Source organism: Pipistrellus hanaki, assembly GCF_964339955.1.
Source record: "Pipistrellus hanaki genome assembly, chromosome: 17".
In the NCBI taxonomy this organism is placed as follows: Eukaryota; Metazoa; Chordata; class Mammalia; order Chiroptera; family Vespertilionidae; genus Pipistrellus; species Pipistrellus hanaki.
In genome coordinates, this window is record NC_140519.1 from 7,387,365 (window position 1) to 7,643,617 (window position 256,253).

General features: G+C 43.0%; 2 protein-coding genes across 4 annotated transcripts; one reads left to right on the forward strand and one right to left on the reverse strand.

The window, feature by feature from the left end:
• Window positions 1–3,366: 3,366 nt before the first annotated feature.
• On the forward strand, window positions 3,367–239,905 carry SPIDR (scaffold protein involved in DNA repair). Of its 3 annotated transcripts, none has more exons than XM_084864320.1 (20): window positions 3,367–3,464; window positions 5,805–5,948; window positions 8,117–8,183; window positions 12,755–12,832; window positions 14,848–15,032; window positions 70,125–70,375; window positions 83,856–83,956; window positions 99,273–99,486; window positions 164,440–164,635; window positions 167,285–167,511; window positions 211,028–211,168; window positions 222,579–222,666; window positions 224,321–224,458; window positions 224,569–224,628; window positions 227,928–228,138; window positions 229,621–229,773; window positions 232,889–232,982; window positions 233,985–234,105; window positions 234,300–234,356; window positions 239,302–239,905. In XM_084864320.1, the coding sequence occupies exons 1-20, from the start codon at window positions 3,435–3,437 to the stop codon at window positions 239,503–239,505; spliced, it is 2,760 nt and encodes a 919-aa protein (XP_084720446.1). In that variant the 5' UTR covers window positions 3,367–3,434; the 3' UTR covers window positions 239,506–239,905. The 3 variants fall into 3 exon arrangements, with proteins under 3 accessions (XP_084720446.1, XP_084720447.1, XP_084720448.1); XM_084864321.1 differs by having other exon boundaries at window positions 233,991–234,105; XM_084864322.1 differs by having other exon boundaries at window positions 3,372–3,464; window positions 5,805–5,911.
• Window positions 239,906–241,028: 1,123 nt separating this feature from the next.
• Window positions 241,029–242,268, reverse strand: CEBPD (CCAAT enhancer binding protein delta). Its single transcript, XM_084864325.1, has one exon. The coding sequence runs from the start codon at window positions 242,165–242,167 to the stop codon at window positions 241,379–241,381; it is 789 nt and encodes a 262-aa protein (XP_084720451.1). The 5' UTR covers window positions 242,168–242,268; the 3' UTR covers window positions 241,029–241,378.
• Window positions 242,269–256,253: the final 13,985 nt, after the last annotated feature.

The window sequence follows — 256,253 nt, forward strand, 5'->3', positions numbered from 1 at the left end:
AATTTTTGCCGAGTGACCAAAGATGTGTGTGGCCTTGCATTGTCATGATGGAATACAACACCTTTTCGATTTGTCAATTCGGGCCGCTTTTCTTCAACTGCATTGTTTAATTTCGTTAGTTGTTCAATGTAGACATCAGAATTGATCGTTCGGTTGGGTGGTAAGAGTTCAAAGTAGACAATTCCTTTGTAATCCCACCAAACTGATAACAAAACCTTCTTTTGATGAATATCAGCTTTTGATGTTGTTTGAGTTGGTTCACCTGGCCTACTCCACGATCTTTTCCGCTTGATATTGTTGTAAACAACCCATTTTTCATCGCCAGTTATCAGTCGTTTTAAAAATGGATCATTTTCATTACGTTTCTTTAGCAAATCGCAGCTGCTAATGCGTTGCGTTAACTGTGATTCTTTCAGTTCCTGAGGAACCCATGTATCGAGTTTTTGAACATAGCCAAGTTGTTTTAAGTGATTTTAAATGCATGTATGTGATACATGAAGCTTCTCTGCAATCTCACGTGTTGTACTGTGACAGTCCGAATTGATTATTGCTTTGATTAGGGCGTCATCAACTTCAACTGGACGACCAGAGCGTTTTTCATCTTTGAGTGAAAAATCACCAGAACGAAATTTGGCAAACCAATTTTGACACTGCCATTCTTTTAAGGCTTTGTCACCATAAACAGCACATAACTTTTTATGAGCTTGTGATGCGTTTTTCCCTTTGCGGAAATAAAAAAGCAAAATATGACGAAAATGTTCCTTTTGATTTTCCATTTTTCAACGAACACCAAACGAAAACTACAAAACAGATAAAAAAAACTTTCAAATAACAAATAACAAATAACAAATAACAAATATCAAATAACAAAATGTGTTTTACATTTGTACTACGTCTGCAAACCTAAAAATTCAACTGAAGCCATATATGTGTGAAACCCGCAATTACTTAGCTGCCGACCCAGTATAATAATAAAAGCAGATCAAAAAACTTTCAAATAACAAATAACAAATAACAAATATCAAATAACAAAATGTGTTTTACATTTGTACTACGTCTGCAAACCTAAAAATTCAACTGAAGCCATATATGTGTGAAACCCGCAATTACTTAGCTGCCGACCCAGTATAATAATAAAAGCCTAATATGCTAATTAGACAGGACGATCTTCTGGACAACCTTCCAGATGACCTTCTGGACTAGGCTGCAGTGCTGCGGGGGCCAAGCAGAGGCATCTGTGGCAGTGGTGGGGGCTGAGCCCCTTGCACAAATTTCCTGCATCTGGCCTCTAGCCTAATATATAAAAGCCCAAGCGACCCGTTGAACTGTTGCTGTGACACGCAATGACCACTAGGGGGCAGATGCTCAGTGCAGGAGCTTCCCCCTGGTGGTCAGTGTGCTCCCTCAGCAGGAGCACTGTTCAGCTAACCAACAGTTGCCAAATGCCGGGTTCATGGCAAAAGCCTCTCCCCATCTGGACTGACTAGGCATGAGCCCACGGCAGGAGCAGTGGGGCAGAATGAGTGGGAGCAGGGTGGCTCCAGGCCCAGGCTCAGGCTCCTCCCTGGCCGCCTGCTACTTTGAGCACTACTTGATCCCCTGAGAGGTCACAGATTGGGAGAGGGCACAGACCAGGCTGAGGGACCCCACGGGTGCACAAATTTGTGCACCAGGCCTCTAGTTTATAAATAACACATAGCAGTACCTGAAATAGAAACTTCTTTCAAAGGACATGAAAAATGCAGGTTGAATCATTTTTAGAATATTTACTCCCATGTCCTGTGGAAATGGAGACACAAGAATAAGCCATTCCAATCTCTGTGGTCCTTAGATGGTCCTGGTTAAACACATGCACTCTCCTCATCCAGGGAGGGTATTAGGTGGACTGAAGTGGACGAAGAAGGGGTTTCTGTCTGGAGCCACAAACACACTTCTGGTGGCCACTCACCCCGCGGGCGTGCCCAGAAGTCTAATCAGGACAGGCCCGAAGACTGACCTCTTGTTTTTGCCGCCCCCCTCACCCCCTGGAGAACACCCTGCTCAGACAACCCCCAAACTTGGATCCATTAGAAGAAAAGAAAATATGCTCCCCCTCATCTTCTCGGCCGCCAGCCCCCCTTCCCCAGCCACAGTGCAACCACCTTAAAACTTCCTTCCACTCCTCTCCTGGCCTCGGGTTTGAGTGCCAAGTGCAAGTGCAGGAGGCCCAGTAGTCTAGTACCAAGGCTTAGAGTCAAGCAGTAGTTCTCGTTCTCCTGTGGTGACCTTCCTTTTGCTCCACACAGGTTTTGTGTATATGTGTGTGTGTGTGTGTGTGTGTGTGTAGTGTTGGGGTGGGGGGTGGGGGAGGAGGGGGGAATTAAGAAACATTCAGAATGATACTCATGCCCAGTATCATTCACTAACTATGTCCTTTTGCATCCTCTCTTCCCCTGCTTCACTCCCTCCCTCCCCTCACCTCCCCCCCAATGCCACCCCACCCCACCTCACCCCACTCATCCCACTCCACCCCACCCTACTGTCATTCCACAAGAGTGGGCATTTATTTTTGTGGATTCTGTGCCTATACCAGAGCTGGCCTGGCTGAACTTTTACCAACCCTTTGCCTATAGCCAATGTAAATTCTTTCAGACAGCTTGCATCTTTCTCCTCCCTTCATCTGCTTGATGTATAAAAATGCTTGCAAACTCCTACACAATGGACATATTGTCTTTCATTCCCTTTCATATTTTTTCTTTTTGGCTAGCGTTTTTGGCTCAATAAAAAATCCCCCCTCCCCTATATTTGTATTTATTAATTTCAGAGAGGAAGGGAGAGAGATAGAAACATCAATGATGAGAGAGAATCATTGATCGCCCGCCTCCTGCAAGCTCTCACTGGGTATGGAGCCCATAACCCCGGGCGTGTGCTCTGACCAGAAACAGAACCGTGACCTCCTGGTTCTTAGGTGGATGCTCAAGCCCTGAGCCCCGCAGGCCAGGCTCAACAAAAGCTTTCTTAATCACTTGCAGCCTAGGGGGTTCACATTTTTGTTTAACCATTCCTTAAGTATTCATTTTGAATTCGGAGCTTACTTTGGGTTTTCATTTTAATTTAATGTCAACTGATGCCCAACAAAAGAGACCACATATGAGCTTTCTTAGAAAACAACACTTAGAGGCTTACACTCCCCTCGCCGCTCCACCCACCCTGGGTTCACACCAAAGCCTGGGAGCCCATTCATGCCCGGAAAGTGCGGGCTGGCAGAGAGACCCGCCCCCTGCCAGTGTGCTCTCCAATCACAGCGCGCGCTGTGACGCACATGCTGGTTGGGCGGTGCGTCCAGAGAAGCCCCGCCCCCCACCTGATCGCCAGCCAATTGCAGAGCGCGGTGCGGCGCGGCGCGCTGTGGAGGGCCCGCGCGGGGAGGCTTGCGCGGGGGCGGCGTGCTGGAGATGCCGGGCGGCCGCTCGCGCGGCCCGAAGGTGAGCGGAGGTTCGCAGCGGACGCCGCGCGCTCTCCGGCGGCCGCCCGGAACTCTGTGCGCGTCCTGCTCGGCGTTCCGCCCCGGGCACTGGCCGGGCCTGGCGGCGGCGAGACGTGGTGCTGTGCTGGCGGGGGTCCCGGGCGGAGCTGCGGCTCCGGAGGTCGGGCTGAGTGAGCCGCACCCTCCCGGTCGGGGCGGAGGTCCCGAGCGGAGGTGCGCATGGCAGGGCGGGGGTCGCAGCCCGCGGGCAGGGAAGCGAGGCGCTGGGCGGAGCCGGGTTTGGAACGAGCGCGTGAGATCCAGTTGCCCTCACTGGTGTGTGGTAGTTCTTCATTTTCCTTCTTTTTGACGCGTGGAACTCACGCGGACAGCGGGGTGTGCATTGGAGTGGCTCTGCTGTCGTTTCCACCCACCCCTCGTCCCCCAAATATCTGTTGCCGCACTTTCCATTCTCCCCAAACTTTCCCCAATCTCTCTTCCTGCTTCTGAGGGACAGGACTTTGAGGGTCTGCGGCAAGTCTGTCATGCCGCGTCTGCCGGGGTCTGGTCACGAGCTGTGAAGTGCTGTGCTGTGTGCACACATGTGCACAGACAGTGTCGCAGGGCTGGCGTGTGAAGTGCTGTGCTGTGTGCACACCTGTGCACAGACAGTGTCCCAGGGCTGGCGTGTGAAGTGCTGTGCTGTGTGCACATCTGTGCACAGACAGTGTCCCAGGACTGGCATGTGAAGTGCTGTGTGCACACCTGTGCACAGACAGTGTTGCAGGGCTGGCGTGTGAAGTGCTGTGCTGTGTGCACACCTGTGCACAGACAGTGTTGCAGGGCTGGCGTGTGAAGTGCTGTGCTGTGTGCACATCTGTGCACAGACAGTGTCCCAGGACTGGCATGTGAAGTGCTGTGTGCACACCTGTGCACAGACAGTGTCGCACAGATGACATGTGAAGTGCTGTGTGCACACCTGTGCACAGACAGTGTTGCAGGGCTGGCGTGTGAAGTGCTGTGCTGTGTGCACACCTGTGCACAGACAGTGTCGCAGGGCTGGCATGTGAAGTGCCTTGTGCACACCAGAGTGCGCGGCGCAGTGGACAGTCCTTGCTCCAGGGCAGCCGTGGTAGGAAAGCAGAGGATTGGATGTTTCCTGGAGAGGATCTCTGAAAAAGATATTAATCTCAAGACACCCACGCAACCAGTGTTAGTGGGTTTCCTTTCATGTTATATAGCTTCCAGGGTCAAGGGTAGAGCTGAGGAACGCAGAGCCCCTGGGAAATGCCTCGTGGGCGTGGGGCTAAGCTGCGGCTGGCACCGGAGGCTGCATCCATGCACCGCACATGTTGTAGGGACAGGTCACCCAGGCCCTGCATGGGAGCAGAGCAGAGAGCTGGAACATGCAGAGGAAGGGGGACTTTTCATGCACATATGTGACTGGGACTGTGGCTTCGATGATGATGTTTTTATTTTTAAGGAGTGGTTTTGTTTTCTCGAGTTTGCTGTTCCGTTACTATTGCAGCGTATGTAGGTGCTAGCTCACATTTCAGCACTGCAATAGTTTCCCTTAAGGTTTAAAAATGATGATTTGCCTTTATTTACTGTCCTTCTTAAGAGGTGTCACTCACACACGAAGGAAAACTCCTCGTATTCTCACCAGTCTGATGGGAGTGGTTACCCAGGCAGTTTGGAGAGAGATCTTAAAAGATGTCAGGTAGCCCAGCCGCCACAGGAGGTCATGGTTGGATTCCTGGTCAGGGCACTGTTAGGGTCGCCAGAGGAAGAACACACAAGGCCAGAGTGGTGAGGCATTTCGAATTTATTCGTCGTCCCACACTAGGTGATGGCTCCAGCACCCCAGTGACAGTAGTCAGCGGTTTTTAAAGGACTTTTGGAGAGCAGATTCCACTGCCAGCAGTTCTCAGCTTTGGGCCCTTTGGAGGGAGGTGGGCCTAGCTGACTGGCTGTTTGAGTGCCCAGCTGCCCCAGCCCTTTGGGTCTTGGTTGGGACCTTGTTTCCCCCCTTTGCAGACCCCGTTCTCAGGTCAGCTGCTCCGCTTTGTGTTGAACACCAGCAGTCATTGCTTCTCTCAGCTTCTTGCCTTTTAGGTATGATACCATGAAGGAGTTTGGAGGATTGATTGTTTATCCTCACCCATTTGTATTTTGGACTTTGTTGACAAGTGGTAATTGTTTTCTGTGTACTTTTGGTTTTGCTGTCACATGACTCCTTTACATGGGGATTCAGAGACATTTAAAAATATGCCTTCACCGTTGCCATTCTTGGTTTCCATATTGTTAATTGTCAACTCAGTGAGGTTGATTATTTTTTCTTTAAAAATTATCCCTACAGAGAAAAAGGAACCGGGCTGCCGTGGAATACCCCTCCTTTCCGGGGGAGTGCCCCCCGCAGCCCAGGAGAGCAGGCCTCCGGACCTCCCTCGCAGAGGTGTGGCGCAGGTGTGAGGAAGGATTTCGGGGCTCTCCTGGGACTCCGGTAAAGTACTCATCCGGGCGAGGGGGTGTCCTTTAAGCTGGAAGTTTGTTATATAATAAAGCAGGCTTTCGAACGTGCATGTTAAAAAATTGACAAATTAGTTTACCTGTGTTTACTTATGTAGACATGTTTAGTGTTCTATCAAAAGTTTAATTTCACAGAAAAGTTTTGTATGCATATTCTGTAATTTTACATTTATACTGAAAAGGTCTAGTAAATGTGTGCATTTACCGATCATCTCCAGCGAACAGATGCACAGGCTGGGGCATGGCTTATGTACCTTACAACATTGGCTGGCACACGTCACCAGCAAAACTGCCCCAGAAAGTCACACCACACAACAACTACCAATGTGCGATGTGGCATGGTCCCATGCTGATCACTCGCCAAACATTGTTTATGAGCAGTGACTCTTGGATTTAAATATGTACACTATATTTGTAGATAATGCAATCTCTTATTTATGTCGGCAAAATTTGCTAAATTTTGTTAAAAATAATTGTGAATTAAAAAAAACACACTGTTAATTTAATTATAAGCAAATGTTCGTTAAGAGCATTTTGAAATTAACAGGGTGTGGTTTTTTTTGTTTTTGTTTTTGTTTTGTTTTTTAATGTAGTTCTGTCACCAGCTATACTTACTACTTATTTGCTGCCTCTTGCCCAACGTATGCTGAGTTTTCCTTTTCTTGAATTTTTTTTTTCATTTTTTATTTTATTATTATTTTAAAATATCTTTTATTGATTTTTTTACAGAGAGGAAGGGAGAGGGATAGAGACTTAGAAACATTGATGAGAGAGAAACATCGATCAGCTGCCTCTTGCACAATCCCTACTGGTACATGCCCTCGACCGGAATCGAACCTGGGGCCCCCAAGTCTGCAGGCTGATGCTCTATCCACTGAGCCAAACTGGTTAGGGCTTAATAGGGTGTTTTAAAACAACATCCAGACTGGAAATTTTGCCCATTAAAATCCTAATTCTGTTAAATCGAAGACTGCAAAATTGAAGGTTTACTATAGTAAAATTTTTAGATCCGAGTGTTCAGGCCACTGTACTTTTATATCTTTGGAATTCCCTTTCTTATCCCTTTGGAATTTCCTACTATATAATATAGTAGGAAACTATATTACATTTTTTTTCTTATCCTTGAGTTCCTTTAATAGTTATGGCATGTTAGTACTCACCTCATTTTTTAAAAAATATATTTTTTTATTGATTTTTTAATAAAAATCAATAGGAGGAGAGAGGGATAGAGAGCTAGAAACGTTGATGAGAGAGAAACATCGACCAGCCGCCTCCTGCACACCCCCTACCGGGGATGTGCCCGCAACCAATGTACATGCCCTTGACCGGAATCGGACCCGGGACCTTTCAGTCCGCAGACCAACACTCTACCACTGAGCCAAACCGGCTTCGGCAGTACTCACCTCTTTATGCCAGGCAGTACCTTTATACTTTTTTTTTTTTTTTTTTTAATATATGAAGGATACCTACTGAGAATTCTCTGAGAAGAACGTTCTCGGAAGAGCAATGAGCATCCTCTTTACAAGAAGTATAATTATGTAATACTTATGTATTCAGATATACTATAATGTGATGCAGGCAGTCCTCGCGTTATGTGGGACTCGACATACTTCGTTTCGTGGTTTCGTCTCCATCTCCCATTTATTTATGGGGAAAAAAAGTTCTGTTATTTCAAAGTGCTTTATGTTTTTATTATTTACTGTTAGTAGAGGTCAGGAATTGTTAACTTTCTTTTAAATTTTTGTTACCGTTTCACTTCATTACTGCTGTGTCTGTGCTCCATGTGAGTGATGTAGGTGCTTAGGTAGGTGGGTTCTGAGTTACATCGCCGTAAAAACGGATCTCCGACGTAACCCAAGAACCTGCTATAACATGTGGAGCAGTACTATTATAAACTAAATGTTAGGTAGCTTTCTGTTCAGTTTCAGGAAAACTATAAAAATACATTTCTAAGTGTATGAAGAATAGGTGCTTTGGGAATAATTATTGGTAAATATAAATAAGGGAAAACAGAGAGGAATATGTTGAGGAGGATGCAAAAGGTTTTGAATATTTTACAAAATATCGTTGGTTTTTAGCCCTTGTCACATAAAGTACTACATTGTTGTTATTATTATTATTTTCTTTATTATCTGCCTACAGTCATTAGCAGCTGAAAAGAAGACTGTTACAGAAAAGCACATTGAATTGTTTGCTAGTCCCAAGAAAGGTAATATTTTATTGATTATTGATTTCTTGATAGAAAAAGTATAAGAATGATATATCCTTCCTTGATTTAGTTTCTTTTAAAACATTACTTACATAATTTGAATAGACTACGTATTCATGCTTTAAAAACATCCCAACAATGTAAGAAAGTATTTTTTGAGAAGTCTGTCTCTCACCTTTGTCGCTGGCTGTCCCATTTTTCCTGCCTCCTCTAGGTAATCATTAGAATTTTTGGTGTGCCCTTTCTGTGTTTACTCACTGACAGAGCCAGTAGGTTAGCTCAGACTCATAGCTCCGACGTTTTAAAAAATGTCTGACTTGTGAAATAACATTATGACCTATGCTACTTCAGGCAATGAAATTCTTACTTGACAAATTAGTTAGGGAAGGCTTTCAGTTACACATAGTAGGGAACTGTATTAGTGTTTGAAGAAATAGGGTTGAATTTATCTTCCGTAACGAGAAGTCCCGGGAGCCAGGCTCTTACTGAATTCTGTAGCATTGGTGTGGGGTGGTTCTTGTGGTTAAGAGGTAGAAGCTGAATTCTCCAGGCCCAATCCTTGGGAATAATGTAGGTCTGAGGATTTTCTCCAAGGGAACTTCTCACCTGGGGAGGAATTCCCACGCCAGGACCTCTAGGTTTGGCCAGTACCTATTACAGAGAGGCCCCTCCGCTAAAGGACTTCAGTGAAATTAAGGATTTTTAAACATGTATGTTGCTACTCAAATAAAATGGGGGTTTTGTTAGTATGGAAGAAGAGGGTTGGGTATCAGGTAGGTCATTGGCTGTGCTGCCACACTCAGTGCTACTGTGGGTGAGAAGGAGAATGGGGATCTCATCGGCCCGTGGTATCCTGATTGTCCTGGCAGTGACCTTGGGAAAGCATGCGAAACATGTTGAGCCTTAGTCTCTGCATCTGGAAAATGGGAATAAGAATGTGTGCCTCATTGGATTATTGTGAGCTAAAAATAAAGTGCTTAGCTCAAATGCATTGATGGCAGCAATTGCTATTATGTCTGATGGCCAAACGAACAATATGAAAGCTTATTCAGAGTTCTGCAGAGTGGGAAAACTGTGAATAAGAAACTAAACACTTGCCGGGACCGGTTTGACTCAATGGATAGAACGTCGGCTTGGGGACTGAAAGGTCCCGGGTTCGATTCTGGTCAAGGGCATGTACCTTGGTTACGAGCATATCCCCAGTAGGGGGTGTGCAAGAGGCAGCTGATTGATGACTCTCTCTCATCGATGTTTTTAACTCTCTTTCTCTCTCCCTTTCTCTCTGTACAAAATCAATAAAATATATTTAAAAAATAATAAAATAAACTTCTGTTTAAAAAAAAAAGAAACTAAACACTTTAAGTGATATTATTGTTTCACTAAAATTTATACAAATGAAAATAAAATTTCTCAAATTTTAAAAAATTTCTAAAATTCTATTATAAAATAAAATTGGCACACATCTTTTTGTAATAGCATAATTTTCTAGAGGATCTCCAGAATTTAACTTTTCTTCTTATTCGTGCCAAAAGCTATGATATTCAAAGATCAATTAATTCTAACTTCTAAACTATCATAATATATTATATGGAGAAAATAGTATTTTATAAATGTGGCTTATATCTTTCTATGAACATTTTAAGTATAGTCTCCAAAGAAAGATATATTAAATAAGCAGCTACCTTTTATCTAATTACAAAAGGATATTTTGGAATGATTTCCTCACGTTAGTGTATATTTGACTCACTCTGCCATACGTTCTTTTCTCTAGAATACGCAATATACTCTTAAAGGCTTAAAGAGCTTTTGCCAATATATAATTACTTGCAACATATAAGAAGCTTATTAAAGCAAGAAAGTATTGATAATTTAGCAAAAGCTTACTAATAGAAATTGATAAAATGGACTTAAGGTATTTCTTAGAACTGGCTCATTTGAAAACATACCATCCATTTTAAAGACAAGCTATTAACAGAAATTTTAGGGTGTGGAGGCAATATTTTTATCAGAGCTGGGAAGTAGAAGTGGGAGAACATACTTTTGCAAAGTGTGTGGGGAAAAAAAAAAAAAAAAAAAGGCAGTGGGAACCAGAGAAGACTAAAGCAGGAGGAAAGGAAGAAGATGGAAAGGTGAGAGAAGAAAGCATGTAAGTTTTAGCAAAGGCTCTTGGCAGAGATTCAGGAGAGATGGAAAAAGATAAAAACTTAAAATTAAGATATTGGAACCTTTGTAGATAGCAATTTTCTTTAAAAAGTAGAACTTTTTAAAAAAATATTTTTTCTTTCTTTCATTTTATTTTGATTTTGTACAAAGAGGAAGGGAGAGAGACAGAGAGTTAGAAACATCGATGACAGTCATCGATCAGCTGCCTCTTGCACACCCCCTACTGGGGATGTGCCCGCAACCAAGGTACATGCCCTTGACCAGAATCGAACCCGGGACCTTTCAGTCCCCAAACTGACGCTCTATCCATTGAGCCAAACCGGTTTCGGCTAAAAAGTAGAACTTTAAAAAAATCTATTTACCAAACAAAATTAAACTATGAAATAAACAGGAAATAGTGTTTATTTTCCCCCCCCCCTGAAATACTTTTATTGAAGTTAGAAATCTCTTACTCCTTGAGATATATTATTAAATTTGGCCTTGTTTTCTCCTCATTGGATTATGGGTTTCTTAAAAGCACACTCTTCTCTGTTGCTCATCTTTATATGCTCATCTTCAACTAGGTATATTAGTTTGTTAGGGCTGCCATAATAAAACAAGTATGTGGTTTGAACAACAGAAACTTAATATCTCACAGTTTTGGAGGCTAGAAGTCCAAAATGAAGGAATTGAAAAAGTTGGTTCATTTTAGAATCTTCTCCAGGCTTCTTTCCTTTGCTTGTAGATGGCTGTCTTCTCCACGTGTCCCTTCATATCGTCGATTCCCCTCTGAATGTGTTTCTGTGTCCAAGTTTTCCCCTTTTATAAAGAACCCTATCAAATTAGGGGTCACCCAGAGATCTCACTTTAACTTGATTAACTCTGAAAAGACCCTTTCTCCAAATAACGTCACATTCTAAAATGCTGGGGGTTAAAAATTTAACTTATGGATGAATTTTTGGGAGGGGCATAGTTCAACTTATGCTGGCACAATGCCTAGCACACAATGGGCACCCAGAAATGTTTACAAATGCATGGAACTATTCCTGTAGTATGGCTGATGGGCCTTGGAATTTCACTGGAATGGGCCTTGATTTCAAGGGCAACCCTTTTCAGCAAATAGAATGACTTACTGACTATTAAATTTCGTAATAGTGGTTTTACTTATATAAATTTCATAGTTAAGTGTCTATAATTCATAGGCTTATTAATTTCATGAATTTGTTATATAATTGCAGCTGGTGCGAGCACTGGGTGGGCCCTTGGCACATGGGAGCAAAGAATTTTCAGTAACCACCAGAGGCTCACCCCAGTGACAGCAACAGGCTGTTGCCTTAGTCTGATGCCCCCGCACACCTGCTCCACCATCCCGATGTGGCCCACATGTGCCTTGTTTTGCGCTCTGCCACCCGCTGCTGACACCCACCATGTTCCGTGAGCGCCCCCTGGTGGTCAGCGCACGTCACAGTGACCAGCTGTTCTGTTGTTTGGTTGTGGTTGTTCCATCATTTGGTCTATTTGCATATATATATATATATATATATATATATATATATATATATATATATATATATATATATATATATATATATGATATATATATATATCCCATTGCAGGGAGATTCCTGCAATAGGGCTTCCTGCTGCTCTCTTCCCCACCCCATCTGCGGAATTCCCTTCTTTCTCCCCACCCTGCCTGCTTCTCTTCCTTCTCCCCGCCCCGCCTGCTTGCTTCTCCGAAGCTTCGCTCCCTCCCTTCTGCAGCTTTGGCTTCTTTCTATGTTGTCTTAATATGCAAATTAACCACCATCTTGGTTGGATTAACTTGTATACTCACCCTGATTGGCTGATGGGCGTGGCTCGGGTGTAGCAAAGGTGCAGTCAATTTGCATATTACTCTTTTATTAGGTAGGCTATAGATGTTAATTTAGTGTTATCTCAAAACAGCAAGTTTAATTGAAAAAAATTTCTGTTAAGTGTTTTAAGCACACTGCTGCTACCAGGGCTTTTAGTATGGCAAAGGAGGCACACAGACACATTTCTATTATACATAAGTTTTGATTTTGTAGTTTCTGATTTGTGTTTTTGTTGTTTAATGAAATACTCTAACAAGGAAACAATATAATCCATAATTATTTCAAAGTTATTTTTTTGAATTTTCATTTGTGCTCCAGTCATTTTTCTTGTCTTCTGTAACTTATTTCAATCATTTCTACTTCTTTTTCTTCTTGTAATATGACTTTACTTTAAAGAAGTTTAACCCAGGTTGCACATAGAATAGTGGACAGAAAGATCTGACACAAGACATTGTTCCCGCTAGCCTCAGAATTTTGTGTATTTATAACTTCGCCAAAGGAACATGCATTAAATCTTATTCTGATAACAATATAAGGTGATTGCTTTTTATATATTTTATTTTTCTTTAACAGAAACTACCACGTCTAAGAGTGCCAGTGGGATTACAGAAATAACTTGGAGTTCCAGTGGAAGTGATCAGTCAGATGAAGGTAAACTACTTTCTAAGTCAAAGACATGGTACTTCTAGAATAGACAGGTTTTGTAATGGGAATATTTTATGTTCTGAACATGGGCCCAGTGGAGGTAAATTGATAATTTTGTAAGAAATCCAGTTTCTATTATATATTGTGTTAAATATTGGAAAAAAGTTACATTCCTTTTCTAATACTTACCATTGATGATATGTTATCTTACTGAGTCCCAACCTCTAGACTAAGCCCTTTAGAAATATTTTCTCATTTACTATTTCTCACAATAGCTTTAAGAGATAGACATTACACTAGAATTTTTACAGTTAACAACATCGAACACGTGAGAATTGGTTTGGATTCCACTTTGGCATTCTTTGACGGTAAAACCAGTACTCTCAACTAACTACTTAATGCTACACCCATATTGCCTCCTTGCTAACCTGTTTTGGATAAATACTACGAGTGGCTGTTCTGATGCATTTTATGTTATAGCCTGCTTTTGACAGTTAAAACGGAGTTTCTCAGTCTTGGCATATTGCCATTTGGAGCGAGGTAATTCTTTGTTTGGGAAGAGAGCTTTCCTGTGCATTGTGGGGCGGTTAGCAGTATCAGGTTTCTGTCATCAGTGTCAGCAGCGTTCCCCAAGCCCGGTCATGACGACCAAGAATGTCTCTAGGTGTCAGATGCCCCTTAAAGCAGCAGTTGCCAAGCTTTAGGACCTCACAGACCACCTGTGGTCCACGGACCACTGGTTGGCGACCGCTGCCCTAAAGTACAGTTCTCACCCCGGTTGGGAACCACAGACTTAAAATTATGGAAATCGTTATATTTTCCATATTTTAAAATATATAGCTCATCTACATAGATAAAAAGTTTTATTGCTTTCAAAATAAGCATTGACTTCCTTTTCACTGTTATGCTGACAGTTTGTGTTATTCAGTTACTGAGTCAAGGTTCTGTTTGTACAGACAGCTTCTGTGGAAGCTGACTGTGCTCTTTTGGCCACTTTGTATGACAGCTTGGTAACTATCATTTGACATTTCAGTAATAGCCAGATAATGTGGAATTTTAAGGTTATACATAAATTCAGAATTGCTATTGCTATTTCAACCACGTTAAATGAAATTTGTTGTTACATAAATCTTGGTTTGTCTTCATGTATCTCAGAACATAACTTCATTATTAAAAATTGTATGTTTTGCCCAAACCGGTTTGGCTCAGTGATAGAGCGTCGGTCTGCGGACTGAAAGGTCCCGGGTTCGATTCCGGTCAAGGGCACGTACCTTGGTTGCGGGCACATCCCCGGTGGGGGGTGTGCAAGAGGCAGCTGGTCAATGTTTCTCTCTCATCGACGTTTCTAGCTCTCTATCTCTCTCCCTTCCTCTCTGTAAAAAATCAATAAAATATATTTTTTTTTAAAAATTGTATGTCTTTATAAATGAATAGTGCGGTATGTGAATTACATCGCAGTAAAACTGGTATTTAAAAAACTTTGTCTTGTCCTGTCGTATGAAAAGACCTTTTATATTGATGCTCAGAAGTTCCCAGCCGCTTAGAGAATGAGAGGATGCTGAGAGCTGATTGCTTTTAACGGAGTGAGGAGGTTGTTGACTTCCCGTAAACAAGATTGGCTGTTCATGTGCACAGCTGCTTGATTAGCTTTTTCTTCTTTCCTCTTTTTCTCTTCTCTCTTCTCCCTTTCTTCCTCTGTCCTTTTTACACCCCCCCCCTTTTTTTTTTTTTATTGTTTAAAGAGGTGGTTCTCAACCTTTCTAATCCCTCGACCCTTTAATACAATTCCTCATGTTGTGGTGACCCCCCCCCCAACCATAAAGTTATTTTCATTGCTACTTCATAACTGTAATTCTGCTACTGTTATGAATAGTAATGCAAATGTCTGTGTTTTCTGATGGTCTTAGGCGACCCTGCTAGTGCTTCTCAACCTGTGAATAAAACAGAAATTTTTAAAAAAATTAAAATTTAGTTTGAAATTGTATTTAACATATAAAATTGAGTTTGAAATTATTTTCTAGGTGAACTACAGTTTGTTGACTGGGAGAGGGACAGTGACAGGGAAGACACTGATGATGAGAATGAGTTTGAGGACAGTGGGAGTGCTGTGGAAGATGGCGAGAGTGCCGCGGAAATATCAGACTGTGCCTCCTGTGCAAGCAGTCGTTCTCTGACAAGTGAGGAGAGACTATCGGAGCTTCCTAAGGTAGGAATGAATGGTTTCAAAAAATTTTATTCCATCTATGGCATTTCTTAATCCTACCCTTCCTTAAGGGTAGCAACTTTTAACTCTTAGTGGATTCTTTTGCACTGTACATCCTTATTGCTAAATGACATGCTTATAATGTATTTCTACACATAAATTTTTTTTTTTAAATATATTTTTTAATTGATTTTTTACAGAGAGGAAGAGAGAGGAATAGAGAGTTAGAAACATCGATGAGAGAGAATCATTGATCAGCTGCCTCCTGCACACCTCCTACTGGGGATGTGCTCGCAACCAAGGTACATGCCCTTAACCAGAATCGAGCCTGGGACCTTTCAGTCTGCAGGCTGATGCTCTATCCACTGAGCCAAACCGGTTTCGGTTCTACACATAAATTTTTTTATTTATTTTTTAATATATTTTTTTTTTATTGATTTTTTACAGAGAGGGATAGAGAGCTAGAAACATCAATGAGAGAGAAACATTGACCAGCTGCCTCTTGCACACCCCCTACTGGGGATGTGCCCGCAACCAAGGTACATGCCCTTGACCGGAATCGAACCTGGGACCTTTCAGTCCCCAGACCAACGCTCTATCCACTGAGCCAAACTGGTTTCGGCTACACATAAATTTTTTATGATAATGTTACATGCAATAAACACCAATTATTCAAGAAAAATGATCTTACATATAATAAAATTATATGCAATAAACATTAATGTTTCAAGAATAAAAGGATGTGACTTTTTATGTTGTTTAGTATTGCTGTTTGGATTTTCATAATTTATTTTACCATTGTCTTCCAAGAACTATTTCTGTAGAGGGCAGCAGAGATGTAATAATGAAGTCTCTTTATAACCCACATTTTTCAGGAAGTGTGAAGGAAATGGGATTTAGGTGAGCTTTGTTATGCAATTCTCATGTACTTTATGTAGTGACTGCAGTGAAATACAGGTGTGACTAAGAGACAGGTAAGCACCTTCCCATGTCACTGAGACCTTACAAAGCATGCCCCCAAAATGCCTGTGTCCGGTTCCTTCCCCCATGGGTCAGTGGGGAACAGATTTGGAGAGTGTTAAATTGACTAGCAAAGCTGTTAATTTCCTTTGCTCCTTCTCTGTCAAATAATAACCAGATTATTACAATGATACTGTTAATAGCAGCTTCTGTCAGAAATGAGGGCAGCATGGAGAACTTTGCCCTTAACTACTTAAGGCAGTTAATATCAGAAATGAGCAGTACACCCAGTTGGTGTTACAATAGTTGGAATTGAAATAATATTCTGCTAAACAGCTTTTCCCTGACATATACATGCATCATTCAATTCTCACTGTAAGGCTATGAGGTAGTACAGTGTTCTCTTTATAGCTGTAAGATTTATATTCTTAAAGAGCCTTATAGTAGAATAATTCTTGTTTAAGTAACAAAACCTATGTGAAAAACAATACTTTCATGACTTTGATTGCAATTTTGGGCTTTTGAGATACATAGACATAGTATATTTTTTTTTTGCTTCTTTCAAGAACCTTGAAACTAAATACATAAAATACTTTATACATTTAAAGTAGTAATACTATAATATATAATGCTAAGTTCTACTTACTATCCTGTTTCCAAAACCTTTCTCAGTTTAAAAGTTTTATATTATTCCTGATAATTTTTATATAAAGCAGAACTTTATTTTTCTACACCTTAATTTTCATTCCTGGTTTGTTGTGTAAATTTTAAATTGTTGACATACATTCTTTTTATCTTAGAGTTTCTAAAGCCTCTAGTATCTTTTGTCCCTCATGGGTACAACTTAAAGGAATATTCCTATGTACATCCAGGAATATTTTCCAGATTCCTTTTCTAAAGCTTTATTGCCACAGCATATAGAACATACGAGTATGTCTCACCTGCCTTTCTCAGCAATTCCTACCTGACTCTTTTTAAAAATATATATATATATTTTATTGATTTTTTTTACAGAGAGGAAGAGAGAGGGATAGAGAGTTAGAAGCATCGATGAGAGAGAATCATCAATCAGCTACCTCCTGCATACCCCCTACTGGGGATGTGCCCGCAACCAATGTACATGCCCTTGACCAGAATCGAAACTGGGACCTTTCAGTCCGCAGGCCGACGCTCTATCCACTGAGCCAAACCGGTTTCGGCCCTACCTGACTCTTTTACTCTCCAAGCCCTAGCAACACTACCCACCCCCTGCTCCCACCCAGGTTCCAGCTGCTGTCATGCCAGAATGACAACAGGAACTTGTTTCTCAAAGGCAGGTGTGCTTAGCTTTAGCTTCCTTTGTGATTTCCCAAAGTTTATTGCAGCTCTGCTTCTATTCTATCTTTTTCTATCTCTCTTTATTCCTATTACTAGTGATCTTGAAAAGGATATTTTGCATGAAGTTTTCTATTTAGGGAAACTGTTATAGAAGTCTAACTATTTGTACTGGAATTTAGCTTATGTAAGGGAGATCTGCCTAGTTTGGGATGTGTTCCTATATTCTTATTTTCAGATAGAATCATATGAATCTTAAAGACGTGAAAGCCCAAGGGCATAGCATGATAAGTGGAGGAATCATCTGTACAAAGAGGTGGTTTGGAGAGGAGGTTATTATCATCTGTACATAAAAACAGATGGTCTGGGACTTCACTGCTTTCCTCTCTATAGAGTTTCTGCCACATATTATCTAGTTACATGGAAACAAAAGTTAGTTCTTTCTCATATTTCTGATTTATGCTATATTATATTTTGAAATAAGTCCTGATTTTATATATTAATCCTCTCTGGAGGATATGTTTATGTTTATTTAGAGAGAGAGAGAGAGAGAAACAGACAGACAGACATTGATGTGAGAGATAACATTGAGATTGGTTGCCTTTTGTATACACCCCCCTCAACCCCCTCACCAGGAACAGAAGACGCAATCTAGGTATATGCCTTGACTGGGAATAGAACCTGTAACCTTTTGGTGCACAGGACATTCCAACCAGCTGAGCCACTTGGCCAGGGCCAGATTTTATATTTTCAAAGCTAGCTTTTGGCATATATTGTAAACTCCCTTTCTTATTACCACTGGTATTTCATTATTTACTATCTTTAGTGCAGATGTCTAATCTACAATATCTTGGCTGATTTCCTTTCTGCTCCTAGTCCATACTGTATTCACATAGTAATTGTGGATGTAGTCACTATATGTCCTTAAAGCCAAACTGGTCACATTTATGAGCAGATCTTTCAGAATACATAGGTAATTTGTAAAATAACATTTCTCATTTTTATCTAAGGTTCCATTGGATTGGAAATTGGTAAGGTATACACACTCCAGGCTCATTATCTAGCTGTCTTAACTGTTATACTAGTAATTTTGTATTATGTCTGATTAAGTGGATGCTATATTATCCATGTTAATATTTTTACCTAGGGAAAATTTTGAAGATTATAGCCTTGTTTTGTTCATTGTTTAGTTTGGTCTTTGCTTTTTTTCTCTCCAGTTTAAAAATTACTTAATATTAGTATTTGAGACTATGGAGTAACTTTACATTGGTTTTCAGTATAAAAATTTGATGACGATATTAAAACTTAAGAAGCAAAGAGGCAAATAGGAAAATGAAGTATGTCTTTTTATCTCTACTGTTTTTGGCTCTAGTATTCTGAGAGTTGCATTTTCTTAGTCTGAGTTTTGATTTATCATTTCCAATACTTATCACAGAGGTTGGCACATGGTAAATATTCACCAGCTATTGACTGAATCAATGAATTACTGATATGGAAGGAAAAAGAAAATGTTTGTAGGACATTTCTTATGTATTTAACCTGTCACAGACATTCTAGTAGGGTCATTTCATGTATATTGTTTGTTTTTTTCTTAATAATAATCCAATAACTTTGCTATTATCATCTCCATAATAAAGAATAAAATTTGTATGAAGAAAGGTAAATAAATTATAACAAAGATAATTTACAGATTTCCTAAAAAGAATCTGAGCAGAAAGGTGTTATTTATTTAAATATTTCACAGTTTGATGGCTGAGATTGGTGGTTCTAAATTTTTTTAATCATTTGCTGCCAGGGTCTTGATCCAGCAGCTAGAAGGGTTCAGGAATCTGCAGAAGGGCTGTGTGTAAATGAAATAAGAGTCCAGAGACAGCTGAAACAGGTTTGGCTCAAGAGCGTCAGCTTGGGGACCAAAAGGTCCCGGGTTCGATTCCGGTCAAGGGCATGTACCTTGGTTGCGAGCATATCCCCAGTGCGGGGTGTGCAAGAGGCAGCTGATTGATGACTCTCTCTAATCGATGTTTCTAACTATCTTTCTCCCTTCCTCTCTGTACAAAAAAATCAATAAAATATATTAAAAAAAAAAAAAAAAAAAAAAAAAAAAAAGTCCAGAGACAAAACCTAATTTTGGAAGGCACTTGTGGGGTCAGAGGAGCTTGGCTGAAGAAACCGAGTTCACCTTGTCTCAGGACCCCCTGCTTTTTACTAACACACATTGTCCTAAGGCGAGGTGGAGATATACACATCAAAGGCCAGATTATCAGGTTTGGGAGAAACTGCCTTCAGCTGTTCAGGTGTTTGGCCAGCAGAAGGCAATACCATATAGATTAAGATGCCCTGAGCTGTCTGGCAGCAAGCAATCATCCATGCATCCCTTTCAGTTCTGGGGAAATTCCCTCAGCCATTTCCCGATGATTCAGCTCTGCTGACATGCTGGAATTGGCTTCCGGCAATTTGCCACATATGAAGGATGACATTTAATATAATTTTGTCATATTCTCAGGGTTATATGCATTTCTGACACTACCTAATAATTCATTCCTGACTTTGCTACTGAGAAAGTGTGACATGAATCTGCTCTAGTTTCTTAAGGGGACAGATGTAAAGCTTGCAACTATATTATTAATGACTAAATCTTACTTTATTTATTTATTTATTTATTTATTTATTTATTTATTTATTACTACTGTTAACCACGTCCCACATCATATGGTTGAGGATAGCTTGCTTAAATGAAAGTGCAAATTTGAAAGCAGTATTGTAACACTTGATAAACAACTTTTGTGTCATATATTTGTTCTTTTAAGGTCTCAGGTATTTAAAAAAAAAATGTGAAGAAAATTAGGTTAGTTCAGAGAGAAAATTGAGTTGGATTTTGAAGCCTGTATAATATTTCATAAAATAATAAAGAGATAGGGTGAAAGAGATATGTTTAAGAATCATTGTAAGCTAGTATACAGGACTCTAGTGTGGAGAATACAGGAAGTGACAGTATACAGATGGATGGGGGCAAAATTGTGAAGGGATGTGAGGATGCCATGCCGATTTAAGTGTTTGGGGATAGGGCTGGGTGTGGCACACCAAACTCAGGTGGCTCTACAGATCAGGCAGGTAAGTTGAATATGTGAAGCCCACTGGTAAAGATAATTTGGAGTGGTAGGAGCTGTGATGTAATGGAGGGAATATGTTCATGTACAAGTAGCAATAGTTCTAACCAGTTGTTTCCTTATAGGAATGTTAGTACAGTGTTACCTAAACTTCTGATTCTCCATGAGAAGGTAGGAATTTAGATTTACATGTGTGGTGGTATAATTTGTAAAATATGCCTGATACGATGTACCTATTAGAATGACTGAAAAACTTGACAGCATTGAATGCTGCTGAGAATGAGGAGTAACTGGAGTGCACTTACATTGCTTTTGGGAATGCAAAATGGAACGAGTAGTTTGGAAAACAGGTTGGTAGTTCTTAGAGAGTTAAGGATGTCCTGATGATTGGCGTCAGCACCAAAGCTGCAGAAGTCGTCCTTCTCTCTCTTGCCTTTTTAAAACAAGTAACTAGATATTGGTTCATGAATAAAAATGCTTCTAGCACCCTAAACAAGGGACCTGGACGTTTTCCAGCACACCTGTGTGTCTGAAAATAAACAAACGACTGCAGATCCATCCAAGAAAGTCAACGAATAGGCCTCACTCTTAATCGCCCTATTAGGGAAAATACCTAATGAGTGCACCTGGGCAGATCCTAACAGGTGAGAAAGAATCTGCAGAAGTTTCGTGTTTGAGGGAACATTACAGCACAGCATCTGAGTGGTGTAGAGACGGGTTTGGATGCAGAGGAGCGTAGGGACTCCACCCTCCCCAGTGACACTGCAGGGAGGAAGCTCTTTGGCAACAGCAGTGGTGCCCTCCCCACGAAGTGGAAAACAGTGTGTGCCCGGTGTGGCTGGAGAAATCCATCTCTACGTCAGCACCCTGATTCCTGAGGTGTGACCTCCATGACTAGGGGCAGGGAGAAGAGAGGGAAGGAACCACCTTGGAATGTCAAAGCACATTAAAGGAATGTGGTCCTTGCTGTCTGCTTCAGGACTTCAGCAGGAATTCTGTCCACAGTTCTGTGAAGACTCTGCATGAGGACCTCCACTCCAAGTCACAGACACTCCCAATCCCCCAAGTGGCATTGCTCCCAACCTTACCCCCCGCCCCAAACACACACACAATCTGTGGATGACTTACCAGGATCTGTTGGCAAAGGAAGAAACCACAACGTGAGCTACCAGAGCAGGAGAAAACAGAAAGGTTCAGATTTCTGCCACAAGAGGGAGCAAGAAGAGTGGAGCATGATCCATAATAATATATGATAATCCTTGATGCATGATAACCTAGAAAAGCCCAGAGAAGCAACACCTAGGAGCTGTACCCCATCTAAACCAGTAAGTATACTTCAGATGTGAAAGTAGCAATACAAAAATACAAGGAACTTAAAAAAAAAAAAAAAAATCAAGGAAATATGCCATTTACCAAAAGGTATCAATGATTCTCCAACTGAGCCCAAAGACAGACAGTACTACCGTCTGGCTGATAAAGAATTCAAAATAGCTGTATTGAAGAAATTCAGTGAGGGATAAGAAAACACAGAAAGGCAGTTCAGTGAGATTAAGAAAAACGTATATGAATATAATGAATTCTTTATATAACAGAAACCATAAGAATGAACCAAGTAGAAATTCTAGAGGTGAAGAAATCCATGAATGAGATAAAGAATGCAATAGATAGCATCCGTAGTAGAGTAGAGCAGATGGAAGGTTGAATAAGTGAGTTAGAGAATCAGAATTTGATAGTAACAGAACAAAGAGAAGGGAATGGAAGTGAGTAAAGAAGCCTGTATTACTATGGGACTCATTCAAAAGGGAAGCCATCTGAGTAATCAGGGTTCCAGAAGGAAAAGAAAAGAAGGGGCAGGAAATTAATGAAATAATAATAATAGCTGAAAACTTCCCAAGCTGGGGAAAAGACTTAGGCTTTCAAGTTTAAGAAATTAGAAGTTAAACCTATTACCTCAATGCTAAAAGATCTTCTCGCCTGGCTGGTAGAACTGTCAGCCTATGAACCAAGAGGTCACTGGTTTGATTCCCGGTCAGGGCACATGCCTGGGTTACAGCTTGATCTCAGTAAGAGGTGTGTAGGAGGCAGTAGATTGATGTTTCTATCTCATCAGTGTTTCTAGCTCTCTTCCTCTCCCTTTCTCTCTAAAACCAATAAAAATATTTTTTAAAAAAGATCTTCTCTAAGACATATCATAATAAAACTATCAAAAATAAAGCATTAAGAGGAATTTTAAAGGCAGCCGGGGAGAAAAAAGAATGTAACCTACAAAGGAATCCCTATCAGGCTCTTAACTGGCATCTCAGCAGAAACCCCGTAGTCCCACAGAGAGTAGAATGACAAAGTGCTAGAAATAAAAATTGACTACTGAATACATTATCCTTTAGATATGAAAGAGAAATAAAGACCTTCCCCGACAAATTAAAACTGAGACTTGCCTTGGAAGGAATTGGGCTTTGACATGTTCCTGATCCAAGAACTCAGAGCCATGTCGTGCTAAGGCACCACGTTACGGCTGAGTTTTAATGAGATTCCATGTATATGCCACAGAGCTAATTACCTTTTAGCATTGAGATAATAGATTTAACTTCTAATTTCTTGAACTTGAAAGCCTAAGTCTTTTCCCCAGCTTGGGAAGTTTTCAGCTATTATTATTTCATTAATTTCCTGCCCCTTCTTTTCTTTTCCTTCTGGAAGTTCTTTAAGCAGAATCAGAAAGTCACTCATCAGCATGAACACATACTAAAGTATACAATCTCCTAATATAGGTGAAAAAGACAGTCAGCTTTAGAAACCTCCACTTCTATCAGAGGATAGAGGTAGAATTGCTAAAAATAACTATAGGCACTATAATTCATTAACAAATACAGCATAAAAAGAGATAAATTGTGAAATCAAAAATATAAAAGGGGAGGAGTAAAAGATTGGAGCCTCTATTGTTGAATTAAGATATGTTGCGATTAGCATAAAATGACTGTCTTATCTATGATGTGCTTTATGTAACCCTCGTGCTAACCACAAAACAAAAATCTAGAGTAGATTAATGAAGATTTTAAAAAAGTGGGGATGGAGGGATGGGGGAGAAAGAATATGCTAACATGGAAAAACAGCTGTTTATAAAGATAGGCCGAAGTGGAGGTGGGAGGTGGCAGCACCAAACAAGTATTGTAGAAAGTGACTCATGCCAAGCCCATTGGCAGTGAGGGTTGTAGGTCCTGGCAAAGCCTGCCGTTGAGCAGCCACGGCCGCTGCCAGGACCTTGGAGCCTCCCTTGGCCAGAGTGAGGCTGAGGAGGAGAGTGCCTTGGACACGCTCCCCATTTCTCCCCGATGCCCGTGATGCCCGCAACTGCTGGCGGCGGCTCCCAGGAGATGTCCATGGGTTTGAAGTGGCTTGCCGAAAACAAAGCTCATGAAGAGCTCTGTGGCGTGTACATGGAATCTCATTAAAACTCAGCCGTAACGTGGTGCCTTAGCACGACATGGCTCTGAGTCCTTGGATCAGGAACATGTCAGCTGGAGAACGGGGCGCAAAGGAGAGGTGCTGGTACAGGAGGAATGTGCCTGTGGGAAGCGTAGGTCATTGTAAGGTTGTTTTAATGTTTTATTAGTCAAGATAAAAGAAAAGAGACATAAGATGAAGATAAATCAGAATCATTTATATAGAAATATGAGCAAAAAATCAGATATTTTGGTATGTTGAATTGATGGGATGATAAAGATTTTTGTTTGACCATTCAAACCTTGTATGTGTAGAAACTGCTAAATATTTTTCTTTTATGGTGTTTTTATCTGGAAACTTAACAGAATGAGGTCCTTGTGGAACAAATAGCACACCAAGCTATTATAATGCAACTTATTATGGAAATGGTCAAAAAAACTGTAATATGGATTCCAGGGGGTGTTTTTATTTATTTTTCCAGAAGGCCAAAAAAGGTTATTTTGAAGCATTTAAAAATGTACTTAAAGCTTTCAAATCAAGAGTCATATTTTATTCTCAAACGCCAAGTTTTCACCTATGAAGTACAGAATCATGTTCCCCATTTTGGTGGTGGGTCTGTAGATTTATTAGAATCCAAATTACCTACAGTATTTTATCAATGTTGCTCTCTTCACTTTAAACTCAGTACTACATAAAGATGATAGTGTACCCAAAATTATGGGCACTATATAATTTGGTCAAGACTACTGAGTCCAAGTGCTATTTTGTTACAAGAAAGGAATAATAAGATAATGAATAAGATTGGCTATTTTCTTGCCAATCTACACTTTATTTTTGTTTTTTGGGGTTTTTTAATGGGAAAGGAGAAAAGAATGCTGAAACATTTTGTAAAGTGTTTTTATGTGTTGCTAGGTGTTTTTTTTGTTGTTGTTGTTCAACATTGCAAGAAGTCAAATTGGACTTGTTTTTTTTTTCCTTCTAAATTTGCATTTATTCTTATTCTTATCAGTTTTAGAATCCAAGTATAAAAATTTACACAAATGGGATTTAGGCATCTACAGTATCTGTTTATATGGATATGTACATACCCTATTCTACAAAGTGATTAAAGATAAAAATGTAAACAAAAGAACAGAAAGCAAAATTGTAAAAAAAAAAAAACACAAACCAGAAAGCAAACAAATAAGATAACAGTAGTAAGTCCATATCAGCAATCACTCTAAATGTAATAGATTACATTTACCAGTTAGATGAAGTAGAGTAGCTGGATGGATTAAAAAACAAACAAACAAAAAAAAAAAACACACACACACACATAACTACATTTGCTGCCTACAAGAGATGCATTTCAGCTCTAAAGAAACACACGAGCTCAAAGTGAAGGGATGGAAAAAGGCACTCCATGCAAGTAGAAGTAACAGAAAGTGGAGTACTCATCCAGGTATCAGGCAAATCAGGACTATTACATAACAAAAAAAGATAACCTAGAAGAAATTGATAAATTCCTAGGAACACACAGCCTACCTAGACTGAATTAGGAAGAAGTAGAAAATCTGAATAGATTAATAACAAGTAAAAAGATCCTGTCAATAATAACAAACTAACCAATCCCTAAAACCCCAGGGTCAGATGACTTCATTGGTGAATTCAACCAAATATTAATTAATTAGTGTTTGGTAGAATTAGGGCCAACCTTCTTAAACTCTTGCTGGATATTGTAGAGGAAGGAATACTTCCTAACTCATGAAACCAGCATTACCCTGATACCATGTCAGATAAGGACACCTTAAGAAAAGGAAATTATAAACCAGTCTCTGATAAGCATAGATGCAAAAATTCTCAACAATATTAAGAAACCAAATAGAAGAACACATTAAAAGGATTATATACCATGAGCAAATGGGATTTATCCTTGGGATGGAAAGATGGTTTGACCTACACAAATGAGTAAATGTGATACATTACACTAATAGAATGAAAGATAAAAATCACATGATCATTTTAATAGATGGGGAAAAAAACTTTTCACGAAATACAATATTGTTTCATGATGAAAACCCTCAAAAGGAACATACTGGTATTTCAACATCATAAAGGCTATCTACAACAAACCCACAGCTAATATTGTATAATCAATGGTGAAAAAATGGAAAGCTTTTCTTATAAGATTAGGAAAAAGACAAAATGCCCATTGTTACCAATGTTATTCAACATTGTGATATTGGAAGTCATAGCTAGAGTAATTAATTAGACAAGGCAAGAAAATAAAAGGTATTCAAATTGCAAAGGAAGAAGTAAAATTCTCATTATTTGTAGATGATAGGATTCTATATAGAGAAAATCACAAAGACTCAATTAAAAATTGTTATTGATCAAATTTAGTCTAGTTGGTTCAATAAGGGATATAAAATCAACATATGGAAGTCAGTTGAATTTCTATACACTAATAATAAAACATCTTCAAAAGAAATAAAACCATCTCATTTAAAATAGCATCAAAAACAATAAAATATCTAGGACTAAATTGAGTCAAGGAAATAAAAGAACTGTACAACAAAAAATGATAAGACTTTGTTCAAAGAAATCAACGAAGGCACAAATAAATGGAAGGACATCGCAAGTTCAGGAATCAGAAAAATTAGTATTGTGAAAATGTCAATATTACCGAAGCCATTTATGGATGCAACACAACCCCTATCAAATGTGTATTGGCATTCACAGAAATAGAAAAATCCTGAAATTTTGATGAACCACTAAAGATCTCAAGTAGTCAAAGCAGTCCTAATATGGAAAAACAAAGCCATACTTCATGACTTCAAACTGTACAGTGATGATATAGTGCTTAAAACGCTATGTTAGCATAAAAATAGGCAGACACCAGTAAAACAGAATAGAAAGCCCAGAAAAAAATTCCCACACATACAGTCAACTAATATTTAACAATGGAGCCAAGAACACCTTTTGGAAAAGGATAGTCTATTTCACAAATGGTGCTGGGAAAAGTGGATAACCACATGCAAAAACATGAAATTCAGAATGGATCAAAGACAAAAAAACTTCTTGAAGAAAACAGGGAAGAGGGTTCTCAACATTGGCCCAATTATTTTTTGGATAAAACATCCTAACTAGAAGTGCTGTTGCTACAGTGACAATTATATGACAATATATAAATATTAGAGGCTTGGTGCACAAAGTTCATGCATGGAAGGGGATGTGTCCCTCAGCCTGGCCTGCACCCTCTCCAATCTGGGACCCCTTGGGGGACATCCCTCTCACAATCCAGAACTGCTGACTCCTAATTGCTTGCCTGCTTGCCCCTAACCATTTTTGCCTGCCAGCCTGATCGCCCCCCAACTGCCCTCCCCTGCTAGCCTGATCTCATCCCCAACTGCCCTTTCCTGCAGGCCTGATCTAACCCCTAACTGCCCTCCCTTGCCGTCCTGATGGCCTCCAACTGCTCTCCCCTGTAGGCCATCTTGTGAACATCTTGTGTTGGTGTCATGTGACACTACCTAGGCTTTTATTATATAGGATAGCAAATTAAATTGTATATTTTAAATTTATACAATGTTATCTGTTAAGTATATTTCAATAAAATAAATAAACATACACACAAGTGTTAAGAATATACTTAACTGTACAATCCAGCAGTCTCAATTCTAGGGATTTAGCCAGGTAAACATTCTCATAAAAACTCAAGCTTGAGATTTCATAGCAGCCTTGCTCATAGCTTCCCCAATCTGGAATTAATCCAGATGTCCTTCAACTTTTGAATGAATGTACCCACACAAATACTCTCAGTACATAATAAAAAGAAACACACTACCCATGCAACAATGTAGATAAGTCTTAAATTCCTTTTACTAAAGAAGGAAGACAGAGCCAGGTATGTTACAGTTCTATCATAATGGTAAAACAGTGGTTGACAATGGTTGGGCTACAGTATTAACTACAAAGAGTAAGGGAGCCTTCAGTAATGTGGCAGTGGAGACACAACTTCTTGCATTTGTCACAGCGTACAGAGCTGTGCTCCCCCAAGAGTGAATTTTACTCTGCACATACTTAAATAAATCAGGTTGTTGGAGGAACCCAAGTTGGAATACAGAATGTGGTAAATGGCATTACTTTATGAGAGGGTTTGAAGAAAATGTGCTGACTTACATAATTGGAAAAGTGTTTGGCTGAGAACTGTAAGGCTAAGAGAAAAACTGTTTCAGCGAATGATGAGGATGAACTAATGTTACACCAAGGGTGGCATTTTGGAGCAGCATAAAAGGAGGATGGCAAAAATGAAAGGAAAAGGCTAATGTTTTCTCTGAAATAAATTGTGCAGACTCTTGGCCAAATTCCCTCTTACCTGCCTTATTTGCATTTTACTTTGCAGATTAATTAACATAACCTGTGTGGTCAGTGATGTAAATTTACTACCTCTTACCTGTTCTTACTGCCCCCTCTTTTCCTCCATGGCTTTCTCTGGAAGTGAGTCAGTACACTATTTCTGGCTTTACTTGCTGTCTCTAAAATGCCAGCTCAGGGTGTTTTGGAAGTTTTCTGGTATATGGTTAGAGGAGGAGGTACAGGAGAATGGCCAGAGTGTGGGTTCATTGTATTTGGGGAAGGGTTCCAGTGATTGTTCAGTAAGTATTGAAAGGGACCCAAATGGACTCCTTTTCTAGTAAGGATAAATGAAAATTATCTGAAATAAATATACCAAACACTAAAAATCGATTATCATATTTAAGTATCTTTTATCATTACATTTAAAAGTGGAGTTAAGCCGAAACCGGTTTGGCTCTGTGGATAGAGCGTCGGCCTGCGGATTGAAAGGTCCCTGGTTCGATTCCAGTCAAGGACACGTACCTTGGTTGCGGGCACATCCCTGGTGGGGGGTGTGCAGGAGGCAGCTGATGGATGTTTCTCTCTCATCGATGTTTCTAACTCTGTCCCTCTCCTTTCCTCTCTGTAGAAAATCAATAAAATATATTTTTTTAAAAAGTGGAGTTAAAATGTAAGCTGAGATTTTGTGTGTGTGTAGATTTCAACACCTTTTTTGTGCGTGTGCCAAGAACACAGTGTTCTGTTAAGTCATTCGGTGACGGAGATTGCTGGCTTCCCGCCAGCCAGGGTCAAGCTCATGCAGATAAGTTCCCGTGTAGATTCTGAGCAGAGTGTGGAATACTCGGCTTTCTCTGTGTGTTAGGTGGGTCTGGAGAACTAGTTGTTTTAAAAGAAGATTATTGATACTTTTAAGGCTTCATATACAAACATGCTTTAATACCGATAGCACCTTTCTTTGTTAATTGACTTTCCTTTCTTGAAATGGTGAATTCCCACAGCTCTCCTAACCTTACCGGATTAAGATAGTACTCTGTACTGCTAAAGAAAACACATATTCAGTACTTTTCTCAGTCAGGTATGTGATTTAAACATTGGAAAATGTGGTTTTAAAGTAAGAAAAATACAGTGTACGAAGGCTATAGACCTACATATACCTGTTTCTGTCTTTAAATATTGTATTCATTCCATTTTTCATTAGAATGAATGGTTCTTGCTCAGTTTCATTTTTCTTTTTTACCATCTTTGTTTCTCAGTCACAGTAATGCATTGACTCTGTTTACTCAAAATGCAGTAAGTACACAGAAAGTTCAGGATCACACCAGTTTTGCCTGAATATTATACATAAGCAGCTTTTTTTTCCTAAAAAATATTTAATTTGTATATGTGTGAGCAAACAAATATATCTTACTTTATAACTAACTAGATGACTAAACCCCCAAGAAATAACCTTTTTTCCCCTATGCAGTGCAGTATGTAACCAAGGTGATTAAGTTTGTGTTGCTAATGATGAAGGTTTTAAAGAAGGCTTGCCTTAGTGTCTCTTGGAATATCTGATTTAGGTTACTGTCTGGTAATGTTTACTTTTTCATAATTAATCACTGTATTTCTTATTCATTTATGCCTTTCTAGAATCTGGTAGGATGCATTGGTCTTAGCTGCTCAGCATGTACTTACAACCTGATAAGTTAAATGGATAATAGTCACAGGTCAGATTTCTGGTGATGGAGCATTTAGATCTGTGAACCTGTTTTATATCATAAAAAATAAATAAAACATTAATTACAAACATATGTTTTTATAGATGCTTATATAAAAAAAGCTATAATGTAAATTTTCTTTGGGGCATTTTTCTTTGTGTTTTACATTGGCTGGGCTTGAAACGAAGCTTGCATGGAAGAAACTTTTTTAAAAAAAACCCCATATTTTATTGATTTTTTACAAAGAGGAAGAGAGAGGGATAGAGTTAGAAACATCAATGAGAGTGAATCATCGGTAAGGTGCCTCTTGCCCACCCCCTACTGGAGATGTGTCCGCAACCAAGGTACATGCCCAAACCCAGGATCTTTCAGTCCAACGCTCTACCCACTGAGCCAAACCAGTTTTGGCAGAAACTTTTTTTTTTACCCCTTAAATCTTCCTTTGGCAAAAATACTCATTTTTTGCACTTCCAAGGACCTCTAAACAATATTATATATTTTTAATATAGATTGTATATGCATAAACTTCTCAGAAAACCATAGAATGTTAAATGCTGGAAGGGGCATACTTCTGCTTTTCTCCTTCCTCAAGAGGTATATTTTAATTGTTGGTTGAAAGTTGCATTTGGGGTGTTATATCACCATAGCACTCTCCGCGTCCATAGTGCTCTGTGCTATCTCTCCCAGTAATCATTGCCTTATTTGCCTTTCTCCCAGTGAGACTGCAAATTTCTTCAGGGCCAGCGTTATTATGAATGTGCGAGTGAATGAATGAATTTACTCGTAGAGACAACACATGCAGATGGACAGTGGCAGGGAGTTTTTTTTAAAAAAAAAAAACAACTGGTGGCAAAAACTCATCTACTCATGAATTAAATACCTTTATGTATGGTGAAAGCATAATCAAATGTAACTAAACATTCAATTGCCATGAAAATAGAGCTGGCGATATTATATTTTGGATTCTATGTTTATTTCCTTAAATTTCTCAACTCTTATCAGACAGTTTGACACCTTTAATGTGGATGACAGGACCAAGTTAAGGGATCAGAATTGCTGTTGTGGGAGCTTAACCTCAGTGACAGCTTCCTCAAGGGGATCCATCTGGACTGAAGCTTTCACGGAAGTGGTTGAGAACCTTAACACAATTATATCATGATATAATAAAAACTTTCAACTGAGAAAAATCAAGTGGAGAAAGTTAAAAATCAAGTTAAGAAATGAGTATGTAATAAGCATTCATGAGCCAAAACTGGTTTGGCTCAGTGGATAGAGCGTCTGCCTGCAGACTCAAGGGTCCTGGGTTCGATTCCGGTCAAGGGCATGTACCTTGGTTGCGGGCACATCCTCAGTAGGGGGCGTGCAAGAGACAGCTGATCAATGACTTTCTCTCATCGATGTTTCTAACTCACTATCTCTCTCCCTTCCTCTCTGTAAAAAAATCAATAAAATATATGTAAAAAAGAAAAAAGCATTCATTATCACATGGATTGGTCATTTGAAAACCCATTGCCAGGATTTTATATGATAGTGAAATTTTATTTATTTTTTATTTTTATTTTATTTTTTTTATTTTATTTTATTTTATTTTATTTTTTTATTTTTTTTAAATCAATCTTTATTGTTCATATTATTACAAAGGTTCCTCATTTCTTCCCCCCTCCACCAGGTTCCCACCCCACCCTCTGCCCCCTCCCCATCCCCCATTGTCCTCATCCATAGGTGCACAGTTTATGTTCAGTCTCTTCCTCCCTCCCTTTCCCCGATAGTAAATCCCTTTTCAGATAGTAAATCTGTTACTTAGCATTTTCTCATATCAATAATACCTCCACATGCCCAATGATACACTTCACACAAAAGACATTTTCAAATAGGTCAACCAGCCTCATCCAGGCCCCACCCAAGGCACTCACAGATCAACACCCCAGCGCTATACTAACTCAACACATCCAGATCTAAGCCTTCATCACTTGATTCAGCAGACCCTCAAGTTCCCGCAAAAGTTTCCAGCCATGTCTGAGAGGCAGCCGTGGGCAGGTACAGGCGAGGAGCGAGCTGTTTCGGGCCTGGCTGCTCCGGGCCTGGCCTCTGTTGCTCTGGTTCGTTCCACAACCAGCTGCTCCGGGTCTGGTCACTGCCGCTCCCGACCTAGTTGCTCTGGACTTGGCTGTTGCTGCTACAGGCCTGGCCGCACCCGACCCGGCTGCTCTGGGACCGGTTGCTCCGGTCCCGGCCGCTCCGGGCCTGGCCGCTCCCAGCCTGTCAGCCGCTGCTCCGGGCCTGGCTGCTCCCAGCCTGGCAGCCACTGCTCCTGGCCTGGCCGCACCAGACCCGGCTGCTCCGGGCCTGGCCGCTCCCAACCTGGCAGCCGCTGCTCCGGGCCTGGCCACACCAGACCCAGCTGCTCCAGGCCTGGCCGCTCCCAGCCTGGCCGCCGCTGCTCCAGGCCTGGCCGCTCCCAGCCTGGATGCTCCGTGCTTGGCTACTGCTGTTCTGGGCCTGGCTGCTCCCAACCCGGCTGCTCTGGACCGGGCTTCTCCGGGCCCAGCCACTCCGTGTCTGGGTGTTCCTGGACTGGCCACCCTGGGCTTGGCCGCCTCTGCCTCAGGCCTGGCTGCCACTGCCCCAGGTCTGGCTGCTCCAGTGCTAGCCGTTGATGCTCTTGTTCTGGCTGCTGCTGCTCTGGGGCCTGGCCACTGCTGCTCCGGGCCCAGCTGCCACTGCCTTGTGCCTAGCCACTCTAGGCCTGGTCGCCGCTGTTCCAACATTCTGTCCCTTTTTTCTCTTTTTTTTTTTCTTTTTTAAAAAACAAAACAAAACGCATTTATGTTGCAATGTTGGCTGGTGCGTTGAGTTCTGACTTAGTCTTTGATTTTTCAAGATCTTCTTTGTATTCTTTCTTAAGTAATTTTACTATCATTTGCTCTCACTTGATTTCTTCACATTGAGAACTTCTTTGGTTTCTTCCTCCTTGTCCTGGGAGCTCAGCAGGTTGGCCTGTGGCACCCCTTTGTTCTCCGCGGGCTCCCACGCTGCTCCAGCCTGTTGCCGGGGTCGGCGCCGCCCAGGAAGCAGCCCCCGTCCTTGGCTCCGTTGCCCGCGCTCAGCAGTCGAAGGCTCAGGGGCACCCCCCCCACTGGGGGCCCGTCGCCCGGCTCCTTGCTGGCGCCCGGCTGGCCGGTGTCCGGCAGGGGCTCCTGCTCCTCGTGGCGTTCCTCCAGTCTGGAGCTTTCTTTCTCCCTCCCACTAGGGGAGTCCAGGATCAGAGTCAACAGACTGTCCTCTGCGCACAGTGTGCGCGACTCCGGGGGCTCGGCCTTTCGCCGCGCTCCCAGGACTCCACCTCACAGCTCCGTCTCCCCCTGCCCGAGCCTGGGTCCCCAGGGACTGGCCCAGACCTGGAGTTCTGGGCGGTCTGGACTGAGGCTCAGAGCTGCCGCCGGAGGCTTTGTTTCTTCCGGCTAGGGTAATCCAGCATCGGAGTCAACATTCAGTCCTCTGCGCGCCATGTGCGCGCGACTCCGGGGGCCCCGCATTTCGCCGTCCCCCGGGATTGTCTCCCCCTGCCGGAGCCTGGGTCCCCAGGGTCTGGCACATAACTTGGGGCTCAGCGCTGCCGGTTCGGGGGTTCAGCCCAGGCTGGGGGTTCTATTTCCTTCCTGCTAGGGAACGCCAGGCAGCACCCAGCCCTCTCCTCCTCTCCGGCTGCGACCTTTCCACGCGCGCGTGCGTGCGAGCGCGCAGCATGTCTCCGTACCTTAGGCTTTTTTTCAGCTCCTCTGATTTTCCTTCTGGTTTTCTCCCTCCTTCCTATTGTAGAGTTTTCAGTCAGTCGACTACCTGTAGCTCTGGGCAATGTCCACTCTACATTTTAGTTGTATTCCCTTGAAATTGTTGTGAGCTGCTGCGGCTAGGTGTCTACCCGAGCAGCCATCTTGGATCCTGATGATAGTGAAATTTTAAAGACTGCTCATTAACAAAGCTAATGTGTCCCATGGGTTGAATATATGCTATGGTCTGTACAATTTATATTTTCAGAAAATATTTTAATGAAAAACATTATTGAACAGACAACACATTTGTAGCGGGCAGAGGCAGGGAGGGGTTGCATTGCACATGATACCTAAAGTAAGACCAACACAGGCTATTAATTATTGCATTATTTTCCACGCGAACAACAGTAAACCTACTTTTACATACATAAAACCCTAGAAAGTTTGGATGCTAAACTTCAGTTTTTAGTAATGACAGCTGCTGTTTTGTGGGTTCCTCCCTAGTAGGTAGGGGTGCTGCAGAATACATGTTCTCTTTCAGTTTCCACAGTGACCCTGTGGAAATTGGTATTACTGTCTTCATGTGGCCTGTGGATAACTTGTCTGTTTCTCGCATTAAAAACCTGCCTCGCATTATTCTGCTGGTAAATGATCAACGAGGCCATCGGATGGGATCTTTGAATTAGTTCGTAAGAGAAGAAGACTTCTCTTGTATTCTGCTTGTCAGTTTGAGTACTCATATGCAAGAAGTTTTGATTCTTGAATAAGTAGGAAATTAAGGATTAGGGGAAAGAGTGTTAATTTATTAACAAGGCTTATAAAAGGACACATTAAATTTTCTATGCTAGCTTGCTTCATAGATTCGTCTTTTCTTAGATTCTTCCATCCAAATTTCTGGGCCTGGAGCATTTTGGTATTTGGATCTGAGGGAGAGAAAATGATTTCCCCATATTTCTACTTCTTAACACCCACTCCCTAGCTGCCTGTTAGAACTTGATGTGTTTATCTTGCCTCTGGGAGAGTCTGTTAGCACGCCGATCTGCTCAGTGTATATCTTGTTAGGCCATAGGACAGCTACCTGAGAAAAGGATCGAGTGGAGAGGTGTAGGAAGGCCAAGGAAAGGAGGAAATTTACTTAAGTCAAACCTCTTTTATTTATCTTATTTTTACTTCCTTATTTTGCTTTGGATATGGGTTGCTTTTAAAAAAAAAAAAATGTGGTACGATGGAACAAGATAGCATTTATTTTCCTTACTATACAATTCTGGTTCTTTTTATTGAGCTGAAACGTGTATGAAGGAAAGCTAAATGAATCTCAAACTAATTTTCATAAATATTAGCTTTAGTTTTGTTTTTGGTTTTGTTTTCTTATAAGAAAGAAATTCAAAGTCTAGAGTTCTGGAGAAAAAATTAAGGATAAAAAAAGGAAAGGTGATCTCTTCTGTTTTCATCATGTAGTGTTTTAAAGCTGCATGCAGGTCAGTAAATTATATTAGAAATTATTAAATATGCAAATGCTTTTATTCACGGTGTCCAGGACATGGAATAATTGAAGTGTCCCTTGGTACATGATTGGATAAAGATGACATTTATACATGGAATACTTTTCTCAGCTATAAGAAAAGATGAAATACTACTGTTTGTGACAACATGGATAGATCTGGGGAATATCATGCTAAGTGAAATAAGACAAGAACCATATATTTCACTCATGGGATATAAAACGGAAAGCAACAAACCCAAACCCAAATAAGACAAATAAACAAAAACTAATAAACACAGACAAGACTATGGTGGTTACCGGAGGGAAAGAGGAGTGGGGGAGGGAGTAAAGGATAAAAGGGGTTAAGTATAAGGTGATGAAAGGAAATTTGACTTTAGGTGGTGAACATACAGTGCAATACACAGATGACATATTATAGAATTGTGTAATTGAAACTATATAGCTTTAACCTGTGTAACCCAGTAAACTTAGTAAAATTTAAAAATATAGCCTGGCAGTGTGGCTTAGAGGTTGAGCATAGACCTCTGAACCAGGAGGTCACAGTTTGATTCCCAGTCAGGGCACATGCTTAGGATTCAGGCTCAATCCTCAGTGGGGAGGGGTCAGGAGGCAGCCAATCAATGATTCCCTCTCATCATTGATGTTTCTATCTCTCCCTCTCTGGAATCAATAAAAAATAATACGTGTGTGTGTGTGTGTGTGTATGTGTGTCTATGCATATGCGTATACATATATACATACATACAGTGGAACTTACTTTGTTCTGGAAGGCTGTTCAAGAGCAATTTGTTTGAAAATTGAATCATTTTTTCCCATTAGAAATTATGTAAATTGAATTAATCCGTTCCAGACCCCTACATTGTTCTGACAATTTTCTTTTTCATTTCGCTAACTTTCTTAGGAGCCATGGTAACTTACTGCACGTATTTAATAAAGAGCAGCAATAGACCTCCTCGTGGGGTACCGACCTGCTGCCACATCCAGCCCCTCTGACAGAGGAGGGGTGGGGCCCGCAGGCTCTGCCAAAGGGGAGGACAGCCTTGCACAGAGTGGGTGTGGGTCCTGGGAGTCCCTCTGGGGTGTGGGTGTAGTGAGAGAGAGTGTGCAAAGTCACGGGGAGTGGGGTAAAAGAAATAAATAGCAGCAACAGAAGCAAAAATAGGAAATTATTCACACCACAGTTTCCTGAGATGTTAACAACATGCGGTTTATCGTAAACCGACTCCTATACTCGAGCATTCTCTCCTTGTCACCTGAGAGATGCTGAACTGTCATATAGGTGTCAGCGTGAAAGCGTGGTCAGGTCAAGACTGAAGTTTTGTTCGACAACCAAGACATGTTTTCTGTGAACAACTTGGTTGAGAACTGAATTGTTCAAGATGGGAGATGTTCCAGAACTGAGGTTTGAACACGCACGCACGCGTGCACACACACACACATCTAGATAGATATATTTAACTATAGTTTCAGGGGCTTTATGAGTGTTTAGTTATTAAAATACCAGAGGCTTATTTACACATATTTTATTCTGACAGTCTTTGTTCTCTAACCTGTTAAGAGTTGCCATCATTATGAAATCCACTAACAGTAAATTGGACTTTGGCAGACCATTTTATTTCTTTTAATATTAAATAAAATATTGAGAATCTATTCAACCCCCCAAGTAACTCCTGAGTTTGTGTTATTTTCATATGTGACATCAGACAGGACCTAACATAGATTTTCTAAATTTATAATTAAGATTTGAGGCTAAGATCTCCCTATACCTACCTCATACTAATCTTATGAATAGAAAAATGGTTAAATAAGTTCACATCTTTTTGTAGCTGTTGCTAAACAGGGAATGGCGTTCATTGGCTTAGATTGTTTAACAAGAATTTGTTTCTCGGTTCAAGAGCACTATCTGACCCTTAATATTTACTTTCGTGGAAAAATTCTAAAGGTTTTCTTTTCATAGAACGTGTTTCTTTTTATGTGTTTTAGTCCTGCCCATAGATATTTACATTTAAGAAGTTAAAATGTAGGCTGCATATAGTCTATACTCATACACACATATCTTACTGAATTTTCTCTGCAGTGCTAAGTCGGTCGTAATAAATTTTCTGTTTAGCTGGGGGTAATTAGAGTTAACATTTTTATATAATTTATTTTTATTTTAAGACACTAACTATAGTGTGGCTGGGATTTTATAGACATATGTGATGAGAATGTGTCATAGAAGTCTCATACCCTTTTACTTTTATAAGTTTTTAGTACATTTCTATTTTATATTATTCACTCTTCCTCTTCCTCTCCTCTCTCTTCCACTCTCTCTCTAAAAGTCAATAAACAAATATTTAGCTGTGGTCACTGTATTGTGATTGTAGTAAAAGGAAAAGTCCCTATCTTTTAGGGATAAGAATCTCTGTTGGGGGAAAAAAAACCCAAAACTTGTCCACTGGTTGCCACGCAGTATCCTGTGCTTTTACCGGTAGGTATCAGAATTGTTCTTGGGATTGCAAACAGTAGCTTTGGTGCTGTTTGCATTCATGATAGGGTAATACTCTGATTCAACCAACATCGATTTAGTGTTTATAATGATCATTTACGTTACTCACATATTTGCTTAAATGTTATCATGCTTTTTAGTATTAAAAATAAGATAAAAAATATAAAAATAAGCGATAAGTGATACTGACAAAACAAAAAATATACAACTGATAAATGGATTAATTACATAAAAGGAGGTACCCAAAGTACTGTGACCTCGAGTAGGTTCTTGAGTTCTCTGACTTCAGTGTTTTCATTCCTAAAATGGAGATAGTAGTACTCTTACAGTTTGTTGTAAAGTTCAAGTACGACAACGTGAGGATGAAGGATTTTTGTAAATGGGAAAGCACTGTATGAATTCATCATGTCAGTAAATAATTTTATTAATAATTGAGCTCAGTGTGTAGTGAGTGCCTTCCATCCACTTAGGAAGGAGGAAACAAGATGAGCGTACCTTAGTGCTGGTTTTTGGATCTGACAAGCTTACTGTGGATCCCAGGATGGGCCTGCTCAGGCCTGCTTCAGTCCCTGTCCTCAGTTGGGTCGTCTGTTATCCCAGGAGAGGTTGTAAGTTTGAGCTGGATAAGTCTGTGTTAGGCAGACAGGAATTAAGCCTAATACTCAAATGTGAGTGCTACATACACAGAGCAGTGAGTCTCCGAGGGAGGTCCCTGGGAGAAGGGACCACTCGGCAATGTAGCACTGCCTGGGAACTTGTTCGAAATGCAACTTCTTGGGCCCACTGCAGACCTCCAAATCACAATCGAGGTGGGGCCAAGCCATCCTTGTTTTAATGAGCTCTGCAGGTGATTCTGTGATGTGAGAGTTATTGAGATAGAGAGCCATGCTGAGGAGCTGGAATGTCTGTAGGAGAGTGGCCTTGGAGCTGGCATGTTAGGGGCTGATCAGGACCTCAGAGCCCATGCCCTCAGGTAAAGGCAGGAACAGGAGCCTGAGGCCAGGTTTATTGAATTGCCTTAATGTGGTCAGAGAGTGCAGGAACCCTCAGTCATCAGGGACACGGCTCCCTGACTGCCCTTTGGTGCAGTTGCCTAGCCACAGGCGCTGCATGCCTCCCAGGCTTCTCAACTATCTGAGGTCTAGGTCTTGGAGTCGCCAGAGTGAACCGAGGAGCATATTGGCCGGTGTAGCAGTGTGGGCGTAGATTCTAAGCCCAATAGAGGCGGAAGTTGAGTGCTGTGGGGCAGTGCATGGTGAGTGTGCATGTGTATGTGCATGTATGCTCACACAGCAGGGCAGTCGTGGTGCACACTTCCATGAGGGTGGTGTGGTAGAGGCCTGTGGGCTGTGCCTCAGAGGCTGTGAAGTGAGCTGGCCTGCCTGTCTGGTCGGGTGCTGACAATCACTGGGATCATTTGTAAAGACCCAGGGTGATCTTGACGTGCAGTCAGAACCACCCGTTAGAAATGCTATGACCATGGCGTCTGATTGCCGGGTCTTCTCTGCGCTCTGTGGTCTGCAAGGCTGCCCGGAGCACGTCTCCCTCTGCACAGTGCAGGGGCTTCCCCGCCATCGTAAGCATTTTCGCCCATTGCTCTTGGCCCAACATCATTACATGCCAGTCAGATCAGATTTCTACTATTTCTAGAATACACTTTGTGTGTTTCTCTCTTTTTTTAAGTGAAATAAATTCGGTATACAAAAATGTAAAGAAAAATTAATGTACACCCATAAATCTGTACAGCCTAAAAAGTAAAACAGTACAGGGAGAATTCAGGCCCTTTCCACCATTCTTATCTGTGTTCTCTTTTTCTGGCCAGGATCAATCATAGACTAGATCAAAACTCTTAACAAAATCCTGTTCCTCCTTCGGGTTGTCAGCCTACATATTCCCTTCTGTCAAGTGATCTGACAGAGCAGTGAGATTGTGAGGGGTGTGGCTAATTCATGTGGGAAAAGTATCTCTGAAGGGATTCAGAGGCATGAAATTATAGTTGTTGTTGTTTAATTTATTTAGGTAGAAGAATATTTCAGATTCTTCAAATTCTTGGTTTCCCTTCTTTTCACCTCCACTACTCCATCCTGTGGTAGTGAACTCTGAAGGAAGAGGCTACTTTCCATGCTCATGTTTGGAAGCATAATAGACATTTATGTTGTTGAAATGATACTTTAAAAACACAGCCACTTTTAGAAGAGCAGGAACCTGCTCTAGGCTGCATTTCAGGGGAGGGGTCGCAGAGCTCCTGCTCAGTCAAGAGAGCTTGGCAGCATCCTGCCACCTTGCTATCTAGGTGGCCATTCTCTCCCCTCTCCCTCCCCGACCCCCCAGTTTCTTATTTCCTCCTTCTCCCCCTCCCTCTCCTTCAGCCTCCCACCCCGCTTTCTCCCTCTAGTAAGTTGAAGGAAAATGACTCTCTTCCAACAAAGTTCTGCAAGCTGTTTGGGGACATAAAGGAAGATGGCTGATGTGCCTGTAAAGTCTACTGCATTCACTTGGAGTTAGGAATCTGTTCTAAATACACTTGGATCATTGTTTCAAAAGAGAACGTGGAGAAGGGGGAATAAGCTCTCTGTGCTCAGTTACAGCTCCTGTAAAAGTATTATTCTTCAGTTAATTATGAAATAAAACATTTGGTTATTGATGAGAGTATATTGTGCATTTTGCCTATGATAGTGAATGATCACATTTATTCCTGTGTGGACTTGAAAGTGACTCCAGCCTCTTTCAAACTCTTGCCTGGCTTTGACCCTCCTGGCCATCAAGCCAAGGATGCTGAGAGCTAGGTGTTATGTCTGTGACTCAGCGTCCTTGACCCAGCCTCGCGCTTGAGCTCCCAGCTGAAGTTCACTTGAAAAGCCTTTGGCATTATGTTTGCCTAATCAGAATCCAAGGCTATCAAAAGAACAAAAGAACCCTGGCTATTGTTCCAAGCAGTGCTATGATTTTTATGTTTGTTTTTATCTCTTTTTACATTGAAGTATACTTGACATTTTATATCAATTTCAAGTGTACCACATAATGATTCAATATTTGTATATGTCATGAAATAGTCACTACAATAAATCTAGTTAATATCTCATTTGGAAAATATCCAACGTTCATTTGATTATTTTTCAGTTGTAGCAAGTCTTATAGACTATTATTTGAATTTTTAAAATACCATGTTTCCCTGGAGGTCTTTTCAGTGTTATTTCTGATAAGCAGGACTTATAATAAAATAAAATAAAAATTAATTAAAAAAAACTTCTTAAAAATCAGCTTCATCTTTAATAAAGTTTTGTTTCTCAGTGTTTGTGATCAGAATTTCTCTTTTATCTATAAATATTATAGAATTTTAAATGAGAGTCTAGGCTTTTTCTATATGCACATAGGATAGTAGCAGAAGGATAGTCTTTATATAATATACTAGAGGCCCAGTGCATGAATTCATGTATGGGTCGGGGCTGGTCAGCCCAGTTCCAATCAGGGCAGAATAGGGCTGGACCTGTTGGGAAGAGGAGATGGTGGGAGGTTGGCCAGCCAGCCTGCCCTGATCGAGGCCCAATCAGAGCTGGGCCAGCTGAGGGGAGGGGCTGTGGGCAATTGGCCAAAGGGCCCTGCCCCTGAATGGGGTGGGGGGTGCCAACCGCTGCCAGCAGCCTGGGGAAGGGGCCATGGGTGGTTGGCCAGTCAGCCCTGCCCCCTGTTAGAGGGGGTGATCAGTGGTGGGGCTGGCCTGGGGGAGGGGCTGCAGGCCAATCAGGATAGTGGGGGCCCATTGGAGGTGAGGCTGGCAAGGCAGGGGACAGGGAGAGGGGAGCAGCTTGCAGGAGGTTGGCTGGCCAACCCCACCCCCTGATCAGGCCAGTTCTGTGGCCACAGTGGGCATCGTAGCAACTGGTCATCGGTCATTCTGGACACTGACTTTTTATATAGAGAGATATATTTGACATGTAACACTGTATAAATTTAAGTTGTACAAAATGTTAATTTGGTAATTCGTGTATTGTAATATGATTGCCATTGTAATGATAATTAACACCTCTCTCACATTATATAGTTATTTTTTCTTAGTGGTAGGAATCATTAGTTCTAATCTCTTTGCAAGTGTGATGGTTATAATACATTACTGTTTATATTCACTATACTTTGCATTTGATCTCTAGCACTTACTATGTGTTGTTAGCTTGTGTCCTTAAACAACGTATGTCCTGCCCTCTGCATCCCGCCCCTCACTCCCCCCCATTCCTGGTGTCCACCATTTTACTCTCTGCTTAATATTTGTCTTTCTCTGTCTGACCTAAAACACGTAGCATAATGTGCTCCATTCATGTTGTCCCAAGTGGCAGGACTGGACAGTCTTTACTTTGGGTGGGCACCCTCCTATGTACAGGTGCCAGCTAGGCAGACCTCCTGCACACCTCCTCATCTGCTCTGACAGCAGGTCTGCGCTCATTCCCCTGGTACGTGTCTCTGCTGTGCACAGGAGAAAGAGTCCATGAAGTTTGGGGCAGATCACCAGCATAACTTGTTTTTTCTGCCAGAGAGCCTGGGTCAGGTCATGTCATTAATATAAATGCGTATTTCTGAAAGCTGCAAGCTTCTTCTGGGGCATTGAGCTTTATAACAAGCCATGGACAAATCTGCTCTGTTCCTGCACCTGCAGAGGTAGCTCTGCCTGTTTTCTTCATATGCCAGGTCCACATGGCCCACACACCATTCGAAAAGGTGGGCGCCTCCTCACTCTTGTCCCCGTCTACCCTGAGTCCCCTTACCCTAATAGGCAAACACTGTTGTTAAATTCTCCCAGAGATTTCTAGAGAGTAAATGTGCGTGAAGATTTGTCACTCCAACATTTCTAGACCGTGTATTTGACACCTCGGTCTACACTCAAGTGTATGCTGAGTGTGCCAAATACTTCCACAGCAGCTGGGAAGTCTGCTTTTACTATGGTGCTACGTTCCAGAGCATGGCAATGCCTGCATCCATTCAGCCATTGCGCTGGCAGTGGACTTCCCAATTGCTTCTCATCCTTTCCTGGTGAAACAAAGCCTTTCTTAGGCACATAGCATTGCACATGAAACGGCGTATTTTCCAACTTCTATTCCTCTTCCTACAGTAAAGCTTCTTTTGTTATGTTTCCTCATTGTCTAGAAGCAGTAGTTTATTTTCTTAGAATCTGTTTTCTGTTTAATTCCATTTTAAGAGTCTAAAATATTATTTAATTTAAACATTAAACAAATTGACTTATATTCAACTCTGGGCTATTACCCTGTCTCCCCGAAAATAAGACAGTGTCTTATATTAATTTTTGCTCCCAAAGATGCGCTAGGTCTTATTTTCAGGGGATGTCTTATTTTTCCACGAAGAAGAATATGGTACACATTTGTTGTTAAATGAAAATAAAGGAAATTTATTACCTGTATACGTTACAGTAGTACGGTAGTTGTCAACACAAACCAGACAAACTGAATCCTACAGTATCAAGAATTTACTCATTTATTCAATGACAATCATGTCATCATCTTCTGGAACATCATCATAACAATCCAATTCCTGAATTTCCTGGTGAATTTCTTGTGACTCCATTTCTTTCAGAATCAGTAGATCAAATCTCTCATGTTTAGCAATAGCACTGTCTTTAAATGAGTACTTCTTGTCAAGGTAGCCTGCTGGCAGTGCATTTGCAATGCAACTGTCAGTGATTTTCTCCCATGAATTCTTCACCCAAGTCACAACTTCTTGCAGTTTAGGTTTCACAAAGTTTCCACGCTGATTTCTCTCCATTCTATTTTCAATGTAGTCATTAATTTCCATGCACAAATTGTCTTTGAATGGCTTGTTTATTGCAATATCAAGAGTCTGGAGCTAGGCCGTCATTCCTGCGGGAATCATTATCTGATCTATTTTTCTTTCATGAAGACCTCTTTGGCTCTCTGGCATAACAAGCAGCAGCATTAAATCGACCACTTCCTTATAACTGCTTGTGTGGCCCAGGCTTTTTCAGTTTCAAGAATAAAAACGCCCAAAACACGTTCACTCTTTTCCTTCTTGCCCTTAGAAATGATTAAAGGTGGGGTTTTAGTGCCATCCAGACGAATTGCCAAAATACAGGAAATACGTGCACTTTCATAAGCAGTGGAGGGAATGTACACTAAGGAGGCACCCCGCTGTTCAATTGTTGTTTGAGATGATTGGCCCATAAACACTGCAGTTTCATCAATAGCAATCATGTTGGAAAGATTGTATTTAGAGAAGTCAGCATCATCAATAAAGGACTTAGAATGCAAGTGCTTGCTTAATACCTAACTTGAGTATCTTCCAACCTAAACAATGTTGTAGATCTTCTTAAAAACAGTTCACTTCACTGAAGGAAATTATCCAGCCAGTGTTGTGATGCTTTGAAGTTTTCGGGGGCTATGTCAAACTGAGGTGCCATTGCAAGGGCAAATTCTTGAATCTGAACCCTATTCACAACCAAAGCCTCTGCTCTCTTGTCAACAACCCATTCACAGATCAGGTCTTTCAGCTCAGAAAGTAATGGTTGCCGACCTGATCCACACTTGCGCTTTTTAGCATTTCCCTTGTCCACTTGTTCAATGAGGTTACCATACTCTGCTCTCCATTTTCGGACCAATCGGATACTCAACATCTTCTCTTTGCAGAAAGCAGTAAGATTTTGGCCCCAAGAGTCTTCCTCGATTCCTTTCTTGTACTCCACAGAGTAGCTTTTTCTTTTTGCGCTCATTTCTAGGGGTAAAAAAAGGAATTGGGGTATCAAGGTGGGGGGAGGGGGATCTCTTAAAATGACACAGGGGGGATCAGAGGAGGGAATCAAAATGGCACAGGAGAATCAGAGGGGGGATTACTATTTAGTAACCCCTTTTGATCCTCCTGTGTCATTTTGATTCCCCCCTCTGATCCTCCTGTGTCATTTTAAGTGATCCCCCTCCCCCCACCCCTGTTCCACTGAACACCTTCACCAGACATCCCCCCTACCCCTTTATCAGATATTTACCCCCTGGGGCCTGCCTGGGGACTGTCACTGGGCTTGCTGGGGCCTGGATCTGGGCTGGAGCAGGGTCTGCCACTGACTGAGAACCTTCAGTCATCATGAGGGCGGCTGCGAGCATCAGGTAGTGTCACCAGAGACAGATCAGCACTCGCCACCTTCGCAGCGTCTTGTCTGCTCTAATCCTGTTCTTCTACAGGCATCTGCGAAAGTCTCCTCCTCTCTCCCGCCCCGTGCTCGCCCTCACTCTGACCTTCGCTCTGCCTCCACACAGCAGTGACGTCAGGCCTCCACATAATGTCACTGGTTGCTAGACGCCAGTTGGGGCGGCCCTAGCGACCAGTTTACGGTAAATTAATTTTCATTCTGAGACAGAGCCTAGGGGGGCCTTATTTTCGAGGGGGGATGCCTTATATTTCACTCAGAAGGAAACCTGTAAGTAGGTCTTATTTTCGGAGGATGTTTTATTTTCGGGGAAACATGGTAGTTATTCTGTTACATCATTTCTGTAGCTACCAAAGTGGATGGCCTACTCTATTAGCCTGTTTTGTAAAGACTTTGTTCTTCTAGGCGAGGAGGAATGAAGAGATGATAAAAATGAGAGAAAGTTTTAAGTCTGGACATGAAGATTGAATTGTGGGGGGAAAATAACTATTTGTCTAGCTTCTTGTGTACGCTGCAAAGAGGCTGAGGGATATGAAAAAGAATACCAGTTGCACTTTAAACATGCACACACCACACACACACATTAAATTCTTAATACAGTGCACAGTTGCAATGCACCTATTAAAATTATATGAGCCAGAGCCAGATAAGGATAACATTAGGTGGTATTGGTATAGAGGACCTTGAAGCAGATTGTGGATGAGAGTGAATAGAAAAACGTTTGTGGAGCTTGACCATTCAAGGCTAGGGTGTGTGGGACAGCAGCTCAGCAGAGGCCTGAGGCTCGGACTAGAAAGGTGAGGTGTCTAAGTAGCTGATAGTGTGGCCATGTTAGTGGCAGTGTTAGACCTTGGTTCTTGTATTTGGCTGAGAAAAAAATTCAGAACCAGGAAGAAGTTTATCTAGCCTTTTGGGGAAAAAAAGCCACAAAGGCTAAAGAAGTGAGCCAACTGGGCTGCATGGACTAAGGAAACAAGTTACAGAGACAGAAGAAGGGCCCTTGGAGCTTAAGAGAAAGCAAGCAAAGGACATTCTCCTAAGGCAAGAAGGCAGGGTCAGGGGCGGGTGTGCTCTGGAGAGAGAGCTAGTCCACTGGGTCCTTTGCCTGAAGTTTTTTTTTTAAATCTGTTTTCTAAAGAGGTCTCGGGAGGATCTTAATAGAATGAATATTCATCAGCTTTCCAGATGTAGTCTTTCAGAGCTGTGGTCTCTGCTGATTGGTTGATGCTAGGGTAGGGGGTCGTTAGTCTTTGCATCTGGTCCTCATGTCAGTCATGGGGTGGCTTCACCTGGTTTTGCTGCTTTTCTGGGCCTGCAGCTGAAACAACTAAGTCTAAATATTATCTCTGGTTTGAGGGAAACTGTCTCTGTGGTCAACAAACCTGAGACTTTGTTCCTAAGATTATGCTGATCAAAACCATGTTGTCCTGAGGGCTTAATGCTTCAGGGAGTGGTTGTGTAAGGGAAAGGGAGGGATGTGTCAGGGCACTGGATGGGGCCAGTTTGAATCCCCTGTCTCAGTTTCTCCATTCCATTTGTCAGGGAATGTTCCTAACTTCTTACTATCCTGCCGCAGTGTGGAATCCAATGATGGAGTTTGAAGTGTGAGTGTGGGGCCCAGGGAACAGCTGAGTGTTGGCCTTGAGTGCTGGGGTGAGGAGCTCTGATATCAGTGACTAGAATAAGGGGCTGCTGTGGTTCCTGCATGGGGCACACTGAGTGCAGTGTTGGTGTGTATTGGTAGGCACCTGTAGGATGGGGCTAGTGTGCGCGTGGACAGAAAGAAGAAAGTGGCAGGGAGGTCAGGTGCGGACTCCAGCTGTTTCTAATGATCCTGTTCCAGACACAGAGTATGCTGGAGAATGAAGAGGAGGGTGAGTTAAGATTTATTGATATTTCAGTTTCATTTCAGTTTGATGTCAAAGAGATCATAGAGGTGAAAATAAAATAATCATGGGAAGGCTGAGATTCCGTAGTACTGACTGCCTGGTGATCCGAGAAAGGGATATCTCTGACGGTGAACGTCATTAGTTCAGTTGTATCATATGAGGTTGAGTGAGCTATTCAGATCTAAATGTGTCTTAGTCCATTGTAAAAATGAGTAGATTGAGGATTAAAGGGCAGGAGGCATAGATTTGAGAGTAGTCAAAAATTTTTTGGTTATTGCAATGTCAGGATTGTAAAATAAAATTCCTATATAGAGAAAACCGAAGTGCCCTATTTGTAATTAATGCCATAAAATTCTTTCTGGATGCCAAGTATTATTTTTGTTACCAGGGAAATGTGTGGATGGCCGTTCTCCGTTGTTAGTGGGAGCGGGGTCCTTATATCTGGAGAAAAAGAATTTTCTGAGACTTGCATGAGAGGATGAGTGATTTTTACAATATTTGTGTGGAATTATATCCCCACGTTTGCAAAGTCACATTTTACTTAATCCAGTCCTGGAAGAGGTGCAGGTGGGTCTGGTGTAGCGTTGTGTGTGGGGTCCACATGGTGAATACAGGAGCGTGAGAGCTCTGCAGCCAGGAGTCAAGCCCAAGCAAACAGGAGAGAGCCTAGGGTGAGAATGTGTTTGTTTAGGATAGGGGTGTCGAACTCAATCAGAGAAGGGGCCAAAATCTAAAATCCAGCCTAAATCGCGGGCCGAATGGTTTACTGAACAGTCATAAACTGACAATGTCATAAACTGACAGCGGAGTGCAGTGATGACAGTGCGTGCAGGCCACATTGCAAGGCCTGGCGGGCTGGATTTGGCCCGCGGGCCTTGTGTTTGACTTGTGTGGTTTAGGAGATTAAATGTCTCACATTTCGCGCCTTTGCAGTGGCCACGCCTATTCTGGCCAATGACCTGTTTCCAAATGCGACTGACTGGGCATGGGTTTCTTCTCTCCGTGTCTGGTGGCTTTCTGGGGAATGTTAAAATGCAGCTTCCTGGCGGAGCTGCACAAAGGCATGCCTGTACTATTTGACTTTCCCTTTGCTCCTTTCCAGTTATTCATAAGTAGGCTAAATTACAGGTATCATTTTGATGCCAAGTTTTTGTGTTTTCTGTAGCCGTTGTGGTAGATGGAATTCTAAATTGACCCCCCACATCCTTATTCCCTGTTGTACCTGCATAAGACCTGAAACTGCAAGGGATGGAGTTCATTCCTTTGATTAGGTTTCACAGAGTTGACCCTCAATAGGCCTGACCTATCCCATGAGCCCTTTAAATGTATGTCTAGAGGTCAGAGCCTGGGGAAGTCAGAGTTGGAACAGGAGAGGTATTTATGTGCTGTTGCTGGTTTAAAGTTGGAAGGGGTCACAGAGCAAGGAAAATGGTGGCATGTAGGAGCTCACAGCAGATCCTGTCCAGTAGCCAGCAAGGAAATGGAGACCTCTGTCATTGAACCTCAGGGGCTGAGTTCTGCCAGCGAGAAGGAGCTTAGAATCAGCGTTTTCTCCAGAGCCTCTAGAGCAGGGGTCCTCAAACTTTTTAAAGTGGGGGCCAGATCACGGTCCCTCGGAGAGCTGGAGGGCCGGACTATATGAACTACTAATTCCTACTGTAACACCTTGGCTGCGCTCACTGCCCAAAAAACCTGGCGGGCAGGATCAGACTCCCCTGGGGGCTGCATGTGGCCCGCGGGCCGTAGTTTGAAGACCCCTGCTCTAGAGAACTAAGCTCAGCGAATACCTTGATTTCAGCTTTGTGATACCCTGAACAGGACTCAGTTAAAATGTGCATTCCAGCCTATGGAACTATGAGCTATTAAGTGAATGTAGCTATTAGCCACTGAGTTTATGGTACTTGTTGCACAGTTAATAGAACGAAGTTTGTGAACAGCAAGCAGTTGAAGGGTACAGTAGAATATCTTTTCATAGCATTTAGAGTACTGTGTTGTAACAGATTATTCGCTTACCATAAGTAGCCTGAATCTTACTTCGTGTTGTAGTGGCATCATCCAACAGAGTACTTGGCATTCAGCAAGTATTTGTTCAATAAATGAAGATAGGGGTTTGTGAAGTGCTAGTTGGTGAAAATAAGGCAGCTGAAGAAAAGCAGGGAAGGACAGAAGATGCAGATCATAACACAGTAACTCAAAAGCCAAATTAGAAATTGTAGGATGATAGATATTAGTGGTTGTTAACAGAGTCAGGAGTTGAAAAGTCAAAATGAAGATTTTCCCAGGGAAATCCCACTCCTGAGGGCAGATTGTTAAGAGTAAAATAGTGGCCATTAAAACGATATTTGAGTAATAGAAAACAGATCGTGGTGCCTCACAGTGTCTTCCAAAAGTTAACATGCTGTGGGTCTTAATATAAAGAGAAAAGTGGTTTCCATACACCGAGAAGAATTGTTAATATTCTCCTGTTTGTTTATACCACTAAGTATATACAAAGCCTACTCTTGACTAAAAACATATATGCAGTACTTGGTTTCCTGCTTAATGGTGGGGAAGGCCTGTTCTGTGAATATTTGTAAGCATTAGGGAAAGAATTCTGGGCATGATAAAAAATTTAAAAAGGCAGAGAAGCAGGTGGGATCTTAAATTCCTGTTGAGTTTCTAATGTCATTAGATGAAGGTGATAGAAACAACTTCTGCCAGAGGCTCCTTAGGCCTTATTATGAAAGCTGCCTTAAACTAAAAACGATAGCTTGGGCTATGTCATGTAATGACAGAGAACTGACAGGTGTGTCTTCTTGAACTAGAATGTATTTTATGGGCATGGAAATAAGCAAGCTTTAGAAGTTAGCCATTTATTATATAGAGACTTGAAACGTATTGGGGGATGGATTTATATATGAATCCATCCCCCATATAGGACATTGCAGGGCATCATAAAATTAAGAGATTTGCTGAAACTGGTTTGGCTCAGTGGTAGAGCGTTGGTCTGTGGACTGAAAGGTCCCGGGTTCGATTCCAGTCAAGGGCATGTACCTTGGTTGCAGGCACATCCCCGGTAGGGGGTGTGCAAGAGGCAGCTGGTCGATGTTTCTCTCTCATCGACGTTTCTAGCTCTCTATCTCTCTCCCTTCCTCTCTGTAAAATATCAATAAAATATATTTTAAAAAAATAAATAAATAAAATTAAGAGATTTGACCACGATTCTGTAGGGTGCAGGAAGTTACATATGAGTGATAGTGTTTTCCTCTGTCCCTTTCAGTTGATGCCACCTTTAGATATTTTGCAAAAAAAGTTTCTGCAAGGAATAGAAGAGAGAGACAGCCCCTTATGAAGGACAGGTGGCATGATTTGACTTTGGAGTGTGAACTTCTACCCCAACCTGCACTGGCAAAGTTTCAAATTTATAATCAGTGCTAACCTAAGTAATACTTAATGTTTTAACTCTACTTGAGACTATTCAGTGTTTCTCAAGTTTTAAGACACCTAATTCTCTCTCTTGACTTCCTCTTCATCTTAGAAACTGCAATTTCCTTTGCAGGAACAACTTCCTGCCGAGTGCCCGCTCTTTGGCCACTTCTGTGTTGGGATGCCCTGTGTTTTTACCTAAAGCCATAAAGTCATTGCAACATTCGGCCATTTCATCATCCTTCGCATTGAGAAAGCCTATCAGGAAATCACCAGTGGACTGTTCCAGACACGAGCCTCATGTTTCTTGGTTGCTGTGTCATGATAGGCAGTTGGTGTTCATAATGGCAGTTAGGAAGAGGACACTTTGTAGAAAAAACTTCTTCTGGAGGGATATATCCGAGTCTAATAATCTGGAGAACAAAGTACATGTAGGAAAAATATTTTCAGTATCGTCTGAAAAGGACCCTATCAGCCAATGCTGTTTTTCCCTATGGTCATAGTAAGTTCATTAATTTCCAGCAGTGACTTTTTTTGGTTTGTCTGTTTGTTTTTATTTTTTAAGATGTTTTGTGTCTTGGCTCCCCCCCTCACTCCCTTTAACAGAATGGAAAGAAATCTCTATTTGTTTTTCCTTCCATTCTCTCCCGTGTTCTGCTCTGCAGATCTGTTAAATACTGCTAACCTCATCTTTTCTGTTCAAGAACAGATGTCATTATTTCCTGAAAAGATGGCTTCCTAGACATAATAATGGGTCAGAACCTATCAAGTCAATAGTATCTGTACATTTTTGTTACCTCCAGGGGGGTCTTTTTATGTGTGTGACACCTATTGCAGACAGAAGCCTGTCTGCTCTCCTCACAAAGCAGAAGGAACATTTTGGTTTCCTCCTTTATCAACTGTAGTGGTGGTGCAAAGTGCACGTCCCCTTTGTTGCTGTTTAGATGAAGCAGTTGCTCTCGGGGCTCCCGTCATATAAAGGAAAGGTGCATTGGGGAAAATTACTTTTCTGCTCTTGTTATTTGAAGATCACATAAAGAGAAGTTTTCAGTGAGAGATATGTTCAGAATTTATTTACTTCATATTCTCTCTTACAGTAAATTTGTATATGCCAATCTATATTCTTAGAGCCATGCATATACAAACCAAGTGAGGCTTTCAAGGAGTTCACAGTCTCAAAGGATGGTTAGACAGATATACAAATACTTACAGTACATAGAAATTCAGTGATATATATGGGCACAATATGTGCTGGTGACAAGAAGAAAAGCCCTTTTTAACATCTATGATAGTAGATATATTAAATGGTAGAATCTAGATAGTGGATATACAGGTGCTTTCTGTAAAGTTCACTCATAATAGAATGTTGGATGTGGAAAGAAAGTTTTCATAGATGTAGGATGCTTGAACAAAGTCTTCAACATTGAATATGAGTTTGCCAAGTAGGCAAGAAGAAGGAAGGGCATTTTAGGAAAATAAATAGTTGGTAAAAAAAAAAAGAGAGAGAGAGAGAGAGAGAGAGAGAGAGAGAGAGAGAGAGAGAGAGAGAGAGAGAGAGAAAAGAAAGTAAAACCAGCATTCTGAGGAAAATTCAATAATTTGGTATAGCTGAGTTAGACTTTTAGGAAAGACTTTTATGGAAGAACAGTAGGTACTAAGATTAGGGAATTAAGATCAATGAGGGCCTTGAATGTCAAACTATTTGCTTTTTATTTATTCTTACAAAAAATGGAGAGCTCTCTCATATTTAACAAAATAAAACTGACATCTTTCTTGAGTACACTTACACTGCAGCTTTTGCCTTATCTGTTCCCCAGCCTGTGTGAAGCAGAATTCCTTGAGACACATCCTTAACCAGTTAACTGCCACACGTCCAAAACAGAAACCATCCCCACTGTGTCTGTAGACGCTAATAGTGTATAAAGAGTTAAATCTCTACTGTCCCCCTCCCATCTCCAGTCCAACATCTGCCACTCCCCTCCCATGGGTGCTGCTCTCCAAGGCCACAAGCGACCTACAGGCAAACTCTCCGTCTCTATTCTACATGGCTGATCAGCAGCACTGGCACTACTGGCCGTTTGCTCCTCCTTAAAAACAGCAATCAGATTTTTTTTTTTTTTTTTTTTAAGGGAAGAGAATAAAATCATGCTGCTTCATGGAACTGTTTTGTTTCAATTATAGACATGTGAGTCTTGCCAGGTGAAATGGTGATCAAAGAAATTTAAAAACTATGATAGCATATGGCTCAGATGGGCCAGGTTGGAGTCCCAACTGTCATTACTTAGTACTTGGGAAAAAATTACTTAACCTTCTCGGGCCTTCTCTATGAAATGAGTATAAAAATACCTATCTTGTAGGGCTATGGTAATGGGGAAAAGGCTTCCTATCTAATAGAGAGGGAATATTCTAATTGACTGCAACACCCTCAAAGATGGCGGCACCCAGGCCCCTAAGCCTCCGGAATCCCCTCAACCCCCCAGCTGTCCAGGGCCAGCTGGGAGCACAGGCAATCCTCAGATAGCAGCTGTACAGCCACCCTGGGCTACCCAAGGCTCAGGTAATCAGGGCCGGCCGAGGCTTGCACTGCTGGCAGTGGCAGAAGCAGAGGTGTGATGGGGCATCATCTTCCCCTGATTGCTGGCTCACCTCTGGCCCCTGAAGGCTTCCAGACTGGGAGAGGGGGAAGGCCAGGCTGAGGGAATCCCCCTCCAGTGCATGAATTTTTATGCACCGGGCCTCTAGTCATGTAAATAAAGCCCCTCGTACACAGTAGCTTGCTTAAAAACATTTAAATAAACAGCGAGGGAGAACGAATTTAAAATGGTTCTATCAGGTGGTTGGAAATCCTCAGCCTGGAACTCTGGGATGTGGTAATGACCTTTTTATCCTAACTGGTATCATTTGCCTCCTGGATCTGCCATACTGACCACATTACAGCTCCTGAAACATAGCAGGCTCTTTATTTCTTCACTAGAGGCCCAGTGCACGAAGATTCGTGCAAGAAAGGGCCTTTCTTCCCCTGGCTGCCTGCACCGCCTTCGCTCTGGCGACCCTGATAGTGGTTTCAACCTGTGGTTCACGACCCACCAGTTGAGAACCACTGCTGTAGAGCCTAAGACCATCGGAAAACACAGATATTTACATTACGATTCGTTAACAGTGGCAAAATTACAGTATGAAGTAGCAATGAAAATAATGTTATGGTTGGAGGTCACTACAACATGAGGAACTGTATTAAAGGGTCTCAGCATTAGAAAGGTTGAGAACTACTGGAGTAGATGGATGCAAAAAGCAGGTGATAACTTGACACCGACAGGAAGAATAAAAAAAAACAACCATTACCTAGGTCTGCAGTTGGGTCTAAATTCATGGTATGGCATCAAACAAGAGGTGATTGTGAAGTCCTTCAAGAAATGTGGAATCAGCAATGCCATATACAGAACTGAGGATGATGTCACATATGTAGACAGCAGTGATAAATAAAAGTTGGAAAAATTGATAAGTCTGGAACTAATAGAGTGAAGAAGAAGGCAGTGATGCAACAGAAGCTGAATAAAGTGATATGCTGCATAATATCTTAGTATTGGTATGTAAACATTATGTGCAATAATTATTAAATAAAAATATGTTCTGTTTTATGTTTAAATTTTGATTTCTTAATTTGGGGTTGGAAAAGTGGGAGTCTCCTGTACATGGGGCGTCTTTTACATGGAAAAATATGGTGTTAAAAATGAAGAATATAATAACTGAAATAAAGAATACATTTGAGCCGAAATCGGTTTGGCTCAGCGGTAGAGCATCGGTCTGCTGCGGGCACAAACCCAGCAGGGGGTGTGCAAGAGGCAGCTGGTGATGTTTCTCTCTCATCGACATTTCTAGCTCTTTCTCTTTCTCCCTTCCTCTCTGAAAAAAGTCAATAATATATATATATATTTTTTTTAAAAGAATACCTTTGAGAGAATCAACAGATGAAGCAGAGGATCCAGTCAGTGATCAGGAAGAAAAGATCGTGGAAAGCTCCTAATCAGACAGAAAAGTAAATAAATAAAACAAACCAAATGAGGGTAGTTTAAGGGATCTATACCATATATCAGGAATATTGGCATTCATATCATAGGGGAAGGGGGAAAGAGAGAGCAAGGGATTGAAATCCCATATGAAGAAATAATGATTGAAAGCTTTTCTCACCTGGTCATGGAAATAGACATATAAGTCCAGGAAGTATAGTTTATCCCAAACACCATGAAACAAAAGTGTTCCACACCACGACACATCATAATTAAAATGCTGGAGTTAAAGACAATGCTAAATGTACCAAGAGAAAAGCAGTTAATTGTGTGTAAGGGAGTTCCCATAGGACTCTGCATTGTTTTGTCAACACAAACCCTGTAGGCCAGAAGAAATTGGCACAAGTGTTCAAAGTAATGAAAAACAAAGACATACAGCCAAGAGTTTCTATAAAGCAACACTATATTTTTGAATCAAAGAAGAAATAAAGAGCTTTCCAGCCAAAATGCTAAAGGACTTCATTACTACTAAACCAAAATTACAAGAAATGTTAATGGAACTTCCTTAAATAGAAAATATATTAAGCATCTTCTCTGATCACAGTGGTATGAAACTAGAAATCTATATAAATAAAGAGGTAATATGCAAATTAGGCTGGGAAGCTGTAACGGATCACAAAGGGATAGGAGGAGGTTGTGCATGCAGGTGAGGCCAGGAGGGGAGACAGAGATGGGCTTGCCCTAGCCAGCACAGTGGCTCTGGTGGCCCAGATTGGATACAAGCAGGGGGGCAGGGAGGCCTGAGGCAGAAGTCAGGCGTGGGTCCTGGCCGCCCCATGGTGCCAGTCAGGCCTGACTCCCGCAGTGCCAGCACTGGGCAAGTCAGGCGCAGGCTCTGGCCACCTGCGGTGCCGGTCCAGCCTGATTCCTGCAGTGGTGATTCCTGCAGCAGCCCCCTCGAGCACTGGGCCTGTAGTCAGTTATAAGAAGAAAACTGGAAAACACAAACACATGGAGGCTAAATTACATGCTACCAAAGGTTGACTATATCTAGGAAGAAATCAAAAGATCCATACCATAAAGACGAATGAAAATTAAAACACATTGATCCCAAATCTATGGGACATATTATAGAAAAAGCATTTCTAACAGGGAAATATACAGAATGCAGGCCTACATTCAAAAACAAGAAAAATTTCTATCATTTTTTTTTCTTAAGTGATGAATTTTTTTATTGAGGTAAAATTCACCTAACACACATTTTAAAGTGAACAGTCCAGTAGCATTTAGTACATTACACTGTTGTCCAATCATGGCCTCTCTCTAGTTCCAAATATTTTCATAACTCCAAGGGAGACTCCATACTTTTCAATGGGTGTGGAGTTTCCTTTTGGGGTATACTTTCTTAATGCATTAATGCACTCCAAAGAAATGGAAGATTTATTTTTTAGGTCCAAATAGCTATACTCCACATAAAACAGCTCTTTATTGAAAGAACATGAGCCAAGCCACAGTAGTTTATTGTTAGAAGTCAGGATCATGGTGACATTTGAAGAGAGAAGAGAGGAGACTTTGTAGTGAGTGGAAGGAGAGCATTGGGGCCCTTCTGGGATGCTTGAAATGGTCCATTTCTCAACCTGGGTGGTGGTTACATAAGTGCGTCCACTTAAAGATAATTTATTCAAGCTGCACACTTAAGTATACTTTTCTCTGTGTGTGTGCTTCAGTTTGAAATATTTTAAAAATAGCTAGGAATCAGGAGGCCTGGGCTTCTGTTCCAGCACAGGAAGTGACTAGCTGTGTGATCATAACAAGCCACTAACCCTCTCTGGGCCTCCTTCATCACTATGGACAACAGGCATATATGGTCAGTTAATCTACAACAAAGGAGGCAAGTACATACATTGGATTAAAATGCAGTTTCTTTAGTATATGTTGGGAAACCTAGACAGATGTATGCAGAACAATGAAACTGGGTCATTTTCATGCACCATATATAAGAATAAAGTTAAAATTCATTAAAGAACTAAGTGTAAGATAACAAAACCATACAATTCCTAGAAAACATAAGTAGTAAACTGTTTGGTATCACTTTTAATAATATTTTTTTCTTACACATTTTCCTTCAGGCAAGAGAAACAAAAAAGGTAAATTTTTGCACAGCAAAGGTTTCATCAACAAAAGGGAAAAACAACCTAAATGGGAGAAGATAATTGCAAATAATACATCCAATAAGTGGTTAATATTCAAAATATATAAGGAATGTAACACCATAAAAACAATTCAATTAAAAAGTTGGCAGATGATCTGACTAGACATTGCCCTAAAGAGGACATGGAGATGGCAAAACACATTACTAGATGCTCAATTCACTGATCATCAGAGAAATGCAAATTAAAATCTCAATGCAATATCACCTCATCCATGTCAGAATGGCTATCCTATGTAATAAAAGTGTAATATGCAAATTGACCGAACGGCCAAACAGTGGAACAACCATCCGGACGAACATCCAGATGACCACTGCTATGACACCCACTGTCACCAGGCCAGCCAAGGCAGGTGCGATGTGATTGGTCAGGGGTCCAGTCATTGCCCCATGATCACCTCGCAGAGGGAGGCCCACGCCACTGGTCAGCGGGGCAATCAATCAGGGGGTTCCATCATTGCCCCAAACAGGGAGGCCCAGGCCATTGACCAGCGGGCTGCAGTGGGTGGGTGGGGCCTCGCTCTGTGAGGGAAGCCTGGGTCCCAGGTGCTGGACGGAAGCCAGTGCTGGCAGCCGGGGAAAGGAAGGCCTACTCTTGCACAAATTTTATGCATACTAGCCTTTGGCAAGCACCCCGGACCCTGGGTTCCCTCCAGGCCTGGCTTTGTCAGGAATGATGTCTGGTCTAATTAGCATATTACCCTTTTATTATTATAGCACTTGTGCCCTGAATGCTCCTTTCTCTTTCAGTCTAGTTGTAGAGCTTCCACTCAGCCAGCTTTCCTGTGGTTCTGGGTGATAGACGTTTTGTCTTTTAGTTGTAGTTTTGAAATTGTTGTGCACGACAGCAGTTTAGGTGTGTTTTCCTAAGCCGCCATCTTAGATCTCCCTTATCATTATAGATAGCCTAGATATGGAAGCACCCTAAGTGTCCATCAATAAATGAATGGATAAATAAGAAGTGGTACATATATAAAATGGAATATTATTCAGCCATAAGAATGAAATCTTGCCATTTGAAAAAGTATGGATGAACCTAGAAGGTATAATGCTAAGTAAATAAATCAGACAGGGCAAGACAAGTACTTGATTTCACGTATATGTGGAATCTAAAAAGCAAACAGGCGAACAAAAATAGAAACAAAGTTATAGATACAGAGAATAAATTGATGGCTGCCAGATGGCAGGGGTTTGAGGATTGGATGAAAAAGGTGAGTGCACTAAGAAGTACAAACTGTCAGTTATAAAAACCATCATGGGGATTAAAGACATGGACTATAGTTAATATTATTGTAATAACTTTTATGATGTCAGATGGGTAATAGCATTATCAAGGTGATAACTTCATAGCTTATGTAAACATCTAATCAGTATGTTGTACACCTGAAACTAATAAAATATTGAGTGTCAACTGTAATTGAAAAATAAATACATTTATTTTAGCTTGGGAAACCCTGATTAGAGGTCCCAGCATGACATACCTGGACTCTTGATTACCAAGATAAGCTTTGAATAAGAGAACTGGGAGCTAACAATAGGTGCTGTTTTGAACCTCTGAGTTTGTGCTGGTCTGTTCTGGAGCAATAAGAAGCCAGTGTGGCAGGGAATGTCAGTGTCTAGATGTGAGTCTCAGAGCCAGTGAGCAGAGATTTACACTTGAGTTTTCTCTTCCTAACTTCTGATATTATACTGAGCTCACATTGAATTTTAACATTTATTTATACTTATGACTTCGGTGATTTGAATTTTTTATTGAAGCATGTAAAAGTACATAGATTTATGAGAAAAGAAATCTTGGTATTTTTCTTTGTTTTGTTTATTGTCTATCTATATAAAAGCCTAAATGACCATAGCAACCGAATGGATGGCCAAACAGGCTGTGTGGGGTGACCAGGCCAGCAGGGGGCTTAGTGCGGGGCGACCAAATGGCTGCATGCTCCACATTGGGGGCAGTGGGGAGCGACCAGGCTGGCAGGGGGAGCAGTGAGGGGCGACTCGGCCACTTGGGGGGGACAGTGAGGGGTGACCAGACCGACAGGGGGGCAGTAAAGGGTGACCAGGCTGGTTAGGGGGGGCAGTTAGGGGCAACCAGACTGGCGAGGGGGTGCACTTGGGGGTGACCAGGCCAGTGGGGGGAGGGGCAGTTAGGGGCGACCAGGCAGGCAGGCAGGTGAGCATTAGGAACCAATGGTCCCGGATTTTGAGAGGGATATCTGACTGCCAGTTTAAGCCCGATCCCCAGAATCTGGCCTAAACCAGCTGTCAGACATCTCCCGAGTGGTCCCCAATTGGAGAGGGTGCAGGCTGGGCTGAGGGGACCCCCTCGTCCTGTGCACAAATTTCGTGCACCGGGCCTCTAGTATTTTAGTGCTTTGCTGGAAGAAATCATTGGTCTTACAAGTCAGTATACTTAAGGTTACTGTTTATTACAACAAAGGATGCAAAGCAAATTCAGCAGGTAGAGGAAACCAGTCACAAGCTCCCAAGAATCCTCCTGGGAAGTTGAACAGAACATAATTCATCTAGCAATGAACTGTAGCATGTGCAAAGTGTTGTCTACCAAGGAAGCTCAGCTAGTTTCTAACAGGGTTCCGTCATGTTGGTGACAGTACTTGCATGACTTACTGCAGTGACCAAAACTGCAGTACCCCAGAAGTAAATCAGATGCCCACCATGAGTAACATTGTTTGCAGAGTATCTAAACAGAACAGTACAGTGTGTGCAAGGTACTGAGCCTGCAAAACATTTTATCAGAACACTCAAAGAGCTCAATTCCCATGTGCCAGTCAGGAGCCAGTCAGGAAAACAGGTCCTTCTGAGTTAACGCTTTTCCTGAATACACCGTAATAAGTATATTCAGAAAAACAACTTCTGGTCAGAAACAAATATAAATTGTTTTCCACTTATAAATGTTCTGCTGGTTATAATTATATTGTAGATATGTACTTTTAGTAACTAGTTTTGTAGGTATCTTTTTTACTTGAAAATAAGATTATATTTGTGTCAGTATAATCTTATTTTCAAGTAAAAAAGATACCTACAAAACTTTGTAAGTCAACTCCAGGATAACTTATTAATATGACTAGAGAACCATAGCAGGAATTTGTGCACTAGTGGGGTCCCTCAGCCTGTCCTGTGGGATGGGGCTGAAACCGGCACTCCAACATCCCCCATGGGGTCAGGATTGAAGAGGGCACAGGCCAGGCTGAGGGGCCCCACCAGTACATGATTGGGGCTGGGGAGAGATGTGGGAGATTGGCCAGACGGGGAGGGACCATGGGAGGGCTCAAGGGCCTCAGATGCTTCACCTACCAGTTGGAGTATCTTCCCCCTGGTGGTCAGTGCACATCATAGCGACTGGTCGACTGTCTGCCCCCTGGTGGTCGATGCACGTTATAGCAAGCGGTTGAGTGACCTTAGCATATCATTAGCATGTTATGCTTTGATTGGTTGAACGGACAGCTGGGCATTTAGCATATTAGGCTTTATTATATAAGATCAATAAACATGGTTTTATTTGAATTCCACTTTAAACCAAGTATATTCTCAAGGGTGAGTTTTGTTTCTAGTTTTTGTTGAAGCTAAAACATTCTGACACTTTTTTCAATTTATGTTCTTGCATGATTGTCAAAGAGTAATAGTTTTCAGAGATGACTTATCTCCACAATATTGTTTTAGTTCATTATGACCAGTAAAAGGACCATATAATAAGTGCATTATTTATTTACATTATCTTTCAGCTATTAAAATAGTGAAGGATCATATAATAAGTGCATTATTTACTATACATCATCTTTCCGTTATTGAAATAGTGATGAGATAAGCATTGTGAAACATTATGCCTTTTAGGTTCTTAATATTAATGTCCTTACTGGTTCATCTTTATTGAATGCCATGGTTATGGAAAAATACACAGGACAAATTTCTTCTTTAGAGATCATTCCAATGATTCCAATCTGGGACCCCTCGAGGGATGTGAGGGATGTCCGACTGCAGAAGCTTGGAACTGCTTGCTTCCCTGTAATGCAACTGCAGTGCCCAGCACACTCACTCCCATCTATTTCTTTGGCTTATAACCAGAACAACCTGTGTCTTGCCTTCTGGATTCATTTACATAAATAAGCATTAATTTTCTAGAACATGCTGTCATCCATTAATTTTGAGGTCCCGGTTATGAGTGTAGGTTTGAGTTGGATGGCCCTTCCACCTCCAGCAGACCAGGGACAAAGTGTGCTGCTCCTGACGGAGTCTGCTGGAGGCGGTGTTGCAGAAAGACTCCGGGCTGTCTTTCTCTCAACTTGTCTTGTAACACAGAGAATGGCCAGATAGGTTTTATCACAGACTGTATCCTTATTCCACAGCCATACACTGTTTTCCTCGGAGAAAGGGCTTCTTTAAAAAATATATATATTTTATTGGTTTGTTTGTTGTTGTTTTTTACAGAGAAGAAGAGAGAGGAATAGAGAGTTAGAAACATCGATGAGAGAGAAACATCGATCAGCTGCCTCCCGCACACCTCCTAATGGGGATGTGCCCACAACCAAGGCACATGCCTTTGGCCAGAATCCAACCTGGGACCCTTCAGTCCACAGGCTGATGTTCTATCCACTGAAACAAACCAGTCAGGGCAGGGCTGCTTTTCTTTCTTGTCCTCTGTAGTCACTGTAGCGAACCCCATGGATGTACTAGGTGTACCTGTTAATAATGCGGATTTTGTAATCAAAGAAATCACGATAATTTCAAGAGAAACATCAAAAGTGCTTTTTTCTAAGTAATAATGTCCACTGCTAGCTACACATTTCCCCCATCTTTCAGGTAATTTGTGGAAACTGTCCCAATGTATCTTTCCTTGTTTTGAGGCAAACCATTCAGAGACCAAATGTGACACTTTTCAGAAAGTGCATGTGCCATGGATCAGAACAAGTGGTAATCTGAAGGAGCAAGATCTGGTGAATATGACGGGTGGGTTAATACTTCCCAGGCAAGATCTTTTAAAGTGTCTTTAATTGGTTTTGAAGTGTGTGATGGTGCGTCATCATAAAGCAAAATTACTTTGCTATGTCTTCTGGCACATTCTGGTCATTTCACTATCAAAGCGTGGTTCAAATTGATTATTTGTTGTCGGTATCGATCAAGATTAATAGTTTCACCTGGTTTTAGATGTTCATAATATACCACACCTTCCTGATCCCACCAAACACAGAGCATTGCCTTCTTTCTGAAGTGATTTGGCCTTGCAGTTGATATTGATGGTTGACCTGGATCAACCCATGATTTTGTGCATTTGGGATTCTCAAAATAATAAACCCACTTTTCATCACCAGTCACAATTCAATGCAAAAAAGACTTTCTTTTGTGCAATTGAAGCAACATTTTACTGATAACTTTTCCATTTGTCTTTCATTCAGAGGATGTGGCACCATTTTCTTTTCTTTCAAATCTTTCCCACTGCTTGTAAAAGATCAGAAATTGTTTGCTGAGCAGCGTTTAATCTTTCTGCAAGTTGTTTTTAGTTTGACATGCATCTTCATTCAATAATGCTTGTAATTGTTGGTCTTCAAACTTTTTTGGTTGACCTGGATGTCTGTCTTTCACATTGAAATCATCACTTTTAAAGCATTTAAACCAGCTTTCACAAGTATCTTGAGATGGAGCGTGTTCACATAAGCTTCCGGAAATATTCAGCAGCACTTTTCTTCAAAATAAAGTAATGAATTAAAACTTGCTGCAAATGCTCCTTTTTTGCATGAAATTCAACATTTTTAAGTGTAAAAATATCTGTGATGTGAACACCTTCAGCAAATTTGACATATGAAGTTTTGAAGCTTGTTGTTAATACAACAAAATAGCATACATATTAAATCGCATATATATCAACATATGTGTGACTCCAGCTATTGAAAAAAATCTGCATTATTAACTGGTATACCTAGTATTTCTGGGCAGGCGCTATGGAGTCTTCTTGGCTTCAGGCAAACTCTGTCTTCTCCACTGGGCTCAGCAGCTGCTTGGTAAACTTTGACCCAGGAGGTTCCTTCTTGAGCCTTGTAATTTCTTTTTTCCCCCCTTTCTCTCTCTTTTTTTTTTTTTTTTTATATATATTTTATTGATTTTTTACAGAGAGGAGGAGAGAGGGATAGAGAGCTAGAAACGTTGATGAGAGACAAACATCGACCAGCTGCCTCTTGCACACCCCCTACCGGGGATGTGCCCGCAACTAATGTACATGCCCTTGACCGGAATCAAACCTGGGACCTTTTAGTCCGCAGACCGACACTCTACCACTGAGCCAAACCGGTTTCGGCTCCCCGCTTTCTCTTAAGATGCCTTTGCCATAGCTGTTTTTGTTTGTTTGTTTGTTTGTTTGTTTGTTTTCTTTTCTGGGGCTCTTCAGAGCAGGGGCGTGGACATTAGGTGGTGGAATGGAGCTTTGGGAACCCACATTGATAGAACTTGAGTTCTGTTGTTCTCATCAGGCTGGAATTTGAGGTTGGAAACATATTTAGTTCAGGAAAGACAAGCCAAGTGTTTGCAGAGGTGTACCCATGGGTGTAGCTTGTTAAACCTGTTTACCTCAGGAAAGACGGTGCTTTTTTCTTCTTTTCAATGTGTGAGAAAACCTATAGCTTTAGTTTTCTCTCTCTATCTGATTTTCACGAATAAAGTTTCAGTTACAACACGCACACCAAATAAAAGGGAGAGTATATCTCCTGTCAGCAGTTTAAGACTCTCTGTTGCCTAGACTTGTATTGGTTTTATTGGTTTTTAATCCCAGTAGTAAATAAAGTTCTGTTAGTAACTGGGGGTTTGAGGCACTCTTTTGTTTTTGCTGTTCTTTTTCATACAATCAGTGCAGTTCTTGATAAATCGCCAGAGACTAACCCAAATATTTAAGGTAGGGGTGTGTGTGTGTGTGTGTGTGTGTGTGTGAGAGAGAGAGAGAAAGAGAGAGAGAGAGAGAGAGAGAGAGAGAGAGAGAGAGAGAGAGAGAGAGAGAGAAAGGGGGGGGGTAATTCCGCTGTAATTTAAAGACTACATAAGTAATTATTTTGGTATCCTCTCCCACTATATCCATTGTAGCCAGAGTGATTCTTGATACTTACCTAGCTACCCTCAATTGATTTGTAGTGAATTCCATTTTACAACTGGAATGGAAATGAAAGCATTTGCTAACTAGATTTGCTGGTTTATCAGCCTCTATCACTCTTTCATTTCCCCTGATTTTTAAGAGCTCTCTTGGTTTTGGTGATTTGACTTGCTGTAGCCTCAAGGGCATATCTTCTGACTTTTGCTGTTGTCCCCACCTTGCAACTCTTTGGATTTAAAAGTTTCTAAGCAGGCAGGGCCTTATAATTCTCATTTTCTTTCCTTATGATTCTACTGACTATTCTCATTAGGAGTGTGACTTTAAGAAAGGGAGGCTAAACCCAGAATTAACAGGGTGAATTCAGCTTGGCTCTCAGTAATCTCATAAGATTCTGTAAGGCAGGTCTGGGCCTAGTCAGTATTGGATGGAAAGCCTCAGAGAGCAGAAACCAGCGTGCTGCAGGATGTGGCCAGGGAAGCAGGCCTGGCTGTGTGACTCAGGGCACAGCCCGCACCTGCCCCAGGGCAGCAGGTGCACAAGGTGCCTTCTCGCCTAGGCTTAAACCTTTGTTTTTGCATGAAATATGCCAGTGAGCTAACTGTTCTTTGTTTTATAATTGGTTATTTCAAGGACTGATTTTTAGTTTAGTTACTTTTTTTACGAGCTCGTTAAAAAAGTATTTAGCTACCTTGTTTCCCCGAAAATAAGACATTCTCCGAAAATAAAACCTACTTACAGGTTTCCTTCTGAGTGAAATAGAAGGCATCCCACCGAAAATAAGCCCCCCCCCCCCCAGGCTAAACATGGGAGATTTGGTCCACTGATTCTGAAAGAAACAGAGTCACAAGAAATTCACCAGGAAATTCAGGAATTGGATTGTTATGATGATGTTCCAGAAGATGATGACATGATTGTCAGTGAATAAATGAGTAAATTCTTGATACTGTAGGATTCACAGTTTGTCTGGTTTGTATTGACAACTACCGTACTACTGTACCGTATACAGGTAATAAATTTCCTTTATTTTCATTTAACAATAAATGTGTACTGTATTCTTCTTTGTGGAAAAATATGGCATCCCCTGAAAATAAGACCTAACGCATCTTTGGGAGCAAAAATTAATATAAGACACTGTCTTATTTTCGGGGAAACAGGGTACTAAGGTGTCATTTAAAAATAAGGAAGTGATCAATTATTACTGATATTCCACTCTTGCTCTTTGTGTGACTTATTTATAAATTTTAGAATGAAAAGCTGTAATTTCTGACAGAGCAGTGATTCATCTGGCTAATTTATTTCATTTGTTGTTATGGTAGCTTTACCACAGAGGCACTGCTTAATCTTGCAGTTAGACTGACTGCTTTTTTACTTTATTAGTAGAAACAGTTTTTATCTAAGAAGACTCTGTACATGTAAACTTTCATACATGGAATTAGGTTAAGATTTGATTTACAGGAAATGGGACACTCCAGTTCAAGGGTAGCTCTTTAATTATTTAAATGCAGTATTCACTTAACAAGATTCTTTCCTGGACAATAAATTCCCATTTTTGATGGGACTGCTGATTTATCACGATGTAAGAGAATGTGTTACTCTCTCTGCACACACACATACCCGATCTGGAGGATTATACGGGTGTGGCAAAGTAGGTTTACAGTTGTGGGTATGCAAAACAGAGTTTATTCTTGCATTATTATTTATGAACTATTGTATTGTTTTCCACACGAACAACTGTAAACCTCTTTTGCCCCACCTTAAATTGTTTGTATTATTGTCTCTTGCTTCCTGTAAACTCTATAAACTTTCATTTGTCTGAAATTGTCTGTGTATCTCAAGTTTCCACTGTACTTTCCTGCCTTATATGCTTTGTTCTCTCTGTTCTCATCTTCATCTTTTAAGAATTTTCCAATCCTTTGAAACCCAGGAGAGGTTTTATTTCTTCCAGTGTGTCTGCTAATTTCATGTTAGTCAGAAATAAAAGCTTCGCTGTTTGCCCATTCAAAACATTTAGTGTGAACCATGTTTATAATATCTCCTTTATTTGATTTCAAGCTCTTTATGGAACTATGTATCATTAAATTTTCTATCTTGCATTAGCCTTACATCTAGTGCATACTGTATTAATATTTGTTTAATGGAACATTTTCTCTATTTGAAAGTATTTAGCAGATAGTTAGGCCTCTTGGTTGCAAGTAACAGAAAACAAATCTACCTAGTTTAAGAGAAAGAGGAAATTTACTGAATTTATTTATCCTATATAATAAAAGCCTAATATGCTAAGCATCCAGTTGTCTATTCAACCAATCAAAGCCTCCACAGAAATAAATGTCTGTTATTTAAGCCACCTAGTCTATGATATTTTGTTATGGCAACCCGAGCAGACAGTGGGCAGAAATTGGTTCTGAGAAGTGGGGTACTGCTGTAACAAATACCTTCAAATGGGGAAGTGGCTTTGGAACTGAGTAATGGGTAGAGGCTGCTCAAGTTTTCAGGTGCATGATGGCAAAAGCTGACATTGCCATGAAGGGACTGGTAAAGGTGACTCTGATGAGAGCAAAGAAGTAAAAGAAATTATATTTTGATATATTTGGTTAAGTAAAATGCGTTATTACAGTTTTATTTTCTTAATTTAGCTACTAGAAAATTTGAAATTATGTATTTTTCTTGTATTGGGTAGCACTGAAATAGAGCTTTATGGATAAATATAAAAAAAAACATTATATTGAAGAAAAAAAGTAGGTCATTTAGAGTTGTGGTGAGACAACATCATTCTATAATATATGAAGTTTAAAAGCTTTCAAAATAGTACTAGACAATATTTGTGTGTGTGTTAGTGTGTGTGATTAAAAAATAAAAACAGGATGTGACTCAGGAGAAAGCCCCTGTAGGAAGGAGGAACATGTAACAGAGATACAGGAAGTTTGAGCTGCATCATTAAAGCTACCAAGGAAGATTTGCACCAGGTTAAGATTTGATGAAGGGTGATAGGGTGGTAATGAGAACATGCGTTTTTATATATATATATTTTTATACTTTTCTACGTCTTTGAAATACTTTATAGTAAAGAGTTGTTGCCGGGACCAATTTGGCTCAATGGATAGAGCGTCGGCTTGCGGACTGAAAGGTCCCGGGTTCGATTCTGGGCAAGGGCATGTACCTTGGTTGCATGCACATCCCCAGTAGGGGGTGTGCAGGAGGCAGCTGATTGATGATTCTCTCTCATCGATGTTTCTAACGCTCTATCCCTCTCTCTTCCTCTCTGTGAAAAATCAATAATATATATATATATTTTTTTAAGTTGTTATCTGTAATTCTTGAAATATTGCTGGAATAATTTTCCATTTTTGGATTAAACGGAGGAATTCGAGAGTCAGTGAAGTCACTTGTTCAAAGTCTCAAAACAATTAAAAACCTGAACTGTGATTCAAAACCAAGTCTTTATCATTCCGAAACTTAAAGCTCTTCTTTCTCTTTAGTCTGATTCGATAACATATAACATATAAATTTGAGCTTATGAACCTGCAGGCTCCTCTGACCTATATTTGATTTTCCCCCCGCCTTCTCCTGCCCACCCCTAGCACACTCATCTATGCACATGCATGCATGTGCACATACTCCAACACCATCCTTTCTCAAACAAAATGCGTTCTTGACTGTCAGGCTGGGGCCAGAGCAGCTTGTGACCGGGCAGCTGTAGTTCTGTGTGTCCACGTGAGGAGACTTCCTCCACATTCATCTGAGACTAGGGGTTGGGGCGGAGTTCTAAAATACAGTCTCCTAAAGTGACGGCTTCTAGGTGTCTTTTCTTAAAGGTGTTTGTTATGCCTTTCATTCTTCTTAGAAATTCCTATGTGAAGGACACATGATTTGCTGTGCTGGTTAAGGCATTGTTTGTCTTTTTGATTGACTGCTAAAGGCATTATTTATTCGTTGTGTTTTTCTGTTTGTGGGTTTAATGGCAGAAGGTTGACATGGGGCATCCCACCTGCTGTTTTACTTTCTTAGTAGCACCCAGAGGGCATCCAGGAGGGTGCAGAGTTGGCCTGGTGGTGTGGATGGACATTCATGGGCCCCAAACATGGGGTATTGTTGGGCAGCACAGAAGTCTTCCCCCAGTGGGTGATCAAGAATATAGAGTGGCCCTGTAGGTGGTATGGACATGCTTGCCTTTTCTCGCCAGGTTCCTACACTGGGGGTGTAGGTGGGCACTGGCCCATTGATGCCCACTCACTGGTCCTCCCCCTTGTCCCTAAGACCTGTACTAGGGCGAGGAGCCTGGGACCACTCTCCTTCCTACCACTGGGGCTCAGTCCCATAGACAAGCTGGCTCAGGTAGGGTCGGTGGCAGCTGGGGACGATCACAGTGTGAGTGTCCAATGTCAGGATCAAGGAATGTAGGTGAGCCTGAGACCAGGAATGTGAGGCTGAGGCCTATGGGCCTGAAGTTCTCCTCATGTGGGGTTCAGGGGTGGGAAGGTGGGAAGGTGAGAAGGTGGGAAGGGCAGAGGCAGGACGTGGGGAAGGGTCCAGTGCTTAAGAGTTTGTGGGGGAAAATGGCAACGGTGCTGAGGTTGTGAAACCCTGTTCTAGGATGAAATGCAAAACTTTAGGGAACTAAATGAAAAGACATTTCATAACAAAAAGATGAACTTAAATTTGGAGTTCTCAAGTAATGTATGAAGTTTTTAGTGTCCCGGATCTTAGTTTTCTAACTATATTTTTTATGGCCTATTGTTAATTATACATGAGAATCACAGGGGAAACATGTGACCACAGGGCTTATTTTTGGATTAGCACCTGCCGACAGTAATTTAGGCATGTAACTGAGATTGTGAAAAGGGTAGAGGAAGTAAGCTATTAATTTGAGGGTTTATTTATTTATTTTTTTTACTTACTTTTCCTTCTTTTAAGTGTTCCTAGTAACAGTTGACTACCTAAGCAGTTTTTGAAAGAGATATGGGGATTGGTGATGTCCTTTTTAGCTCTTAAAGAGGATGCAACTATAAAATCCTTTAAAAGGCCAAGTGTGATAAACCTTTTGTCTTATGTAGATTAGCAAATGGTGACAGTTCTAGTGCTACTTCCATGTACCAATGCACATGCGTACACATATACCCACAGGTAATAATCCTTATATGTACCGTGGCCTGTTCACCCTCTTTAGCCAGGTGCCTGTTTGAGTGCCAGTGACACAATCCACATTGAGCCATCAAAATAGAGCTCTTCCTGAGGGACCCGTACTACCCTATGAAGTTATACAGGCACAGAAATTTCATTTAAGTGAATATATAATTAAAGTTTAGTAAATTTAAAATGTATAGGTATTACATTAAAAGGGGCTACCAATACACTGAAAAACTGGTGTTGAAGGATGAATTGTTGCTGACAGTAGAACAACATGGGTCTGACTTGCAAAGCCAAGTGATGGGAAAGTAAAATTCATACCAGATTTAAGAGTTTTACTGAGAGTCTGGGCAAAGATGGAGAACATCACAGAAGAAGTTATGATTTTCCTCTCCAGTTAGGCTATGTGATGTGAGTTTCTATTTGTAATCCAGTGTTCAAAATATTATTTTGGTAGTTTAGAAACATGAGTCAGGGGAAGAATAAATACTTTAGGAAATGTTAGGAAAAAGAGGCAGTGACTTAATATCCTATGTAATTAAAGGGAAATATGCAAATTGACCCTCACAGCAGAACAACTGGTCTGGGCACTATGATGCACACTGACCACCAGGGGGCAAACATTCAATGCAGGAGCTGCCCCTGGTGGTCAGTGGGCTCCCACAGGGGCAGCTCCCCTCAGCCTCAAGCCCAGCTGAAAGCTGTGAGCTCAGTGGTGGTAGCGGGAACCTCTCCCGACTCCTCAGTAGCACTAAGGATGTCCAACTGCTGGCTGAGGCCTGCTCCCCACAGGGAGCGGGCTTACGCTCCCAGCCAGACATCCCCTAAGGGCTCGCAGGCTGCCAGAGGGATGACTGGCTGGCAGTTTAGACCCGATCCCCCAGGGAGTGGGCCTAAGCTGGAAGGTGGACATCCCTTGAGGGATCCCGGACTATAACAGGACATAGGCCAGGCTGAGAGAATTTTGTGCACCAGGCCTCCAGTTCTCATATAGTTCCTGATGATATTAATATTTGCAATTTAAAACTAGCCTCTGGAAAATATTATATTGAATTTGTGCTGGAAAGTCTACTTTTCATCTTTAGCCTTGGAGACTTTTGGTAAATTAAGTAGTTTACACATGAAGAGGCAATTTTCTTTGGTTCATAAGAAATATTGAATAATATTTACCTCATATTAAATTTCAAAATCCAAAAAAATTTATATGTTTTCCAATAGGTGTTAGGTTGTAGTGATTTTCATCAGCCATTTAGGTTGGTGTCATTAGTTCAGTTTTCAAAACTGACTATCTGGCACATTTTTGTTAGTTTATTGAAGGAAGATTGAATATTTGTATCTAATTTGGTGGATTCTATGAGAGAACATCTTGCTTACAATTGGTTTAATCTCATCTTGACTTTGGTTATATGGCCTGATACTTTGATTTCATATCAAAATAGAAGTTTAAGCTACTGTATGTACAAAGTTTAAGATACTGTATGTTTAAAGTTATTTACTAATTATAATTATAAGGGAATAGAATAATAGACATGTATAAATAAGTACTTGAATAAAGAGTTCTTCAAATTTAATTGCATATCCTTTAATTTTTTTCAGGCAAGTTCTACAGAAATTTTGGAGTATTCATCAGATAGTGAAAGTAAAGATAACTCAGAGAATGTCCTCTTCATTGATTTTGAATCCTCTCACAAACACCCCATGGAGTTTGGATCAGATGGAGGAAAAGTTATGGAGAAACGGATAATCCCAAGGGTGAAATCTACAGACAGCATTTTGTATACCCCCCAGAAACAGATGAAGTTGCCTAGGACTCCTGAAAAATCAGCAAATAAGAAGCAGCTTTCGAGGTGAAATTGCACCTTTAAAAATTCTTTTTAAGTTTTCCTCCTTCTTTAAAACCCCACATATCTAAAATGGTAATTTAAAAATGCTTACCTGTTTACTTGGGAAGGAAAATTGTGAGAGTAGAATTGTAATCTCTATAAGTAATTATGGAAGTCTTAAGTTCTTGAGATGATTTATGGAATAACTCATCCAAGTTGAGCATTCAATTTCAGTCATAACCAGCTTATGTGACTGCTTTCTTTAATGGAGTTTGGCTGTTTGGGTTTATCAAATTTTATTGAGCATCAGTGTTTTAGATGGTGTCTTAGACCAGTGGTCGGTAAACTCATTAGTCAACAGAGCCAAATACCAATAGTACAACAATTGAAATTTCTTTCGAGAGCCAAAAACCGACATCTGCGCATGGGCCACGAAGTTTCAATCACACTGTATGTGCGTGCCCGCATGTGGTATTTTGTGGAAGAGCCACACTCAAGTTTCCAAAGAGCCACATTGGCTCTCGACCACTGTCTTAGACAATTAAGACAAGTAAATGCCTATTTTCAAGTAATTTATAGTCTAAAGAGGGATATAGAAATACATATGTACTATTTAAATTACTTTAATGAGTATGGTTACAGATATTGACTTGGGCAGTGGTTGGTAAACAGAGCCAAATATCAACAGTACAATGATTGAAATTTCTTTTTTAAACTTAAACTTCTTCTAATGCCACTTCTTTAAAATAGACTTGCCCAGGCTGTGGTATTTTGTGGAAGAGCCACACTCAAGGGGCCAAAGAGTCACATGTGGCTCACAAGCCGCAGTTTGCCAACCACTGGACTAGGGAAGCACTTGGAAATACAAAGATGCACAAGAGAGCAAAGACTCATGGACAGGAAACTGGCTGGTGTGCATGTAAAAGGTGTACCCTTGAGGACATGTCCCAACCTTGTGTAATCCATTGTCTCTTTGTGTTTTAAATAAGAACAAAACAATAAAACCAAAACCCCAATGAAAACAATAAGGCAAATCTGTGGAAAGCAGTGTTTCAAGGAAAAAGGATTTCCAATAGGAAGAATAAACGTAGCTCTGAAGAGCACAGTTTTTGGATCTGTTTAGGATATGTCTGCATCAAGACAGTGTAAGAAGGATGATGTATGTACACTGAGGATCCAGTAATGTCTGTGGGCTGGTAGGAAAGAAGCCAGGGACTAGGGATCAAGGAGTGCCCAAAACTCAAGGAGTGGAGACAGTTTTGTGACTCCTCAGCTAGGCGGAGGGATTCAAGATAGGAAAGTGGGGAGGTTACTAGTAGTGGCTTGAAAGGAATCCAGTGTCTAAAGAGATTTCAGAGAAAAGGAGAGACAGATTTAGACAGATGTTAGGAATAATTGCTCTGTCAGAGTCCAAGAACAAAAGCAGGGGAGCAAGGCCTGGGGCGGAGAGGCCTGTCTTGAGCGTAGGAGTGGAGGGAAGAGTGTAAGGATATGACTGAGTCTGGTGGGATAGATGAAGGATGTTGTCAGTTCATGCCTGTTTTCTATATACTGTATATGTCATTTTACTTATTTATTTGTTTGTTTGTTTCTAACATAAAATATGACAGAAGGCCTTATGCTCAGAGTTTGGAAGCTATAGCCTCAAAAGAGAATGGTGGTCATTTGTAGTAGTCTCTGGAGAGAACAAGAAAAGAAGCCAATTACAGTGATTTGAATGTCCTTGTTGAAATCAATTGTGTGATGTTCCCAATCCTATTAAAGCCATACTATGGGGTGAAAGTAGACATCCCTGTCTTGTTCCTGTTCTTAGGGGAAATGGTTTTAATTTTTGTCTATTGAGTATGATGTTGACTGTAGGTTTGTTATATATGACCCTTATTATGTTGAGGTATGATCCCTCCATTCCTCCCCTGGCTGAAAGTTTTTATCAGAAAAGGGTGTTGGATTTTGTCAAATGTTTTTTCTACATAAATTGATATGGTCATTGATTTTTGTCTTAAAATCTGTTAATGTGCTGTATCACATTTATTTATTTATTTTAATATATTTTATTGATTTTTTTACAGAGAGGAAGAGAGAGAGAAAAAAAGTTAGAAACATTGTTGAGAGAGAGACATCGATAAGCTGCCTCTTGCACACCCCCTACTGGGGATGTGCCCACAACCAAGGTACATGCCCCTGACCGGAATCGAACCTGGGACCTTTCAGTCCGCAGGCAGGCGCTCTATCTACTGAGCCAAACCAGTTTCAGCTGTATCACATTTATTAATTTGCGGATATTGTACCAGTCTTGCATCCCCAGAATAAATCCCACTTGGTCATGGTGTACAATCTTTTTAATGTATTGCTGGATTCGATTTGCTAAAATTTTGTTGAGGAAGTTAGCATCTATGTTCATCAGGGATATTGGCCCATGTTCTCTTTCTTTGTAGTGTCTTTATCTGGTTTGGGGATTAGGATAATACTGGCCTCATATAAAGATCTTGGAAGTGTTCCTTTCTCTTGAATTTTTTGAATAGTTTGAGGAGGATAGGTGGTAGTTATTCTTTAAATGTTTGGTAAAACTCTCCTGTGAAGCCACCTGGATCAAGGCTTTTTGTTTGCTAAGTTTATTTTTATTTGTTTTTTTGTTTCTTTATTACTGCTTCCATTTCATCAGTAGTTATCAGCCTATTCAGGTTTTCTGATTCTTTCTGATTGAGTTTGGAACATTGTATTTTTCTAGGAATATGTCAGTTTCATCAAAGTTGTCCAGTTTGTTGGAATAGAGTTGTTCATAGTATTTTTTTTACGATCCTTTGTATTTCTGTGGGGTCTGTTGTTAACTTCAACTCTTTCTATTCTGATTTTATTTGGATCCTCTCTCTTTGTTTCTTGGTGAGTCTGGCTAGAGGTTCATTAATCTTGTTTATTCTTTTAAAGAACCAGCTCTTGGTTTTCTTGATCTTTTGTATATTTTTTTGTCTCTATGTCATTTAATTTCCGCTCTGATCTTTATTATTTCCTTTCTTCTACTTACTATAAACTTCTCTTTTTGCTCCCATTCTAGTTCTTTAAGTTGTAGGATAGTTAAGTTATTACAACTTTTTCTTCTTTTTTGAAGTAGTCCTGTATTTCTCTCTCAGGATTGCTTTCATTGTGCCCCATAAATTTTGGATTGTTGTGTTTTCATTGTCATTTGTTTCCATGATGTTTTTTATTTCTTCTTTGATCTCTTTGGTAACCCATTCGTTTTTTTAGTAGCATACTATTTAGCTTCCATGTGTTTGTTTTTGAGGGTTTTTTTTTTTTATTGTTGTTGATTTCTAACTTAATTCCATTGTGATCGGAGAAGATGCTTGATATGATTTCAATCTTCTTGAATTTGTACACTTAGTCTGTGTCCTAACATGTGGTCTGTCTTTGAAAATATTCTATATACACTTGAGAAGAATATATATTCTGTAGCTTTGGGGTGAAATGTTCTGAAGATGTCAATTCCATCTGATCTAGTGAGTTGTTTAGGATTGCTTTTTCCTTGTTGATTTTTTTTTTTTTTTTTTTTTTTGTCTAGAGGATCTATCCAGTGATGTCAATGGGGTATTAAAGTCCACTATTACGATTGTATTGCTGTCGCTCTCCCTTTATATCTTCCAGAAATGTTTTATGTATATGGATGCTCCTGTATTGGTTGAATATATGTTTAGAAGAATTATATCCTCTTGTATCTATCCCTTTAGTATTATGAAGTCGCCTTCTTATCTCTTGTTATGGTCTTCACTTTGAGGTCTATTTTTTTCAGATATAAGTATTGCTACCCCAGCTTTTTTTTCCCTTTCCATTTGCCTGAAGTTTATTTCCATCCCTTCACTTTCAGTCTGTGTGAGTTCTTTGTTCTGAGATGGGTCTCTTGTAGAAAGCATATATATGTGTCATTTTTCTTATCCATTCAGCTATCCTATTATCTTTGATTGGAGCATTTAGACCATTTACGTTTAAGGTTATTATTGATGGGTACTTGTTTGTTGCCATTTTTATTCTTTATGCCTGTGTTTCTCCCTCTTTTTCTATTTCTTCAGTTTACAAAAGAGTCACTCTAGGTCCTAGAGTCTAGGATTTCTTACATTGCTGGTTTGGTGGTGATAAAGTTCTTTAGCCTTTTTTTTTTTTTTTTTTTTTTAATCTTTGAAGCTGCTGATTTGATTTCACCTTTAATTTTGAATGATAGCCTTGTTGGATAGAGTAGTCTTGGATTCAGTCCCTTTCTTTCATTACTTGGTATATGTCATGCCACCTCTTCTGGTTGGGTGTGTTTCTGTTGAGAAATCAGTTGATAGTCTAATATGGGAGATCCCTTGTAGGTACCTTTCTGTCTTTCTTTTGTAGCCTTTAAGATTCTTTGTCTTTAACGTTTGCTGTTTTAATTATGATGTGTCTTGGTGTGGGTCTTTTTGAGTTAATCTTGTTTGGGATTCTCTGTGCTTTCTGGACTTGTGTGATTTTTTTTCTTCCCCAAGTCAGGGAAGTTTTCTGTCATTTTTTTTTTGAACAGGTTTTCTGTTCGTTGCTCAGCTTCTTCTCCTCCTGGCACCTCTATTATGCAGATGTTGTTTCGTTTCATGTTGTCTCAAAGCTCCCTTTTACTCCTGCTTTTTAATTCTTTTTCCCAATTGCTACTCTGATTGGGTGTTGTTTTTTACCTTGTCTTCTAACTCACTGAATTGTTGAAACCCTCTAGGCTGTTCTTTATTACAGCTATGTCATTCTTCATTTCCTCTTGATTCTTACCCATGTTGGTGTATTTCTCTTACAGTTGCTTGTAATTCTCAGCCAGATGTTTGAGCATCCTTATAATCATTACTTTGAATTCTTTATCTGACAAATTCCTTGCCTCCATTTCATTTAGTTCCTTGTCTTCCCTTTGGGATTGTTTCTTTGTCTTCCCATTTTTGCTGTCCCTTTGTATTTGTTTCTATATCTTAGATCAAACTGCTATGCCACCCAGCTTTTTGGGTGGTAGTCCTATATAGTAGGTGTTTTGTGGGACCCAGTGGTGTATGTATTCTCTCAGATCTTCTTAGCTGGGTGTTCTAGGAAAGCCCCCTACTTGAGTTATTTGCGTTCTCCTTATATACAATAGTTGAGTCTTGAATGTTATTGTCCTTTCATGAATGGAGTCTCCTCACAAGTTGTCTGACTCTGCGGCTCACCCCTGACCTCATTGTGCAAGCTGTTGTGGATGTGCTTGGGTTCCTGGCTCCCGTGTTGAGGATCATGTGCGAGGTCTCACTGGTGTGCAAATCACCTCGTGGTCCCACAGCCCACAGCAGAGGTGGTGTGTGACTCTGCAACTCATCGCAGGGTTCTGAAGACTGGTGAGGGTGGAGTGCAAGTATGCAACTCACTGTGTGGGGTCCCTTGTGAGGTTCTGCTGGTTTGTGGCTCACTGCATGGGTCTGTAGTGGTGTCCAAGGCTAGTCTGGATGGTGGTGAGGCTTTGCCCTTAGCTGCTGCTGTTCCCCAACCCCTTCAAGATGACATGGTTTCTGTGTCTTTTTAGAGACTTTTTAAAGTTTTTTCAACCAGTTGTTTGTTTCATTGATCTTTTCTATTACTCTTTTAGACTCTTTGGGCTTTCTTTGTTGTTCTTTTCCTAGTTCCTTTAAGTGTAAAGTTAGACTGTTGGAGATTTTCCTTGTTTCTAGAAATAGGCCTGTAATTCTATGAATTTCCTTTTTAGAACTACTTTCGCTATATCATATAGATTTTGGGTTGTTGTGTTCTCATTTTCATTTGTTTCAAGATATCTTTTGACTTCTTCCTTGATATCGTTGTTAACCCATTCAATGTTTAATAGCATTTTATTTAATTTCCATATCTTGAGGTATTTTTTTCTTCTTCTTGTGATTGATTTCTAGTTTCATAATAGTATGGGCAGAGAAGATGTTTGATATGTTTTCACTCTTCTTAAGTTTATTGAGACTTGTTTTGTGTCCTCATATGTGGTCCATCCTAGAAAATATTCCCGGTATACTTAAAAAAGAATGTATATTCTGCTAATCTTTGGTGTGAGATGCTCTGAAGACATCAATTAAATCCATTTCTCTAGTGTGTCACTTAAAGACCTTATTTCTTTTTATTATTGGCCTGGAACTCTAGCCATTGAGGTGTTAAAATTTTCTACTATGACTGTTTTACTGCTGTTCTCTTATTAAATGCCCATCAATATATGCTTTATATATTTAGGTGCTCCTATTTTGGGTACAAAAATGTTTTCAAGGGTTATATCCACTTGTTGGATTGTTCCCTTTATCCTTATGTACTGTCCTTCTTTGTCTCTTCGTATAGGCTTTTGTCAAATATAAGTATTGTTCTACAGCTTTTTTTTAATTATTATTATTGGCATGAAATATCTCTTTTCCATCTCTTTATTTTTAGTCTGTTTATATCTTTCCTTCTTGTCTCTTGTAGACAGCATATGGGTATTGCTCTCTTATCCATTCAGCTACCATATGACTTTTGATTACTTTTTTATCACTTTAATTAAAGTGATAATTGGTAGGTATATATTTATTACCATTTTAATCTCTTAATTATGTTCATCATCATTCTCCTCCTCTTCCTCCTGCTCCTCTTTCTCCTCCTTTCCTCCTTCTTCACCTTCTCCTTATTCATCTTTGTCTTGTCTTTTTAATTTTTTTCTTCTTTCTTCAACCTTATAATATATCTTGTAATAGTTTGGTGGTAAAGAACTTCTTTAGCTTTCCTTTTCTGCGAAGGTGTTATTTTTATTTTTTAAATGTGGAACACTTCATGAATCTACATGTCATCCTTGCTCAGGGGGCATGTTAATCTTTGTCTCTTTCCAGTTTCAGTACATGTGCCCTCAAAGTGAGCACTCTCCTTCGGTTTTAAATTATAACCTTGCTGGGTATATAGTCTTGGTTGTAGGTTCTTGCTTTTCGTATTTCATATTTCAATATTTCATGCCAATAACTTCTGGCCTGAAATGTTTTTGTTGATACAGTATATATACACACACACACACACACACACACACACACACACACACACAGGTCTTGCTCTCTTTCCCTTCTCCCTTCTTCTCTCTGAAATCAGTAAAAAACATAGTTTTAAATAAATAAATCAGTCATAAATGAAGAATACAGTATCTGAGGAAGCAAGAGAATCTTAAAAGAAGCAAGAGGATGAAACACCAATCAGAAAGAATGTATGCACCCCTGTGTTCATAGCAACACTATTTACAATAGCAAAAATTTGGAAACGAACCCAAGTGCCCACTAGTAGATGAGTGGATAAAACAGCTGTGGTACTTTATACCATGGAATACTATGCACAGTAAAAAAGAAGACTCTCTTACCCTCTGATACAGCACGGAGGGACCTGGAGAGTATCATGCTAAGTGAAATAAATCAGTCAGGGAAAGACAGTATTACATGGTCACACTCGTATGTGGAATTTAAGTAACAAACTAAACTGATGAATGGAGTGGAAGCATGGAACAGAGTACAGAATCTCGGAGGGAAGGAGGGGCAAGGTGGGTGGAAGGTTATCAACCAAAGTCCTTAATGCATATATGCATAACCCATGGACATAATCAATAGGATGCTGAAGGCCTAGTGTGGGGGGCTGGAGTGAGCAGGAAGGGGCCAATGGGAGGGGGGAGAAGAGGGACATATGTCATACTTTCAACAATAAAGAATTATTAAAAATAAAAAAAACAAGAAGAAAGCAAATAGTTACCTAGAAAAAGGATTCTTCAGTCTTATGGGAAGTTTTTTTGTTTTGTTTTGTTTTGTTTTTTGTTGTTGTTGTTGCTAATTGCTTTCTTCTTGACTCTTTTAAGATTCTCTCTTAGTCTTTAATTTTTGGCATTTTAATTGTGATGTGTGTTGGTGTTGGTCTTTTTCACATCATCTTGATTGGGACTCGCATTTCCTGAATTTGTGAATCTTTTTCTTTCACCAGGTTAGGGAAGTTTTCTGTCATTACTTCTTCAAAAAGATTCTTGACCCCTTGCTCTTTCTCACCCCTTTCTGGTACCCCTATGATGTGGATGTGTCGTGTTTCATGTTTTTCCAAAGGTACCTTAATCTATATTTATTTACTTATTTATATTTTTTATTAATTTATTAAAAAATATGTTTATTGATTTCAGAGAGAAAGGGAGAGAGATAGAGAAATTGAAACATCAATGATGAGAGAAAATGATCAATTGGCTGCCTCCTGCAAACCCCTTACCGGGAATCAAGCTTACCACCCTGGCACATGCCCTGACCGGGAATCAAACATGACCTCCTGGTTCATAAGTCAACCCTCTACCGCTGAGCACACTGGCTAGGCTATCCTCATTTCTTAAAATTCATTTTTTATTTAACTGCTCTGATTGTATGTTTTCTGCTACCTTGTCTTCCAAATCACTGATTTGAGCCTCTGCTTCATCCAACCTGCTGTTTATTTTTTCTAGCATATTCTTCACCTCGGATATTGTGTTCTTTATTTCTGATTGGTTCATTTTTGTGGTTTCCACGTCCTTTTTTATGCTTGCTATCTCTATGTTGAACTTTTACTACCCTGTTTCCCCGAAAATAAGACAGTGTCTTATATTAATTTTTGCTCCCAAAGATGCGCTTGGTCTTATTTTCAGGGGATGTCTTATTTTTTCATGAAGAAAAATACGGTACACATTTATTGTTAAATGAAAATAAAGGAAATTTATTACCTGTATATGGTACGGTAGTACGGTAGTTGTCAACACAAACCAGACGAACTGTGAATCCTACAGTATCAAGAATTTACTCATTTATTCAATGACAATCATGTCATCATCTTCTGGAACATCATCATAACAATCCAATTCCTGAATTTCCTGATGAATTTCTTGTGACTCCATTTCTTTCAGAATCAGTGGACCAAATCTCTCATGTTTAGCCTAGGGGGCCTTATTTTCGGGGAATGCCTTATATTTCACTCAGAAGGAAACCTGTAAATAGGTCTTATTTTCGGGGAAACACGGTAATTCCCTTGTATATCATTATAACCATTTTTTAAAACTCCATATCTGATAAATTCCTTGCTTCCATTTTATTAGCTCTTTTTCTTTAGAATTCCCCTGTGCTTTTCATTGGGGCATGTTTCTTTGTCTCCCTATTTTGGTTGCTGATTATGTTTGTTTCTATGCATTATGTAGATCTGCTATGGCGCTCACTCTTCATAGGGTAGCCTTATATAGTAGATTACTCTGGGACCCACTGGCAGTCTTCTTGATGCTTTGAAATGAATGCTCAAGGAATGCCTCTTGTGTGCATTATGTGTGTCCTTCTGTTGTAATTGAGTCTTGATTGCTATTGGCCAGTTTTATGGGGTTGACCCTCAGGTTGCTGACTGTGAGGATTGACCCCGACTATAGTGTATGAGCTGTTTTGTAGGTGCTGACACACAAAGCAGAATTCACCTCAGCAGGGTCTCATGTCTGCCAAGATCTTTCTTGGTTATGCTGCTTGTGAAGTTAGTTGGGTCCTGCTCTGACCTTGTTTGAAGCTGGCTACTGGGTTTGTTGGTTCTTGGACCCCTTGGTAGGTACTCTGATGCAGGCCAGTTTCAGACGCTGACTGTGACTGGCCCTGGGAACCTGTTTGGAGCTACAAAGTAACCCCACAGTTCATGGATTACCCTCTCTGCTGTGTCTGGGTTTGCAAACTGCTTTTAGCAGCACTTGGCCCAGGTTCAGGTCAGCAAAAGTCATAAGGCATGCTGGCATCTGCTTCCACTGGACAGCTGGGTCAGGCACTGAAAGACCCTCTGGTGTTGCTGGAGTTGAATGAGTTCATAGATCTCAGTGTCCATATGGGTCTGAGACCATTCAGCAAATGTCCCAGATATATATCTGGTTTCCACCTGCATGGTGTCCGCTGAACCTTGTGGTGGGGCAGGGGTCTCAGGGTGTTGTCAGAGTGAGGCCTGCAGAGTTTATCAGGCCAAAACAGACCAAGATTTGGCTGCGTGAATGGAAGGCTCTGCGCTGGTCAGGCATGTGTGGGAAACATGGCCCCCTCCCTAGAGCAACACAACTTAATCTGTGCAAGATTCTTTCAGGAGCTTGAGCTCAACAGGGCAAGGCTGCCCAGAGTCAGAAGTGTGAGGCTGGTGGATCTCCCATGAAGGGGAAGTGCGGATCAGGCTTGAGGGAAGGAAGGAGAACTGGCCCCCTCCCCAGAACCACACAACGCAGTCTGTCCGAGCTTCTGCCCAGACCTAGTCAGTGCGAGAATCAGGCCACCTGGAGCCCAGAACGTGGGACTGTAGGATCTCCCATGAGAGGTAGTCGCCAGTCAGATTCAGGGTTAAGTGGAGTGAATGACCTCTGTCCCAAAGCCACACCACTCAGTTACTGATACCCTCCGAGTCTGTCCAGGTCTCTATACCCAGGCCCTGCCTGCTGACTCCTCAGCAGGACATGAGCTTTGCAGCTTGGGGTGGTATGGAGTTTAGAGGGTCTGGTGGTTACTTTCCCCCGGAGATGCCCCACAGAGGGGAGGGCTTCACCCAAGATAAATGGGGTCTGTGGTGTGAGAATGACTCAGCACAGAGTTCTTGGCTGCTGTCCTCACTTCTCTCCCCAGAGCCACCACCCCCAGTCCCTGCTCACACAGCTCCAGTCTGTCCCACTCTGCCTCCTCCAGAGCCCAGGGTGAGTGACTGTGAATGAGATTTTGTGCGTTGGCCCTTTAGGGGGTGCCTATGTCTTTTGCAGACTCCTGACTCTTTTTGGCAGGCAGAATCACTGACGTCCACAGCCAAGTGTCTGGTGCAGTGGGCTGTGGAGCTGGGCATGTGGAGCATGTTGAGACCCCCATGCTCCTCAGGGAGAACCTTTGCAACGGTCATAGCCCTCCGGAATCTCAGCCGCGCCTGTGGGAGCGGGGCCAGCCCTTTTCATGTATCTGCCCTTTCTACCAGCCTCATTGTGGTAGAAATTCTTCTGTAAATCCTTAGTTCTAAGACTTCTATTCAGCTGGTCTTCAGTTGGTTATTCAGGTTGACTGTTGTATATTTTATTTGTAATTCCATGTTGGCTTGGGAAGAAGTGAGTGTAACATCCACTTGGTCTGCTGCTGTCTTGGATCTCCTGACTTTTTTTTTTTTTTAATGCTAGGAGATTTTTTAATATATTTTATTGATTTTACACAGAGAGGAATTGAGAGGGACAGAGAGTTAGAAAGGTCGATGAGAGAGAAACATCGACCAGCTGCCTCTTGCACACCCCCCACTGGGGATGTGCCCGCAACCAAGGTACATGCCCTTGACCAGAATCGAACCCAGGACCTTTCAGTCCACAGGCCAATGCTCTATCCACTGAGCCAAACCGGTCCCGGCATGCTAGGAGATTTTTATTAGCATGATGATTGTTGCTTAGAAATAAACCATAATGTTTACATTCTTAAGTTCAGGTGCATCTGATCGGAATTTTCTGCAGGAATTCTCTGGACAGATTGGAGCAGAGGTATTGTGTGAGGCACCAGTGTAGCCTCTAATGACTAAACGACTAAAACCAAGTGTAAATACTGATTGTCTCTTAGCGCTCCAGATACTTCCACATGCAGAGAACTGCTCTTTTTTTTTTTTTTTTTTTTTTTTTTACCTTTTGCCCTATAGCTCCTACTTTTTATTCGTACATGATATATCTAAGTTGATATATCATGTATGAATGACTTTAACCATATCCTTTCAGATTGTATTTTGTCTTCTTATCTCTTAAGTCATTGGTTTGGAAAAAAAATTTGAAAAATAATAATCTAGATCACATGTGTCAAACACAAGGCCCGCGGGCCAAATCCAGCCCGCCAGGCCTTGCAATGTGGCCCGCACCGCGCTGTCATCACTGCACTCCGCTGTCAGTTTATGACATTGTCAGTTTATGACTGTTCAGTATAAACCATTCGGCCCGCGATTTAGGCTGGATTTTAGATTTTGGCCCCTTCTCTGATTGAGTTCGACACCCCTAATCTAGATCATTGTGCAAAGAATACAATATTTTGTTTTTGTCTTTTGCTTATGATATTAAGATCATCTTTTTAAGTAGTTCTTTTTGAAAGAGTAGGTATATCAAGGATAAGTTTGTGAACTCTAGAGTGTGTCTGCCTATTTGTGCATCAAATGCCTCACCTTGTGCTGGTGTTTAATACCCAGTGCCCCAGGTTATCATCTGTAGAATGAGGTACTACATACTTTTCTAGTGTTGTTTAAAGCAGGAGTATACATGAGTTACTTCACATAAACAGAATTATATGTGAAGAGTTGACTTATATTATGTAGAAGTAGACATATGTAAAGTAGAGGTTCTTTGGTATGTTTGTATGCGAATTTTTTAAAAATTTAACACACATTCAGAAATAACTGGTAGTTATAGAAAAACAATGCTTATGGGAAAACAAAGTAGGTAGTAATGATAATATATATATGTATATATATAACATATAATATATTAAAAATGATATGTAAATTATTGTAGAAAGAGTATAGAGTGGTAAGTTCTTTCTGGTTTCAACAATTATTTACTTATCTGGCTAGTTCTGTAATATTGGTGAATTTCATTATCTTCTCTTTCAACTCTGATATATCATGTATAAGATAGATATTAATATCTGTTCTTTTTACCTTAAAATGAGATAATTTAGTGAGATGGTCACCAAATTGGTGAACTGGTTCATAATCAGACAAAACACTGATAGATTATGTTGCATGAAGTCATCTTGATTTGTCTTGAGGTCATAGCTGTGTTAAGAACTGCTGACTTCTCTGAATCAAAAATATATGTGTAAATATGCTTATATGTATTTAAAAATATATTAATGTATATATAGTATTAATTGATCGGTAAGGGCTTTTGTGAAGTGCCTGTATGTTCATTGTTACCAGTCATCTCCCTGAAATACATGAAAACTTTCCTCTTTTTGAGATGTTGGTATTCTTGCTATGTGTTTGTGGTTAATATTCAATTATCTCTTTTGTACAAATAATGAGCCCACACCTAAATTCTCTTACAGAAAGTATTCTACCTATCAGGCTTTATTATTACTACAATTCTGAACCAACTTTACATTTAACTATTTCTCACTGTTGACTGAACAGATAATAAGTCCCTCTCTACCCCATTGGCATAGCTCATTGATTTTTTTGTATCCCTTGCACCTAGCACTTTGCTATGTAGAACAGGAGTAATCGGTACATATTTACGGAATAAGTAAACTAAGAAAGAAGGAAAGGAAGTCAAACTGATCTGAGAATAGCCCATATTTCTATGAATCAGAAAACTGAGCTTCCAAGGAATCTTTAAGAAGTGGGTTACTGACCTAGGAGGAAAAGAATGTAATGTCAAATAAGTTAAAACTTGACTGTTTTATCTATTTGTCTCTGTTTGGAGGGTAAAATATGTAGATGTTGTAACAATTCTGAAGCTTTTATTTTAGGTAAACTTAATATATTATAATTCATTAAACAGAGGCGGGCTAGCAGAAAGACTCAATGGACTGCAGAATCGAGAGAGATCTGCCATTTCCTTGTGGAGACATCAGTGTGTTTCTTACCAAAAGACACTTCCAGGTAAGGATTGCACTGGCATCTGAGATCATGGGTAAAAAAATATGGCATAAAAATCTGAAATAAATTTGCCTGGAATATATGTTCTTTAAGACCACTGTTTCCTTGTTGAGTTTCTGTCTGGATCTCTCCGTTGATGTCTATGGAGTGTTCAAGTCACCTACTGTGACAATATACAGTGACCCTCTCTCTTTATGTACATCAATATTTGCTTTTATATAGGTGTTCCTATGTTGGGCGCATAAATGTTTACAAGGATTATATCCTTTTTTTGCATTTACACCTTTATTATTATGTAATTTCTTTATCTCTATTTCTTTTAAAGTCTGCTTTTTTTTTTAAAATAATTATTGCTACCCCAATAATTTTCTTTTTCTTTGCCTTGAGTCAGTTTGTGTCTTTTGATCTGATGTAGGTCTTTGTAGACAGTATATGTATGGGTCGTGTTTTCTTATTCATTCAGATACCTTTTATCTTTTGATTAGATCATTTTATTCATTTACATTTAAAGTGATTATTCATAGGTACATAGTTATTACAATTTTGTTATTTATATTAAGATCCCCTCCCCTTATTTCTTAAAATATTTTTTCTTGATTTCTTAGAAAGAATGGAAGGGAGAGAGAGAGAAACATTGATGTGAGAGTGAAACATCGATTGATTGCTTCCTCTGTGCCCCCTAACAGAGATTGAGCCCATACCTGGGCATGAACCCTGACTGGGAATCCACCTTTCCGTGCACAGGATAATACCCTGCCAACTGAACCACACCACCGGGGCTCCCCTTATTCTTCAAGAAGCCTCTTTATTTTTATAATGCTGATTTGGTGGTGATGAACTCCTTTAGTTTTTTCCTGTTTGGGAAATCTTTATTTCTTCTTCAATTATAAATGACAAAAATGCAGGGAGACACCTGGAAAGGGTGAATATAGTCCAAGAGGTTACTATATATTCAAAGTTGTCACCAAAGCTGGGGCCACTCAACAGAAGTGTCAGAGTACTTTGAGGCCAGCCATCACCAGCCAGGACGTGGGGACCTTTGTACTGTTTAGGGGACTGAAGGCGTTGTCAGGGGGAGGCTAGTCGAGTTAATCTGGCTAAAGCAGATCATGATTTTGCCATCTGGAGGGAGGGCTCAACAGGAGCAGTTATACCTGTTGTGTGCTGGAAGGCAGCCCTTGCCCTAAAGCTACTCAACTCTGTTTCCTTCTGTGTGTCTCTGGCACCCCTTCCCTCTCTCCATCCCCACTCCCCACCTCCCAAGCTTTCCTGAATGCTTGGAGAGATTTTTAGGAAACACTGCAATATGGCCCCTAGGCTAGTTGCTACCGGCAGAACTTATAGCCTTGAGTGAATAGGGTTGGGGGGCCCTTGGAGTCGGAGGGCGGGGGGGGGGGGGGGGGGCAGTTAGTGCTCTGAGGGGATAGTACTTGACCCAGGAAAGAATGCATCTTTGAGTGCCACAGGAGAGGGATTCACCACAGGGAAGTTGGCAGGTATTCCTCTCTAGGCCTTTCCCCGAAGCCACACAGCTGACTCTCTTCCTGTATAGCTGGCTCCCTCCAAGCCACTGCCTTTTTCCAGAGTCCAGTAGGAATGCCTGTGAGCCAGTTTGCGTGCAAGTTCTTTTTTCCTTTTTCTTAGTTTTTATTTCATTTATTTATTTTTATTTTTAATTTTTAAATTTTCTTTATTGATTAAGTTATTATATATTTGTGTCCTCATCCCCCCATTAGTCCCTCCCATCCCCCCCACTCATGCCCTCACCCCCTGGGGTCTGTGTCAATTGGGTAGGCCTATATGCATGCATACACATCCTTTAGTTGATCTCTCCCCATCACCCTCACCTTCCCCTATCTCGAAAGTTCTTTAATGGGATGCCTGGGTTTCCAGTAGCCTTCCTTCTCATAGGACAGAATCCCTGCTGGTTTTCACAGCCAGATGTTATGTAGGCTTTTCTTCCCAGCATGAGGTTGAGACCCTTCACTTCCCTGGGGGCCTTTGCAGCTGAGAAATTCCTCTGATTCTCAACTGCCCACATGTGGGTGTGGGGTCAGCCTGTTTCTTGTTTCTGTGCTTACCAGTCTCAACATGGGTTCTTCTCTGTGTCCTTAGATACAAGCTTTCTGTTCAGCTAGTTTTCAGATGGTTCTCCAGGCTGATTGTGCTATAATATCGTTGTAGTTTTGATATAGTAATGGGAGGAGGTGAATGCAACCTCCACCTACTCTGCCTTCTTGGACTGAATCCTGCTTTCCTTAAATCACTGTTTTGTTTTAAAATATGATACAAAAGAGAAAGTACAGAAAGCATAGATATGCAGCTTAACAAGTACTTATAAAGCAAGTATCCCAGTATCCAAATAATAGTAATACATTTTCTATTAAGTTTAGGATTTTTTAACTCACTAGGGAAATGCAGTAAATTAGCACATATTTCTTTTTATGTTTTTCAAAGTAATACTTTAATTTGTGTTTTACTTCATTGCTTATTTCTTTTGTCGACATAAGAGCATCCAAACCTATAGAGACTTTTTATAAGAGTTTATTTGAGCCAAACAGATAACGTATGTCAGAGAACAAGATTTCAAGTGCTCCAGAGAATAATAGTTTTGCCGCTTCTTTTCTGCATTTGTGATTAAGGAATTTTGCATGAGGATGAGAAAAAGCAAGGTAGGGATCTGATTATAGGATATTTAATAAGATTATATATTTTCTTAAAGGTGGCTATACCTTACAGGGATATTACTTCTGACAAAGGTATTTTAACTCATATGCACAAGAACAATGGAAAAGACTTTCTTAAATACTTCTCTTTAAAAAAAATTTTTTTTAATTGATTTTAGAGAGGAAAGGAGAGGAGAGAGACATAGAACATCAATGATGAGAGAGAATCATTGATCGGTTGCCTCCTGTGTGTCACACACTGGGGATTGAGCCCACAACCCAGGCATGTGCCCTGACGGAATTGACCCGTGACCTCCTTCCTGTTTCCTAGGTTGATGCTCAACCACTGAGCCATGCTGGCTGGCCTGAAACCCTCTATCTTCAGTAAATTATAGACTTGTGATGTGGCTACCCACCATGACCTGCCCATTGAGAAATTTATGATCAGGTCACCCTGTGAGTTTACATACTGTAGAACCTCCCTTTTTTATCCATATTTTCATTCATTCAAAATTCTGAAAAGCAACAAATATGAACTTATCACTGACAGAATTAACCCTATCAGAAATTATAATTTAATTCTTTTTTGCTTTTTTACTTAAAATAGTAAAACTTTATTCTTTAGAAGGAAACAAAATAGTATTTTACACTAGATGGTGTTTTAATAATGCCTATAAATTTTACTTATAGACTACTGTTTGGAAAATCAGACAGGAAACAAAGCCAGAGGAAATAAAGCATTTAATCCTCAGGAATTGTAAAGGAGAATGACTGCAATTAATTATTCCTCCAAGACGATTTTATTGGACATGCCCCAAAGCACTTAACTCAAGCTTCTAGGCTTTCTTCATTCTATATGATAGTTTGGAAATATTTGTGAATATTGTAAAATAAATTGTTGAGAATTGTTAACAAAGATCATCACTGGAAAAGGTTTTGGGACAGAGTTTCTTTTTAAACATCCTATGTAATAAAAGGCTAATATGCAAATAGACCGAATAACAGAACAACCCAACAACTGGTCACTATGACATGTGCTGACCACCAGGGGGCGCACGTGGAACATGATGGGCGTTGGCAGCAGAGTTCAGAACATGGTGGGCATGGGCCACAGAGGGATGGTGGAGCAGGTCACAGGGGTGTCAGATCAAGGTAGGGTGCCAGTCGCTGTCATTGGGGCGAGACTCGGGTGGTTACTGAAAAGTCTTTGCTCCTGCCCAGTGCTCACACCTGCTGCTGGCGCCAGCCCCACTCTCACTGGCTGCCAGTGCCCAGTGCTGGTCCAGATCGTTCAGTGCCCTCATCACATGCAAGCAGTGACTGCTGGCCCCGATTGCTCCTGAGGGCTTATCCACCTCACCCTGCTCCTGAGGGCCAACTGAGGCAGCAGCTACCGCTCACACCCACTGACAGCGCCCGCCCCACTTGTACCTGCTGCTGGCACCGGCCCCAATTGCTCTGCACCATCAGCAGGTGTCAGCGCATGGAACAGGGGCAGTGGGAGCAGGGGCCGAGCAGGGGCACAAAGATGGGCCAAGACCCACCCCTATACCCACCACAGCCTTGCAGCCCATAGTTCCTTTCAAATGCACAAATTGTGCACTGGGCCCCTGGTTCCTTTTATAAAAGAAGTACTAGTAATTTGTCAAGATAAAATATATATTCTTACAATTAAGATGGGAAGGAAATATGAAGTGGTAGAGATTTCCACCCTGAATTTTACATATGTGAAAGATGTAAACCTTTGTGTCTGTAAGTGAAAACTTCACTGAGGAGACTGGTTTTTCAGAGAGGCAGTTTTTGGAATGCAGAGTTCTTTGTCCTGAGCATGGTTAGCTGTGGACACACTCCGAGACGTGGTTTTGACTCTGTACCACCAATGTACCCATTAGGCACTCCTGAAGCTCTCCTTGTTCCCATTGTGCACCTCACATGTGCGTTTCTATGCTCCTGATACTGAGACTGTGCGAACACTGCCTCAGTAGCCCCCTGGCCCACCCAGGAGTAGTGGCTGTGGCACCTATTGAGGGGTCCCTGGCGCCTGCCTTTCTCACTGTTTTCCAGGGGCTCCTTTGAGGCTGGGAGCTCCTGAAACGGAGTCATGTTCCACACTTGCCACTCAGGTGTCAAGAGAGGAAGAAGGAATGTCAGGGCCAATATTTTCTATAGAGAAACATGAGTATGAGCAGGAAGGAATTCTCTGTAGATACGTATGTATTTAAAAGATTTACCTGCTTTCCCTGATGCACTATTTTCTCATAATTAAATAGTAACTTGAGGTAGAAAATGTTAGGGTGATCATTCCTACCAAATCAAGTTGGTTGATAGGTAAGAGTCAATTTAATTGAAAAGTAATTATTTGAAAATGCATTTCTTTAACCTAAGTCTCTTAATATTGTGTATTTAAAGCTAGGAATGGGGTGTAAGTATGAACTCTACCTTTAATGTGGCCTATGTTTGACAATGTTTTATGCCTTTTAAAATCTTTAGTGTCTGTGGGCACATAGGGGATTTTTGACATAACATGACATGTTTTATAATATGTATGTTTGTTTAAGTTTACAAAACAAGAATGACATGGATTGAAGAAAGTTTGTTAGTTTGTAGTTCAAAGGCCATTTAAATTTTTTTAAATTTATTTTATTGTTTAAAGTATTATAAATAATAGTACATATGTATCCTTTCCCCCCCATTCTTCCCCTGGCTTCCTTAACCCCCAGCACACTCTCTCACCCCATCTCCCCAGTATCTTGTTTCCATTGGTTATGCTTATGTGCATGCATACAAGTCCTTTGGTTGATCTCGCCATTTAAATTTTTTAAAAACTCTTTGATTCACCTTAATTTATTAACTTTTGCTTCAGCGGAAGGGACACTGTTAGCTCTGAATTGGCTGGAGAGGTCCTGCGGCAGTTCCTTTTCTCAGCTTCCCCTTCTGTCTCTGGACTGCCTCCAGGTCCCCTCCGCCCAGTAAACCAGAAAGCCAGCACAGCGCCTGAGCTGCGTTTTGTGTTTCTTTTATATCCATAGCCACAGTTCAATGCAGCAGTGGTATTTAACATGGCTCTTTGTAGCCATGGGCGAAAAGAATTCACATGACTATTCGTGGCTGAGTTATTCAAGTCATGAAGCAAACTGTGATATTATTTTGTCTACTGTTGGAGCTGTGATTTCATGTCCTAAATGACTATAATTTCCAGGGATCGTTTTAGGTGGAAGTTAACCAAAGAGTGAAGAGTTCATACTTGACTTTCTAAATGCCAAGTTATTTTTATAATTTTATTGAAAATAATAATAGGACCTGAGAAATAGAGGAAGGGGTACTAAATACCAAACTCAACTCCCTGGCTAATGTATCTGTCACACCTTAGCTGCTTTTGTCCACCTTTTCTCCTTCATTCCTAGAAATAAATTATTTCTTGTGAATTTTTCTACATAAAAAAATTATGAAACAAGGTTTGGTAATACAGCAGAATTAAATGATGCTTTTTCCATTTCTTTTTTTTTACCTGAAATGAAAAATAGCTGTTGCATAGTTTTAAGATTAGTTTTTAGATAGGCCTGAAGTTTAAAGGGATTTTTATTTTATTTTTTAACATGTGTTTTTATTGTTGAGAGTATTGCAGATGTCCCCCATTTTATCCCCTTTGCCTCCATCCACCCAGATCCCACCTACCCCAGGTCTTCTTTATGTATGTCTCCTATTGTAAATTATCCAAAAACAAGACTGCAAAGTTAGCCTGTGCCAAATGAATTATGAAGTGGGTAAAACATATTTCCTGTTGAATTCCTCATTGGGTTGATAAATAACCATTCATAGTATTAAATTGGAACCTTATTAATGATGAAAATTATCTGTGTGTCAGAAACTCTGTTTTTGACCTTTAGAAAAGTATTGATATTGATAAGGCAGCATTGTTTTTGGCTTGCTCAACCAATTGTCTTTTTACCCTATAGCCTGGTTCGGTTTCATACTGGCATTTGTCCATGCTATGAAATCTTGTGTATGTCATCTTAACCTTTCCACCAATCTAGTTTTCCAAACCTCTTTGGCTCATTTTTATTTTCAAAGGAGTGATAGGTTTTCCATTTGGGATTCTGTTGTCTAGAGAAACCTATTTGAAGGTACATGCCCACACTTTACCTTTCCTCATCTCTCAGGAAAGATCGCCAAGAGGCAGTGAACTGACAGGCTTGGTGGCCCTGGTCTGGTGGTCCATGTAGCACAAATCTAAGAATGGGTGGTTGTTTATCCAGCTTACAATTTATCTTTCATAACAGATGCGGTGGCAGATTTTTATGTTACAAAATAGGAAACGTTTTAGCCTCAAATAGGATAAGTTCTTGGATTAATAAAATGCCTGGTAAAGTTGGGAAAAAGTAGAAGCATTGCTTTTTTATTGTTGCAGTGATTTAAAGAGGAGCCTGAGACCTACCTTCACACCCTCCCATCCGGTATGACTGCTTCATTCCCACCAGTGCACAGACATCCTCCCTAACTGCCGTCTGCTTTCCCCTCTCTTCCTCATTAATGTTTGTTACAATGTTGTTGGAAGGAAATAGCACCCAAGATTAAAATTTGCAGTACTCCTATTGACATGCATTGCTCTAATTGTAAATTTTGCCTATTTTGACCCAATTTAATATGATTTAAATGATAAAATAAAAGTTGTTCATTTGACTATCCTTTATTAATAGTTGTTACAAAGGGAGAGGGAGTGAAGGTTGGTATTCGAGTATCAAAAATAACATGGCACTAGGGATACTCTGGATACTGAATGCACATCAGTCAATGTATTTTAGCTGTTTGCTACACAGATTTGCAGCATGTCAGTCTTTCTGTGGGTATGATGTTTGATCCATGTGTACATGCAATTCTAGCCTTCTTCAAGATTATTTAGAGCAGCGGTCGCCAACTCTTTGGACCTCATGGATCACCAGTAGTCCGCAGACCCCTGGTTGAGGACCGCTGGTTTAGAGAAGGGTGGATAGGAGCCTCAAAACTCTAGAGCAGTGGTTTTCAACCTTTTTCATCTCATGGCACACATAAATTAATTACTAAAATTCTGTGGCACATAAAAAAAAATACATATTTTGGCTGATCTGACAAAAAATAGGTATACTTTTCTGATTCATTCACACTGGACAGCTATTGTTGTGTTTTAATTTTAAGACAGCCTATGGGAAAAGAGGTCAGTGCCCTGACTAAGTCAGGTAGCGCATGTTGCAGAGATTCTTGTGGCACACCTGTTGAAAATCATGGCTCTAGAGTACTCTTTCACAGTTAGTGATTTTTTATGATTATGTTTCTGAAGTTTTTCTCAACACCCTTATTTTTCAGTTGCTGTTATGGTTATAAAAATAGAGATATTTAAGTATTTCTGAATTTTCTCTTTGGTTAGCTATATGGCCTTTTAAAAGTTCTTTTCAATGTGATTTTTTAACACCTTTTAATCCTGAGCCAAAAACATGACCTGCAGTGCTCTCAAATAAGGCTTCTTAAACGAGGAACGTTTTGTATGAAGAAGACGTTCCTATTGGGTACTCAGAGTGGGAGGGACCAATATGCATACCAGGTGGTCCTATATGCCTCATACCTTGGAAAGCCTCCTGTCTCTGTCGCTTTAGGCTGTCATAACGAAGCATCACAGACCGAGTGCTTTGAACAACAGCCATTTATTTCTCACATTGCTAACGGCTAGAATCCTGCGGTCAGGATGCCAGCATGATCTGTTTCTGGAGAGAACTCTTCCTGACTTATGGGCAGCACCACCCAGCCATGTGCTCACTTGACCTATTTGTGCACATGAGGAGAGAAGGGTCTCTGGTGTCTATTCATATAACGACATTAATCCTGTTGCCATTATCCTTATGACCTCGTTTAACCCTTTGCACTCCGAACAATTCTGGACATTGGCTACCAGCTACCACGATGAGTATGTATCTACTTCTTAAGTTTCAAGTTCACACGGTTGCCTGTTGCATTGCTCCAGCAGCGGGAAGGGAAGGAATTAACTCAATTCCCCGTAATCACTAATAAACTGCAATGTCCCCCCTGAGAGGGGACATCCGAGTGAAAGGGTATTAATCTTAGTTCCTTCCTTGCAAGCCCCATCTCTAAACACAGCTACACTGGGGTTTAGGGGTTCAATATATGAGTTTTGGGGACACATACATTTAGTCCATAACATTCTACCTATACCTGGCCCAAAATTCAAGTCTTTCTCACATTCTAACTACATTCATTCCATCACAATGGCCTCAGAAGTCTGAAATACTTCTGGCATCAACTCTGAAGATTTCAAAATCTTCTCTAAATATCATCAAAATCAGGTATTGGTGAGACTCCAGGTACTACTCATCCTGTGGCAAAATTCCTCAACAGCTGTGAGCCTGTGAAACCAGACAAATTAAATGCTTCCAAATACAATGCTGAGGCAGATACTGAATAGACATTCCCATTACAAAAGGAGGAAATAGAAAGGAAGGGGTGAGGAATTTCAAGCAAGTCCAAAAACTACCAAAGCAAATGTCCTTGGATTATGAGGCTCAAGAAAAATCCTGTTTGGTTCCATGCTCTGCCTCCAGGTCCACCAGGGGTGGCACTGTCAACCCCATGGCACTTCTGGGCCTCTCCCCCTCTGTCTGTGTGCCAAGGCTCACGCCCCGAGGCATGAGGGCTACTTTGACTCATCTACACAATGAGGTGGCCCCAGCCTTTGAAACCCAGGAGAAATATTCAGCCCTGCCCCTGGACCTGTGGTGAGAGGCAGCCCTGATGACCTCTGAAGCAATTTTCTTTGAGGTCACTCTTCCCTTTTTGAAGAAGGATGCTTTCATCATCCCTGTAGAATGTCAGAAGTCCAACAGGTCTCCAACCTGTGTGTTTCTCTCACATCAATATTTTCTCTGTGTCTTTCCCTTTCCCTTCCACTCTCAAATTCAATGGAAGAATGTCCTTGGGTAAGAATTAAAAAAGCAAAGAAACACAAATTAGCAGTTCTTCTGCTTACATAATCCCATAATCTCTTTATTGAGTGATAGTTTAGCCCATAACCTTGACATTCTCTTCTCAACATGCTTTCTCATTTTTTGCAACATGAACTGGCTCTTGAACTTCTGCTTCCTTCTTTCTTCAAGACATCTCTCTCCTCTTGTATTTTACGTCAAGAAGTTAGGAGGGCCCAGCCAGTGGTTGAGCGTCGACCTGTGTACCAGGTTTGATTCCTGGTCATAGCACATGCCCAGGTTGCAGGCTCGATCCCCAGTGTGAGGCGAGCAGGAGGCAGCTGATCAATGATTCACTCTCAATGATTTCTCTCTCTTTCTCTCTCTCCCTTCCTCTCTGAAATCAATAAAAATATTTTTAACAAGTTAGATTGAGAAATCTTTGCTGAATATCTAATCTTATGGCTCACAAGTTCTATCTTCTACAAGTCAGCCAAGTTCCTTGCCACAGTGCAACACAATCTGCTATCTTAGTCGGTTCAGCTGCTATAACAAAATACCATGGTTGGTAGTTTGTGGCTTGAACAACAACTATTGATTTATTATGGTTATGGAGGCAGCAAAGTCTAAGTATAAGGTGCCAGGTGATTCAGTTCCTACTGAGAACCAACTTTCTGGTTTATAGACAACGCCCTCCTAACTGTATTCTAACGGGACTGTATGTTATTTCTTTCTTTAAGGACGCTCACCTCCAAATACTGTCACCTTGGAGATTAAGGGCTCAACATATTAAATCTTGGGGACACAAACAATTAGTCCATAATAATTGCCTTTCCTCCAGTTTCCAATAATCTGTTCTTCATTTCTACTTGATACTGCTTCAGAATCACCTTGAATGTCCATATTTCTAGAATGCATCTTAATATTCCATCCTCGACCCACTGGCCAGTTCTGAAGCTGCATCCATAGTTTTAGGTATTTATTACAGCAGCATCCCACTTCATGGGACCAAAATCTTAGTTAGCTCACATTCCCATTTCAAAATACAGTAGGCTAGGTGACTTGAACCACAGACACTTATTTTCTCACAATTCTAGAGTCTGGGATTCTAAGATCAGGGTGCCACCATGACTGAGGTCTAGTGCAAGCTCTCCTTCTGGCTTCTAGACAATAACTTTCTGGCTGTGACTTTTCTCTGTGCTCAGCAGAGAGAGAGCAGGGGTGGTGGGGGGTGTCCTCTGATATCTGTTATAAGGACATTAACCTTATCAGATCAGGACCTAAATTTCTTGGAGGCCCTATCTCTAAATATAATCACACTGAGGATTTGAGCTTCAACAGATGATTTTGAGGGTATACAAACAGTCCAGAGTACCCCTTCATGTCTGGTTTTATATAAATAAACTTTGGCTTTCTGGTACCTTTGTATGTTTTCCTTACTTGAAGTTCTTAAAACAGGGGACCTTCTAGTGCCATTCACCCTTCACAAAGCAGGAAGGCTACCCTGCAGAGTATTTCACAGTGACACGCCTGATCGTAGCACTGACACTGATCCCAGATAGCTAGCATGCAGCACTAATTTCTAATTGTTCTCATTTCTGTGGACTATGATAAACATTCCTGGTCAGTATTGTCTAGTCCTTTTTTATTTTTAAGGGTTGGGTTTCAAATTTTTGTTTCATGCTTAGAATTATTGTGGCTTTTGGCAAAGATATTTTAAACTGGGTGAAAGGCAAGAAAAAAATGTGGATTCAAGAAGTGAAAGCACAATTGTTTACAGTTCAGTAAGCAATTGTGGTTAAGAAATGTGTCTGCTCATCATTACCAGATGACTTAAAATTTTATGGGGGAGCATACGTTTTAATCAAGAAGTAATTATGCGTTTTACAGGGTAAAGAAGTGAATTCTTCATAATTTAGATTTTATGTGTTATAATCCACACCTATAGTTACAGCTTTATGAATTTTATTGTGAAATTATCTATGAAATGAATCTAATGGCAGCTTAAAAAATTTACTCAGAAACTAAAATTTTGATTTACCAAGCATTAATAATAATGCAATAATATAATTAATGAGACTCACTTATTGAATATTCACTGGAATGTAATAGGGAAATTTGCCAGGTATTTGGGAATCATTGATAAAACTAAGCATAGTTGTAACTTCTCAAAAAGAAAAGATAGTATAGATATCCTATATAATAAAAGGCTAATATGCAAGTTGACTGAACAGCAGAACCACTGGTCTCTATGACACACACTGACCAGCAGGGTGCAGATGCTCAATGCAGGAGCTGTCCCCTGGTGGTCAGTGTGCTCCCATAGGGGGAGCACCGCTCAGTCAGAAGCCGGGCTCATGGCTGGCAAGCAAAACAATGGTGACAGGAGCCTCTCCTGCCTCCATAGTGGCACTAAGGATGTCTGACTGATGACTTAGACCCGTGGGGACCAGGCCTAAGCTATTAGTCAGACATCCCCCAAGGGCTCCCAGATTGCAAGAGGGCACAGGGTGGGCTGAGGGACCCCCCTGTCCAAGTGCATGAATTTCGTGCACTGGGCCTCTAGTGTACAAAAATATACAATTCACCTTTCAGTGCATATTAAAAAAACAAAAAACAAAACAGTTATACAACCCTGACCGGTTTGGCTCAGTGGATAGTGTCAGCCTGCAGACTGAAAGGTTGCAGGTTCAATTCCTGTCAAGTGCACATACCTTGGTTGCAGGTACATCCCCAGTGGAAAGTGTGCAAGAGGCAGCTGATCGATGTTTTCTCTCTATCCTTCTCCCTTCCTCTCTGTAAAAATTCAATTAAAAAAATATATTTTTTAAAAAACAGTTATGCAAACGGCGAGTAGATAAAACCTCACTTGGATTTGATTTAGGAATGTATTGTTTGTGTTTTTTTGTTTTTGTTTTTGTTTTGTTTTGTTTTTTAGCACCAGGTGACTCACATTTAAATTGCATTCTCTGAACACTTGATGATTTGGCCTGAATGAGAGAAAACAGTATCAGTAGAACATACATTTTAAAGTAAGACAATGGATTAGCTTTTTAGGATATCTGTGAAGATAAAGAGAGACAGTAATAATATAGAGAAAAAATCCCAAATTGCTATGTGGTCAATATTTGGAAAATTAAATGGATCAACTTAGCGTTTAGTACAACAGTATATTATGAAAATTTTCTCCACTCTCCCTCCCACATTTGGTTCACTTGGTGCTTTTCTGAATAGCTTTCATTCATTTCTTATATTGTATTTTTTGTGTAAGTATTCATGAAATTTGTCCTCACGCTATATATTAATTCATCAACTAACCCACTTAGGAGGATTTCAGTTGATATATATATGATTGGACCTTAGCTACTTATATATTTAATAAATATGTAGGTATTTATTAATAATAAAGCAAGTTATTTAACCCAGCAGTTACAAATATATTTTGTTTTTACATCATTTATTCAATTCTTTTGTGGCTGCTTACTGATTTAAAGCCAAAGACATTTTAAGAGCAGTTAACTGGTAATAATAAATCATTTATATATACATTAGTTCAGCAATAAGTTAAATATTGTCTAATTTGTTGGTATATTGTTGTCCGTAATATTTTCTTAAGATCTTTTGTGTTTCTTTGATCTCAGTTGTTGCTTCTTCTCTTTCATTTCTGATTTGGTTTATCTGGGTCCTCTCTCTCTCTTGATGAGTGTGTTTAAAGGTTGTCAGGCTTGTTTATCTTTCTGAAGAACCATTATCAAATATGTCATTGGATATTCTCTCTCATTCTGTGAGTTGTCTTTTCATTTTGTTGATGGTTTTCTTTGCTGTGCAAAAACTTTTTAATTTGATATAATCCCATTTGTTTATTTTTATTTTCTTTCCCTTGCTTGTGGTAATATATTAGAAAAAATATTCCTGCAAGAAATGTTTAAGATTTTACTGCCTATGTTTTCTTCTAAGATTTTTATGCTTTTGAGTCAAACATTTAAATCTTTAATTCATTTTGAGTTTATTCTTGTGTATAGTGTAAGAAGGTGATCTAGTTTCTTTTCTTTCTATTTTTTTTTAAATTTTTTTTAACTTTGATATTTTAATTAGCCTCTTTCTGGGGTTCCCAGGCTTGCTTCACTCATTTATGTTGCCTGTTTGTTCCCTGCAGGCATTTGAATTCAGGAGGTGGAGTAGTTTTATATTTTTGCATGTATCTGTCCAATTTTCCTAACACCATTTATTGAATCAACAGTCTTTACCTCATTGTGTGATTTTGCCTCCTTTTTCAAATATTAATTGGCTATAAAAGTGTAGGTTTATTTCTGGGTCTCTGTTCAGTTCCATTGATCTGTATGTCTGTTTTATACCAGTTACATGCTGGTTTGCCTACTATGGCCTTGTAGTGCAGTTTGATATCGCATAGTGTGATTCCTTCCACTTTGTTCTTATTTCCCCCCCACATTGCTGTGACTATACAGGGTCTTTTGTGGTTCCATTTAAATGTTTGTAATATTTGTTCTAGTTCTATGAAACACACGGTTGGTATCTTAATATGAATTGCATTGAATCAATAGATTGCTTTGGGTAGTATAGACATTTTAATTGTTCATTTTTCCTATCTATGAATACCTTATGTGCTTCTACTTATTGTATCTTCCTCAATATGTTTCTTTAGTGTCTTATAATTTTCTGAATACAGGGCTTTTGCATCCTTGATTAAATTTGCCCCATGACTTTTGATTGGAGCATTTAAGCAATTTACATTTAAAATGATTATTACTAGGTATGAATTTAAAAAAATAAATAAAAATAAATAACATCATAAGTGTCATACTCTACATATCTTTTTGAGATCTCTCTATGATGATACATACAACTCTGATTCACTTATATTAACTTCTGTACAGTGTTCTGTTGTATGAACACACAACAATTTATCCATCCTCCTATTGGTAAGTGCTGGGTCCAGGTTTCTGCTCTTACAAACAATACTGAGATGTGCTTCATTGTTTAGGTCACCTGGTGCATGTGACAAGAGTTTCTGAATATATATCTAGGATTTCTGAGTTATAGGCTGTGTACACTGTCAACTTCATTTATCTCATTTAATCCTTAAAAATATTAATTGAGGCAATTGGTATGATTCCCATTCTACACATGAGAAAACTGAGGTGTTGAAGTGCTATGTAACTTGTCTAGCTGACTAATATATTGTACCTAGCACCTGAATCCAGATTATAATTTCACCCCATCAAATCCACATCCCTAACACCTAGCATTCCACATGTATTTGCCACTTTTAACCTTTATGATTATTAGAATAGTTGCCGCCAACCAGTCATACTGCATCATTTGAAAGTAGAAAATCGAAGCAAATAATGAGATGGAGGGACTATATAAAAAAGTAGGATCAATGAGGTGCCCATACTTCCTGTGATGTGTGAAATAGTGGGTCTGTGTTTTCCGTATGCATAAGACTGTTTCTTTATGATAGCAATCTATACTTTCTATTTCTTAAATGCAACATGCAGGCTGTTTTGGACTTTTAAAAAAGAGGAGCATGTTAGAGTCTGTTTTTATTCTGCAAAGTGTACAGACCATTTTTTCCAGAGGAAGAAAACGATCTGAACGTGATTCTTTAGTTCACGTCCCTTTATTTATACCTGAACTATGTCTTTTAGAATTTATTTTTCCTTTTGCTTTTTCTTTCCCTTCCAGGTAGCAGATCTGGTGTGTTAATTGTGAAGATTCTAGAGCTGCATGAAGAGTGCACCATCCAGGTTGCCATGTGTGAGCAGTTAGTGGGACTGCAGGCTGACGGCTCCTCTCCAGGGGAGGCCCCGGGGACTGGCCTGAAGGTTCTCTTCACCAAGGAGACGGCACACTATCTCCGGGGGCAGCCCCAGGACATCATCCACATCTACCCTCCCTGGTGAGTGCCAGAACGGGCTCCCTGAGTCTCCAACTGTGAGTTTGTCTCTAAATGTCATCAGGAACATTTTTGTCGCTTTATTATAGAGACATGCCAGGGGAAGGAGCCAGGATGTTATGTAACAGGAGCACTGGTTTGTCTCTGATGGCTTGTTTGGAGGGTATAATCTGAAGAGCTTAAATGGTCACTAGTGGATTAGAAAAATTATTTTTAGGATACCATTTTTGCTCTCTTCTGCATGGAATATTAATTTTTTACCACAAAAAGAAGAAAATATTCCTATTTTGAGGGAAAGATTCAGAAGCCTCATTTAAAAAAACTGTTAACTTTATCAGCCGAAGCCGGTTTGGCTCAGTGGATAGAGCGTCAGCCTGCGGACTGAAGGGTCCCGGGTTCGATTCTGGTCAAGGGCACGTACCTTGGTTGCGGGCACATCCCCAGTGGGGGGCGTGCAAGAGGCAGCTGGTCGATGACTCTCTCTCATCGATGTTTCTAAACTCTCTATCCCTCTCCTTTCTCTCTGTAAAAAATCAATAAAATATATTTAAAAAAATAATAATAATAAATAAAAGTAAAAAACTGTTAACTTTATCAGCAATTTTTAAAGTTTCTTTCGTCTTTTACTATGTCTGTAGCAAGTGATCATGAGTCTCTAGTTAAATTCTTCCATTTAAGGCTGAAGATATCAGAGGATAACTTGCTTTATTTTATTATTTTAATTTTAATACATTTTTATTGAACATGGTAAGATATAGGCAGAACCTTACACAGAGCATAAATACACATTTCAAGGAATAATCACAAAGTGAATAGTAATTCCTATCCTGCCAAGAAGTAGACTGTAGTTTGTACCTGCGACCACCCCATCCCCTTCCATTTCCTCCCTCCCCCTGCTCCTCCAGGTGACCATGATTCTGACTTCTGATGCGTAGGCGCCATTGAATGTTTGAGAACTTTAAATTGATAGAATCATACAGTAGTCATTCAATGTGCATTCTCTTTCATTGGACTACTTTCTCTTAATATTATGCTTGTGAGATTCATCAATTTTGTTGCATGTTGCTATATGTTCATTTCCATTGCTATTTAGTTTTCCATTATATTAGTTTATGCAGTTAATGTATCTGTTCTTCTGTTTGCATAGCTAGAATATTGTGGTCAGTACTGTCACGACCAGCTGCCATCCTGTGTAGCCTACTCAAGAATACAGCCCTATTAATCCTCTTCTTCCAAATTCCCCATCATCCTACATTCATGCATCATTTTTCTATCATTTAATTTTTTTTTAAAATGTTCTTGATCATATGTCCTCTTCCTCTTGGTATAGTCTGCTTCTTTACTTATAACCACATGCCTCAGGTATTGTTGAAACACTGTGTCCAGGTTGTCCCCTCCATCCTTTCCTGAGCCATTTCATTCAGGCTTTCGGCCCGCACTCCCCACATCTCCCTCCCCGTTGTCCACATTGCTTCTCCAGTGCTCTTGTGAAAGAGCCGTGTTTCCTTCTGCAGTGCTCGCTCATGGTTTGTTTCCCTGTTTCCCCTGCAATCCTCCTCATGCCTTCCCTGGCTTCTCAGTACGAAACTGCTGCCAGGCTCAGTCCTAGACCTCTTTTCCTCTCACCTCACCACCTTAGTGATTTCATCTCCTCCTAGCCATGGGAACCTCCTAACAGCTCCACTTCGAAATCCATACAAAGTCCAACATTTCTTTTTACTTCTAGGCCATGATCCTTTCCAGGTCATCACTTTTGGGGGATTAGTGCAATAGTCCCTTAAATGTTCCCTCTGCCTCTTTCCTTACCCTTCGTCTATTTCTGCTCAAGCTGACTAGAGGAGCAACTCTATGGATATGTGAGCCATCGTACTGGTTTTTGGATTCACACTCCACCTCACGCAGAGTCAAAGCCCCTCCTGAGCTCTGGAATCTCATCTCCTGTTCCTCTCGGCTTCCCCAGTCCCATTTTGGTCACCCTGGACTCCACCTGCTCCTCACATGCCATGCCACTCTCTACTCTTACTTTGGGGCCCGGGTTTTTGCTGCTCCTCATCCTGGGATGCTTTGTCCTACCACCTCCACTTGACTGCATGGGTTACTGTTTTCTTACAACTTGTAAGCATTTACTCAGCTGTCACCTTCTAAAGAGACCCTGTGTCACATAGCTAATGTTGGAAACAACCCTCTTTACAGCCTTTATTCCTCATCCCTCCTTTTTTTTCACAATCACACATATTACAGTTTACCACTTTTATTTGCTCATTTGCTTGTTGTGTGTCTCCTGCTTCTAGATTTTTAACTGTCTCCTTTACTTCTTAAGGCCTGAGGGCACTCAACAGAACTTTGACAGGGAATGAATGAGCAGTTTTCTCCTTGTCCTAACCGTGCTTCTCCCATCCAGGGTCTTGTTACTGTAATTCCTGTGTTCTTTCAGCTGCTTTATTCAGCTCTTGAAAGTTATTGGAAGTCCTTACTGGAAATTTATGGTTAAATCCAGTGATATTGGCAGTATTTGATTTTGCAGTGTGTCCTAGTTTCATCTTCTTTATCAACATGCAACAGCTGTTTATGGTTTAGTGTATTGTACCTCAGTAAAACATGTGTATTCAAGCTATGTTGAATTTTTTTACTGTGAGAAGTCAAGCATGGTTATGTTGGGAACTATCTTTAAAAACATTGCAGGGGAGAGGTTATATCTTTTCTTTAAATAAGCAGGTAAAGTTGAACTTTTAGAATTATTATGTAGGTCCCTATAGCTTCATAATTCCTCTAGATAATCTAAGATCGATAGTCCGTGGGAAGAAAGGTTAATAGTCCCCAGCAGGTATTTTTTAGAAAATAAAATACAAATGTTTCTAAACACAGGAAAAGATACCTAAGTCCATATGAAAGTAAAAGAATTGCAAATTAATATGATAAATACCATTTTTTCAGTTTTCAATTTGCTCAATATCAATACAGAGGTTGGTAAAGGAAGGAAACAGGGACTTAATGCTCTGTTAGTGGGAATGTAAACTGGTGCCACATGACAGTGTGTGCTAAAACTCAAAAGACATGCTCTGATCCAACTACATATTATATTTATAGAAAGTTATCTTACAGCTCTTCCTCACAAATATAGAAAATGATGTATCCACTGCGTTGTTGTCTGAAGTAACCTATGTGTCCCTCCCAAGGGGCTGATGGACTAGTAATGGTATCTCTGCATTACACGTCAATGAAAATAATGAGGCAACTATTTTCATACTAATACTAATATACTCTTATGAAATGACCTGCAAGACATTTTTCTAAAACAGGAAAGCATGGTACAGAGTGTCAGGGTTAGCCTCCGGGAGGTGGAGATTCTCTAAGCTTTAAGGCTAAGTTGAAAAGAACCATGAGGGGACTGTAAAGGCATTTGAACTAGCGGAGACTGAATGAGCAAAGACCAGGAAGCCAGAAGGCCTGATGAAGGGTGCATGCTGGGATGTATGGACGGAGTGGAAATTCTGCACCGGGAGCAGCAGCAAGTGAGGATGGAGAACTACGTACAGTGTTAGAAGAGCTGGCATTAAGTACTCCCTGCTGTGTAGGGAAGAAGCGATGTGATCTGATTCACAGTTTGAGTTTGTGGAGGATAACCATGTGTCGGAGGCCAGAGTAAAGGCACCTTAGGGGTTTTGGGGGTAGCTCAAGGGTAAGGGAAGGTGATGATTTCAACTAGAATAGTAAACAGTGAATTCAGCATATATTTTGGAGTTCACAAGCAACATGATTTGCTGATGGGTTTGATAACGTATGTGAAAGACAAGGAAGACTCCTCCAAGTTTTGGCTTGAGTTATGATGCTGAGTAGTAAAATGGGGAGACATGGGGCATATTTTGAGGGCATAGTCAACAGTGTCTTCTTGACACCAGCAGTAGTGAGTTAGAGCCCTGAGCTAACATGAAATACACTGTGACGCCAGAAGAGAAGCTCAGCCCACCTGAGTTTTCAGTGCAGCGCCGGTGGGTAAGTGCCAGAGGCCCGAAGTAGAGCCTACGGGCTTGTTCACAGCTGTTTGTTCCTGTTTTATGTTTGCCGCGTGGGATTCTTTGAAATGAAGAAATTGCTGGCTCTTATTGCTAGAAATAAAGCAATGCTAAAGATAGAGCTTTGTTTGCTGTGTGGGATTATCTTTCTGTTGTGACAGCCAAAAAGTCAAATTTTCTCTCCAAAATGACGGGGTGTTTTGAGAGGAAATAAATAGAAAACTAATGCAGGGTGAAAAGGACAAAGTATACCGTAATGACAGGCTGGACAGACGGAAACATTGGGGGAAGGGAGAAAAGGAAATCAAGCATCCACGGGTACATGAGGAGTAAGAAAGGCAGGCTTTCAGCTGGTGACCCACAGGACACTCTCCCGCGAGGTCCTCACAGGAATACCACCAGAAGCTCCTGTGCTCAGATAACTTCGGGAAAACCTGGTAAAATGTGGATCAGTTTCTGAACTCGGGGGGTTCTCAAAGGTCTCTAACTTGTGAATGTGCAATATGATTTACAATATAGGGAATCCGAAACAGAAGTGAACCTATAAATAAAACATTAGCAAAACAGCCTGGCCCGTGTTGCTCAGTGGCTGAGCATCTATCCATGAACCAAGAGGTCACCAGTCGATTCCCAGTCAGAGCATATGCCTAGGCTGCAGGCTTGATCCCCAGTAGGGGGCTAATAGGAGACAGCTGATCCATAATGTTTCTCTCTCATCGATGTTTCAATCTCTCTATCCCTCTCCCTTCCTCTTTCCCTAAAAATGAATTAAAATAATATTTTAAAAAATATTAGCAAACATTCTTATCTAAGAGTGGGGTCAAGAAATTAGGGGGAGCCGAAACCGGTTTGGCTCAGTGGATAGAGCGTCAGCCTGCGGACTGAAGGGTCCCAGGTTCGATTCCGGTCGGGGGCATGTGCCTTGATTGCGGGCACATCCCCAGTGAGGGGTGTGCAGATGGCAGCTGATCGATGATTCTCTCTCATCGATGTTTCTAACTCTCTGTCCCTCTCTCTTCCTCTATGTAAAAAATTAATAAAATATATTAAAAAAAGAAATTAAGGGGAGTAATATCTCCAAAGAAGGCAGAGAAAGAAGTTCCGGAAGTCTATACCTCCATCGAAGCCACTACTGAACTGGCAGGAACTGTCTGCTTTAGAACTATTTTACAACTCTGGAGTCTAGATGAATACTTGCAGGGGGGGAAGACCTTGATTAAGAGTAAGTTTGGGGGAATTTCAGCCTTTAAATTGATGCAGCTATCTTTCCACATTCCCCAGCCCCACAACCCTGGTTCAGAATGCTGGAGCTAGGGTGGGCAGTCTATTAGGGTTGTGTGTTGATTCCTCGGGGCTGCTTTTGAGCACTGGGGGACTAATGCAGAGGCTAGTGGGCATTTTTAAACTCCCACACGCTTACATGGTTTCCAGGAGACTTGAATAAAAAATACTCATATACCTTCCCCGTTTTGGGAGCCAAGCATTTAAGAAAATCTTTATTGGTTGACCACAGAGACAATGAAGAAGAAATGTCAATCACCACATATGGCAAGGAACACACACCTTGAAAAAAATAGCATGAAAAGTCATAAATGGATTAATTCAGCCTTTAATAAAATAAGAGTGAGAAATTCCTGAGAAATAGAATAATTAAATTTCTTGAGTTGCCACAAAACAAAAATATCCAATTCTTAGTAAAAATTATAAAATACACATATATAGAAGAAAAGAATGGCCTATTCACAGGAAAAAATAATAATTTGACAGAAACAATCACAGAGGCAGCTCAGACATTGGAATTCTTTGTTAAGGATGTGAAATCAACTGTCTTAAGCATGTACAATAAGTGAAAAGAAAATGTACATAAAAAATGAAATCAGGAACAATGATAAAAATGAAAATGTAAGTAAAGATATAGAAGTCATAATATAAAGAGAAATTCTGGAGTTAAAAAGTACAATAATTTAAAATTTAAAACTCAATAAGAGGTTACAAAGCAGATTTGACCAAGGGAAACAAAGGATCGGCGTTATGGTAATACTAGGAAACAAATACACAGAATTTTAAATTTAAAAAATTTACTACAAAATACCTCTTATATTCTCAATGGAATAAAACTAGAAAATACATCATATGGAAATTAAGAATATATGCTTAAACAACCAATGGGTTGAAGAAAAAATACAAGGGAAAATAGAAAATAACATGAGACAAACAAAAATGAAAACAAAACACTCCTAAACTTATTATATAAAAGCAATGCGGCATGGGAAATTTATAAATGCAAACATGTACATTAAAAAAGAAGACCGCAAATCAATAACTTATCTGTATACCTTATGCTACTATAAAAAAATTTAAAAGAGGGGCAAACCAAATCCAATTGCAGCAGAAGGATGGAAATAATAAAAATTAGAGAGGAGATAAGTAAAATAAAGTACTATATAAAAAAACATTATCGAAAGTCAATTAAACTCAATGTTGTCTCTTTGAAAAGAGCAACAAAGTTGACAAACACTTAGCTAGACTGCCCCCCCAAAGTGAGATTATTACAATCGGAAATGAAGAAGACATAATTATTGGTTTTACAGAAATAAACAGGATTATAAAAGAATAGGATAAGGGTTGAATGGGAAGAGATTTGATAACTTAACTAAAATGGGCAATTTCTTAGAAACACACAATCTCCCAAACTTATTCATGAAGAAATAGAAAATCTGAAAACGCCTATAACTACTGTATTTCCCCGAAAATAAAACATCCTCCGAAAATAAGATCTAGCGCATGGAAAGATAAGACATCCCCTGAAAATAAGACCTAGCTCAACTTTGGGAGAAAAAATTAATATAAGACACTGTCTTATTTTCGGGGATACAGGGTAGTAAGGAGATTAATTCAGTAAGCAAAAATCTTTCAACAAAGAAAAGTCAATGACCAATGAATTTTTCCAAATATACAAAGGAGAACTAGTACCAAAAAAAAACAAAAAACCAGAAAAGAACCTCCTCAACTTGATGTAGGACGTTCATGAAAAACCAACACTCTCAATGAAAAATTTAAAGTTGTTTTTTTTAAGCTCAGAAAAAGACAAGGATGCCTGCCTTTTACAAACACATTCAACATAATGAAAATTCTAAGTAGGGCAGTTAAGCAAGTAAAACAAAGCAAAGACCTCCAGTTTGGAGAAATAAAATTATTTCTGTGTGTAGATGACATGATCTTATGTGGAGGAAACCCTAAAAGTCACATGCAGTTTAAACTAATAAATTCAGCAAAATTGCATGATATAAACCAATATGCAAAAAATCAGTTGTATTTCTGTATACTAGTAATGAATAATGCAAAAAAGAAAATTTTGGAAACAATTTCATTTACAATACATCAGAAAGAAAAAAATTAGAAAGAAATTTAACCAAGAATATAGTGAAAATTTGCTAAAACAAATAAATGGAAAGACTTCCCATGTTCCTGAATTAGAATTCTTAATATTTTTCAGATGATAGTACTTCCCAAAGCAATCTGCTGAGTGACTGTAATCCCTACAAAATTCAAACACTATTTCTTCTAGAAGGAGAAAACCCATCCTGAAATTCATATGGAATATCAAGGAATCCCAAATAGCCAACAACACAACCTTGGAAAAGAGCAGTAAAGTTGGAGGACTAACACTTCCTGATTTGAAAACGTTCTACACTAATTCAAACATTATGGACTCTGGCCAGTTTTGCTTAATGGTTAGAGCATGGGCCTGTGGACCAAAGGATCATGGGTTTCATCCCTGGTCAAGGGCACATACCTCATTGGCAGGTTCGGGCCCCAGCCCCTGTTGTGGGAACATATGGGAGGCAACCAGTCGATGTGTCTCTCACATTGATTGATCTCTCTCTCTCTCTCTCTCTCTCTCTCTCTCTCTCTCTCTCGCTCTCTCTCTCATTCCTCCCTTTTTTCTACCATCTCTCTAAAGATCAATGGGAAAAATATGCTCGGGTGAGGTTTAAAATAAAGAAAAAAACAAAACATTGTGGTACTGGCATAAGGACATAGATGTAGAACAATGGAATAGAATAGAGGGCCCAAAAATAAACTCTTATACATATGGTGAAATAGATTATTGGAAATTGGATGGCCACATGCAAAAGAGAAATGGTAGGCCATATACAAAATTATCAATCAACTCAAGACCAATTAAAAATAAATTAAATTTAAGATGTTGAACTTAAAACTGAAAACATTTTTTAATAAAAGGTCAGTATTAAGAGAGTGAAAAGACAACCAATAGAAAGTGAAAAATATTTGCAAATCATAGGGGGAAAGAGAAATAGTGATTCCTTATATTTGAGTGAGCTCGGTTGAAAGCGTACTGAGCTTGCCCCGGCCAGAATTTGAGATCCAACACTGCATTTCTGATCATCTCGATGAGCCTCTTTATATTCGCTTGCAGCCTGGCAGGTGAGATCTGCCCTGCCTTTTTACAGGCTACTGAGGATCAGTAATGAATAAAATAGTCCACTATGAAACTGATTGTTTCAACATTTATTTCTCTGTGACAGAGACGTAATTATGGCTGTGTTTCAGAGGCTTCAACTTCATAGTTATTGAATATGAAAGTCACGTAAAAGTCAGGTGAAAACTCCACGGAATATTGTGAAATAATGTGACATAATATTACAGGTTTCAAAGGATCGCATACAGCATTGCTTCCTTGGATCACACATGTTAATGTAAATTAAGTAAAGTGCTTAAGATGAGAGGTATTATGGTCTCTTTCTGAACCAGTGTGATTTCTTAGGTCCAGAGAACACTGTCTAAGGCAAGGTTTATTTACTTCAGAGAAGTTAGACATCACTGGTTTCAGAATGAGAATTCTGATCTAACAACATAAGTGGTTACTTGAAGCCAGTTTTGATCTAGCTTTGAATCCCTGTTAAGAGCATTAGTTAAAGCAATAAACGTATGGTTAAACATTAAACATTGTTGAGTGAATAGAATGCTTCATATCTAATGCAGCCTCCCTATTGGCCCACCTGTACACTTTATCACAAAAGTAAAGATTGGAAAGGCAAACAAAAGTTTCACAGTTTAAAAATTTTCTTTCCGGCTATGGTCTCCCAGGCATGTATTTTTTATTTCATTGCCATCTCAAAACTGGTGGGTATAAAGATTGTAAATTGAGTGTAATCCATCAAACTCACCCCACATTCCAACAGAATGAAATAGAGTGTAAATGAAATAAGATTATAACTAAACAATACAAAAGTTCAATGAAACCAAGAGCTGGTTCTTTGGAAAAATAACCAAAATTGACAGTTCTTTAAACAGTCTCATCAAGAAAAAAAGAGAGGACCCAAATAAATAAAATCAGAATTGAAAGAGGAGAAGCAACAACTGACACCAATGTAATACAAAGGGCTATAAGAACAACTAGATAGCTGAAACCGGTTTGGCTCAGTGGATAGAGTGTCACCCTGCAGACTGAAGGGTCCCAGGTTCGATTCCAGTCAAGGGCACGTACTCTGGTTGCGGGCACATCCCCAGTGGGATGTGTGCAAGAGGCAGCTGATCGATGTTTCTCGAAGGTTTCTAGCTCTCTATCTCCTTTCCTCTCTGTAAAAAATCAATAAAATATATATTTTTTTAAAAAACAAAAACAAAAAAAACCCAACTAGATGCCAACAAATTGGGCAATCTGGAAGAAATGAATAAATTTCTAGAAACCTACAAACTTCCAAAACTAATTCAGGAAGAATCAGAGAATCTGAATAGACAGATTACATTAGTAAAACTGAAGCAATAATAAGAAAAGAAAAAAAAAAAAACTCCCAACAAACAAAAGCTCTGGACTAGATGGCTTCACAGGTGAAATAACACCCATCCTTCTCAAACTATTCCAAAAAAATCAAGAGGAGGGAAGATTCTCAAGCTCATTTTACGATGCCAGCATTATCCTAATTCCAAAATCAGATAAGTACACGAGAAAGAAAGAAACTTATAGGCCAATATTCCTGATGAACTAGATGCAAAAATCTTCAAAAACACTAGCAAACGGATTTCAACAACTTTAAAAGATTGTACACCATGATCAAGTGGGGTAGTTTAATATCTGCAAAACCATGTGATATACCACATCAATAAAACCAAGGATAAAAATCACATGATCATCTCAATAGATGCAGAAAAAGCATTTGACAAAATTCAACATTTATTTATCATAAAAACTGTGACTGAAGTGGGTATGGAAGGAATCAAAATGATAAAGAATATATACGACAAGCTACTAGCATCATTTTCAATGGTGAAAACAGAAAACTTTTCTTTAAGATCAGGAACAAGACAAGGATGCCCACTCACCACTGTTGGGATCCTAACTACAGCATTCAGAAATGAAAAAGAAATTAAAGGCATCCAAATTGGAAAGGAGGAAGTAGAAATGTCACTATTTGCAGGTGACATTATTCTATATATAGAACCCTAAAAAAAACACCAAAAATTATTAGAATTTGACTTTAGTAAAGTAGCAAGATACAATACTAATATACAGAACTTTGGACCACTGTCTTATACCATATCCTCCTATATAATAAAGAGGTAATATGCAAATTGATCCTCACACCCTCAACAGAGGCTACCTATGACTAGGCCAGCAAGGGGTGTTAGTGAAGGACAACCAAATGACTGAACAAGCAGGCTGCATGGGGCAACTAGGCCAGCAGGGGTGCCATGAGGGGCAACCAGGCTGGCAGTGGGGGGCAGTTGGGAGCGACCAGGCAGGCAGGCAGGTGAGTGATTAGGAGCTAGCAGTCCAGGATTATGAGAGGGATCTCTGACTGCCTGTCAGACATCCCCTGAGGGGTACCAGATTGGAGAGGGTGCAGGCTGGACTGAAGGTACCTCTTCTCCCCATCCCCCACCCCTGCACGAATTTTGTGCACTGGGCCTCTAGTATTTATATATTAGATATGTTATAAGAAGATATTATATACATATATATTTATAATAGAATATTACATTACTGTGACCCTAAAATTTGCAGCTCCACTCCCCACTAGTATTTACATTTACCCTTTGAAATATTATTCCAAACACTTATTCACTTTCCAAGGCCTAGATCATGATTTGATTGAGATCTCTGCCTTCCTTCATTTTACCCTTTAAGATTCATTCTCAAAAAGAAAGAAAAAAAGAAAAAAAAAATTCATTCTCCTCAAGCTCCTGTTTGTTCCTCAATTTCTCATTATCTTTCTTCTAGAGACAGGCTCTCCTCCTGGTCCCTCTACTTCTTTCTCCTTTCCATGCACAAGTCCAGCCAACATTATGGGGCATCTGTTCTGTACAAGGCACATAGGCGCTTGGTCAAAGTTTTATCTTAGGTTACTGTCTAGTTACTCTCTGGTGAGCAAAAGAGTAGTGAATAGGCAACTACAAGTGAGATGAGTTGTACGAGACGTTTATGCTGGACTGCAGTGGGCACTAAGCCTGACCTGGCTTTCGGAGATGCTTCTTAAACAGTGAAGGGAAGTTAGTGAGATACCAAGGCGGAGGGCTCAGCCCCTTGATTCCTCTAACCTTCCCATTCTGGTTTGCTTGCCCTTTTCCCCAGCTGGATCCTCATGAGAAGCCATTTTTTAAATCGTTGACAGTATTACAGACATCTCTCATATTTCCCCCCACCCCCCTCCTTTCCCCTCCACCCAGCCAGCCCTTTCCCTTTGAGATCTTGTCAGTCTGTTCCATGCCTCTGGTCCTATTTTGTTTGTCTGTTTATTTTGTTTATTAGATTCCATAAGTGAGATCATGTGATACTTTTTTTTCTCTAACTGGCTTGTTTCGCTTAGCATACATAATAATCGCCAAGGTTATATATGCTGTCTCAAAGGGTAAGAGATCCTTCTTCTTTATAGCCTCATAGTATTCATGGTGTTAGTGTACCACAGCTTTTTTTTACCTATTCATCTACTGATGGGCACTTGGGCAGTTTCCAGATCTTGGCTATTGTAAATTGTGCTGCTATGAACATAGGCGTATATATATTCTTTCTGATTGATGTTTCAGAATTCTTAGGTTATATTCCCAGAAGTGAGATTGGTAGGTCAAATGGCAGTTCTGTGTTTTTGTGTTTTTTTTAGGATACTCCACACTGTTTTCCATAGTGGCTGCACCAGTCTGGATTCCCACCAGCAGTATACTAGGGTTCCCTTTTCTGGGAAGCCATTTTTTAAGAGGCTTTTCTACTGTTTTCCTTACTAAGAACTGTAATTCTCACCATGCCAACTCTAACCCTATAAAACTTCGTTCATGGTTTCCTGGGTAATAAATAATATCAGGAATGTCAGTTTAATAGTGTTTCTGTTTTTTATATTTTTAAGAGGTAGATTGTCAGTAGGAATGGGTGTTAAAAATATGAAAAGGGACAGCAACTAAATGTATTAGAAATGAGTGCCAAGTGCCTGGCTTATGGGAATGTGTGTGGGAAGATGAAACTACTTATCCTCTAGCTGTCATGTCAGCCATATGGCCCTCAGAGTTTCTCTGGATGGGGGCATCGCCCAGGGCCAATGAGCAGATCTGGCCTCCTTGTCCTTGACCCTGCCAGTTCCTATTTAGAGAGCTTTAGCTACTTGACTTTTTACCATGTATGTGTGGGTGTGGGCGGGTGTTCTCTTATGTATTTAGACTTGTTTCGTTTTTTAACAGATTTTTTTGTACCTTTAGATCTTTGACCAGTTATTTCTTTTAAAATAAGTCTTTTTGTTTGTTTATTTTGTTTTGTGCTTTGTTGTTTTACCTTATTATAGTTTGTATCATCTAGCTTACATTAACTTTACCACTTTTACTTCCTGCTATTCAACAGAGTTAATATAAAATAGCAGCCTAAGAAATAAGCTATGAAGCCAATCCAAACAGAGCAAGCACATTGCTTTTGATTCTAATAAGCCCTGGATAAAACTTTGTTAGTACCAAGTAGTTTCTCTCTGCAGACCCTCGTGGGTGATTCCCATCCCCAATGGTTAGCTCCGAGGAACAGACAGACCGTTTAAGATAGATGACTGCACAGATTCTTAACCAAGGAGGCAAGTGAAAAACTGAGCTCCAAAGACAAGGGAACTGATTAGCTATATGGTTTGTCTCTAGAACAGGAATTATGTGAACTGTATCTGTTTTTCTGGGAGAGGGTTTTCTTATATCCAGTTGTCATAATTGTTGGTGACCCAAAATAAAAAAACAATTGCCTCTGTACGGTCATTGAGGCGTGATATAGTCAAGATCTAAAACCCTAAGTCTCCTTCCAATCAGGTGGCTCATGTGCATCCTTAGAAGCACGTTTAGGAGAATGTTGGGGTAGCCATGGGGTGGAGTTGGAGTTTCACCTAGAGTGCCCTCACATTACCAAGAGAGGCTCAAAAGATATACTCCATCCATATCATATCTTTAGGGAAATGCAAACACAATGATGAAATAGTGCTACCCATTCATTCCAGTGGCCAGAATTAGGAACACTGATAGCACCAAATGCTGGCAAGAATGTGGAGCAGCAGAAATTCCCATTGCTTATGGGAATGCAAAATGGTTTAGCTACTATGGACAGTTTGGCAGTTTCCTACAAAACTAACTATGTTCTTACCATACAGTCCTGCAATCGTGCTCCTTAGTATTTACCCAAGTAGTTGAAAACTTAGGTCTACACAACAGATACCTGCACAGGGATGTTCATAGCAGCTTTGTTGATAATTGCCCAAACTTGGAACCAACCAAGATGTCCTTCAGTAGGCAAATAGATAAATAAAACTAGTACATCTAGAAAATTGAATATTATTCCATTTTTAAATAAAGTAAGCTAGCCCTAGGTGGTTTGCTTTAGTGGTAGAGCATCGGTCTGCAGAGTGAAGGGTCCTGGGTTTGATTCTGGTGTGGTCTCGATCCCTGGCTCTGGTTGGGGCCCTGTGTGGGAGACAGCCAATCGATGTATCTCTTCCACATCAGTGTTTCTATCTCTTTGTCTCTCCCCCTTCCTTCCACTCTCTCCATTAAAAAAAAAAAAAAAATCAATAGAAGAATATCCTAGGGTGAGGATTAATAAAAAAATTAAAATAAAATAAAGTAAGCTATCAAGCTATGAAAAGAAATGGAAGAACCTTACTAAGTGATAAAAGCTAGTCTGTAAAAGCTACACACTGTATGATTTCAACTACATGGCACTTTGAAAAAAGACAAAATTATGGAGACAATAAAATGATCACTGGTTGCCAGGGAGTGTGAAGGGATCTCGAGATAAGTAGGAGGAATATGTAGGGCAGTGAAAATACTCCGAATAATTATACATTTTTCTAAATCTATGGAATATACAGCACCAAGAGTGAACCAATGGTAAGCCATGGAGTTTAGGTGATTATGATGTGTTAATATAGGTTCATCAGTTATAACAAATGTACCATTGTGTTGAGGGATATTGATAATGGGGGAGGCTGTGCAAGTGTAGGAACGGGGGACACATGGAAAACCTTTGTACTTTCCCCTCAATTTTGCTCTGACCTAAAATTGCTCTGAAAAAAAGTAAAGTCTTAATTTAAAAAATAAATGACTATAATGTCTGCAATTTATTCTGTATGGTTCACCACGAGAAGAATAATAGTAACAAACAACCTGAACCACAGTAATACGAATGTGCATTGTATTTGGAGAGGGTGACAAAGCAAATGTAATCTAAGGCTCACCCTTCACAAATCCAGGTCAAGAGTACAGGAGCGTTCTCACATGTTTTCTGTAAGTCTGAAAATATTTAAAAATAAAATATTGAGGCAGAGACTCTATTTTAGGAAGCCACAAAACCTGCTTCCAAGAGCAAAGAAAATGGACTGAAATGGAGCTTAGAACAATTGTCCTCCTCTGTTTGTCTTGGTGTTGTGGAAGGGTATGAGGTATGGGCATGCAGAGATTTAAACTGGCCCAGAATTGTGCCTTTTGTTTTTTAAGTAATTTCATATCAAGGTCTCTAAGCACACAACAGTCTGCAAAGAGATGGAAAGAAACCAGGCCACAGCAGACCAGACAGTGTAGGAGGAGTCAAAGCCGTGACCTCTGCATAGCGCCTGCTCCCTAACGTGAAGCCAGGATAGCTAACCACCCCCCCGCCCTCGACATCAGAGCTGCCCCTTCCTCAGGCCCCTGTGAATGAACAGGACTTGATGCGGTGACAGTGGCCTCTGCTGCCCACACACCTCATTTTATCCTTCCCAGGGGGTAAAACCAGCATCTTCCAAATCAGACAGGCTTCTCATGGGCTCTTCCGCTGCCACAGGGTTGATTTCAGACATCTGTCAGCTCTCTCACGATGAGAAACAGGTCAGCCACGGGTTATTTCAGCCCTAATGAATTCACCTCTCCCACCTCGTGATTGGCTGGCTCAGTGGTTATCGTGGAATACCAGATCATAAGTGACACGTCAGTGCTTAAGGCTTAAGCATTCACAGGCTGTCCCTGCAGAATAGCTCTCGAGTAGTTTCCTCTTCTGTTTTCACTGCCGTGCATTTCATTCCGTGCCCGGACCACTCAGTGACTTCCAGCTGGCTACCCACCCACTTCTGGGGTCTTCTCTTTTCAAGTCCTCATGTGTCCTACTGCTGGCATTGCCACAGTCCTGACATACATTTTGGAAGCCTGGTCTGGGCCTGCTGCTCATTTACTCATAACTGTTAGGTAGTTTCTTGCAGTGTATTACAATAGAGACTGCTTGTCAGGGTACACGTTATGATTCCCTCATACAGCTTTTCCAAGTTTGTTTTCTGTTGCTCTGTTATTTATTCTGTGGGCCAGTTAATGAACCAACTTAATATTCCTGGTATTTCCCCCCTCACTCTGCCTCGCATGTCTTCACTTAAGACATCTCAGATTCCGTTTTCTCATCAAGTCTGTCCTAATTCTTTCCAGCTGTGTGGGCTCTCTCCAGTGTTTGAACCCTTGTAGTTTGTGTTTGCTTTTTTAAACTAGTGTTTCTCATGCACTACTTGTCCTGTTCTCCTTCATGGAGGAGCTATGACATGGGTTTCTCCTGTCTTTGTGCTTTGCAGACGGCTAGTTCTTTAAGAGCGGTGACTATGGGCATGGCGCAGAAGAGACCTGCAGTTACAAGATGTGCTGTCATTAATAAACAACGTTAAACCTATGGCAAATAAGAAAATCTAAGTTAATGCCACAAATACCACTATTAGCTAATTTAAGAAATTATTTAAACAGATTTTTTAAATGTATTCACTGAAAGACATCTAAGAAGGAAAATTAATGCTATAGGAGTCCAACAATAGGTTATTCTTTTAAGTATTAGACTTTATTCTTAACACTTCAATAGGAAAATATTAAATGTGGGCCATTTCTTAAGTCATTTTAAGAGGCCTTGTGTCTCGTACTGTGAAATAAAAGGTGAAAACTGTGATAGTAGTCCTGGGAGCAGAGGCCTGGGACCTGGTGGAGGCCAGCAGGCCCCGCAGCCTGTCCTGTCCATACAGGGGTGGCTAGGGTCCACTCCCTATACTCAGCTGGTGAGGAAATCTTACTATTTCTTTCCTCATTGTGTCATTAGATTTTAAAATGGTCCATCTAGTGACAGCTCCTTAAGAATATCTTTTCATCTAGGAATTAATGTTTTAAGATTTGGGTCTTTTTATATTATTACTAGAGGCCGATTGCACGAATGTATGCATGAGTGGGGTCCCTCGGCCTGGCTGGGGATCTAGCCAATCAGGGGACTGGCTGGCTAGGGGGAGGGGCCACTTTCTGAGCAGCACTTCAAAATGTGCAAAGAAGTGGAAAATTGGGTCTCTGAATGGTTTGCCTCAAAACAAGAAAAGTTCTACCGGGACGGTATCCACAAATTACCTGAAAGATGGGGCAATGTGTAGCTAGCGATGGACATTACTTTGAATAAAGCACTTTTGATGTTTCTCTTGAAATCATCGTGTTTTATTTTATTACAAAATCTGCCATTATTAACCAGTACACCTAGTATGAGTGAGTATAGTTCTTTTACCTCCTTGGTTAAATTTATTTCTAGGTACTTTTTTCTTTTGCAATATTAAATGGAGTTGTTTTTGTAGTTTCACTTTCTGATAGTTCATTATTGGTGTATAAAAATGCCATTAATTTCGGGATGCTGATTTTCTATCCTGCAACTTTGCTGAATTTATTTTTTAGATATAGTTTATAGGTCTTTAGAGTTTTCTATATACAATATTATGTCATATGCAAATAATGACAGTTTTACTTCCTCCTTTCCAACTTGGATGCCTTTTATTTCTTCTAGTGTGGTAGTATGGTTAGTATGGTTAGAATTCCTGTAAGTAAGAGTGGTGAAAGCAGACATTCCTGTCTTATTCCTGATCTTAAGGCAACAGTTGTAGTTTTGACCCATTAAGTATCATGTTGACTGTAGGTGTGTCATTATGGCCATTATTATGTTGAAGTATGCTCCCTCTGTGTCCACTTTACTGAGAGTTTATCACCAGTGGGTGTTAGATTCCAACTCTAGTTCCCCTTAAGGTGGCTTTGCTGCAGGACCAAGTTGGGTGCAGCCTGCAGTCTTCTCTGCAGGAGCAGTTTCAGTTGCCCTGGGCTGAGAAGTATTGATCAAAAGAGACTCCAGATTTACAACTAAACACTGCCCAAACAACTGGAAAAGGTTGAGAATGTTACTGTCCCAGTCCACAGGAGGGGGCTAAGCACTTCCTTCTGGCCCCAGACTGGGCATGTCCAGCTCTGAGCAGCTCTGCCTTTCCCCCAGAACTGCGCTGAGGGGGTCAGGGGGAAGTCCTGGACTTCACAAGGCTGAAGCAAACAGTCTCCTGTTGTAGGTGATGTGTACGGCCTTAGGAGGGGAAGTGGGCTCTCCCTCTCCTTCCTGAGCTGCCTGGTGGAGCTCACAGGGAGCGCGGACCAGCCTCTCTACTGTGCAGTCCCAAAGGCCAGCACTCACCCATGTGTGTCCCTGATAGAGCCTCCCTGGGGGATGCGGTCCCTGGGATAAAATCCCAGCTCTGCACAGACCCAGCGCCTTCGCCGACAGTCCAAGCAGGAGGGGTTAGAACTCAGCCCCTCACAGGACTCAGGTCTGTCTCTCCATGGGGCCGAGATTCCCAGCTCCCCTGGTCCTCTCAGCTCTTCGCAATGTGGGCCCAAATCCCTGATCTACCCGGCTCCCCTTGCTGCTATCCCCACAGGGCGAGCAGCCCTAAAGGCTCTGCAAGTGGGGGGAGGGGATTCAACCTGCACTCGAGGTGGGAGAATCCTTCCCCCTTTCCCCAATCCAAACAGTTGAGTCAGTAACGGGGGCTCTCTGTACAGTGCCTGCAAGAAAGTAGAACTTTCCAGAGGCCCCTCTGCTGGACCCAAACACCACAGCACAGCCTTTCCAGTGGGCAGAGCCTGGAGCGAACTTCTAGGGCTGGGGCTGCTCACGGTAGGAGCACTCCTTCACTGGGAGGTCCTTCCAGACTCCCAGGCGCACAGAATCCCCCTGGTTCCCTCTGCCCAGTGCTCTGTGGGCTCTTCTTCCTGTCTCTGCTGCTTGGGTTTGGAATCCCTGCCTGGGGTTGAGACCCCACACTCCCAGGGGGAGGGAATTTTGCAGCTGATATCCCTCTGGCTTCTCAGCCACCGCACCTTCTCAAGGAGGGCCTCCCCATTTCCATGACTCTCCTCTTACTAGCCTCTGCATTGTTTCTTCACTGCTGAAGAAATATTTCCAATCAGCTATACTAGCACTTCATTTGGTTTTTCACGTTGATTGCACAGTATTTTATTTATTCACTGAGTGGCCAGATTATTATGATCTATGAATGCATAATAATCTGGCCATTCAGTATATATCCTATATAAAAAAGGCTAGTATGCAAATTGTCCCCTCAACCAGTAGTTTACTAGCAGGCAGGCCGGCCAACTGCCCATGTCCCTTCCCCCTAGGCAGGCTGGCCAGACCCCACTCATGCACGAATTCGTGCACCAGGTCTCTAATACACACACACACACACACACACACACACACACACACACACACACACTGAGTGACCAGATTATTATGCGTTCAGATAACATAATAATCTAGCCACTCAGTGTAGATGGTCCTGAGATATCCATGGTGTCACTTGTCAGGTTTTGCTGCTTTTCTGGGCCTGGAGCTAAAACACAACTGAGGCCTAGATGTTATCGCTAGGGAGATCCGGGGTCCACACTGCATCACCAGTGATATGTAGGGAAGGACAGGTTACCCTGGGGGTGACGTTCTTGTTTTCCCAGTTTCCCCCTTGCTAGGTATCCGAGGCTTTCTGCCCTCACCAGTTTCTGTATCTGACCCATCGTTCTTACTCTGCTATTGCAATTATCTATTCTTACCTATCAGTTTGGGTAGTTTGTGTCTTTCTAGGAATTTGTCCATTTTATTTCCTTTACCTAATAATTGGCATTTAATTGCTCATATTACTCCCTTAAAGAATTTCATATAGCACCACTGATTTCTGTAAGGTTGGGAGTGCTTCCTCTCTTTCCTTCCTGATTTTTGCCATTTTAATTTTCTCTCATTTTTTCATGGTTAGACTAGCTAATGGTTTATAAATTTTTTTTTTCATCTTTTTTTAAATTAAATTATTATCTGTGTACATATCTTACCATTGGTTTATAAATTTTCTTGATCTATTTAAGGAACCTTCTTTTAGTTTCATTAATTTTGTTGTTGTTTTTTGTTGTTGTTCTGTTCTTTATTTCTGGTATTTCTGCTTAATCTTTGTCATTTTCTTTCTTTTCCTCACTTTAAGTTTAGTTTACTCATATTTTTCTGCTTTTTTATAATAAGGAAGATGAGGTTGATTTGTGACCTTTCTTTTTTAATATTGGCATCCACAACTGTAAATATTCCTCTGAACACTTCTTTATCTCTATCTCATAAGTTTTACTATGCTGTATTTTCCATTTCATTTCTTTCAAAATATTTTCCAATTTTCTTTGTGATTTGTTAATTGATCTGTTTATTATTCAGGAGTGTGTTGATTAATTTTTACTTTTAGTGAATTTTGCAAATTTAATTTCCATATTCTATTGATTTCTAATTGTTAAAGAAAATAGCTTGTATAATTTCAGGCTTTTTAAATTTACTGACCATATGGTCTGCTCTGGAGAATGAATATGTGCACTTGGAAAAAACATATATTCTGATATGAAAGTTCTTTACATTTTCTCGTTTAGCATAATTACAGCTTTTAATTGCTTGATTTTTGATAAGGCTTGATAGGATTATTACTTCTGCGAGTGTAAAGGGATCCGTGTAGATGTTATATGTAAATACTAGAGGCCCGGTGCATGAAAATTCATGCACCGGAGGGGTGTCCCTCAGCCTGGCCTGCCTCCTCTCACAGTCACAGTCTGGGAGCCCTCAGGGGCAGGAGGCAACCCAGAGCTCAGGAAGGCAATGCCCCATCACACCTCTGCTGCTGCCAATGCTGGCAGTGCAAGCCTCGGTTGACCCTGGTGTTCTGAGCCTCAGGCGGCCCTGGGCAGCTGCTGTCTAAGGCAGCTGCCATCCGAGGCTTTCCTGTGTCTTGTGCTGACTGCCATCCGAGGCTTTCCTGTGTCTTGTGCTGACCCTGGGAGGCTGGGAGGCTGAAGGGACTGGCGGACTCTGGAAGCAGGTGCATGGAGCACCAGCCATGCTGTGTGCCAACTGCCCCAGCGGGGCTGAGAGGACTGGGTGCTGCCATCTTTGAGGGCATGGCAGTCAATTAGCTTATTCCCTCCTTATTGGCTGTGGGCACTGCCATCTTTGTGAGGGCATGATGGTCAATTAGCATATTCCCTCTTTATTTGATAGGATAGATTTTATGGGGCCTTGAGTATCTTTCTTACAGTCAGTCCAATGACTAGCCACCTGTTGTTCAGGCATCATTCCAAAAGACAGCCTCGTAAAGAAACTACACAAGCCCCAGTTTTCATTTGTAGAGCCTGTTTATTATGTTAACAAAGTGAAATGTGCTATAACATCTCTGCTTCCTCGCTGAAAGAGGGCCTACATTTATATAACGATAATTTAGAGGTACTCAAAGGAGAGTGAATAAGCAAAGTGGGTACTGTTTTCTTTTGTGGATTGACTATAATGTCAATGTGTAGATGCTATCATAGTGTCAAGAATTAACTGTGTGTGACTTTCAGTGTTGAAACTGTGAGGACAGCTGTTATGTTGTTACGTGTTTTCTCACCCAGTCTGGAGGAAGGATCTCTTTCTCTCCCGCTCCCCTTTCTCACAGTGACAGGCCAAAGGAGAAGCATATTGTTGGCCAGCTGATTGATGTAGCACTTCTGCGTCATTCTACTAATGAGCAACAGTCATTGGCATGCAATCCATCTTGAATAATTGGAGCTGGCATTTTCTTTATCAATGCAATCTGGATTAACAATATCCTCCTATGATTAACACATTATAATATTCAACTTATAAATAAAGGCAAACCAGAACATAATTGAAAACTAGCTTTTTTTTTTTTTCTTTAATCCTCACCCAAAGTTTGCTTTTATTCATTTTAGAGAGGTAGGAAGGGCAGAGAGAGAGAGAGAGAGAGAGAGAGAGAGAGACATCAATTGGTTGCCTCCCATATGTGCCTTGACCAGAGATCAAACCTGCAACCTGGGTATGTGCCTGACCTGGAACCAAATCTGTTACCCTTTGGTGCATGGGATGACACACCAGCCAGAGTGAAAACTAGCTTTAAGAAACATTAATAATACAAGACAGTGCCTAAGTTGTGGATATTAATAAATACTTCAGTATTTATAAATCTTACCATACAGTTTTGAAGATTTCCATAATCTGAGTATAAAAATAAGACTAAATTATTTAATATCCTAGAAAGTCTCTACTAGTTTCTGGGCTTTTCATTGCAGCCTCACAGAGAGTAGCATGTCTACGAGATCAAGACTTGTCATCAGTCCAAAATGTGTGACCTATTCTATCAACTTCTCCATAAGAGAAAGGCCCAATAATAAGAATATATTTTATATCTATACTTGAATAATTGCCATGTTTTTACCTAGCTTGTTTATTCAGTCCCAGTGTGTTTATTTAGTATTTGAATTGTTACAGAATGATTTCTAAATGTGAACCTCATCTAACTTATTAAAGAAAATATTTGTATTGACCACTACTAGATTTTTAGAAAAGAAGACAACTGTATTCCTTTAGTAACTTCCAATATCAGAAATTCTGGCTATTTTAAAAAGAAAAACAAACAAACAAAAAAGCATTTAAAGTGGAGCAGACTGTTTGTTGAACCTCAGAGGGAAGACAGGGGAGGGTGGGTGGGAAGGGATCAATCACTGAACACACACACACACATGCGCGCGCGCGTGCACACACACACACACACACACACACACAACCCGTGGACACAGGCAATGGGATGGAAAAGACCGGGAGGAGGGAGAGTAAGGGAGCAGGCTGGAAATAGTTAATGGGAGAAAGAGGAGAAGCTATGTAATACTTTCAACAGTAAGATAAACAAATAAAGTGGAGCAATAAGTACCTTAGAGCCTGGGAGGTACACAAAACTGCCTATCAACCGGTAGAAATTTGTTCAGTAAAACTAAGCACAGGGAGTATGAAGAATACATAACATATTGTTTGCCTGATACAAGTATTCATGGACCCACTACATCCTATATAATAAAAGGCTAATATGCTAAAATCAACCGAACAGTAGAACGACTGGTTGCTATGATGCGCACTGACCACCAGGGGCAGATGCTCAACTCATTTAAAATGTTGTTCTTCATCTATCAGTTTGGCTTCCACTTTACTCCTGGGTCAAGTGGACCATAAGATGTGCCCTCAAAAAGTAGTCCCCACCATATAGCTAAACAGTTGTGGTGGTCCATGAGTCAGTATGACTCGTATCTCATGCCATCTCTCCTGGACGTAAGGGGAACCATACAGGCTCCGCTTTATCCATCAGGCCTTTTCTGAAGCTCTATAATAGTCTGTTTCTAGCTACAACCTACAGCATATCAGTTAATCTGAAAACCAGGCTTGACCTTTTCTCCTGATTACTTGCTATACCCCATGAGGCCATAGGGTGGGTTGAGGGAAGGATGGCAGGTGCAGCAGGCATAGGTAAAGCAAGAGTCTGAGCTTCCTCATTTTGAAATTTACTCTTCACACCTGAACATGCTGTGTACGTAACTTTAACCTGAGGACATAGTATTCCCTGGACATGTCCATCTTTGTGACCAGTTGAATCGGTCAGTGGCCACTTCATGATGGGTTCCATGGCTGTGTAATATCCCATGGAGGTTTTGAGTTTATCTAAAATAGTCAGGTGTCCAGTTTGCACTATGACCCAGTAGCAATAGTTCCGTGCTGAATAAGAACATGGCTTAGCCCCCAAGCCTTAGGTCCTTCCACTATTCTATTTTGGGTCCAAGTATCCCAGTCTGCCATAGGTGCTTCCATTGGTCACAAGGGCCAAGGGTTCAGTTGCGTGCATTTTATCCTGGACCATATGGAGAGCTGTCTCTCAGCTTCACTTAACACTGACAGCTTTATAGGTCACTCAGTAAATAGAGTAGTACACAAAATAGATTGGCATTTGTTGCTTCCAAAGCCCAATGAGATCTAAGCAGTATTTATTATCTACCCTCTGGCACATACATGTCTTACCAGGGTATCATAGGGTACTAGTTACTTCATGCCATCTTGTCCTATGGGACTGTAAGATGATGAAGGTTACTGCAGACTGAGTGACAGCATGGAACCAGAGTTGACAGGGCACTAATGCAGCATGAATGTATCCCACTGCCCCGCCATGTAGCTTTCTGTTTTCTTTTCTATGGAGAGAGAAACACACATGCATACACACACACACACACACACACACACACACATACACACACCATACACACACACACACACACCATACACACACACACACACACACACACACACACACACACACACACACCACACACACACACACACACACGTCAAATCAGTAGCTGCACGCCAAAGCTAGTAGAATCCACATCTGTATCAGCAACTGCAACTGGAATTGCTCCCTAATTAAGTCTGTGATACTGAATACTACTGTCAATCTCAAATATTGATCTTCCTTGTAGGCTTGCCACACAAAAAGAGATATGATAGGAATCATCACCTTGCATCTTTCAAGTTTCTGATGGTGACGTTAATCTTTGTGATTCCCCCCAGAAGGTGCAGCATTTCTTTCACTTTGCTATTTTGGCAGGAGAGAAAGGCCTAGGAGTCTCTTTTTAGCTCTTCTAATCACAGTAGTTCTTATTACATGGATCAAACTGAAAATTTGGAAATTTTGCCTATTTCTGAATATATATTCCATTCATAAACTCAGAATCTGGACAAATGATCATAAGACAAACTCCATTTGTGTTTGTCACCCATAAAGCCTTCAACTTGGCTGGTCGAACACAGAGGTATTTACTCCTTGGGGATCAATATCAGCTCAGGGACAGTGTCCAGTAAATCCTGAAAGGTTTGGTTATTTCCCTCTCTCCAATGCACAGTTGTTTTCAAAAGCAGCTGTAGATTCTTTGGGAAAGGGTAGAAGGAAGAGCTAAATTACATGACTATGATGACTAGAGGCTCGATGCACGAAATTCGTGCAAGAGTAGGCCTTGCTTCCCCTGGCTGCTGGCACCAGCTTCCCTCTGGGCCCCAAGACCCAGGCTTTCTTCCAGCACCTGGGGCCCGGGCTTCCCGCTGGCCGCTGGCAGGCACCCAGCACCTGGGACACGGGCTTCCTTCTCAGCCCTGGCTTCGCCCAGAAGGACATCCACTCTAATTAGCATGTTACTCTTTTATTATTATAGATTGATATTATTGAAGGGTTCTTCCTTAAAAACCCAACCTCTCCCTCAATTAGGGGATTTAAGACGGCTTCTTATCTCTGGCTGGGACCTAGAAGGAGAGATCCTGGATATTGCTGATCAGACAAGGCCTGTCACTTGACCTACATACAGATCAGATTGGGGTTTCTTGGTCTTCTCAGCTGCATTAGCCCTAGAAACCCCTCATTAATTATCCACCACCACCAACTCCTATAGTGCAGACCATTACTTTGGTCCTCCTTCTTATGTCCACTGTGCCCATCTTCCCTGAGGTCACTTAGCTCTGCTGCCTCAGCATTTGCCGTTCCTCATTGAAAGCATCCCATTTCAACAGCAGCACCTACCACACTCACCTTCCGCTCCATGACTTCCTGGGTGTGTGTTCACAGGTGGGTAAGCAAGATACACGGTAAATCTCCCTTTGTCTTTATATTTCAACCTCTGTATGTCACTGAGACATTTTTTTTTTGTCTGGATACTCTATTTCTTTTTTTTTTTTTTTTTCTTTTTTTTTTCTTTTTTTTTTTTTTAAATATATTTTATTGATTTTTTACAGAGAGGAAGGGAGAGAGATAGAGAGCTAGAAACGTCGATGAGAGAGAAACATCGACCAGTTGCCTCTTGCACACCCCCTACCGGGGATGTACCCGCAACCAAGGTACATGCCCTTGCCGGAATCGAACCTGGGACCTTCCAGTCCGCAGACCGACGCTCTACCACTGAGCCAAACCGGTTTCGGCTGGATACTCTATTTCTATTCTAGGCATTATTATATCCTGTAGCAGACAGAAAGTTTGAGTTGCTTTGTTTTAGGGCCTAGGACAGTGGTCTGCAAACTCAGTCAACAGAGCCAAATATCAATAGTACAACGATTGAAATTTCTTTTGAGAGCCAAGTTTTTTAAACAACTTCTTCTAATGTCACTTCTTCAAAATAGACTCCCTCAGGCCGTGGTATTTTGTGGAAGAGCCACACTCAAGGGGCCAAAGAGCCACATGTGGCTCACAAGCCACAGTTTGCCGACCACGGGCCTAGGAGAGTGCCATTTACAAACATCTTGGCAACTGTGATGAATTCCGAGTTTTACAATTTGGATGCATTTATTAGTAATGTATTATATATAATACCTAAGAAGTAAAAGCTAATCAAGTAACTCCTCAGAGTACTTTCATGTCTATTTTCTTACTTCCTCTGAGATAAACCTGTGTGGGAAGTGGGACTAGATTCTTACAGATGGGGACACAGATTCAGAAAAGGTAATTAACTCTCCAGAGGCAGAACTAGGCCTAGAGCGTATTTGTCTTGTGCTCCTCCTCCACCGCGTAGTACCTGAGGGGCATGTAGATTTGTGCACAGTATGTGTGCACACATCCAGGGAAGCCTGCACACAGGCCATGCCTCTATCCAGGAACTACAACTTATAGTCCTGTTATTGTTCCTAATAGCAGCATATGTTAAGAAACTCAAATACAATATTTTTGTAAAACCTGTGTTTTTTTAATAATAGCTACTATAATTGTTACTTATGGTTGTAATGTTTTTTTCTTCTAAAAACTCTGACCTCAAAAATTGCCCAAAATACAACTCTCAAAGGAATTTTCAGTTTCATTTTTAATCAGAAAAATATAAACTTTGACAGATTACTATTTTTCAACTATGTGTGCACTTATCTATGCATACACATATGAATGCTGACAAGGTTTACAGTATAATAGATACATAGAAATTTTATAATTGTCTTATAATTAAGCAAATTTTTTTTAGAAACCACTATGGCAATATGTAGCAAATTTGACAGTGGTAAGAAATTGTATACTCAATTTAGTTACCCATGCCTGCAAAGTTATTCCAAGAATATTATTTAGCAAAAACATACAAAATATTTTGTGCATTGAAACATTTTTGTAAAAGACCCCCTTCCTCCCTTCTCCCCAAGAAACATTTTACAGTTTTAGGGTTTCATAAAGTATGGAAGATCATTATACAGCATGGGAAAGTGTTTGATATATGCAAAAGACATGCTTGTTGAAGACTCTAGGAAGTTAGAAATGAAAATTGCATATAACAGGATGATGCATATAAATGTTTGTGTTTTCATTGTAATGCGTGCACCATTTAGTTTGTATCTCTTTACAATATTTCCCTTTAGGGAAAATGCTTTTACTACTGCCCGAAGTGTCTATGCCTTCTCGAGTGGGACTTTTGTCTTTTCCTCATGGAATGGGGTTTGGAGCCTGGGTTGTTGGGTTTGTGTAATTGAGGCAGTACTGCTGGTTGAGGCCCAAACTATTCTGTTGTCCATCTTACCCCATTTAACACGAATGTCTAAGGCAACTATTTTCAAGCTTTTCCATCTAATGGCACACATAGAGTAGTTATTAAAATTCTAGGGAACACCAAAAAAAATATATTTTTTGCCAATTTGACAAAGAAAAAAATAGTATGATTTTGACTCATTCACACCAGTCAGCTGTTGTGTTGGCTGTTGACATTGTTTTATTTTACAAATCTAAGGGCAGAGCTCAGTGCTCCGGACAAAATAGTGTCGGGTATTGCATGTGTTAAAAATTCTTGCAGCGCCCTGGTTGAAAATCACTGGCCCAAAGTGATTGGTATGCTGATGATTGTTGGTAAATCATTTTTCCTTGTTTTCCCTCCACGTAGCAAACAAAAAAGCACTTTTGAAGATTAACAGTAAATATGCCTTAAAGAGCCAGCTCTGTTCCTGCCCTCCCTCCTTTTCATAAAAAATATCCTCCTTTAAAGCATAACATCGGGAAGTTCTCAGCGTGATTTAGTGCAGGCTCAGCTGTTATCTCATCTGAAGGGTTCTCGGGAGGCTGGAGTTTCCCCACAGTCCTGACCGCGGAGAGAGGAATGTGGTACTGACGTCACAGCCGCTCCTGGGAATGTTTTGCATTCTTCTTCCTGGCAGTGGTCAGGTGGCTTCCAGCAAGAGTGCCAGACAACAGCCTCCAAAAAAGAAAAAAACACGAGAGGAGGGAAAGAACAGTTTATAATCAAACTATTGTGGAGGAGGCACTTTTATACTGAGCCAACACTGAAATTAGAATCAGATGGCTTGCATTCTGATACTGCACGAATGTTAAATACATTGATTAATGACTGTAATAGCTGAGCTGTTTGGTTTTTTACTGAACTTACATTTTGAAACTCTCTTTAAAGGATTATGGAAAAACAACTTCTTGTAGCTGACATTTTAACTATGAAAAGCAGCTTTCTGGGTGTAAAATGAAAAAAAGGCACACTTCTTCATAGATGTTTTTAAGGTCTGTTAATCTTCCAAAAATTCGCTTCTGTAATCTAAAACTCTGTTAAGCTGTTAATGTATTTTGTACCAATCAACCACTCATTGAGGGGAAGTTACATTTCAGTTAAAGGTATATGCAGATTGAAATATCTTCTGTGAAGTTCTTTTTCCCCAAATATTTCCATTTCCATTGTTATTTCTGTATATTACATTACTGGCCAAGCCAAATAGTCTAAACAAAACTTAGCATCGTCTTAATATAATAAACAGAGGTTTTGCCAAAGGCATGCAACTCTGTAATAATATGTGCAACAGAAAGCTGGGCAGTCATTGAATTACATTTTAAATTAATTTTCCTTCTAGCCACGGAAGTACTTTTATTCAAATTTATTATACTGTGTTACCAAATCACAATTTGTATGTTTGTGTATTTTTAAATAAAACATTTTATTCCTTTTTTTTTTTTTAAACCAATGCCTTTCTGTAGATTTTTACTTATTTTGATGAAACAGCAGTTAGATTAGCAGCAGTTCTCCAGCTGAAGTGAGGTGTGTTTGAACACTTTCTGTTTACATTGAAATGGAAAGTTGGCTTCCTGTTGTAGGTCATGCTGCTGGGGAGGAATTTCCAAAACGTAGAAAAGTGCCTACTCACAGTGTAGACGGCTCACCCAGCTACACAGTTCAGGCTCCAGGGGGTTTCCTGAGCGCTTGGCTGAGCAAACAAAATATGCCTCCGTGTTGTACTGCTTATTTTAGATGTCGGCTGGGTGGAGGAGGGGCTGTTCTAGTGTTGGGGATAAGATCCTTGGTAATAGCTTCCAAAATGGTAAAAGTTCCAGAGGTGGGAGGGGGTCACGTGTGCTTTTCTGCAGCCGGTTAGCCTGTGGGAGCAGGTTGTGATGGTCAGCTGCTGTTGGCTTCCTCTTCTTGCCCCATGGTGTGCCCTGGGGAATGGGGTGAGCCCTGTCATGTGTCAGAGTGGTGCTTTTTTTTTTTCTTTTTTTTTTTTTTCAGGAGGATTGGTCCAGGAAAAGATCTGTGGTATTTTATCTTTTATGTCTATGACCAGAAGTCACTGAATCTATTAATTTACTAAAGGATTTAAGTAGTTGGCTGATGGGAATTAAGAGAAAAACTAGATCTGTTGCCTTTAACTTGCCTGCACTGTCCTGGATATCTTACATTTGTTAAGCTGACTGAATCTGAAGTTACTAATCGAGATTTATTTTTCACTCATTTGGTATGGAAATGATTGCAAGGTCTGGAGGAGAGGGGCTTTCTACAACAAAAACTCACCTTTTAAACATCTCTGGTCCCACAGTTAATATATTCCAGTTGTGTTCACCATCCATTTCACAACCATTCACTGAATCACTGCTCTGGGGCAGGCCAGCGCTGGTGCTACTCTGCTGAAGACAAACCAGAGCAAGGAATATGTGTCCGTACATACGGAAAGCATCCCTTTGAGGTTGCTATGGTAGAAATCTAAGAGTAGAACTCTATTTTAAAACTATTTTCTGATTTTCTTAAAAGCAGACAAAAGGAAGAACATATGTGCTTTTGAACACAGCCCCACGCAGTGGGACATGCACCCTGCTGTGGAGGCTTCGCCTGCACCTTAGGAAGTCACAGCCATAGTCATCTAGAGTGCGCTCCAACAATGAGCACAGAGTCAGTTAGCTTTATGTCTGTCTGTGCTATCTTCTCTAAGAGATAGAAAAGAAATCCTTGACCTATTATATGGAAGGTTCACAAGGAATTATTAATAGAATGAATATTTCCAATGTTAATAGTATCTCATATCTCCAAATGTGAGATATCATTCTCCATCTTTTTAAGTGTATGTTCTCTAAACAGTAGCAAAGAAGAATCTTGTTAACATTTGGCTGGTGTTCTACATGAGAACCAAGTGAATACCATTGGGTGGTAGACATCAGCTCTGATGCGACTCAAATAAGACAGTATTGAGGGTCTCCCTGGCCAGTGTGGCACAGGTGATTGGGCATCATTTTGTGCACCAAACAGTTGCTGGTCCCATTTCCTCTCAGGGCACATGCCCAGGTGTGGTCTCAGTCCCCAGTAGGGGGCTTGCAGGAGACAGCCGATCAATGTTGTGCTCTCTCATCGATACTTCTTTCTTCTCCCTTTAAAAAAAAAAAAAAAAAAAGTGGTGAAGGGGTACTTAGGGCCTGTCTCACTGCCCCACAGGATCCTTGGAAAGACTTATGATCCCTTTGGGGAGGTAATCTACAAAGCTCAGGGCCAGATTAATCACATATGTGTTTCTTTAATAATAATTATAGGACTTTAATTATATATATTTATGTGATTTCTGTCTACTTTTGTCAATTATGATACTCTAGGATTACATTGCCTAAACTGTTTATACATATCTTGTTAAGTATATATTTGATGTTTGTTGACTAAATAATTGAGGTTGCTCTTCTTTTTGGCAAAATTATATTCTTTACTCTGTAGACTCTCGTGTATATATACATACATATCCATGGCATGCTTTTTAAATTGTGGTAAAATATTCATAACAAAATGTATCATTTATACTTTCGGTGTATTCAGTGGCATGAAGGGCATTCATAAGGTAATACAAGCACCACCACTGTCCATTTCCAGAACTTCTTCATCATTTCCAAACAGAGACTACACCCATTTAAAAAAATCCCCAACCTCACTCCACACCTTCCCCCAGCTCCTGGTCACCTCTGTTATACTTTCTGTCTCATAAATCTGCATATTCTAGGTAACTCACAGAAATGGAGACATATAGTATCTGTCTTTGTGTAGACATACAGTATCTGTCTTGTTTTACTAGGAGTAATCTCCTCAAGCTTCATCCATGTTATAGCATGTATCAGGATGTCATTCCTTTTTTAAGGCTGAATGAATATGCCATTGTACATATAGACACCACATTTTGTTTGTCTCTTTATCTGTTGATGGGCACTTGGATTGTTTCCATCTTCTCACTATTGTGAATATGAGTGCTACTGTGAACATTGGTATACAAGTATTTGTTTGAGTTCCTGTTTTCAGCTTCTTTGGGTATATACCTAGGAGTGAAAATGCTAAATCATATGTTAATTCCATGTCTAATGTTCTGAGGAACCATTATACTGTTTTCCATACCAACTGTACATTCCCACCAGCAAGGCACAGGATTTCAATTTCTCAATATCTTCGCTAACACTTGTTATTTTCCCATTTTTTTAAAAACAGCCATTCTGATTAGTGTGAAGTGGTATTTCATCGTGGCTTTGACTTGCATTTTCTTGTGGACTAGTGATGTTGATCACATGATACACTTTTAAATTTAAACTCTGAAATACCTCCCTGTAAGCAGACATTATTATCTGCAAAATAAAAGTCTGCAACGAAGTCTGATGAAGGCTTCCTCATCAACCCTTCCTCCCTCCAGTTCCAGCTCTTCTCTGGCCTACTGACCCTGGTGGTGTGATGTGATTTGCATGTCTAGAGTTCAGAGAAAGGGTAGGTTTTCCTCCAGCTAGCGCATCCTCCTGCAACCAATTTTTTTTTGCTATCTCTGTATCAAATTCATTAGGTATCCAGAGGATTATGTTTACTTACACAGATTTTAGTTTTAGAAAAACCAAGCTTTTAACCTGGAGCTGTAATGTATAGGCATTAAATAATTGGAAAAGAAAATGTTGTGAAATTAGTATTATACTGTAAAGACATCTTGAAATCAATGAAATGCTTGCTTATTTATCTACTAGTAATTTTATGGTTTCATTAATTACATTCAATGTTTAATACATTTGAAATGTGTTTTGGAGTATAATATGAGATGGGGCTCAACTTTAATGTTTTTCCAAATAATTTAATCAGCTTGACTTCCTAAGTAATTGTCCCTCACTGACTTTGTTGTTGTTAATACTCACGTAAGGATATTTTTCTATTGATTTTTACTTGTTTTTGTTTTTTGTGGTTGTTGTTGTTTTAAAATACATTAATTTTTAAAGAGAGTGGAAGAAAGGGGGAGAGACAGAGAGAGAGAAACATCAATGTGAGAGAGACACATTACTTGATTACCTCTCGCACACGCCCTAACCAGGACTGGGGACCAAGCCTGTAACCGAGGTACATGCTCTTGACCAGAATTGAACCCAGGACCCTTCAGTCCAAGGCCTGATGCTCTATCCACTGAGCCAAACCCACTTTGGCTCTCCTACTGGTTTTAAATGGGCCCACTGGCCATGAGTTTGACATGCTTGCTCTATTTCATTGTATTGACAGTCTATAAACCTTGCCCTAAATTAGTGCCGTACTATTTATGAATAATTTATAAATAAATATGCTTGATTGGGGAACATGATCTTAAAAAACTTTAAGCAAGATGCATCATTAGTTTCAAAAACATTCAGTAAACACAAAGTCTGGCATATTTTTAAATTTTACTTCTTGCCTCTTGCACTCCTCATTATAGCACAGGATTCACCTTGAATCCTGGAGGAGGGAGAAGGGTTAGCTACCAAAGCATAACCCGATTTTTGCTACAGATAACCTAGTCTCCTTGCATGGACTTTGATATGGAGTATCTATTATTTAATTCTGTTAGTTTTCTTTGTTCCTCAGTTTTTCTGAGGAATTCTAAAAATAAGCTTTAAGATAATATGCCTTTTATAACAGAGAGACTAATGTTTTATACATACTATATTAATCAGTGGTCTGCTAGCTTGCTAATGATTAGTTTAATATTTATTTCCTATTGAAATGGGTACACATATGGAATGCTTAATATGAATTAAACAAAATTTGAATTTTATGCTTGTATCATCAAGCTCCAAGAAGTCTAGCTCAAGAATGTTTGGTTTGTTTGTTTTAAAATTTAAGATCCAGAATATTTGTATCCTGGATTTTTTTCATCTTGGTCTCTTAGCTGATTCCTACCTCTCTCAGTCTTACTTTGGCAGCTCAGGACAGTGTGTGAAAGATAGCATGAAAATTCTTAACTTGTTTCCTCAGAAAGAAGGTAATCATACTTACTGCTTTGTGTGGGTTATTTCCTTTGATCCCTAACACAAGCATAAGAGAGGCAATTGTACCTTAAATGTAGCTAGGGAAACTGAAGTCAGGGAGATTTAATAATTTGCTAAATAGCCCACCCTTCGTGGGGTCACAAAGCTGTGTGACACTGGGCATGTCTGACTCCAGAATGACATTCTAGTTAAGTGGCCTCTGAAAAAAAGCCTAGCTCTGTCATAGACTTGCTTTAGTGTAGGGGTGTCGAACTCAATCAGAGAAGGGGCCAAAATCTAAAATCCAGCCTAAATCGCGGGTCGAATGGTTTACTGAACAGTCATAAACTGACAATGTCATAAACTGACAGCGGAGTGCAGTGATGACAGCGCGGTGCGGGCGACATTGCAAGGCCTAGCGGGCTGGATTTGGCCCGCGGGCCTTGTGTTGGACACATGTGCTTTAGTGTTTAGCATACAGGTGAGTTGGGAATGTCAAGTTCTCTTGACTCTATAGTGGCCTGTTGATGATCCTGAAGAAATTTAAACAAATCGGATGAGGCTCAAAGAATTGTCTGGGGACCTGGCTGCAGCCCATGTCCCTCTGTGGGTGCAGTTTTACCTTGTTTTCGGTGCCACACCGCTTCCAGGTGAAGGTGGGCATGGTCTCACTTCTTCAGGGGAACATGCACGTGTAGCTTTTTAAGAATGAATATTGGATCCAAGTTTCCTGCCAGCAGAGAGGGGGGTGTCTAGTCAGAGGCAAACCAGATCGAATCCATTTAGGCATCGGAAGCCTGACTTCTATCTAGAACAGTGGTCGGCAAACCGTGGTTTGCGAGCCACATGCGGCTCCTTGGCCTCTTGAGTGTGGCTCTTTCACAAAATACCACGGCCTGGGCGAGTCTGTTTTGAAGAAGTGGCGTTAGAAGAAGTTTAAGTTTAAAAAATGTGGCTCTCAAAAGACAGTTCAGTCGTTGTACTGTTGATTTTTGGCTCTGTGGACTAATGAGTTTGCCAACCACTGATCTAGAAGGATGGCTCCAAGGGGAAGTTGAGGATGACATTATCCAGTGTCACTGTAGAGATTAGATTGAAGTTGCTTTGACTCATAAACTAATAACCACTGTTTTCCATATCTTTATTTCCTTACTATTTTCACCCTAAAAGTAAATAATTAAAGCAAAAAAAAAAATGTCTTGAGTATTATGGAATGTGTGTTGCTGTAAATAGAGAAAAGGAGGAACTTAGGAAAAAAAAACACAGAGAATTCTGTTCTAAAAGAGAGATCCGTTTCCTATTTGGAAGCAGTCCAGTCCTTTTTGTAGATAGAAATCTAGTGGAATCAGCAAGATATGGCAAATTTTTGTGTCAAGGAAGGATGTTCCTAGTTCTTAGAAATATCTGAGCCGCAAAACAAGAATGTGAGTCTCAGGGGTCGTCCTGTTCCCTCTGCTGTCCCTCTCTCGGCTTGTTTACTTTGCGCTGTGGTTTCTGAGCATCCGTATTATGTGACGGTACTTACTCGCTGTACTTCCCCTCGCAGGGTGTCTTTCCTCGCGTTTGTAAAGAAAGTATGTTAAAGCTCGTTTATTTCCCCCACTTGGTTGTCAGCAGCAGGAAAAGCTGCCGAAGGTGGTCAGAGCCAGCGTGGACATGAGGGCCTGTGAGCGTGAGAGGAAAGAGTGAATCTCTGCTGTCCCTGCTGCCAGGTGACCTTCGGCCCACACCTCCCCCCTGCCGTTTGCAGAAGTTGGGCAGGACACCCATGTGTTACTAAAAAAAATCACAGGATGTCACCGTGTTGCCCGTACAATTTTCTATTGCTTGCTCTTTTTAAAAAGACAAAAGGAGAAAATATTTGCCAAATTTTTAAAATGTGGTTTTAAAATCCATCTTTACATTTTAATGTGAAAAAAGTGTTTTATGTACTGGATGTCCTTATTTCGGATTCTTTTTTCCCCCCTGCAGTTAGTAATCTTCTGTTTCTGAGAAAGCTCTCTATGCAGTATTATTTCTGAAATCTATAGTAACCTAATGATGTTTCTGTCACATTATTTTTAAAACATTTAAAATAAAGATTTTGAGCTTTTTAAAAGCAAGTTTTTCTTTCAGAATTTAAACCTTAGTACCACTTCGCTGTATTTCCCCCTGAATTCCATTTGTGTAGGTTTTCCGGTCTTTTATTGAAAACCTATTCCATCTTGTTTGACCCTAACCAGACCAGTAAGATCGAGGCATGGCATAGAGGTGGTCTTTGTAGGACTGTAGCCACAAATGTCAGTTCTGTGACCAAGAGCCACCCGTATGGATGGGGAGCAAGGCACATTCCCGCCGTTCATGGAGGTTTAAGGACTGTGTGTGCTTCAGGGGACAGACCAGCTGACTGCAGAGGTTTATGAGCCTGACCTATGAGCCAAGGTCAGGGTTCGTTTCTCAGTCGGGGCATGTGTTCAGGTTTCAGGCTTGATTCCCCAGGAGGGGGCATGCAGGAGGCAGCCAGTCAACGATTCTCTCTCATCACTGACGTTTCCCTCACTTCCTCTCTCTGAAATCAGTAAAAATACATTTTTAAAGTATAACTTTATTACTTGAGCTGTTCAGAAATGACTCCAACGTAAACAGTGTAGAATGTTGATCAGCACCGGTTGCGGTCCCGGGGGCTGTTGTCCTTTTGACTTCAGTGCTGACTTTCCATGTCAGTCAGCGGCACAGGTTACACTGGATCTGGGATGTGCATCGGGTTGCATCCAGGCCTGCCTCTCTTTCTCTGTGTTACATCGTGCTGTGTGAGAGTGCCGCTCAGATTTTCCTTTTAATAACAACAACAGCGCAACCAGGCATGGTCTCCTCGGTACGTGCTAGCTTCCTCGGGAAAGCAGAACTGTGGTTACATCATTACATCACCTCGTTTCTCTGCTGTTAGAAGGTGAGAATTTGGGAGCTGTTGTGAAGTCTTTGCACCAAACCGTGGGCCCTGTGTTTCCCTGTCTTTGTCCACATCCCCAAAGAGCGCCCAGTGACAGCTGGGCTGTGGCATGAAGTTTCAGGCCTGCCTGGCTCGCTGGTGTTTGGTTTGATGCTCAATCCTGACTCCCAGCACAAAAAGTTGTCTTTATGGATCAGTTCATTGCACTGACACCTGCATGGAATTACCAAGTAAAATAAAGAACACGCAAATAAACCTAAATTGCAGGTAAACTATGGTGTAAACTTACACTAAAAAGTTATTCCTCATTCATCGGAAATTCACATTTCACTGGCCATCCTGTATTTTATTTGGTGAATCTGGCAACTGTACACCTAATCATTCATAAAAAATAATGTCATTGTAGGGATGAGCATTTAGGGAACTGCCTAAACCTTTAAGGTTGGGAAGTCTTTTCTTCGTAGTTGTTTCTCTGATGCTCTCCTCCCACACAGCCACATGAACATGTATCAGGCATGCAGCTCATCGTTTCACATTCCTGACAGAAGTCCCCGTGGGCTTCTCTAACCATGGCATCCTTTTGGTGAGGCTCAGCAGGTGGTAAGACCCTGACTTCTGACACCCTTTCTCCGTGCCACATACAATCCCTCTACCCCCCACACTCACCTACCCCCCGAACGGCAGCCATAGGTTCAGGATTAGCATCTGTCCCTTCCAGAGGGAGGTTCCTGGCCAGCTACAGGCACATAAACCTTCTGGCCCATTTCAGGGTTTGCTGGGGCCAAAGTATGTGGTTTTTCTCATTCTCAGGATCTCAGAGAGTTCTTATGTTAAATTGTTCAAGTGGCCCAGAGAACAAGAGGGGAGTGGATGGTGCATGATGTAAGAGGGGTCAGAGGTTGGAAGGGAGCAGAGAGAAGGAAGGATATTTAGTGCTTCTAAGACTTGAACAGTCAGTGTGCAAAGGAGAACAGAGCAGAGCTATCAGTTCCCACCCAGGGTGCAGGTTGTGGGAACTCTGACATTTCTCCCACAGGATTGCTAATGTTATCTGATAATAAATTCAGGCTTTTTTTGCTAGGCTTTTTACAGAAGGAAGCTTTTATTTCTACAGGACTTCATTAATTAAGGACGACACACCCCATTTTGAGTTGGATTTCCTGCTAGTTGTGATCGGAGGCATTCTTCCCGGACCAGGGTGAATTCAGTCCCAGTGTTTGCTTGTAAAGCTGAATCCAGTCATTGTATTTGCAGCTTGGCTTCCTGCCTGGCCTTAAAGTACAGAGCAAACTTCAGCTAGTTCCTCCCTCCCCGGGATTCTACGTCCTCCATTGAGAGCAGGGAAAGGAGAGGGGAAAACCCAGAGGGTGACTGAGTTCATGTACTTGCCACGCCAGAGGGCAGCTGTGTGCTGCCTTGTCATCACATGATTCTTTGGAGAATCCTGATATTCCAGTTACGGGAATAGGAGACAGCCTAAAAAAAAAAAACACACCAAAAAAAAACATTTAAAAGACTGGCTCTCTCTTTATGGTCCTAGCATGAGCATTAGCGGCTGAATAAACCCACTTTGCTACCAAGTACAAGTTGAAAACAGGAGGTTGTATGTTTCTGCCTCTTCTCAAAGTTTTGTGTGTACGGAAAGAACTCCTGTGAGGAGCGATCACAAGGCAGGAGTGTGGCCCTGTTGGCTGGTCCACCCTGACGTGCCCACTGCTGCGTCCTGGTCGGAGCCCCAGGTGCTGCAGGCTGCCTCCTGGGTTTGCGGGGAAGGTCTGCCCTTCTCCCTAGAGGGACAGGAAATAGGGCTCGTGTGCTCATTGTCACCCCGTGCACCCGCGTGACGATAGCTGACGAAACTCAGCAGATTGTGGGCTAGAAAGGATCGTTTCTTCATTAAATGTGAGGGGATCCAGATGAATTCAAGGGCACCAGCCCTGAGGATCCTTAGGAGTAATGGATTCATTGTGACCCCCCAAAATTAAACTTGGCGCCTCTTTATTTGGAAAAAAGACAGAATCGGGGATGGCTGTTGGTTGGCTGTGCCCAGGGTCTGCTGGCCACACGGCGCTGAAATAGGGAGCGTGGAAACGATGCCTGAGCGCATGGCTCCATCTTACCCTGGTGACAATGCAGCATGTGTACCTCTTGTCGCTCGAATCTATCATTTAACTAGGAGCCCAGCGCACTTTTCAAAATAGCACCATGCCGCCCACCCTCGAATTGCCGGACCAGCCCTGCCTCCCTCTCTGGCCCTTAAACCAGCCGTGGCCGCTGCTGATTGGACCCTCCCCCAGGGCAGATGCGCAGAGGCCCCTGCCACCCCACCCCTGAGCCCCACCCCTGACACTGTGTGCACAACCTCCTCCTGTCTGGTGGACCCATTACAGCATCCTGGTTAATTAGCATACTTCTCTATTTCATAGATAGATAGATACATAGATAGGGAGGTAGGTAGGTAGATAGATTCTAATCTGGCCCATTAGATTAGAGCCAAGTTACCTTTACTTAAGACTTAGTTTTATATAAGTGGAAGAAATTTGAATGTTTAATTGAATAAATATCAATAAACTTGAGTTTATTTTAACAACTAGAGGCCCGTTGCATGAAATTTGTGCAAGAGTAGGCCTTCCTTCTTCCCCCCCCCCCCCCCCTCCACCACTGCCAGCACTGGCTTCCCTCTGGCACCCAGTACCCAGGCTTCCCTTGCAGCTCAGGTTTCGTCTGGAAGGTCATCCGGTCTAATTAGCATATTATGCTTTTATTATTATAGATTATTATAGATGAATAAGGAGTCTGTTATCTTACTACTATTATACTTTGCTAGGTGCTAAAAGAAAAATAGGAACATTTAAGATACAAATTATGGGGAAATTATACACTTCCTTTAGATTCAAACCTTAAAAACCAGCAAATTGTCATATAGCAACAGAACATGAACAAAATAAAATGAGGTACCTGCTTGCATGTTTTATGGCAATGGTACGTTCCGCTGCCTAATGTTCCGAGGAAGCAAATGTGCAGAAGTGAAGAAATGGTTGACAAGATTCCCAAAGCTAACCATAGAGTGCAGTAGGAATGGTTGCAACTGAACGTCCAGGAATGATAACATGGCCGTGCTTAAGGGGCCAGAATGAAGCAATCACAAGTTGTGACTTACAGTTTCTGGACTGACATTAAAAGGAACTTGTGAAAAATCAAGAAAAAAAAGCAGAACAAACAAAATCAGCAAATCTTTTCGATCAACCGAATTTTGAGATGACCACACTTCTGCCCCCAAAATTGGAGAGACAGACAAGAGGATGCAGAGAATCACAGCTTCCCAGAGCAGAAGCCGAGGAGCAGGAACGGCCACTGGCACCGGTACCAGGGTGGAAAAAGCGCCCATTGCCTGAGGCTGAGAGTGGACAAGCCGGAGAGTTAACAACCACAGGGGCCCCATGCGTGGGAGGTGGGAGGGGCCATACTTCTGTGAGCTCTACTTCCTGGAGCCCTGCCAGGTTCTCATGGTGAAGACTGGAGAAAAATGCCCTCATGATTCTAACTGGGGGGAGGGAACGTAGCCATTCTGAAGTATGCCACAGCGTTCTGTTCTTAGCAAGGCCTACTCTCGAGAAGAACTAACCAGACCCTCACTTGAGGTTTTCTCAGTGCCCGGCTGACCTGAGGGGAAGGGGATACCCACATGGCTCTCGTCTTCCTGTCTCAGGAAGGAGCGACAGGCGGACAAGCAGTTGAGAAGGTTGCAGTCCGGAGGCAAAAGCCTGGAAGCTAATCGTAGGGCTAAAGAACTCGTCCCCTTTCACCACAGCCTCATCACCACGTCCACAGGGCTCCTGAGTAGCAGCAGAGGATTACAGCTGAAAGAGCCATGTGTCTCGGACTTTATCTAAGAAGATGTCTCCAGGGAAGTGCAAAGAAGACAGGAGAGACAAAAGCACAAATGCCAGAGAAAATGTTTGCTCTGACAACTACAGTTACAGCAGACAGTAAAGACAGGAACTCCTGGCCTGATAAACATAACACCTCCTGCTCAAAGGCTATCTACCTTAGTTCCTTTGACCCAGTGCATCACAGCTGGCTCGTGACAAAAAAAATTACAAGGCATTGTAAAAACCAAAAGTTATAGTTTGAAGAAAAACAGTGCAGGCATAGAACCAGACTTATTTATTGCAGAGATGTTGGAATTAATCAGACTGGGAATTTAAGACAACTATGAATAAAACGCTAAGGACACCAAAGGAAAAAATGGAGAACATGCAAAACAGATGGGCTCATCGAGAGAGCGGACATGGCCAAGTAGAGAATTTGTGAGCTTGCAAAAATGTCAATACCCAGCTCCCAAGGAGGAAAATAGGGAACATAATGTCTAAGAATTATGGGACAATTTCAAATGGTGTAGCATAAACATAATGGGAACACCAGAGAAAAAAGAAAGGAAAGAAAGAAATATTTAAAGCAATATAATGACTGAGAATTTTCCAAAATTAGTGATAGGCAATAAACTACAGGTTAGGAAACTCAGAGAACGTCCAGCAGAATTAATAAAACAAAATCTATACCGAGGCATATCTTATTCAAATGCAGAAAATCAAAGATAAAGAAAAGCATCTATATCCTACAACTTTATTTATTCTAATAGTTGTTTGGGTTTTTTGGTGGAGGCGTCAGGGTTTTCTACATAAAAAATGATGTTATCTGCAAAAAGTGATGCAGATATTATTTATTCCCAAGTTGGATGCCATTATTTATTGCTCTTACCTGATGACTCTGACTGGGACTTCCAGAACTAGGTTAAATAACAGTGGTGAGAATGGACATCCCTGTCTTCTTTCTGATCTTAGAGAAAAACCTGAAGGTTTTCACCACTGAGTATGATATTAGCTGAGGGTTTGTCATATATGGCCTTTATTATGCTGAGGTATCTTCTGCTATAGATACTCACAATGAAATTTTAGGAAAAAATTACTTTTGCAATTGCAACAAAAAGAATGAAATATCTAGGAATAAACTAGGGGGTGATCAGGCTGGCAGGCAGAAGCGGTTAGGGGCAAACAGGCAGGCAGGCAGGCAAGTGGCTGGGAGCCAGCAGTCCTGGATTGTGAGAAGGATCCCAGATTGGAGAGTATGCAGGCTGGGCTGAGGGACATATACACTCCCTTTTCCCACCCCCAATACATGAATTTCATACACTGGGCCTCTAGTCCTGTATAATAAAAGCCTAATATGCAAATCAAATGGCGGAACAACTGGTCACTATGACACACACTGACAACCAGGGGGAAGATGCTCAACGCATGAGCTCCCCTAGCCCACAGGCCCCAGGCCAGCCAAGGCGGGGTGCCAGTGATGGCCCCCTGTTCGCCCTGCCAGTTGCTCCACAGAGGGAGGCAGCATCGGCAGGGGATGGGGCCGGCAAGTGGGCAGCACCAGGCCAACCCAGGTGGGTGCCAGCAGCCCTCCCCCCCCCCCCCAATTCCCTTGCGAGTTGCCCCACAGATCAGCCCTGATTGCCAGCCAGGCCCAGGAACCCTACCCGTGCACGAATTTTGTGCATTGGGCCTCTAGTATATAGATAATGTATTATAGACTTCTACAGTTGAGACCTATATAATTTTACTAACCAATGTCATCCCAATGAATTTAATTTAAAAGAATAAAAGAAAAACATCTTAGAAGAAACCAGAGGAGGGGAGAAGCAATGATAAGAACTGCTTCAGATTTAAAAAACAAACAAACAAAAAAAAAACAAAAAAAAAAAACAAGCAGGAAGAGGGTGTAGTGAAATATTTAAAGTATTGAAAGAAAAAACTCGCCAGTCTTGAATCTTAATCTAGCAAAAGTATCCTTTAAAAATAAAAGAAAAATAAACACTAGCTCAGACAAACAAAATCTTAAGCAATTTTTTGACAGTAGAAAAAAATTGTAAAAAAAAAAAATGTTAAATTCTTCAGAAAGATGGAAAATAAAACAGGTCAGAAACTAGGATCTACATATGGAAAGGAACAACATTAGAGAAGGAATAAATTAAGGTTAAAGAAAATATATCTATTCTTAATTGATGTAGCAGATAACAGTTTGTTGGTCGTCAAGGTAGGTTTATTCTTTGGATTATATGACATGGCTTCCCCCAAGAAGGGAGACTCGTTTTCTGCATATAGCAGTGATTTTCAACCTTTTTCATCTCATGGCACCTGTAAACTAATTACTGAAATTCTGTGGTACACCAAAAAAAATATTGTATATTTTGCTAATCTGACCCAAAAAAAGTATAATTTGACTCACTCACACCAGGGAGCAATTCCATGTTGGCTCTTTTCTTTTTTCTTATTTGATAGTCAAAGGAGAAAGAGGTCACAGTCCCTGAGTAACTAGGCAAGTAATGTACATTTTAAAAATTCTGTGACACGCCTGTTGAAAATCACTGGCATATCGCCTTTCTCCCCTCAGTGCACAGTGAGTGAACCGTCTTGAGGAATTGGGTATCTGTATCTCAGTTTTTATAGCATCTGGTAAAAATCCCAGTGGCATGGCAAGGACATGACAGTGTCACACCGAAACAATCATGGACAGCTCTTATCTATTAAGAACGTTAACAGTATCCTATCTACCTGACAGGGTTTGTCCTGAGAGCTGAATAAAGTAACAGGATCAATATTCTGAGTAGAGATGGCTCAGGCTTTAGGAGTTTTTAATGTGACCCGACACCAGCGCCCAATTCCCGAAGCTCCCTGGAGACCCATGTTCACTCCTGTTACATTGCCTATTGTCAGCCAGGAAGAACCTTCCATCTCTGCCGGGCCAGAGAGAAGACAGCTAATGGAAACCATCTGTAGCCTAGTGACCTCAAACACAGGTCCATGTGATCTGAAGGCAGGATGAGCTCAGATGGGTGTGTGCTTTCTGAGTCACTGGTTTAGCGTGCCTGGTGATTGTCGCACACTGGTTCCCAGCCTGCCTCCACCTGCTCTGCCCACTCCCTTGGCTTCATTCTGCTGGGTGATGGTGGCTATGATCTTGTGCTCTCGCTGCAGGAGGAGCAGCACCTCCCAAGTCACCCGGGACCTAGATACCCAGGCTGAAAAATTCCTGCTTATTCTTTTCTGTTAGTTAACTCGTGTGTTATACTAACACATCTAGCCTTCATAGTACTTGAGGAAGGAGGACCTGTGGTTTGTCATAAATAAGTGATGCCCAAACTACATGTTATAATTTAAATTTACAGGTGAATGTTTAGGACTAAAAGTTGTCACAGGTAATATAGCGGTAAGAATAAAACTTAGAAAATTTAAATTAGATTGCCTGCATGTCCCCAACCTTACTACTTTTTACTTTTAAAAAATTTTTATTGTGGAAAGCGTTGTGCAGTGTATATGTCCTACTGTTTTTCCCATTGACACCCTCCAGCCCGGTCCAACCCCAGGCCCTATTGTCTGTGCCCATGGGTTATGCCTATATGCATACAAGGTCTTTGGTTGGTCACCTCTCACCCACCCACCTACCCTCCCCACCTTCCCTCTGAGATTCCACACTCAGTTCCATGCTTCCATGTCTCTGGGTCTACTCGTTCGTTCATCAGTTTATTGTGTTACTTAGATTCCACATATGAGTGAGATCATGTGATACTTGTCTTTCTCTGACTTATTTCACTTAGCGTGATACTGTCCAGGTCCCTCCATGCTGCCTCAAAGGGTAAGAGATTCTTCTATTTTACTGCTGCTTAGTATTCCATGGTGTAAATGTACCACAGCTTTTTTATTCATTCATCTACTGGTAGGCACTTGGGCTGTTTTCTGATCTTAGCTATTGTAAATTGTGCTGCTATGAACATAGAGGTGCATACATTCATTCTGTTTGTTGTTTCGGGTTTCTTAGGATATATTCCTAGAAGTGGGGGCACTGGGTCAAATAATAGGTCTATTTTTAGTTTTTTGAGCAAACTCCATACTGTTCTCCACAGCGGCTGCATCAGTCTACATTCCCACCAGCAGTGTCCTAGGGCTCCCTTTTCTCCACATCCTCGCCAGTTCTTTGTAATTTGTTTATTTGTTAAGGTTAGCCATTCTGACAGGTTTGTGGTCATAACTCATTGTCATTTTAATTTTCATCTTTCAGATAATCAGTGACTTTGTGCATAGTATTTTCTTACAATCCTTTGTATTTCTGTGGTGTCAGTGGTTACTTCTCCACTTTCATTTCTGTTTTTATTTATTCGAATCCTCTCTCTTTGTTTCTTGATTAGTCTGGCTAACGGTTCATCAATCTTGTTTATCCTTTCAAAGAACTAGCTCTTGGTTTCCTTGATTTTTTGTATTGTGTTTTTAATCTCTATGTCATTTGTTTCTGCTTTAATCTTTATTATTTCCTTTCAAAAAAAACTCCCAGCAAAAAACTTACTCTGAGCTTTTCTTATTGTTTGCTTTCTAATTCTTTAAATTGTACATTTAAATAGTTTATCATTAATTTTTCTTGTGTTTTGAATTGGGACTGCTTTTGCTATGTCCCAGAGACTTTCTTTTGTTTTGTGTCCATCTTCATTTGTTTCTAGAAAGTTTTCTATTTCTTTCTTAATCTCATTGGTAACCCCTTCATTGTTTTAATAACATGCTTTAGCCTCCATGTGTTTGAATATTTTGGGATGTTTTTACTGTAGTTGATTTCTAGTTTCATTCCTTTGTGATCCGAGAAGATGCTTGATATGATTCTTGAACTTGTAGAGACTTGTTTTGTGTCCTAATATGTGTCATTATCTTTGTGAATGCCCCATGTGCACATGAGAAGAATGTGTATCCTACAGCCTTGGTATGAAATATTCTATAAGTATTAAATCTATTTGATCCTGTGTGTCCTTTAGAATCACTGTTTCCTAGTTAATTTTTGTCTGGAAGATATATCTAGGGGGTGTTATAGTTTCCTACTATGACTGTATTGTTATTCATCTTTCCCTTAAACTCCTCTAGCCTTTTTTTTTTTTTTTTTTTTTTTTTTTTTAATATATTTAGGTGTCCCTATATTGGGTACATAAATGTTTACCAGGACTGATCACTTTAGTGTTATGTAATGACTTTGTTGTCTCTTGTGATGGCCTTCATTTTGATGCCTAGTTTTTCAGATATGAGTATCGTTACCCCAGTTTTTTTCTTTTCCCTTTGCATGGAAATTTTTTTCCATCCCTTCACTCTCATCCTGTGTGAACCTTGTTCTGACGTAGATCTCTTGTAAACAGCATATAGTTGGGTCATCTTTTTGTGTCCATTCAGCTACCCTGTGTCCTGATTGGAGCATTTAATACAATTACATTTAAGGCTATTATTGATAGTTACTTATTTATTGCCATTTTAATCCTATCTGCCTAGGTTTCTCTCTCTTTTTCTTCTTCTCATTATAGTAGTCCCTTTAGCATTTCCTATAATGCTGGCTTTCTGGTGTATTCCTTTAGGTTGTTTTTTTTTTTTGTCTGGGAAGTTCTTTATGTCACCATCTATCTTGAATGATAGTATTGCTGGATATGGTAATCTTGGTTTCAGATCCTTGCTTTTCATTATCTTGAGTTACTTCATGCCATTCCTTTCTGGCCTGTAGAGTTTCTGATGAGAAATCAGATGACAGCCTTATGGGAGCTCCTTGTAGGTAACAGTTGGCTTTTTTCTTGCTGCTTTTAACCTGTTGTTATAGAAATTTTGAAACCAGGCAACCAATGCGTCAAGCTGCTGTCACTACTTGAGCCAGTTCAGCAGAGACAAGGTTAAATCATATAGGAGCATTATTCCAATAATGCCAGCATTATGGGAGAGTAGTTCGTCTATGAAAATCTGCCCTCGATACTTCTTTTTTTTTTTTTTTTAATATATTTTATTGATTTTTTACAGAGAGAAAGGGAGAGAGATAGAGAGCTAGAAACGTTGAAGAGAGAAACATCGACCAGCTGCCTCTTGCACATCCTCTACCGGGATGTGCAACCAACGTATAAGCCCACAACCAACGTATATGCCCTTGATCAGAATCAAACCTGGGACCTTCCAGTCCGCAGACCGATGCTCTATCCACTGAGCCAAACCAGTTTCGGCTGTCCTCGATACTTCTTACTTTCTCGCCCTAAAGTGCACACTCCTAAACTATGAATCGGTTCTTTCCCAAAAGTTCCTTTCTTAGACTTGGATTGCATTTTCCCTGAGAATAGGGATAGAAATCATTGCTCCAATCAGGCTGGCTTCCAAAAGTCTGTTCTACACTAATGCATTCTAGCAGTTTACTGATAATGGAACTTCAGCTTCCCTTCACCACATTGAATACAAGTCCAGATGCTATGGACATATATATGTCCCCCTTGAGTGGGGAAGATCAGAGGGATGAGGATAAAGGAGAGAACTCTCGGCATTTGGGGTACAGGATATCTCAATGAAATTGGAAACGCATTCCTGAACACTGAGACTCCAGTCTTTATTGTCTTCTTAGAGAAGATAACCTCTCCAAGCCAGCCACTGCTCTGAACTTGGCAACAAAAGATAGTCACAGGAAGATTATATAATATATGGCAGATAGTGAAGGATATGTTCTTTCACGCTAATCTGTACGGGTGTTTGGTTGTTTCCTAAATTGGAGGCAAGTGGAAAACTGGTTCTATACTCTTCAATATATACATTTCTCATTTTCCAAAACATATTATGCTACCTCATTGTTACTGTGTTAAATTGTAAATAACCAATGGACAGAAGCTAGAGTTGGCTTACTCTTTCTGTATAACCTGAATGCCACACTACATGGCTATGTTATAAATTCTTAATTTATGTTTTTGGTCACCATTTTATATAGAATAATCTCAATTTGAATTTAATGAACCTCTGATGTATTACTAAGGATGCCTTTACAGATGTGTAACAAACTTTTGAGTTATGTCATTGGTTTAAGAAAATTGGTTCTGTTGCAGAAAAGTACTGTTATGTGTGCAATTCTAATATTCTTAAGAACAGAGTACTTTTCCATAGAGTTAGTGCATATGTTTATGTCATACAGATGTATACAGTGTGTCATGAGCCTACATAGCTGCAATTAAACCCAAAATATTTTCCCCCAAAGTGCAAGTGTCCTGCAATGTCTTGATACCAATAAGATACCAGTAGATAACGGGCAAAGGAAGGTTACACTCAGAATTTGAAGAGGATTATTGTCTTTAGAAACCCAGTTTGAATTCCATGTTAACCTTCTAACAAGCAAGTGAAATATGCACTGGTGTCTTGTGCAGTATCTGACCCTTATCTGTAGGTTTTATTATTGTTTGTGGTCGCTGCTGACGTGGTTTCATTGAGTCTGGGGAATGCTTGCTCTTGTTTATTTCTGTAGTTTGTCACTCGTTTCTCAGGGAGGACTCCTTTAAACAGCTCTGTGGAACAAAAGAAAAATTAAAGCGGTTTGGGTGCAAGGCGGCAAAGATTCTTAGGTCCCAGCACTCTGTCCGGACGTCCTCAAGTTTGCTGCGGCCAGTTCCACTCTTGGGTCTTTAGGTGCCCGGCAGCCAAGCTCATTCTTTTTCTCTCCAACTCGCTGCTGCCTCTTACATCTAGCAGCTCCCTTAGGATTCCGTTTCCTGAAAAGCCTCCGTTTTAGCCAAGTAGTTCAAGCTATATAGGCAGTTTGCCAAAAATTTCCTGGGTTTGCTCAGGGACTCAAGTCCAAGAAACCCAATGAAATTGCTTTTCCATATTGCACCACAATTACACCATATTCATTATGGCTGTCTGTGTACTTTGGATATTTGTTTCTTTTTTCTACTTTTCTCATTTTCACTAATTTTCTATAATGGCATTTATGGCTTTTGTAGTCAGAAAAAAAACTTTTTTTTTCTTTGCTGCACTCCTGTCCTCCCCTTTATGTATCTCGGAGTAAGCAATCGGTTCTTACATCCACAGCTACTCCCACTTTTTGCCACTTTAAGGGTTAGTATCTGCCTGTGTGTTTCTCCAAAGAAATAATTAGCATTTCACTTAAAAGTCCCTCTACACTCATTGCCGTAAAGTAAAACTGAGTCCAGTTTTTTGTGCCTAGAGGTGTCCTCTTTAAGTAACATATTCGATCATTGAAGGCAGAGTTAGGTCAAATCCAGCTTTTCTATTCCTGGCTTCATAATCTTGATAAGTAACTCTGTCTCCACTTCAGTTTGCTTAACTTTAAACTTGTGAACCAACAGCACCGACTTTGTAATACAGGCATAATGGAGCACTGAGGTAAAGCATACAGGGCATCTAGCAGGATGCCTGCCTGGAGCAGGTGCTTTATTAAACTTTGCGAGGGTTTAATGATGCTTGAGTAATACACCCATTCTAATCAAACTCGAGCTATGGCCCCAGGGCGCACTACAGTCATGGTCACTTAAGGACAGGGATACGTTCTGAGAAATACATTGTTAGGTGATTTAGTCATTGTGTGAACATCATAAAGTGCCCTTATACAAAGCTAGTTGGTACATACCTAAGATATATGGTATACCAGGTGTACAAGTTAATAATGCGGATTTTGTAATCAAAGAAAACACGATAAATTCAAGAGAAACATCAGAAGTGCTTTATTCAAAGTAATGTCCATCGCTAGCTACACATTGCCCCCATCTTTCAGGTAATTTGTGGATACTGTCCCGGTAGAACTTTTCTTGTTTTGAGGCAAACTATTCAGAGACCCAATTTTCCACTTCTTCGTATGTTTTGAAGTGCTGCTCAGAAAGTACGTGTGCCATCGATCAGAACAAGTGGTAATCTGAAGGAGCAAGGTCTGGTGAATATGGTGGGTGGGTTAATACTTCCCAGGCAAGATCTTTTAATGTGTCTTTAACTGATTTTGAAGTGTCTGATAGTGCATCATCATGAAGCAAAATTACTTTGTCTTGTCTTCTGGCCCATACTGATCATTTCACCATTAAAGCACGGTTCAGACTGATTACTTGTTGTTGGTAATGATCAATATTAACTGTTTCACCTGGTTTTAGAAGCTCATTATGCACCACACCTTCCTGATCCCACCAAACACAGAGCATTGCCTTCTTTCTGAAGCGATTTGGCCCTGCAGTTGATGTTGATGATTGACCTGGATCAACCCACGATGTTGTGCATTTGGGATTCTCAAAATAAATCCACTTTTCATCACCAGCCACAATTCGATGTAAAAAAAGACTTTCGTGCCATTGAAGCAACATTTTATTGATGACCTTTCCATTTGTCTTTCGTTCAGTGGATGTGGCACCCATTTTCCTTCCTTTAAAATCTTTCCCATTGCTTGTAAATGATTGGAAAGTGTTTGCTGAGCAACATTTAAACTTTCTGCAAGTTGTTTTTGGATTTGACATGCACCTTCATCCAATAATGCTTGTAATTGTTGGTCTTCAAACTTTTTCTGTTGGCCTGGACATTATTTGTTTTTTACATTGAAATCATCACTTTAAGCGTTTAAACCAGTGTTCACAAGTATCTTGAGATGGAGCATGTTCACCATAAGCTTCCTGAAGTATTCAGCATCACTTTTCTTTGAAATAAAGTAATGAATTATAACTTCCCACAGATGCTCTTTTATTGGCACGAAATTTGACATTTTTAAACATAAAAATACTATCTATGATGTTAACACCTTCAGAAAATTTGATATGAAGTTTTGAAGATTGCTGTCAATACAACAAAATAGCATACATATCAAATCGCATATATTATCAACATATGTGTAACTCCATCTATTGAAAAAAAAAAAAATCCGCATTATTAACTAGTACACCTGGTAGCCTATTGCTCCTAGGCTACAAACCTGTACTGCATGTTACTGTAGTAAGTACTGTAGGCAATTTTAACACAATAGTAATTATATTTATGTATCTAATGTTCAAACATACAATAAAATATGGTATAAAATATATTTTAAAATGGTTTGCCTGTATAGCACTTACCATGAATGAAACCTGCAGGACTGGAAGGTGCTCTGGGTGAGTCAGTGAGTGAGTGGTGAGTGAATGCGAAGGCCAGGACATGACTGCTCACTACTGTAGACCTTGAAAACAAGTACACTTAAGCTACAATAAGTCTATTAAAAACACCTTTCTTCAATAATAAATTAACCTTAGCTTACTGTAACTGCATATAACTTCCACTTTATATAATTTTTAACTTCTCAACTCTTTTGTAATAACACTTAGCTTAAAATACAATAACATGGTATATCTATGCAAAAATATTATTTTCATAGCCATATTCTATAAGGTGGGTGTTTTTTTTTTTGGGGGGGGGTGTTTTTACTTTTTAAACTTTTTTGTTAGAAATGAATACACAAACATACACATTAGCCTGGGCCTACACAGGGTCAGGATCATCAATATCACTGTCTCACCTCCACCTCTTGTCCCACTGGGAGGTCCTCAGAGGCAGTAACACTCATGGAGCTGTCAGTCCTATGATAACGATGAATACCTCCTGAAGGGCCCGCCTGAGGCTCTTTCTGAGGAGGAGTCACTAAGCAATAGGAGTTGTTCTGCTTGCTCTGTTACAATCTTATGGGACCACCTTCATTTATATGGCCCATCAGTGACTGAAATGGTGTTATTCAGGTCTGACTGTGCTAGGGCCCATGAAGTGTTGACCATATCTATGTGATAGTATATCAAATATGTGTTTCCCAACTCGAGTATTATATTTATTTTAGAATTTCCAAATGCCACATCCAAGCAAGATTGCTCTAACATCCTGACATTTAATCCCAAGGCTTCTTCATTTAATCCCAAAGCTTCCTATCACTTACCTTGAGGCCTTCCCTTGGACCAGCTCCCTCTGAGCCATGCCCTCCTCAGGCTGTGCCTGGTAACTCTCTTCCCATGGGCACACTTTACTTTCTCTTTCAGCCATTGCAGTTGATCTTCAGCTGCCCTTCTCTTCTGAGATTGCTCACTCAGTAGTAAGTTCCTAACCCACTAACTTTTCATTTCCTTGGCTTTTACTGTCCTGGCTACAGCATTCATCTTTGTCTCTCCCTTGCCTCTGCTCCTGCCTTACCTGCCCCTGCCCCTTTTCTGCCTTCCTGAAGGTCACTCACCCCATCTCTCTTCCGTGGATTCCTCATATTGCCGCTCACAGTGGCTGCTTGTCTCCTACCCATTCCATATGTAAGAGTTCCTATGTGTTAGCATGGAGCCTTATAAACAATGGTGGATATGTATTTATTTTATTATATAAAGTATGTTAATATAAAGAAATACTTATCTAATAATACTGAGAAGTGGAATACTGAATTTTCTCTGTGAGGCATGATTACAACTGTGACATATATTCATAGAAAGACATAAAGGAATTATACCAAAGTATTCATTGTAGAATGCTTAATGAATTTTTTCTCATTTTTATTTTTCTAACTTTTCCAAGTTTTATATCATGTTCATGTATTACTTTTATAACCAGGGGGGAAAAATTTTTCTTTTTTTCTATCCTCCCCTATATGTATGTTGGAATGATCACATCCATGAAAGTATGATTTCACCTAGTATGACTGTAGTCTTAGACATGTTCTCTTCTCCTTCTATTTGGTATTATATAATACTAGAGGCCTGGTGAACGAAATTCGTGTACTGGGCGGGGCGTCCCTCAGCCCAGCCAGCCCCCTCTCACAGTCTGGGAGCCCTCAGGGGATGTCCTACTGATGGCTTAGGCCTGCTCTCCTCTCTCTACGGGAGGCAACCAGCTGATCAGGGGAAGGCACCATCCCCATCACCCTGCCGTTGCTGCCACTGCCAGCCGCCGCAGCCACCAAGGTGTTTTCATTAGCACGGACTCCAGTTCCTTCACCACGAAAAAATTACAACTCTCTTTAGACATTTTCAAGATGTCTGTTTCGTAAGATATGACATTTCTTTCTTTCTTTTTTATCCTCACCTGAGGATATTTTTCCATTGATTTTTAGAGAGCGTGGAAGGGAGAGGGAAAGACAGAGAGAAACATCAGTGTGAGAGGTATACTTTGATTGGTTGCCTCCATGAGCCCTGGCCTGGGCTCCAGACAGGGAGGAGCCTGCTACCTAGGTACATGGCCTTGATCAGAATTGAACCTGAACCCTGTGGTTCGCAGGCCAAGGCTCTATCCACTGAGGCAAACTGGCTAGGGCAGGATATGACATTTCTTAGCCCTCCAGCAGTGGACCTTTGTTTTTTTTCCTCCAGGAGGGAGGTGGAAAAACCCTAGATCACCTTCTTGAATTCTTATAACCCAAGTTACCAAGAACACTGCGAGTGGCACTCAGGGAGCTTAGCCAATGAGCGGTAAGAAACAGTGTTTCCTCTGCAGCTCATGCGCAGAGGGGGACTGCTGGCACGCTGTCTCCCAGCGGGGGCAGGGCCCCTGTGTGTTGTGTCTCTGCTTTGGGCCCACCCCCAACCCCAGCAGCCTTGCCACGCCATGGCCGCTGGGGCTGGAGGTGCACCCAGTCCCCTCCCACCCATCTGTGCACACAGCCTCCTTCTGAGCTGGTTGTGACTGTTAAGGCGTCCCAGCTAATTTGCATATTACCTCTTTTTAGATAGATAGATAGATAGATAGATTTCCCCATTCTTCTGAGTGGTATTTGTGACCATCTTATTAATGTCATAATTACATTGGTTTTAAGGATAACTAATTTTTTTTTTTAAAGGAGAATGACTTTTTTTAAAAAATATATTTTTATTGATTTTGTACAGAGAGGAAGGGAGAGAGATAGAGAGTTAGAAACATCGATGGGAGAGAGTCATCGATCAGCTGCCCCTTGCACACCCCCCACTGAGGATATGCCCGCAACCAAGGTACATGCCCTTGACCAGAATCGAACCCAGGATCCTTCAGTCCCCAAGCCAATGCTCTATCCATTGAGCCAAACCGGTTTCGGCAAGGATAACTAATTTTAAATAACTTGTTTATAGTATTATTACCTATGTAGTAGATTATGGTAGGGATATGAATTTTCAGTTTCAACACTGAGGTCAACTTACACTTAAATTCCTGAAGGGCCAAATGAAAACAATTCACAGGAGTGCCCGGAGAACTGACACTCTCGGGGAAAGGCTCCCTGTCCACTCTCCACCTTCATCCCACCTGAGACAAGGTGAAGTGGTTGGGGCCCACTATGCAGGGCTCTCCACCTCAGGAGACGGCCCAGGGCCAGCAAAGAAAACGCTAAAAAATGCATTGTCACCTGAGGCGGCTGCTGGGGATCAGAAGACTGCAGACAGTGCGCAGTCCAGAAGTATTATAGCTTGACAGTGTGGTGCCACTTTTCATTCTTGAGGGAAAGGATCTGTTTTTCCCATTCATGACTTGGTAAAGGTTTACTTAAATAAAATAATTTTAAGACAGTTTTTTTCCTTTAATGTTTTGTCTTTGTTATAGAAGGCACACTTGTTTTTAGTGCTTAGTCATAGGCATGAGGGGAATATTTATTTATACTCCTTGTTATATATAGTTCTATCTTCCACCCCTCCCAAACCTACCTCTCTGACTTTCCTCATACCATCCACTCAAAATGCACTCCAAGTCTAGTCTTTTATTAGGAAAGTTTCCGGCTGCAGTCTAGAGAGAATTTCTTAGGTCTGTTTTGACTTTTGACAATTCTTTTTAGCAGTTATGCTTCCTGGTATTTAGAATCATTAGGCTAATGAGAAACAGTACTTTTCTGCTATTTCTTCTTTATCTGTGAAGACAGAAATGAGCTAATACTCATCAATGACGACTACAAGTTTTGTTCTTTTATTCACATAATTAGATTAAATTCTTGCAAAACCCAGGGAGAGATGCAGGCCAGGGTCACACAGACCTTCTTGAAGCCCAAGTCTGTCTGATTCCAAGGTCCATCTTCTCTCTACCAGACCACACCACTTGTCATTCTGCTTCCACGTACCACGCAGCCTTTGGGCTCCTGTTTGTTCGCAGTACAGCAGGGTTATCACATGCTCAGGTTAGCCTGTCGAGGTGGTAGTGGGGTGTGAAACAAGATTTGGGATCTGCAAAGACCCAAATCTTTAGCGTTCAGTCTATTTTGCAATAATAATCTTAAGTTAGAAAAGTTCATTGTCTCTTAGTTGATGTCTTTTTTCTGATTCTGTAGGAGAATTGAATGTTTGCAATATATTTTTATTACATTTATTAGGATGGCATTGCTTAATGGAATTATATAGGTTTTAAGTGTACAATTCTATAATACATCAAGTCAGGTATTTTCACAGAGCACTGTCTTTTAATAATGTTTTAGTTGCTCGTATTGGAACTAAGAGGAAGAGAATACCTATTTAACATGACCTCTACTAGTCTTTTATCTACCTGATTACTTTCCTATTCAGTCTAAAGTTGATATCTTTTTGTTAAATAAAATCCTTAAAGTGTGAAGAATTTGTCTAATTCTTCTAAAATACACTGAGTGGCCAGATTATGATGATCTCTGAATGCATCATAATCTGGCCACTCAGTGTGTGTGTGTGTGTGTGTGTGTGTGTGTGTGTGTGTGTAAAAAAATAAAAATAAAAAACAAATAAATTAATAAATATATATATATATATATATATATATATATATATATATATATATGAGGCCCAGTGCATGAATTCATGGGTGGCGTCCAGCCAGTCTGGCCAGGGGGAGAGGACATGGGCTGTTGGCTGGCCTGCCTGCTGGTCGAACTCCTGGTGGAGGGGACATAGCCTTTTATTATATAGGATATACACTGAGTGGCCAGATTATTATGCATTCAGAGATCAGTGACCACTCAGTATATAACCACTGTTTAATCCCTTTAGAAAATCACATTCAAATATTTACTTTTATAAGGTTTTAGTTAAATATATTTTTATAATTCATTGTGAACATGTGCTTTTCTTAAATGCCAATACTGTTTTTAAAAATGAAAAGGTTTGGCATATATACATATAAGATTATTGTTATTGGAGTAGAACCAAGATGGCCACATAGGAAAACAACTATACTTGCTGCCTCTCACAACCAATTCAAAATTACAACTAAAAGGCAGAACAATTACCACCGAGAACCGCAGGAAAGCTGGCTGAGTGGAAGTTCCACAACTAGAGAGGTGAAGAAAGTGCAGTGAGACTGGTAAGAGGTGCAGAGGCACCTGGATGTGTTGGCACCTGATGTGCTGCTCTTTTAATTGGGAGGGATATACAGGCTTTCACTTGCTCTGAACTCCAGACAAGACTCTGGGGGACCCACACACATATGGGGAGAAACTGGACTGTCTGGCATCGGGACAGGAACACGAGGGCGGCTTTCTCTCAGAGGTGCTCACAGCAATCATTGTTCCTGCACAGGGGCACAGGACACGGAGACCCGGGGACCTCTCTGGTGCAGGGATGACTGGCAGCCATTGCTATTTGCTCCGCCCTGGTGATTACCAGAGACCCCATCCCACCCAATTTACAACCCCACCCAAGCTATGCACATCAGCTTTTGTATTTGAATGGCCTGTCTTTTCTCCATCTAAAACCTGTCAAATTTAAGCTGGGTCAGAGAGCCCCAGAGCTTCCAAAAGAAAGCACAAAGCCTGGCAGGCAGCAGCAGCCTGCCTTGCTTCACAGCTGGGCATCGTCTAGGCACTTCCAAACCCCTTACAAAGAGGAGAAATCTGCAGATCTCTCTGTAGCTCCTGCTGGGTGGCCCCAGACAGAGGCTGACCTTGCACCTCCTTAGAGATCCAAGAGCCAGGGTACCCAGTGGTCAGAGTGAGACCATACCAGATTACAACTCTTCGCATCCATAAGTGACACACTCAAGGGGCAGACTCAGTGAACATCAAAGCCCCACTGCAGCAAGTCCTGCCCCATAAGGGTGTCTCTTGCGCAACATATCTTTCATTGTAGACACAGCTGATCATCACAGCCAATTGGCCTGAAGGTCAAGTCCTCCCAGTGATACCAACAGCAATCAAGGGTTAACTACAACAAGACTGTACAAACAGCCCACAAAGGGGTGCACAAAGAGCATCCATCTCTTGGTGGCTGGGAGGCTTAGCCACTGGGGCCTATAGGCCACCAACCACACAAGGCCACTCTAGCAACTCAAGGAGACTTAGCAGCTAATCAGTACTTAGAAACAAACACAGGGAAGCAGCCAAAATGCAGAAACAAAGAAACAAGTCACAAATGAAAGAAATGGATGAAAGCAAAATACTGGACATTGAGTTCAAAACCGTGGTTATAAGGTTACTCAAGAATCTTCTAGAAACCTCCGAGAAATTTAGTGAGAGCCTCAAGGATATGAAAAAGAACCAATCAGAAACTAAGCATACACTGACTGAAATAAAGAATAATATACAGAGATTCAACACCAGAATAGAGGAATCCAAGAATTAAGTCAAAGATTTGAAATATGAAGAAGCAAAAAACACCCAACTGGAAAAGAAAAAAGAATCCAGAAATATGAAGATAGTGTAAGGAGCCTCTGGGACAACTTCAAGCATACCACCATCCTAATTTGGGAGGTGACAGAAGAAGAAAGAGAGCAAGATATTGAAAAAATATTTGAAGAAATAATGACAGAAAACTTCCCCTACCTAGTGAAAGAAATAGACTTACAAGCCCAGGCAGTGCAGAGAACCCCAAACAAGAGGAATCCAAAGAGGACCACACCAAGACACATCATAATTAAAATGCCAAGGGCAAAAGACAAAGAGAGAATATTAAAAGCAGCAAGAGGAAAACAGTTACCTACAAGGGAGCACCCATACAATTGTCAGCTGATTTCTCAACAGAAACTGTGCGGGCCAAACAGGAATGGCAAGAAATATTCAAACTGAAGAATAAGAACCTACAACCAAGAGTACTCTATCCAGCAAGGCTATCACTCAGAATCGAAGGTCAGATAAAGAGCTTCACAGACATGAAAAAGCTAAAGGAGTTCATCAACACCAAACCAGTATTATATGAAATGCTGAAAGGTATTCTTTAAGAAGAGGAAGAAGAAGAAAAAGGTAAAGATAAAAATTAGGAACAACAAATACATATATATCAACAAGTGAACCTAAAAATTAAATGAATAAAAAACCTGATGAACAGAACAGACTGGTGAATAAAATGGAATTAGGGGCATGGAAAGGGAACAGACTGACAATTCTCAGGGGGGAAGGGGTTATGGGGGGTATGGGGATAGATTGAACAAAGAATTTACACTTATGGATGAGGTCAGTGGGTGGGTGGGGGGAAGGCCTGGAGTGGGGTGGGAACTGGATGGAGGGGAGTTATGGGGAAGGGGGAGAAGAACATCTGTAATAATCTGAACAATAAATATTTTTTTTTAAAGATTATTGTTAGTTATTTATTTCTCAAATTTATGAAAAGTATTTCCTTGCTCAACTTAAGCTATTCTTTTTTGTTAGTATTTGGAATGTTAAAAAAAAATTGTGTATATATTTCTTTTATTTTATGTTTATTACCTTTGTGCAAAAAAAAAAAAAAATTGAATAGCCAACTCTAATTTGCTCTTCGGGTGATTTGCATACTTTAGCAAGTAAAACGAAACATTAAGTTATAATATAGAGTAATGTTTGCAATAAGTTCCTAAAGTATATGTATAGGGAAATCGTATGTTTTATTTTCCTTCCTTTTAAAGGTGAAAATAAAGATCTTTGTTGCATCATTCTAGTGTTTCATAAACATTATTAAATGTAGTATTGCCAATTTTATATGTGTTGAAATTTTTTGAGATATAATTGACATAACATTAGTGTCAGGTGTACAACATAATGATTTGCTACTTGTGTATCGGGTCTAGTAATAATTAATGTCGTTTTTAAACATTCGTTTAAAATCTTGCTTGGCGTTGACTTGTATTGACATAACCTTCAAACACGTGGTATCTACAGAACGTGTGAAGTGCAATTAACAAGTTTTGCTTGAAAAAGTTTCTGTTTGGTTTGGTTTTTGTTGCAAAACTAGGGCTAAGAAGATGGCGGATGAAGAGCATATTCGGCACTGCATGCTTTACGAGTTCCAATTAGGAAGAAAAGCAAGTGAGGCTGCAAAAAACATCTGTGGTGCTCTTGGTCAAGATGCAGTTAGCGCCAGAAAATGCCAGCGTTGGTTTGAGAAATTTCGCGAGGGAAATTTTTCGTTAGATGACAAGAGTGGTCGAGGCCGTGTGTCCAATTTTGATCAAGAAGCTCTTCAAGCTCTTTTGGTGCAAAATCCTCAAATTACCCAACAAGAGCTTACGACAACTTTAAATTGTTCACAAAAAACAATTTCCAATCAATTGCGTGCACTTGGCAAAGTCCAAAAGTTTGGAAAATGGGTTCCTCATGAGTTGACCAACATCAACCGTAATCAAAGAGTCACAATTTGCAGTTCCCTCCTCTCTCGTCAAAACCGTTTGCCGTTTTTAGAGCAAATTGTTACTGGAGATGAAGAATGGGTGCTGTATGTTAATTTGAAAAGGCGGCCTCAATGGTTGGACAAAAATGAGGCTCCGCAGCCCACGCCAAAACCTGACTTGCATGCGAAAAAAGTGATGTTGTGTATTTGGTGGAATTTTGAAGGAATTCTTCATTATGAACTTTTATCATCTAACCAAACCATTACAAGTGCAGTGTATAGTGCCCAATTGGAAAGGTTAGCCCAAGCTTTAAGAGAAAAAGAACCCGCGCTGAATAATTGGAAGGGCGTAATTCTTCACCACGATAACGCACGACCGCATACTGCAAGAATCACTGCTGAAAAACTGCGCCAGTTGGAATGGGAAGTTCTCCCTCAACCTGCATATTCTCCTGATATTGCCCCTTCCGATTACCATTTGTTTCGTTCTTTGCAAAACTTTCTTCTTGGAAAAAAATTTAATAATGAAGAATGCCTCAAAAATGCATTGACCAAATTTTTTGCATCAAAATCACAAGAATTTTACAACAGAGGGATTAAAATGCTTCCTGAGCGTTGGGCACAAGTAGTAGAAAACAACGGCAACTATATTGTTGATTAAATTTTGTTGTATTGTTTAAATAAATTCGATTTAAAAAAGTATTAGAAAATGACATTAATTATTACTAGACCTAATATATTATAAAATGATCACCTTAGTAAGTATACTTAACATCTGTCATCCATACATCATTACAACTTTTTTTTCTTGTAATAAGGACTTTTAAGAACTACTCTCTTAGCAACTTTCAGATATGCAATACAATGTTATTAAATACTACAGGCCTGGTGCACGAATTTGTGCACGAGTGGAGTCCCTCTGCCTGGCCAGCAATCGGGGCCATCTCTCCCAGGCCCACTCTGGACCAGCCAGTCAGGGGAGGGACCACAGGAGGTTGGTTGTGCAAGCGCACTGACCACCAGGGGGCAGCTCTGGCAGTCCCGGAAACAGGCTGAATTTCGTGCACCAGGCCTCTAGTTATAAATAATGCTGCTGTGTACATGGGTGCATATATCTTTTTAAATTAGTATTTTGGTCTTCTTTGGGTAAGTACCCAGAAGTGGAATTGCTGTGTCATAAGGTAGTTCTATTTTTAATTTTTTGAGGAACCTCCATACTGTTTCGCATAGTGGCCTCCATACTGCAATTCCACCAACATTGCACAAGGGTTCCCTTTTCTCTACATCCTTGTCAACACTTGTCTGTTGGTTTATTGATGGTAGCCATTCTGACAGGTGTGAGGTGATACCTCATTGTAGTTTTAATTTGGATCTCTCTGATGAATAGTGATGTTTAGCATTTTTGCATAAGTCTATTGGCCATCTGTGTGTCCTCTTTGGAGCAGTGTATATTCAGGCTCTCTGCCTATGTTTTAATTAGATTGTTTGTTTGTTTGTTGGTGTTATATTTTATGAATTTTATATAAATGTTTTATATTAGCCCCTTATCAGATATATTATTGATGAATATCTTATCTTAATTGGTAGGTTGGTTTTTTTTTTAATTTTGTTGATAATTTCCTTTGCTGTACAAAAACTTTTTAGTTTGATGCAGTAACATTTGTTTATTTTGGAGTGGTGGTAGTTTCTTTGAGGAGATATGTTAGAAAAAATATTACTAACAGCAATATCAGAAAGTTTACTATATATGTTTTCTTTAGAAGTTCTATGGTTTTATGTCTTACATTTAAGTCTTTAATCCATTTTGAGATTTTCCTTGTAGGTGGTGGAAGAGGTAATGTAATTTCATCCTTTGGCATTTATCTAGTTTACCCAACTCAGTCTATTGAAATAAACTGTCTTAACCCCATTGTATGTTCTTGCCTCCTTTGTTATATATCAATTGACCATATAGGTGTGAACTTATTTCTGGGCTCTCTATTTTGTTCCATTGATTTCTATTATTTAATAATCTCTAGGTCTATTTTTATGCCAATATCATACTGTTTTCATTACTGTAGCCTTGTGGTATAGTCTGATATCAGATAGAATGATACCAACCAAATTAGTCTTTCTCAAGATTGTTGTGGCTCTTTTGTTATTGTAGTTTCTTATAAATTTTATAATTATTTGTTTTATTTCTGTAAACAATGCCATTTGTATTTTTATAGGGATTGCATTGAATCTATAGATTGTTTTAGATGGTTTGGAAATGGTAATGATGTTCATTCTTTCTATCTGTGGTACTTCCACTTATTTGTATCTCTTTAATTAGTTTCTTCAATGTTTTATACTTTTCTGAGTACTTTTTTTTTATCTTCTTGACCAAGTTTATTCCTAGGTTAGTATTTTTTATGCAATTGTAAACGGGATTGTTTTCTTAATTTATCTTTCTGATAGTTTGTTATTGGTGTAAAAAATACAACTGATTTCTTCATATTAATTTTGTATCCTGCTGCTTTACCAAATTCACTTATCAGTTCTATTAATGTTTGGGTGGAATTTTTAGATTCTCTATATATAGTATTATGTCATGTGAAAATAATGACAATTTTAGTTCTCTTCATTTGTTAAAATCTTTGAGTTATTTCCTCAATGTTTTTTAGCTTCAGAGTATAAGTCATGTGCATGTTGTGTTAGATTTATATAAAAACTTTTTGGGTTTTTTACAATTATAAATGATTTAGATTTTTAGTTTGGTGTCCAACTCATTGGTAAATATAGAAACACAAATTAGTTTTGTGTTATACTATGATCTTACTGAACTCACTAGTTTTAGGAATTATTTTGTTGATTACTTGAATTTTCTATGTGAGCAATTGTAACCTGCTGACATTTTGTTTACAATAGTTGTTCTATTAAATAATGGGAGAGGAGAGTTCTAGTCTCCCACTTTAATTGGGGTTTGCTGATTTTTCCTTCCAGTTTCATTAGTTTTTGCTTCATTTATTCTGAATCTGTGGTGTTTGATGCACACACATTTAAGATTGCTATGTCTTCTTGGTAGACTGACCCTTCCATCATTATTTGATGTCCCTCTCTATCTCTATTAATTCTTTTTGCTCTTAAGCCTGATTCATGTGGTATTAGTATTCCTTCCCCATTATATTTGTATTAATGTTAAATGATATATTTTTCTATCCTTTTACTATCACCCTATCTATATCTTTTTGAGAGAGAGAGAGAGAAACATCGATTTGTGGTCCCACCTATTTATGCATTCATTGATTGATTCTTGTATGTGCCCTGACCGGTATTGAACCTACAACCTAGGTGTGTCAGGACGACATTCTAACCAACTGAGCTACATAACCAGGGCTGATAATATGTATTTTAATTGGTTTAATTAAGTCATTCACAATTAATGCAATTATTGACATATTCGTACTAAATCTACCTTTTTATTTTTTGTTTTCCCTGACGTATTCTCTCCCTGTTTGTTCCTTTTTATGCTTTATTTTTCCTGGCTTCATGTGGGTTACTTAGACATTATTTAGAATTTTGTTTTAATTTTTTTATGCTTTTGTACATATCTCTTATAGCTATTTTGTTGGTTGCTCTAGTCATTACAATATATACTTAACACAGTCTATTGGGTCAACAATTTGCCATTCTGTGTGAAGTGTAGAAATCTTTACTTCTTATATCCTATATTGTTCTCATTTATATCATTGTCTTAATATTTCCTGTGCTCATATTTAGAACTATATCAGACAGTGTTATGATTTTGCTTCAAATACATATAAATTTTCGAAAACAACAGGAGTAGAAGAGCCTATTGTACTTACCTATATTTTCCCGCTTATATTTTTTTGCACAGATGTTGAGGTTCTGCTTGTTTTTTTCAGTCTGTGTTTTCTTTGTTCATATTGGTTAAAGCCTATTATTTTATCTTCAAGTTTACTTATTCTTTTCTCTAGTCCCTCCATTCTGCTGTTGAACCTATTTGTTGATTTTTTAAAATTATTGTATTTCTTAGTTTTGAAATTTCATTAAAAATATTTCTTTGCCAAGACTATATATTTGTTTGCTGAGACTTTCTATTTTTTTTCTTGTTTGCATTTATAGTTGTTCATTGAAGCATGCTTATGATGGCTGCCTTAATATCTTTGTCAGATAATTCTAACATGTTTCATCTCAGCATTGTCATTTAGTAATTGCCTTTTTTTATTCAAGGTGAGATTTTTCCCCCCTGGTTTTAGTATAACAAGTGACTTTTTATGCCAACCTGTACATTTTGGGTATTTGACATCTGGACCTTATTTAAATCTATGTATGTGGCTTTGGATGGTACTGCTCTGAGACAAGAAGGGGGCTGCTTATTACCGCCAGGTGGAGGTCGAAGTTCAGATTTCCCGCTTGACCTCCGCTGGTACCTGACTGGGAAAGGACTCCTTGTTACTGCTGGGCAGATCTGAGTTCCATCTTCCTGCTAGGCTTCCACTGACACCAGCTGGCTGGGAGGGAGCTTGGTTACAGCCCACACCTGACTTCCACCAGTAACACTGGGAAAGGTTGGAGGGTGGGAGGTGGGCTCAGTAACGCTGGGTCTGACATTCTGCCAGGCCTGTTTGACTCTGCGCCAGAGGGCTGAGGAGGGAGGTTTGATTACTCACGTCAGGTGGGGATGGAGTCCAGGTGGTCACCACTGTGGTAGTGTGTATGTGGGGAAACTACCAGCCGGCAGGGATGAAAGCCCCTGTCCCGCCTCCTCACACCCCCACCACGGGCTATGGGGAATCCTATTACAAACTGATGAGGGTGGAAGTCTGGGTTCCCCTCGCCCTTTGCCGGTGTGCGTGTAGGTGGGTAACAGTTTTTCTGTGGTGTTTGCCTAGAGGAGACAGTTGTTTTCTGTCTCACTAGGCTGCTCCTTCCCTCGTCCTTTGGTTGAAGAGTTGAAGCTTTTGTGGAAGCTTTTCTTGTCCTCCTCCTCTCCACCTTTCAGTGTCTTCTTACATTTAATTTATGTCTGATGTCAGGCATTTGAGTTGTACTTAATGGGAGAAATAGGAGAACATATGTCTGGTCCTTCTTCCCAGAAGTGGAAGTCATAATTCTTTCTGAATGTTAAGCAGCACTGTCTGTTTTGAGGCGTTAAGTGTTAGGATCTTCTCAAATCAGATGTCTGAAAGGAATCAGGAGAATGTCTTTTATATTCCCAGACTTCTCTACTGAAATATGAGGCATGTCTGTGACTGTGGTCCATTTGGGTGTATTCCTTTGATATTTGATGTCAAGTTACCGTATTTTTCCATGTAGAAGATGCTTTTTTTTTTTTTTCTTTTTTCTAAAATCGTTAGATTGAAGTCAGCTGAGGAGGGAGTTGAGTGGGTACTTAGCTGCCCATACTTTGTCAAACAGGCTTCCTCCAATCACCAGCCTTATTGTTACTGACATCAACTGATGCTGTAATTGGAGGTGAAGGTGGAGAGTGCACAGATGCAACAGGGACTGGGGTGTTCTGAGCCCATAAAGATGTCAAAAAATAAAAAGACAAATACCAGTAAGCAATTGTCTTGCTCTGCGAAATTCAAACTGAATGCAATCATGGAAGTAGAGCTGCAGAGAGATAATTTGGACCTCCTCCCACTGAGTGTATGATCAGAGAATGGAGAAAACAGGAAGAACAACTCCTTAAAGTGCCAAAAAGAAGAAGGCCTTAAGAGGAAAACCAGCAATATATTTAAAATATTGATTTCTTTTTTAAATATATTTTTCAATTGATTTCAGATAGGGAGTCAGAGATAGAAACATCAATGATGAGGGAGAATCATTGATTGGCTGCTTCCTGCATGGCCCCTACTGGGGACCGAGCCTACAACCTGGGTATGTGCCCTTGACCGGAATCAAACTCGGGACCCTTCAGTCCTCAGGCCAACACTTTATCCACTGAGCCAAACTTGGTAGGGCAGAAATATTGATTTCTCAATTTTGGGTTGAAAAAGTGGGGGCCAAATTATACATGGAAAAATACAGTATTTGAAAGATCAGACCTGTCAAAATGTATGAAGGTGTTATTTGTAAATAGTATTTATTTATTTGTTTGTTTGTTTGTTTGTTTGTTTTTAATGTTTAAATTTTTATTGCTGGAAGTATTACACCTGCTCCCTCCTGCAGCCTTCACCACACTGTTGTCTGTGTCCCTGGGCTGTTCCAGTTTGCATGTAAGCTCTTTGGTTAAGAGATTAATGGCATTTATTTTGATGGTTAATTCTTTGAGCTTTTTGATCGTCTTTGCTCACTCCCTGCGCTTCTCCTGAAGGATCCTAAGGCCGTCTTCTACCAGGGCAGGAGGATCTCAGAGAAGCCCAGGCACTAGCCCCTCTCCTGACACAGAACTTCCACTGGAAAAGTAGAAGCAGGCCCATCGACAGTCACTCTTGAGTGTTGGGGGCAGCTGTACTCCGTGGGCTGCTTTTATCTGTAGAAGCAGGCAGGTCGTTGTTCTTTGTGTTCCTGATTTTGTGGGAACATAAGGGGAACCCGGCTTTGCAAATAAACTGTTGTATTTTTTCCCCTTTCCAGGCAAAAGCTTATTATCCCAAATGGAAGTTGCCCGGTTATTCTGAACACCTACTTCTGTAAAAAAGTTGTTGCCAAAGAAGATTCAAGAATAACACATGAAGTGCACTTTGGGGACACACCCCTTCCAAGAAGAATCAGCACGTTATCCCAGATGTTTAGATTGAAGAGTCTAACAAATAATCCACCTGGAAGCCAGGTAACTCTCTTTGGCTTAGACGTTTTATGCTTTGTAATAATATTTGAAAGGATTATAAGGGAATATGTTTACTTTTTATCTTACTTCAAATATTCAGCTAATATATATGCTAGAGCATACTATATATGTATTATTGTTATGCCTAAAGAAATTATAGTTCAGTTCAGTATTGAGTTGTGATATTTTATAGTATTTTATGTAATTTTAATATTTATTCTAAGTTATTAATATACTAGAGGCCTGGTGCATGAAATTTGTGCACAGGTAGGGTCCTTAAGCTTGGCCAGTTATTGGAGCCGATCTGGGCCTTCCTTTGCTGGCTGCCCGCCAGGGCCTTCCTTTCTTCTGAACCACCCCCTGGTGGTCAGCACACATCATACCAGCGATCAAACTCCCAGTCAAACTCCTGAGGAGACACTTTGCATATTAGCCTTTTATATACAGAGATATGAGTATTGATTTTTTCTGTTCTCATTTTATAATTACTTAAGATTTTTGTTTAAGCTCTCTTTTATTATTAAAACTAGAGGCCCAGTGCACGAAATTCATTCATGGGGGTGGGAGGGGTGTTCCTCAGCCCAGCCTGCACCCTCTCCAATCTGGGACCCCTCGAAGAATGTCCTACTGCCAGTTTACAGGGATTAGGCCTAAACTGGCAGTCAGGCATACCTCTCGCAATCCAGGACTACTGGCTCCTAACCACTCACCTGCCTGCCTGACTGCCCCTAACCCCTCTGCCTGCCAGCCTGCTCACCCCCAACTTCCCCCTGCCACCAGCCTGCTTGCCCCCAAATGCCCCCCTTGCCAGTGTGCTCACCCCCAGCTGCCCCACCTGCTGGCCTGCATGTCTCCACCTTCCCCCCAACTGGTCTGCTTACCCCCAACAGCCCCGCCCCCCACCACCTGATCACCCACAACTGCCCTCCCCTCTTGGTATCTAGCCACCTCTACCTTGGCCCCGCCATCATGGCTTTGTCCAGAAGAATGTCCAGAAGGTCTCCTGGAAGGTCTCCCAGTCTAATAAGCATATTACCCTTTTATTAGTATAGATAGAGGCCTGGTGCATGGGTGGGGGCCAGCTGGTTTGCCCTGAAGGGGGTCCTGGATCAGGGTGGGGGTTCCCCTCGGGTGGGAGGTGGCTGGGTGAGGGGCCTGTGGTGGTTTGCAGGCTGGTCATACTGCCATGGGGTGAGGGTCCTCACTGAAAGGTGTGGCCAGACTGGTGGGGGCTGAGGGCTGTTTTCAAGCTGGCCACACCCCATTCAGGGCAGGGGTCCCCACTGCAGTGCCTGGCCAGCCTGGGTGAGGGGCTGATGGCTGTTTGCAGGCAGGCCACACCCCCAGCAGGAACTCTTACTCCATGGGGGATGGAGGGGGGTGGCCAGCCTGCATGAGGGGCTGAGGGCCGTTTTAAAGCTGGGCACACTCATTTCAGGGTTGGGGTCCCCATTGGGGTGCCTGGCTAGCCTGGGTGTGGGGCTGATGACTCCCAGCCCTTTGTTTTTTCTTTTCTTTTTTTTTTTTCAGCGCCTCCTTGAGCGGAGGCCAGAGCCCGCTAGAAGCAGGTATCTGGGATTTATGTAACTTGTATAATTGAAACTTTGTAGCCTTTAGCAGAAGTGAGCTGGCTAGGGTGGGCGGAAAGCTTGGCTTCCTCCATCACCTCCTGCTCGATCCAGCTCTGTGGCTGCCGCCATCTTTGTTGGGTTAATTTGCATACTTGCTCTTACTGGCTGGTGGATGTAGCGGAGGTATAGTCAATTTGCATGTTTCTCTTTTATTAGTGTAGTTGCATGTTTCTTTTTCACAATATCTGTATCACTTGGGATAAAAAGAGCTGTATAAACTTGAGATTATAAATTGGAGATTGTTTTTGGCATTTTATTGGCCCTGAGCCTTGATCATCTGCCAAACTGAGTTTCAGGAACCACCAGCCTTCCCTTGCTGTGAGCATGAAGTGCATTCCTGGGACCCCTCCGAGCTCCTGGCTGTCAGTGCACCTGGCACAGGTTGCCAAGTTACTTGATTCAGCACTAAGTGGAATGCTGAGCGTGACAGACAGCATGAGGGAACATAGAAAGATAGAAAAGCAGACAGATTTTTATCCTGTTTGGTATAAGTGTAATCAAGCAGAATCTCCCTTGGCTTGGTTGGCGCATCCTCGCATTCACCGAAAGGTGGCAGGTTCGATTCTGGTCAGGGCACAGGCTGGAGGCAACTAATTGATGTTTCTCGATATCTGTCTCTTTCTCTCTTCCTCTATCTAAAATCTTTTTCTTTTTTTTTAAATACAGGTTTATTACCTGGAGGGAATTATGTGAAAATTAGTGTCTGGAGGGAATTATGTGAAAAGAATTCTCTAATCAATTCAAAATATGGCTCAAAGTATAGTAATGCTTTAGTTTCATGAAATACGTTTTCAGCAACAGCGATAATGAAGCTGCAGTATGGCCTAGTGGTTAAGAGTATGGGCTTCGGGGCCAGGCGTTCTGGTTTAATCCTGCCTCAGCCACTTTCTTCTAGGTAACCTTGGGCACTTTTCTTCTAGTGCTCTGCATTTACATCATAGGATTACCTAGGAGTGTCATTATTTGTTAGTGTGCGCCATCGTGAGTCAGACTGACGTCTCCCCTTGCGTGTCTTGGCCAGGTTATGTGCAGTCTCCCCACCCTGAGGACAGACTGGACCCACAGGCACTGCTCATCTCAGGCGCCCCTCAGCGACTCGCTCCTGCACACAGTAGAAAGCCAAGGAGCTGCCACGTGGTCTGGAGCTGGAGTCCCAGTGGTGGTGCAGAGAGTGTACTTCCTTCCCTGCAGGGGTCAGCAGGGAGGCGGCTCAACTGCTCCGCCCAGCTCAGCCGCACGGAGCTTCCGGTGAGTGACAGCACAGGCAGGGGGTACCTGGAGCTACTTAGAGAAAGGAGAGGTTTCTCAGGAGCCGTTTCCTGGCTACACTCACCGTATACATGGGTTGTTTTTGTTTGTTGTTTGTTTTCTTGCATCAGCATTTGGGACCAGGGTATGACAAAGGATTCTATTAATTTATGTAAAAAGTTCTACTAAAATAATTTAATTTGTGCTGTTTACCTTTTACCTTTAATGAGTCATGTTATTGCAAGTAATACAAATACAAGATATACTAGAATTGTTGTAGAAAAGCCAAGATGTGGTTACCCTTGCCCTAGCTGGTTTGGCTGAGTGGATAGAGTGCCGGCCTGTGGACTGAAGGGTTCCAGGTAAAATGATGTGGCTACCTTAGCTAAAAAGACCACTCACTGTATTATCTATCGAATTTTACATCTCTTAAAACCTGAGTAAATGACAGTTAGCAGACTAATCTAGCCTTTCAGACACTGTTTTCATCTATAAAGCGCTACTTAGCAGAGCTTTCTGCAAAGATGTGAATTGGTGCTACCCAGTGAGGTAACCACTGACTATACAGGGTTATTGCGCACTTGGCTAGCGGGACTGGGGAACCCAATTTTAAATTGTACTTACTTTCAATTAACTTATTGTAAGTAGCTTCATGTGTTTAGTGGCCACCTCGCTGGACAGTGCTGCTGGATGAATACATACATAATCAAGGCCAGATGTGATTCAGGTCACTTTTGCTCGTTTGAACAGAGAGAATGAGATCTTTTTTTCTTCTCAGGCATAGGCTCTTCCTGGCTGTACATTTTTTCACATTGCCATAGACACATTGTTGACGGAAGTTTCTTTCTTTATGTCGGAGCCTTGGCATAACCGTTTGAGGTCATCTTTCTTCCTATATGAAGCTGCCCTTGGAGCAGTAATAAGGATTTACAACAGAAGAGAACTTAAAAGTATAGATGCCAGTTCAGCAATTATTTTTTCTACCTACTCATAATAAGAAAACATATTATAGAAATAATAATCATTCTATTTTAACGGTGCCTTCTGGTGCTATTCAAAAGGAGCAACAAGGAACACTTCTGTATTCATTATGAATTCTCTCCAAGTGTATGGCCTCTGAGTTGAAAGTACTGTGAATTTCAAAATGTCTCCTTTAGGTGTGGAGTTAGAGAATATTTCTTTTGGATTATAGAAAAAAAATATTTACTTGTGTGAGATGCATAAACATTCTATCAGATTTAAAATTTTTACTATGACTTGTACTATAGGCCAGCCTTGTACTCTTTGACTTAATTCTATGGTAAATCCAAATAGAATGATCTGAGATAGTTAAGATTAGACAGAGTTTTCGTTTTGCTTTGCTTGTTATGGCATATACCCAATGTGAGGTTTTGGAGAAGGTAATACTGAGCAAGCTCGGCAGTTAGGACCTAGGTAAGCTTTCCCAGGCCAGCACCAGCCACACACTTTGAGGAGAGGGGGACTGCGGGAACTGAGTCACAGCGATGAGAAGACCAGATAAAACTGACAGCCAGGTTGCTTCCTTATGAGTAATCACAAACAGCAACATCTCGGAGGCTGTCCCTGCAGCTCCTTCAGTAGTACTTGTTTTACGAGTTGAGCAGGTTGGAAGCTAGAGTGTGACGAATTGCTGTCAGTGGTCCAGAACATGAATTTTTTTGGATTTGTACCTTCGAACACACACTGGGACATGGGATGTGACTATGCTTGTGGAAGACTGAGAGAAGGCCAGGCATAAACTTAAAAAAAAACAGTTATTTGGATGCGATGAAATGCTTTTTGCATGGTTTGTTTCTTGTAGTGCACATGAAGTTGTATAATGCGGAGGATAGAGTTCCATTTTACAGCTGAGAAAACTGAGCCTCAGAGAGGTCCCTATTTACTGACAATTATATTGGTGAACAAAAAGAAAAACATAATGAATCCCAAAATGACAGGGTTGTAGAGAGTGTTGATGCCAAAAAGGGAGAAAATTGAGTTAGAACCACGCTGTGCTTAGATTGAGGCTGACTTAGAAGTTAAGTCATCCTGAGGCAGCAGGAGATGTTAAGTCATCCCAAGGGCCCAGGCCATGGGGAGAGTTACACAGACTGTGCGGGAAAAGGAGCTTTAGACAGAAGACTGTAGCCTTTGACCATTGAGGACAAGGCATCTGAGATAGTTTTTGAGTACAAATGGCCCTAGTGTATAACTGATAGCTAATATTTTCTGGCTTCATTTGCTACTATAATGATCAGACTGTTGGGATGATCAGGCAGGAAGAGTTGTTAAGGGCATCAGACAGGGAGGCAGGCGTGCCATTAAGAGCCAACCATCCCGGATTGCAAGAGGGATGTCTGACTGCTGATTTAGGCCTGATCCCTGCAGATCTCTGTGGAACCAGGCCTAAACCAGCAGTAGGACATCCACTGAGGGGGGTCCTGGATTGTGAGAGGGTGCAGGTCACGCTGAGTGACCCCGCCCCTCTTGTGCACATTAAATTATCTGACTTTGGGAATTATTTAACAATGTTTTCTAATGTAGGCTGTTTTATGCAATACATGTACCATGTACAGGCAGTCCTCAGGTTACATCAGATTCGACTTACATATTGTAGTTTTGTGGTTATTTCGCCGTCTCCCATTTACAGTATTTATTTTTTTTTTAAATCTGTCTTTTTACATATGTATATATGTGCTTTATGTTTTTTATTATTTATTTACCACAAGTAAAGGTCAAGAATCTTTCTTTTAAAATTTTTTTACTGTTTCACTTTCTTACTGCTGTGTATGTGCTCCATGTGAGTGACATTGGTGCTTATGTAGGTGGGTTCCAACTTATGGCGAAAATCAAGTTACGTCACACCGTAGGAACAGATCTCTGACGTAACCCGAGGACTGCCTGTCTATAAGAGAAGACATTATTAGAAGTCTTAGGTATATACCTTGGAAGATCCCTTTCTTTTCTGCCTGCAATTTCTACCCATAACTTCTTGATCATGGACAAATTTGAGTGACACCCTATGTAACACATTTGTGTTAAGCTTGTCTAGAGTCACAAGTATAGCAGACACAGAGGGACATTTCAGCGTGACCCCTTACCACTGAAAACAGCTCCAAGTCTGCTGCTCTCTTGTACCTGAAAGATCTATCAGTGAACTGAAAGACAGCTTTGATCAGAATATTACTATGTCGGAAGAAATTAAGGTCTGTGAAAACCAAAACAACTCTGTGTTATGATATATACTTTTTGCCACACTAATTCTCCCCTGCTCAGCCAGGTCAGGTGATTCCCGGTGAAATACTAGGATGAGTTTTATTATAACTATTTAGCACCTTGATTGTAGGAGTCAATCAAGGTGCTAAGTAGTTCCCAGTGTTCTACAGTCACTTTTCTGAGATCAGTGAGGGCTTATCGTCTGATGGCAGACTGCACAATGTATGCCAACTCTGAAATTAAAGGAAACTTATTTCAAGCCAGCTGGTCCTGAACACGGTCAGATAAATTCAGACAAAAGGCTCATGTCCTCTGAGCTGTGAAACATGAGCAAAAATATACTTCAGATTTCAGAAACCTAATATGTGAGAGTCTTCTGTCCATTGTTCTTGGCGACTTCTTTTAACTCAGGCTGTTAAAACATTTCTACCAGGTTTCTCGAGGTGTTAGGTCAACGTAACCAACAATAGTTTAAGTTTTATGAATCACTAAAATCAAAGGTAATAAAAAACCAATCCAGAAGCACCATTAAGCTAGGGGGTCAGTTTAGAGCCCCAAAACACCTTTATCTAGATCCACTGCATGTTAAATGGATATTAAATAAATGCGTGACTAATAAGACCATAGGCTTTTTTAGCAGAAAAGGGAATTTAGGTCGTGGAGATAATCTGTAGTGGAGGAACCTGAGGCAAAGGAAAAGTTTGTGACTGTCTTAGTGAGTCCCTGCCTCGTTAGTATAGCAGCATCTAGACCAGTGGTACCCAACCTTTTTCACCTCATGGCACACGTAAACTAATTACTTAAGTTCTACAACACATCAAAAAATACATTTTTGGTCAGTCTGACAAAAAAAAAAAAAATAGGTCTGATTTTGATTCATTCACACCAGGCACCTATTGCTGTGATGGCGGATGTCATTGTTTTATTTGACTACCTAAGGGGAAAGAGGTCAGTGCCCCTGACTACATAGCTATTGCAGCTTTAAAAATTCTTGTGGCTCACCAGTTGAAAATTGCTGATCTAAACCAGATTACTTTGCTCCCGGTCCTAGCGAATTGCCATTAAACACTTCTTTCCTTCTCCCTTTCTGAAACATTCACTTCTTTTGTCCTTGAGACATTTAACTTAGAGACAAGTATAGTTTAACTTTATCCCTTAGAGATGCATGATCTTCCCTGCACGTCACTGCAGAATGTTTCCAGTGGGGAGTTCGTCTTCTGTGAGGGCCCAGAGCTTGCTCGGTGTCCATGCATTTGGACAGAAGGCCAGAAGGACAGAACTTTCTAAAGTAGCAGTTTAATGGAAATTCGTTGAACTGAATTCAGGAAACACATTTTCCTTTTTCTTTACCTTGATGTTTTAATTTCTGTTTTAATCTTTTAACCCTTCCTTTAGTCTCTTGTCTTATATTTTTTCCTCTTTTTCACTAAGAAAAAGTATCCCCCATTTTCCCGGACCAGGCTCTGGTTCTGCAGTGGTTAACAAGACCAGGCATTACCCTCGCCACCCATGGAGCCCCACACAAAACATTGAAAACAGATAACGATGGTTATAAGCTGTGATAAATGCTCTAGCAAGAAAAAGTGGAACACCGTGAGAAAGACCAGTGGAAAAGGGACAGCATTTAGTTTGGAGGATTCAAGGACAGGTGTTCCAAGGCAGTATTATTTAAAATGACACAGAAAGAAGAGAACTTCATGCGGAAGAGAGAACACCTCCACAGCTTCCTGGGCAGGAGGGAGAAGACGTGTGGGCAGGTGCGTGGCCAGCAGGCAAGCCCAGAGGAGCAGGCCAGCCGCAGCGTGCAGGCTGCAGTGTTTGCTGTGGCTGCTCACTGACCCAAAATAAGGTTTACCTGTTTGAAAGGCAGCTTAACCTGTTGGATGGAGAATGGTTAGGGAAGAGGGGGAACATGGAGCAGGTCCCAGTGGAAGCAGAGACCCAGGAATAGGCCACCCAGGCTCCTGCGTCTCATGTGGCAGCACTGGGAAGCACAGCTGGGGCTGTTGTGTTCCTATGAGACATCTAACAACAGATGTCAGATGAAAAAGTTGGATATACAGATCTCAAGCTCAGAGAAGGGTTTTGAGTTGGAGATAAATATTTGGGGGTTTTCTGCCCGCAGCTGGTCAGTGTGTGTATTTGTATGTGCATTGATGTGAGTAGGTTGTATTTGTCCATGGTACTGAGCTCCAAAGGCACTAGAGGGTATCCAGCTCCTCTCATCATGGACGGATCCCCCAACTTCTCCCCTCTGCAGCCCCTTCCAGAAGTGTTCTGTCACAACTAGGAACTGTCTAAATCCAGGACAATGGACATGGCCACATTCAGGGAAAAGTAGACACAAACCGAAGAAGAGACTAAAGGGGAAGGGCTAGTGATACAAGATAAAAACCCACGTGTGTGGTGGCAGGCACTCAGGATGGGGGGTATTTCACATGTGGGAGTGGGCAGATAAGCACGGTGCTGCAAAGAAGCCTAATACAATAAGGACTGGAAACATGCAGGGGATTGCCAAGGAATTCCCGGATGACTTGATAAACAAAAGGTGCAGGGACCTGGTGAGGATGGGCGTGAGCTCACAGAGAGATGGACATGAGTGGGAGGCCGGCAGGAGGGACGGGTTTGAGAGCAAATTCTCGTTGATGTGCACGGGAGTGAGAATGTCTGGCGTTAAACAAAACTACGGCGAGGGCACTTCTGTCTCCTGTTTCCAACAGAAGTACCGTTTTTCTTTTAAAAAATGCATGTAGGTGGAAGCAGGATGTTAATAGAGCAGAAGAAGGTTTAGGATCAGACTGCTTTGGGTTCACATGTTGACTTCACACTTAGCAGAGGGACTTGGGGCAAAGTACATTTCTTTATTTGTGAAATTGGAATTATACTTATTATACTTCCCATAATAAAGGTTCTTGAGCTGGGCAACGGAGATTAAAGGGTTTATTTAAGACACATGAACACAGAGCTGATGATAAAAAGGTGATTTGAATTCATTAAATAGCAAGGGTAAGGAGATTATGTATGTAAAGAGTTTAGCATACTGCTTCCCTTACAATAAACACTTAAAAGAGAATGGCTCACAAGCTCTTTAAAAGCAAATGGGAATACTTCAAAATCATAAGATACTGATGAAGAACATTGTTACAGTTATAGAAACCTAAAATAAGCAAAGAAAAGACAAACTACAAATAGTCATCTGTATTAGTATTGAGTTAGTTGTCTGGTTGCAGTGGAAGTGTGAGTGATACTGGTTTTTTCTTCTATGCGTTCGGCCACCTTCGCTCTCGCCCTCACCCTCATCCTACTCATTAATGAGGAGTTTGGTGCTGATTAACAAACTTTATGTAAATTCATGTGTGAAATGTGACCACTGCCTTCTAAAACAAACATTTATGTAAATTCATGTGTGAAATGTGACCACTGCCTTCTAAATGATGGAGGTATTGACACTCTCTGCTATAAACATGCTGCAAAAAACAGCCCTACTGCTGGGTCCCATATTGAATGTGCTGGTGTTTTTATCTTTGTCTGGCGTGTTGAAGACACCCCAGACTCCTGATGTTGAAAATGGCCCAGTATTTGCCGAAACCGGTTTGGCTCAATGGATAGAGCTTCGGGTTGGGGACTGAAGAGTCCGGGGTTCGATTCCAGGCAAGGGCATGTACTTTGGTTGCGGGCATATCCCCAGTAGGGGGTGTGCAAGAGGCAGCTGATCCATGACTCTCTCCCATCGATGTTTCTAACTCTCTATCTCTCTCCCTTCCTCTCTGTACAAAATCAATAAAATATATTTTTTTTAAAAAAAAAGAAGAAAAGGGCCCAGTATTAAAGTAGAGTGAGGAGGATGATCTAGTAGATAGGGATGTGATGTTAGAAGCCTTTGTATTGATTAGCCTTTGTATGTGCTGGGGTAGTAGACTCTTGTATTCAGCTTGTTAGATACAGACCACCACATTTGACCAGTCGGTGGGATGATTTTGATGGACCTACTTAGTATCACATTTTCAGAAGGTCTTTATTGTTACTCATACTTTATTTTTGAAATTTCTTCATGTTGTAAAAAGTTGGAATTATTCTTTTTCAATGATTTGATTCTGTTTATTGTGATGCAAAGATATTATGAGAGCAGAACATCATATTTTTAATATGTCATCATAAATGATGCCGAAGCCCATTTTCAGAATTTCCTTACTCTTGCTGTCTTGATAAATTCAAATCATTGGCTCGGTGTTCATGTGTCCTAAACCCTTTAATCTCCCTTGCCCAGCTCTTAATTTCTACTTATTTCCTCTCCAAAACAGCTATTGGTGGTCCTTATGATTTCCCAGCGTCCTTAGGCCCTATCTTCTTCTCAGTCCTGTCTTACTACTGGTAATCCTACTAAGTAACATCCAGATCTTTATATTCTTTGCCATTCTTCCTGTTCACATTCTGATTTAATGTGAAGGGTAAATAGTATCAGAACCCATGGAATTAGATATCTAATAATTATTGTTTTTTAATGAGTATGCAGAGAAATCTTGAAATTGGAACTTAACTGAAAAGAAACTGAGGAAATATATCTTAGTTCTTCCCCCTGTTAAAAGAGCTTTATTGTTAGATAACTCATATGCCATAAAGTTCACCTGTTTAAAGCATACAATTCAACAGTTTTTATTGTATTTACAGAGTTGTGCAATCATAACCATAATCTAACATTAAAACATTTTTGTGACCTCAGAAAGAAAACCCATACCAACTGACTGCTAACTCCACCTTCCTCCCAGTCTGTGGCAATCACTAATCTATTTTCTGTCTCTTTGGATTTGCTTGTTTTGGACATTTGATATAATGGAACCATACTGGCTTCTGTAACTTGGCATAATATTTTCAAGGTTGATATATGTTGTGACCAAGTATCAGTATTTCATTCCTTTTTATGGCCAAATAATATTCCATTGTGTGGATATACAATATTTAGCTTACTATTTATCAATTGATGCGCATCTATGTTGTTTCTATTTTTGAATAATATAAATAGTGCTGCTATGAACATCTTGTACAAGTTTTCCTGTAGATGTATGTTTTTTAGTTCTCTTGAGTATATATCTAGGAGTGGAATAGCAGGTATAATAGCTCTACATTTCATTATTTGAAGAATTAAACTTTTTTCCAAAGAAACTTCACCACTTCACATTCTCACCAGGAATGCATGAAAGCTCCTATTTCTCCACATCCTCACCAATATTGATGATTGTCTGTTGTTAATTATAGCCATCCACGTGGATGAGAAGTGGTATCTCACTGTGGCTTGGTTTGCATTTCCTTAAGGATTAATGATGTTGAGCATCTTTTCATGTGCTTCTTGGCCATTTGTATATTTCTTCAAAGAAATGCCTCTTCGAGTCCTTTTCTCTTTTTTGGTGGTGGTTATTTGTCCTTTTTGTTGATGTTAAATTGTAAGAGGTTTTTTTTTTATTTTGGATATAAGTCCCATATATATTTTTTCTCCCATTCTTGGGATTCATTTGTTGGTTACACTTTTTTTTATAGTATCCTTTGAAACAAAAAAGTTTATAATTTTGATGATGTCTAACAGATCTATTTTTCTTTTTTTTCTTTTTTGTCATTTATACCTTTGGTGTCATATCTAAGAAACCATTACTCAGTCCAAGGTTATAAAGGTTTACTCTGATGTTTTCTTCTAAGAGTTGTATAGTTTTTACTCTTACATTTGCGTCTATGATTCATTTGCGTTAATATTTGTGTGTAGTGTGAGGCAGGGGCTCAACTTCATTCTTTTGCATGTGTATATCCAGTTGGCCTAGCCCCATTTGCTAAAACAGCTATTATTTCTCTGTGGAATTTTCTTGGCACTCTTGTCAAAAATCAGTTGATCATAATCCAAGTGTTTATTTCTGCACTTTCAGTTCTCTTGTACTAATCTGTTTGTCTATCTTTATGCCAGGACCATAATAATCTTAACTACTATAACTTTATAGTATGTTTTCAAGATTGTGTTGGGAGTTTTGAGTCTCTTAAAATTTACATATAAATTTAGGATCAGCTTGTCAATTTTGCAATAAATCAATAGTTTTGATAGAGATGATCTATTGACCTTAGATGACATTATGCCGCTTTGGAGATAGGAAATACTAAATTACCACACATGACCTTTCTCTCTTAGGACATGTGTACACACTGTTGGTGCTAAGCTGGGACTTAGTTGTTGAAGTACGTCAGACATGCACAGTGGTCTTCAGTCAGCTAGCTGCAAGTGTGCTAAGTGAAATCTTGGGGGTACTTGATGTCCTAAAATATTTCCTGTAGGCCACAGTGTGTCTCTGATTTCACCAAGGAAGCAGTAAAGGTTAGGGTGTTGGGTTAAAATCTCTAGAGTCAAGAGATCACTGTAGAGTTAACTGGCTTTATCTTTGACTGGTGGTTTGTGTTTGAATAAGAATCCCTCCCATATGTAATGTCGAATGAGTTTGTCCATCTGGGCTGCTTTGGTTTTAATGTCTAATTGATTTGTCCATCGGGGCTGTTTGTTTTTATTGTTGACACTTTGAGATGCCCGCCTGTTTTCTCCCCTTTGCTCACCTCCACAGCCCCCGCTTCCCTTGCCCTCAGCACACTTCTCTGTGCCCATGGACTGTGTGTATATGTTGTTTAATCCCTTCACTGTCTAATATCCAGTCCCCCACCCGCCTCCCGTCTGACATTTGTCAGCCTGTTCCATGTATCCATGCCGCTAGTTCTATTTTGTTTGTCAGTTTATTTTGTTCATTTGATTCCACTTATTAGTGAGATCATATGGTTTTTGCCTTTCTCGGTCTGGTTTATTTCACTTAGCATAATAATATCTAGGTCCAGTCTTGCTCATGCCAAAGGTCAGAGTTCCTTCTTTTTTACAGCTGCAGAGTATTCCCTGGTGTAAATGCAAACTGTAACATTTTTATCCAATCATCTACTGATGGGCACTTGGGATGTTTCCAGATCTTGGCTATTGTAAATAACGCTGCTATGAACATAGGGGTGCATACATTCTTTCTGATTAGTGTTTTGGGATTCTTAGAATATATACCCAGAAATGGGATTTCTGGTTCAAAAGGCGGTTCCATTTTTAATCTTTTCTTGTTCTTAGTCTGATTCTTTTGGTGGTGGGGTTATATAGTTTATTTCTTGTCTCTTGAGGTAGGCCTGTAATGCTATGAACTTCCCTATCAGGATGCTTTTGCTGTGCCCCATAGATTTGGGGTGGTTGTGTGTTCATTTTCATTAATTTCCAGGTAATTTTTTGTTTCTTTTTTATCTCCTTGGTAACCCATTCATTGTTTAATAACCTGCTTATATTAAGCCTCCATGTGTTTGAGGGTTTTTTAAATTGTAGTTTATTTCTAGTTTCATGCCATTGTGATCCTAGATGAGGCTTTATATGATTTTAATCTTCTTGAATTTGTTAAGACTTATTTCGTGTCCTAGTTTGTGGTCAGTCTTTGAGAATGTTCCCTGTGTACTTGGGAAGAATGTATATTCTCAGCTTTGGGATGAAATGTTCTGAAAATATCAGTTAAATCCATCTGTTCCAGTGTGTTTAAGGTCATGTTTCCTTGTTGATTTTTCGTCTGGACAGTCTATTCAGTGACGATAGTGGGGTGCCAAAGTCCCCTACTATGACAGTATTGCTGCCAATCTCTTTCTTAAAGTTCACCAAGAGAGTGTGTGTGGTGGGGGGTGGGGGGGAGCGTAGTGAGCACCCCTCTCCACCTGCCTCTTTTCCTCTGGATCTCCCATGGGGGAGGAGGGTGCCATTCATACTTCAGGAAAGATGGTGGGTGTGTATCCCGTCCCAGAGGCACACCTCTGAGTCTGTCCAGGATATTTCCCTGACCTGGGCAGGGCCGAGGCCCTCGTGGGCAAGCCAGTGGGGTCTGCTGGAAGCTTCTGTCAGCTCTCCCATGAGGGGAAAGCACCAGTCTCTTCCCTGCACAGCCAGGAAAGTGGGAGAAATGGCTGCTGCAGTGTGGGAAGGGTTGTGGGGGAGGGGCTGCACCGGTATCCCAGCAGCAGTTCTCTCATGTCTCCCCCAGTGCCTCCCACCCAGAATCTCCCCAGGCAAGTCCAGTTTGTACCACCCTTCCTCCAGCAAGCCCAGGGTAAGTGGCTGCCAATACAGTCCAGTGCGCTGGCCCTTTATTTAAAAAGTGGCACCCTGTCGCCTTTCAACACTGGATCTATGTGACCTCTGGCACTCTGGACTAGAGAGCCCATCTGGGGGCCAGATCCAGGCGTCGCTCCTCTTACGTGGGAATTCTGCCCCCTCATCCCTTCCCACCCCCGACCTGCAGCCAGGATGTCCCTCCACAGCCTTTGCCTGTGCCTGTGGGAGCTGGGCCAGCCCCTCCCGTGACCCTGCCCTTCCTACCAGTCTTGAGGTGGTGCCTGACCTTCCTTGTTTAAAGGCTGCCTTTCAGCTATTCTTCAGTTGGTAATTCAGGGTGAACGCTCCACAGTGTGGTTTTATTGCCAGTTGGACTCTGCAAGGAGGTGCAAGAAAGACCACCTACGCTGCTGCCATCTTGAAACACCCCTGCTCCAATTTTTATTATTTCTTTTCTTCTGTTTACTTGGGACTTAGTTTGATCTTTTATTGTTTCTTAAGGTAAGAACTTAAATTACTGATTTTAGGTTATTGTTTTATAATATACACATTCGATAGTATACATTTCCCTAAGGCAATCATGTCAAACTTGTGGCCCGCAACTACTATTTTTGCGACCCAGCCAATATAACAGTATGTAAGAAACGTTTTAATAAAAATTTTGTAACTTAATTTTTACAATATCCTGTTATACATAATCTACACTAATAAAAGAGTAGCATGCTAATTGACCGAACCTTTGCAACAACCACCAGCTAATCAGAAGTGAGTATGCAAATTAACCCAACAAAAATGGTGAGTTAATTTGCATATGCAGGTGCCCAGTGGCCTGGATGGGACATTCCACACCACCCCAGCCACTTCGGGCCTCTGGGCAGCGTGGGAAAGTGGAAAGATGGCTCCGGGCTACAGTGAAAAGGCAGCTCCAGCCAGAACAAAGGGGGTGCGGGCAGCCAGGGGAAAGAAGGCCCATTCTTGCATGAACCTTTGTGCATAGGGCCTCTAGTTATTAATAACAAGCTACAACGTTCACTGATGACTGATGACTATAATCATGTTGCATTTATCTCCCTTACGCATAGGCATACCATTTCTTTTCACTAACACTAGCAGCAAATATTTTAGCAGCCGATTGCCACGTCATTAGTCTTGTACTGAATTGTTTGGTGTGCGCAACAGGATATATTTCGCTTTTGGGGAATAAGAAAAATCGGTTTATTTGTGTTATGCTTATTAGTTTGTGCGGTTATTCAGTGTCTGGTAAATTAATATTCAAGAAAAATAATTTTATTAAAATGTTCTATTATTTTATGTTAACAATTACTCATTTATTTCAGCCCTTTGTATTCAGCATGTCTCTATAGAAATAAACCTACGTTTCTATGAAAATTGAGGCTTTTGGTTTTTTGTAGCCACATAAACTTAAACCTTTATTTGGCCCATGTTAGCCTTTGAGTTTAGCATTCTTGCTCTAAGGCACATGTGTCAAACACAAGGCCCGCGGGCCAAATCCAGCCCGCCAGGCCTTGCAATGTGGCCCGCACCGTGCTGTCATCACTGCACTCCGCTGTCAGTTTATGACATTGTCAGTTTATGACTGTTCAGTAAACCATTCGGCCCGCGATTTAGGCTGGATTTTAGATTTTGGCCCCTTCTCTGATTGAGTTCGACACTCCTACTCTAAGGACTGTTTTTGCTGAATTGCACGCTTATTGGTAAGTTGTGTTTCCACTTTTGTTTATTTTAACAAAATAAACTTGTCTCCAGATTTTAATTCCACTAAGAGCAAACATTGAATAGTTTCTATTATTTTAAATTTGTTAAGATGTGTTTTATGGTCCAGACTTTGGTCTGTCTTGGTAAATGTTCCATGTGAGCCTGAGAAGAGTGTGTAGGCAGCCCTGGTTGGTCTATAGATATCAGTTACATTCATTTGATTGATAGTGTGTGTAGTTGAGTTCAACAGTGTTCTTGCTGATTTTCTGCCTGCGGGATCTGTTCATTTCTGAGAAGAGGGGTGTTGAGTCTCCAATAGTGGACTTACCTATCTTTCCTTACTGTACTATCTGTTTTTGTGTCATGTAATTTGATGCTCTGCTGTTAAGCAGATACACATTAAGAATAGTTATGTCTTCTTGGAGAATTAACCCCTTTATCATTATGTAATACTAGATGCCCAATGCATGAAATTCATGCACTCAGGGTGTACCCTCTCACAGTCCAGGAGCCCTAGGGGGATATCTGACTGATGGCTTAGGCAGTTGGACATCCTTAGTACTGCCACAGAGGCGGAAAAGGCTCCCGCCACTACTGCTGCATATGCCAGCTTCTGGCTGAGCAGTGCTCCCCCTGTGGGAGCACACTGACCACCAAGGGGCAGCTTCTGCATTGAGTATCTGCCCCCTGGTGGTCAGAACGCATCATAGTGAACCGTCATTTCACTGTTCAGTTGATTTACATATTAGCCTTTTATTATATAGGATCCTTCTTTATCCCTTATAACTTTCTTCACTTTAAAGGATGCACTGGTGGGGTCCTTGGCCTGGCCTGCAGGGATCAGACTGAAACCAACTTTCTGACATCCCCCAAGGGATTCTGGATTGGGAGAGGACACTGGCCAGACTGAGGGACCCCACCGGTACACGAATTTGTGCTCTGGGCCTCTAATGCTATTATAACCATTATTAGATTAGCATGGGTCAATAGTTCCCCCTTTTCAGCAGAGGATACATCCTAAGAACCCCAGTAGATGCCGGAAATTGAAGCCAGATAGCACCAAATTATACATATTCTGGAGGCCAGGTACACAAAATTCATGTACAGATTGGGTTCCTAGGCCTGGCTAGTGATCGAGGCTAATCAGGGCCTTCTGGCTGCTGGCCAGGGCTTCCCTTCCCTGGCTGCCGGTCAGGGCCTTCCTTCGTTCTGCACCGCCCCCTGGTGGTCACAGTGAAAGGCCCAAGGGGACACTTTGCATATTATCCTTTTATATATATAGATGTCTTCCACCCACTAATTGAATGCCTTTGCATCTCAACTAATCATGCACTGTGGTTGTAAATTTTACAGTTTGAGGTGCAACAGCAAAACTAACACATTTTTTTCTTCTTTACAATTTCACAGCTAAAAGATTCATCCTTACTATTGATCTTAGCAGTCTCGCCATATGATTTTTTTCTTATTTAGTTGAGAACCTTCACCTTTTCACTTAAAGGAAGCACATTACGGCTTTTCTTTCTTTAGCATATCCAAATTGCTAGCATCACTATTCTTGTACTTTGAGTCTATTCCTAAGTAAAATCAGGGTTTCTTGAACTCAAGCACGGTGATACTGTGACAATCAAAATGATAGCCAAAATGGCTATTATGTAACTAATAGGAGGGTATCATACGCAGTGTGGAGACTCTAGACTAGGGGTGTCGAACTCAATCAGAGAAGGGGCCAAAATCTAAAATCCAGCCTAAATCGCGGGCCAAATGGTTTACTGAACAGTCATAAACTGACAATGTCATAAACTGACAGCGGAGTGCAGTGATGACAGCGCGGTGCGGGCCACATTGCAAGGCCTGGCTGGCTGGATTTGGCCCGCGGGCCTTGTGTTTGACACATGTGCTCTAGACAAAGGGAGGATTCATGTCCTGGCCAGAGCAGTTTAAAACTTATGAGCCCAGGCCAGTGTGGCTCAATTGGTGGAGTGCCATCCTATGCACGGAAAAGTCACCAGTTTGATTCCCAGTCAGGACACATGCCCAGGTTGTGGATTCAATCCCTCGTCAGGCTACATATGAGAGATAGCCTATCGATGTTTCTCACATCAATGTTTCTCTCCCTCCCTCTCCCTTCTTCTCTCTAAAAAATCAATTTTAAAACACATATTTAAAACTTATGAGTTATTTCCAGAATTTTCTGTTTCATATTTCTGAACTGAGGTTAACCACAGGTAACCAAAACCACAGAAAGTGAAACACTGTTTAAGGGGGAACTACCTATATTTTCTCTATCCTTTTACTTTTAATATATATTATGTACCTTTATATTAAAGTGGATTTCTTATAAACAGCATATAGCTGGGTCATCTTTTTTTTTTTTTTTTATAATATATTTTCTTGATTTTTTTACAGAGAGGAAGGGAGAGGGACAGAAACATCGATGAGAGAGAAACATCGATCAGCTGCCTCCTGCACACACCCCACCGGGGATGTGCCAGCAATCAAGGTACATGCCCCCAACTGGAATCGAACCCGGGACCCTTCAGTCCGCAGGCCGACGCTCTATTCACTGAGCCAAACTGGTTTCAGCTGTGTCATCTTTTTTTTTATCTAATCTGACAGTCTCTATCTTTTAATTGATGCATTTAGACCATTAAAATTAAAAGTGATTAGCAATATTTGGATTAGCAATATCTACCACATTCATTATTGTTTTCTATTGTTGCACTTGTTCTATTTTTTTTTTTTTTTTTTGTCCTCCACTCTTTTTCTGCCTTTTATGGTTTAATTGAACATGTTATATGATTTAATTTTCCCTATTTTCTTAACATATCAGTTATACTTGTTAAACTTTTTTTAGTAATTGCTCTAGAATTTGCAATGTATATTTATAACTAATCCAACTTCACTTTCAAATAACACCGGCCACTTCACAGGCAGTATGAGTACCTTAAACAAAATAATTCTAATTCCTTTTCTCCATCCCTTATATCATTACTGTTGTTCTTTTCACTTATATATAAACACACATATGAACATATTTACACATGCATTTGTAAGATATATTTATGTGGGACAATCTGACCTATTTTATTGTCTTCTCTCTGAAGAGCTTCTTTTAACATTTCTTGCAAAGCAGTTCTACTGGTAACAAAGTCCCCAAATTTTTGTTTGTCTGAGAAACTCTTTATTTCTTTTTCACTTTTGAAGGATAATTTCGCCAAGTACAGACTGCTAGGTTGGTGGATTTTTTTCTCTCAACACTTTAAATATTTCACTCCACTTTCTTCTTTTATACATGGTTTTTGAGAAGTCAAATGTAATTCATAGCTGCGTTCCTTTATAGGTAATATAGTTTTTTTTACTCTGGCTTTTTCAGTATTTTTTTTAATCTTTCTTTCCTTTTATTTTTGTAATTTTGAAAATTATATATCTACATGTGGGTTTTTGCTTTGCTTTTGTTGTTTGCATTTTCCTGCTTGGTGTCCTCTGAGCTTCCTGAATCTGTGGTTTGGTGTCTGACATGACATGAATTCAAACGTTGTGCCCCAACTGAATGTGGAAATGCAGATACCCTGGTGCATTCTTTGTTGCATAGGCAGATGGAAGTACAAGACTGGAGCCGCTGGGAGTAGTGGTGATGACATAGGAATTACTACCTGCTCTGCAGGACAATGTCTTCTTAGGCACTGAGTGTCAGCACTGCATGTCCCAGGCAAAACCCTTTCATGTAGCCAAATGGCTCACTATTGAGTAACACTTTCAACCTATTTAATAACATGGAAAAGTTAGTTTCATCAACTAAATTTTTAGTTGATGCCACAAGTAACTTCATAACATTAAAAGGCTGAGTTAGATCAAAACCCATGATATTATGAAATAATGCAGGCACTCTGTTCATTTTATTCTTGGTCATGTTCATTTAGCCACGTCCAGCATAAGGTGGAGTAGAGAAACAGGTGTGGGCCCCAGGACACGGGTTCCTTATGCCACTAAGAAATGTGGTCTGCGGCAGCTAAAGATTCTCTGAGCGTCGGTGTATTAATTTGTGAGATGAAAAGATGGAGGGAAATCACCACGGTCCCTTTTAGCAGTAACTAAAAGTCTGCCCTTTTTTATAGCTGTGTAAAGAATTAAAATAGTGATCATTTCTTCCTCTGAGGATTGCGTCATCTTAGAAAGTAAGTCACTTAGTAAGAAGTTATTTACAGCTAAAGAGTTTAGAATATCTGAATGTATTTATCACAAATGTAATGATATTCATAACAGAAACCCAAGTACTCAAAGTGTCTCTGTGTGCGCATGTGTGTGTGCTTAAGAAATAGCTGAAAGTATTCTAGCCCAACTCTTGAAAATTTTTTATTTTCCCCATTTGTTGGAGAACTAAGTCCAAGATCGTCTGGAAAGTTGGCTTTGTGCACTGATAGATCATGTGATTCCTGCCCTCTCCCCACCCCCCTGCTCAGCAAGTCCCTGCACACACTGTTCAGTAAACAACTTCAGAGAACCAGGCCCCCAGTTCATTCACAGAGCGTTTGGAAAGGGCTGTCTTTGTGTGGCTTTGACTTACTGGCTGAAGTGGAATGGAGAGTTAAGCATTTGTGTTTTCATTAGCTCTTTTTATAGCATTGAGCCAGCTGTAGCTGGTTAACATTAGCCTGGGTCGCCCATAGTGTACAGGTCTCTCATGCAGGATAAAGGGCCTCTGATGGAACCAGACTTTGTTACCCGTGATGCCTCTGACGGTGTTAACCTGAACTCAGTCTGTAATGGGATGGGATTTTTAGAATGGCTCTGCTCAATACAGGAGCTTCCTACGTGCTAGTCAGGTCCATCCTTGAAGATAAGCAGGAACTCAAAAATATAGGTAGCTTTCCTGATTACACTAGCCATCCTTAAAAATAAATAGGAAAGAAAGAAAACAGCCAGCCATCCTTCCCATATCGTACTACTTTGATAGTTTCTGTCTATACTGGTAGTTTCCTATATATACTTTCAAAATTGGGAGGAGAAAGTTATTTTACCTGTAGCCACAGCAAGGAATCACCTTGTAGGTCAGCAATTTTTCAACCAGTGTGCCACAAAAATTTTTAAAACATGCAATACCTGACTATTTACAGGGCCACTGACCTCTTTTCCCTTTGATTGAAAAAAAAAAAAAAATGCCAACAGCCAATAAATAACTGTCCTGTGTGAATCAAAATTATACCTTTTTTTTTTTTTTTTTTTTTTTTTTTTTGTCAGATCAGCAAAAATATATTCTTTGGTGTGCTGCACCAAAGAATATATATAGTAATTAGTTTACGTGCACCATGAGGTGAAAAAGGTTGAAAAATCGCTGTTATAAGGGGTAGAAAATAATTTATCCAACCGTTTATGGATACGTTAAACAGCATTCAATAGGTTGAACTCTGACTGAAGGCAAACATAACTTCCTACGAATCATTAATAGCTAGATAGAAATGAATGTATGTAAGAGATTAACCAAAGAACTTACATGCATAACCATGGACACAGACAGTAGTGTGGTGAAGGCCTGGGGAGGGGGCAGGAACAGGAAGGAGGGAGTCAATGGAGGGAAAGGGGGACATCGTAGTACTTTTAACAATAAAGATAAAATTAAAGACAATACAATAAATGAACGTATGTGTTAGAAAAATGAAAATGGGAAATGAAAAACATTTTAATTCCTGGTTAGTGCTGTGTGTTCCCTATTATACCACATCAGGATCCACTTAATAGCCAATGGCCCATCTGTACTATGTTTTTTTTTGTTTGTTTACTTTTTTTTTTTTGTACTTTTTTTTTTTAAAATATATTTTATTGATATTTTACAGAGAGGAAGGGAGAGAGATAGAGAGCTAGAAACGTCCATGAGAGAGAAACATCAACTAGTTGCCTCTTGCACACCCCCTACCGGGGATGTGCCCGCAACGAAGGTACATGCCCTTGACCGGAATCGAACCTGGGACCTTTCAGTCCGCAGACCGATGCTCTACCACTGAGCCAAACCGGTTTCGGCATTTTTTTGTACTTTTTTTTAATAAACTGATATGTAGTGAAATCTTATCAAGGCATTTGGATGTTACATCCATTGTAAATTTCTCATCAAAACATTCATTTAAGTTTTGGTATAAATATTGCATAGATAATTATTTTATTAGAGATTACATAGAGTGATTTCAAATTTTCCTTATGGAATTTTCCCCCTCTTTGTGCTATGTACTGTGACAACAAATTCAAAACATTAGGGAATGCATTAAATATTGAATTTTTAAAACTTCTCGATAAAATCTTTATAAAACTTTTTATAAAGCATTTAAGTGGAGAATGTTTATTTGATTCTTTTGTGGCCTGTTTGGGGATTAAAGGCTAAACCAATTTAGCGAGTGTTCTGATATAGCCAAGAATCTGTAGGACTCAGCTACTTCCTGGATCAGTCTCATCAGAAATTGAAAAATATATCCTCTTTTTAAACTTAGCTTATTTGCAAAAGTCAGTGTAGGCCTTTGAAAGTGCTAAGTGATTAAGTTATGAAAGTATAAAAGGATTAAGATTCTTCCTTTAACAGCCGTCTTTCCCAGGATCTCAGCCTCGGTAGGGCCCTTAAGAAAAAACTGTCCTTGATTCTTACTGACACTTTCTATTTCCCCAGAATAGGGGATGATAGTATTAGATATTCAGTAATTTCGTGCATTAGGATGGCAATATGGACTCAGCTGTCATCCACCTCACAGGATTGCTTGGGGAATTAAATGGGGTAATAAAGATGAGATTCCTGGCACACAGTAGGTCTTAATTTTTTTCATTTATACAGACCAGCAGCTGGCAAACACAACATTTAGACTTGATAGATGATACCACAGTTTCTGTTGCAGTTACTCAGCTCACAGACAGTAATGCGTACATAGATGAGTGTGGTAGTGTCTTAATAAAACATACTTATGAAGACAGTTGGCAGGCAAAATCTGACCCAAAGGCCATAGTTTGCCAACTTTCTTCTATCCAAGTAGGTAATTTTCTTTATGTCTTATATTTCTTTTGAAGAATAAAAGACAATTTTCAGCTACTATTTATTACAGTTCCAACTTCCCACATTACACATCAAAATAACACTTAAAGGTGAAAGTATATGCTTTTGCATATTTAACTGCATACAGAAAAGAATGTGCAAAAAAATTACTTTGCTTAATGTATTATATATCAACTTTCAGATAAAATAGCTCCTGTCACATAGGGTAAAAAGGTGTAAAATTTAGGAATGTTGGGATTTCCTACATACTATCTCTCAAATATGTTGAATTACAAATGATACATTTTGAACCAAAGTAAGGTAAAAATAAAAATCTGTATCCAGGATTTATTGTTCATAAGTGAGAGCATAAACTCGGGGGAAACAGAAAGCACACAATGAAAAAAAGTAAAGAGCATAAGAATGTGGATGACAGTAAGGCTCATTGTAAATCCTGAGAGAAGCGGTAGAGGTGTGCGGGCAGTAATCCAGGATTTTTCATTGGAGTCTAGATTCTGGTGCCCCTCTCGTCCTCCACCGGCTTAGGACCTCGGAAACCACCGCTCTTGGGCTTTGTTTCCTCAATATTGTGGAGAGCAGTAACATACTTCACACATTGGTTAGTGTTAAAGAGGTGTGAGGTGCTTGAGAGCTTTAATTTGCTATGAAATATTGTTATAGATAGTGCATATGACAGACACACTTACCGTGATCCAAGGGCAATGTGAAGCTGCCTTCTGGTGAGTACATACTGCCTTTTCCCATGTAGTTTCTCTTGGTTACCTGCACATTAATGTTGGCCTACATATTCAACCTTTGGAGGTACAAACTTAGGCCAGATGTTCTAAAGAAGAAATTACTGATTTCTTTTTTTACAAAAGTCCAACTTACTAATTCCTTTAAAAAGAAGGAACTCCTACACTTTTCGATAGCAGAGGGACCTGGAGAGTCTGATAGCTTTGGATGAGCCTGTGTGGCTGCTCTGACATCACTGGTCCTTATTCACATGTGATGTACATCATTTATTATTTCCTGTGGGCTCCAAAAAAAGTTAAGCAGGTGTAACCACTGAAAGGAAGTCATGGTGTCAGCGTCATACTGAACCTAAGGTCTTTGTAAGGGTGACCTGCAGACTATTGGAGCAAGGATATACTCAACCCCGGGGCATTCTAATGGAAGGGGGCAATAGGAGAAGGGATGAAGGAGCCAGAATGGCTACTTCAGTAAATCAACAATCAGACCTAGCTGGTTTGGCTCCGTGGATAGTGTCGAGCTATGGACTGAAGGATCGGGGGTTTGATTCCTGTCAAGGGCACATACCTCAGCTGCAAGCTCGATCCCTGTCCCTGGTTGGGGCATGTGCAGAAGGCAACCAATTGATATGTCTCTCTCACGTTGATATTTCTCTCTATGTGTCTCCCTACATCCCTTTCACTCTCTTAAAAAAAAAAAATCAATGGAAAAATATTCCAGGTGATGATTAACAAAATAAAAAAGTGCTGGTGAGGATGTCAAGAAAAGGGAACTCTAGTGCACTGCTGATGGGAATGAAGATTGGTGTGGCCATTGTGGAAAACAGTACAGAGTTTCCAAAAAAAAATTTTTTTATTGGAACTACCTTTGGACTCAGTGATCCCATCCTAGAAGCCCAAAACACCAATCAGAAAAAATTATATGCACCCCTATGTTCATATCAGCGTTATTTACAATAGCTAAAACCTGGCCCAAGTGGATGAGTGGGTAAAAAAACAACTGTGATATATGTACTCAGTGAAATACTATGCAGCAATAAAAAAGAAGGAACTCTTACACTTTGCGATAGCAGAGGGACCTGAAGAGTATTATGCTGAGTGAGATAAGCCAGTCAGAGGAAGGTATCTATCACATGATATCACTTATAAATAGAATCTAATGACCATAATAACTGACAAACAAAATAGGTTCAGAGGCATGAAAGCATGGACCAGACTGACAGATCTCAGAGGGATGGGTGTGGGGTTAGGGAGAGCCGTGAAGAGATTAACAAAAGGACTCATCATATACATGTATGCATAACCAATGTACACAGACAGTAGTGTAGTGCAGGCCTGGGGTGGGACAAAGGCTGGGAGGGTAGGGGTGGGTGGGTTGGGGGACATCAATAAAACAACAATAAAAACAACAATAAAAAAAAAAATCTGTATTAGGGTCAATTTACAAACAATTCTGAAAATAAGAATTTAGGTTTTTGTTTGCAACCACATGGGTTTTAATCCCTAATGATTGTATATTTCACGTATTAATTAATTTTAAAAACCACCCAGATATTACTGCGTATTTTTAAACTAAAAAGAAAAATACTGGATTCATTATTCACCACAAATATTTGTATTTTATTTGTTTAAACCATGTAGTAGAAGGAATGAAGATTTATGAATAATCCTTCTTTGATTTTTCAGACTTCACTGTTCAGAGAATCAACGTCCAGTTTTCATTTGTAATTGTGATTTATTTTCTGAAAGGCCGGTGATTTATATGAAATTCACACCATGACAAATCAAGTCTTTCTAATTACAGAGTCCAGAATTCCGCCATTACCTTGTGAGGATCTGACCACACTAAACGGCCAAATGTTTTATTGTTTTAGATTAGTTAAGTGACGATAGCCACGAGCCTTTACAGTATTATTTCTAAATTAGCCCTGTGAGATTTTAAGACAGAACTAAATGTACTGCCAGCTATTTTTGCAGGAATCACAGATGTGAAAGAGAATTTTATACACACACACCCTCCACAGCACCCGAATGGAACATATTTCGAGTTAAACCCTTTGGAATGGACTACTTTTTTTAATAGCAAAGGGTAAGAAACGTTTTTTTACAACTCTTTTTATTACATACCATAAATATTTACATTTTCACTTAATTGTGACATGTCTTTCCTGTGATTGACCCTACTGGTAGTGAAACACCGAATTAAATGACCATCTCATCTTTTTCAAACAAACAGCCACGTTCTGCCCACTTTAAAATTTGAGAGTTACCACGTGGTCCCCAGGCCTGGTCTAGGCTTGGCAAAACTCAAAATCCAAGCAGCATTGCTCAGCAGTACAGCCTTTCACTGCTTGTGCTCACAGGTCATCTTGTGCATGAAATAACGTGACCATGTAAGTGACAGCCTGGTCCATTAACGTTTTTAGGATAGTTTTAAGTGATAATAACCATATAGTGATGTCTATAGAAAGTTTCAAAATTCGCACATGTCCAAAATGTACAATTCCACTCCATATATAAGCACTTTATATACTGTCTTATAGATTTTTTAATAATATTTTCTTGTAAGTTGAAATCATGAAACATGTTATTCTTAGCCTAGAGAATGTCCCCAAACTCAAATAATCTTCACTCCCTCTGTACAGTTTCCATTTGGCTTGGGGAGGGGGAGGAGGGGATTTGGCGGGAAACCTACGCTATGCCAAGTGTTTGTGTTTTCTGTTTGTTTGAGATTTAATGAATTCAGGCTGCCATGCAGCACCTGCTGGTGGCACTCTGCACAGCAGTTAAGGGCAAGGCTGGCACCTCAAAGAGGCGGTTGTGTTTTCTCGTTGCCCCGAGCAGTCTGTGAGATGGCAGGGCCTGAAGATTCATCTCAGGCTGAGCTGGAACTCACATCCGGCTGTGTCTGACTCTGAGCATTTACAGCCAACAAGGCGATTTGCTTTGATAAATGTTCATGGCCAGCTTATTTCCCGTTCTGTAGCTCAATAGAACAATGACCATCGGAGGTGCTGGTCATCATCTAAGAACGGTGTTCTCGTTCATTAATTGGAACCTGCCCTGGGACAGATAATAGAAAAGATACAGGTAATGTTTTCATTGGAAGTGTGAGCAGTTAGTCAGCTTCACCTGGAAAGAACCCAGCTGTCGAAACAGGTGTCTATATTCAGGTGTTTGAAAAACTAACATTAATGACATTGTATTATAAGATGTCTGTAGTACATTTTAACCAAAAAGTCATCTATTTGATAATCTGAAAATTGCTTAGACTCTTTGATGAATATTACTGAACATTTCATTATCACCTCTTACTTTTCCTGGCTGCGTGGGTAGCGATGAAAATACTATAATTTATTTCTTTTTTTAATGAAGGGGTAACAGAACCAACAGGCCATGTAAATGGGAAGACTGTTAGACCTCCATGCCATGCTAACTGATGTATGTAAGATGTTGTGGAAAGTTTTTTTTGTTTGTTTTTAGGACTAGACAAGGAAATTATTATTAAAAAGCAGGTATAAGCATGTCAACAAGTAGGTCTCAAATATGAAGAAAGGAAAAAACGTAAAAAAGAGGAGAAAGATCGCTTCCAGTACATCACTGTGGAACTATTATTCAGATATTTTTATTTCTTTAATATCATTTATTGTTAATAGTATTACAGATATCTCCCATTTTTATATCTATCTTCCCCTCCGCTCAGCCTCTACCCATTTCCCAGGTCTTCACTACCCTAGTGCCCATGGGCTATGCATATAAGTATATAAGTTCTTTAGTTTATCTCTTTTCGTTCCCCCAACCCCACACTGAGCTGAGGTATGTCAGCCTGTTCCATGTCTCCCTGGTCTTATTTTGTTGGCCAATTTATTTTGTTCATTAGATTCCAGAAATAAGTGAGATCATGTGGTATTTGTCTTTCTCAGTTTGGCTTATTTCGCTTAGCATAGTACTTTCCATATTCACATAGTTTTAAAGAAATGTGTTAACCACTTACATCAAGCCCAAAACAGGGCAGGTGTATCCCTTGGAGGAGTCTCTGCATGTCCTTTTTACCTCAGACATGTTGACATGACCTTCCCGCGCAGTGAGTGGTGCCAAGCGGGCGTGGCAGGATGTGCCAATCACTTGTTAGTGGTGGCCCAGCATCTCCTGGCTCTAAGTCTCAGTTAGTATCTCAAATGCTCCCACTTGCTTTACTACCAAATCAAAAGTGATCAGAAAGTGCTATAGATAAATGCTCACTTTGAATCTCACTATTTCTTGTGCCTTGCTGGTAGGTGTAGCTATAGTAGAAACAACAGTAATTTTAATCGCTGTCCGACACAGAGCCCACAGGTTTATTTAGGTAATGAAGGCTATACTATAATTGTATTCAGTGAGGTTTGTTACTTTTGGTGGGGTTTTTGTCTTTTTTTTAATTAAAAAATGGTTGAGGTAATTGTAGAGTCACATGTAGTTATAAGAAATAGCAACAAGAGACCACATGAATATCCTTTACCCAGTTTCACATTTTGTAAAACTATAGAACTTCACAATCAGTATATTACATTGATTCAGTCCACCTGTCTTGTTCAGATTTCCCCAGTTTTATGTGTGTGTGTGTGTATGTATGTGTGTGAATTTAGTTTTATGCAATTTTACTACATGCGTATATAGGTTTATGTATGGACCACCACAGTCAAGATACTGACCAGTCACAACACCACAATGATCTCTCCTGCTGCCCTTGTATAATCACACCAGTGTCCCTCCTGCCCCACATCCCTCCCAAGCATTTCCCCTGCCCGCCTCCCTGCCTGAGCTGCTGGCACCCACTGATCTATTCTCCACTTCTCTAATTTTCTCCTTTCGAGAGTATTCGGTAAAATATTTAAAAATACACCCTAACCTTTTAAAATTGAATTTTTTCACTTAGCACAATTCTCTGAAGACGCAACAGAATTGTTACATGTATCAACAATTTTATTGTTTTTTAATTGCTCAGTAGTATTCCATGGTATGGATATACCACAGTTTGACTTAACATTTCACTTTTGGAGGACATTTGGATTTCAGTTTGGGTTACTGTGAGTACAGCTACGCTCAACATTCGTGCACAGGTTTTTTGTGAACACAAGTTTTTATTTCGCTGGGATTAATGCCTGAGTACATGCTCAGTTTAAAACAAACTGCCAGACTGTCCCTGGAGTGGCTCTGCCATTTTACATTCTCACCAGCAATGCGTGTGGGACTCTGCTTCCTCAACAGGACTTGGTGTTTTCAGTACCTTTCGGTGAGCCACTTTGGTATCTATATATTGAATTTTAAGCTAATAGTCTTAAATTTTTAGTAGTTTTTTACTTTTTCCCACTTCTGGGGCATATTCCATGAGCTTGTCAATGTAAGAAACTTCCAAACCTGTAGAGAATTTTTATGAGAGTTTATTTGAGCCTAAACAGACAGTTTCGGGGAAGTAAGGCCTAAAATGCTCCAGAGAAACAGTTCTACAGGTTCTTTTATGTATTTGAAATTAAGGAGGGAATGTCTGAAAGACTGATCATATCATGGTGGGAGAAAGCAAGTCGGGGACTGGATTACAAGATTATGTGCTTTCTTGAGCGTGGTTATTCTTTAAAGGATATTACTTTTGGCGTTTTCAAAGTGTGTTAACCTAGATGCACAAGCATGGACAGGGTTTGCTTAAAAACCTCCCACTAAAGCATTATAGGTTGGGGTATGACTACCCACCATGACCTGAGCAGGCAGGAATTTATGATTTACTACCGCATCCCTTTTTCATACACAAGCTATTGGCTAAAAGAACTGTGGGAAAAATTATAATCAGCCATCAAATATTTAAAAACGTAAGAAGAGGTTGTGTAGGTGACGGCACCGCTGATCTTTGGGAGGAAGAGGAGGCCTGTATGCTCACCCGCTACCCGTCCCAGTGGGTGAGCATGGGGTGGACATACCTGCCTTTCTGTGCAGCTTCGGGCAAGACCATCCACCCACAACGGAGCCGTTCCCCTCCGTGTGGAGACACTTGGTCAGAACACTGTTTTAAGCCAGTGGTCGGCAAACTGCACCTGGCGAGCCACATGCGGCTCTTTGGCCCCTTGAGTGTGGCTCTTCCACAAAATACCATGGCCTGGGCGAGTCTATTTTGAAGAAGTGGCATTAGAAGAAGTTTAAGTTTAAAAAATTTGGCTCTCCAAAGAAATTTCAATCGTTGTACTGTTGATATTTTGCTCTGTTGACTAATGAGTTTGCCGACCACGGTTCTAAGCAGTTGGTGAATGCTATACTAAAAAATCAGATTAAATTTATAATTGTAGCAATATGGAACCATGTATTAGTGACAAAATAGTAAAATCATCATTCCTATAAAGAAAAGTAGTATCCTATTATGTTGTACATTTTAAACTTATACAGTACCAATTATATCTCAATAAAAATAAAAATAAAAAATAGAAAAGTGTTATTCCTTCCAAGTGTATTGATTGCCAGCTGTGTACGGGGGGTCCCAGCTTTAGAGCTAGGCGTCCGGAAATCTACATACATTTATCATTATCTACATAGTCTGACACAGGAACTACCTTTTGAAGGTATGTAGATGTGATTTTTTTAACTGACAAACGTTCTTAGTTTATTCACATTTCCTTAGGTCTTTACCTAATGTAATTATTCTTTTCCAGGACCCCATCCAGACTACCACAATACGCTGAGTAAGCACGCCTTCTTAGTCACCTCTTGGCTGTGACAGTTTCTCAGATTTCCCTAGTTTTCGATGACCTTTGACTGTTTTAACAAGCACTGGTCAGGTATTTTGTAGCATCTCCCTCTTTGGAATTTATCTGATTGATTACTCATGATTAGACTGGGGTTATGGGTTCTTGGAAGGAAGTTCACAGAGATAAAGTGCGATTTCCATCACATTAGATCAACATGACCTATCACTGTTGATATTGGCCTTGATGTCTAGCTGAGGTAGTTTGTGTCAAGTTTCCACTTAAAGTTACACTTTCCCCCTCTTTCCATCCTGAAATCTTTGGAAGAAAGGCACTATGTATAACACATATCTAAAAATTGAAGAGAGTTTTTTTGTTTTGTTTTACATTTTTTTTATTGATTGATTGATTGATTTTTAGAGAGAAGGGAAGATCAACCTGAGATTCCACTTATTCATGCATTCATTGGTTGACTCCCATATGTGCCAAGACCAGGGATTGAGCCTGCCACCTTGGCATATTGAGACAGCACTCTAACCAACCGAGTTACCCAGTCAGGGCCTAGAAATGAGGAGTTTTGATCCCTCTCTATGTCAGTGGAGTAATTACTTGGAATTCTAATTTATGGGAGACTTATTTCTTCTCCCCCCACTTATTTACTAAAAAATATATATATTCATATGTGTGTGTGTGTGTGTCCTAATATTTAAAAACCCTGAGAGCAGTCAACCCAACATTCACTGCTTTCACTGCTGGCATGGTGCCCCAGCACTGACTGCTGAGGTGGCTGCAAATCAGGGCCAGAGGGAGGCCTGGAGAGAGAAGCAGGGACTGATCTGTTGCCTCTGGATGAAATGTGAGGAACCAATGACTGCCTAAGAGGTGGAGCTTTTGATGCTGACTGGCATAGAAAGTGACCAATCAGAACCAAATTGGTTGGCAGAGAGCAATTGGGGGCGAGATGAGACCTGCAGGGGAGGGCAGTTAGGGGCAATCAGGCAGGCAGGCAGAGGCAGTTAGGGGCAGGCAGGCAGGTGAGCAGTTAGGAGCCAGTAGTCCCAGATTGCAAGAGGGATGTCCTACTGCTGGTTTAGGCCTGATCCTTAGGAGCCAGCGGTCCCAGATTGTGAGAGGGATGTCCGATTGGAGAGGATACAGGCTGGGCTGAGGGAACCTCCCCCTCCATGCACAAATTTTGTGCCCTGGGTCACCAGTGTGTGTGCGTGTGTGTGTCCTAAATAATAAAAGCTTAATATGCAAATTGTTCCCTTGACCCAGAATTTGACCACTTGTTATGACATACATTGACCACCAGAGGGTGGCATGGAACACTGCGGGTGTCCATGACACACTGCAACCTCTCGCCAGCTACCTGAGGGCAGGATGACAGGACAGAGGTGCGGTGAGAATGTGGCTACCTGGAGGTGGGGATGACAGGGGTGGAGGTGCGGTGAGAATGTGGGGTGTCCACCAAACTCATTCTCACTCCCACTGATACTCTCCCCTGGGGCACCAGGAAGCCCTTGTGCTCAGGTGCTGGGCACCTGTGAGGAGCCCGCCCCACACCTGCATGGCATCTTCCAGGTAAGCCAGGCTGCAGCCACTAGGACCACATGAACCAATCAGGCTCCCTGTGGGTTCACGCAGGAGCTTGTCTGCGAGGTCAGTTGGAAGAGAGCGCGCTGCCCACCTGGCTTCCATGCAGCGCCAATGTCCCGACCTGCGGTGTCCGGTTGTACTCACTGCATCTCCATGTGGGCACTCAGGTGCCATGACTCAGTGGAGGGGGGCGTGTGGAGGCCTGAAGCCCAGGTGCTGCCCAAGGCCCAGAAGTCAGCTGGGACTTGCTCTTCCACGCCAGATACTCACACTTCAATTGCTGCCCAGGCCTAGGGACTGCACCCATGCACGAATTTCATGCACCACCTCTAGAGTGTGTGTGTGTGTGTGTGTGTGTGTGTGTGTGCATGTGGGCACGCAGACACACACACCAGAGGCCCGGTGCATGAAATTCGTGCATGGGGGGTGGGGAGAGCGGGTGTCCCACAGCCCAGCCTGCACCCTCTCCAATCTGGAACCCCTTGAGAATGGCACTGAAGGCTTTGCACAGGGTGTGGTGAATGGAGACTTTGCAGGGTAAGAAATTGCCTTGTGCCCACTGTATGCAGCTCACACCATCACTACATGGCATGTCAAGACAGCTTCTTCATTGTCTCTGAGATCTCCCATAAATAATAACTCTTGTAAAGTGTTAATGTTTTCCTTATTTTAATAAGGTCATTAATTAAATAGGAAACTTCAGTGGAGATTGAAAAGGCAGTTTTTAAGTTTTTAGTTTGTTCATGGAAAATGCAACAAAAAATGCAGTTTGGTGGAAGACAAGCACATGGGCAGATATTTCCAATCTTTGTAAATTTGGGAAATGTAAAGGTCTTAGAATGGATCTTATTCATACATGAGGATTTTGGAATGTGAATCTTGGGGGGGGGGGGTTGTGTGTGTGTGTGTGTTTAAATATATTTTATTGATTTTTTACAGAGAGGAAGGGAGAGAGATAGAGAGCTAGAAATGTCAATGAGAGAGAAACATCCACCAGCTGCCTCTTGCACACCCCCTACTGAGGATGTGCCCACAACCAACGTACATGCCCCTGACCAGAATCGAACCTGGGACCTTTCAGTCTGCAGACCGACGCTCTATCCACTGAGCCAAACCGGTTTCGGCTGAATCTTGTGTTTTGAATGCAGAATTCACTCATCTATTCTACTTTGTTCTACTTCAATGAAAACCACCACAGTGTAGTATATTGGTTTTCTTGGCCAATATCTTATGCACATTGAAGTTTATAAAGGCCTTAAAACGTGAATACTACATACAGAAACTGTGGGGTGTTTCTCTTAAGTGGAATGTCTTTTAAGCAAAATTCAGCCCGTCTACTTAGTTGTGACAGAAAATACTAATATTCAGGTGATGAATAGATACAATATTCTTTATTTTTTCTTTTCTGAATTATGTGGTATTCATCTTCAAACTTGTAGAATTGTGATCTTCTATTTCAATAACTAAATGTTTCTTATACACAAAGAGAAATATTTGCAATGAAAAAAACTTTGAACTGTGTATTCAGACACATTAATATGAACAGTGTTGTTTCTGCTCCAAACAAACCAGTAGTTCGGCTATATGATATAATGACCTTGCATAGCAATAGCTAACATTCTTTCAGTTCATTGAAGGTTGGTTTTTTGGTGTGTTTTTTTTTTTTTTTTTTGTCATGGTATGCTTTATTCATCATAGTGACATGTACACACTTTTTAAGTGCACCATTTAAACTCTAAGCACACTGTCAACAAAGGCTTAGGGGATAGTGTGTACATTCTGGAGGGCCCCACCCTCAGTCTGTCTAGCGACACTAAAGCCAGAATACTGGTGGCTGGTCCTTAGCAAAGACTGCTGCTCACACAGAAGCTGAGTCACATGGCCAAGCCAGTATCATGGGGATTTCCAATGAGGAAGACCCTGGGGATTATAGTCTCCACTGTGGCCCTTCCCGGCCACCTCCTAATTTGCGCACCTGGCAAGGTATGGGAAATAGCATAAATCCTAATAGAGACTGGAATTGCCTCTCCTTATTAAAGTGTTCAAAAAAATTTTGTTATCATTATGAGAATAATATTGTTCTGTGATGGGAAGTAATGTGTGTGTGTGGGGGGGGGGGGCGGGTTGTCAGGGTTACCTTGGAGTGACTAGTCTGGGAAAGCCTAGGAAGGAGCCCTTTGAGATAGGACCTAAGTGAAAGGATGGAGCCAGCCATGGAAAATTCTGGAAGATACAATTTTCCAGGCAAAGAAAAGGATGGATTTGGTGTGTCCCAACCGCAGAAAGGAAGGTGGCATGGCCAGGACTTGTGAACCCGGGGGCCACGATAGAAGATGAGCACAGAGAGGAGGCCAGCAGCTTCATTCCAATCTGATGAGAAGCCTTCGGAGTGTCAATCATGGGATGGATGTGATCTGATCTGTAAGGATCCCTCAGGCTACTCTGGAACAAATGAAATGTGGAGCCATAGGAGTAGGAACGGGAAATGAGTTAGAGGGCCATTTTAGGAATCCAGACAGATAATACTGGTGACCTGTGTCAGAGTGCTAGTGAGGAAGTGGTCAAAAGTAGGAAGATTCAAGATCTGTTTTAAAGATAGAGGTTACAGTACTTGCCAATGATTGGATGTGGGATGATAGAAAGAGGGGAACCTAGGATGATTATGAGGTTGTTGGTTTGATGGTCGTGTCAGTTACTGAGACAGGGAGACTTGGAAGTTTAGAAGTGGAAGTCTAGAGTTCCAGTATGCCCTTGTTGAGGTAGAGGTACCCATTAAACACTGAGCTGGAGAAATCAGATTGGATATAAGCTTGCAGAGGATGAAAGAGATCAGAACATGAAAGCCAGGTACTGGGCTTGAAAGGAGTTATCTTTACACATACCTCCATAAGATAGGCAACATCGAGCTGTTAGAAGTACAAAATAATGAAAGTCACCTTTTAAAATTAAAGAGTTATTTCACTTAATGTAATAGATAAACCCGTGAAACAGAAGAGAAAGCCCCAAATGAGCTTAGTAAATAATGTATATATTTCAAAGCAGCAGAGGAAGATTAACTACACTAAATAGGGTGAGGGCAAACCGGCTAGGGCAGTGTAACCTTCATTTCTGACTGGTTCTTTTTTATGCTGTTGAGGTCCTCACTAAAGTTCCTTGATATCCTTATAACCAGAGTTTTGAACTCTGCGTTTAGTAGATTTCATGTCTCCATTTTGTTTAATTCTTTTCCTGGAGTTTTATTCTGGTCTTTCATTTGGGACATGTTTTTTAGTCTCTTCATTTTGACAGCCTCCCTGTGTTTGTTTCTCTGTATTAAGTACATCTCCCAAGCTTGGTGGAGTGGGTGTCCTGTAGGGTCCAGCAGCACAGCCTCCTCTATCATCCCAGCTGGGTACTCAAGGTGCACCACCCAGACCCCCAATGTGGGCTGTATACCCTCCTGTTGTAGTTGAGTCTTGATTGCTGTTGGCACATAAATGAGAGGGATTTGCCCAGGCCCATCAGCTACAAGGACTGGCTATGAACACTGATCTCCCCACCTTGGAGGACCAGCGGTGCAGGGGCCCACCACATAGAGCAGGACTTACTTCAGCTGGACACTGGTGCATGCTGAATCGGCCTTTTGAGTGTGTTGCTTGTGGAGGTTGTTGGGTGGTGCTGCTTTGACATGTTCTGGAGCTGTCCACTGGGTGTGCTGGCTCCAGGGCTTCCTGGAAGGTGCAGGCCAAGGTCAGCCACTGCCTGTGTTCTGCCTGGGGCTACCAGGCATAGCTACAAAGTGTTCTTCAGATGGCTGCTGCTTGTGCGGGGCCTGGGGCAACTTAGTGAGAGATAAGGGGCTTGCTTAGGCGTATGCTGCTTGTTTGAGAGATTTTAGGACAATCTGAAGCATGAACCAAGATAGCCACAGTTTGAGTGGACCCAAAAGTTGTGTGGGATGGGATCTCAGGTAATCACCAGGATGAGACAAACAGTTAGCCAAGTTGATGCAGTCTCCAGTGTGAGCCCCTGTGCTGGCTCTGCTGGGAGACAGCTCATCAAAGAAACAATGGCTTTTGCCAGCACTTCTGTCTGAGAGAAAGCTGCCCCTCCAGCTCTCGTTCTGATGCCACAGTTGAGAGTGAACAGATGTAGGATGGTTGGTAATCATTGTAAAACAAAGACCTATTGGCATCGAGTATCCTGTATGTCCTGACCAGGTGGGAAGATGAGGCTGGGTAAGAAGCTGGGAAGAATGTCAGCTGGTGCGGCATGCATTCCACGGACTAAGGTAGATGGGCTGGAAATGGAGCAAATTCATCCCTGAGAACCTTCTATCTGATAAAGAGGTGTCTTCTGAAGGTTTAGTCTCACCTAGAATTAAAAAAAAAAAAAGACCCCGAATAGCTGCAACAATCCTGAGAAAAAAGAACAACACAACAAACAGTGTGAAGGCTTCTTACTCTGTACTCAGGAGGGATCTCAATACGAGATTTCAAGCTGTATTACAAAGCCACTGTTCTCAAAACTGCCTGGTACTGGCACAAGAACAGACATCTAGACCAAATGAATAGAATAGAGAACCCAGAAATCGACCCAAACCGCTATGCTCAATTAATATTTGACAAAGGAGGCAAGGCATACAATGGAGGCAAGATAGTCTCTTCAATAAAAGGTGTTGGGAAAATTGATCAGATACATGCAAAAAAAAGTGAAGCTAGACCACCAACTTACACCATACACAAAAATAAACTCAAGCCGAAAATGGTTTGGCTCAGTGGTAGAGCGTCGGTCTGCGGACTGGAAGGTCCCAGGTTCGATTCCGGTCAGGGGCATGTGCGTTGGTTGTGGGCACATCTCCGTAGGGGGGGTGTGCAGGAGGCAGCTGGTCGGTGTTTCTCTCTCATCGACGTTTCTGGCTCTCTAACTCTCTCCCTTCCTATCTCTGAAAAATCAATAAACTTCCTCAATCTGATAAAATATATATATATATTTTTTAAAATAAATAAAATAAACTCAAAATGGATAAAGGGCCTAAATGTAAGATGGGAAAGCATAAAAATCTTAGAGGAATCCATGGCAGCAAAATCTCAGACATATGCCGAAGCAATATCTTCACCGATATAGCTCCTGTGAGCAATGGAAACTAAAGAAAATATAAACAAATGGGACTACATCAAAAATGGAATGACTTCGTTTAAAAATATCTTAAGACAATTTAATATTTCTCGATATTGTTTCTAGAACCGGTATTCTTAGGATTGCAGAAGAGTTTACAAAATTACCATTGATGCTTAGAAAGAAAAAAGGCTTGTGTATGTATGCCTTTTGCCAAGGTTGTTTGTGTTTTAGAATATATACCTGTACTTTACAAATCCAAGTGATTTACAAACACTGTACTACACAGAACTGGTTTCTAGGCCAGTTAGTCAGCTTGGAGTGTGAAACACTGATTCAGAAGCAAGTCATCTATGAGTGATTAAACAAGCCCTGTTTCTGGTTGGGTCAGTAGGCCCAATACAGTAATCCTTTACCCATACGTTCACTTACTCTAAGCTGGCTTCCTCATTGGGACCACAGAACCTGAAGATTGTGTGACTGACTGTCTTCTCATTCCTTCCAAGACTGTACATACCTAATGCCATCTAGATGCACAGGGAGGCCTCATCCATTGCGTTCATTACAGCCTTAGAGTTTGGGTGTTTAATTCCTTCATGAAACCTGGTTGAGAAAGGCTGTGATGACTCTGATTTGTCCAACATACTGTTTGGTGATGCTGAGGAAGCCATGGGACACTGTAACTTACCTGTGACACTACAAAACATGTGCCCCAGGGTTGGTGCTTTGCTCCTTACTCTGTATGCAGTCACAGACACTTGACTACCTCCCCTCTGAAATCCATGCTTCTATGTCTCTGGATCTTTTTTGTTCATCAGTTTATTTTGTTCATTAGAATCCACATGAGTGGGACCATGTGATACTTATCTTTCTCTTACTGGCTTATTTAGATTATTTCACTTAGCATAATAATCTCCAAATCCATCCAGGCTGTTACAAATGGTAAGAGTTTCTTCTTTTTTACAGCTGTGAGTATCCCCTTGTGCAAATGTACCACAGCTTTTTTAATCACTAATCTGCTGGTGCACACTTGGGCTGTTTCCAGATCTTAGCTATGGTCATTTGGGCTGTTCTGAACATAAGGGTGCATATATTCTTTCTGATTGGTGTTTCTGGTTTCTTGGAATATATTCTTTTTCATTTAATGGCAGATGAATTAATTACTACAATTCTGAGGCACAACAACAACAAAAATTATATTTTTTGCTGATCTGACAAAAAAACAAATAGGTATAATTTTGATTCATTCACACCAGGTGGCTATTGTTTGGGCTGTTGTATTTTTCTATTTGACAATGTAAGGAAAAGAGGTCAGTGCCTCTGACTAAATAGTCAGATATTGAATGTTTAAAAACTCTTGCAGCGTAGCTGGTGTGGTTCAGTGGTTGAGAGGTTGCCAGTTTGATTCCAAGTCAGGGCACATACCTGGGTTGCAGCTCGATCCCCCCACACACATGAAATTGGTGAAATCTGAGTAATGTTGGTGGACTGTATCGCTGTCAGTATGCTGGTTGTGAAACTGTACTGTTTGCTAGAATAAAGTACAGAATCGGCGGAATGGGCAATGTGTATAAAGGCTCTCTCTAATATATCTTACAACTGTGCGTGAATCTCGAGTATTTTAATTACCTGTTATTTTCTCAATAGATATTTCAGTTAATAAAAATGTGTGATAATAACTATCTTTGAAAACTTGTTCTGTAGGCACAGTTCCCGTCACATGTAAAGGACACTCTTCTTACTCTTGATTGGCACAGTTGTAGTATTATCTTCATGAACCATAACCAAAATCAAATTCCTGAGGGGACCATAGGTCAGCACTTTTACGTGTGTCTTCCTTCAAGATCAGCCCGCAGCAAGTGGTTTGGTTTGGTTCAGTTTGGTTCATTAAGGCAATGCAGTATTTTCCCAAAATAGAGAGAAGGTATCCAGGCAGAAAAGGCCTGCCCCAGACTTTTTGGAATCCATTTAGTTAAGTCACTTTTGAGCAAAGAAAGATTTCTATTTCTTCCTGTTCTCTGATATTACAAAGTGTACATGTCACACTCTTGTTTTTAGCGAAGAGAAAAGGCCGTTTTTAAATGAATAAAAACCACATTTCTGGGGAGCAGAGAGGTTCCTGTTAACATCCCATCCAGTTAGGAAGATAAACAGCAGGATTAACTGTTTACTTTAGGAGCTCCTCGGGTTGTTTTTCGGAGAGGAACACAATGTCCCGGGGTCAGTTTCCTGTCTGCCCCGTGGGTGGGTGGAGCTGGGAAAGGCCCTCCGCCCACTCCACTCCGCTGTCCTCCTCCTCCTCTCCCTCTCCCTCCCTCCCTCTCTCAGCGCATCTTTCCTCCTCTGTTCCTGTTCCAACTCTCCTCTCCTCCCCAGGCTCCCTTTTCCTTTTTCTCTCTCGCTTCTCCCACCCTCACTTCATCTAATTTCTCCCGTTTCCCCCTTAAACTGAGGCTTAGTAAGATATTGTAACATGGGGCAGGCTGCTGACGCTGACACTGACCTAGAATAAAGCAGTGGGACTGACCACGATTCCGGGAATTCTTGGTGGACTGCTAAGAACTGCTCTCTTAGCTCATGTAAACACCCCACGTGTTCGCTTAAATCACTTGAATCTCCTCTTCTCCCATGTGCGTGCACACGCACACACACTCACACGCCTGCTGTTTCTCTTGTCTTGCGTTTCTGTGAAATCGAGTTAGTGGTTGAAAAGGGGAAATGGGGATTTTTTGGAAAGTTGGGGAGGAGCTTTTAAAACTTCAAAGGGATTAAATTATACTCGCACTAAAACTCCCTCTACCAATCAACAGTTTTACTTTTCTTAATCCTTGTGCTTTTGCAGATTAACGATACATGTCATTTTAGAATTCTTTAAAGTACTCTGTGATTAGCATGATGTGATAGTAAGCTGGTAAGAGAAGGAAAAACATTCTTAAAGACAAATATTAACTCCCTCATGGACTTTTATACTTCCAGCACGATAAGGCGGTGACTGGATGGTGAGCCTCTTATCTGTATTATTTTATGTGCCGGGAATGTGCTGGGAACGGAGTTTCATTTGGCACTGACTTCAGTCAGCTCCTCCAGCCTGGTGCGGGCCTCACCCTCCAGGCTCAGAAATGCATAGAATCCCAGTCCCGCTGCATGGTTCCCAATGGCTAACGCAGAAGAGACTCTGCTGTCATGCCGTACCCTCGAACTACTTTTTGTCTGCGGTCTTCTTTTCCCAGCCGGGATGGGTAGGGCATGGCTGGCGGAGAGGAGGGACGAGCTACAGACACTGGGTATTTTAGTGATTACTCACCGCTTTGCCCTACAAACGGAATCGCAGTAGCTGAATGAGGAGGGCAACATGGAAAGGCCGATCACAGGCTGGCTTCATGTACCAGACAGCTTCATTTCTGAGAGGGATGGTATGCTTTCAACACCTTTCTCTACGCCCCTTGACACAGAAGATTGCCCCTCCCGTAAAGTGCATACACATTACAGACTCATGCGTGCTGGCACATGAGAGAAAATCATCTCATCAATGAATTCCATTTGTAAAAAAGCAATTGAAAGTGGTCTGGATGGCAGCCAGGTAGCCAGAAGCCACATCCCTCAGCCGCAGAGCCCAGCACAGAGCCTCGCCTGCCAGCTGGCCTTGCCCCTGCCCCAGATGCCTCAACTCAGGAAAACGGGAGGCGGGGTTTTCTTTGGATGGGCGGGTATGCTTTCGGCAGGCACGCAACGTTGATCTTAAATGAGTGGCATTCACTTGCCAAACTGCTGTTCCAAGAATTTTGAATGGCAAACTCTGTCTCATGGAGTGAATGCAGGGAGGAGACTCATTCTAACCACTGACATCTACTTTCTCGCTGGAGGACATTTCTCATTGCTGTCCTGGCATCTGTGTAAGTAAATCACTCTGAAAGCAGCGTGTGCTTCTCACCTGGAAAGGCGCCTGCAGCTTGCCTGTCCCCGACAGAGGAGAGTTTGATACGAACCGAATGTACGTTTCACCTTGTCCAATGGGCATTCTGTTTTCTGTAGTGCGAGCTTCATTTTATGAACACTGACTCATCACATAACTTTAAAACGCCAATTCTAGCCTTCACACGGCTTGGCTAGCAGCAGAGTTCACAATATTTCAAAGTTTTTTAAGGACAGTGCGTGTTTGAAATGGTTGTCCTGCTAAGATGGCCACAGTGCTATTACACTGCCTGCTCAGGGACCTCTGGTGTCTGAACTGCAGCCTCCTGTATAGATATGTGATTATCTAATCTTCCTTAGATGAGGATAATTGAAAAGGCCTCCAGAGAATAACCTGTCTTGCGGGAGAGAGAAATGTCAGCCAGAGCGCTGCCCCAGTGTGTTCGTGGGAGCAGCAGGGCTGGACACCGCCTCGCCACACCTGTGTCGCTTCTGCCCCTGCTTTGAGTCCCATCCCTCCACGGACCAGTTTGGACGTCCATGTTCCGTGTTAATCGCCTCCGTCCCTGCCTGCCTCACGGCTCAAGCCACTTGACCCCCCCTTCGGGTTCCACAGCTTCTGTGGTCTCTGAAGTGAGGTCCACAGCTGGGCTTCCTGTCCTGAAGGTCTTTATTCTCCTCTGCCAGTAGCTCCTTAGAAACCCAGGCAGCATAGATTCCTCCTGGCCCTCACTCATCATCCACGACCATGTTCTTCTGCCGTGCCTTGAAATGTTTCTAACGCATGCTTGCATGCAGACAGAGGCCTAGAGAATGGAGTTGTGTGAGGGCCGCGATCAGAGGATGGGGCAGGGCCTGCGGACCGGATTGACAAGCTGGCGCTTCATCCGTGGGTTGTTGACCTAGCGCTCCTAGAACCCAGGTGTCTTAAAACAATGGGAAATTAGAATTTTGTGTAAAATCGCCCAATTTTTAATATATGTTACAATTTAACACAACATCCTCTACCTTGTCTTAAGAGTTACATTCCTGAAAGAAAAATAGTATCTTAATATTTTTATGAGAAAAATATTATCTAATATTATGTACTATCACCCCACTGTTGATTCTTTGATGGCAGGAGGTAAGTGCTCACTGGCACAGATGCTGGTTATTTACCCCCCCTGGTGCCCTGGTCAGGGCAGCCTCCTTGCACAGGCCTTTGACCATGGCCTTTACTGCCCTCACCCCCACACAGTGCCAGCCACGCCCAGCCATGAGCCTCGCTCCACCAAGATGCCTCTCTATTACTGCCCACACACACCCAGTCCTTTCCCTCCCCATCCCTTTTCCTTCCTTCTTTACAAATGCTTGTTAACATTTTAATTTTCTTTCAGAAATATAATTTTTATTTTAAATTAAGAACAATTTGTGGCTCACATGGAAGAGCTCTTTCCTATCAAAGGTTTCCTCTGTTGTCAATGCTTTTTCTCAACCTTTTGCAGGATTGGCTTCTCTTTCTCCAGGACTCAGCTTAAAGGTCACCTCTTTTAAGAAAACTTCCCTGGGTAGACCATCCCACCCCAGTGTAGTTTCTCAAGTCACTCTGCTTATTTCCTTCCTCGTGCTACCACAACTTGTGATTGTATATTTATCTGTGTTCAACCTTTTCGTGTAGAGGTACAGAGGGCAGGATTGCTCGTAGCACATCTCTAGACCTCACTGAAGGCCTACTCAAGTGGCAGTTCTACTGCACTTAACGCATAAATAGATGGATTGTAGATTCACTAGACACACCCAAAAGGCCAGGATACTGCTTTAGAGCACAATGAGAAATCCACAAGATTAAGAATCTTGTGAAACGTATTTCATGGCTTTGCAACCTTCTATGCTATGCTAAAAAAATGTCCCTACCTCTGTTACACTTCTCTGTACTTTCCCACTTGGGTCTCTGATCAAATCATACAGTCTTTGCTTATTTTGTATAAAATGGTAAGTTTATTGGCCAATTAAACTGTTTTCAAGGGACATTAACAGCCCATTTTTTTTATAACTAGCATTAATCACTTACATTCTGACCTTAGTACTCTGATACGAGTCTTGTTGAACATTTAAAAGTGTCTTTTGAAAGTTATGGAGTGGGTGAAATTCTTCTAGGTAAGTGGCCTCATTATTGACTAGTTACTATCCCATCTAACAAAGAGGGAATACGCTAATTGGTTCTCACACTGTCGCAAGGCTGATGGCGGCGCCCACAGCTAATAAGGAGGGAATATGCTAATTGACTTCCCACCCTCAAAGATGGCAGCACTCACAACCACAGGATGGTGGCGCCTAGTCCCCTCATCCTGCCTCCGGAGTCCCCCAGTGCTCTCAGCCCCCCAGCCACCCAGGGCCACCTGAGGCTCAGGTAACCAGGGCCAGCCAAGGCTTGCACTGCCAGCAGTGGCAGCAGCAGAGGTGTGATGGGGCATCACCTTCCCCTGATCACCGGGTTGCCTCCCGCCCCTGAGGGTTCCTGGACTGTGAGAGGGGGCAGACCAGGTTGAGGGACACCTCCCCTCCCAGTGCATGAATTTCCATGCACCAGGCCTCTAGTTTATATATAACTATATTTTAAACTACAGGCCTGATGCATGAAATTTGTACAAGAGTAGGCCCTCATAGCCCCAGCTGCCTCAGCCTTCACAGCCCCAGCTGCCTTGCAACTCTGCCCCCACCCACTGGTCATTCTGAAAGGTCATTCCACTATCCAGTCTAATTAGCATATTAACTCTTTATTATTGTATATAGGACTAGAGGCCCGGTGTTAGAAATTTGGGCACTTGGTGGGGGTCGCTCAGCCTGGTCTACGCCCTCTCACAGTCCGGGAGCCTTCAGGGGATATCCACCTGATGGCTTAGGGGCGCGGGCCTCAGCCATCAGTTGGACTTCCTTAGTGCTACCACGGAGGCAGGAAAGACCCCTGCCACCACCACTGCACTCAGCAGCCAGGAGCCTGGCTTCTGGCTGAGCAGCGCTCCCCTCTGGGAGCGCACTGACAACCAAAGAGCAGCTCCTGCATTGAGCGTCTACCCCTGGTGGTCAGCGCACATCATAGCAACCTTTCGGTCAATTTGCATATTAGCCTTTTATTACATAGGATAGTTTGGCCTGGTGCTAGAACAAATCCTGACCTCTCTATAGATTAGATTTCGATATTCTTATTTTATGGTCATTATGCAGTTTGCCATTGGTTCATTCCTTGTTGCCGTTTGGTGCTTCCCTTGCAGACTATCTGGCTCCCTCCTCCCCCCTGTCAGGGTCTGGGGTGCATCACAGGACCCAGAGTCTTGCTCTGGGGTACTCTCTTGAGTTCTACTAGGCTAAATTGGTCACTCTTCTGCATTCTTGTAGCTTGTTACTGTGATGTGATGCTATGGCACAAAAAAAATGTCAAAAACAGGGGCCTCCAGTTTAAGACCTGATTTTGCAACCTGCTTACTGTCTTGACTAGTCATTTAACACACTGACCCTCACTTTCCTCATCTATCAAATGGAGGTGATAATGTCCACTTTCCTCAGCTGAAGAAGTAAATAGACAATATATGAGAATCTCTGATTAGCCATAATACATGCATTAGTGTTGTGTTAATGTTGCCGTTATCTTTTATTAGGTTTACTATTCTTTCTTTTTTTTATTCAAACAACTCCTCTCACATATCCTACAAAATTATAAGCCCTAGTAAGTTTCAAATGAATTCCTTAATGAGTGAGTAGGTGAATGACTATTTCTATGAACATCATCTGCAATTAGTCATCATGTGATTTTGCTATATATGTGTTCACAGGGACTTGTCCAGTCTCTCATTCATGGATGGAGTATTTATTGAGAGCCTGCTGTAGCTCATATAGAGAACTTGGGAGCAATTTCAACCCTTATATTTTCAGAATGGAATTAGTATTGTAGTTAGTTTTTATGTAGATATTTTTGCATAAGGTTTCCTTATAATGGGGAAGATTTCCACACATTAATATTATTCACTGTGTCATTTTATCCCACCACGTTCATTTAGATTTGTTTATGCTGTTTAGTAGTCCTTGTATCTTAGACCTTTAGCCGGGATAAGTTTCTTTTTTCTAAATTACAGAATTTTGAGATTGTTTTAGGAATTACTTTAGTATTTACTAACTATTAAATATTTCAGCCTCTGTAGGTAGAAATGTGCCCAGTGTTTCTTTATTTCAAAACTAATGGCAAGAAATTTGTGAACGTTAAAAGGGAATTAATTTGAGGAAATATTTTACTATTGCTATTTGCCCTTCCTCTATAATAGAAGTGTCAGAGATGAAAGAAAACTAGTAAAATGTATATGAAAATAATATATACATTTATTAATAAATAAACAATAACAATATGATATAACACAACAAAGACATGATATAAAAACAACAAAAATATGATATGAAAACAACAGAAACATGATATGAAAACAAAATTGATTCAAACAATGACTAGATGTCACTATCTGGCTCCCTCCTCCCCCCTGTCAGGGTCTGGGGCGCATCACAGGACCCAGAGTCAAGTCCCCACCCACCCACATGCACCTCGAAATTGCAAGAGACCCAGACCTGGCTGGCCCCACCCCATTGGGTGAGACCCAGACCCAGCCGGCCCCACCCCTGTCAAGCCCCACTGGCGGGGGACGCAGCCTCAAGTCCCCAGCCTGTGCCAGGAGGGGGTGCAGCATCAAGCTGCACCTCGCTGCTTACTGTCTTGACTAGTCAGTTAACACACTGACCCACCCACCTGCTCCTGCCCCACACGTGTGATGGCATCACAACCATTAGCATATTAGTCCTTTATTATATAGGATGTCTTTATTTGGCCATCACTCTACTTTTTTACTATTTCTTATTTACCAGTTACAGTTTGCATTCAGTATTACTTTACATTAGCTTCAGGTGTACATTAGAGTGGTGAGACAATAATAGTATAGTTTACCCCTCCAGTATTTCCAGTACCCAGCTGGCACCTTACATAGTTATTGCAATATTACTTACTATGTTTCATAAGCTGTACTTTCCATCCTTGTGACTGTTTTGAAAGTACACATTTGTACTTTCTATCCCTGTACCTGTTATGGACGGCGAGGGAAGAGGATGCTCATTCCGGACAACAGTAATATGTTTGATTTGAAAGGATGACCTTCGTGTGCTTCTAAGCCTCATTTCGCCTAGGATTTAGTGTCATGCCAAAAGAGAACTCTGTCTCTGTCCTTTGTGAACCGCGATCAAATGCCTGCGTATACAAATCTTAAAAGTGCATGTTTGAATTCAACTTGATTTGTCCTGATCTGTTGTATCAAAAACTGTCCCAGTAAGAGCAGCTGTGGGTGCTTTCTTGCAGAGCCTGCCTCCTGGTACAGGACGCCTATGGGATGTTCGGCGAGGTGCACGCCGAGGGCACCGTCTCTCAGGACAGGCGGCTGGAGGGGCGGGCCTGCCGCCTGGCGGGCATGAAGGTGCTGCAGAAGGCCATCCGGGGAAGGTGAGGACACGGAGACAGCACCCAGCGTGCTGCGTGACTGGCTCTTTTATCAGCATTTTATCTCTAGTTTTATTTTTAAAGACAGTCAACTCTAGTGTCTTAGAATTTGCCTGTAAAACAAGACAGGGGTGGAGTGGAGCCCATAAAGTACCTATGGCAATGACAGCAAGAACAGGTGTGCAGGTATAGCAATTCATAATTTTATTAAGATTAAGAAGATTTAGACATGTTGAGTATGTGTATTTTAATTCTAACTATTTTTCTGTATGCTGTCCTAGCTCTAACCAGTCAGCTTTATGGGAGTCTGTTCATGTAAATGAAATTTTGTGAAGAGGCATCTTAAAAGCTTTGAGTTAAACTCTTGAGTTGTCACATATTTTTGCTCTCCATAGTGAGACAGCTTTGTTATCCACCAAGGCTCATGACACCTCGCCCTGAAGTGTGGTTTGGGATCGGCAGAGGTGGGATGGTACATAAAGCCGGCCCAGACTGTGGCTCCCACATCTCCAATCACCTTCTGAATCCATGGTTTCGGGAAGAGAAGAAACGTTTTTAATGAAACTATTCGGGCATGTGGAGAATTAGTGTAAACCCTGAAGTGGGTTTTCTCCATCTTATTGTAACCTCTCTTTCCTCAAAGAGTGTCTTATTTTAACTCTCTTGATGTTGATGTTGTATTTAATTATAGTAACATCTGAGCTTATAGCAGTGTCTGAGGGAGAGAAAAACCATTATGAGTTGCAATATTGTGATTTTGAAGCAGTTATGGGAAACAGCTTTTAGTGGTCTGTGTAATGACGCTTCTAGCCGTCACTCTGGGTTGTGAGCATTTACTGAGCTTTACTGACTGCCCCTACAGACAGGCAGCTTTCCCCGGGCCTCAGCTCTGTCCCCCTTTCCTCTGGCGCTTGCCAATGAGTGATGGCTCTCCCCTCGAGCTTGTTTTTCTGGAAGACGTGTGTTTCATAGACAGATCTCCTGTACGCTTTGGCTAGATTCAACAGTATTCTATGAATCCATAGATTTGCTTTGTGATAAATGCTTCTTTTCTTTATACAAGGATAGCTGTGTTATAATGTAATTGCCTTATAGATTGGGGCAGGGTGGGAGGGGCGGTGCCCTGATAAACCCTATGCTAATTAAGGTGGAATGTCATTTTAGTCCTCCGAGAAGACTAAGTGTAGTCCGGATTACAGTTATCACTGCCGTGGCACTGACCTGACATCACCCCATCAGGGCCATTTAGGAAGTTACCTTCTTTGGTGCGAACTCTGCACGTGAGCCTCCCACCTGAGCATCGGGCCACCAGCTCAGGGTGGGACAGTCACGCCATGGCAGCTGTGTTGCTCTATCTCAGTGTTTTTCAACCTTTTTTGGGCAAAGGCACACTTGTTTCATGAAAAAAATCACGAGGCACACCACCATTAGAAAATGTTAAAAAATTTAACTCTGTGCCTATATTGACTATATATAAAGTAATTCTCTTGAATAGGAATCAAATAAACACAAAGAAAGTATTTTATAATTACTTTATTATGAAATATTAAGTAAACAAAATAGTGAAAAATTATAAAATTCTTGTCTTGTCTGCACCTACGGCACACCAGGCAACATCTCCCGCGGAACAGCGGTTGAAAAACGCTGCTCTATCTGGCAGGCTTCCTGGCGTGCTCCGCTCCGGGTGGCGCGCTTCTTGCTGGAGACCATGGGACGTACCTTCTAGTGGAAGTCCTGCAGCCAGGACTGGAACCCAGGGTTCTGTGCCTGTCAAGTTCATGTGCTTTTATCATGTGTACCTGATAACATTGAACAGAGTGTTTGTGGGTAACACGGGAAGGCTTTACACTACACCATCGCCGTAGGAAACACCTTTTCTGTGGGAAATGGACTGTGTGTTTCAAATGATTCATTTACAAACTGTTGAAAGCCATTCCTTTTATAGTTGGTGACTAAATATCTAATGCCCTTTTTTAGCTTGGGATTAATTTCTTTATCTTACATGTTTAACCTTATTTTGGTATGTGGCCATCCAGATATTTATGTAGGTTGTCTTTTCTTTTGGAAGCTATATTTCTTCAAAACAATTTATTAAACAGTTTTGGGATGCTAGGTGTTATAATTGTGATGTTATCCATTGTCAGGCTGTCATCCATCTGTGGCCCGGTAAACACAAATTGTCTGTCTTTCTTTTTTCCCCCACAAAGTACTGTGTTTCTTAGCAACTCACATAAACTATAACAAAATATACTTCTCATAAACCTAATACACTTACTTCCAAAAATTCAAGCTAAAATGATTAGTTATAATTCTATAATTTCAGTATCTAATACAGAAAATAACTTTTTGTCAGTCGGAAGATAATTGTATGTTTAGGCTAATCGTGGAGTCTTTTAGATCCTGGCTACCAGGTTTCATCTGGTCCATGATCATAGTGATAGAAACCACTCTTCCACTCAGTGGGTTGGAAGTGGACTGGTGACCTCTGTGTGCTCATTCAGTTAACGAGAGCTGTTGGACCACTCTGTAGGGAGCATCGCTCTGTTACCTGCTGCTTTTGGGATGCCTGCAGGAAAACAGCCATCGTATCTTTGTGTTTCTCTGACATTTGGGGAGGTGAGTGTTTATTCTGGGTAGGTAAAGTAAGAAGAGTCAGAAAAATAGTCTGGATATTCAGGAAAAAACTACCATTTTCAAAACAACCCTGAAGCATGCTTGCTAAGCAGGACGTGGGCCTCTGTCTGTGCTTTCCTGCTCTCTAGGCATCCCACTGTTTGTTCGGTGATTCTCTAAGGTCACCCCTGACCGTTGCCCTCCCAAGTGGCTGCACAGCAGTTTAGTAGGTCAGACAAGCTGAAAAGTCACTTATTTTGGTGTCATTCTGTGTATGGACTTTATCTTTTTTTTCTCATTTTATTATTATTTTTTTAATTTCTTTATTGAATAAGGTATCATATATTTGTCTTCAAACCCCCCATTCTAATCCCCACTCATCATGGTGGGGATGTTTTTGGTCTCTTTAACAATTGTAGATAGAAACAAACGGTAAAAGAGTACATGAAGTAGATTAGAAATGGCTGCGGAATAAGTGGGTGCTGCACTGACACGCTCCCAGGACCAAATTGGAATTACAACTAAAATACAGAAAAGCTTTCTGAATACTCAACGGAAGACAGAAGACTCACAGGAGCGAACCCTGATAACTGAGGACCGAACGTGGAGACCGCACAGAAATTGGTAGGAGGGTCTGAGGCATGAAAGGGCTGGCCAGGCTCCCACAGACAGCAACTGAAATCCTGGAGAGAGATCTTAGCTGTGAGGGTTGTCACTGAGAACTCTGGGGTCTAATTCCAAGCTGGGCTATCCAGTGAGAAGGGTACCCACATAACATCTGGATGTGAAAAGCAGTGGGGTTGCTGTCTGCCAGTGAGACACAGCTGGAAGCTGGCACCCACTTAAAGGGCCAATGCACAAAATTCCCTGTGCATCCACTCACCCTGTGCTCTGTCAGAAGGAGGGTAGAGTGGTCTGTAGCTGTGTGAGCAGAAGCCAGGATCGGGCTCTGGGGCTAGAGCTCAGAAGGCAGACACCCCAGTTTCCTGTGGTGAATCATTCCCTCATGGTCTAGAAATCATCTTTCTTACACAGACATTCGCTATACAGATGGCTTTCTTGGGGGGGGGGGGGGGGAGGACAGTTGACCCACCCTACTGGAAAATACCTTGATGTGGAATTACTAAGAGCCATTAAGAGATGAGAATAACAGTTAGCCTCCAGGCAGAAGCAATTGCCCCATCCTATTGAAAAAACTCTCACCACATCTGTGGACAATTACCTGAGGGCTTTTCAAGCCTAAATCCAATCAGTCTGCAAGCAGAGGCGGTTTCTGGAAGCTTTAAGTCTTTGCCTGATCTTATTAGTCAGAAATAGCCTTTGACATTGTTTTACACTAAAGATTGGAAGGCTTGGCAGATCTACCTAAATCATAGTCACAAACCCAAGCAGGCAGCCAAAATGAGAAGACAAAAAAAAACAACCCCCCAATGAAAGAACAAGAGAATTCTCCAAAAGAAGAGATAAATGAAGTGGAGATAAGAAATTTATCTAATTTAGAATTCAGAATAATGATGGTAAAGATGCTCAACAGCATGAATAGATATAGTAACTGTGAAGACAGAGTAAAGAACAACATAGCACAACATTGCGCAAAGAACATATTGGAAGGAATACATAGCAGATTAGGGGAAACCGAGGATCAAATCAGTGAATTAGAAGATAGGGTAGAAAAAAATCATTCAATCTTAGATGCTCAGGAGCAATGGAGAGGACTTGTTTAAGACAAAGATGAACCTTTCACTAAGAAGTTATATGCCTGGGGCAGGATATCCACGATGACCTGCCAGTTAGGAATTTATGACCAGATCACCCTGGGGGGTTGCTTTCCATTGAACCCCTTATTTTTCTGTCCACAACATGATTGAAGTATCTCCTTGTAAGTTCCTCTAATAAAATAATGGGTTCTAATCACCTAAATTGTAACTTTTTAACATAAGGCATTTTGGAAGGTAAAATAAGTTCTATAAAATTTTTCTTTGGAATAATTACGTTTTAAGAAGATGGAATCACCCTGACCAGTTTGGCTCAGTGGATAGAGCATCAGGCCGTAGATTTGAAAGGTCCTGGATTCTATTCTGGTTGAGGGCATGTACCTTGGTTGCAGGCTTGATCCCCAGGAAGGGGCGTGATCCCCAAGAGGCAGCTGATGAATGTTTCTCTCTCATTGATGTTTCGAACTCTCTATCCCTCTCACTCTGTAAAAAGTCAATTAAAAAAAATTATTTTTAAGAAGATGAGGTATATTTTCCTACTTATTATTTGCTTAATCCCTTTATTTTTTAGTGTTTTTGTTGTTGCTGTGAACTGACAGTTACTTATATTAGTGATTTTAATAAAAGATTAATAGAGATCATAACTTTTAGTTTTATTTTAGAGGAAAAGTAATTTTTGAAATTTGAGGTTTTTGTCCCAAATCACACAAATCATGATTATAATGTATAGTTCAAGATTTCAACTGTTTATTCAATTCTGAACATACTTGGTTGATTAGCTTCAAGTCTCCTTACTGGTAAATGAGATCAACTGGGGCACCAAGGAGAACAGGAGAAAGCAAAAGAAGTTAAGTGGGTGGAGCTACCATTTATCAAATGCCAGACACCATGCTGGGTATACACGTGTGTAATCCTCAAAATAACCTCTCAAGGCAAGTATTTCATTCATTAAACAGATGAAGAACTAAAGCTCACTGACAGTAAATGTTTTACTCGAAACCCACTTTTATTTTTTTTTTCTTAAATATATTTTATTGATTTTTCACAGAGAGGAAGAGAGAGGGATAGAGAGGTAGAAACATCAGTGAGAGAAACTGCCTCCTGACAAACCCCCACTGGGGACATGCCCACAACCAAGGTACATGCCCTTGACCGGATTCGAACCTGGGACCTTTCAGCTCACAGGCCAATGCTCTATCCACTGAGCCAAACCGGTTTCGGCATTGAAACCCACTTTTAAATGGCTCTAAAGCAAATTCTGCTTCTATTTTGACATCCTGAAGCAAGTCCAGCTTGACTGTATATGAGGCAGGGTTGAGAGGTTTGGAGTAGATGGTTCATGCCCAGCCTTATCCCTTCCTTTCTGTCACTCGGTGTGACTGGGGCAGCATGGGAGCGGGGGAAGGCATGAGAACCTCCCACTGTGGGCTGCTGCTCCAATGAGACGTGTGCTCAGAAATGCCGGTTTCAGAACCGGGTGCCACCCTGGCTTCCTGCCCAGGTAGTGGGTGGGAAAGGTCCTGGGCCACTGTCTTCCTGTCACCAAGCCTTTCTCCCTGAAGCCATCCAGTTAGCAGTGCAGGTTGATTTGTTATTTAGGTTGGAGGCAGTCCCTTGGTAAAGGGTGTTTTGTGGTTTATTCTTCATTATTTGACATGCCAATAGGACTAACAGTTCAGTCTTTGGAAAAGTATATAAAGGGAGGCTTCTTGATATGTAAATTTGCAATAATAGAATATATTGTAAGGAGGCAAGTTTTTTGTTTTGTTTATTAAGTATCACAGCATACTTGTGTTAATGTTTGGACAACATTTGTATTGCTCCTTCTTGGACAACATGGTGCTGTCCACATTACTCTTGAGAGTCTAAAGATCAGAACTATACATGGTGAATGGACACCACATTTTACAGAAAACACAGTGTTTCCAAGTGAATCTGGGGGAATTGCAAAGCCTACACCTTAAGTTAGTATGAGAACTTGTTTGCCTGAGGCAACAGAGGAAAAAATAAATATTATCAATGGCAACAGACCTTTGACCTCCCAAAGGCAGTTTGCCTTGAGTTCTTGCCAAAAAACACTGTCCTACCAATGTGGCAGGCGTAACATTGATTCAAAGATGGCACAGCTGGGAAGCCCAGCCTACAGCTTGGTGATGAAAAATGAGACATGTTTAAAATCTTTCATTCAGAAAAAAATGCAAACTTGGTATCCATCACAGTCAAAAGTTGAAACTATTTGTGTCCAAAATGCTTACAGTGAAAACAGTGAAGTTCACTTCTTTGAAAACAACTATATGTGCCTAAGTGACCATTGTAACCAAAACAACTAAGTGGATGATGAACAGGCTATGTGGGGTGACCACGCCAGCAGGGGTTTAGTGAGGGCTGATCAAACAACTGAGCAGAGGGCTGTGTGGGGTGACCAGGCCCACAGCAGGGGAGGCAGGTAGGGGTGACCAGGCCAGTGGCGGTGGGGGGGGGGGGGCAGTTGGGGGCTACCAGGCTGTTGGGGAGGGCAGTTGGGGGTGACCAGGCCAGCAGTGGAGGGCAGTTAGGGCTGATCAGGCAGACAGGCAGGTGAGCAATTAGGACCAGTGTTCCCAGATTGTGAGAAAGACGTCCAACTGCTGGTTTAGGATTGGGCCTAAACCGGTAGTCTGACATCCCCTGGGGGGTTTTGGATTGGAAAGGGTGCAGGCTGGGCTGACGGGGCACCTCCCCATGCACAAATTTCATGCACCAGGCCTCTAGTCTGTAATAATAAAAGCGTAATGTTCTGTCTTGCACAAGCATAATGTGCCATCAAATGCAAAATTATGGCGGGTTTCTTGGCAGTCATTTTTAGATGGAGGGTTACCAGCAAAAGAAGGAACTTACCAGACAGTTCCAAGTGATGTACCCAGTAGAGAACCAAAAGCTGCAATAGCGTATAGACCCGTTGGTTTTAGGAAGTAAAGCAGTCACCAATTCCTAAATTGCATGAGGAGGAACCATTTCAGAACATGAAACCACAACCAGGAAATGATAAGCCCTTATCAAAAACAGCCCTTAAAAATCAAAGGAAGCCTGAAGCTGAGAGAGCTGCAGAGCAGGAAGCGAGAAGTGACACAGTACAGATTTGGCACCTCTTCCTGCCCCTGTCTGCAGACCTCAGCACAAAATCCTCTGGGTCACCTTCTGGAGAACCCGAGGGAGACCCAGAATCAAGAGCTTAAAGAGGAAGCAAAGCAGTCAGACAACTGAAAGAACAAGTTGAAGCTGGAAATCAGCTTTAAAAAAAAAAAAAAAAAAAAGTCAGTTGGAGAAAGTTCCAAAAGAGAAAGCTCTTTCCCGGAGCTGGAAGATTTGGAACTGGGTGTTTAAAGATTAACAGAAAGCAAGTTCGTTACCAGAAAGCTCTGTAAACACGTCTGCTAAGTTCGTTGCTGTACGCAGAGTCTGCCCACATTTAATGTTCATCTCTAATTTTAACCATTTGCCCAAGATTCTGCATGTGTCAAATTATTGCATAATGTTTATTAAATTGTGTGTGTGTGTGTGTGTGTGTTTGGTTTGGTTTTGTTGTGTGTGTTTTGTTTTTGTTTTTTTGCACCATGCATTCTATCATGTCAATATGTGATTATAAAAAATACACGTGACTTTTCCAGCTAAGTTTGACAGATTGAAAGACAAATGCCCTCTTTTTAGTAGGGACGGTATTTGCCATATAAATGAGTATCTACCAAGAAATATGGGTGGAAAGATTTTGTGGGGAATTGCGGGCATTCCTGCCTCTACACCGGTGAGTAGATCATTCTTACGTACCACCCAGGACATGAGAAAAAAAATATCAAGAACTGTTTGCAAAGTCCCAGATTGCATCCTGTTGTAAGAGTTCATTTCCCATGCAGCTAAGTGTACGTGAGCAGGCTCCTGGCTCCCCCTGGGCGTGGGGGCATCGGGAGGAACATGGACCTGGTGCCCCACATCCTGCCTGTCCTGACGTAGAAAAAGGAAGGAGCAGGCATCCCGAAAGACAGGTGCTGAGCGTTGTCTGGCTTCTGGCCTCTCTGCATCTTTCTCCCAGGCCTCACACTGCCTACTGGGTCCTGGGAAAGCTTTCCAGGAAAGACGACAGCATTGTTATTTGGTTTTAAAAGTCCCCAGCGTGGTGTTTCCTGGAAGTTCTGAGGTGCGTTTGGGTGAGAGCTGCTAGGAGAGGGGAGAAAGAGGATGTTTGTAGCCACGTCATTGGGCAGAGCTGAGGAAAGATCAGGGTTAGATGTCTCCTTGCTGGAAACCACTGTCGTGGGTTTTTTTTTTTTATGTCAACGTCATTGAGATGTAGTTTTCATCCCATAAAATTTACCCTTTTAAAAGTATATTCATTGGTTTTATTCACGAAGTTGTGCAACCATCCTCATCATCTAATCCCAGAACGCTTTTATGACCCCATAAAGAAACCCCCTACCCAATAGCCCCCGACAGACATGACTCCGCTTTCTGTCTCATGGGTTTGAAAATGCTAAACATTTCACGTCAAGATACAGCCTGTGGGTTTTTTGTGTGCTCGGCTTTTTTCACTTAGCGTAGTTTTAGAGGTTCGTCTGTGCTGTGGCATGTGTCAGTATTTCATTCCTCTTTATGGCTGCCTGATGCTCCTTTGCACCAGATTCACTTGTCTGTTCCTCAGGCGGTAGACATTTGGGTTGTTTGCACTTTCTGGTTATCCTGAGTAATACTACAGGTTTTGCATGGACCCTAACTTTTTCATTTTCTTGGGTGGCATTGCTGGGTCCCTGCCAAGCTTTTCCAAAGTGCCTGCCCCATGTGCCACCTCACCAGCATAATGATACATTTTAATCATTGATTTACTAATCTTGTTCGGGTCTCGTAGTTTCCGTGTCTCCTGTTGATTTGTTAATGATCTCCTAGGGCATTTGCACCTATTGGGTAATTAGTGACTTGGAGCATTTTTTCCTGTGTCTCTTGGCCATTTGTATGTCCACTTTGGAGAAGTGTCTGTTTAGGTCCTTTGCCCATTTTTCAATTGGATTGCTTGTCTTCCTTTTATTAAGTTGTATGAGTTCCCTATATATTTTGTAAATTAACCCCTTATCAGATGTATCATTAGCAAATATGTTCTCCCATGTAGTGGGCTCTCTGATTATTTTGTTGATGGTTTATTGTGCAGTGCAGAAGCTATTTATTTTAATGTAGTCCCATTTGTTTATTTTCTCCTTAGTTTCCATTGTCCTAGGAGATGTATTGATAAACACATTGCTATGTCTGAGATTTTGATGCCTATGGTTTCTTCTAGGACTTTTGTGGTTACATCTTACATTTAAGTCTTTTATCCATTTTGAGTTTATTTTTGTGTATGGTGTAAGTTGGTGGTCTAGTTTCATTTTTTCACATATGCCTGTCCAATTTTCCCAACACCTTTTATTGAAGAGACTGTCTCCACTCCAGTGTATATCCTTGCCTTCTTTGGCAAATATTAATTGAGCATAGCAGTGTGGGTCAATTTCTGGGTTCTCTGTTCTGTTCCATTGGTCTATAGTCCTGTTCTTGTACCAATACCCGCTGTTTTGATCACAATTGCTTTGTAGTATAAATTAATATATGGTATTGTAATTCCTCCAACTTCATTCTTCTTTCTCAAGATTCCTGCAGCTATTTGGGGTCTTTTTTGGCTCCATATAAACTTTTGGAGTGTTTGTTCTAGGTCTGTGAAATATGCCCTTTGTATTTTAATAGTAATTGCATTGAACCTGTAAATTGCTTTGGGTAATGTGGACATTTTAATGATGTTGATTCTACCAATCCATGAACATGGTATATTCTTTCATTTGTTTATAGCTTGAACTATCTCTTTTTTCAATGTCCTGTAGTTTTAAGAGTACAGGTCTTTTACTTGTACTCCTTGGTTAAGTTTATTCCTAAGTATCTTAATTTTTTTGTTGCAGTGGTAGGGGATCTTTTTTTTTTTTTTTAATTTTTCTTTCTGAGAGTTCACTATTGGTATATAAAAATGCCAATTTTTGGGGTGCTAATTTTGTATCCTGCAACATTGCAGAATCTTTTATTTAATTTAATAGCTTTTTATGGACTGTTTAGAGTTTTCTATGTACAGTATCATGTGAATAAAAGTATCAGAAAATAAGCCGATAACTACTGATGAAATTGAAGCAGTAATCAAAAAACTCCCAGCAAACAAAAGCGTTGGTCCAGATGAATTCACAGGGTAGTTTTACCAAATATTCAAAAAAGAACTAACACTTCCTCTTCTCAAACTATTCAAAAAAAAATTCAAGAGGAAGGAACACTTCCAATGTCTTTCTATGAGGCCAGCATTACATTAACTCCAAAACTAGATAATGCTATGACAAATAAAGAGAACTATAGGCCAGTGAACATTGACAATGAATCCTCAACAAAATTTTAGCAACACATTAAAAAGATCATACACCATGATCAACTGGGATATATTCCAGGGAAGCAAGGCTGGTCCAATATTCGCAAACCAATAAATGTGATCCATTACCTGAACCTATTGCAAGACAAAAATCACATGATCATATCAATTGATGCAAAAAAAGCATTGGACAAAGTTCAACACCCTTTTTTGATAAGAACCCTCAGCAAAGTGGGAATAGAGGGATCATACCTCAACATAATAAAGCCCATATATGACAAACCTACAGCAAACATCATACTCAGCCGGCAAAAACTAAAGCCATTTGTCCTAAGAACGGGAACCAAACAGGGATGCCCTCTTCTACCACGCTTGTTCAGCATAGTACTGAAGTCCTAGCCACAGCAATCAGACAATAAGAAATAAAAGGCATCCACACTGGAGAGGAAGATGTATCACCATTTACTGAACAGTCTCTGTCCTGTTCTAGCGCAGTCAGGTTGAAGGTGTGTTTGTCTCTGCGCGCCAGTGTCTTTTCCATCTGAACTGCCACTTCTCCCGAATGGTGGGCCCTTGGCACGAGGGGCGTGTCTGCTAAGCAGGTCTATGTATGACCAGCTCCCTGGCCAGGTGCTTGGTAAGTGATGCTTGCTGATGAACACCTGTGACTGATCTCTTCTTTTTCCAGGACAGCAGGGCTTTTCAGTTTGATTGACACTCTGTGGCCTCCAGTGGTGCCTCTGAAAGCACCTGGCCACGGCCAGGCCTGTGAAGAGGTAAGCTCAGCATTTGAGGAAGCCCCTCCCTCCCCCGGTCACCAGCTGCTCTGGGCCAGCTGCTGCGCCAGGCGCCGCCTCCACAGTCCACAGTCCCGAGAAGCCCAGGCCGCTGAGCATGAGCCAGGACAGAGCCAGACCCACTCACATCGTTACAAAGCCCACGCTCTGCTGCTTTCCTCCCGTGCTTCAGTGTATTCTTCATTTATGGTGGTGTCTTTAGACCACAGGTGTCATCCCATTAGGGCCAATCAATACTGAGAGTCTTAGCCTCATACTAAACAAAACACAGCACCTCCTGCCTTCCAGTCACTAGCAGAACCAACACTCCGTTGCCAATTAGAGCAGAAACTCATAAAACCTAATAAATAAAATCCATGGTACTCGTACAGCCAACACGTTAGCCAGGAATTTCCATTTTCCTGCCTCCTGATTAAAATGTGTCTCCTCTGGTCTCCCCCGGGCATCCTCCAGCAGGCTGGCAGCACTGCTTTGGGCTTCAGTTCCCAGCGCTGGAACCTCGGCTGGTCTTCTTTGTGTAGTAGCTGACTTCTTAGCCCAGTGCTAAGGATATGACTTCTTAGCACAGTGCTAAGGATATGACTGTGCTAGGCCAGCAAAATTGTTGTCAAAAACTCCCATATCCAATTAAAAAAAAAAAAAAAAAAAAAAAAAAAGCCATACATTTACACAATGGACTACTACTCAGCTATAAAAAGGAAGGAAATTTTACCCTTTGCGACAGCATGGACGGACCTGGATAGCATTATGCTAAGTGAAATAAGCCAGTCAGAGAAGGACAATACTGTATGATTTCACTCATGTGTGGAATCTAATGAACAAAGTAAACTAACAAACAAAGAAGAAACAGACTCATAGAGAACAGACTGACAGCTGTGGAAGGGGAGGGGGGTTGCAGGGCTGGGTGAAGGGATTAAGAAAAGTCATAGACACAACAATATGGTAATTGCCAGAGGGAAGGAGGGGAGGGGAGGGAGAAGAGGGGTTTGGGGGGATAGATGGTGATGGAAGGAAACTTCACTTGGATGGTGAACACACATTACATTATACACATGATGCATTACAGAACTGTATACCTGAAACCTATATAATTTTGTCTGCCAATGTCACCCCAATAGATTCAGTTTTAAAAATGCTCATTTCTAGATTATTTGAGAGAATGTTCTAAATTGTGTTTTAAATATACTTTGACGAATACATTTCTAAAGTGAAATCTGAATCAGTAACAAATTCAAAAGTACAAATTTTTATACTTGGTCCCAGAGATAAACAACATAATCTGTTTATTATGTAGATATTCTTATCAGCCTTTCAGAGACAGTATTCATCTGTGAATAAAAATGTATGAAGGCCGAAACCGGTTTGGCTCAATGGATAGAGCGTCGGCTTGGGGACTGAAAGGTCCCGGGTTCGATTCCGGTCAAGGGCATGTACCTTGGTTGCGGGCATATCCCCAGTAGGGGGTGTGCAAGAGGCAGCTCTCATCGATGTTTCTAACTCTGTATCTCTCTCCCTTCCTCTCTGTACAAAATCAATAAAATATATATTTTTTAAAAAATGTATGAAGATTACATGTTGTATTTGAGTCTTTTAACAAGGCATCCACGTTCTATCCTGTCCCTGTTTCAAACAGGTAAACTCCCACCTGCCTCCCAGCTTCTGTTATGTCCTCGCGGCTCACCCCCAGCTGGGGCAGATCGATGTCATCGAAGACCCTGTTTCTAAGCTTTACCAGCCTCCGGCTCCTTGCTCCTTACGAGAAATTCTCCAGGTAATGTCTTTATTCTAGCCCGGCCTTCAGTCACTTTTTTTTTTTTTTTTTTTTTTTTTTAATTTGTGAGCTTTGTGTGATGGTACATATCTTTTTCAATGCCTTTTCAGACTGATGATCTTGGTACCCGCTGCAGCTTCTATGCCAGAGTGATTTATCAAAGACCATCGGTAATCTCTCTCTCTCTTTCCCCTCATAACGTGTTATAACACATAAGGTGTTTTATACTTTATTAAAGGATCATTCATCCTCCTTCGACATTAATGGGGCATCAAAATAGAAAGGCACGTTTGAAATGAGTGGCGCATGTGTGGTGCTGAAGCGTAGGTGTGGGCTGCGGCCGCTGCGTTCGGTGCTGAGGATAGAACAGCTCGGGCGTGACCTGCCCGGGAAGACTCTCGCCCAGGAGCCGTGGTTCCTAGCTGACCCCTGGCAGGTTGTAGAAAAGGAGAAGCTGAAACCTCAGAATTGGGGTGAAAGCAGGGATCTCAGGATTGAGCTCAGCCACTTCTCGGAACTAACTCTTCAGTGGTCTGCGAGCTCGGACAGGTGCGGAGGCCTGCGGTCCCTCCGCCGTGGCAGTTCCCGGGAGGGGGCGGGGCGGCCTAGAGGGGCTCGCTGTCCGCTTCTCAGGTCAGCTAAGAGTAGACAAGTAGAGAGAGCTTTGGGCACGTTCAAAGCATGATGTACGTCTCACAAGGAACCTCTGGTGGGCCTTGACTCAGAGGAACATGCATATCTCAGTGCCCTGAGAGGTGGTCCCATTGCTTTTCTCTCTCTGTTCCCCCTTCAGTCACATGGCAGCTAATCGGCGCCCCTGAGGAGTAAGGGGAGGCTGGCATCGGTCACTCAGCCGTGCTCCTGGTGAGCCGTCCTGCCTCTGGACGGTCTGCTCGCCTGATGTCTCTGACTTTCTGAGTCTGAGGCATCCGAACCTGACTGTGCACTCCACTGCGGGACGCTCACCAGGCACCCGGCACATCCCTGTCATTCTAAAGTGCGTCCAGGGGGTGGGGATGTGGCCGCGGCCAGGGGCTGGCTGCTGTGTTGCTGCAGGCAGAATGCTGCCCTGGGGCAGGAACGTCAGCCCTGTGGCTGCTGCTCCACGTGCTCCTGCCCACAGAGCCTGGGCTGCCCGCAGCTTTGCAGCTGACACCAGAAGTGGAAGGTAAAGAAAGCAGGTGTCAGACGCTCACACCATCACCAGATCTCACGCGCCCACCTCACTGGGAGCCCTAGAGCAGAGAGAGACACACACTGCAGGCCGTCTGGTCCCTCCTGTTCTGAGTTTTCTGCCAAGAAATATGCTCCCTATTTCGGCTCAAGAACAGCCTGCCTGCAGCATGCCTTGCAGTGGGTGTGAACCGAGGGGTCGATGGTCCGTTGGAAAGAGTCAGGGCCCCAGAACCCAACCGAGCACTGAACTTCCTCAGTTCCCTGGCCTTCTCAATGCCTCTGCCTTTGCTTTTGTGGGAAAGTGAATCACCAAAACCAACTTCCGTGGAGAGGAACTGAAATGCTAAGTCCTGGGCCCACTCTGAGGCTAAGCCGACACACGCGCAGCCGCCTTGCTCAGTGAGTCACTGCGAGACCCGAGCTGGCAGGACTGTGCTAACGGTTAACTCAGGAAAGTGAAAGGTACTTTTTTGTCTTTAGCTTTTGTTTTGAATATTCAAAATGTTTAGATTCATGGTAATTATAGATTCACAGTGGATTGCATGCACCCTCATGCCATCATCCCATACCTGCAGTAACCAGAGTATAGTATCAAAACCAAGAAACTGACACTGACACAATCCACAGAACTGGTTCAGGGCTCAACCGTCATGCATGTGTGCACACGTGTATGTACATGTATGCGTACTTTCATGCCGTTTTGTCATATGTGTAGCCTTGTCTAATCTCCACCACAATCAACATACTCAGCTGTACCACAGACTCCCTCATGCTCCCACTAGAGGCACACCCATCCTGTTCCCCATCCCGACATCTATTCTCATCATTACAATTTTGTTATTTTATGATAGAAGCATAGAAGCATGCAGTGTTCAGGGATGGGGTAAAAGTAGGTTTACAGTTATAATGCAAATAAACAATACAATAATTAATAAATGATTATATAAGAATAAATTCTGTGTTTCATGGACTCACAATATAAACCACTTTTGCCCACCCCTATACATATATTAGTTTCCTAGGCCTAATGTGCAAAGTGCCAAAAACTAGATGGCTTAAAATAACAGAAATGGCTCTGGTCAGGTAGCTCAGTTGGTTAGAGTGTCATTCCAATACACTAAGGTTGTGAGTTCGATCCCTGGTCAAGGCACATACAAGAATCAACGACTGCATAAATAAGTGTAACAACAAATCAGTGTTTCCCTCCCTCCCTCTGTCCTTTCTCAGCTCTCTAAAAACCATAAATTTAAACTCTTCATCCTCATCCCACCATCCACACCAGCAAAGCCAACGGGACCGCACGCCAGCAGGTTCCCCGGCCCAGCCCCACAGAGCGCCCGGGGCCTCCCCGCCAAACCCCTGACGCCAGTTGCATCTAGTGAGCCCTAAACTTTGATCAGGAGGAAAGGGCAGAGTGCCATATCATAAACTTAAAAAGGCGTTAAAGCTTTTGCAGATAAAAAGGGAAAAGGAAAAAAGAATAATGAAAGGAAAGAAGAAAAATAAAAACAAACATTGAGACCTGCTTTAATAAGAAGTAGTTCCGTCTTTCTCAGCCTGGGCTTCTGTACCAAATGCCACAGGGTGCGTGGCTTAAACAGCAAGCGTGTTCCTCATGTCTGGAGCATGGAAGCCTGAGGGGAGAGTGCCCGCGTGGCCGGGTTCTGGGTGAGGGCCCTGCTCTCGGTTCACAAAGGCCGCTCCTGTCTCTTCACAACGTCAGACAGAGAGGAGGCCGCGCTTTCCCGTCTCTTCTCATAAGGACACTCATCCCACTACGAGGACTCCTCTCTTAGGCCTAACCACCTCCCAGAGGCATCGCCTCCCACGACCATGACATCGGGGGTTAGGACTTCAGCATAGTAACTTGGTGGCGGGGGTTATAACCATTCAGTTCCGTGGCATTTCCTAGCCGTTAGGAAACGTGCATGCAGCAGGACAGGAGAACACATATGCACTTAATGTAAGACAGTGTGGGGATTAGCATCACAGGGACACAGACATGGGATCAGGAGGCAGAGCACACAGGCTCTTCCTGAGCAGGTCAGAGGACAGGGAGAGCAGAGCCAGCAGAGGGCGGGGGTGCCAGCGCGAAGGAGGCCGTGACCGTGCGGGGTTGGGGCCCACAGGGCACAGCCGTGCCAGTGGGGCTCGTGAGCGGGACATGATAGGTCTGGCATGTTCTTAAACGTGTGTTGAAGTGGCGTTAAAGAGCGGCCGTCTAACATTGTTTTAAACGTCATTTGGAAGTCAGAGGAGCTACCAAGCTCATAGTCTTGACTGTGTCTCGCAGCGAAGCAGCTTGCGCCCTCTGGAGCAGAGGGAGATCTGGTTGATGGTGACCGACGTCAGCCTGCAAGTGCAGGACGAAGACCCCTCCGGCCTCCCCAGAACGCTGCCGGTGTGCGTGACCCCCGCGTGCGCGCTGGGCCCGGACGTCCTGGAGGAACTCGCCACGGCCGCCCCCCACCGCTTCTTCTTCAGAGACGCCCTCCGAGACCAGGGTACGTGTCCTCCTCACGGCCTGAGCCGGCGGGGACGTTCAGACCCCACCCCGGGGCTGTGGGCTTCAGGGTCTGTGTGCTGGGCCACCACCCGCCCTCCGCAGACACATTCAGACCCCACCCCGGGGCTGTGGGGCTTCCGGGTCTGTGTGCTGGGCCACCACCCGCCCTCCGCAGTCACATTCAGACCCCACCCCGGGGCTGTGGGCTTCAGGGTCTGTGTGCTGGGCCACCACCCGCCCTCCGCAGTCACATTCAGACCCCACCCCGGGGCTGTGGGGCTTCCGGGGCTGTGTGCTGGGCCACCACCCGCCCTCCGCAGTCACATTCAGACCCCACCCCGGGGCTGTGGGGCTTCAGGGGCTGTGTGCTGGGCCACCACCCGCCCTCCGCAGACACATTCAGACCCCACCCCGGGGCTGTGGGCTTCCGGGTCTGTGTGCTGGGCCACCACCCGCCCTCCGCAGTCACATTCAGACCCCACCCCGGGGCTGTGGGCTTCAGGGTCTGTGTGCTGGGCCACCACCCGCCCTCCGCAGTCACATTCAGACCCCACCCCGGGGCTGTGGGCTTCCGGGGCTGTGTGCTGGGCCACCACCCGCCCTCCGCAGTCACATTCAGACCCCACCCCGGGGCTGTGGGCTTCAGGGTCTGTGTGCTGGGCCACCACCCGCCCTCCGCAGTCACATTCAGACCCCACCCCGGGGCTGTGGGCTTCCGGGGCTGTGTGCTGGGCCACCACCCGCCCTCCGCAGTCACATTCAGACCCCACCCCGGGGCTGTGGGGCTTCCGGGGCTGTGTGCTGGGCCACCACCCGCCCTCCGCAGTCACATTCAGACCCCACCCCGGGGCTGTGGGGCTTCAGGGGCTGTGTGCTGGGCCACCACCCGCCCTCCGCAGTCACATTCAGACCCCACCCCGGGGCTGTGGGGCTTCAGGGGCTGTGTGCTGGGCCACCACCCGCCCTCCGCAGACACGCGCGGCCTGCAGAGGCCCCCGGGGCCGCCCCGGCTCTCACTGAGCCCCTTGCACTACGGACACCCCTGTCAGAGGCGCCCGTGGCCCCTCTGGGACTGTCTGTGGGCGGCGAGCTTTACAGGTGCAAAAGCCACTTTAAGCGATTGCCTGAGACGACGTTTTTAAAACAAATGAAAAGCCACACATTGTAAACAGGTACACTTAGTCGAGGAATCAAAGTAGGAGCCTACCTCAACTGTGTATGTGTTTTCTTTACTTTCTTGAGGTATAATTTTCATACCATAAGATTCACCTTTTGCATTGAAATGAACATAGTATTTGTGTGCGTTTTCAGCTTGGCGCGCTGGTGGCTCTGGACTCCCTTCCTGCACAGTGCGTGTCACTGGGCACGACGGAGGGACCCACAGCTGTGCCACCGGCTCAGGAATCTGGCAGAGGCACTGCCGTCCTGGCAGGCCGCCCTTCCTCCTCAGCGGGTCAGTCTGGAACGTCTCTCCTGACAGGTCGGATTGTTTGTGGTGAGCGCACTGTCCTCTTGCTCCCTAAGCCCGCTTTGGCTGTGGCCTCGGGCACCCACTCCTGGGAGCCGCCGGACCCCGTGAGGCTCGACGGCCTGGATTCCGTCACTCAGGCCAACTGCATCTGCAGCATTCAAGGTGGGTAGTCCATCTTATTAGAAACGGTGTTTCTCTTTTCTTAAATGCCACACCTGTCAACAAGTAGTTGTTGAGTACCTGACACGTTCCAGACACTGGCCACACAGGAGCAGCATCAGAGAGGCTCTCGCTTCCCGCTGTGTAGTCTGTACAGAAGGCGTCAGTCAGATGCGCACACCGCCAGGCACCGCGCCCAGCCTCCCCGCCGTCCAGGGCTGCTCCCGGCACCTCCCCCGGTCCGGGCGGTCACTGGGGTCCCCACGGGCAGGACGGAGCTAATGAGGTGACGCGGGAGGTGGGAAAAGCAGGACTTACAAGGCTGCTGGAAGGACAGGGTGGGTACGCCCCGGAGTCTGGATGGAGGCCAAGGGCACCTGCATGGAGGGAGGACCTGAGACAAAGCCAGAGCCCAGCGTGTGCAGCAAGAGGGCTCCGCTGTCAGGACCTCCCAGGGGGACTTCCTTCCAGTCCGTTTTCTGGGGTGAAAAAGTTTTGCATCATTGATGTTATCTTCTGTGTATTGCTCACCACGTGTGTATACATACATTGCGTGTTAGTGTCTAACGCTCTTACTTGCCATGGTCGGAATGGATGCAGCAAGCACACTCTGCGTCTCCTTGGGAAGTGGTGGCAAAGCCTTGGCTTCGGCCTCTAACTAGCAGAAAAATGTCCGAGCCCCAGCTTCTTTCTGTCAGAAAGGCGGGAGGAGTGTGGCAGAGTTCAAAGTATCTGAAGAAAGTTTAAACCAGGCTTTCAGTGCCAGGAAAGCCGGGCTCTCCAGAGCACGGAGCTGCTGTGTGCCCCAAAAGGAAGAAAGGTGGAAGCACTTCCATAGGACCTTTTAAAAAGAAGTTTTAATAAATATGTGATATACCTTCCCACGCCTGATTCTAAGAGTTCTGTAAATAAGACAAGGAAAGTAAAGGTTTTTAAATAGCAAACTGCAGCCAAGTGATGCGTGTGGCGTCACACTTACAAACTCTTAACAAAAAGTGCTTTTCTCCTGATGCTCGCTTAAGTGAATGTTCTAGATGCTAACAGGTTCATACACTTCCCAGGCCTCCTTTGGAATTCACTTACGGCTGCAGAGGGATTTCCATGGTGGACAGATCCCAAATGAAGTACATTTCCTCAACCCCTGTCCTAATTGGATGGAAGTAACTTAATTCCATATAAATGTCAATGCTATTAGCACCCAAAGCTATCCTGGGATCAAAAGGAACCTTGATTGGTAGCAGTCTCCTTTTTATTAATGCATTTAGCAGACACCAGCTGCTGCCGCGAGCCAGGCTCTCTGCTGGGCGCGGGGCCTGGGCAGAGAGCCACTCCCTTTGCCTTGCGCCTTTGCCTGTTGCGAATTAGTAGACCCTCCTTTCTGGCTATGTTATAAGCTCTTATTGGCGGTGATTTCTGTCCCTTTAACCTGATATTCATTACATTTGCAAGGACAATGAAATTAGCTGAGCAGCTTTTTCAAAATCAAGATGTGTTACTTTCATTTTTAGAAAGTCATTCAAGTATGTATCAACATGAATATATTTTAATACGTCAAATCTGCTTAGTTCTCATAAATCTGTTTTGCCCTCTGCAGTTGAATTTTCTTCTAATACTTGTTCTAGTGGGAATGCAAGTCTTCCCCACCACAGAGAGTGGGAAGGTAGCTGGAAATGCAGGCCCCATCTTCCTGTTATTCAAATGTCTCACTTCACTTTCTATAGCAGTGTTTCCCAAAGTGCGGTACGAGGGTACGGGAAGAGTTCGGTGGGGATACTCGTTGCACCGGAGTTTGGTGAGGATAGCACTGCACCGTGCTTAGCTGCGCCTAATTCTACGTTCTCATGAGTACGAGGGGCACTTCATGTTACGAAAATTATAGAAGGGTACACACATGTCAAAAGTTTGGGAAACACTGTTCTACAGGATGGTGTGTGATTAACAGAATATTTGCAACGCCTCCCACTCCAGGAAAATTAGACCATCAGTGTTGGCCTAAAATTCCTCACTGGCTTCTCATCCTTCCACAGTCCAGTCTAAAAGCCCCAGCAAGCCTGGCCAGTGTGGCTCAGCGTTTGACTGTCATCCTATGAACTAGGATGTCACGGTTCAATTCCTGGTCCCCGGGGGGGTGTCATAGCGTGGTCCCGGATGGTCGTTCTGCTGTTTGGTCGATTTGCATATTATGCTTTTATTCTTATAGATTGTGGATATTAGTCCTTTATCAGATACGTCCTTTGCAAACATTTTACCCCATATTTCATGGTATTTTTACTCACTATTTGTGTATCTGGAGTGCAGCATTCATCTTTATGTTTTTAGTGCTACTCATGTATCCCACCCCAAAGAGCATTGAATGCATGTTTGTTTGTTGAAAAAAATAAATCACAGATGTGGGAGTAAAAAGAAATAGGAAACCAGGGAGCTCACAGAATAAGAGATACTAACCAACCAAAGAATATTTGTTTCCTTATCAAAGGAGTGGAGACAAGATAAGGAATTCCGCTGTGTCTGCTCAGGAGGCAGATACTTAAAGTGGTGTCCCGTCCCCCCCTCTCCCCCCCCCCACTCCCACAGTGCCTGAACCCACTCTGCGAGGGGAGGGTGGGGCTCAGAGTCCTGTGGGGAGCACCTGAGAGGCGTTTCTCTCGCGGCTCACAGAGGCTCTGCGCCTGGGAACCATCCCAGGGAAGGGTCCTGGCCGGAAGATACCACTGCTTAGCCGCCAGAGGGCTCGGAGCCCACGTGTCCAGTTGGGGAGTGGTGGGGGCACTAGGACACGTCAGCTGGATGGGATGTCAGTGGGACCGAGAAAGCAGTTCTCAATGGTACACAGCCTGAAAGGCGGGTGGGACGTGGCGCTGACGATTTGCTGGCAAACCCCACGTGTGCATCTGAGAAAGGCTAGATGGAGCGGGCACAAATGAAAACACTGAGGTACAATGCGGGCAGTTTTAAAACTTACTTCTTGCTGTTATTATGCTGTCCAGTACATGGAAATGGCAAGAGTCTTCGGAACATCCACATAAGCTCACAGTGAGAGGAAAGCCCGAGGCCCCGCCCTCAGAGCACAGAGGCTGAGGGCAGCCCCGAGCCGGCTCTGCTCTCCCCACCCCCCCAGGCACGGTGACCGCTGTGGACGAGGCCACGGCCTTCTCCTGGCCCGTGTGTGACCACTGCGGCAGCGAGCGGCTGAGGCAGAGCCCGGAGGACAGGTAAGAGGGAGGGACCCCCCGAAAGACCCTGGGCGGTGCAGCCGGTCTCAGACCCCGCCCGCCCCTGCGGCCGCTCCCCGCCAGGCCAGGCCGGGAGCTCTGAGAGCAAAGGGTCCCTCACATTGGGGTTCTCCGCGCTCCTGCGACTCAGTCCTGTAAGGAGGAGCCAGGCTTGTCCTCGGTTTGTTACCAGGGGAGCGAGAGCCAGGGTTCTCGTGAACAAAGACTAACGTGGCGCCTTACAGCGTGTCCTCCTGGGCACGGGGCTCCCGCACACCAGGGAAGCTGGGTGCACGGCTCCTGCCTCGGTGGGTCTTCTTCAGTCAGGGCTCTGGCCCCCGTGGCTCTGTCCCGGACAGAGAGGAGGGGCTCCGTGTCCTGCTTCCTAAGAAGCCCGGGCAGGTGTCTCCATGGCACCTCCTGGCCGGCTGGCATCGGGGACAAGCCGGTCGTCGCCGGTCGTGCCCGGGAGGCGGGCGGAGTGGGAACTCGGGGCCTGGGCGGCAGGAGGGCGGAGTGGGAGCACGGGGCCTGGACGGCAGGAGGGCGGAGTGGGAGCACGGGGCCTGGGCGGCAGGAGGGCGGAGTGGGAGCACGGGGCCTGGGCGGCAGGAGGGCGGAGTGGGAACTCGGGGCCTGGGCGGCAGGAGGGCGGAGTGGGAGCACGGGGCCTGGGCGGCAGGAGGGCGGCAGTGCTGACGGCGGGGAGAGGTCCATGGGGCAGGGAGGAGCTGGCTCCCTGGCACAGCTCCTCCGCTAACGGGGAGCTGTCCTCATGTGAGGGCCTCCAGTCAGGCCACCGCCATCTGCCCAGCGGAGCTGCCCTCTGTCCCTCAGCCCGGCCCAGCCGGCCGGCCGCTTTCAGGAACTGCTTTTGGCAGGAAACCCCCTGCTGTCTCAGCACCCGTTCTGGTCGGAAAGCCCTGTCCAGGCCGCACGCTCACCGTTGTGTGTGTGTGTGTGTGTGTGTGTGTGTCCGTGTCCGTCCTCCCTGACTCCCAGCCACAGGGGCGCCTTCTCCTGTGCGGACTGCTCCCGCGTGGTCACCGCCCCCGGCCTCCGACGGCACCTCCAGGTCTTCCTGGCCTGCCCGGCGCGGCCCCACTGCACCGTCAGGGTCAAGGTGGGTGCGCCCGGCCTGCGGCGGACTGGCACCCGCGGCCCCTCCCGGGGACAGGGGAGGACCGCCTCAGGACCAGTCTTCCATGGCTGTGGCCTGCAGCTTTGGGGTCAGAGTCGGGGAGACGGCTCTGTCTGACGGGTCAGCGGGCGGGTGTGAGAGGGGGTGTGGAGCCTGACCCGCTGTCTGTCCCGCAGCTGGCGCAGAGCAGCATCGCCGTGCTCCTGGGGTCCGCCGCCCGCGAGGACGATGGGGTAAGTGCCCGGTGTGTTCTGTGCCCGCCCTCCGCCGGCAGGTCCCCCCAGGTGAACCCCCTGTGCCCTGTGCTTCCCCCGGTGGCCGGCACACCCGGCACACTGAGCACCTGCTGCTGCGAGGCTGCGCCAGGCCCGGCTCCTGCTGCATCACCCCCGGCCAGGGCCCTGTGTGCCCGCAGGGCCTTCCCTGTGGGCTGGGGTTCCCTGCACAATCAGGAGCCTGCCGCCCCCTCCCCATCCTACCCCTATTCCTCCTCCCCCACCCCCGCCCTGGATGATAGGAGAACAGCTGGGATTTCCAGTCCCGCAGCCGGGGTCTCACACTGAGAGAGCAGGACTAACGGGGATACACACCTCTTTTCCTTTAGTGTTTGGTAACAAGTTATTTCCGAGAGTCACTCCGTGACTTGGCAAAGTGCTGGGCGCCTCCAGGAAAGCCACCCCGAGTGTGCCTCAGGCCGCGCCCCCTCTTCACAGGCGGCCCCGCCAAGGCGGGCTGTCCCGGGGCACCGCGGCCACTGACAGCACCGCGGCCACTGACAGCACCGCGGCCACTGACAGCACCGCGGCCACTGACAGCACCCGAGACCACTGACAGCACCGCGGCCACTGACAGCACCGGGGCCACTGACAGCACCGCGGCCACTGACAGCACCGCGGCCACTGACAGCACCGCGGCCACTGACAGCACCCGAGACCACTGACAGCACCGCGGCCACTGACAGCACCGCGGCCACTGACAGCACCGCGGCCACTGACAGCACCGGGGCCACTGACAGCACCGGGGCCACTGACAGCACCGCGGCCACTGACAGCACCGCGGCCACTGACAGCACCGCGGCCACTGACAGCACCGCGGCCACTGACAGCACCCTGTGGCCACTGACAGCACCCGAGGCCACTGACAGCACCCACGGCCACTGACAGCACCCGAGACCACTGACAGCACCCACGGCCACTGACAGCACCCACGGCCACTGGCAGCACCCACGGCCACTGGCAGCACCCACGGCCACTGACAGCACCCGAGACCACTGACAGCACCCTGTGGCCACTGACAGCACCCGCGGCCACTGACAGCACCCGAGACCACTGACAGCACCCTGTGGCCACTGACAGCACCCTATGGCCACTGGCAGCACCCGAGACCACTGACAGCACCCGCGGCACTGACAGCACCCGGGGCTACTGACAGCACCCGGGGCCACTGACAGTGCCCGTGGCTGAGCCCAGAGGAGGGCACCGGGCTGACCACCTGGGGGTGCCGGGCACAGCCCCCTGGCCAGGGCCGGGGCCCACATCAGGCGGGGTGTGGGGGTGCAGACTGGCCGGCTGTGGAGGTTCTGGGGCCAGGGGTTCGATCAGGCAGAACTCTTGGCGGGCTCTCCTGGCCGAATCCAGCTCTGCCTCCAGCAGAACCAGCTGCGGTGGGCCATCCCGCAGCCTGCCTGAACAGGGGGTGCGGTGCCAGTGGGGTTGGCGTTCAGACCGGGCAGCAGGAGGCTTTCCCTGGTCGTTTCCATTGAGTGTGAGGAAGTAATCAGGGGCCCCAGAAGGCTCCTTGCTTTCCTCCCGCGGCCTGTGTCATCTCCCGGCCCCCCAGGGCAGGCTCCACACCCCCTGCCGGGAAGCCCAGGCGCAGGGCCCACAGCCACTGTCCTTGTCGGCCGCAGAGGGAGAGGCCTCACTGGCCCCTGGGTGACCGCTTGGCAGAGGAGCAGCCAGCCCAGCCTGAGGAGCGGGGTCGGGGAAACGGGGACTCGTGTGTGTGCTGTTCTTATGGGGTCTGTGTGTTCGATGGTGATGAGTCAGCAATACCTCATTGCCTCATCTCTCAGCGCCTGGGGAGAGGAGAGGACGAGGGAAGGCCGTGGCCTGGATAAGGCTGGGGACTGGAGTTCCCAAGGCCTGGCTTCCGGGGGCGCAGAGGACAGAGCTGGGTATCGGGAAGCGGAGAGTGCTGGGGGGAGTGCTGGTGACCCTCCTGCTTAAGGAGAACACGGAGGAAAATGAACCAAAACCCGCAACCTAAACAAACCAGAACCAGCAGCACGTGGGAGTGACGCACAGCTCGGCTGTTCCACCCGGACGGGCACAGGTTGGCCCGCATTCTCCAGGCGGCCTCGGCCAGCCCTGCCTCCCACTCGGTCCCGCGGCTCCCCACCCAGTGGCCCGCCTCCTCCAGGCAGCCTGCCGGGATGGACAGCCCCTCCGCAGGGAGCGGGGACAGGGCAGTGCCCTCGTGTAAAATCCTAAAAGAGCTCAAAAGAGCGTGTGCGTACGGGGGTGTTCACGTGCTTGTCTCATACGGCTGTGTGCTCGCGTGTACACGGGGCGCTAGAGTGTGTGATTGGATGGGGCACGGGTGTGATGGCTTCAGGCGCAGCTTTGCAGGCTCCGTCCTCAGAGCAGCGACCAGGAAAGTAAGGTCAGTGCTAAGCCTGCGGTTGGTTTCCGTGCACAGGGGGTGACCAGCGCTTTACGTCCGGCCGGAAGGAGCTGGAGGGCGGTAATGGAAGGACTGTGTGCCCGGCTGGTGTGGCTCAGGTGCTTGGAATGTCCGGCTCCCGGTCAGGGCACATACCTGGCCTGTGGGTTTGATCCCCAGTTGGGGGATGTATGGGAGGTAACAGGTCCATCTCTCTGTCTCTCTCTCTCTCGCTCTCCCTCTCTCTCTCCTCCTCTCCCTCCTTCCTTCCCTCCCTCCCTCCCCCTTCCTATCTCTAAAATCAATAAACATATCCTCAGGTTAAAAAAGGACTTCCATGTAGACATCAGCCAAGCGTTTTCCAGTCTGGATTCTGTCTGTTTTCTGGGTTTTTGCCAAAACCCAAGGAATCGCCTAGGACTGCCAGGCCTGTCTGTGGAACCATCACCCAGGCCCTGGGAGGGAGGCACTGCCTCGGGCAGGCTGTGCGGTGCAATACGCGCCTTCTCTGCCTGGTCCGGCCTCGGGGAGGCCGCGGCACTGCTGTGCTGTCCACCGGCACGTTCACCGAACACTCCGTGTGTGACACTCTCAGAAAAGGAAAAGTTAGAACACACACATTGTACCTTTTAAAAACACACATTTTACGCTGTCGCACATACACACTCCTATGAGAGTACGTACGCGATTGTTGGTGGGTGTGATTGTTTTTACCTCTCCGTATTAGTTGCCACCAAATATAAAGGATGTATAATTTAGCCTTTGTTTATCAATGACAGTTGTTACTGAAGATGGAAGCTGCCAAACCTGGCGTTTTTAAAGTGACTTTTTGCTGGCTTTTTTCAAGCCAGAATTCCGTGCTCTCAGCCCAGTGTCTCACACACCACCCACTGTCACACACACCAGCACGGAGGCGGTGGAGGGGCCGGAGCCGCAGAGGGGCTGCCGTGTCCCCTGTGCTCGCTCTCCGACGGCAGCCTGGCCGCTCCTGGTCACCGCCATCTCGGCAACAGGCCTTCCCGGCCTCGTAGTGAGCCCTCAGTGACCGGGACGGGCCATGGAGTGACGTCTGTGCACACACGGTCCCAAGTGCAGAAGGCCTTTGCCACCACCGTTGTTGTCAGATATTTTAGCTCCATCACTTCCCACCTTGGACTCCAGCAACTCTCTCTCCCCCATCTCTCCACTTGGCCGCTCTGGTCCTTACACGCACCTTTACTGAGCGGGAAGCTCTTTAGCGATGGCAGGAGTGGGTTAGGCACGCCGCCATGCCCCTCCGAGCAGAAGGAAGGGAGGACAGTGAGAGCCGGGCTCACACCCACTGATCCGGTACTTCCTGCTTCCAACACGCCTCTCCCCGCCCCGTGGCTTCCCCTCCCTCTGTGCACAGGCCCGTGGGCAGGACCGGCTTCTACCAGGACAGCTCCTCTCGCTCCACTGGCCTCAGCTGGCGGCCAGAGGCCGGGCTGAGCCCCAGAGGCCTCCGGCCCCGCCGGCTCCTGCCCTCCGAGTGGCCGGGACCTGCCCGCCTTGGCCGAGACCCACGCAGCACGTGTCCGGGTCCCGGGAGAGTCCTGGCCACGCTTGGGACCAACTCAGTGCCCTGTCCACTGCACCCCGTTCCTGAAAAGCGTCCCTGAGCCCGCTCAGACCCAGCGAGGGCACCGAGAAGCCACTACACATGCCTGTGTGGTAAAACACACTGAGCAGCGCTTCCGGAGAGATCTGTCTGTCACGGGCCTGGCTCAGGGAAGTGCGAGATGCTCCTGATGTTCTGAGGCGGCAGCAAAGGAGCTTCTGGAAGAACACGCTCCTTAGGGCCCGCCTCCCGGAGGCCGGCCTGCACGCATCCAGTGTGCCCAGCCCACCGCGGCCGGAGGGGCAGTGTTCCAAGGCTGGATCCAGAGCAAGCATTTAAACCGCGGCCCGCAGGCCACATGCCTCGTGTATTTGGCCCGTGTTAGCCCTTGAGTTTGACATGCTTGATCTGGGCATCCCACACCCTCCTAGTGTGTGTTTTCATCAAGATGAAACAGTCACCGTAAGATGTTCACCAAACAGAAGGCAAATACAACGCTTTTTGCAACCCTCGGTGTACGGCCAGAAGAAACAGTGCCCATTGAAGAGGGAAGTTTGGGGGCAGAACACCAGAGAGTCCTTTGCCCAGAAGTGTTGCTGATTGGGGAAGTGTCCCAAAGGAAGTGGGAGGCAGCTGCAAGCGGATTCGCGCCCAGCCCCAGCCTCCGCAGCTACTAAACCCGGCTTGTCCCTCTGAGTCCTGGGCTCCTCTCCCAGGGCGGCCGGCTGAGGCTTATCGCTGCCTCCACTGGCAAACGCCGGTCACCTTCCACACGTTCCTGTGGGGAAAATCAGTTCCTTCGCTTACTGTAACAAATCACAGCCCGTTTTTCCGTTTCCCCTTCTGACCCGTGTCGTTCACTGTGGAGCCGTGCTGTGCGGTGGGAACAGAACACGCAGGCTGTGAGCGCTAACCAGCGTGCTTTCTCCCCGCAGGGCTACGCGGTGGAGAGCGTCATCGGGCAGGAGCTGGGGCTGCCAAGTTGTTTTGTCCAGTCGGTGGCCACCCCCCCGGCCCGCGGCCTGGGGCTGGAGGAGATCGAGCTGCTGGGCGCGGACCGGCCTCTGCAGGCCCCGCCGGCCGCCCTCGGAGCCTGTGCGGCCGAGGCGGCTGCCGGTGGCTCCGTGGTTACTGGTTAACTGAGGGCAAAGGGAGTGTATTCTATGATCTTGAAATGGAACTTACGGGTTTTCTGGGGCTCATGGCAGTAAAATGGCTTTGTAAACTATAAATCAAAAATTTTTCTACTATAAATATATATTTTATTACCTTCCTGCAAACTTAGGGACATAACTGTTAATAAAGCTTCCATAAGCTTGAGGGCTTCGTTTTGTGTTTATCTTAGGCAATAATGTTAATGTAGCAGGAGAAACTGTATAATTGCAATTTTAAAGTTTTTATATTTAAAGTTTACCCTCCTTCAACATGTTTTGCTTGTAGTTTTTGTGAAACATTGCCCCAAAGAATACACTGCAAAGTTTAACCCTTTGTCCTATTTTGTTACATTACTGTTCTGCTGCAATAAATGTCCCATCTTCAGGGTTGTTTGTTTTTGTTTGCCTTTTAGTATTTGGGGGAAATATTTTAGAGAACTTTATCAGAGGTACAAAAACGCTGTCCATAAAGTGTAAGTTAACGGGTGTGATTGTAGGGACACTGAGCTGTATGCTGTGCGCAGGGCGCGGAGATCAGACTGCAGGGGGTGGGTTGTTAACATTTGCTTTGTGGGGAGGGATTTAAATTAAAAGCACAAATTTATTAGCTTTGGACACTAAAGGTTTTGTTTTCTCCCTTCTAACGATGTAATCCAGACAGGCCATAGTTCATTACATAACACAGACACAGTACCGAATCCGGAAAGGGAGCCTCGTGCCCACTGTCAGGGGAAAGGAAGAAAAGGCTCTGCTATTTGTGCAGATGAAACTGGATCATCACACTGCGCGGTCCTTCCATCTACATGGCTGTTTGCGTTCGTGCGCACTTGGAAAACCTCAACTGTCCCTGAGACCGCGGAAAGGGAAAGCAGTCCTGTCCCGGGAGGCCAGGGGGAACTCAGACCCGCGTTCAGAACAACCCGAGCCGCCCTCCCCTCGCCCCTCAGCCGCCCCCTCACCTCCGGGAGCCCCTCCGCCGTCCGCCAGGGCCCCGGGTCAGCGGAGCGGGCGGCGGTCAGCCCCGCCCCAGCCTGGGCCTGGGCACCTTCGCCAGAACTTGTCAGCTTAACGCGTTTAGTCGCCCTGCGCTGGGCAAGTTAAACCGAACTTGGAAGGAGACGTAGCGCGTTTCCAGGCAGAGCAGACCCCGCAGCCCAGCGCGTTTCCCAGCAAAACAGACCCCGCAGCTCAGCGCGTTTTCCAGCAAAACAGACCCCGCAGCTCAGCGCGTTTTCCAGCAAAACAGACCCCGCAGCCCAGCGCGTTTCCCGGCAAAACAGACCCCGCAGCTCAGCGCTTTTCCGGGCTGAGCAGATCCCGCAGCTCAGAGCAGCCCCGCGGCCCAGCGCGTTTCCCGGCAAAACAGACCCTCAGCTCCGCGGCGCTCCGGTGACTCCTGGCCCCGCTGGGGCCGCCCGGGCCGCACACCTGGGGCCGTTCGGAACGCGCCTTCCCGGCGGCTCCCGGGGCCCGGCGAGCAGGATCCACTGCGAATACAGGAAGCGGAGTGCTTTCAAAATACTTCTTTATTCTTACAAACGCTGTAAAAATTAATATAAAAAAAGTGAGCATGCTCCTCCGTCTCTCCCTCTTCTCTAGGACACAAAGGACCGTCTCAGAAGTCTCTTCTTTAAAGTACCTTAGCTGCACCGACAGGAGTGGGACGTGGGAAAGGCCGCCGTTACAAAAATAACTTAAGGGGGAACCAACAAGTCCGGCTTCTCTGGAGTCCCGCGGCGGCCGGGCCGGGCCGGGCCGCGCTCCCGCCCCGGGTCCCCGGGAGCGGGCGGCGCGGGGCGCCGGGCCGGGGGCTGAGTGTCCGCGGCGCCGCCCGCGCCCCCGCCGCCGCCGCCGCGCGTCACCGGCCGTCGCCGGCCGCGGGCGGCAGGAAGGGCGCGCCGCCCGGCAGCTGCTTGAAGAACTGCCGCAGCCCCGCCAGGTCCCGCGTGAGCTGCTCCACGCGCCGGTGCAGCTTCTCGTTCTCGGCCGCCAGCTCCACGAGCTTCTGCTGCATCTCCTGGTTGCGCCGCTTGGCCTTGTCGCGGCTCTTGCGCACCGCGATGTTGTTGCGCTCGCGCCGCTGCCGGTACTCGGGGCTGCCGCGGTCCGGGCCGCGCTTCCCGCCGCCGGAGCCGGCGCCCTTGTCGCGGGCCGGGCCGGGCGCGGGGCTGGCCCGCGGCGGCGGCTCGGGGGACGCGGGCGGCGTGGGCTGCGCGGCCGCCAGGCTCACCACGGTCTGCGCGCACGCGGCCACCTGCGCGGGCAGCAGCGAGGCGGCCGCGCCGTCGCCCCAGTCGGGCTCGCGCTTGAGCGGCCGCGGCGCGGGGCCCGGGCCCGGGGGGCGCGCGGCGGGGTGGCCGGGCGGCGGCTCCGGGGCGCCCGGCGCGCCCGCCTTGTGGTTGCTGTTGAAGAGGTCGGCGAAGAGCTCGTCGTGGCACAGCTCCAGCGTGGGCACGGCCGCCATGGAGTCGATGTAGGCGCTGAAGTCGATGGCGCTCTCGTCGTCGTACATGGCGGGGCCGGCGGCGGGCTCGCCGGCGCGGGCGGCGGGCTTGCAGGGCCGGCCCGGCTCGTAGAAGGGCGCGGGCTCCGCGGGCCAGGGCGCGCCGCGCGCCGGGCCGTCCAGGCTGAAGAGGGCGGCGCTCATGGCGGCGGCGGGGCTCCGGGGCGGCGAGCGGCCGGCTGTCACCGCGGGGCCGCCCCGCCGCCTTTTCTACCCCGGCGGCCGCAGGCCCCGCCCCGGCTCCAGCCGCGGGGCCCGGCGCGGGGGCGGGGGGGCGGCCGGAGCCTCCCCCGGAGCCGCCCCTGAACCTCCGCCGCCCGGCGCTCCTCCCGCCCCGCCCGCCCGGACCGGCCCGGGCCGTCCTGCCGGGAACGGCTCCCTCCCTCCGCCCGCGCGGGGCTCCCGCGGCCGGGGGCGGGCCGGGCCGCGGTCAGAGGCCGGAGCGGGGCAGCCCGGCCGGCGGGCCGTGCAGATGCGGGACGGGCGCGGAGGGGAAGCGGCGCAGCCCAGGACGCCGGCCGCCCCGTCGGCTGCAGCGCGAGGCCGGGGGACCGGCCGGCTCCGACCCCACGAAGCGCCGCGGAGCCGCGGACCCACCGCGGGCGCCCGCTCAGGCCGCTCCGCCCGGAGGGAGAGCGCCACCTGGTGGCCGCGCTCCCTGCAGCCCAAGCTCAGTGTCAGCGGTTCTCTGGTCAGCGGTCCGCAGTCAGTGGCGCACAGAACCTAAAGCAGCCGGGCGCCTTCAGGAGAGAAGGTTCACACCAGCAGGAGCCCTTCCCACGGACAAACGCTTGAAAAGACAGTACGTGTTGTCTTCGTTCCCCAGGTCCGGTTTCCTGCAGTTGGGGGCCGGCAGTTTTTTTCAATTCCTTTTCTTTTGTAATGTACTTTATCGATTTTTTACAGAGAGGAAGAGAGAGGGATAGAGAGCTAGAAACATGGATGAGAAAGAATCATCGATTACCTGCCTCCTGCACACCCCTACTGGGGATGTGCCCGCAACCAAGGTACATGCCCTTGACCTGAATCGAACCTGGGACCCTTCAGTCCGCAGGCCGACGCTCTATCCACTGAGCCAAACCGGTATCGGCTCAATTCCTTTTCTTAAACCGCTGCCCCGATTCAGACCTGGGCTCAGCTCACATCTCGTCTTGGCTCAGGCTCCAAACGCCAAGTGATCCACAAACTGCTACCAGAGCCTCTGCCTTCCTCCCAGAGGTAGAGTCTAAGGACCCCGGATGTTTGACAGGTTTTCTAGGAGAACAACATGTTGCTTCAGAATTACTCAGAGAGGGCACACCGTGTTGGTGTGACACCATTAATCGCCCATTGAGGGTGAAGACCAGGAATACACACAATGCGGGCTCATGCCCACCCAGGGGAAAGGCCTAGGACAAGCTTCTCAGCTCTGTTTATTGAGGAAGCCCTAAAAACACCATAAAGCCTCTCCAATTGATTAGGAAACGAAAAATGTATGTGGAAGGACCACATTCTCAAAAATAACTCAGTGAGATGATCAGTACACTCAGATATCAGAGTAAATATATTTGCTAAGACCAAGTTGAGTTCACAAGGTAATGCTATTGAAGAAAAACTGCTAGGATGCCCTTGGACATTTTGGGATGGAGCTTGAAAAAGATGCTAAGCCTACATTTTTATACTTAAGAATTTTCTCCCCCCCCCCCCAAACACTAATCTGAAAGGATGTATGCACCCCTATGTTTACTGCAGCATTGTTTGCAATAGCCAAGATACGGAAGCAACGCAAGTGAATAAAAAGTTGTGGTGCACACGTACAAGGGAATGTTAGTCAAGCAGAGCTCTAGACTGCTATTCTAAGTGGAATAAGTTAGAGTAAGAAAAATACCGTATGATTTCACTATATGTGGAATCTAAAGGACAGAATTTAAAAAAAATGATACAGAGAACAGACTGATGGTAGCCAGAGGGGAGGGGGTTGGGGAGGGGTGGGGAGGCAAAGGGATTAAGAATACAAATTGTTAAAAAATATATATATATATTCGCTGGGCTGAAACCGGTTTGGCTCAGTGGATAGAGCATCGGTCTGCGGACTGAAAGGTCCCAGGTTCGATTCCAGTCAAGGGCATGTACCTTGGCTGCGGGCACATCCCTAGTAGGGGATGTGCAGGAGGCAGCTGGACGAGGTTTCTCTCATCAATATTTCTAACTCTCTGTCCCTCTCCCTCTCTGTAAAAAAATCAATAAAATATGTTGTGTAACTATGACGCTCCCATTTCCAGTGTTTCTATGAAAGTGCATGTTTTAAAAGTACAAACATAAAAATAACTGGAATGTTCCTTAATATAATTTCTCTCTCATTGACATTTCTAGCTCTCTATCCCTCTCCCTTCCTTTCTGTGGAAAATCAATATAATATATATTTTTTAAAATAGTCACTGGGCCCTGGCTGGTGTGCTCAGTGGTTAGAGCATTGGCCCACAGGGAAGGGTTGCAGGTTCGATCCCAGGCACCTGTGCAGCTCTGGTGCGGGAGGCAACCAATAGGTGTCTGTCTCTCTCCCCTCCCTCTCCCTCCCACTCTCTCTAAAAACCAATAGGACAAATATCCTCAGGAGAGGATTAACAAAAAAGTCAAGTGGCTGTAAAGCACAGCATAAGGAATGTAGTCAATATTTTAATAACAATAGTGCCAGAAACTGTCAGGGAAAACACTTTGTAAAGTACATGATTATCTAACCACCATGCAGTGCACTGAAACTAAAACAAAATAGCACTGAATATAGACTATAATTGAAAAATAAAATTTTAAAAATCATTCCATTTAATATAAAGAATTTTCTTGCCCTTTCCAGAAAAAAGCGGGGAGGAGAGATTACATATCTGCAATAATGGATTTGTTATGACATTTGAGGGCAAATTAAAGACTTTTTTTTTTTAATAATAAAACAATTTAAACTTTAGTTTCTGTGATAGTAGTTCATAGTCACTTCTCTGAATTTCTCCACTAATAATTTATTCAAGATGAAGATGAAGTTGTTCTTGAGCATTCCTCATGGTTAGAGACCCGTTCCCAGTAATTCTGTGCCCCTTCTCTGGACTCTTATATTCCGAGTAGCACCGTCAGGAGGAGTAGTCAGGTGAGAAAGCATTCCAGTTGGAAACTGGATTTCCCTGAGTTTACAGGACATTCCTATGTTGAGCACAGCTGAGTGGTACAGGCGGACTTGCTAAACACATCAGAACTTAGCAATTCAAGCAGCTCAAAAAGCTAAAGTGTGCCCCACTGTTACCGTATTTCCCCGAAAATAAGACATCCTCCGACCTAGCACATGGAAAGAGAAGACATAACCTGAAAATAAGACCTAGCGCAACTTTGGGATAAAAAATTATTATAAGACACTGTCTTATTTTCAGGGAAACGGTACTAAGCGCCATCGGGGTGAGCAGAATCAGCTGCATCTCTCCCAGCTCATCCATCACATGAGGGACCACAGCTCACTTCCCATGTGGGCTGGTTCTGGAGTGCTTTCAATGGGCAAGATCCAAAGCCAGAACAACCCTTTTAATTAAAGTCTGAACCAATGGAAATCGGTTTTGAGCAGAGCTAGCGAAAACTAAGTGTCAAGAAGACTTTAGCACCCGCTTCTCAACTACCAGATCAGATACTTTTGCTAAACTTCTGCTTGGAGCTGATTGTAACTTTATGGTGTATTTCCCTGTGTCTTTGTCAGACTATACAAATGCAGTCTTTTCTTGTTTTGTTTTTTCAATAAACCTTATTCCCTATGTCTGAGTTTGAATAAAGGAAGACGGGGGTAAAAAATAATAAACCCAGTGGTGCTGGGGTCACACACCCTCCGCACTGTGAAAGCCTGTGTTTTATTAAAAACGGGGGAACGTTTCTGCAATCACTCCAGCCTCCGAATCGAAGAGGCTGAGCGAGCCCCCAGAGCTGCACAGGCGTCTGACTCCGAGGGTCACGCGTCCCACGTCCAGATCCTCGCTCACCTTCCATCCATAAAACACGAAGGGGAGGCGATCAGTCTGTCGGGCCCACATTCTTGCCCAGTGGATCCCTCCTCCCCTGAGCCCACACCTGCCCGCAGCGCCCGCCCCCGCCCGGCACTTCCTGGGTGGCACCTGCCACACTGGCTCCCCGGGGAGCGCACAGCAGGCTGGCACGCACGGCTCCCCGCCCGGTCCGCTCTCCAGAGGGCTGCCAAGAGGTCCCTGAGGAGGAAGTTCTGTCCCGTAAAAGACTTGAGAGGTTCTTGGCCAAGAGAACGGAGTTTCCGTGTTTCCGTGTGAGCCCGAGAGGCCCAGTTCTTTGTTCGGACACCTGTGTCCTGCCGAAGCACAGACGCCCGGCTCCGCTCCGAACCCCCAGACCTCCCTGCCGGTGACGGTCCGGGAGGGCACGCTGCCCCCTCCTGTCCGGCTGGCCAGACCTTCCACTGCCGAGCCTCCCGGAAACAGCTCCCCGCTGCCTTCCGTGACTCCGGCCACATTAACCATCTCCCCCTCGGGCGCCTCAGGACGATCCATCTCACATATTGCCGAATACCCAATGCCCGTTTTTTCACATTTTGTTGAAATTTGGATGCAAAATTGGGAAGCATTTGCCCATCGCCATTGTTAAGGCGTCGATTACACTCGGCCGTGCCTGCATGGGTGGGTGAGCGGACGGGGTGAAACCCTAGGGGTCACAGCGGGGGGCTCTCCTCTAAGAAATTCTCCATCACCAACGCCCCTGGTCCAACCGAGAGCAGGACTGGGCATAAAACCCAAATGTCTCAACACCTCTGATTTTAAAGGTGACTCAGGGGAGGGAACCTCAAGATGGCAGCAGAGGAGGTGGAAGCTACACTCAGGGCCAAACTGGAATGACAGCTAACACCCAGAACAGTCACCCTGAGTCACCCACTGAGGCAGCAGGACCGCAGCCGCCCCCGGGACTGCAGGGAGGGGCAGATGCTGGACCGGCTCTGCTCCCACGGGGAGGACGAGGTTCCCGAGCGGCCTCACCCCCTCGCCAGGTCCCCAGCCAGAGCTCGGAGCCTGTGGAGGTGTCGACGGAGCCCCTGGTGCGGAAGGCAGGCGGGTGTCTGTCCACGGGGAGAGACTGGGGCTGGGAGTCTGTGGGAGACAGGCACCCTCTTAAAGGGCCAGTGCACATTTTGTTCTCAGCCATCACCCGGCTCTCACAGAGGGAGGGCGAGGGGGACCAGCCGCCTAAGGCAGGCCTAGTTGTCGCTGCTCTGGGGACAGTGTGAGTCTGTGCTGAGTCACCCTCCCGTATCGAAGGTGCCATCTCTGAGTGGAGCCCTGCCCTGCCTGTGGCATCAGCCTGGAGGACAGCAGCAGCCGCACCCTCTGGGCTCCTCTGCCTCCCTTCCCCACCCCCCACCCCCACGTGGAGCGTGTGCCCCGCTGAGGTGTCAGCTGCTTCAGCCGGAGTGCAGGGGTCAGGGAGACGCACGGGGGGCCCTGACTGGATGGTCTGACTTTGGGGCAGAGGCCACGACCCCATTTTCTTGCGACCCCGACGGGCACTTCCTCACCGCGGGAAATCCCACCGAACCACACACACACACACACACACACACACACACACACACACACACACCGTTTCCCACGGATCCAGCCAGCAGAAGCCAGAGGCCCCACCTGCCTGCGTGCTAGTGGCTTCACCCTGTCAACCTCGGGGAACATTCCGGACAGACCGAGTCCTGTAACTCCGAGTGAGGCCCACACCCACCACCGTCCCTGAAGCCAGGCCAGCACCCCCCCCACCCCCCCGCTGCAGGAAACCACTGGTCCCGTCTCCCAATCCCACCTCCGCCGGGGGCTCTTCCAGGGACGAGCCCACCGGGCCGACCCCAGGCAGAGGCAGGGGAGGGGGGCTCAGGGTGCCGTGGGGCTTTTGCTGACCTGCCCCTGGGCCCGGGGCTGGGGAAAGCTGACCTCGGTGTGCAGTTTGGTCCTTCCCTGTGCACCCAGGACCAGCAGAGCCGGCCACAGACTGCGGGGCGCTTGTAGCTCAGGGCCGGCCACAGAGGCGTCTGACATCACCCTGCACCGGTCCCCCCAGAGGCCAGCACCCACCGGCCCGGGCCAGCTGCAGGCAGCGTGAGAGCAGCATCTAACAGGCTCCACACACCGCACGTCCAAGGGCGATCGCGGCACCAGGACCGGCCGAGGCAGATTCTGCTTCCTGTGGCCGCACCTGCACAGCAGCCCACACACCACAGCCAGGCCCAGCCTCACCGCCCGCCGGCCTGAGGGCCAATAGAAACCCGCACAGCAAGCGCTGGGAAGAACACGGAGAAAAGGGACAGCACGCGGGCACTGTCGGTGGGGTGCAGGTTGGAACAGTCGCCATGGAAAACAATATGGAGTTACCTCAGAAAAGTGAAAACTGGAACTGTCTGTGACCCAGCGGTCCCCGTCTGGGAATATATCTGAAGACACCAGAGGCACTGATTCAGAAGCATGTGTGCACCCCTGTGTTCATTGCAGTGTTATTTAAAACTAGGCACCATGCCGAAACCGGTTTGGCTCAGTGGTAGAGATTCGGTCTGTGGACTGAAAGGTCCCAGGTTCGATTCCGGTCAAGGGCATGTACGTTGGTTGCGGGCACATCCCCGGTAGGGGGTGTGCAGGAAGCAGCTGGTCGATGTTTCTCTCTCATCGACATTTCTAGCTCTCTATCTCTCTCCCTTCCTCTCTGTGAAAAATCAATAAAATATATTGATTTTATAAAACAAACAAACAAACAAAAAAAACTAGGCACCTGTTGCAGGAATATTCCTGCAAGACTTGCAGCGGGCTTCCCTCCTGCCACAGCCACCTCTCCCGCCCCACCACCTCTCCTGCCTGGAGGGCAGGGCAGGGTGGGCACTGTCACCATTTCTGCAGATGCCGCCGGCACCACGCCCACTGCTGCTGCCTCTGGGGCCGCACAGGCCGCTGCTGCGTGTCCCGCTCCCCCCACCCGCACAGCCCCCTGCCGAGGCACCAGCTACCTTTCACCACGGCTATGCACACGCCCCGCCCGGCCCCACACACGCTGCCAGTGCTTTCCCTCCAGCAGCCACAGCCGCCTTGCTTTCCACTTTCCTCCCTTTTCCTTCCATGCCGTCTTCAGTCTTCACTCCTCCTTCCCCCTGAGTATGCAAATTAACCATCTTTGTTGTGTTAATTTGCATACTCACTCTGATTGGGTGGTGGGCATGGTAGTGGGCATTACTTGTGTAGCGGAGTGATGGTTAATTTACTTATTACTCTATTATTAGGTTAGATAGGCAAGATTTGGAAGCAGCCCAAGCATCCATCAGTAGATGAGTGAATAAAAAGCTGGTACATTTACACGGTGGAATGTAAGTCGTAGAAGGACATTTTACCACTTGAGACAGCATGGATGAACTCGGAGAGTATTATGCTAAGTGAAATAAGCCAATTAGAGAAAGACAAACACCATATGATTTCACTTACAAGTGGAATTCCGTAAGCAAAATAAACTAACAACGTGGAGAGAGCCTACACTGACAGCTGTCAGAGGAGAGAAGAAACTATAAAAATAATCCCATTTACTATTTCAACAAAAAAATAAGGTATCCCCAGGGATAAATTTAACAAAGGAGGTAAAAGACCTATACTCCGAAAACTACAGGATGTTGAAGAAAGAAACCGAGGAAGATACAATTGAGTGGACTCTCGACCTGCTGCTGACCACTCTTGCCGGCACTCGGTGACCAGGCCTAGCGCCCAGCGTCACCGCCATGAGGAGGGGTCACACGGCTCCCGCTGGGGCCGGGCCCGCCCGCGTGGAAGTTCCCAGGCCGCTGCAGATTGGAGACAGTTCTGTCTGCAGAATGCTCAGCATGACCCCTGCTGACTGGAGTATCTTCAAGTCCCAATCCCTTCAGACCCCAGAAAGTGTGTTCCTTTTTGCAGAAACATGAATTTTGAAGGTGATCTAAACCCCTTTTCTTGAACCGGTGAATATTCAGAGAGCTAAATCTGCAGCCTGTACAAAGAGCTTACCTTATAATGTGCCATACTATACAGACTTCTGCTTTTGTCAGGCCTTAACATCTACCTCTGAATTTTCATGAATTTCTATTTCACAAGAATGATTATTTTATTTTTTTTTTATTTTTTTATTTTTATTTATTTTTATTTTTAAATCAATCTTTATTGTTCATATTATTACAAAGGTTCCTCATTTCTTCCCCCCTCCACCAGGTTCCCACCCAACCCTCCGCCCCCTCCCCATCCCCCATTGTCCTCATCCATAGGTGCACAGTTTATGTTCAGTCTCTTCCTCCCTCCCTTTCCCCAATAGTAAATCCCTTTTCAGATAGTAAATCTGTTACTTAGCATTTTCTCATCAATAATACCTCCACATGCCCAATGATACACTTCACACAAAAGACATTTCCAAATAGGTCAACCAGCCTCATCCAGGCCCCACCCAAGGCACTCACAGATCAACACCCCAGCGCTATACTAACTCAACACATCCAGATCTAAGCCTTCATCACTTGATTCAGCAGACCCTCAAGTTCCCGCAAAAGTTTCCAGCCATGTCTGAGAGGCAGCCGTGGGCAGGGGCAGGCGAGGAGCGAGCTGTTCCGGGCCTGGCTGCTCCGGGCCTGGCCTCTGTTGCTCTGGTTCGTTCCACAACCAGCTGCTCCGGGTCTGGTCACTGCTGCTCCTGACCTAGTTGCTCTGGACTTGGCTGTTGCTGCTACAGGCCTGGCCGCACCCGACCCGGCTGCTCTGGGCCCGGTTGCTCCGATCCCGGCCGCTCCGGGCCTGGCCGCTCCCAGCCTGTCAGCCGCTGCTCCGGGCCTGGCTGCACCAGACCCGGCTGCTCCGGGCCTGGCCGCTCCCAGCCTGGCAGCTGCTGCTCCTGGCCTGGCCGCACCCGACCCGGCTGCTCCGGGCCTGGCCGCTCCCAGCCTGGCAGCTGCTGCTCCGGGCCTGGTCGCTCCCAGCCTGGCAGCCGCTGCTCCGGGCCTGGCCGCTCCCAGCCTGGCAGCCGCTGCTCCGGGCCTGGCCGCACCAGACACGGCTGCTCCGGGCCTGGCCGCTCCCAGCCTGGCAGCTGTTGCTCTGGGCCTGGCCGCTCCCAGCCTGGCAGCCGCTGCTCCGGGCCTGGCCGCACCAGACCCGGCTGCTCCGGGCCTGGCCGCTCCCAGCCTGGCAGCTGTTGCTCAGGGCCTGGCCGCACCAGACCTGGCTGCTCCGGGCCTGGCCGCTCCCAGCCTGGCAGCCGCTGCTCCGGGCCTGGCCGCACCAGACCCGGCTGCTCCAGGCCTGGCCGCTCCTCGCCTGGTAGCCGCTGCTCCGGGCCTGGCCGCACCAGACCCGGCTGCTCCGGGCCTGGCCGCTCCCAGCCTGGCAGCCGCTGCTCCGGGCCTGGCCGCACCAGACCCAGCTGCTCCAGGCCTGGCCGCTCCTCGCCTGGTAGCCGCTGCTCCGGGCCTGGTCGCACCAGACCCGGCTGCTCCGGGCCTGGCCGCTCCCAGCCTGGCAGCTGCTTCTCCGGGCCTGGCCGCTCCTAGCCTGGCAGCCGCTGCTCCGGGCCTGGCCGCACCAGACCCGGCTGCTCCAGGCCTGGCCGCTCCTCGCCTGGTAGCCGCTGCTCCGGGCCTGGTCGCACCAGACCCGGCTGCTCCGGGCCTGGCCGCTCCCAGCCTGGCAGCTGCTTCTCCGGGCCTGGCCGCTCCTAGCCTGGCAGCCGCTGCTCCGGGCCTGGCCGCACCAGACCCGGCTGCTCCGGGCCTGGCCGCTCCCAGCCTGGCAGCTGTTGCTCTGGGCCTGGCCGCTCCCAGCCTGGCAGCCGCTGCTCCAGGCCTGGCCGCACCAGACCCGGCTGCTCCGGGCCTGGCCGCTCCCAGCCTGGCAGCCGCTGCTCCGGGCCAGGCCGCACCAGACCCGGCTGCTCCGGGCCTGGCCGCTCCCAGCCTGGCAGCCGCTGCTCCGGGCCTGGCCACACCAGACCCGGCTGCTCCGGGCCTGGCTGCTCCCAGCCTGGCAGCTGCTGCTCTGGGCCTGGCCGCTCCTAGCCTGGCACCCGCTGCTCCAGGCCTGGCCGCACCAGACCCGGCTGCTCCGGGCCTGGCCGCTCCCAGCCTGGCAGCCGCTGCTCCGGGCCTGGCCACACCAGACCCGGCTGCTCCGGGCCTGGCTGCTCCCAGCCTGGCAGCTGCTGCTCTGGGCCTGGCCTCTCCCAGCCTGGCAGCCGCTGCTCCGGGACTGGCCGCACCCGACCCGGCTGCTCCGAGCCTGGCCGCTCCCAGCCTGGATGCTCCGTGCTTGGCTACTGCTGTTCTGGGCCTGGCTGCTCCCAACCCGGCTGCTCTGGGCCCGGATTCTCCGGGCCCGGCCACTCCGTGTCTGGGTGTTCCTGGACTGGCCACCCTGGGCTTGGCCGCCTCTGCCTCAGGCCTGGCTGCCACTGCCCCAGGTCTGGCTGCTCCAGTGCTGGCCGTTGATGCTCTTGTTCTGGCTGCTGCTGCTCTGGGGCCTGGCCACTGCTGCTCCGGGCCCAGCTGTCACTGCCTTGTGCCTGGCCACTCTAGGCCTGGTCACCGCTGTTCCAACATTCTGTCCCTTTTTTCTTTTTTTTCTTTTTTTTTTAAAAAAAAAACAAAAAACGCATTTATGTTGCAATGTTGGCTGGTGCGTTGAGTTCTGACTTAGTCTTTGATTTTTCAAGATCTTCTTTGTATTCTTTCTTAAGTAATTTTACTATCATTTGCTCTCACTTGATTTCTTCACATTGAGAACTTCTTTGGTTTCTTCCTCCTTGTCCTGGGAGCTCAGCAGGTTGGCATGTGGCACCCCTTTGTTCTCCGCAGGCTCCTGTGCTGCTTCAGCCTGTTACTGGGGTCGGCGCCGCCCAGGAAGCAGCCCCTGTCCTTGGCTCCGTTGCCCGCGCTCAGCAGTCGAAGGCTCAGGGGCACCCGCCCCCCTGGGGGCCCCGTCGCCCGGCTCCTTGCTGGCGCCCGGCTGGCCGGTGTCCCGCAGGGGCTCCTGCTCCTCGTCGCGTTCCTCCAGTCTGTAGCTTTCTTTCTCCCTCCCACTAGGGGAGTCCAGGATCAGAGTCAACAGACTGTCCTCTGCGCAGTGTGCGCGACTCCGGGGGCTCGGCCTTTCGCCGCGCTCCCAGGACTCCACCTCACAGCCCCGTCTCCCCGTGCCCGTGCCTGGGTCCCCAGGGACTGGCCCAGACCTGGAGTTCGGGGCGGTCTGGACTGAGGCTCAGTGCCACCGCCGGAGGCTTTGTTTCTTCCGGCTAGGGTAATCCAGCATCAGAGTCAACATTCAGTCCTCTGCGCGCCATGTGCGCGGGACTCCGGGGGCCCCGCCTTTCGCCGGGATTCCGCCTCACAGCCCCCTCTCCCCCTGCCGGAGCCTGGGTCCCCAGGTTCTGGCCCATAACTTGGGGCTCAGCGCTGCCGGTTCGGGGGTTCAGCCCAGGCTGGGGGTTCTATTTCCTTCCTGCTAGGGAATGCCAGGCAGCACCCAGCCCTCTCCTCCTCTCCGGCTGCGACCTCTCCGCGCGCGTGCGTGCGAGCGGGCAGCATGTCTCCGTACCTTAGGCTTTTTTTCAGCTCCTCTGATTTTCCTTCTGGTTTTCTCCCTCCTTCCTATTGTAGAGTTTTCAGTCAGTCGACTACCTGTAGCTCTGGGCAATGTCCACTCTACATTTTAGTTGTATTCCATTGAAATTGTTGTGAGCTGCTGCGGCTAGGTGTCTACCCGAGCAGCCATCTTGGATCCTCCCCCAAGAATGATTATTTTATATACACTGGCAGCAGCATACAAAAAAAAAAGACTTAGTATAAAAAGTAAAATAAAATAAAATCAATACTGTTCTGGCCTGTGTGGCTCAGCTGGCTGGAGTGCCATCCTGTAACCAAAATAAGGTGGGCGATTCCCAGTCAGGGCACATACCCAGGTCGCAGGTTTGATTCCTGGTTGGGGTGCCTACAGGAGGTAACTGATCAATGGTTCTCTTGAAAAAAAAAAAAAAAAAGTAAAATGTCCATATTACCCAAAGTAATTCATAGATTCAATGCAACTCCTAGCAAAATGCCAATGGCACATTTCACGGATCTAAACATTCTAAAAGTTTACATGGAACCAAAAAGACCCCGAATAACCTCAGCGATCTTGAGAAACCAGGACGAAGTTGGCGGCCTCACATACAGATAAACCCTCCTGCAGGCCCTTCTCCTCAAACGGCCTGCAACCGCAGACACAGCCTCAGATCAGCGGCCGGAAACAAGAGCCCGGCAGTAAGCCACGTCCATATGGTTAATCAATGTCCGACCAAGGGCCAGGAGCACACTGTGGGGCAGAGACAGTCCAGGACGAAGTTGGCGGCATCACATACAGATTAACCATATGGAGGTGGCAGTAAGCCACGTCCATATGGTTAATCGATGTCTGACCAAGGGCCAGGAGCACACCGTGGGGCAGAGACAGTCTCTTCAGTAAGTGATGTTAGGAAAACTGCATAGGAACATGCAAAAAAATGAAACTGGGTCACCCAATTACACCACACACAAGGACAAACTCAAACCAGATAAAAGATTTAAGTGTACCTCTGGAAACCACCGAAGTGCCCATTAGTAACTAGGTGGATTAAAAAAAAAAATCGGGAAGAACAAAGATGGCAGCATAGGTAAACATACCTACATGGCTGCTGTGCACAATTTCAAAAATACAACTTAAAGCAAAGCGTCTACCACCCGAAACCCAGGGAAAGCCGGCTGAAGGAAGCCCTACAACCGGACTGAAAGAGAAAGGAGAATCCAGGGCACAAGCGCTGAAAACTGAGGCAGGGGGGCATGGACGCAATGCGGGCTGGCGGTGGATCCCGGCTGGCGGAGGGCGGTGCTTTCTGCAACCAGAGGAGAGACAAGCGCCCGATCTCTCTGAAATCCAGTTTCTGGGGAGAAGCTAGACTGCCTGCCATCGGGTCAGAAAGTGAGGGTGGCTTGCTTGCAGAGCTGCACACAAGAATGTTTGCTGTGCGGAAGGCTCGAGGCGCAGGGAGACAGGGAGATGCGGGGATGCAGCCAGAGAGACTCAGAGAGGCGGCCATCGCTGATGGCCACGCCCCAACCTAGTGATGCCCTGAGACTCCGCCCTGCAAAACCTACAAACACATCCAAGCTCCAAGCAGCGGCTTTTGCATATGAATGGCCCTCTCTGTTGCAGTTTAATCTGGCAAACTTGCAACCTTTTGCAGACAGTTCCAAGGAGGAGAGGGCTGTGGTTCTAGCTGTAGCTCCTGCAGGGTGGCCTCAGACAGTAGCGGAACTGCACCCCATTGGAGATCCAGAAGCCAGTGTTCCTAGTGCTTAGTTTTAACGCCTAACACCTATAAGTGACACATTCGGGAAACGGACTCAGTGAGCACCAAAGCCCCAGTGAAACAAACCGTGTCTCCAGCACAGCAGTTCTTCCTTTATAGACACAGCAGGTCCTCACAGACAATTGGCCTGGAGGTCAATTCCTCCCTGTGTACCAACAGCAATCAAGGCTTAATTACACTAAAACTTTGCACTCAGCCCACAAAGGGATATACCAAAAGGACCACCTCAGATGATTGGGTAAATTGAGCTACTGGCCCCTATAGGTCACAGACCACACAAAGCCACTCCATCAACACAGGGAGGCAGCCAAAATGAGGAGACACAGAAGCATGTCACAAATGGGAGAGATGAAGGAAAGTAAACTACTGGATGACACAGAGTTCAGAATCACATTTATAAGGTTACTCAAGAATCCTATAAAAACCGAAAGATGGCCAGTCAACCCTGTCTAATTAGCATATTACCCTTTTATTTTTATATTTTAAAAAAATATATATTTTATTGATTTTTTACAGAGGAAGAGAGAGGAATAGAGAGTTAGAAACATCAATGAGAGAGAATCATCTATCAGCTGTTTCTTGCACACCCCCTACTGGGGATGTGCCTGCAACCAAGGTACATGCCCTTGACCGGAATCGAACCTGGGACCTTTGGGTCCGCAGGCTGATGCTCTATCTATTGAGCCAAACCGGTTTGGGCAGCATATTACCCTTTTAGTAATATAGATTATATAGGATAGGATTGCTTAAATGGGGGAGAGGGGCCTTTTTCAGATGGAGAAGATGCTCTTGGCAGACAAAAACACATAATCCCTATATCTGGACTGATAGCCAGCCATATGCACTATAC

Excerpts from the sequence above, each read along its gene's own strand:
- CEBPD (XM_084864325.1), bottom strand. The coding sequence starts at position 242,167 with ATGAGCGCCGCCCTCTTCAGCCTGGACGGCCCGGCGCGCGGCGCGCCC.
- SPIDR (XM_084864320.1), top strand. The coding sequence starts at position 3,435 with ATGCCGGGCGGCCGCTCGCGCGGCCCGAAG. Across the intron at positions 211,169-222,578 it reads CAGAAGGCCATCCGGGGAAG|GACAGCAGGGCTTTTCAGTT; the intron begins GTGAGGACACGG and ends TTCTTTTTCCAG. Across the intron at positions 229,774-232,888 it reads CTGCATCTGCAGCATTCAAG|GCACGGTGACCGCTGTGGAC; the intron begins GTGGGTAGTCCA and ends CCACCCCCCCAG.